Here is a 288,358-nt window from a genome sequence, read left to right as displayed (position 1 = left end):
AAGCTCCAATAAATGTCATGAAAAAGTCCAGCTGCTGTCCACCCACGTGAAAGTTTGTATTTAATGAAGAGATCAGTTTGGAAGGACACACAAGTTGTTTAACTCATACAACAGGTGTATGTAATGCTCAAGCATGGCTTGAATTCATCTGGCAAACGGAACATTTTCACTGCAGATTTTTGCTCGACATTCGAAACTTTTAAGAAAGCCAAGGTTGTGCTGTTGTTCAAATTTAAGGGTAGGTCACCTTTAGTCTAGGGTAGTTACTCTTCCAATTTGGGGGTTATAGTCCCTGGTGTTCACGTCACCATCGGGACCACGGTTGCCTTTACAACCCATAGCTCCTCAGCCTTTGGTATTTCTCCGGCTTCTTGTGTTCCTTGCCATATCCATCACAAATGCTCTCTTCTGCAAGCCACCAGTTTGCCCGTCCGTCTGGATTCGGAAGACCCATAGGATCTTCGTTCTGTCATCGTCAGCCCACTTTGTAATGCATCTCTTCATACTTTTAAGGATGCATCTGTCAGTATGTGGATACACATGGAGCTCCTGTGTGTCTAACATTGGCTGGAACATTTAAAAAAAAATAAAGAGTACTAAATCATGTGGAGAAAATGTGCATGAACACTGCAATTATTGCTCTCTGGTCTATTATTACTTTTTTGCCTCAGCTGATAATTGAATTTAATTATTCAGGCTCTGACTTTGTAATATGTTTTCCTCATTTCCTGGCAAATTGTCTTCTTTTAACATCCCTGTATCTTCTGAAGAGTTACAAATAAGATTTGATAAGATAAGATAAGATCATCCTATATTGGTCACATAATGGGGAATTAAACAGAACTTAAACTCTTTTTACACTTGCTGATATCTGATGTAATTTACAGTATGTGGGTTGTTTGAACACATTACAAGATTGTGCTTAATTTCATACTTTTTATTGCTACTTCATATAAATAATTCTGTATAATTGCTGTTATTGTACATACCAGGGAGGTGGAAATAAAATGAAAAACATTAGTTAATTGCACCGTATTCCCCTGTAGTCTTTATTTTAAGAGTTAGTGTTTGACCTCAATGTAGAGGACCTGGTGATATTGACCTAATTTTCTGTTTGTTTGGTCTAACCCTTTCAGCTGGCCTGGTCACAGATGACAAATGCATTATTAAATAGTAACTAAGCCAACTCAAACTTCACTTTCATAATGAAATGCAAACAGGGCGGGTTGGGGCGGGTTAGGCGAGGTTGCTTAACGGGACAGCAAAGACATGTAGGAGATTTTAACGGCTAAACAGCTCAAGGGTATTCTATATGAGGCGTCGTCCCCATGGGGGTTGCTCTTTTCTCAAGCCAGGCTGCTGTACAGATACCACAGGATACAGGTTTTAATGAGACTTATGAGACTTATGGTTGATTATACTTACCACAGTCAAAGAAACAATAAAAAAACAACAATGCTTAAATACGTAAAATCACAGCTGTCAACGAAAGGATATTTATGGTGCATTAAGACTGACATCTTAAAACATTTTGGTCTTGTAAAATGTGTTAATCATACAAGGCATACTTTTTTCCTTTTTTTCCAAGCAATGCTCGTATGTATTTTTTTTGAGCATCGCGGAACAGGGGTTCTCCTTTATGTCATCTTTTACCAGATCCTTACTAATTGTTTCTGTCTCCAAGGTAGCGTGGCTGCTCTTTGATGTTCAAACCCCTTCCTCCTCACAAAAGAGACTGACGGCAGGAGCAGAGAGAGAGGCAGATGGGCTGCGACAGGATGCTGTGAACCTGACGTCTCTCTCCCCCCTTTCAAGTGCTCTGGTTCAATCAGCGCTTGCCGCACAAGCTGTTGTGGAGCACCTTTGAAATCACAGTGTCTGCACAATAGTCTTGACTGTTAATGACTTCTTGTAAAGTTCCAAAGCGGGTCTGATTACACACCCTCATGCACATGTACTGGTGGGTGTAGACAGGAACAACCGTGTCGTGCATAAACAAGAGTGCGCTCACACATTCTTGGTCACATACACACTACTAAGTGGTATACGTGTGTGTGTGTGTGTGTGTGTCCTCAGAACCATACCTCATAAACAGACCTCATCTCTTAGGCAACACCCTGGAAACCACAGTGAGGACAAAAGTAAACAATAAATATGTTAATTAGGCTGATCAGTGAAGCTGGCATACGTAGATGGGCACATGAGAGATTGGGAAATAATCAACACTATGCCAACACTATGCCATCTGTGTTCGCTCATGCTTGATAAGCAGAGAACACTGTGTTTCTAAAAATGTGAAGTTTGGTATTGGACATTGAAACTAGGTTCTAGGTTCTTTCAAATGTTAAATGTGATTAAAAACTGCAAATTCAGAAGCATTCCGCCCTGGGCTCAGTTTGGTGCCGTGTCATATCCTGTTATAACCGGCTCGTTTTCTTCAGCCGTTGTGGAAAAGTGCTATCAAATAGTACAAGATGTCAAACATGCAGGTGTTCACCCCTGAAAATATGGCACCACAGCTAACACTGTGCCTTGGAAAATAAGACTAATGCACTAGAATGCCTTGGAGGAGATGGGGAATCCAGTTGTCTCTCGAGCTAAAACTGCTAGGACTGGCCTTAATTAGGTGGTAGGTATAGAGAAACTGGCATGTTGGGATAACTGTGTGTGTGTGTGTGAGTGTCTGTGAGAAGAAGACAGTAGAGTACAGCGCTATCCTGTGTCTTCACCGGTGAGGCTTATTACTCAAGTGTTACTCTCCTGTCAAAACCATCAGGAAAGTCTTCAACTTCCCTTACGACTGGCTGAGTGTGTGGTGTCTTGATGTATTGGGACAAAACTTTACACAAAGTAAAAAAATCATTAAATGTCATATATTCAGTCCACTGAGTCAAATGTCGAGTTTAAGCAGGTTAAGTTACGGTAAGATATAGTTATTTATTCCCAAAACAAATCAGCATTACTCGTGGGTATACAGTAATTCTGAATTACACAGGTTCATTGGTGATTAAACACTATAGTAACCCCACCGTTATTGCAGAATGATCATTTAAAATTAATATCGGTGTTATTAAAAAATGGTAGAAGGCCACTTACATTGATAACTGATGTCATCATGCAAATTTAGGTCCAGATTTCATATCCTCTACAAAATCATCAGGTTATTGTACCTATGACACGATATAATGAAATCCCATCGTGACTTTGTGCCGCCCATGCTGACAATATGCCTCCTGCATCTCGCTGCATCCTAAGGATTTTCACCTTTCCGCCCTCCATCTTGGCAGAAGAAGCATTATTCCCAGTAATAAACACGCACGATAAAATCCAGGTTTCATTGCATGCTGGCAGCATTTTACTTTTTTCCCCTTCGAAATTCAAATTGTGTTTGTTGTCAGTGGAAGGATTATATGAAGGGTGTTTTGAGGCCAGAATGATAATTAGTATCTGTCATTTAAAAAGCAGCTCAAGATGGTCTTGATTAAGCTGTGAGTTTGTAAGTCACACATTTTTATCACTATTTTTATACAGATTTTCATGAATTACAGTGTGTGCATGTTTGTGCTGCCTGGGTTTTCACTGTGACTGCACTGAAATGTCATTCCACTAAAATGTCAATTACCCCCTCCCCCCAAAAAACAAAAAAACTAAAACTTGTTTAGAACTTTAAATCTTGATTAAAAAAAAAAAAACATGCTTAAACTCTCGCTTTTAGCTTTATTCAATTCCAACACACACAATGGAAGCGTGTAGTTCAATATATCAATAACAATAACTGAAGTGTAGAAAACAAACGTGTTTATATGCCGCCTGGTACTGAATTCAGGATTAAAAACTCAAATGCAATTAAAGTCTTGTTAGGTTTTGGCAGACAATGGTTGATTAGTCTTGTGGCTCTGAGACAAATTTATGCACTCAGACTCGGTTGCTTTGTCATTTGGTCACAATAACATTGGTCGCCGCCGGGGTAATGGCTGTAGCTCATTTTCCCTTCAGCTTGTAATTTAGTCAAGATAAATGCAAACTTCTGTATTTGTCATACACCTGTGTAATGTAATTTTGTCATCAACCACTCCATCTTCATGCAAAATGCATCAGTAAAATAAACTTCTGTCTAGTCACTGATTAAACCATTTTACCAGACAGTTGTTAAGCGATTCCAGTGTACTGTGTTGGGGATCTTATGATCTAAAACAGTCAACATGGTTACTCCCCATCCATGAGGTAATTAGGCCCATGTTTGGTCAAACAAATCAGTTCAATGGGAAAATTCGATCCTTGATCAGTCTACCGTAACCAAATTAGTGTTGTAATTACCTGCAGGACACGTCTTCATTAATAATAGCTGCATCTGTTGTTGTAACAAATTATCAATGCGCTCCACACCCCTTAAGTGAATGGAAATCCAATGTGAGATAACGCTCACTGAATTGAGAGACGGCTTAAACATTTGAAACATCGCTGGGAAGGAAGTGCTTAAACACAGGATAAAACCAACCCGAGGGTGCACTTCTGTATTGCACACCATCAGAATCCTTGAATTAAAAAAAGCACAGAATATGTCTAGACTGTGACATTCATTTGGTGGGAAAATATCAGTGGTGGACAGACAAAGGATCGTGGACCTCTTGAAGTTCATGGCAACTGCACACATTGCTGGATCAAAACAGTAAAGGTTTCTATTGAATGTTTTATACTGGCAATATTTCCTTTTTTTCTTATTATATATATACCATTATTTATTTTTTTTACCTGCTACAAGCTATTACTTACTATACATAATCATTATCAATTCAGTGGAACACATCCCGGAAATATGAGCAGATGTATGGCATTTTAAAATATTACATTATATGCGCTCAAGTCATTCACATCATTCCAATCCAAATGCAAACGGTTACAGAATTTGACAGACATGAAAACAACAAAGCCGAGACATTTGCACAGTGCTGTATGACTAGTGTCAAAGCAAAGACAAGAAAGTATGTACACAGGCCTGTGTGGGTTGTGATTAGAATCTGATTGGACGTCTTTTAATTACTAAATCAACACTGATGTCTAGGTGCTAAAGGATTCCTAAATGCATGTAGACGTTCCATATTTGCACAGCCAGTCAATTAGAATTGGACAGGCCTCACTATCATTAAAACATTTTCCTCTTTGGAATTAATTCCTCATCTACCAGCGGATTCAATTAGTTTGATGTCACATGCACCATTGATGGGGCATTTGTCTTATTGACGACCGTCGTTTTTTTTTCACCACAGGGAATACATGAAATCATAATAAACGTGAAAAAAAAAATACACGCTGTATGTCAGTTTGTTGTTGTTAAGTTGTTAAGTACACACACACACAGAATGTGTTTTTCTTTTTTTTCAGTTGTTGACCAATGTAGGCTTACTGATAGGATTTTGTTTGGGTTGGGTCACAGGTTCAGCACCATTCGCTTACTTAGGTCTTTAAAGCCTGCCCCACTGGAATTGAAAGGGTTCGCCTTACTCTACTAAACATGTGCAACAGACCGTGCGCGTGTGCGTGTGTGTGTGTGTGTGTGTGTGTGTGTGTGTGTTTGGATTTCTCTTGATTATAGAGCTGCTTTTCTCCCTGTCTGATGTGCAGACAAAAGCATCTCAACACTAATGACAAAATGAGGTTAGCATTGAATCTCCGAGAGGATGCCTTGCTTCCCACCGGACATCCTCTAGCCCTTGTCTTATTTATTGTACCAGAGGAACAATGCAGACAAGCAGAAGTGATTGTGTTCTGTGTCGACATGATGCGACTGCAGCCCTGCCAATGTTTTGGAGCAATAGATGGACCACGCTGCCATGGGAAATCAATTCCATGGGTGTCAACACAGTCGACTGAGAGGCCCATTGTGAGGAGGGAGTGGACCGGGATTAAAACGTCTGTGTGCACACGTATGTACTGTTGGTACAGTCCTGTCTCCATCTTTATCGCGTGTCTCTGCATTTAGTGCGTTTCATACTTTGCTACAAATGGGCACGCGTGAAATAAATGGTACAAATGAGTCACATGAAAGATCGACGACACTGTGTTATGATGGCTCATGAGAGGCATTTAATCCATCTTTGAGGCAGTTCATCGTGGTTGACAGGTAGCAACGAGAGCTTAAGTGCATTTAAAAGTACAGTTTCTACAGTTCTACAAAGAAATGTCAGAATACTGTAAATGTATTGTGTAATTATCTACACATCTTCTCGGCTCTATTTAGTCATGCGCCAACGCTAGCCAATGTCCGCGGTGTTTCAGAGAGTTTATGTTAATGCTCATCTGATAAAAGTAAGTATTACTTAAGTTAGTATTTTAATATTATAATTACTTTTATTTAATTGAAAATATAAACGCACAAAACCGAGCCAAAGGGTAGTGTGTGAATGACTGTAAGCACCAAGTGTGTAATCAATAAGGGGTTTCAAAACATCAATACTTCTGAAATGTCGTCCGTACTTTGACATTAAAGCATGCCAGTGGACTTTAATCTTACTCTTTATTTTTAATGTGGGGACTTGTGTCCGTATTAGTATATAACGGAGTACTCATCCACACAACCTTTACTAGGACTCATATTTGACTCATGAATGGTGTCACATTCCCATTAATTATACATCACAACGAAAAGAACGACTCGTTGGCTTATCATTGTGATGATGGTGATAATTAAGCAGTCGTGAAAAGACTCGATCAACCTTTGTTCAGTGAATAAGACAAAACAAACTATGAAATTCAAATAAGACAAGGATGGCAGATGTTCGTACAACTGTAATCTTTTCCAGCAAGTGAAAATGTTCTTTTAGTTGAATGACTTGACTTTGGAATGGCTTGGCACTGAGTTCTTACTTAAGATAATCAGAGAAATCTGTAGTTTGATATGTCCAATGTGCACTGACATTTTTTGGGAAGAAAAGGAAATGCGACCATAAATGATGTAATAAAATCTTGAAAGCGAAATGTGACATAAATCTGTAATTATATATGCAATTATAGCTTGTTCTCAACAACTTCTTGATCCTAAAGCCCACAAAAACAACACATTGTGACACTGAGTGACGCTTGCAGGATATTTTGGAGTTAAAGTTTCACATTTTGAATTTCAATTTCACAATTCCAAAGCCCATGTCCCAGAGCTTTGAAATTGCAAGAGACAAATGAGATCACAATGACTTATGAAGTAGTGATTATGTATTGGTATCAAGGTTTCATTGGTTACAAAATATGTTTTTTTATTTCTTAAATTCAGTATTGTACAAATCCTCACAAGAAGAGTGAACACAAATGATTCTGGGGCCACAGACTGCAACCCTGGAAACTTCAGTTTCATAATGAACCGAAAACATGGTCACGCGTTACACTGCTTCGTGTTCATGGATTTATTTGCTCTGGCTTGCCACATTATCAACACTGACCGCCGCGTATTGATTTTCTATTTAATTTTCTATTTTATTGTACAGTTGTGCACAGTGCATCAATTCACAAAGCCCCGTCCTTGTACCGCACCGCCCCGACTACATTTGCGCAGCTATTCTTCTGAGGACACTGCATTGACTAAACAAATAAGTATTCCTAACCTTAGCTATAAGCAGTCAATGACTAACCCAAGGATAGCGTTGTTCCTGCAGCCATCAGAGTGATTAACAAAACCCAGCAATTGTCTATTTAAACTATTTTTTTGATCTTGCTTTGCGGACTTGGCGTTCTACACATCCACTTTAATGTCCGTGTAAACGTGTAAACAGCAGTTCTGTTGCTGGAAATCATACGTCGGTGGCAGACAGCACAGCAACCACAAGAGCCATGCTCAATCGAATTTGTATCACGATTCATCACAATCCATCTCACGGCTTGTTTTTCTGGGACGTAAAGGTCAACAGGAAACTGATTCAATCCTCACTAGCTTATAGAGAGATACAGCGCCACCTATGGAGGTGGAGTCATGGCATACGCGGCCAATAAATCCATTTGTCTCCTCCGCAAACTTGGGCTCAGCAAGTCGGCCTTAGCTCGATTAAATTGTGCATGTAAACTTACCAAATCTACCTTCTGGTATAGATTAAGTAAAGAACCCTTAACTTAACCTCACCACTATTCAGATCTAATTAGACGCTTAACCAGTTCTTCAGAAATGAGGTTCTGTCTCATTAGCACCAGGTTTTGGTCGCCACGAGGACTACTGGTCCTGACAAAGTCAGTGTTAATGCTCCGAAAAGATGTAACACATATGTGGGTGCATATATATATACACACACACACCTACACAAACAAATCACATAAGGTAAGAAGTACACATATAGAACGTACAAGCGAGATCCAATCATACTTGAGATGCATGCGGAAACGCACTCTAACGTAAAGTGTGAACTGACTGACTGAATACTGAAGCTGTTCACTTGTCACCGGAGGCCAAACCAATACTTACACCCCCCGCACCCCCCACACACCCCCTCTCTCTGCAGCCAACCTCAGGTTCTTCTTTTTCCACCCACTGCAGCGGCACAGTCTCCAACGTCGTGTTAGTGAACGCCCGACATACAGGAGCATTAGCATCACCAGACATGAGTTTGACCCAAATACTTAAAAGTATTTCATGACTCTATGAACAAATGTACCCACCCCCCTACTGGTGGTATCTGCCAGCAGTTATTTGGAGTAACCCCACAGGAAGAGCCATGTGTAGCTGATTTCAATTTCCACACACACAAGGGGACGTGTGCCTTAAAGTCTTTAATTGAGATGGATTGGGTCATCCAATTAACCTTAACACACTCAAGTGTCCTTTGTGCAGTTGAAGCCTTTGCTTTGGGGTATTGTCACAAATCTTTAAGTCACCACAGAACGACTACACCTGTCCTCGCCATCTTTATATAGCTTAATTGGATTGAGCTCTTCCTCAATTAAAAAGCTATTTTTTCCCCCCCGAAATTCTTTTATTCTACCCTTCAAACTGTGATGTTGTGAGAATGCATTTGTTAACACATAATGCGATGACAGCGTGTGTGTGTGTGTGTGTGTGAAATTCCAATCTGTCACAAGAAGTTTGCACTTTAATTCACCTCCTGAGTTCATGGCAACCAAGTGCTTTGCACATGCTTTGCAAGTGATATCAGTGGCATCAAATAAGATGATGCTCCGCTACTTTTGTCTCCCCCACACATATCATCGGGATGAGAAGTCATGTCGTACACGTCTACGATCTGCATCAAAATCTGTGCTTCCATTTCACAGTAACCCACTGGAACATGAATGCACGCAAGGGACTTTCACCCTGACCAAAACCTTTGCAACGATGCAACAGCAAGTGACACCTCCAGCAAATTCATTAGAAAGACTGTCAGAGATGAAACACATAACCAAACAAAAGTAAACAATTACCAAACAGGGATTCTCTCTCTCTCTCAATAAAACAAAAAAAAGGGTCTGTATTAACAATTTGAGCTATAACACCTCCCCCTTTTATTGAATTATTCATAATAAGACCTGCCATGTTTAATTGTTTGGGTGAAGGCAATTTAATTTGAAACACAGTTCTTCAAAGCAGGGATAGCAGCCAGAAGTCATGCAGAGAAAACAGTCTTAATTGTTTAATCCATATCAGTTATGCACCATATGGGAGAAATTACAGGTGCTGTGTGATGGGATAAAGACTACAAATGAAACGAATGTCTTTGGGGCAGTCTATACTTTGTGTGTCTTTTAAAAATCAATTTGTCTCACCCCCTCCTCATCCACCCCCAACCACCACTATCCCAGACCTGCCAATAACATGTGCATGAATTAAAGTAAAGCATTCCAGCTTTCAAGACCGTATGGAGCTCACAGTCTTCTTCTCAATACTCTGATAAAATAAAGTTCAAGTCCAAAGGATACATCCGATTGTGTCTACTGAGTAAAAGCATTAATTCTGCTCAACGTTAACCCAGTAAATTTGATGATATATGTGTTTGGATTGGAAAGAGTTATCGGAATTGTGTAAACATGCTTTATTTTATTTTTTTAAATCTTAAAGTAATTTTCTTCTGAGATTATGTTGTAGAAACACAGAAGTTCCTATAGAGGGCACTAAAGATACAGTAGAGCCTTATTCGCTAAAAGACGGATCACCAACTATCTTTGTCGAACGGCCAACAACACTTCCGGGGACGGACATTAAAATAAATAATGAAATAAAATGTACATTTTGTAGTGTATGTAGTAATTTATTTTTTATTTTATAAAATTGAAGGCATTTTAGTCTTTTAGTTTGAAGCTTGTTGTTGTTGTTGTGACTTTGAAATGAAAACAAATGTGGAAGCAAGGACAGTTGTGGAAATAACAACAGCATGTAAAACAATAAATGTTAAATGAGGGCGGCAAGTTTGTTTCTCATTGTTCTGAATCGACAGTGTTCGTTACTTGGTTATTACACTATCCGATGGCAGTGCTCATTATGTTAACATTTATTTGAAGGGTGTTTTCCATGAATGAATGAATGAATGAAGTCATCCTAGCCGTTGTTGTTAGTGTTTGTGTGTGTTCATGTGCGTTGCGTGCAGCCCTCATTGCTGCTGCTGCTTGTCCCTCTCTGGCTGTAAACGGTGCACTGAGAGAACATAATCAGCAGGGCTTGGATCTAATTCCTCCAACAAGCTGTAAATTCAGAAATTGGACTAACTGCACAATTTCTCTCTCTCTCGCTCTCTGTCTCTCTGTCTCTCTCTCTCTGCACACCCGTCAGGCTATGATATATTTATTTATCTGGGCCTTTAGTTTTGTTCGAAACCCCACAAATCTCAGATTCTAACTGAATCCCTAGGAAGCAGATAGATAAATTAGCAAGACAGAGTGATAAAGATCACCTCACCCCAAAATCAACAAACACAATACCCATTATATCCATTCAATCCCCTAACCCTTGACCAAAAACTGTTCTTTTTTTTTCTTTTTTGGAAGTTGTGGAGGCCTGATTAGGCCCACGGGCCCCTGATGATCCACGCTCTAAAAGGAAAAGCTTGGTAGACATTTAAAAGAGTCAAGCATGGGAAAGAAGCTAGCGACTGAAGTGTAATCCCAGATTTAGTCCCAGATTTTTAATCTCAGAATTCTGGCCCTAATACTTTTCTGTATAATTGTGCAGTGATGATGTCACTGGTAAATTTCAAAGGTATTGTTTTTGGTGCAGGTTCTTGGTGCAAGGGCAGCGTTGCATGACCAAGTTCGATAACAGGCTGGAATGAAGTGTACCACAGCAAATGTACTCACTGAAGTTCTTTTAGCCCTTTAAAATATAACATGACATGATTAAATGGATGTAAAATGTTGTTAAGATGAGGGCTGAAGGGGATGAAAGATCCACAAATAAGCCTCCGAGGGGGAGCCTTAAAAGTTCATCAAAAAAGGAGAATTTTAAAAGTCCAAACTAACGGGGGGATTGGATGATGCACCAGTCATCTTTCCTGGGTGGGCTGGTCGACGGCGCAGCCTCTACCCCTCTATCCCGCACTCAGGGGCCCGTCTGTGCAGCCACAGGGACGCCTGTACGCCAGCATTACTTCGCCACAGAAGCCTCGTCTCTTCCTAGCAGAGTGTTACTAAACCCCAAGGGTACTCGAGCAGCTGGGCAGAGCCCCTCACTCTGCCACTGTCTGTGTTCCATGTGGTAACACTCTGGCTTCTCCTCCGCTCTGCTGGCTGGTGTCTCGTCCGGGGTGCTTCTGTGGTGGCCCGGTCTCCAGCGTTAACCTGTGCGCCGTCATCTCTCCCTCCCCGTGTCCTCGGTCTCTGATCTCTCCTCCTGGTGCTGCCACGGAGCCGTCTGTGTATTTTTTTTTTTCTCCTTTCCGTTTGTATGCGGCGCTCGTGGTGGAGCTGCTTTTTCCAACTGGCTCTGGGGGGGGGTTTGTGTCCGTCACAGAGGGGCAGAGTTCAAGAGCTGTGGGTAATTTGTCAATAATAAAACGAGACTTTCTATTTCAAACTAAAGCCAAGCAGTAAAAAACTACACTACAAACTTTTAACGCAAATAAATCATACAGATAAAAATAAGAAAGCAAAAAAAATGTGGAGGAATAAAATCATGCAGCACACAAAAGGTAAAAACATCAATACTCCTGCCATGTGACATGATTGAGTAATGTGTGTACTTAGATTCTGAGATGTGAACTTATTCTTAGCAATAAGTTGATTTTTATTTCTGAGTGTGGGGCGGGTTGTCCCCACTCAGCAGCTAGAAGGAGCCACTTCTTCACTTTAAGTCCAGATACGATTTAATCAGCTCGAAACGTCATCTTACTGAATCTTACTCCTTCCTCCTTCTCTTACCCAGATATCAGAAATTGGTGTATTACTGTTTTTGTCGTGGTCATTATTATACAAAGACTGTTCCATCGTCATTTTTCATTTTTTTAAAACAACAAATATCACAGCAGTGCGATTGTGGTCCGTCCAATCGTATACTTACACTCCCTGAGTAAATGGATAACAGTCTTCAGTAAATATTTGTTTTATGAACCTACAAAATGATGTGTTCTCATCAAGTTAATGCGTTTCATAAAAGGGTCACAACGATCATACCAATCAATCATAATGTAATTAGTCAGTGGTTCGGTTTTGACGCAAAAACTCCATTTCCTAAGGGAATTAATAACAGCGCTGTCTTCTGACAGTTGTTAAAAATGCATGAATCTAGAGAGTTTCTAACCCCTAGACCTCTGTATGCACAGTTATTGTGGAGTTATTATGTAGTCTACCAAGTTTGGTGTGAAACTATGTGTTGCCTGGATACAGATTGTGGATACAGTTATTTAAGCATTCTCTTAGAAAGGTCTTTACAAGAAGAACAACAGAAGAAAGAAAACAGACATGAGGCATTTACAATTGCATACAATAAATCTTCTTTTTTTTATGTTCTATGATGCTGTTATTTGTTGGCTCACACTGTAAGAAGCAGCTGACGACACGGCCCAAGCTCTGGGCTGCGGAGAGAAATTCTATTTCACTCGTGTCATTCACTCCCTGTAAGAACAGCCAGATAAAAGTAATGAATTCAAGCACACTGTTGCATTCCCAGACAACACATCAGCAAGGAAGAATAGACAAGGGGACCTTTCGCTGTCGTCCTTTTGTCGCCTACTCCCCCCCCCCTCCCCCCCTTCCCTTTTTTGACCAAACCGAGTCATGCAGTCTGCTCTTCAAACTCCAGCTCTTTGGCTTCAAAAAACGGGTGCCGTTTGATAGCTGCAATCCTGGAAAGGTCACAGGCATCAAGAAAATAGACAGAACGAGCCGGGAGGATTTAAAGTTGTATTAATGAGGACCCCCTTGGCCAGCACCTGTCTTAGAGGTTAGGGCATCACCTAAAATGATAAAGATTTATCACGGGGAGGCAAAGGCTGGTCAAAGTGTTCTCTTATCTTCAGCTCTGGCTTTTACAGCAGCAACTACTGTCAAGAGTCTCACACGGATAAAAGGCTTGGCTACTCTCCACCACAGTTACCAACCTTCAGAAATATTCTGACGTTGATAAATAATTCATTCCCTATATTTTGTACTCTTTGAGAATTTTTGAGGAGGTGTGAGAACATTATGCCATGCTCCCTACTCAGGAAAGGTGGCACTTTTAGCCACAGCTTGAGATTAAATCAGGATCGCGTTGCAATATTTAGTGTTCTCATTCGCTCGAGCGTGCACGTGAAACATGCTTTATTTATGCCAGGTATACATGTTTAAAAGACAACTCTTTCAAAGAATACGGAGCCAATATTTTTTGATTGCATTCCACATTCTGAAAGCAGAACTATATTCAGACATGCGCTGCAGTCCAGAAATATTCCTGACATTGTTCAAAGGGGCTCCAAAAAGTGTTTTTTTTGAACATCTTCTGGAGTTTTTGTCTAAATAACTGCTATTGGGACATATTTAACAATGACACTGAAAAGCCCTTAATTTTGAAATAAATATTTTTGAAGTTTGCAGCATAAAATTGATATTTAGCAACATTTCAAATACTACAAAAATGATTATTATTAATGTCACCATAGCTTTATTTTTTATTATTATTATTACCTTTAGTATTGTAGCAGATTTTTTACAAAATGAGATATGTTGCAGTTACATAGTGGTGCTGTAAACCAACTTCAAATGTATACAGGTCATGTATATGTATTTGCCTCTACCCAAAGGATCCCTATGATGTTGAAACACCAGTGGCCCCTGAAGAGAAAAACATTGTTGATATGCCAGCCATGGATTTCTGTTTACAGTTTGAAGCCTTTTCATGGATAGTCCTGTGTACTGTGAAGGCTGCATCGGAGAGAGACGCTCACAGCAAAAAGCAGTTTTGCTATAATTCTATATACAGAGAAAATAAACCTGGCAACTATATCCAAGATGATTGGATGTAAAACTAATATACCAAGTGCAGTATGGCTCATAAATACACATTTAGTAAGAACCATTGTTTTTCTACAATTAGACATTCTCTTGAGTTTCTTCCAATAATTTGAGTTGTTTCCCCATGGATCTGGGTCCATCTTTCACTGCGGGATTATAAAGGAAACATTAACAAATCCTCGCCGTTTAAATTCAACAAATTAGTGGCAACAGTTAGATCGGCGTGTAGTATTGTTTTTACTGAAGTCAATGTTTGCTAAAATAAATTTCGTCACACATGGTTTGGGTTCGATGAGACGTCAGGACTACAAATGAGCAAACCAGGCACCATGACGAGTCATTTTAACCGCAGATTAAAAACACCAGCAGTGTAACTCAAAGACAACTGGTTTGGATTAAGATTGGCGATTTTAGAGCAACGGACATCCATGCGATCTCTTGCTCTTGCCAGGTAAAAATTTGATTCTCTACACCAGGCTTTATCTTTCCGTACAAATTAAAGAAAAGGGTACGTCCTTAAGGGATCGGCCAAATTCCTCTATTGACAACATTTCTTAATGATTAAATTATGTTTTCATGTGACACTGTCTGATGTCGACTTTCCCCGTGAGAACGTTTTCAATTAAGGTTAAGGATAATGAAACGTACATTCAAGTGAGGGTATTGGTTTTCAATATTTACAGTGCTTTTCACACAAGGCTGGTCCTTAAGAAAGGCTTTAACAAATAAACAAAACACTCAGTGGTTTAACACATTAGTGGGTTATCATCAATTACAGCAGAATAAAATCAGTTTTGTTTTTTTTAATTATAATTCTTTAACTGCTGTCATTAAAGACCGGGGTAGGTGACTTCCCTGTCCACTCTTTTTTCTTTTTTTTTTCTTCTTTCAGTTCAACAGCAATGAAGAGCCATTGCAGGCCAGTGCATTCGCTAAATGTTTAACTTTCCTGAAGGAGTCATTCAAAACAAGAACGGGAACTTGTCTTTTGGGAAATACTGCTGGATTAGGGGGGCTGAAAGATTGAAAAAGTAATTTGAAAAATAATGGGCTTTTTAATGACTAAACCTATGGGACACCCAGATGTGCTCTTTGTTAATTTTCACTAGTGTAATGTAAAATTCCAACTGCTTAATTACTCTAGGACACACAAAGCAACTGGTTTTTAACGAAGCAATTATGGGAAGAGCTTCTACTACATTGCACCACAGCTTGCGGCCCCCACTCAGTCCTTCCTTGAAGAACCACCACATTTTGGTAAGAACTTATTGCCCTTTTGATGTCTTAAGCAATGACAGAGAATCCAGAGTATTTTTTAATCAAAGGCCTGTTTTGGCTCCCGAGACTTGAAATCATTAGAACATGATCTTAAGCTCAATTCCTGACAGAATAAATAATTTAGTGATAAATGTTTCATAAATAATACCAACATTTACAAGTGATCTCAGCTTTCTGAAATTTCCTGCACTAAGTTGCAGATCAATTTTCCTGGAGTGTAATGACTTGAACCCTTTTTTACATTTAAAATAAATTAACACATTTTACTCTTAGGTGTTCCATTTTGCCTGAATCGCCTTCTTCAACAAATTTGAGCTTTTTGCCTGTGCAGAAATAATGTAAAGGGAAATAACTTATGGCATTTTGATTTCACCCAGCCTGTCTTCTTTTTCCCCCATTGATCAAAGAAAACTACAAGGCAGCGTTGAAAAACCCTCCTAAACCCCATGAGAGAACAGCTGTTGGTAAATATCATTACAATATTATATGCTTTATTGTAGCTTTAATGGTGAAATGCCACATGTCCCAGCTCAAAACACATTAACATTTAGAACAATCGATATAAGTTGGACATTGGATGAGACATTTTCCAGCTGAAATGAAAGATGTAAAGATCTTTATGATCTGTGGACCTTTGGCTGCAGATTTGTGCTGGTCACTTTTTGTTTTAATCAGACTTCCATTACCTGTATATACATACATATTACAGTAAAAGAAGGACACACATCATACAGAGTTGATGTTTGTGTTTGCTATAAAGTTATTCTAATGCAGTTATTAATTTGTCCCCAAAGAAAAGACAGTTGGATTATATTCAAATGGCAGCAACATCAATTAAATGGAAATGCATTACCATCCCTTTGTTTTACATCAATGGGAATGTCACTGTAACCTTTATAATATTATACCAAAAGGTGCAGCACTTTCAGTGATAGATCACAGAATTTTCTTTTGTGTATTTATTTATTTAATTTCCATTTGTAAAAAAAATTAAAATAATAATAATACATTGTGTTCTCTCACTCCCCTGAAAATAAAAGTAATATAATGCACAAAAGAGAAGGGGGAAAAAAAATTACATCAAACCGCTGCAGCTCCAGACTAATTTTAAGAATTAAAAAAAAAAAAGTGCCTTTGAGATGCAAATGCTCAAAAAGTATTCTTCATGTTGGATCTAAATTGCTAATGTACACAGTGTATAAGCAAAGTCTGTCCCTTTCAACTCTGGTTATCTTGGGAACATGAACCTGGTGGTCTTGGTCATTGCTCCTCTCTGATGCCGGATTTATACTGTATGTTCATCGCTTTCAGTAATTGTTGCAAAACTTTAAATAAATTGTCAACATTTAATTCATGCAGAGTGGATTATATCTCAGTTACCCTTTAAATAAGTAAATGAGATGCAGTGAAACATGCCAACATGTTTATGTTTTCCAATCTGTTGCCACATATTGATTATCAGTATGACTCTAAATCAGAAACAATAGCATTTCTGCAGTTTTTTCCCCTCCACGTCAAAAACAGGGCATGTGTTAATGCCCTAAAACAATCATTTTAAAGGGACCTTTTCTATGACAGGAGGCAACTACTTTTGATCCCACACAGAGTAACACCTCGATAGACCCAACTATATGGATTAATAGCACTAGTTACAACACAGCCTTAGGCCCCCTGTATCTACGTTAATAGAGCCTATCCATTCCTGTCAGCTACTGGGGAGTGATGGAATTGCAGGGCTGATGGTGTATCCACACAACAAATCATAAGCCCCTCAGATATCACCTGTGTTGAGACTACAAATTTCATTTAAATCCAAATATGTTACACCAAGATCTATCAAACATGCCAAGAAAATGTTTTCTCTTAAATGGGTCTCTTTCTCACTCCCTCTCTCGCTCTCTCTTTGTTACCTTAACTGGAGGAATAACTTCTCAGTGCAGGTTGCTTGTCTTCATTTCCAGCAAGGTGGCCAACACACACACACACACACACACACACACACACACACACACACACACTGGTTTCCATGACTTCAGAGGACATTGCATTGACTTACATTCATTTGCTGGAGACTTACTCTAACCGTAACCCTAATTACCTGAACCGTAACCCTAACCTTAACCTGAGCCTATCTTTAAAAAAATGTCCTTATGTTAAAATATAGTTATCCAAGTTATGAAGATTTGATTTTTGTCCCCATGCGGAAGACAAGTCCCCATAATGTGACTGTGCCTTTCGGTCCCCACAACAGAAGGAAAACCAGGTTACGCATGCACACACACACTTACACTGGTTTCCTTAACTTCAGAGGACATTGCATTGACTTACATTCATTTGCTGGAGACTTACTCTAACCTTAACCATAACTACTACTGACCTAACCCTAACCCTTACCTTATCCTTAACTCAGCCAAACTTTAAAACATGGCTTCACCTTAAAAAGTAGCCATTTACATTAGGGGGTCTTGTTTTTTTCCCCCATAATGTGATGAAAGTACACAGCTGGTACACTATCTGATGGGAAAACATATTTAATTATTAAGTGGTCTGCCTCTGCTGGTGTCCATTTCCTTTACAGATGAGAAGGCATTTTAGACGTATTTCCTCCTTGCAGATAGAATGAAATATCAAATGTTTTAACTTAGGTCCCCACAACATGAGGAATACCAGATATCTCTCACACACACAGAGAAAAAAGAAGCTGTGCTTCTACCATAATCTATCATGTCACAGCAGCTGATGTTTCAATCTAGACATTATGGAGCCACATGGAGGGACATTAACACTTGTACTAGCACTAGTGTAAGGGATTTTGCAAACAAAAAGATCTTTCGGATCTTTGTTTCTACAAAGACCTACATTATCATTATCTACATATGATAATGCCAGTTGTCATTGTGGTGAATTATTGTATGTGTGTATTGTATTTTAATTTGTAAAACAGTACATTTATAAAAATGTGATTATTCCTCACCGAAACATCGTCTTCAACTTAAACCGAAGTTGAACAAACTGGAAACAGCTTCACAGAGTCAAACTTTGCAAATATGCACACACACACACACACACACACACATATCATTATGCATCGTAAAGGTCAAACACCCTGGGGAAATAACAGAATAAGCAAAACACTTGTTTGAGTGGACAGGGACTTTAAAATGTTCATTCGTGTAAGTTTTTTCATGGGTTGGTAAGAAACAATTTGGCGAAGAAAAGTTGCGTTTACTCAATAGGAACGGGGGGTTGTCAGAGGTGTGGGTAAACATATTTACCTGTCCAACACCATGACCGCAGCCCTCGTTTTCCATTGCACAAGTGCTCTGTACATCAGGAACAGTCACATATTACCCTTGCATGCTCGGGGAATGTATTTCTTGCCCCCTGCATGTGTGCAGCAGTATTATGTCCAAGTGGCATTGTGTTCATTTTGCAATATTTTATGACAAAGGTCTCAAGTTAAAGCGTTTGACTCATGTTAGCGCACGATACACTGACTACAGTGATTATTAAATATAATTTAAGAGAAAAGGTTGCTGGCTCATGGACAGAACCTTGTTGAATTTGAAAGATCACGCTCTCCACTTTGATGTCTCCAACCTTCACGACAAGGTTTCCAACACTACCATTTAGGGACTAGACTCTCACGTAAAATGCCTCCCCCCGCAGTGCTAAAGTCATGCCTTGTCAACTTGTTAATATCACAACATTAATATGTTTTACATGTTGTCAAATGTAATCATCTTGACAGAAGACATTTTGAAAGGAGAGACAACATGAACTCATGTCAAGATGCATATTTCTCTTTCCACAGCTCATAATAATAATAATAGCAGCTCTTTGAAGCAGCTTCTCATTTTCAAGGGACTTCAAATTCCACGTATTTAATTCTTATAGGAAATGCCAAGCTTTAAAGGTGTTACCCCAACTGCGCTTCAGAGTTCAGTGCATTAAGAGGAGCAGAGGAAATAAGAAGAAAAAAGTAAGTGTTAGAAATGACTTCCTTGTTGTTATGGGTTCAGCTCTTGTTCTCTGAAAAGCTGGCAGCTGGGGGTTTATACTTACCTCTCAGTGTGAACGTGACTCAAAACGCACAGATGTGGTGTGAGGAGAATCCAAAACGAGCGGAATATTCACCCTCTTCTGTGATTAAGGAGGTGTGCAGTCTGAGAGAGCCATAATATCCGTGCACGTACATATCATACACAACCGTGTACGCGTGTGAAAAGAGTAGACGCGCGCTCGTCCACGCATACGCGTCTTTCTCAGAGTGTCATTCAAAACCTTTGCGAGTTAAAAAGGTTTTCTCATCCCGAAGGAACCGCAGACACAGCGCTGTCAAAGCAACGGTAGAAAAAAAAAAATACTTTACTGATACTTTCAAGGCCTTCAGTGAATCATACAACCAAGGATATAGATCATGATGACTGCCCAAATCCTTGCCTCATAGACAAATTCTGTCTATAATAATGATTTGGGGTTGGATCGGTCAACCCGATCTGCCCTAATGGGAGATGAGTCTTTGATTTAAGAACTGTAATTGGTTTCCAGTAGGGCACAGTGTCAGTTTTCTTTTGCCTAGTTGCCCACATGTACAGTTTCAGGACATGGGCACTTGTCACAAGTGCAGGCTTGACTGGACAGGGAAGAAGCTACCCACTGGAGACACCATGGCTCCTCTGGCACGGCTCTCTGTCCATAATGGGCTCCATTCACAGGCTCTTTATGAAAGGTTTTACATGAGAACTCCAAAGGCTAATTGGCCCTTGGAGATCACCCTTATTGTTAGTTCTGCATGGTTTCCAGCAGCCAGAGCTGCCATATGAGTGCCCAATCACCACAGGGCTCCACACCTGACTAAACAAAGACCACTGTTCTTAATTCATAAAAAAAAAAATCTCTATTACCTTTTATTGTTCCGTTTCTTGCTCTGCCTATACTCCTCTCTCCAATCTCTTGCAGTCATAAAAAGAGATCCAGAATTTCTGTATTAAAACCTATGGATTGTGTCTTTAACTATATGCTTGAATGCTTAAAGCCAATTGGTAATGACGTACTAAAAGCCCAAGAGGTCTGTGTTATTGCTTATGCACTTTGTTGTTATAGTGTAAACACACACGTGTATATTTGCTTACATTGTATTATTCCTCAGGAAATTGTGCTCCTAAAATTAGCAGACGCACACACAAGGTGTCATAATTAACATCAGACTCCACAGTTCCACTATTGCTAATAATTATGTAAATACAGACACCGCACTATAGACTAAATTAATACATTGTAAGCTGTATTTTTGCATTTCTGAAACGGCATTTAGCAAATACCTGTGACCTGTGATGACTCAGAAACAGCAAAACTCCCCCAAGGTTGGCTTTTTCCATCTGTGAATGCATAAAAGCACGTTGCAATATGGGGGATTCACCAAATGTCATTGAGCTTCAATATTCTTGTCTGTCATTCTGATTTTAATACACACCTGATTGCTCCGACCATAGAAAGAACTCTTCTGCCTGCATGAGCTCCTCTTATGAAGTGGGTAAAAGCCTGGTTTGTGTGCTGACATGTGTCCTCCGGAGGACCGACACACTTTTATTGGCTCTTGTTGTGATTGATTATATCATGAACTTTAAATTATAATGAACGATGACTCACTTGAAGCATGGGAAAGTAAGTCGTAAGAGAGGTTTTAGCGGGAAACGAGGTTGTTTCCACCGTCAGCGGGCTGAAAACATAAATGACAAGAATCCTACAGCGCCATAAAGACGTACGTGTGCACGACTGCATGTCAGCAGGTGAATTAGCCCCTTTACTAATTAATGAGAGATTTGCTGTTTTCATAATGCATGTTAGTGGATCATAAGACATGCAGGAGACGGGAGCTAGTCCTGAGCAGTTCAGTAGCTCATTATGTGGCGAGGATCCATTTAGAAGGATGCTGCTGGAAGAGGCATGTTCAGTCATTCTTTAACTATTGATGATTCACTCACTAACCCCTTTCATTGATCCATGTTTAATTTAATCAGCACTGCTCTCATATTTAATAATTAATATTTAATATAAATGTTCTTTAATATGGGATTCAAGTGAAGCCCTTAAAGGTGGCAAGTAAACAGTAAGTGGTAGGGCCTGACACACAATTTTACCCCACACTGATAAGGATAAAGAGCAGAAAGGGGATTTAAATTTCTATTTGGTGTTGCCTGTGCTAAGAATCTTAAATATCTGTTGAAATGGGGCAATTCTAGCATTTGTGCAAGATGTCGGACGATAACCTCAATTGCTGACAATGTGAAAACAAAAGCTCTCCCACTACAACGTACAACTCTGTTTGATCCTACACACGCGCAGATGGTGTCACAGTTTGAAGAAAGCCTGGAGGACACGTGGAGTGGAGACAGCGTGGTCAAAATGTCATAGTGTACGTGCTTGGATCGCATTCAATCAGCGGTGCACGTTCAAAAGTGAAGCGACGTGACATCGTAACCAGGTCTCACTGCTGTGAAAGCAATTATCACAGAGCTCATGGGATCACAAATAAATAACTTGGACATTCTACACAGTTCTATACATTCTAAGTGTCTCATGTGCAATTGGACACATTAAGTTCAGGGGAAAGGGGAGGGATGTGGAATCTAAATAAAGCAGGAAAAACACATGGCACATACTTTTTCTTTCTATGCAAAATAAGTGACAAGTGATGTATTACCTAGTTTGTACTTAGGCCCTTTTTTATTGGTTTTATTTCGCTTGGGTGATCACAAGTGTGTTAATGGCAAGCGGGCATCAGTGATCAGACCGATGTACATCATTAATGTCAGCAAAGACCATATATGGTGTTGCTTCCACCTGCTTGAATGTGACAGACATCACTTGAGTGGGGCCCGGGATGATTTGTATGAACACTGAGTAAGAGAAGGAAGCCACGTGGATTCCCCACATCCTTTGCACGTGAGGTGGGTGATTGCATCACCAATGTGTCAATCCATCACGGATTGGGTTTCCTGCTTCACTTAAAGCTGTCCACTTGTGATCCAATCACATGAGACGGTTGCTAATGACAGATCTGCACAGGGTTACAGTGCCAGGAAATGTCACATTGGATTGAACAGGGGCATTCGTTTAACACTTCAAAGTAACATAAGGGATTAGTTCAGTTCAACAACAATGTATTTAAAACTGTATTAAGAAGTGTTTTTTTTTTTTTTTTTAATCTTAATTGTGCAGTTATCTTATTAATGAGTGTGATGGATGACCTACATAGAGACCAGAAATTTGAGAGCACTTTCAGATAATGAGGATAGTCCTCTCAATAATTCATATTAATTATAGTAATATTGTATTAACCTCCACCCCCACCTAAAAAATACTTTTTTTTTTCTTTTTTTTTAAATGTCAAAACAACATTTAAGAAAAAAATCTCATTTATTATAAGATGGGAAAATTAAATTTACATAATCACATTTCACAACTAATATTGTTTCTCCGGTAAAAGACACAAAGAGCACATAATATATGGTCATCAGTTGACACAAGCAAACAGAATCATGTTTATTTTAAATATAACTTCAGTTCAGTACAAATTATCATTCATACACAATATCTGCAAAACAAGCCAGTGTGCTATTGATACATTCTCTTTATAGTTTGTTGGGAAATCACCATGGTGTATTATTATCACCACCTGTATTTGCCCAATGGTAAAGTACACAGCTGGTGCACTATCTGATGGGAACGCATATTTAATTATTAACCGATCTACCTCTGCTGGTGTCCATTTCCTTTACAGATGAAAAGGCCTTTTAGACTTATTTCCTCCTTGTAGATAGAATGAAATATCATATTATGCTTTAATGGATGGGCCTATCTTAATCTCCCACATTAAAATTTTAGTATGCAGGATATTATTGTTCTGTGGCAATGACTATAATTAGTTTTGTTTAATAATCTCTGTCAATCCCAAAAGTGCTCACTTCCGTGTCTACATCTTGCTCAGAGGTTCATTCATTTTAGCTCATTCATTGTCAGATAAAGACCAGCATTGACTTGATGAAATGATTGAATGTGAGTCAGGTTTTAGGAGACGAGTATAATAATAGTTACCTGCATAGGAGCGGTGTACACTCAATGTATTAAGGGAAAAGGAATATGGACCACTGGCAACCTGTCTAGGGTTGCTGGGATTGGCACCAGCGCCTCCTGCGACCCTCATAGGAGATACAGTTGTAGAAGATGGATGGATGGAAGGAATATGGAGCACACATGATTACCCTTAAAGAGAGAATTCAAGTGAAAACACTTAAGAGTTGGCATGGCCATTAAAGTACATACAAAAATAAAATATCTTTTTGATTTTCTTGGTTTTTCTTTGTAGGGGGGATAGGCAAAAAATAAACCACGTGCTGCAGTCTATTCGCTTAATCCAGTTGTTGTCAAAATTGTGTAAAATTATCTCAGTTTATGTTTACTTTTTGTGCAAATGGAACCAAAATAAAGATATTCATTCATTCAAAAAGAAAATATTGGCAAAGTGTTTAAAACAGCGCTTTTAAGCTTCCTTTACAGATTGTATTGTGTACTTAACGAAAATGGAAAGACACATGGACGATTACCTAAATGCAAAGAAAAACACTTATGTCTCTCAAGTTTCATTTTAAAAATGTGTAAAAATCTCTATCTTTATCTACTCTAGTCCACTCTAAAATGTGCAGTTTTATTTCATGCAACACTCAGCCACAGACGCCTCAAGTGTGTCGAGCAACTCTATAGAGCCATTGAGGAGGAGCAGACAGATATTCCACAGGCCACATCAATAACCTGATCAACTCTGTGTGAAGGAGGTGCCGCACTACGGGAGGAAAATGGTGGTCATACCAGATACAGTTGAGTGCCCAATAAATGTGTTTCTTTCAGAAAAAAAAATTCACATTTTACTGTGACCAGCAAAAAATAAACATGCTCATAAATCAGTATCTTGCTATGTCTCACTTGCTAGGTGGATATGTTATTGTTTTAAAGGTGCAGTGCTCACTAACACAGACTGATTTGTAACACATGTGTGAATTACATTTGAGAGAAATACGTGTTTTATTTGCATATATAGGACATCTCACACATTTTACTTTTACAATTCATGAAAAATGACGTGCATTTATAATTTTGGATATACTGTATGCAAAATTGATTAGCGTGGATGAGGCATGGGTTAAAATAGCAGCTCAAATATATAGTAAAGATTGAGATGTGTGACCTGTAACAAATGTGTAGAGAAGGTTAAGTTTGTATGATCAACTTTGCAGTTGTTGGTTGTTTCAACTTGGTACAAAGGATTGGATCTGGCCATCAGCTAAATAATATATGCATAGTGTAATAACTCACTTAATTTATCATCATTGATTACATCATGTCCCACAATTTTGTTCAGTTATTTTTCAGGTTGCAATTGGAGAGAAATAAGCTAATGCATTACCAGAGTGAATGGGACATTATTACAACAAGGCCTCTAAAGAAGGCAACAAAGGAAACAAAACAATATTCCTGTTTTTTTGTTTTTTTTTAAACTTTACTAACCTTTACCACATTCAGCATACAGAAGCAAGCAATCACAGGACATGACCTAAGTGCTTCCTCACAACCGCATCATCTGCCTTTCTCCCCCGTCTCTCTTACGCTCTCTCCTCAATGGCAAAGTCAAAATGGCAAAACCCTCCAATCACATTACTGTATACCGAGGAACATTTAAATGCTAATGTTATAAGCTCACATGCCTAATATGATAAGCTGACAAGCTTATTATAAGCTCTGAAGTTTTAAGAGTTTCTTCCATTAGTTATCATAGAAGGCATTAAATTGCATCACTGCACTGTGGCAGAAGGTATGGAGTTAAATTCTCTTGCAGAGGAGATTATTTTGGCTGGATTCTGACAGCACTGTACAGTGGCAGGATCGTACATGATGGTTTGTCAAGAGATGGGGGGGGGATGAGAGGGTTGGGAGCGATGCACGGGCGAATGGAGTGTGGTGTGTGCGCAAACATCTTATCTGGTTTGTTCACTACATGTGGATATATAGAAGATAGTTTATCGAATGGAGAGCCGAGGCACAATGGCATTCTCTGTCATCCTTCCACTGCCTCACTTCTGATAACCTATAAAGCGAGAGACAGCACTCTGCTCATCACAGCACAAAACACAAAAAACATGCACTGTACTCGGATGACACATATTTTTTCCTTACATGTTTTTGATCTGCATAATTGTACCACAAATGTTATGATGAGTATGCTTCTTATCTTCAGGTACTATTGTAACTTTGTAATGAATTTAATAATTTATTGTTTAATTAAATCACTATTTCTTATCTTATTAATTAGGGGTCGGCAAATCAGTTTGGCCAAAGGACAATTTTCTACAAAAAATATTAATTTTGTTAATGTATCATTTAAAAAGTTAAACTAAAATGTGCCACTGATTGTTGCCAGTGTCTTAAAATGTCATTGTGACATTGTGAGCTGGCTTAAGCCAACAATTTTACCTGGTAATAATGTGGGTGTTGTCTTTAATCACCAACTTGTTACAAAGATTATTTTACGACACAAATGTGTGTGCGAAGCAGAGAATACATTTTCAAAAAATGCTCTTAAACTATTTCCCCCTTTTGTATTGTTAATAATTATTGATGCTTCTTCTTTGAGCCTAACATAATATGCAAACATATGTCAGTCAATTGTCAATTCTAGCAACATAATCTCTTTGAATCAGTTCATTTGTTTCAGAAAATATAGGCTCTGCATTCTGGATGAAATTGTAGTTTTTATGAAGATAAGCAAATCAAATGCAAATGCTTGTGGGCTAATCTTTGTCCCATGGTCCATAATTTGTTATTAAGGTTGTGAGGGGACATTGGGTGAGAGGCAACTGACACCCTAGACAGGTCCATTGCAGAGCCAACATACATACTCACATTCACACTTGCATTAATTTAGTGTCTTCAATTAATCTAAGATGAATCTGCCTGTGATTGACCATTGATTGATCATCACATATCCTTGGTCAGATTTGAGGTAGGAACTGTCTTGTTGTGAGGCACCAGTTCTAACCACCACCACCAAGAACCTATAAGCATCATACAAAGAAGACAGCCCAGTGGTTAATGGAGAGGCAGGATGGAAGCTAGATCAACTAGGATGGATAACACAGAAAAGACTGGCGGGACAATGATCGATGACCCTAAGATCCTTAGGGAGTCCAGAGTGGCAACACAACAGGGCTTTGCGCATTCACCAAGGGAGGACAACAGCAGCTGGATAATCCAACTGCAAACTTGCTCTGCTCCTGCAGCTGAGATGAGGAGTCCTCAAAGCCTTCATGAAGTCTATAACCGCAAATGGTGAGAGCGAGGACCTGCAGCAGTCGCAGGAAGTGCAGCAACAACAAAACTTCATGGGTCATTCTGGGCCTGTTAGACAACCCATGTGAGAACCACCAAAAGAGAAGCCAGTCCACCAGGACTTTGAGAGGGAAAAGGAGAAGTACCGTGAGCTTGTTGCAGCATGTACAGAAGCAGGATGCGAGGCATACACCTGCCCTGTGTAAGTCAGATGCTGAGGTTTTGTTAGAAAAATCTGCCCAGCAGCTACTGAAATCCCTCAGAGTCAGCAGGTTCAAGCAGAGGACGGCACTCAGGCATCTGGTAGAGGAAGCGGAGAAAGGGAGATTCTGGCTGTGGCCCAAAAGAAGAGACCCCAATTGGGGGTCCCAAGGATTTAGGGCCCGCTGCAGGGAGAAGTAGGGAGATTCCGTACTACTAATAACAATCAAGAGATGTTCTATGAACAAAGGGTTGAAACATCTGTGAAGAGTGCCATCCATCTGATGACCCTGCCACTGGCACTATGGCACTGGCAGAGGTACAACAGGCAAAACACCTGTGCTTCAAACACTAATACTCACGTGTAAACCAATTCACAATTAGCAGATAGGAATCTCGCTCCAAGCCCAGTAGTCTCAACTGATAGTTGAGATGACTGGTTGCAAAAACTAAATATTTTAAAAATAACATGATTGACAAACAAAATGCTGAGCATGATTGTCATAAGAAAGTAAGGACCACATAACTCTCATTAAGCAAATGGAGACTGTCTCCCAATACATCTAATAAACATTGCAACTGGTGAATTACAATAACATAGATATTTACGAGGTGCGCTTACATTATACATGTCAGCAATAACACATCAGCCGAAAGATGACCAACCACACATTGGCATCCGTAAACAACATCTGTTTCAACTGTGGAGATGTATTCTGATTTTTCGCAAACGCTAAATCATTTACAGTCTCCTATAGAGATCTCAAGAGGAATACTAGTCATTTCCCATTACTCAATGGAGTAATTTACATTTGGGCATTTAGATTTTTAACCAGGTCCTTTGTTCCGCAGCAATCTCACTGATTACCCTTATCATCAGATGATATACTCAGGACACATTATAAATGGCAGGATGTGAACAACTGGCATGGGTTTGCTCCATGAACAGTCGCTGGTCTCAATTAGTCAATGATACTGCATCTGAGTAACAGCTGGCAGCTTCTGTCTGTCTAATCTCTCACTGCAGCTGTGCTAGAACAGGCAACATGCTAGCCTAATTAGCCATGTTGTCTCCATGGAAAAAATGAAGCCTTGGGGTCTTAGATCAATGTTGCCTTCTCCTATTTACTCTCCGCCCCTACCATGCATGCATATACAAAAATGCCCAGAGCTGCCCTCACTGGAAGATACAATAAAACACCGTTGTTGTCCCTGAGATGGTTTTATTACCTTCAGCGATGAAACTGTCATCATGTTGTCTCTCCATTTTTGCAAAATGATGTTGAGAAAATTCGTGCACTTGCCTCGACCTTCACTGTTGGTTGCACGTGTGGGACTTTTCTGCATTGCTGCAGATGTGATTATGAATTGATTGGACTGGATTATGTCTTTATCAACTGCTGCTGCTGATGATTTGTTTACCACGCGAACTACACCGAACTCAACGCAGACACACGAACACACGCCATGAGCATCTGAAGCATTGCGACGATTCCATGTTCATCAGCGATGATGAATTTCTTTCGCTGTCAGCTCTGGCAACCCTCGTTTGACGCATTAGAGAAGAAACTCATCAAGCTGCAGATTTAAACAGTGAGCTAATGTAGATATGCCTAGCAACTGCAGCCACAGTGTGCAGGGCCGATGATGAAATTTGAACGGAGGTGTCATGACACGGATTAGATTAAACGTAATCATCTGCATATGACACCTACATAGAAATGAAATGGATAACAAAGAGGGGGAGAGATGAATATATTTGCATTTTTTTTTTATTGGATATAAGGCATGATCAGTTTGATGCTTGAGGCTAAGCCTCTAGGGAATATCATACCTTTAGTCAGTGCTTAATTTGTGAACCAAAGGGTCCCAAAACACAAATAGGGGGATACTGTGGCAGTTGGACAACTTTTTTTTTTTTCATATTGACATGGAAGATGCAGGATCCACTTTAATAGGTTGCACTCGCATCAAGCATCATTAAAGGCTTCATTATCTGTTATGATGGAGAATCGGGTAACACACAATGTCTGAGGTTTATACTGGAAATGTATTCAGCAGTGAGGTGTGCATGGAAACATGCACATTATATAATTCTATACCTCCAGAGTAAATTCAATAGAGGAAGCCCAATTAGGCCGACAGTATATAACATAACTTTATAAGACATATTGTGAACATGTTGAAGTGTTTTAATCTAGTAATTCAAAACCGACCTGCAAACTTTGAAGCTCTTGCTTCAGGGAATTAAGGAAGTTTTCCTTTTTTTTTAACGGCCTTTGGGAGTGTTTCGTTTGAAGTGGAGACGTATACTGTCATTGCTGTGACCCCTGTTTGCTGTAATGGCACCACCCCTCCTCCACCTCTGCTCAAAGGGGCCCAGCATGAGTCACAAACCTGTAATAAACAGCAGGGGTTTGTAAATGCGATTTGGGAAAAATGGGCACTTTCCGCCGTATCAGAAAACGTCCACCGTAATGCACTAAATTATTGGGGTCAGTGACTCCTCCCGCTCTGCTGATTTGTCTGTTGACATAGAGGGTTTACACACTGAGGGACAGTTCTTTTTTCCCCAACAACAAGGACTGTAAATAAAAAGACATGCCTGCACTAGCACAGCATGTGAGAGGCAATACGATAGTGTTTGGACATTTTAGGATATAACTCAATATACAACTTAATGCAAAACACACAGCCACACAACCATGTCATGATGTTAAAGTGCATTGTTACTTAAAGATAAAAGACAACAGTATAATTACTGTGTTGTGTTCAGGTAGAAGAACTCAGAGTACTGTATGTATGTCATTTAACCCAAACACACACACACACACACACACACACACAAAACACCAGGAGTGTATTTTTAAACATTGGGCACCCTCAGAGTTGCTCAATTGCAGCTAATCAGCCTAATGAGCCGATGATTGCAGAAGTAATCAGGCGTCATTAGGTTTATGAGTATTTATTATCTGTGGCACGGAAATAATAAAGAAGAGCACCTCTTGTTGATGACACACAAAGGAGCGAAGACCGGCAATCTGTTTATTAATGGAGCTATGTCACCTGGCCATAACAGCTCAACAGGCCAGGTCATCCATCAATGCTGGGCCCTGACACGGGGAAGATGGATGCACCTTCCTGTTCTGACCTGAATGTTAGACATTTCAAATCTGGCACAAGGAGCCACATATTGTTCAGGGTATCATGTAGATGGCCTCAGGCAGCGCTGTCCCCCTTGTTTCTATCTGTGTGCACATGGGCGCCTCTATGTCTGTGGCAAAGAAACACAGCATATGCATGTGTGGCGAGTCGATTTGTTTGCCTTCAGTTCCAACCGTGCTTCATCTTTTTCCCTTTGCCTGTGAGCAATGTTTCACGCTAGTTCCAGCCAGTTTTGGGTGACTGGGGATGGAGCCTCCAGGTGGATCTCCTCCATGTTTTCTCCCTTTTATTTTAGTTGCAAGTGATGTCGTGCTTGTTAGGAATTGGATTACAGTGATACTCAAACAGGCACCCAGTGCATCTTGCTTACTCAATGCTGGAAATAAAAACATCTTATATTTTTTAAGGAAACATTGAATTTGCAGCTGTATTTTCCCCAAAATTCTTTCAATTCAGTGAGACTGAGAGGAGCATCTGTATACCAAGACACTACTCTCATTTGATTCCTCATGGAGCAGACATCCGCAGAGATTAGGAAGGATATTGTGAGAAAGGTGGTTTATGTAGTACTTAGTATCAAAATGGTATCAAAATGGTATGTAGTATCATTTGCAACCCAAACCCACAGAGAGTATGACGTGGTCAAACATGAACAAACATGATCATTCAACTTTATAGTGTTGTTGTTTCCCTGTTGCTTATATGCCTCTTGACTGAAGCACACTCCTGCCAGGGAGAAACTGTTTTAGAGAGGGTTTGTCATTTTATTACAGGAATAACACAAGTTGTATTTCGTAAGGTACCCTAGAAAACATTGAATACAAATCAACGTGTACGTCCCTTTTCCTCCTTGCCAAACCAATGTTTGGGGGCAAAGCAGTCCTGCTCCTGCAGCCACAGATCCAGCTCACTATATCTGCAAACAGGCTTACATTAGCCAGCAGCGATTTCATAGAGACAGCCAAGCAGAAAAATAATTCAAAGGTTTGCTTATCAAGAAAGCTGGTGTGAAAGTTCAACGAATTATTCAATTATTATTCCTCAGTAAATGTTCACATAACTGTCTGAAATGGGAAAGACTATCAGGCACAAAAGCTGATACGGTCAAATAAGCTGGGTTTCCATCATAGTATGGTTCGGTTTAGTCCAGTACGGTATGGTTTGGAATGGTAAAGCCCTGGGTCAGGCTTGTGTTTCGGTGTGACGACAACAAACAGAATAGACTGTGACCGTCAACTTTCATGTGATATTTACACCTGTTGCAAGGGAGTGACGTTTTTCTGTCACCGAATCATCTGACGTGGGCCAGTTGATCTCCATCCTCACCGTACCATGCCATTTTACCCTGGAACCACAAGGGAAGGGTGCCAAAAAACGGAATGGTTAGAGCTGGTACTATTTCTAATTGAAACGCCACTGGCAAACCACCAGTACGGCTCCTCCACATATAGTATACATCTGTATTTGGTCTAATTTGACCTTTCCTAACGTATAAACAGGAGCATGTGTTTCCCATTGTATATACTATATATACATTGTCCTATACAATACAATTGCTGATCCAAACTATGAGGGGCTCATTCAACCTAGTCAAACCCTTATTGGTTTAATGGGTAATATTTTATAATGTTCATCCAAGAGATGAACACATCCGTTCACCTTCACACTCACAACCCCCCACTCCCATACCTCCAACATATGTCTTTGCATATTCCACTAAGGCAATTGGATCTGACAGGGTGGGTGAGTGTGTATTCTAATTCCGGACATAGTGTATTTCCTGTGTTTGCCTGGTCTATTAAGGGGCTATGTCAAAGCAGGTTTTTCTCATTTCCTTTTCATTAATTTATTCATCTCAAAGATAAATGCACGCGCTCCTTCTTGATAAGTTGTTCTGCAAAATGGCTCAAATCTGCTGCGGAATTCAGTGACACACAGGAAATCCGTCGGATGAAGTCAGTTCTGTTTCAGGGATAAAAAGAAAAAGGAAGGAAAGTAAGAAAGAAAATCCACCCATGTAATATTGTAGGTGGAGTGGGAATTGATACTCCTGCGGAAGCCATTTGTATTTTCTTTGACGTGTTTTACTCACAATAGTCCTGATTCACTGTGTTTACCGTGTGCATTAATGTTCTTCCTCTCCACACAAAATCACTGCTGGATTCACGGAACAGGTGCACCAACCAGCCTTCTATCTTGCATAATGTCAATGAGAATTATTCTAAATTGTTATTCTATCTAAGGACAATAGTAATGTTTAATTCGGTGAATTGTGAAGTACGACGTACAACACTGTGTTATAACACTGCTCCTTTGCATGATCCTCCATATTAGGGGTCGCAGGGTTGCTGGTGCCGATTCCAGCTGACATAAGGCAGCTCGCCCGTTCATCACAGGGCCATTTTTAGAGTTTCTTACATACATTATATAAACTCCTGTTCCTATTTTGATAGTAAAGCTTATTCTATTTCTATTTAGCATTTGTGTTTTTGTACTTTATCCTATCCTATTATCCTTTTTTGTATTTGTCACTTGTCTACCTAAGACCCTGTGCTGCTGTAACAAGTAAATTTCCCCTGTGTGGGATCAATAAAGTCTAATCTAATCTAATCTAACCTAATCTAATCTAATCCAATCTAGCAGGGCAGTGTGCTGAGTAGAGAGTAGATGCTGTGAGATGTGCACAAAAGCGCATGAGGAAATAAAATTAAACATTTAATGTAATTCAAAGGACTGTGGCAGAGGAGGATTTTTTTTACAAACGGCACATTTCCATTCTCCAGAGTGACAATGTTTAAAGGAAGAAGAGGTGGGGAAATAGGTGGTTGTTCCAAGATGATGGTCACCAAGAACAATCACCCAGAGATCCTTTATTTCATAATTGTTGAGATGATATCTGCAAGTTTGTGTGTATGTTGTAATTAACAACTGCAATTCAATTAGAGAGGGAAACAAATGAAAATAGCAGCTGCATTTGCTGATTGCAAACATTAATCAATTTGGCTAAACAATATCATGTTGTGGGCCGGAACGATGCAGAAGCAACTTTCTCATAGTACTTTTTGTAAACTAAGTAAACTCAACATGGTATAGTTGAACATTTCATTGAATGACAGTAAATTATGACGGAGATGATGAGGATGAAAGCTCATTAATTGTATAGTTACTGTAAATGAAACATTTGGCAAATGCATTATGGAATGAAATTATTGTTGCCTGGAAATGTTTGCAACGACAATCAAAATCACATTTGGCAATGATCAATAGTTCATTTTCCACAGAGCAGCTACCCCTGTCTGATGCTATATACACGACACAAACTACAATATGTCTGAACACTATTAGCAACCAGATTAAATCCAAGAAGACGTGCACAACACTGCAAATGGTTAATGCGATGTATAGTTTCCTTGTGTTTTACAACTTGTTAATATTTATTTATTTATTTATTTATCCAAACCAAATGTGTTTATGGTGACAATGTCATCTTCTTGTCACAAAAGCAAAAGAAAACACACTAAAACACCTAAATGCAGGACTGATAGTGAAAGAATAAGAGTCTAAAGAGTATAAAAAAAATAACAAAAGAGGCAAAAGCAATGCAAAACAGCAGGAGAGGGTAACGTAAACCATGGAAACAGGCAGAATGAACTGTCCAAGACACATGAGGATCACAGACACGGAATACATGTCGGGTGGCAGGGGTAATTAAACACAGGTGCAACTCATAAGATACAGGTGAATCACACCAGGGCAGGGCAGACAACCACAGGGGAGGGAAAACGGGACTGGACACAGGAAATAAAACTAGACAGGGTACATGAAACGTGACTTTGAGCTGAACTCAACATGTTGTGTGTAAACAATATGAAACATTAAAACAGGAAACTAACAAGACACAAGGAAGAAAGAACTTCCAAATCAAAGTTTTATGAAAACTGAAAGAAAAACAAACACTTCAAGAAAAAGTCCAAACTAAATAAATATCCAACCAGAGAGGTTGCCAAGATCCAGGGTCATCACACATTTTGTTTTCCCTGGTTCCCGTTCACTACATAAGAGGTTACCAAAACCTCAAAGGAAAAATAGGAAATTCAAACCTTCTGGAACCTTAAGAAAGTCAGTGGACAGTCACCATTTCAATCAAAAGCAGGGTGACTCTATTGATAACAATACTGGTCAGTAAGGTCCAGATTGCATCATCTTTTTTTGTATAGACATTCATGGTGCATTGAAGATGAATCATAAATAGGTTTTTAATTACTTTAAAGTGCCGCCATCAGCAAAAGCAGATGTTTCACCAGTGTCTCAAAACAGCTGTTACTTTCCAGTTTCCGCGTCCATCCATCCATCCAATCCGTCCATCTCCTACCGCTTTATCCTCCACATGAGGGTCTCGGGGGGGAAGCTGTGCCAATCTCAGCTGACATAGGGCGATAGACGGTGTAGACCCTGGACAGATCACCAGTCCATCACAGGGCCACATATAGAGACAGACAACCATCCACTCTCACACCTACGGTCTATTTAGAGTGTCCTATTTACCTAACATTGCATGTGTCTGGACTGTGGGAGGAAGCCATGCACACAATGGGGAGGACATGCAAACGTCATGCAGAACGGCCTCCATTTATATTCAAAAGACAATTGTACAGCATAATATCAGCATTGTCACATCCTATAATGTCACTGACAGTGCAACTGCGCTTCAAATGTCACAATTGTTTTCTGAACCGATTCCACCGACAGCAAAGAAAAGAAGGGAGGGAGGGAGGGAGGGGGGTAAAGATAAAGGGCCCTGGGTCTGATGATGATAAATGTCACACTTCGAATCATATGTTTTTACTAAAATTATCTGACAGACCAAAGGAAGATTTATGAGTCTGTGAAATACCCGTATTTTTTTTTCGTCAGCTTCACCATGGATGTACCTTGGCAGAGTCAGCACCAATTCAAACACAGCTGGCCTGCTCAGGGAAATTCATCTACCTTCATTAGGAATGCCAAAGTGACTCTGAAGATGCAATTCATTAATCCTCAGCAGTGAACAGTGTTCTTCATATTGTTATGGAAAATCAATGTGATTGAGCTGGAGGGCTGCCAGCGTGGGCTTCTTCTGAGGAGCAGTGGAACACAGCCCTAATTTACACAGGTGGCATAACCAGATCAAGAGAAAAAAAAAAAAGAAATCCCAAAACATATCAGAGAGTGTTAGCCTTACTTAACGACGGGGTCAGCGTCACCGCGGAGCAACGGTGTGCTCACAGTGCAGGTGGGTATCTGACAAAGTGTGAATGAGGATGATAGATGATATTGCGGCACTTCATGCTGCAGCTTTGCGCTAACATGCGTCTACAGGTCCTCAGCTCTCGCAGAGCCAGAGATGCCAGTGAAATGACAAGGCTGTTAACTCACTGTTACCTTGCATTTGACACCTCGTGAACAATCACTTAAATATAAAATATAGCTTAAATTGACTGTTTTTTTTTTTTTTCTTTTTTTGATGTAAACTTGTAATTATGATGTTTGAGCAATCTTATGGTGATGGAAGAACATCGTCCATATTAATCAATCCATGCTTTACTCAAAACAAGTAAGTTATTATGACACAACACGGGAACCACTAAACTTTTCTTTGCCCTCTTATGGCCCTTTTCCACTATGGTCCTGTCTCACCTCGGCACAACACGGCACGGTTTAGGTTGCATCTCCACTACAAAAAAAGTACCTACTCAACGTGGGCGGAGTCATCGCTGCACGGCTGCATGAAACTGCGGTGACAAACGAGTGTAAATACACCAGACTCCTCGGTTAAATATTGAGATTTCAGACATTTCCCTGGTAATTGTTGGAGATTAACCCACATTTTTAGGATTGTTACGTAGTTTTAACTGATCTTAACTGATCTCGGCATGGTTAAGTATTATGCAACTTAACCATGCCGAGGCGAGGCGAGTAGAACCGGTGGAAACATATACAAAAGCATCATGATTCTGTCTGTTAGAAATATATTATTATCTAATCTGTGTTTAGAAAGTTGTCCTCAGCAGTGTTAACGCAGTACAAAACAGTACAAAAACTATTTAATATTGAATAAAACATAGAAAAAACACAAATTTCAAAATGTCAAGAGCTTAGAGAGCCCTTGGGTATTCTTAAGTCTTTGGTGTCTGGCAGACATCAATTTCAGATTCTGTGTGCTGTTCCAAGATTTTTTGTGAATTATCATTTGATGTTCTTCCAGTGCCTTGCTCACTCCTCTAGAATACATTATGTGCTAACTGATGCTGACTGTTTCATTTTACAATTCAAATTTTGACACTCAGAAACATATACAGCGGTATACAGTGAATGCAAAAGAAAAGTGTCTTTCACTCTCTCTTCAAAGGACGCGAGGCTGAAGAGAGTGTGTTCAAAGGGCTGATAATGACGCGTGCCTCATCTGTAAGATGCATGTGTGTTCTTGGCCGATGCCACACATCACGTTTTTAAAGGTTATGGGGGATTCTACAGGTTTTTCAAGACATACGAGTCGTACTGGAGACGTGAACTATAAACGATAGCAAATAATAATATAAGTACAAACGAGAAAAGGAGAGAAAAACCATAATCTTGTGTCACAATACAAGTGAACGTGATTAGAGCAGGTTGATGTCTTTGCATATAAACACCAGTGATTATAGATTATACCATTAGATATGTATAAATTGGTTTTCATAATCCTGTCATATCGCAAAATACAACCGCGTGTGCGTTGTTTTTCAGTGGTGAGTGGAGTTGGATATAACAACTGGCCAAGTTGCACGTCTGTCCTGCGAGATGATGCAAAATATAGTCTCCCATGCCAGAACCAGATTACTGGCAATCTCTAGTTTCACACTGTTTTTGTATTGTCACACATCAAAACCGTCGGCACGAGCACACTATTGTTGCGCCGCGGCGAATGTCAAGTATTTCACATTTTGTAATGTCTGATTAAAATGAAACAAAGGCTGCTTTGTTTAGCTGCAACTCCACGTTCAGTGTGTTCAACCTGTCAGCTTGAATAATGGCTTGCAGGGGCCGTCAAAGTAGTCCTGTAACATAGGGGAAAAAACCTAAGTGCTGTGTTTAATAGTCTCATGGGATCTGCCGTGAGTTGTAGTAAAAAAGAAAACATCATTGCAGAAGTTAACAAAACACTTGCTTTAATTGCTTTCTTTAAAACTACCAGAGACCAGAACTGCCACAGGGGATGAAAGGGAGTAGTTTTCTTATTATAACGGGATCTGTTTATCGTTATAATGTGTTTTTTTTTCTCTTTATAACACACACGCACATTGTTAGGGAGGTGAATACAGTGCTTGGATCCAAATGCATGAGACAGGAGGCTCGATGAAAGATTCAAGGGTTTTTATTATCCTCTTGGAAAGACAAACAAAATAAAAAAAATAAAAAAAACGCTTCTTTCTTTTAGCAGAATTAAGCAGAATTAACAAGACAAAACTTGACGCTAAAGTTAACTTAGCAAAAGGCGAAACAGACTTGGACTCTGACGTGTTCTCTGGAAGCATAAACGACACACTGGCACATGACATGAGAGACTGGGGACACTATATATGGAGAGGGAATCAAGGGCAGGTGCGAGTGATTACTTTAAGGATCACCAGGTGAAGTGCATGAGGGAATTAGGTCATATGTGTCAAGACTGATGAAAAAAAAAGAAAACGCGACAGGAAGACATGAACATTTACCAAAATAAAAGGGGAAGTGAAAATCAAACCCAACAACAAAAGTGACATGAACTTAACGTGACTTTAAACCTAAACTAACACAAGAACTGAACTAAGCAAGACAAAAACACTAACAGATCTGGCGCCTCGTGACACACACACATGGATATAGTGCATTACATATTTATTGTCATAAAAATGATGTTTTAAAAACAAAAAATATAAACACACTTAATTTACCTTTTTATACCCAAATTTGGCTCCCTGTGCTTCTCTGAGAAGTCAGAAATGAATCAAGCATAATATTCATAAAATAAGCATAAAATATCATTTTTAGTTAAAGAGCTTCTACGTACTGGTGTATTAACTATTAAAGAAACAGAAAATACACTGACCGTCTTTTTGGGATCCCTGTTCAAAATGAAATGCCCAAACTAAGTATATCTCTGCAATTACAAGCTCTATGTGAATTATCTTGGTCTCAAAATAAAGATAACACTTGTGAGATTCCACCAGAAGTGTAAGTTTCAATGTACATACCACTGTGCCAGAATAAATGCAGATGGGACACACAATAAATGAAGGATTTTTTCCTTCGCCCAAAGCAACATTGCATTTTAAAATAAATATCACCTTTAAAAATGTGCATAGGAAGCTTAAAAACTCATGGGAGTCATGTAACAACATGTGGACACGAGCTGTGCAAAGTCTGATGATGCTGAAGTGAAGCAGTTCAATTACAGAGGTTTTAGTGAAGACATTCCTAGGCAACTCTTAATTAACTTAATTTTACTTGCATGTCACTATTGGTCTAATAAAAACTTGTTTTGAATTCAAAAAATTAAATTTTTTTAAAAAAAATCTATATATTTGGGGCATTTTTCTCTGGAGCGTCAGAGACAACTCTGAGCCTCAGCCTGTTCAGAGCTATAGCTCCGGCTGTGATTGGCCAATCTAGGTGATTGACAGCTCGTTTTAATCATCACAGCCACATCACAGGATCGGCTGCGGTCTCCGAATGCACGTCAGAAGGACGCAAATGCGTATGACGTAGTTTGACGGACATTCGCCCTTCTCCAATCAAAACAAGCTAACGGCCGTCTGGAATGACCAATCAGACCAGGAAGAGGCCCCAAAGCATGCTGGGAAGTGTAGTTCTCTGTTAGAAGCGACTTTGTTCCGGTGAAAACAGCTTGTTTTGCTCAACAACAAAGGTAAGACAACATATCTGGTTGTATTTCTTGAAAGCGAGTTGTTGTTTTGCTCTTATTTTGCGACTGGATCCGTGAGTTTTGGTCGTAGAGTGATACATATGGTACCTTTTAGAATCTGTGGAGTCTCTACTGTGGAGAGACAGTAGAGACGCCATGTTTTTTTCAACATGGCGCTGATTCTCTGGTGCCTTGAATGTTTACACTGTTGTGGTGTTTTCGGCTGGTGTTGGTTAGATTACTTGGCGTTTAGTCTGTGTTTGGTGAACATAGGAATGGTTTTTATGAGCTTTTAGCCGAGTTTCTGAGCTTTCTGTAGGTATGCAGCATGTAAATATTGGTCAAAGGTAAATATGCCTTTTGATTAATGTGTTTTTTTAACCCCCGGTAACGGGTGTTACCTGGAAGAAGATAATTTAAGCCAAAAAAGTGATTAACACACAATTAGTGAGATCGTTAAAACAATGTCAACTTCACAGACATCCGTATGTGATGTAAACATCCCGCAATAAGTCAACAAATGTTAAAGTAAAAATTGAGCTTGTTATACAACCATAACAATGTACAGAAGAGTATTAGGGCCACATGTAAAAAAAAAAAAAAAAAACGAAGAATAACACAGCATTAATTCTGTGAAAAAAGTAAGAATTCTGAGATTAAAGTCAGATTTCCGAAATTAAAGTCTCTTCTGTAACAATTAGACACACATCATAATGAGAAAACTATCTTGCGATAACAAGAAACGGCTCTTTTTCATTTCACATCTGACCAATGAGTTGTCTTTGGAACACTTTGAACTTCAAGTCCTTTCAGCCTCCATCTGTGATACAATTTGTGTCAATGTAGAAACAAGCACAATTAACACATCCCAGCCAATCCCCCAACCTCCATCTTCATCATCTTACCTTGATGTTTAACTACTTATGATAAAATAATTTATTTGGCAATCGGGATTTTTAATTTATTAAGCACCATAGGACGTCAGCCTTTGCCCTGTTGGCGTCGTATCACTGCGCGACTTGTGTAAGTTTAATTAGTGTTGAAAACTGACAGGCCTGCTTACAAGTTCCTTGATGTTTGTTGGTTGCCTCTGGCACCACTGACCACATAATCATTGCTGGGCACATCAGGGACAGGGCTTGATTTTCAAAGCTTTTCGCTCCACTGATTCACTGTGCATCCATGAGATTGATCACAGTGGTTTATCTGTGGCAACATGTGCTTCATCCCTTCAGATTTGGGAGGTGGTTGCCTGAAGGGGTTGTGTCCTTGCTCAGGCTCTGGCTGAGGCACCGCATGAGCTGGGAGGGGGAGGGACACTATGACAGCAATATAGCCACGGCCCATCAGAAGTTGCCTGTGGCCCCCTTGTGATTAAAGCACTGAGAAGCAGAAAGCAGGATAGAAGCAGTGGGAGAATGAGAGAGAGAGTGGAATGAGAGAAAAAAAACAAAGATACTATCAACTGTTGCTTCAAAAAAGGACAGATAAGTTTGCCCCCAACATAGGTCTTCAACCCAATTAAATACAAATTATTTCTTATCACCCCCCCCTCGGTAAACTGTCACTCTGTCAAAAGATTGCAAGCTTGATGGCAGAATAATATTATTAAGTGAACAAAATAATAGGGGGAAGAAAACACCTCGGCGAACAATGCTTTGTTTGGGTGCATGAAGTTATAACATTTGTCTCATATTTAAGACACAAAACAGATGGGAGCATCTCCACGGTGATTACAAGGCAAGAGTGGAATTTAAATGGATGTGAATAAATGTAGTGGCACTAAATCAAAGCAGGAGGTAGACGCTACTGTTTTTGGTATTCAGAAGATGGTGCTATTTGTTTGAGTATGCATTGTATTCATGAATCTGTTTATTTGCTCCCTGTGGCTTTCGCAGCTGCCCTCTGCAGAAAGATTGTGTTTTTTTATCAACACTGCTTGATGCAGCCACGGGTCCATGTTACAAACATATGCGGATTATATATTAATTTCTTTCTATTCCCAGGAAAAAAAAAAAGAAAAAAAGAAGGAAATAGCTACGCACAATATGTTGATTTCAGCTCAAATTGAGGCACCTCTGCTCTGTCTGTGCAAAAGCCACATATATTGTCTAAGAAACAAATGTTGGTGCTTAATAACTCCATACAAAGGAGTTGTTTTAGTTTTTCTAACTTCGGTATAACCCATGACACATTCAAATCACACATCGTTAATACATTGCATGTTTTTTATGAGGCTTACAGGACAACACGCATATTCAAAACAAAACACCTGCAGCTGGGAGCAATTTGAAAGACGCGAGTAAAACCTTGAAGTCCGATACAAATAATCTTTTCAGTGTGTGGAAACCGAAATGTTGAAAGCGATTGACCGCGTGATCCTGTCTCATTCATCTGCCTCACAGCTACACTGTCAAGCAGTTACGGACAGGAGAAGGTATTTTTCTTTTGCTGAGGCAAGAGAGGGAAGAGTTCGGGTAATTTACAGTAATTTGAGTGAACTCACATCTCAGAGCCTATTCCACCGGAGACCTCGAGAATTTCAGATGGTCAAAAAATTGTGGCAGTGTAGCGAGAACAAGATCATTATTTCCACTGCACTTGCTGTATATAGTGTACGCCAGAGACAAACCTAGAGGGAGAGGAATTGGCATTGATTTTTCTTTAGAAATTGATTTTATTTTTTTCCTCCACTGACAGGAGAGTGAAGGTTTCAAAAATATATCAGCAGGACTGAATATGGACAGCAGTAGTTCATAAAGCACATACAATATTCAAACATCTGTTACTGCATCGGGCTCTGGAGGGCAAAAGAAGGTGATAAATGTCATCCTTTAAATAAAATGCTTTCATGAAACTTTGTTTTATGATGATGATTTCCGTGTTTTTGGAGGAAGCGTATTTTTTTGACAGGTTCTCCATTTATTTCTTAGTAATAAAAGTAATGTATTCTGTTTTTTTTACTCTGGATGTGAAGGAAGGAGGGAAGTGTTAAGTTTAAATGATCAGATTTGGAAAATCATGAATTTAAACATGTCTCCGAAGCACGTTCACTAGAACCTGCTTGTGTTTTCAGCAAAAGGTTACACAGGAAGCAGAATCTAGACTGTTATGGAAATGAATGGCCATGATACAGTACTTCATTGTTCTCTCCTCCATCTGTCTGTTTTTCTAAAAACACAATCAAGAATTAAAAGGCAATTTGAGGAACATTTCGCTGGAAAACAACAACAGTTTTGTCTGAAATGCAAAACGATCCAGGTGCACAGTTTTTGTTTTTACATACACGTCTTTCCCAAAATCCCAAGCTTTCTCAGTCGCCTCATCACACTCAGTCACTCCTTCTTAGTCCTCCTGCTTTGCTCCTGCATACATCCATCTTTTAAATGCATTTTTAATGCACGTGTGTCAATAATTGTTAGTATGGGCAACTGAGGGCAGCGGGCACGCAGGGTTCAAATCTCACACGTCCTTTCTTGGTGTATAGGTCGTCCGATTGTGTCTGACAGTGTTTAGTGAGGCCTTTCTCGTTGCTGTGGCAGGTCTGCTTCCTTTGTTAAAGGTCGTGTAAATATGCACCACATTAATGTAATTATGCAAAACCACTTGATGCAAAAGTTGTCCAGAACTGACATATCCCATTCAATTAGAGGACGCACTGATGTAACTGATGTACTTATGTCACAAGAAGTGACACCTTTTGCAACAGATTTCATAGCTGTGGGCCAAATTGATGCTTTTGCAGTTTTGTAGAGGAAGAGCGATCCTGTGTGGCTGTGAGAAAGCCTAGGATTAGTATTTTTTCTTCTTTCTCTGCCTCTGTTCTTAATATATCCATCAGTGTGCAGGGGACATAATTATTCCTGAAAGGTGGAACAAGGAAGTGGCTTTTTTTGCAGAAAGCACTCCTCAGAATGATGACTGAAGGAAGTGAGATCAGAAGCAATTAACTACAGAGGGAGAAGGAAAGTCACAGGGCTTTAAATCTTATTGTTTTGCAGCACTTAGGATTGTGATGTTGTTAATTACTGAAGTAGCTCACACAAGTGTAGGAAAAAAACAATTTTCTCATTGGCTGGTTTTTGCTTGTGCACTTTCCACGTGATGGGGTCGATGCAAGTTTCAAATCAGCGTTTTTTTGTTTCTGTTTTTGGTTTTACATATAGTTAAACTTAGACTGTAATATTTTGCCTGTTAAAACCCCCCCCAAAAAACCAACAAAAAAACGCCATTTAAAGCTGCGTGAAAGTTCATTATCCTGGTCTCCCACATAAAACATTTTCAGAAATGCTAGTGCAGCCCTGATACCCTCTGTGGTTTAGACTGACAAGCGTTAAATAGCTTGGCTGCAGCTCCTATATGCTCTATTATCACAAGAGGACATGTCGACTGTTCCTGTTTAATGCATCAAGACTCCTCCTGTAGCACCCTGTCTCTAGCCTTCATCTATGATTCATTTTTATTACCCATCATTCCTGGGACACAGGCCCCCTGAGGCTTCTACATGGCACGTGGGGTGGAGCGGAAGTTTGCTGACACCTAATCTTCACAATGATGGACCGCTGTTATTTATTGAATCTCTGGGTGAATCCCGATTCATTGGCGGATGGGGGGGGGGGGGGGGGGGGGGTTGGTGGGATCAAGCATTCAGTGTACATCGACAAAATGTATAATGCGGTGAAAGTGAGGTGAGGGGGCAAGCTCTGTTCAAATCGTATACAGGAAGAAAAAAATACACAATGGAATAAATATTCACAATATCCTCATCTGCCTCCCTGTGAATTTATAGACCAGATGCTTTTTTCTCAGATTACTTTACTTTGACCAATGTATACGGTGATTTTCTGAGTTGACAAAGCCACCCTGCAGATAATTTCCCTGTGTGACTCTGTGTACATATTCTTTTTCTTTGCCCGCCATCAAATTTAATCAGTCTCGGCTTCCCTCTCAAGCTGCAGCGGCGTGGCCAGTAAAAATGCAACATGATTGACACCAACAGAACTCTATTAATTCCTCAACCAGCCTGGCTGTTGGTCGTGTGTAATATTTGTCTTATAGCTCGGAGGGGAATGTGTATGGTGTATGTAAATTTGAGGAATACGTTGCAGATTATCAGCTGTTTTTCCACATCGCAGCAATTCTGCACATGTATGACTGTGCGTGTGTTGCTTCGCTCAGCATTTGATATGATTTTATTTAGTGGCATGTATAGGTCTATATTGGTCCACTTGTAAAAGGAAACATTAGACGGCAACATTGTCATTCTTATTGTTTTATAGACGCTGCACTGATTTAAGTTATTACACTGACACCGACACATTTTCACGCCCAGTTAATTGCAGCTTGACTACAGCATTTAAATGGACTGCTGTCCTTACAACATATTCTGGAATTCATTTACTGAATTAAGTGTGCCCAACTCTATGCTAGGTGGCGTTCAGGTTGTTACTATTACGTATTTTCTGGTCACAGACCAAAATAACTTTAGGTAGCGGTAGTCTACATCTATTAACATTGAAATCATTTTTTTTAAGCTGACAGAGTTTAAAATCTCCTCATCAGTCCAAAAATATTCTATTATTTCCAGGTTAAAGCACAAAGTTTGGGTCCAGCTGACGATTACATGCAATAGTTTTCGTACTCACAGCATCTGGGTGTGATGGTACTTTTAAATGTCAGATTTCAGTCCGTCAAAGACCATCAAATGTCACGTAAATCTACTGACTGATTTAAGCACTTACATTTTCTCACATATGCACATAATCTTGTTTTTCAGTAGATGTTGTCGTATAAAAATCTGACTGAAAGCCATCGGGCCATTGTTTCTCGACACAATGCATGTACAGTAAGTGCAGTATTTTCTGTAATGCAAGTACATTTTAGGCTTTGCTTTAATAAATGGATTGCAGAATCCTAAAATGTGCTCGGTGTCATGGAGCTATAGAGGAACAATGTGTCCCTCGGTGGAAATCTGGCTTTAGACTAAAAGCTGCATTTTAGATCACCAAACCTCACGCTAATGCCCCTGTTGACTCACTCACCGACAACACAAAGCCTCCTGGAGATTAAAAAAAAAACATGCTCAAAAGTAACTGAAATATGGAAGCGCCCCCTTCAAGTCACATATCAAGGACAAACAAGTTTATTTCACATCTCTAATAGTCCCTCCAAGCTCTCAACCAAAGAACAAAGAGGACACATATCTGGAGGATGCTGAGGGTTTCAAGCCTGTCAGCTTTTGACAGCAGCAACAATGAAAACCCAAATGGAATAGGTGGAGGGTGAAAAGCGTCTTTGCAGGTTCATACCTTGACTCTATCTTCTTCTGGAAGACAGACTGGAAGGATGGCGTCTCCTTCAAGGTGCTTCCCTGCACTTGTCATGGGGCGGATTAATAAATAATCCGTGAAAATGTAGTGTTATTGTAATGGCTTTTAGGCAGACTGGGGGTGATACTGCAGCTGCACTGGCAATCTATCTTCCTTTAAAAATGAATTGCAGGGCCTTCCATTAGCTTTACTTTGCATTTCTATTCCATCTTGTTCTCTAGCCTCTTGTACTCAAGTGTTGTGCGCACCTGAAAGTACTGGATGCAACACTCACAGGTAGACTATGCGGAGGAGTTCATGAGGATTTGACCTCCCAAGAATAGAAATTTAATCAGTAAATTGTTGTTGTTTTTTAAACTTTAACATGATGAATACATAGATACATATATGCCATTTTGTCTGCAGTTAAACACAGGGATTGTACGGCATCTCGTAGCTCTCAACGCTTTGCTTTGACACAGTGAAGTGACTGTTTTGACCGAGATAAAAATCAAGTTTAAGTTCTTTGATAGGAATGATGTGCGTTAACCAATGCAAGAGAAGTAAGTAACAATAGCTTTCTGTCAAACAAACAAGAACAGAAATGTCAGAAGTTCTTTCTCTGTCTCTCACAGGCTGGCCTTCATTGTCTCCCGCTTGACGGAAACTCACGTTGACAGTTTGAAAGGGAAACTCTGTTTCTTCCATTATTCAAATATTTTAGAGGTTGATATTAGTGTGATACCCAGACACCCCCTCTATGTCTGTGGTGGCTCTGCCTGCATGTGGAAAAACCATGTCCTCAGAAAGCACTGAAACATTTATGCAGGGTTCTTTCGACTTCAAGGAAATTTCCTTTTTATTAATACAGTATATTTCTGATGAAACACTCTGCAAATTCATCCGGCTAAATTATTCATTAATTGAAATATAGTCCATGAGCACGGATCAACATTAAACCAAACTAACATTTATGGCACAGCATCTTCTGCGTTGCATTGTATGTTTTCAGAAAATACCTATGCAGTATAGTAGAATCAACATTTTAGGAAAACAATTAGGGAAATGTGATTGTTATTATTTTAGTATGTTAAGTGGATGCATGCAGAGAAGGGCCATGGTGTATCACAACCTACATTATACCAGTGCTTCTTGGGGAGTATGACGAAAAATGATTAGTTCTGCCCCGGAGAGCTGACTTGGAGTTTTGCCTAATTCTACAGTATGCTTGTATTGCAGTTATCACCTTAAGAGTAATTAGAAATACTTCCCTTTTTTCTTTCAAAGCATCACAAATCACTTATGAAGTAAATTAATTGCACAGCAGCACGCGCCGCATTTAAAATGAATGTTCTGCTCACACTAAACATGCACATTTTCAAAGCTATTTCACTGTGGAGCGTGCAAACCCCCACACTTAAACTGGTTCGCAATTATCTCCACACCATCTGTGTTTATTCTTACAACAATGCATCAGGCGCATGGTATGCCCTTTGTTTGCTTACCCTGATAAATCTGCAAGTCAACGAAGTGCAGTATATAGTTGGCATGCACCTTACAGACCTTACAGGAGGTCTACAAGTAAAGTACAACCCTCGCTGAGAAGCTGAATGAACTAACACAAGTGTCAGCACCCCTGACATAAGCGATGCCTCACTCTGTGAAGTGCAACATCAAATTCCTGAAAGTGTGCATGCAGTGATTGAATGACTATTACTGTAATTTTGCACAGCAATTGTAGAATGTTTGTGTTTGTGCCGCGTAGGTTGGGACGTATACTTCACAGCCATTCGTGGTATTAGCTTTGCACATCTTTCACAGTTTTCATCATGCAAACACACACTCACAAAGACCATGCCTATGCTTTGAATGCTCCAGCAGGCATGGCTAAGCTATGGTTTCAGTCATACATATCACATGTTTGAGATGGAAACAGCAGCAAAGGATTGGAACATCCACCTTCTGATCTTTAAACAGGGATTTACAAGAACAATAAAACTGTAAAAAAAAAGGGATTGAAGGAAAGCAACACGAAGATGGAATGATCTTGAATGAGATTATGATATATGACACATACATGTAAGCATTTTAATTACACAATTTTGGATCTAAAGTGAAAAATCTTATAATTAATTTGTTCATAGATTGATTGAAGGATTAAGACCGTCAAAACACCATATTAGATTATTATAGCAGATTATTATAGCAGCTTTTATGAGCTTTGTACTCCAACGAGAGGAAGTAAATCTTGACCAACAATGTCCATAAAATCTCAAAATAACTCAACTCAAATATTGTTGATGCTGCATTTTTTTTTAAAATCCATTACTTAATAAAATCTCTATAAAGTAATAATTAAATGTGACGTGCTCTCAAATGTCACATTCCGATCATCAAAAGCTAAGTATACCAGGTGGAGAACTTTAAAAAGCGTCATCAAATGGGAACGCTGGGCTGTTGTAAAAGATTGTTATTAATGTCAGCAAATCTCTAATGACCCTGAGTGTTCTAGCAAAGAGCCTAATGGAGCAAAGTGCCAGTGCTTGATGACGATAATGATGATGATGATAACTTCAAAATCGGGCTAAAACTGGCATTAAAAATTAACTAAGTTACACATCTGTTACATTAGCGCCAGTCTCAGGACATTAGCATGGTGATTTAAAATGTGACGGCGGAGTGCAGCTTACAGTTCCCGACCTTTTGTACACCGGAGTGTCAAGCCAACAGCTCACGTCAGCCGGCCTGATCTCGGGTTCATTTAAAGGAAATTAGCAGCTGTTTTAATAAAGCTTGTTGCCCGTGAGGTCAGTTAACTGTTTGACCGTGCAGATGTGACACATTCGCCACCATCCCATTCATTCAAGTTTCAGCATAATGAGAAGGTGGAAACACTCGCTTCACTGGCTTATCCACGACGGTGACAAACATGCGTATGGCAACATTAAATGTCTCTCTTCTGCGCAAACAAACCAGAAATTGCTTACATATTAATTATGCAGACGTGCGGCCTTTTAAACCCCAACTGGGGTTGTGATTTTTTTGATCGTGTTGTGATGTTTTGGTACAAATAAGATCAACGTGGTACGGCTGCTCTCATTTTCAACACATTATTAAGGATGCGCACGATTGCAAACTTACAAAGTAAATAGCTCTATATATTAAGAGGCGACTCCCATTAAAAAGAAGCAGCAATTGCTTCTTAATGTTGGAAATCATACACTCAGGGGGGGCCAAGCTCATCTTTTTGCTCTACATGTTCTTCTGCTTTTTTTGAGATACAGCTGCAGACAGTTTTGTTTACTTTGATGACATATTCTGCTTCTTGCACCAGCTGCATAAGAGCATGCCCACAAAACGTTTGCATTTGCCCGAGACAGGATTCAGGGAAAATTGACTGCTTGTAATGGAGAGATGACAATTACAGCCAAAACAGCTGAGCCAAGGTCATCCCTATTTCCTTTCTGCGAAAAACAATATTCGTACTGCTGTCTGTTGCGTTGCAGACCAGCTCCCCTTTGCTCATGTAAGAGTGAGACAAAAATGTGTGCTTGCTTTCAGCCAAGTGTTTTGTTTTTCTGTGCAAACATCCTATGAAGTTTCATAACACTGGGACTTCCGGGACCAATTTGTTTTAATATAATAGACAGACCTATGTTGGTGTTAAGACAGCACCACGTGTGTGTGTTGCAGCAGCATCTCCTGAGTAGCTCTCTTTCACCAACTCTCACCCTGGTGTTTGTGTACGTGCTTTGAGACACTTTCAAATCTTCACTTCTTGCTCGTGATGGCTCTGTTTGGCTTCTTCGGTCTGAATGACTTTATCACAGTATAAATTTCCTCTGACGGAATGTGTCAGTGTTGCCATTTGTCAGTGTCGGGTTTATATTTTATGGAAAAGGCAAATGCCCGCGCCACCTGTCATCTGCCAGATGTAAAATGTGGAGAGGCTTCAGACTTTAGTTAGGTGTTAGATGAAGAGAGTCATTTTCATCTTCGGGAAATCAAAGAGCAAGTCTCCAAAACAAGCCCTTACCAAGATTTGATGAATAAATACATAAATAAAAATAATCAAGCTCCTTGTGTCCAAATGTTCCAGGAAAATCGCATGGGTTTGTATATGTCAGACAGGATGAGCAACACATATATGATCTTGTTCACAGAGAGCATCTGTCAAAACCATAACTCCACAGATAGGTGCTCACATTTTGAGAACACAGAAAAATCAAATATTTAGTGATGCTACACCGTTGCGTGGCATGCTCAGAAAACAAAAAGGCTCCTATGTTCCTACTGAACTGTGGACTTTGTCGTCAAGAAATTATATTTTTAATCATTTTTTTTTCACTTATTGGCTCATCATATACTTTGAGTTGAGGCCCTAATGCTACAGCTCGATGCTACAGAAACAAATGCGCCCAGATTGCATCCGCTTTTATCTTAACTCACGACGTCCTCACAGAGATAAAAAGTGAACTGCTGTTCAATACCCCAAGTCCTTAATGAGGCATCAAAACCCAATTTGTACAGTTTGTTTGTTGTAGTCGTCGTGCAGCAGCAGCAGCATCTGGGCATTTGTTCTTTAAGGTCCCATTTTAGCTCAGTGTGTCGTCAAATGTTCATCAATTCTAACTCAGAATGGAGGATCCAAGCTGTAGGTGGTGGGATTTACGGCCTCTCGTGTCCCCTCTGCAGCAACAGGTGAGGCCATCATGAAGGGAGTCCTGGTGGTGGTAACATCATCACGGGTAATTCCTACACCATATCCCTCCGTCTCACACTCATTATCTGAGTAAGAGGGTAGTTAGCCGTAGTCCTTGTCAGCTTGGCTGGTGTCTCTGCAGCTGTGGATCTTGCTGCAGGTCAACTATGCTAATGCTAGCCCTTGGCAGGCGTTCCCTCTGCAGTCTATCTGCATAATGTCAACTCGATGAAGATGATGAATTAAGATAATTTCTCTCGTAGATCTCGGTCATGCGGTTCTTTGTGCTCTGCTGTCATATTTCGACTCAGAATTTTTATTACTGTGACTTCTATTTCTTCTACTTCTATTGTGGCCTAATCTTGCACACCTGGGATCAGTTTGGGCCAACCTGTGTATTAATAGTATGCTTTGTTCCTTAAGTACAGACTCCATATGTGTGAATTGCCACCAGTGGGCAAATCTGCTGGTTGCAAAAAAAAAGGGAGCTTATTTCTCATTTGATTTATAACATCAGTAACCATTTTCCTGGGGCTTTAATCATCTAAATTGCTTGTTTTTTGATCTTCATCAAATCTTCCTCAACAACAAATGATGTCTGTTTTGTAAATAATGTTCCTGTTCAGAGGAAAATAGGCAATAAAGCACAACACATATGAGCAGACACCAGTGTAATTGACATTTGGGGCGTGTTTCCACTGAGTAGAAGGGTTCGGTATGGTACATATTTATTTTCAAGTTTAGAGTGAAAAATGGCAAAATCTGAATGTTGTTCTTAAAAGGGTATTTTTTTTTACTTTTCAGCGACGGACATGATAAACCTTTTCTTAAACATGGAGATAGAGAACAGGTCGTCTGAGAATTGATAATGCCTCTACGGTCAACAGGTTAACTGACTTAAACTAGATCTTTTTTGAAACTCTATGTTCTTCAGTGTGATGGTTGTTTTCCCATGTGTAGTGAAAAAAAGTGACAGCACTGTCACTTTTTTATATATCCTGTCAGCATGGCTTATTGTTTACAAGACATTGTGTCATTGCGGGGGCATCTGTGTGCCTGTCTCTGGGATTTGTGTGGGTATTTCCTTGTGAACAAAGCTCACTTTAAAGCAAGGATGATGATAGTTTCATACACATATCGCAGACAATCTTTGAGGTTCATGCATTTATTGACACGTGAAGAAAATGGAGGGGGGGGGAGAAAAAGAACATGTATAGGATTCATTCTGTCTATTGAAATCAAAGAGGGCGTGTGAGTATCTCATCATTTCACCTTTGGATCACAGTTATCAGAGATGTGATTAGATTTCAAGCATCCTACCAAATTGATTTGCATACTGATGAGAAATGGACATACATGCATAATGACTTTTTCTCAGCATGAGTTTGTAAATGTTTTCTATCGCTGGACATGTGGTAGATTAGCCTGATGGTCCGAGTGCCCTGTTGTCATTTGATTTTCCGAAGATATGCACAACTAAGTTATACAGTACAATATACAGCCATTTGGTGGTTGAGGCGCTGCAAGTACATTCAAAAATGTACTTACGTGTCTCTTTTGGAGGAAGACTATAAAGGTGCAAGACTGTTATTGCAGTCACTATGAGAGGCCCTGTAATGCACCTTCAATCTTTTTTTAATCTTTTAACATTTTTAGTGTATGTATGTGTACCTGCATTTTCCAGTTTTAGTATTTTTTTTCTCCATTTGATTGTGAAAAAATATGTTTAATTCCTTAAACCTCTTTGTGGGGTCCCTGCTAGAAAATGACATGCCCAAACTAAATAGAGTATATTTTAGAAGCAATTACAAGCACTATGTGGATTATCTACACATCCAAATATAGATAACACTTGTAAGATTCCACCAGATGTGCAAGTTTTACACTAGATGCCACTGTGTCAGAGTAAAACTCAAGGAAATCATGTAACAACATGTGGCCATTAGCTATGCAAAGTCTGATGATGCAGTAGAGCATCTGAAGTAGAGCAAAATTACAGAGGTTTTAGTAAAGAGATGCCTAGGAGTTCTCTAGTTTGGCACCATCTGTGCCATTTGCGATTTCTTAATTACCAAACCAAACCCATTTAATTTTACTATTACTATTATTATTGGTCTTAAAAAAACCTTGCTTTGAATTTTGACTTTTAACTGTGTTTGGTGATCATACAAATAGAGCTCAAACGATTAATCGATTATTAATCGATTACTAAATTAATCAACAACTATTTTGATAATCGATGAATCGGTTTGAAGCTTTTTTCATGATTAAAACAAGATTTTCAATTGTTTAAACTTCTTAGATATGAATATTTTCTTCATTTCTTTGCTCTGGATAACAAATAAATCATTAAAAGTCAATCATTTTGGTTTGTGGACAAAACAAGATATTTTACAAGATATTTTACGGACCAAACGATTAATCGAGAAAATAATCGGCAGATTAATCGATTATGAAAATAATCGTTAGCTGCAGCTCTACATACAAATGTTTTTTTTTTTCTTATAGCCAAGTTTCTGACCTTTCTGTGGGTATGCAGCATGTCTGTCTTTATACAGTTAAGACATGGCTTTATGACGTGTTTGTTGCTGCGTGCGACGAGGCCCCCTGTAACGGGGGCATCTGGGAAGTTGTGAGTTGGAACTGCCCATTAAAATAACATGTCTGCTACTGGGCTGACCCAATGTTGCTGCTCTGTAATTGTGCACTGTCTAATCAGATCATTGTGTAAGAAGATGGCGGTTGCGGATAAAGGACAAGGACATAGACAACAATGGTAGGAAGAGAATATGGTTCTGAAGAAAAGAAAACCATTTGCTAACGATGTCACAGTTCAATTTGCGAGATTTGTTGAATATTGCAATTTGAATCGTGTTTTTCTGTCTGCTAATAAATCTGTGCAAGAGTTTATTTATCTCCTCTACCATGGAGGTTATGTTTTCAGTTTATGTGATTGTGTGCTTATGAGGTGAGGCTGTCTGTTTTGTTTGTGAGCAGTTTGGATTTTGACTACATTTTCTGGGACTCAAAATGGCCATGGATCCAGATTTTAAGTAAAAAGAAAATGATTAACCTTGTAAGTTAGGGGGAGTGCATTGCCAAGTGTTCTTCACAGAGGTTTGCTTTCTTTGAGTGCTTTCTTTAGTTTCCTTATTATTCAAAATTGAAAGAAATGTGTCTTAGTTAAATTAGTACCCTGGTATAATTAATAAATGAGGCAAAAGGACATGCATGGCACACTGTGCTTTGTAAACACAATAATTGCATTGCCATGGCCATCGTCACCCCGGTGTTTATTTCGAACATGCTTTTTGAATTCACATTTAACAATAACGATCACTAATAATTTCTAACAAAAAAAAAGGAAAACATTTTGTTTTTATTTGCGTCTGTTAGAATATTTCATAGTGTGAACTTGAGCCTGTCTCTCATCCAAAATCCTGCAGCTCTATCACACCAGCAGACCATATTACTATCATCTGAATCATTAAGCCAAATTAATGGTGCATAATATTCAGTGAGCTCCTCAGTCCAAGGTTCTTTCTCATGGAGGTTAAAGTCCTCAGATGGTGTGTATTTGTGTGTGTGTGTGTGAGTGAGCGGAGAGTGAAAAATGTGATCAAACTAAAGATGGGGTTTATTAGTCATTAACCCTTGGAAAGGACTGATCTTAATTATAACTCTCAAAGCAGTTCAAATTATTTTTAGTTTTTATCGTTTTCTGCTTGCTGGCTTTGGGACTATATCCACTTGGCCACACAGTGAGGACATTTGTACAAGGCTATCCATTGATCCATGCATGTAATATGGTTTTACGTTGACACCTATGCTCAAGTGACCTCATTAGCAGTTCACTAGTTATCATAGTGAGTGTCTTGAGGAAGAAGGGTGGGACCACTCTGCCTTTGTATCGTCAGCACAACTTCGGGAAATGCCCCTCCGCGAGATCCAAGTCTCAGTTAACTTTACGAGTCAAGGTCATGTCAATGATGGATTAGAGTGTGTTTTTTTTCTGTCTGAATTTAACCTCCTTAAATTTAAATCATTACCTCAAGGCTCCAAATTGAGAAAACAGCCAGGGTCTCATCCCAAACCCATGTGAGCATAATAAGCATGAGCTGCCCAATGGCATTTACAGTGTGTGTTGATCTGCTGGAGAGCAGAGATAGTGCAGGCACCACTGAGGACCCATTATTTCAGACCCCCACAGTTCCGAGGAATTGCAGAGGTGCTTCCCTGCATACCTCAGCACATTTCCATTCGCTACATTATCATAAGATGTGTGTTTAACCTTTTTTTTCACTGAAATATTTTTCTCTTAAAATCCAGGTGGCCTATAAACATTCTCAGTCATGGATTAATTCAGTACAGTGTCCTTTCCCATGCGTTAACCTGTTTATCTTCTGTAGGGTTTACTTGAGGAATACTCGACTCTATGTTCTTCTAATTTCTCTGTGCACCTATTATCTTGGCTATGGAGTGGGTGACTAACAATGCAGCATGAAGGGAGGTTGATACGGTGGCCCCCAAAGTGCAAATCACCACCACAAATAGGAAAAACAAGAAGTCACAGCACAACACAAAAGCAAACTGAACTCAACGACAAAAACAGAAAACACAACGGTAAAAACACAACGACAAAGGAACGACACTTACGTTTAAACGAATCCTGCTTCATGTCACACTACTCTCACAGTGCTGTGTGAGTGAGAGGGGGAGTGGCTACAGTAGAGTGGCGAAAACCAATGTGTGCTTATTTTACCGATATATTTAACGATATCTTCAATCAATCAATCGGACAATCGGTTCGAGAGATATGCAGATAAAAGTCAGACACATACACAGAGAGACAGACATTCCTGCAATTGATAGATAGATGTGATTATGTGTTGTGCTTTTTGTGTGTGCGTTGTGCCTTCTGCTTTTGGATGTGTGTTTTGTTATTTATTGTTGTGTTTTCCCTATTTGTGGAGGTGATTTGCACTTCAATACATAATTCACAGTATATAATCATAAACAACAACATTTTGAACGACAACAGAAAATGTTAATGCAATATGCCTGCTTTGTCTGAATGATGCAAAATGCAAATTTAAGAACCAACACTTCAGACCAAAGGAAATGCAATTGTGATCACATGTCCTTGTGTCAGCCTCGCTGACGGGAAAAGCTGAAAAGATGTACAAAATATGTATCAAGCTTTAAATGAGTCCAGGAGCAAGGGGGCTTCCCTGGGAGTTAAAACCAGATTATAACACGAGTGGACATTTGAGCAAACTACTTCAGTGACTCATACTGTGTCTGTTGTTGGGTTAAAGTGGAGCTCTGATGGGGAATGTTCACATGTGCTTGTGTCATAAATACCGTAAACAACTGTCTTTAAATGCAGGATATATTGGTTTTCATAGGTAAAACGATGGGACTTGAATGCGCTCTACTCAAAAACTCAGTACTCTATAATGTCTGTTATATGTTTTCTTGTTATCTTTTATATGTTATCTTGCACGGCAAAACATTAGTGTGTTGAATATTCGGCAGATCCCCTCCCTTGGAATTCATTCAGAACACTGCAGTTGCATATTGAACCTTTACAGTCAAATTAAAGCCCTTTTGCCATTCTTCATATATTTTCGTGCAATGTCTTTCTCTTTTATCCAAGGATGTAATGTGGTGCGATAATAATCCTAACAACCCCAGATATAATCTTTTTTTTTTTTTTTTTTTCCTTGAACATCAATTCAGCTTTAGATTTTTTTCGTCTTTCATTATGAGACAAAGTGCTGTGTGGGTTACAAAGACACATTGTTACAACATTTTTCACATGTTGGGAAACGTTGGCTGTGTTAATGAGCACAATGCAGACTGCACAAAGGTTTTTTTTTTTCCTCTTGCCTTGCTTCAAAAACCTGTGACCCACTCTTTGTTTATCCCATTGCTGTACACTGTTCCCTCCTCGCCTTGTCTCACACCAGTGGGCTCTTCATGTTACGACTGACAGGCCTGGACGAAGAGAGGGTACTTAACCAACAACTGGCATTTGGCACTGTTTTATCATTAGACACGCATGTCTCTGAAATACAAGCTCCACTGAGCAGAATAATTATGCAAACCACTTCTTGCTGTTGTTAATTAGTTTGATCTAAGGTTGGGTTGAATTGTCACCACTGCAGGTTGGAAGATGCAACTTCCAAGTGCTTGGTGATGGAGAATCTCAGCATGCTACTGAATAGCTGGTAAGTGCTTGGAGTACAGAACATATGCTTCCTGTAACCATGTTTGACTCATCACTGTCAACATCGCTGTGCAGGTGCATGTTTTGTTTGAATTTATGGATGTTTTTGTGCTATAAATTTGCCGTCCAGATAGAGATGCCTGGCGTTGAACAGTAAACGACTTTTTTTGCACGTTCTTTCATTGCAATTGTATACAAAAGTAATTGACTTTATTTGTCAGATAAAGAAACGATAGCAAACAATACAGAACTCGATAAATGTGTTGTTTTTTTCAGTTTTGCTGTTTTTGTGTCACCTACTGTTGCTTTTTATATCTTTTTCATTACTAAGTATTTGCAACAGTTATGGTAGGTGTTATGTTGTTATATTCCAAACGCGATATTACAAGTCCACAAATTGATTTTCCTGTCGTGATCACAAAATAACTATTTTGGAGAACACTGCTAGTATCATAAAAAATAACTTTTTTTTTTTTTTATTTAGCGTTATTGGATAACAATATAATGCGACGACAGTCTTATGAAACTATACATTTGTACGTTAGCAAATTCCTTTCATGAAAAGCTTGAACATAAATAATAATAATAGTTAGTTGCAGGTAATTATTATTTAAATTCTAAAACCATGCCCACAGACGATGTCCTAATGACACCATTCAATTCCATTTTAATTCCATGCAAACTCTGGTATCATACAGACCTATTATCTGTCCAAAGTCAAGGACACAATAATGATATTTTTGTCATTGTTTTGTGTGAATTGTGACTTCCCCTGTCATTTTCAATTTGTTCACGTGAGACATCTGCATGTCAACCTTGTACCATTCTGTCCTGCTCACCTTTGTTTGATTGTGAATTCAAAGCTTCAGTTGCTGAGCTGGTGTTATGGTAATGCTTGGCACCCCTCTGTGATATATAAAATTGGTTTTGACAACAGGCTTTCTATTAGATTCAGATTGCCCCACGACCTGATATTTAACATCTAGCACAGGCTTTTCTCCCCAGCAAGAATGGAGGAGCACATGAAATGGGTGTGTGGTGAGGGGGGCTGTTGTGAGTGGCCAAGGAATGTATAAACACAGTTGTTTTCCTTTCCCTGACACATACTCTCCCTGTAGATCTCCCCATAGTTGAGGGAAATGTGCCCTTGACGGTCCGAACGTCAGCTGCAATTTTGTCAGTCAGTGGGCAAAAGGCATTGCAGTTCTCCGTAACTCTTAGAGGGCAGCTACCCTTTAACTTTTCTAGTTTAGAGAGAGTGAGCAGCTCTCTTAACTAATTCAACAAAGAAATGAGACATTTTAGGTGAAATCTGTATAGGGATTCTTCACTGGCATGGAATTATAATGTTGTATTTTGATTTTGTGTTTTCTTTTTATCGCCATACAGCTGCTCACTCTGTACAAGGGCAGCTCTCCAGTGCATGCACAAATGACATTTCTGACATTGAGTCTATTTCACCAGAGGTGAATCAACAGATTTGTTTTCTAAGCAAAGACTGTGGAAAAAAGAAGACATACAGACACTAACCTGTGAGAGGACAGCGGTAATGGGCTCACATTTTGCTAATCTTCTTTGATGGATTCAGGTCATGATTTTCATTTAGTCCAAAAGAGACCAAACTGTCAGCTATGCTGTTGCTTTGCTTTAATCTTCGCCTGCAGCCAATAATCAACCCGCAACCTTTTGTCAATTGTTAATCTTGTATTGAAGACATTAAGATGCCAGGGATGGTATCCCGCTTGCTATTATAATCCAAAAGGCTGCTGAGGACAAAATTGTATTTATTTTTTAAATTTAGCATTCTTTAAAAGACAAATGACAAAATAAATAAATAAATATAGAAATAAAAAATGATGACAAATGCATGCAGATGGATTCCACAGCTCATGCAGACTCACGGACAGATTTGAATTTGTGTTCATGCTAAGACAATTTTCTTCATTATTTAAAAACAACAACACATTTATCTTTGATTTTAAACATCAGTCTATAATGTGAAAGTTCATTATGTCTTCTGATTGAACTTAGTTTCTTTTGGTTCATTTCAGCTCTTGAGGAAGGCGGAAGATACACACCGCAACAGAGGTCAACAAAGGTAAAGGAAAACGTACTATTGTCGACAGAGAACTAAAAATAAATTGATTGGATTGACTATATTATCACAGGCATTCCCATTTAAAGAACAATCTCAAACAACTTCCCATTTGCTATTTGTCTTCACTGGGGAGCATACAACACAGACTATGCCAGGGCGTGCTTAAACAGGAGGGAAGCAAAGGAGCCTGATTAAAGTTTATCTTGTAGGGCAATAAGTCTACAGGCATTCATTATTGCTTGTCAGATTGTAAATGGTCTCCAGGAGGGATATTATGCAAGCTCACACACATATGTTAAAGCACATGATTTACTCGGGGCCGTCCAACCGGGCTCTAACCTGTTTGTCCGTGGCTATGTCGGTGATCCGTCCGACAGGAGACGACATCGTACAGGGCGAGAGCGGCGCGACATTATACACGGACGCCATCTGCAAGACACTGCAAACATTGCACTTTTGTTTTATTCATGAGAGGAAATTAAATAATCTGTCTGTAAATTGGGAAAGCTTCAAGGAATTAATACTCATCCCCAGTGACCCTAAAATCATTATTTGGAAGAAATGTATACCAAAAGACCGGTAGCTTTATTATGACAGGATTATCTTTGTTAGACTAATCTATTACAGAAGCGCTGAGGGAATTTTCCACAAGAATCCCCAGACAATGAGTGAAATTGGCGCATGCACGGAATAATGCTCGACATCAAATGTGGTGTGGGCGCGGCGGAGTCATACATTGCCAGGTTCCTTGTGCCCCGTGAACAGAGGAAGGTGTCCAAAACAAGGTCACGGTCAAGGTCATTTTATTAGGCAGGCCTAGTTCTTGCTGACGGAGAGAAACTGTTACTGACCAAAGATTCTACATCAGTGAGAGCTGTCGGGATGTAGAGCCACACTTTACACAAACAGTATAGTAACACATGCATTTCACTGACACTCACTTTCAATGTGAATTCACTTCAACAATGAATTGTATTTGTTTTTAAATAGTATTATTCTTCTGGGTTCTTTCTTTCATTTTTTTTTTTCAAAATGAGTTGCAAGCACCTCCACATGTGACTGGAGAATGTGATATTAATGCCATTAACACTCCATTCACACTGTAACTGTGCTCACACTGTACTCGGTGGCAGAACTGCAATCTCGTTATTTGTGGCACATGCACCGTGTGTCACTGTATCTGCGCCGATAGCAAACAACTAGTACGACTGAAAAAAATGGCACTTTTAAAACGTGTTGATAATCTGTGCGTGTACGTCATTGTTATAGCAACCACTGTACAGCAATTGCATCAAAGATCTACACAGTTGAAACGCGCAAATCCTACCTTGACCCTGGCAGTGTGCCTTTAGATTACAATTTGATGAATAAATAAATAAGTAAGTAAATAAATATATATCATGCAATAAAAACAAACCTGACCCAAACTTGCTGGTCCTTACGAGTGGTGTTATCCAAGAGCAGGGAGCCACACAGTATAGCTGCACAGTAAAATCTCATTGTCCAAAAAGATTGTAATCCTGACCAGTTCTTTACCAGCTCTCATGATCCCAGATAGACTCCTGTAATGCACTACTTGTGGCAGCACACTCGTCATATTTGTGCTCGGGGGAAGCGATTCAAGCATGTCTTTCGCCGAGAACAGCGCTTTGAACTTGTTTATTATTTTTCGCCTCGTGTGCTTCCACCTCTGATGCTCGGGACCAGCTGGAGTTTAGTTTCGCGGACACAGAACTGTTAGAGCCTGCTGAAGATTCTGGAGCAAGTCATGCAAACAACAGGTCTGCGCTCCTCTCGGCTTTAGGAGCACACGGTGGAAAACACTTCAACAAAGGTTTCGGCAAACATTTGCAGCAACAAAATGACACACCTGTGGGCACCAGATCCCATGGCAAGCTTTTTATTTTCTTCTTATCAGAAAAGGATTTAGTTATGCCACTAGATAGGGCTCAATATTGATGACGGCTACAGTTCAAGGCCACATGTACCTATGAGATAAGGTTCTGGGTATTTCTAGTGAATGTTTGGAGGCTTTATTTATCTCAACACAACACTAATTTTGAGGGAATATATTTTTCTAAACTGCCCAAACTATGAAAGGTAAAACCAGAATTGACAAAAAAATAAAATGTGTTTGAAAAGTTTCTTGATGTAACTATCGGATGGAATTATCTGATCAAAGGGCCTGTAAACAAGCCAACAATCTGACCAAGCATTAAATACCACCTTTGGATACTTAACTTTTATCAATACCTGGCACTGCAGATACAATTTGTTTGATCCTCTAAAGATTTGATGCTCAGTCCTGAATGTCACTACCACAATTTTCCTCCTTGCTGGCTGAAGGCCTTGAAAATAACATATAAAGCTTCATCACAACAAATTAACAGAAACCATTGTAAAAAAAAAAAAAAAAACAGCTGTTATTTTGCGCACAGAATGTCATTATTTTTAAGCGTCTAGGTGTATACATGATAAAAAAAAAAGGTTTAATAAGGTTGAATAAAATATTGTGTTTTTTTTTATTGAAGCACAATGTTGGAAATGTCTACCCAGCCACCTTCATGTGCAACACACATATTTGCCTCTAAACAATATCTGAACCCTATTTGCTATTGATGTAGAAATAACCTTTGAAACTTAAGCAAACTCACATCCCTGCTGCTCTGAGAACCTCACCCTTGCTTGCACAGCTTGCAGTGTTCCACAAAGGAAGGCGATATGAGATTTGAATCAGATACACCAACTCTCTTCCCCCGATATCTGTCGGAACCCATGTACAGAGTCAGAATTTAAATCAGTTCATGAATATGGAGCCGTCCAGCTGGAATATCCGTCCGGTAAAGCAGCTTGTCACTCAGAACGTCAGCATCAACTTTTGCCCTCACAAGCCTGAAATACAGAATTCACAGACTATGATAAATCTGGCAGGCCCGGCTCACTGACAGCTACTATGCAGGGCTCCAGAACAATGACCCGCTAACTGTGTGCTGCATGTATAGGGGGTTCTAATCCACTGCCCCTCAGACAGAAGACACAGACACACGCAGACAAGGGAATTGGGAGGGTCTACACGCGAATACAACAAACCAAGGATGCGTTCAACTGTATCCCTTGGGCTTGGAGGTTGTCAGTGCACTTGTTCTCCAGCCTTCAACACTGTAGTTTACCTTTTTAAGATTAGAGAGGAAAACAGGGATGCACACTGAAAAATAAAGTTGCATTTTTGAGTTGCGTTTCCATCAACGATTCAATGATTGATTTCCCCATTCCTCTTAAACTGACAATGCTCCGTTCAAGAGCGTCTTTGTTTTTGACTTTGAACTGTTTTAATAGCTAAAATCTAAACTCCGGCGTGTTGCCGCTTCACTGGGAACGTGAAGCGATAATCGCTGTCTCACATGGGAAAATACGGAGTGAAACCGCACTTCTTCCCTCTCTCTAATGCAGATCGTTGTATTTCTGGTTGAGGCTGTCATAGTGATTCCTCATGTCAATAAGATTACATTATGCGCTGATCCATGCTGATCCAGAAATCCTAATCCCAAAGACCACGAACGTGTCTAACACCCCCGATCTGCTTAACACTAGTCGAGCTTACATCTGGGGCTGTGACAGAGCTGAGGGTGCCTCGTGGAAGAGAGAGAGTGCTGAAACCTGTGCTGGATTTTGGGAATGGGGGGGTCAACGTCGGTTACTCTTTTTTATATTCTGAACCCATCTGCACCTTAATAATTAGACTCACTCCACACACTGCGAACTCACTTTGACCTGTTTTTGTGGAGGAGAGGAGGGCTGTAGGTTGTTCCGAGGATATACTCAAACCAACTGAGTGGACGAGAAGTGACAGAGGCATTAAAGCCCAGAGAACCATGCTGTAGACTCTGAACACATAATTAACCCTCTCCCAGGAGGATCTGGTTCCAGACCATACATTAGCAATGGAATCCTTTTTCCGAGACAGGACTAAAATGAGCATCCCTTTTCAGGGTGTGTAGGCATGTGTTTGTGTGTGTGTTCTTGTATTTGTTATCTCTTTAGGACATTTTCTAATGTCTAAAGAATTGAATTGTGGTTAGGTTAGGGCTTTGCATAACCGGTTAGTTTAGGGATAATGCTTTAGGTTGTCCAAATGAATGGAAGTCAATGCAGTGTAAAAATACCACACAATAGCAGGACATGACTTTTCAGAGTTATAACACTGAGCAATGTTGACATGAATAGGTTTGAATGGATTTTTTTGTTTCCTTTACGGTGTTCCTTCAAGATGGTGCCAGCACTTACAATAACAAAAAAAAAAATAGGCTGCACAACAGATTGAAATTAACAGAGTGAAATGAAATCATTGCCATGGGTTTGACGGCAAGCTTACCTCAGAGATATGGCTAATTGTAAGGGCAATCAAACGTTGATTGTTCCACTCCATGAACACCAAACAAAAAAAGAAATGCAGATGAACATGGCGGCAGTGATTGTGTGTTTCCTTTTTTTATTTATTAATTTTCTCTCCTAAAACTCTGCCTAATTAAATTGGATTCAATTAGCATTTTAATAAACACTATTTTGTGATTGCGTATTGTCATGTGTTTTCCCTAATGTGTGATTGTCTGTCCGTTCAGCTGTTTTTATAATGTGTTTAACCTGTTGTGCTGTGATCACAAGTTTTTTTTTCTTTTTTTCTTCCGGCTGAGGTTTTGGCCAAGCTGCAGAAGCATCTCTCAGTTTGAGATTATCCTTTACCCTTGAGTGGGATTCTTTTTTTTCCTGGTGGCACTCAAAGATGGGCCTTGAAGAACATAGATTTTCATCATGTTTTTCACTCTCCTCTGTCCTTTTCCGTCTCCTATTTTCTCCCAATTTGGTCGCACTCTTTTGAGCGTGAAACAGCCCACACTGTATGAGAACATGCTTTAAATTGTGCATCTTCAATAATGCACGTGAACTAGCACACATACAGGATCGCGCTGTGCATACTGTATGCATCTTAAATCACAGAGCGCTGACTGCATGAGCCGTTTCTCATTTACATACTCGTTTGGGTCAATGCCATTGAGAAATCCAGGCTTCTGGCCAGTTCACAGCAAGTAGAAATGCGTTGGTAAAGGTGCGAGTGAAAGGAGATATATCAATAGGAACAGCAAGATGTGCTGTAGCAACTGGAAATAAGCTCCCTCAAACACACGGTTAGTTCAACAGCACACCAGTCTTTCAGGAAAGTCACACTGTGCTACAAAGCATGCGTCTATTTTTCTTTTTTTTCCTTTTCAAATTAGTTCTTTTTTTGCGTGGTGGCAGTTGACAAGGTTGTCTCTTGTGTTGACACTAATGCTAATCCCGGATGTCAAGCGGATTCAACTTAATGTCCACTGCACAGAGGAAGAACTGAGAATATTATCTCTTGACAAAAACAGAGGTGCCACAGTGTTCTTCAGTGTGAGCCCTGCTTAAATATTCAGCTCCTTTCCTGCTCACAGGGAGGCTCCTTTGATGTCTTTTTTTTTTTTTTGGGAGAGATTTCATGTCACGAGTATCAGAGGAAACATTTTCTGTAGGTAAAGCCTGATAATAGACTACTTTCATTGTGAACATTGTGAAGGCATTTTTTTTTCCGTACAGACAGCGAAGGGGGGAAAAAAAAAAATCCAGAGTTTAAAAAGCAACAGTTTACATAGTTCTCACATAGTCTGAGCTTTACACAGCAGGGAGCTGGTGTTAAAGCAACGAGCTGCAGTAAGTCGTACAGGCGTGCGAAGAAAAACTGAAAAAATGCCACCGCCGTGCTTGCACACTCACGAGACACCAGCTTGCTTCTGACGCCATCTTTAATGTGCGTCAATCTGTGCAAACTCCACAAAGTCTATCTCACGAAGCAGAGGAGATGAATAAATGAGCGTGTTTGACTGAGAACTCATAGTCACGATCAAAGGAGAAGGAGATCATTAACAGCCGACTAATTGGTAACCACCCTGAGTTTTCATCGGATATGAGAAAGACTGTAGCTTTGCTGGATGTTAATTGGAGGAGAATGTGCATGAAATGTGGCGTTTGAGGCTTTTCTCACTCGTAGATTATTTGACACACGACAAAGTAATACAGTATTTATGAAACGGACAAAAAAGGTAATCTTTGACCAAATCCAGTAATTTACAAAACAAAATGTGAATGTGAGTTTGTGTGCTGTAGCCTTTGATATTGCACAAGATATACGCACGTTCACAGTGCCACTGTCTTAGTCCGTGGTGTCTAATCTCTTCAAAAACAATGGCTCGGAAATCAAGTGACACAGTGCCAGACCAAACATTGCCAATGTTCTGAATTGTGTCCAACTCTTCAGAACAGTAATGTCATGCATTACTAATGTACAATCAGAGATCTTGTGAAAAATATGAATATGCATATATATATATATATATATATATATATATATATATATATTTTTTTTTGTATGTAGGATGTCATTGTTAATTTAATGATAGGGACATTCCTCCACAAAATCCTCATGTGTGTATATGTATGACAAAGCCAGTGCCTGTTGGACACTTCCCATAGCAGAGAACCAGGGTTGTTAGCAGATTGGCAGGTAAATCAATAATGGACCTGGCTCACAAGGAATTTTGTTTGACACCACGGCGGCGCCGTGTATTCAGGAAGTTCTACCTTTCATTATCACATTTGAGGAAGTCACAGATGCACACGACGCGAACGAGCACATATACAGCATTAATGAGTCAACTCAGGCCTAATAAACACCGTGTATCAATTTATCACTTTATCCGGCAACATGTGTAGAAATGTAGCCCGAGGAAGTCAGAGCAGGAGTCTCGGGTGGGACATTAAAAGCAGTATTTATAAGGCTGAAAATGCCTCAGTCAGCCATGAGCTATGGCATTGTTAGAGGCTCAGAGCAGCAGCATGCCCTGTGGTACTGTTGTGAAGTCATTTTCCTGCGAATGAAAGGCTTACATGCTAACATCTTGTTTTAATCTATTATTACTTTGTAAGGGAAAAGTATAAAAAGGCATACAAGCTTCTTCTTCTTCTTGAATGCACCCCAGTACCTTAAAAACTACAGCACCACATTGCTACATGTCAAATTGTAGTCAGGCAAATATAGTGTTGATGTTAACAGACTCTATGGACTGGGATGTGTGAGGTAAAACAGCTCAAGAAGTGCTATCAGTGACAAAAGCACACAAACTCATCTGCACTCACAACAAAACAATATTTGATTAAACTCTGATTAAATAACACCGTGCCACATATTGTAATTCTGCACAACAGCGCATTATTTTGTGAGCTGATCCCACGTCGAGGCTAAAAACATTACCATGTAGAGTCTGCAATAATACGGATGCTTCTGTAATCACTGGTGGAAAAAGTAAGTTATTGAGAAATGAAGCAAAATAAATAAATGAAACGGTGTGTAAAACTGGCATCTTCCCAAACCTTTTGCCAAAAAGTGCTGACGCCTCTGTCGAACTTGCAGCATCATGTTTCCTCTGAAATGTATTTAGCTAAAAAATGACACTTCCCCGGTAATAAACACTTTTAAAAAAACGACGTATACATTTAGAGATTGTTGAAATTGCTTGCTACATCAGAGCGATTTCCTGGCTTGAGGTATGCGTGCACCTCGACTCTCCCATTTTGCTTGACTCGATTATGTTAATATTTACTCAGTATTTTTGGTAAGTCTGAGTCAGCGATGCTAAGTCAGCTAATGCTAATTGGCCCTAAAAGCTACAAATCCACTACAGTAGAGTGAAGTGTCTCAATTCCGTGCTCAATGTTGATAATATAGTTAAAGGTGACATCGAATGCTGGTATAGCACATATATGTTAGTTATGGAGGTCTACTTACATATATTAACTTGTTTTCATGGTTAAAAACCTCCCAGTCGCTGCAAACGAGCCGATCGAAATATCTCCTCACTGACACTCTCGTCAGCCACGCCGTTTCAGACCAAAATCACACCCCCAGAACGTGGACTGTGTTGTGATTGGCCAGCCAACGAGAGCTTTCCCACTGTCCTGTGATTGGCCAGGTACCTGGAAGTGACGTAATTGGTAGGCCAGCTCTCAGATACACAGCTCCCCCTCTGGCACGGTGGATGCTCTGCATCTCAGCAGCTACGACGAGAGTAGTTCTTCTTCTTCTGCGGTTGAATGTACGCAACCGGATGTGCCCGGACTGGTGCCGCACCAGGAGGCGCTACGGTGGTGAGAGGAGTGGTGAGGATTTCTGATGACATCATCAGCATAGGGAAGTGCCGATCCGCTTCGCAGAGCCCAGGAAAACAATACAACACTATTTTCTCAGCAGTGGCTGAACTGTTTGTTCTGAAGCTTTAGGGTTTCATAAACAAGGTAATTACGCAGATACACACACAAACGCAGAGTTAATTGGAGCTTCCGGTCCATGTCGCCTTTAACATATACATAGTAGTAGCAGTATGGTGGTGGTAATAACACAACTATTACATTACTGATAGAAACATATGTGGAAAATGGAGGTTATTTTGGAGGAGGGAGGCATAAGTGAATCATTCCATTTTTAATAGGTGTATTGTTGTTTTGCCCATTGTCTTACTGCATAAATACCAACAAGGGATTTCACTGGCATTGCCTCCTACTCCTCATTGCACCTGAAGACCCATCCAAAGGAATGTGTGTTTGTTTATGCAGCGCATGGAGGACAAATACGACGTGTAAACAAATAAAGGCTCCGTGTTCTTTGATATGCCTTCATTTTCCGAACAGTTGCTTACAAGCCAACAGTGTAATAAGTCCGCAGGGGACGCTCCTTTGCTCAATTGGAGTGGTAGAAATGTTTAAATAAAAAAAAAAGAAAGTAGAATTAGGTGTGTGGATTATTCAGGCAGAAGTGAAAGCCGGAGTGGTCGCACTTGACAGTGACTTATTTATTTGCAGGGACACACAAACACAGGATTACACAGTTACAACCCCCACTGGGAGCTATGGGTCTAAAAATAAAAGGACTAACAACACACATTTAAGTCTCAGAGGGACGCAGATGTCTCCAGTATTCTTTTTTGAACCTCACCAGGTCTTGTTACATCTTCCTCTGAAGATGTGTAAGTTGTTATTTTGTGCATTTATTTGGCGTGGCTTACAATATTAGGGTATGGTATGTCTGAGCTGTAATTCCTGACGTCCCTAAAACATGGTGGAGACGGGGCCTCTGGGACCTCGTGAACCAGCACAGAAACACTGGCTTGTTTGCACATGCGGTTCCATACAATCAGTGATACGATAGACCCGCTGAGATTGTCATAAATGTTCAAGAAAGCAGGCGAGGCGGAACATTCAGGTAGGTTCGATTGGAGGTTTCGATTGGAGGTTTCATACTTTGGAGCTCACTGGCTTGGTTTCTCATTACCAGCAATACCTTGTGTAACCTCTTACCCCTCTTAGAGTATATGCACCAATTGCTATGGCAGTGTGTGTGTGTGTTCCCCATGGCAAAATGGAAAACAAAAAAAAAATGTCCTGCTCTGCTGCTATCAGCACCTCGACTTAAACTTTTTTTTTTTTTCCACATGCAAAAACAACAATCTGCAATATGTTCATGCCGTGTTTATGGAAGTCAAGCTGACCACACACTAGCTCCTGTTGTGAGCTTAACACGGTCATGAGCTTGACATTGATCTCCTCATCTTTCCCTCCCCTTTTCAAGCAAATAATGTAGCGTGTGTAGTCACGGTCTGGGCGAATCTTTGAAAACCCCCAATTAATGTTTGTGTTTCAATATCACATACTAATGTGAGGGAGATACTGAACTACAATGAGTGCAACACAGCACAAGAACACCAACGTAGTATGGGCATGTGTCAGAAAGCAACAACTTTACTCCTCCTATTACAGCTGAAAATGAAGATTGCATTTGCAATGATAATAAAAGATAAAAAAATTCAAAAAATATAGATTTCTATCCATCTATCTATCTATCTATCTATCTATCTATCTATCTACAGTATTAGATTGAAGACAAACAGTCCACCACATCAACAAAAAAAGGGAGCAAAAGCTTCATCCTTTCAAATGCTGGTGCCACGGTGAGGACAGGGCAAAATATGGAATTATAGCACAATAATACAGATTGACTGGTAACAAGGTTAGACGCTGATAGGATTTGGGGAGAACCTTGTGCTGCATTTCTGTGCAAGGGTGACTGGAGTATCAAGCCCTGGTTAAGAATAATGGTTTCCCTTCAGGAGGATGTGAAATTGGATTGCTCATACAAAATGCTTGCTGGGGATAAACCTGTGTTATCCAATTATCCACCCAAACTACATTAAAAAAAGTGGAAGGTGTGGAGTGCTGGGAACACTGTTGCCCTCGAACGAAAATACACAGAGAATATATTTACAGATAGTGAAGGCTTGTGCTCGCATATCAAAGTCAAACATGTCATTAGATAGATGGTGGAGGGGAACAAAATAAAAAAAGAAAAGAAAATCACCCTGTGAAGATTGCACTTTTACTTATTTTCTCTAATTAAATAATGCAGTGGTGGAGAGGAGATGCTCCTCTCACAGCCTGTCTCCCCTGATAACCACTGCTCTGCATGCCAAGACCAATGCAGATCGTGCCATTGCCCAACAGAGGGCAATAGTTTATTGCATAATACATTTCACACCCTGCTACAGATTTGTAAATCTATATATCTTTTTCTTTAACTAAAACGTCTTTTTATACTGCAGCAGTGACATTTCTTTTTCTTCAGTCACTCTTGCACTTTTGTCAAACGATTGCAGCTACAGAAGAAAAACAAAACACAGCCTTGAAGAGTGTTCTGTTTTTTTTTTTTTTTACATATTGTGGCAAGAAACTTTTGTTAATACATGACATTAAATGTCCAACGCTTTCAACTTGGACATTGATGTGACATAACCAGAAGCGTTGATTCTGAGCCTACTTCTGACAGAGCCTTCAGTAAAAGCGGAGATGTTTGCGCAGTCTCGATCCCGCTGCTCCGATTTCTTCCACCCCGCCTTTGTTTTAATCCTTTGTGACTGTCACGGTATCAACTGGCAAAGCATCACACATCAAAGTGGCATCACCTGCCCAGATCGGCGCACGTCTACATCGGCGTACTCTGAAGCTGCGAACAGACGCTACCTGTTTGCACAGTTTGCAACATGATCGGATCGCGCCTCCTCTTTCATTGTGAAGCTTGACATTTGCAAATGCAACACAGTGGAAATAATCAGGACGAGGCAGTCGCCGTTTAAGTTCATCCTGCAGTTAATTTAAAGGAGGAATTTCCATTTCCTAATGAGAGTGATTCTCAACAGGAAATACAAAAGGGTTTTTACTTTTAAAAGAGTCAGTCAGCACACATTTGCATAAAAAAGCCTTTGATTATGATAGATACTGCCTACAGTCTCAAAAACACTGGCCTGGGGTGACTCTCCAATCAGTTAGCCTCCAGTCACGGCTAGTATTGTTCGCTGATATGAAAAATTATGCACCACTTTGCTCTTCTTAAAAACATAGCAGTGACTCGCCTTTCTTATGATAACATTGTTAAGGATTACTTACAAATGAGATACTAATGAACAACACAAATACACAGATGTGAAACTTTTTGAAGCATTCTGCCACTGGGGGGATGATAAGAGAAGAGATGCAATGAGTTCATAAGCTGGTTATATTGTAAGAAGAATTTATGAAAAAACATCCAGCATGGGACTGAGCACCCAGACAGACCAGCTAAGTAAAAGATTAAAAGTGAAACTCTGACCGTAAGAAATAAGATGAAAAACCACTGGCTTCTGAAAAGGAAAGAGGACCAATGAACTATTAATGACAAACCGAGCTGACTTCATGCCTCTTAAAAATGCAAATAATTGGAGAGTGGGAGGAGGCGGAGGGGTAGCGGGTCGGGGCTATATGAAAAAATAATATTCTGCATTTGCTGTCATACTGTTTGAAATATATATTGTCAGTGTAATGTACTCGGGGGAGATTTTTCAAGTTTCCATTAGGAATTGTACCAAAAAAACCCACTATTTGGCACCTTTCCTTTGGGGTACCAGAATAAAATAGTACAGTGTGGTCAGCAAAAATGTCACTCCCTTGCGATTGGTGTAAATATCTATGGAAACTGAGCAGGGAAAAACACAGCTGATTGATGTCCTCCATTGAAAATATGAACAAACATTTTGTTCCAAATCAGAAATCTGTGGGGAGATGAGTTATATTTGTAAAATCATATTCCAGGTTTAGTAGCATTTGCTTTTGGAATGAAGTGATTTAAGGGAAATCATTTTGACTCGGTCCATGGTTGTCTCTCAGCCTAGGATACATCACACGTCAGAGTCTGGGCTGATGCGTCCCCATTTCCCCCAGTATTACATCAAATATTCAAAACTGGAGGGTAAAAAAAGAACTGGTAAGACACGGAACTAGAAGTGACTGGAAAAAATCTAACATTTTAGATATATTTAAACATTTCTGATATAAAATAACTATATCAGATTTTCAAACTCGCAATTAGGCTTGCAGGTGTAAGAAGAACTGTGATTCAACACTTTGAACTATGGAGGCCGGTGTTTAACCTCTCAGTTTATAGCCCGCTGGATTTTATTAGAAGAAGAAGAAGAAGGTTAATTGCGAGTTGCGTGGGCTGGACCGTTTCATTTCTCACAGCGCCTGAATTCCGTCTCCTCCTGAAAACGCTGCCCGCACACTCGTGAGGATCCAGCCCCTGGATTGAGACACAGCTCCTCTCTCCCTCACTCATTCCCTGTCGTGGGTTTTAAGGAAGTGCAGCCACAGGTGTCGCTGCGGGTCAACGGGTTCAGGTGGACTTAGAATGGTTTCTCTCATGTTTATTAAGCTGAATATATTCCTGACATAATGGGACATTAAAACTTGTATTTATTCATTTTTGTATTGTTGGCTTGGTGCGGATTTCACTGCTTTTTCACACGTGATTTTGTGTTCGAACATGCAGGGCAGTGTTCCCTGAGGACCAGGGTTGGGAAACACTGTGTTAGAGTGGCCCTTTTTGTTTTTAAATGATTATTGCTGGATTAGCAATAGGCACAATAGTTAATAATAATATATTTTATTTATACAGCATTTTTCATGAACTCAAAGTCGCCTTAAAAGCACAAGAATGATATGTTTGTACAATTAGCGATTATTTGTGTTTTAGCAACTGCAACTAAGTCATTTTGCAAGCTGCACATTTTGAGCATGTACACCTGCACGGACCTTAACATCAAAACCTTAAAGTCAATTTATTATGATTACTTTTTCATGAGGAACACATTGGGATTATTGAGCAGTGCAAAAAAAAAAACTTTGTATGATGTTTATTTTTCCCATTCCCTCTAAATGACAGCACCGCACACCTCCCACTGTATAACGGATTGTTCTTAAATACAGTAATTAGTGTGTCTGTTGCTGCGAATTCACATTTCTTAGACGTGGGAGGGCTTGACTTCTGGGGAGCAGAAGTCTGGCCCTACCTAGACCTTTGGCCCCCCCGCAGGGGTGTAAAGTGTCAGTAAAGATGCTCAGCAGGCATGAGAAGCACCCTGTGCCAAGTGTGATCGAGTGGGGGAAGGCAGCAGCACTGCGAGAAACTCTCTTTGAAGGGCGCGGCAGTAATGACCTGATCTCACTGTGTGGCCTCCAGTGGCGCCGATCCCTGCCGCCGCGATGTTGCTTTCAGATTATGCCTGCGAGTGTCACCGATGCAAGTGGGGGGTGGGGAAGAATCACAAGCTCCGGGTCAGTCTTGTCACACTGGTGTACCAGCAGTGCACTGGGCCTCTGACAGGTTTGGCGGGGGGGGGGAGGACATATAGGGGAGTTCAATAGCCCATTGGTCCCCTGACACCCACCACAATGTCGGCCTGTGATTCCCCGCAGCAGAGGGATGATTATCTGCATGACAGAGTCTGGTGCATTTGCAGCCAGTGACTATGATAGTCCCTGGCAGCGAGCATTTTTTTAGTTCACTGTCTCGTGCTCCCGTTAATTTGACGACAAGGAGTTTGGCGAAGCTGCGGGAAAGGGTGTGCGGTTGTGTTTCATAAAGAATATCACTTAGTTAAACCTCCATGCAAGACAGATGTAAACGAGAAAAGATCCCGACAAAATCCCACCAGACCACGGAAAAGATTATACAGAATGAATGCATCTCTGTCTTGTTTTCATACTGTTACCCCGCGGAATGGAGCACATATAAATCTATGTGTGTGGATACTACCATAATATCATGTCCTGAAAACAAAACATGAGCTCTCCACGAGGGTGCACAGAATCTTAGCAGCATGAAATTACAATGTAATGACTCATTTTCTGCCAATGGCATTGTATAAGATAAGAAGAATATAGTGTTCGTACAGTGAGGATGCTGAATTCTCTTGTTTTTTTTTTTTTATAGACATCCAGCTCCTCTTTCATAAAGTACAGGAAAGAAGTGGAAATAGATAACATTTGGTTCTAGTTTACAATGGTCACATTCGTCTCATATTCTGCGATAAGAAAGAATTTGTAGTGGCGAGTCATCAAAAGTGGAGTGAGGAGGGGAAGATATTGCATTTTATTGCTTAGTTATTCTTTCAGAATAATTGATAGCAATTAAATAATAGATTGTTGAATTTGAAAGGACATGGGTCCATTCAGGGGAAGCTCCTCCGTGCAGCCATGTGACGAGAAGTGTTGTCACTTTGCCCGGGCTTGCGTATTGTAGACAGGTCTGGTATGAATTATGTCCCCGTGTCCCAATTAAAACATGGATGATTCCAAACCCTACTGTGGTGTGACACGGCTTCATATAAGCTCAGAGGCAAGGGCCCCGCAGTGCACAAAACTCCGGGTATGAACAAAGCATCAGCTTCTGATTATGCTTTCTGGTATTGCCCTGAGACAATGTGCTGTTCTTTTGAGGAGATTTCTGGCTATGCAGATGTTGCAGTCCCCATGAAGCCTGCAGTGATGGCATCTAAGAGGTATGGGCCGCCACCAGGGATGTTGCATGTTTTCTCAACTTTACTTTCTCAATCAGTGTGTTGCATTTTCACCACAGAGGGAAAGACGCCTGTTTTCAGGCGGCATGCACATTCAGATAAAAGACCCGGGAACTTAACTTGAACTTGGTGGAAAAACTATCATCAAATGGATGCGAAGGAGAACATAATAAATTATATTTATTGTTAAGCGTATACACTACCCGGAGGGGAATGACTGTTTGGCAGCTCCAATTTTCTTGACATTAATAATATTAGAACGTCTTTGTTTGCATTTCAGTGTCACATTTGTGTGTTTGAGTGTAATTTATCTCTACAACTGGACAATTTGTGCGCCAGAAACGAGTCAACTACTGATTCCACTGGAAATAAGTGTCTTTGAGTGTCGAGAAAAGCGCTATATAAATGTGATGTATTATTATTATTATTATTATTATTATTTAAATAATGATCACAATACTGCTATGAACTGTCTTCTCCTCAATCATTTAACCTCCTGTGAAACAAACTGTTTTATATATTGAACAACTGTGTGTGTTACTGGGATATTTTTGATAGTGTCTTCATAAAAAAAAATAATAACAAATGAACTTCGGAAAGATGTCGCATGCTGACAGCCATTATCAACAGTTAATTTTGTCATTTCTTTTTCATCAAATGCTGTTCAAAAATCTATTGTTCTCCATTCTCCAATAATAGTTTTTAATATGATATAATATATTATATATATCCTTGCTTAATATGCACGTAATTATCATTTAGTGGCTGTGGGAATGTCATCAGATACTGATGATCGGTGAATGAACGATGGCTGAACAGCTGCTTTCTCAGTAAAAAGTATTGTTATCAGTATTTGTTAGCGATTTGCTTGGTGCTTGATTGATCCTAATTGATTTGACTTGATTGATATTAAATTGACAATATCAGCAGCACAGAGTTTGGACTCGAGCTGCACTGTGCATTAGACAAGCACGCACAAGTGCATTAAGCATTGTCTAGACATCGAACATGATTCAATTTGCCGATCTTTTCTCTCTTAATGCTGCTCCCCTTAGCTATTTCCCCATTTTTTTTATTTTTTGCGTAAAAGGAGGCACAGTGCACGGACTTACACGGCGGAAACTAAATTCATATTCAAATATATTCCTGTGAATGTTCAGAAGTTAAATCATAAAAATATCATTAGACATTGCCCAAACGTGACAAGGCTCATAAATAAACAACCAATGCTCGAACAGAATTCAGCTGGCCGGGGGTAAAAAAGAGTTATTTGTGGCTGTCTGTGTGACAATAAGTCTCAGACATCATAAAGATGATTAATGTGGTAGACTAAAAGGAACACAGTGAAATGGCGTGCCAATAAAAGTTCAAAGCAATTCCGTCTGTGTTTTGTGTGAGATGCTTCTAAATACCAGGAAGAACAAAGTGCAGGTCATCTGTTTTTGTTCCGTGTGTTCCACAATTACCCCAGCAGTGATTAAACATAATGACGCTTTGCAGGACACACTGGGGTGACATTTTCAGCGATGCAAATGAACAAAGGGGTTCAATAAAGACCACTGTCATATACGTCTGTGTCAAGACTTGTTTAATTGTCAAGATCGTTTGCATTCTAATGAAGTTGGAGCCGGCGATTAGGTGTGCGTGAGATGTTTCGTTCTGCTCTGTTTGCGTTTGCCAACGTCATAATATTCAGCTAATTTCAATCGAGGCTGGGGGACTTTTCTGACGTAGCCGGATCTCAAAAGTACCCTCTTGGAAAGAGGTCAAAAAGAATTCAAACGGTGTGACCTCCATCAACCTATTTCACATTTCAGCCTAGCTTCAGTAATATGTTAAAAATAAAGATTCACTGGCTCACGGTGTTCCTCAAAACAAACCATGCTGATCAAATAAAAGTCTTGTAAATCTTTTGCCTTGATTTTCCCTGGAGGGAGGGAATGAAGGGATAGAAAGAGAAAGCAAGGCACCAATTGTAAATCTCGGACAGTTACTGCTCGATACCATCAGCAGGGGAAATGGAGGTATAAATGGTCCCAATAAAGGTTAAAGGTTTTTTACGGTTGAGTTTATGGCGACCAGTTGGTTTCAGAACAAAATGTCTCTCATCATTTATACTATACATAAACTAGATACAGTTTCTCCCAGTTTCTTTAAATTAATAGCATTTTTATATTGTGCTTTTTCTATATTTCACATCCCGACATGTCGGTACTCAAGTGAATTCGGTGAAATAATCCGATGCTCTTAGCTACCGATGTGCAGAATGAAGCACAACACTGAATATTTGCAGGGGTTTACGTGAGGTTTGGAGGTTTGGGGGCTTTGGCGAACACTAAGTGGTGGATGATGCAGTATGGAAATATCGGTCAAAATGGCTCTCTCAGTGAGAACCTGACAGTATTCTAACATATTATGCATATTGTGAAAGGTTTGATGTGTTGATCAAGTGGTTTCCAAACCTAGAGAACACAAGTGGAGGACTGTAGTTGACTGACAGTATCATCTCCCCTTGAATTTCCTGTTTACTGTGTCTGCTCCTTGGAGCCTTTCAGTCCAGTGTGTAGTAGTTTTTTTTTTTAACAATTAGGAAATCACTTCCACAGACACTCTGTACAGTACACTTATTTTTATTGTCAATGAGGAGTGTAACATGATTTAAAGCAAGAAGCCATCGAGACATTGATTGGATTCACTGAACACTTTTTTTTTTTACCACTTGAACCTTAAGTAATGTTGACAACCAATGACATCAAAACACATGTCATAGTGTAAAATACTATGATGTATAGGACACTTCACCTTACCATGAGTGTGTGATTTGGTCATAATCTCTCAGGTTGCCAATGGGTCAGCAAGCTTATTGTGTATATTGTATTACACTGTTTTTTTTTTGTAATGTTTGTTTATGTCAAATTAATTAATTAAATCTGGCATATTTACTGCAATTTATTCTTTCAAATAAACAATGAATAAATGAATGAATTAATATTACAAGTGCAACATTTTCTAGAAGTCAACTAAATATGATTTTATATGTATATATATGTATATGTATATGTATATGTATATATATACATATATATATATATATATATATATATATATATATATATATATATACAGAAAGTAAACCATCAAACATTGGGTTGTTAATAACTTGCACTCAATGACTTTGCAGGAGAGACATCAGTGTGCATTATATTTTCTGCTACATTTTACATATATTAATTAAAAATAGTCTTGGTACATCATGTGAAACACAGACTGTTGACCTGTCAAAGATAATTTGCCTGTAGTCTGCAGGTTTATTTGTAGCCCTCAATTGCCTCATTCAGATTGAATGCAGATTTTCTTTTCTTTTTTTTTTTTGTGAAGCTCTTCCTGCTCTACATCGGACTTCTTTATACAGTCTATTCGGATTGGTCTCTGCTATTGTGGCTGCTATTACTTTTCTGCAGTATCATCTTGATAGCCACAGCTCACTGCAGGCTGAGTCCCTATGACATACTCCCACAGCAAATGGCCCAAAACATGCACTATTAAAAAGCCAATTCAGGCAAATGCAGAAACTTCTGTCCACGTACAATATGGCTATCAGACACACAACGTGCTAAAATATGATAGTATCACTGCAACTTCTATCTACCTGACTCTTTGTGCAATTACAATGGCAGCTCAAAGCTCAACGCCTTAAGTGCCTGACGTGACAATTGAGTCACAATGGGGATCATTCATTATTCGTAACACCTGATCTGGTACTTTGGTGTTATGAGCTTTTGGCTGTTCAAATACCTTCGCAGAGATACTACCACACACACTGCGGCAGTGGATTTCATCAAAAGGGTCTGCTGTAAATCCTTGGCTCAGCAGAGGTTATAGTTTATCACAAGTGCAAATCTGCTCCCCTTTTCTTACTTGATCCATTCACTGATACACAAAGGAATTCAATCAGGCCAATCTTCCCGAACATAAAAAAGGATCGCGCATCGCAGTCGCTTGGCTATAGTGCTGAGCTGACTTCAGTAGCTCACCAAACCTTTGAGTACAGTCTTTTGTTGCACAACATTAAAGGTGACCCCCATGCTTTTATTCCTGTGATTGAGCAAGTGGTAATACTCATCATAGGTCTGAATTGAAAAGATGGCTTGGCAACGTCACGCCTCACTGGGAACAAAATGGAACAGTATCCTCTCATTTTCCTAGTTTCCCACAAAATGTCAAGATTACAATGCAGCCTCACTGATTAAAATCTGCTAAATTGCACTGCAGTTAAGTATTATCATTATTACTGGAAAAAAGTTTGTTTTTTAAATTCTGGAAATGTGGCACCAAGTTCTATATTTAGATTCAACCAAACCAAATACTAAATAACTCATATTTTCTCTTTATTAACGATGTTTGTGGTTAATTAATGTATATTCAACCAACAATGTAAGATTTCTCAATTGAAATCAAACCGGTTATTCTCACCATATAACTACATTGTTTGGAAATGAATGCATGTGATTATAGGACACATAATAAGCTAAACTTGTTAGGATATTGACTGGTATGTCTAAATAATAAATAAACCATGATTATGAGTTAGAGAGAAGGGCAAACGACATTTTTATGTATGACACTTCAACATGCAGCATTGCCCACGCATTAAAGCCACAGGTAGAACAATCTGTCTGACCAGCAGTAGGCATTTGTGTTTTAAAAGACATTTTGGGCTGGCAGTGATGCTTTCACGTTATTATATTAAAGCCATTTCCTGTCAAAGGAGTACAACTTCAGATCGAATCAGTGTTACAACAATGGAAAACATGCTTCCATAAATATTGATTCCTCTTTTGAGGAATTCTACAGATACAGTTTCTCAGAGACAAACATAGACTGAACACCAAACGCCAGTGGAACTCTATAATCTAACATGTATAACGTACGGGTTTGAAAGCTATACGGCAGATTCGGGATGATCTTGGAGGAGTCGACGGAAATATAATGCTTTTTATTGAATATTACAACATTTTTCATTCCAAAAAGAAAAGTCATGAATTAATCTTGGAATCCACTAGGGGAAGAAAGTATTATGCAGACTGAAATGATTGTTTATGTCGTTGTGCAGTATACAGAAAAGAAAACACTTCCAACATGTCTGATCACAGGGTAAAAGTTGCCTTCTCTATAACTGCAAAATGTGTTTTTTGTTTTGTTTCTTGCCTATACGGCTTATTATTTTGATTAAGCAGTTTGCGACACTACGTATAAATGCATATCTATTTCTAGCATGCCTCTTCTTGCGCTCAGCAGTTGTTGAAATGCTAGTTTTGCTCATCTACAATATCATTAGGATCTCACCAGAGCTACAATTGTCTGCACTCGCCGTTGATTAGACAGATTTCCCACAGATAAATTGGTTAAAAGGACAAAAAAGTTTTGCCTTTTTTTCAGCATAATTTCTGTGGGAATTGTGTTAACTCCTTTGAATGTATTTCTTTATTTTTTTTGTCACTATACTTGATCGGGAGGGAGGTCATTAAGAAATAGCAAGCAGTGCAGAGGCCACAATCTGAGTGCACATGCTGCAAAACAACAGCGATTCATGTTGATTGACATGTCGTATTACTCCTCCCAACTTTGTTCACTTTTAATAATGTAGGTTTGCATTTGAGCTTTAACTCGTCTTATTAAAAGGGGCGATGTGGACTTTAATTCCCATTCTGTCCAAGAACTTATGAGTGTTCTGTGCCTGCAGCGTGCCTCCTGTCTGTGGGATGACACAAATGTCAGCGCCTGCAAGGTGGACTTCTCTTTTGGCCAAAGGCTAAATTCCACATTAACAACCAGATTTATTCACAGCAATGAAAATATTTGACAACTGCAGTCGTGGTGTCACTATGGCTCGCGCTGCCATCACAGATCACACCATTTATTCAATGAAATGTTGCTGCTCGTCTCACATATAACGGGGACTTTATCTCAGAAACAGAGCCAAGTAGCAACATTTAATTGCATTAGTGCCTTGGCATTTCAAACTACTTTCTTGAAAGTTACTGCATGCTGTGTCTTGATTTGAAGAGAAGAAATATGGCATGACTTAACACAGCATTCTTGTTTTTCCCTTAATTTCTGCCTTTAATTCATTAACACACCGATTAGCCGAGTTGAGTGGGTCTCTGGGACAATGGCATGGATGGTGAAGAAACTGAGGATATTGGATGATGCAGCTGAGTTGATTGTCATTTTTATTTTATTTTATTTTATGATGAACTTTCTCAAAAGCCATTTATATTGTTTTGTATTAAGAACCCATCGTCCATGCATTGTTAGAAACATGTTCTAAGCACGTGAGGTCTACATTTGTGCTGGATGCAGAGAGACCTGCTGCAGTGTGTGTGTGTGTGTGTGTGTGTGTAAGACTGACAGAGTGCACCTAGATCCTGGTTCCTGAAGTGCCTAGTGTGTGTTCATTCGTAGAGCGACCATCTTAAAGCTGCTACACATGGGGCAAGCATGTGATATAATCCAGGCATGGAAGAAAAGCAAGTGTGGCTGGGGCTCCGGAGGCTACTAACAACAGTGCTGCAGCCCCTGCACTATAGCCACAACACTAACTTTATTAGTTTAGCGTTACAAGCTTCTCTCTCCATAGAGAGTGTGTCTGCTGCGGCATGGAGGGGCAGTAATGCTTTGTTTTCCTGTGCATGTGTGTGTGTGTGTGTGTCTGTCTGCACAAAATCATTTGTGCTTGCTGTACAACATAATGTGGTTCGATGTTGTTGTGTGGGCAGGAATTGTGCTTGTGTCGAGACCCGTGATGCTCCGTGGCCATTCTCTGATAGACATGGTATGATATTAATGTATATACGTATATAAATAAACCAATGGTGATGCAAAGCCCTCATAAAGCTTAATGCTCTAATGAAGAGAACGGAACTGTTGCATTTTAATTATTGCTGTTCGAATTTCCTGCAAAGCAGAGGTCGGGGACTTGCTGTGGCATTATTTCCAGATTCATACATCTTAGTGGCACAGAGACGAGTCACTAGCTGCACTTCTTCAGGCATGAACACCTAATAACAGGGGGAAAAGAAAAAGGTGGGGTAGGTGTTGCAAAATTGAACAGCTGCGATAGTAAATAAGGTTTATGTGGCAAGGGGAGAGCAGTCTCTCATCGGTCACCACAGTAACTGTGAATGTTGTTGATCCCTTGGGGAGGAAGAGGCGTCTCTTTCTTCACACCATCACACTCACCTCCACTGCTCGGTAGTAGCAGCATATTTGATTCTAATCTCAAGTGTTAAACAGAGATGTACACAATTAGATAATGTCTGCATGCATTTATGCATTCAAACCAGTGCTATTTGTGGAAAAAAAATAAATAAATAGCACTCAATGTAATGAGTTGTGCAGGATATAAGATTTGGTTGTCGACAAGGTGATAACAAAACGTGGAGACCTTGACTCAAATGTGTTTAAAGCAGTCAAGCTGATAGTTAAACACAACATTGCTGCCAGGAGAGGAGTAGAATGGGATCCAGCAAACTCTTCTCTTCAGCATGTTTGCCAAGGAACTGGCTTTGAACCAGAATCACATTCATGCTATGAATCTTTTTTTTTTAATTTGCAGCGTGTTCTGTGTATTTTCATTTTCACAACAAGAAAAAAAAATGGAAAAACACAGATGGTAATGTTGAACTGTTGATACTTAGACTGTTTGTTTCGGTGACACCTCCTTTGCTGTGAATTATCTCCTAATAATAAGTTATTGTTACGCAACAATCGTTGTGCTTGTGTGCCTCAGTGACACAAGGTTAATATTAAGCCTGGAACAAAAAAAAAGGTAGCGGGAGAGGGAAAACTAAGTCGTGGGAAAGTTTTACTCCTATAGAGGCATTTTTTGAGACACAAAACTATCTGAAGTAGCCTTTCATTCATTAAATGCAACAGTGTTTCGGGGGGGGATGAGCGCTGACTGTCAAATCAGTGCAGGGGAGAGAGGATACTGGCGAGTACAAGTCCCTGAGGCGGAAACGAACGCTCCTCTTGTTTCCCTGTTGATCTCTCCCTGGTTGACATGTCCTGTTTTTCCTCACCGACTCGTTTAAAGGCTAACAGGCTAATTTGAGCCATTTCTACAGGGAGACATGGATGTAGTCATTTGAATAGAGTTGCTTGGACCAGACCCATGGTGGCATGGCTTCCTGCGCATTCAGGCCAATTCGTGATTGCAGTGCAGGGAGCCATTGTCGATTTTTCCCACTATCCTTTTTCGTTTCAGGACAAATTGGCAATTCAGAGACTTGCATGCTTTTGAACTTCATTTACGCCTTGAAAAGAAAAAAGAAAAAAACAAAGAAAGATAGAGAAATGGCACAGTACAATGGGATCTGTGATGTAAATGAAGAGAGAGTACATTTAATATAGTATCACGTTCAAATGCTGCCTGTGCTTGTGGACTCTTCTTAAATGGTATGGAGTATATTTAAGAGACAAACATCTGGTTGGTGTTATCGCTGTCATTTGGACACGTGTCTATGTGATAAAAAAGCTGTTGGCCACATATCTCACTTTACACTATTATTTCAGGAGGCAATGCACCAGTTGATCTAACCGGGCCTTAACAGTCTCTGTGTTTTTCTACCCGTTTGCATTTATATTGAAAGCTATGAGCATGAACCGGCATCCTGCCATTCAAAATCCCATTTGATTTTCTTGAAATGTGCAACATAGACTTGTGTACGCTGCTTTACAAGACCCAAGGAGAATATTGTTGAATCCTAATTTTCACAGTTTGTTATTGCACTATTCATTTGCACACGCCTGAAAAAGACATTGTCGCTTTCCAGTGATTTTGCAGGTCTCCTCTGGCAGAGCTCAAGAAGGCAGTATTTGCCATTCTCCGGGCTAGGGGAGCAATGGTTTAAATAAACACAAGGGGTTTCTTTTCTTTGTTTCTAAAACGTCGGTGGTTTTATTCATTTGAAAATCCCTGCTTCATCAAATACCTCGAGATGTGAAGTGATTAGGATAAAGGAAGGTTCAGAAAGTCTATTCAAAGATGAATTATACTAACATGGCCATCTTTTAAAAAAATCTTTCTTTTTTTTCTTTAAATATCCTATTTTCTCAAATTGGGGGGGATATTCTCTGCATTTTTAGAATTCTTTCATAGCTTGTTACCATGCTCATCACATTCTGTAGTTAATACAATTCATAACAAAGCATTTTTTTGACCTGTAAAATGAGATGCTGCAGTGTGCAAGCATTACTCTGCAGACATACGTTCCAGAGCCTTGGAGATAGGAGTCTGATATCATTTGAGTAGGTGTTTTATGCACATGTCGGAAAACTATGCACCCTCAGAATTGCCAAGCATAACTTTTCTCATACACATCAAACAAACTAATTGGAGCCTATGACTATGCATTAATTGCGGGACTTAAACAGAATACTGGTGAAAAAACAAATTGTCTAAAATAAATTAAAATGTGAACTTTTATGTTTTTAAGTAAGATTTTACTCTCTACGTGAGGGTTGTTGGGACCTGGAGCCAACCCCCAGTTGACACAGGGTGAAAGATGTGGTACACCCCGAACAGATTGCCACAGCGCACAAGTGAGATTTACTGAAAGTATATTAGCATATCACAGCACTCTGAGCTCATCCCTTTGAGCCACTTGTGATACCTTTAAAATGCTTCATTCTGCAAGTCTGACTTCAGGGACATTAAAATAAAAATGAAAACAACAGAAAATAAAATAAAGCTTTTATTGCCATGGACTTGTGCTATCAGAGGTAAACGAGTGGTTGTCGACTCTTTAATAATCAGCCGATCAAGGATAAAGGATGAAGGGCAATGTACTCATAATTTGCCAACAATATAGCCCCTGTGTTGGTTGGTGCACGAATCCATACTGCAGCTTACGACAGCAAGTAAAATTAGTCTAGTTTGCCGCATAATTTGGTCGATTCCTGTTCAGCCCAAACTAAAAGAGTACATCAGTAATTGGTGGGCAACTCTTTTCATGAAAACAGTGGCTTTTCGTGTTCCGGTCTTCTGTACAGAAAAATTATAGCGAGCGATGTCAGTCTGATCTCGGTTCTTCCATCAACCTTCTCATTAAAAAGTCACAGTACAAAAAACAGCTTCCCAAAGTCAGACGTGAAACCCCGAAAACAAGCAGCCCAGAATGTTTTCAAATTGCATTCATCTAGTGCTGCACAAACGTATTACCTCCGCTGAGGGGGGTTATGTTTTTGAAGGTGTCTGTCAGCAGTATGACTCACCATTTAAACACTCATTTTAATCATATTTTCCGGTGTTGTCGGTTGTGGCCCAATGAAGAAATGATCATGGTGGTGAGTTGTGTGTTGACAATGTGGGAAACCGAGCGGCCTTGGTGGAGGTCTGTGCTCTCGGAATGCTTTGTCCGCTTTTGCAATGAAATAATATTTTTCAGTCCTTGTTTGGCTTGAGCTAAACACTTTTTTTCTGGCAGCAAAGCTACAGTGCAAATAATGGCATGTGGCTCGAGGAGGCCGACATGCAGGGTTCCACCTCAGAAAGCTCACTTTACTTGTGCCCTGAGGAAATATTTGTGTGGAACTTTGGTTTGACCTGATTTAAGTGTGAGGGAAACAAAAACAGTGCTTGCAGTCACTCTCGAATTCAACCAATCCCCCTTCTGCACGTTTTTTTTTTTTCAATGTTCCTCTCTTGTGAAATTTGTTCTGCCCTTTCCACAGGGAGGTCAAATGTTGAAGGGCAGGGTCAACCATGACGCCATGCCCATGCAGTTTGGGAGGAATTCAGTGTCTTGGTGGAGGTGCTGCGTTAGAGAGCGTTAACCTCATGTTGCTCCTGCCGGCAGCGCATGTCACTCGGAACTTGCTTTGATTAAAAGCATCTGCCAAATGTTAAAATGTAAAATGTAATGTTTTACTTGAGAAACACATGTGGGGCAGGTTATAGGGCTAATTATATGGCAAGTCCCTCAATACCCTACACTGATCATAAAGCTTTCACAGAACCCAGAACTAAATAAAACAATTCAAGCGTGCGCATTAACAACATCCCTGTAAACCTATGCTGAAAATTAATATTCCAAACACCTTGCAATGAACTGATCAATAGTCCATCCATCAGTCAATCTTAGGTTAAGAAGTCTGTCAATAAGCTGACACGGACAATGATCCAGACACCTGACCTTTCCCATGGCTTAAAACTTGGCATGGGGGCTTAAGAGGGTCTGACAGTGGAGTGCGTCATGGCACGGAGAAAGATGGGATGAATCACTATTTGGATTTTATTGGCAGGTCCAGAAATTAACCGGGGGGCTGTGTGGAAAAAATACCCTTGACAATTCAGAAAATGTCCATAAAATTAAAAATGAAGAGGAGGAACATGCCCCCCGGAGAGTTAAGGATACTCGCTTTTGAATTTCACCTTTTCATGAGCTGTCAAATATCCAATGTGCCAATTGCATCATGTGTGGTCTTTTGTAGCATCCTTCAACACGATGGTTCTCCCCCGTGCATCTTGAGTTTTTCGGTTTGTTTGTGAGCACACACAGAGCCTTCAGCAATCTTTGCTTTTGCACGTAATGTAATGGTATGTTGTGATCTGAGATATGGGAAATCAGTTTAATTACCAAAGTATAAATTAAGCTTTTCTGTTTTACAAACTCCACTGGTGAATTGAACCCAGGTAATAGCCCATTACTAATTTGGGAGAAAGTGGAAAATTAGAGAAGCAGACAGGATAGACTTGCAGCAAATGGCAGGTTATTGTGCAGGCGCGACAGCGTTATATCAAAACAGCTCCTCTGTCACAATAATACAGGCACTGTATCATTTTATAGTTCTTTTTAGTTGCCTCTGAACACGATCAGGATGCTGGGATCATAGTCTGATCATATACGCATGGGAGGGGGGGGACAATACCCACCCACCGCTACTAACTTGACGTGAAGCCTTAAAAGGACAAGATTTATTGGCAGTGGTCCGGCAGAGTGGGCCGTCATGGACATCACTTTTATTTTTTACCTACACACACAGTGTTTTTTTTTTTTTTTTTTCCACTGCAGTTAGATTTACACCGCTGTGTTTGATTGTACTAGATTTGATAGCTAATTCCATTGTTCAAAAGGCAGTCAGCCATGGCGCATATGGTTTATTTGGTGCATCCACTGACATATAAATTCTCAATGCACTTTAACAGCATCATGACGTTGCACTTGAATGCTAAACAAAATAGTGCACTGAAAGTGGAGGCAGATGAGCTCCTTGAAAGGACAAAAGGACAGAGGATGTATTAAAGAAAACAATGGAATGGGATATCGACAAGATTACAATATTCTTTCTTTCTTTCTTTCTTCTCTTCCTCAGTGTAATATAGCTTCAGAAACCTGTTAACAAATATCGCGATTTGCATGCACTTGCAAAATAGTTGTCCTTACATCATAACGACCAAGAAGATAATACGGGAGCACAAGATCAATTCAAATACACTGGTTTAGGCGAGGAATACACACACACACACACACACACACACACACACTGGAGAGTCATGAGATGAATGCAAGTAAATACCTGATATGACAGATCCAATCCTACTTGTGTAGCATAAACTGGGATAGATAGGTACAGGCCCAAACAAAGTATTAATAAAGAGTTGTGGTTCTGAGATGTGAGGAGAGCCCCAGCATTACACTCATTCATCTTCCACTTTGCTTTTCCTCCAAGCCATAATATTTCTCATCAATCAGCAAGTTAGGTGTCAAGTGAGAACAATTCAGCACAAAGTGAATGTCAAGCTCTCTTCACTGCCCATTTTCCAATCTGGCAAATGAATGGCTCTCTCGTGCTGATGAATATGTATTGAAAGAGTCAAGATGATATGCAACTGGGACCACCTGACATGCTAATGTGCAGAAGACATCTTTCTTCAGGAGGAACTAATGGTAACATTGTCCCCTGTAATGTACACACGGAACCCATTGACTTTTGTTATGTCTCATTTTCTTATTTTCACGTCGACAGTCGGAAATGATGTGCTTCCTCGCCACCTTGATTTAGCTCTTAATTGGTGCTCTGTCATACATCCATATATTGGTGTACAGCAACACAAGTGAAGTGTTGCTCTGCTCATTAAAAACTTTGCTGTACAACATCCACATGCACAAATGAAAACATCCGGGATTGCATTATTGTTTAAATGAGCAAAGCCATCCCTGCTTGATCGTCATTTTTTTTTTAATTATGTTTTTATGTCAACAATTAGTACTGAAGTGGAGTTAACGGCGCCTGATTGGAATTCACAAAACATGTATCTAACTATTTTAAGAATTATTTAAAAATATAAACAAATAAAACATGTTACTAATGAATGAGATGAATAGTGGATTTCAGCTTTAAATTCTTCATCCTTTTTTTAAGATTTCATTTGTTGTGTACAAATATGAGAAAGTCCAGAGTGATAAATTAAGCTCCTCTAAAGATGAAAAAATAATCGCAATAAGTAGGCTTTGAACTACAAGATTGGAACATGCAGTGTGAATGACACATAGCCATGACTTATGGACTACTGTCAGCACTTTGCAGAGCCTCAGAATTATTGCGCTGTTTACACATCAAGTCCTGACAAACATCAATACTTTATCACCTGGAAAATTATTCACAATCTATTTTTATGGCGCTTATGCTGTCTGATTAAGCTAAAAGCTGCTGTCAGTGGACAACAGCCATAACAGCGGGAGCTGAAGCCTCTCATCATATATCTTTGCACCGAGACCCCTAGCAACTCAACGCATGGCCCTGTGTCATATATTAAAAAAAAAAAAAGAACACAACCAATTCTATCCACTGCTGTTCCAGTGTTTATGTAGCAATCATCAATAGATAACCAGCGTATCTGTACCTTGCCTTGACCAGTCCATGCACATACACCCCACTGTATAAAGCCGCACTCTTAAAATCTATTTGAGGGATCATTTCTTAGCTGTCAGCAGCACTCCACTCTGGTTTCGCTCATCACTCCGAAACACATATATAGGAATAGGACGGATTGGTCATTTGATGCTGTCACTTTCTTTTCATACTCCCCGCTTATGTCTCCCCGCGTCACTCTGCGCGAATAGCAAACTGTCACCAGTGCAGTGTGTTCCCCCAAACCTAACTGCACACCCACCGGTCCGCCCGACCAATCCATCTCATCCACCCGTCCATTCAGCCATACAATATGTGTCATGTGTGAGAGAGAGAAGTGTCTGACAATAACATGTCCGCCATCTGTTACTCTGCCAAAATGGAAAATTTATAGTGTGGAACAACATTAGACAGGCAGGATATGTGCTCCTGCTTAATTTCACTACGTTTAAGACACAAGTCCTCAAACTAACCAACCAAACAAACAAACAAACAAACAAGGAGAGCATCTTGCTACGTCTGATTACCACTGAACAACTAATACTCCATATAAAATGAGATGCATATGCAATTCAAAACAAACAATTGTCAATACAATCAGCAGAAAATACTTGTCTTACACAGTGCACGTATATATATATATATATATATATATATATATATATATATATGAGGTCATTTCCTCGCATCTACTCATTCCATCCTTGTAACATAGTAGAGTGGTGTCTGACAAGAATTGTGGTTTAGGTGGCAGTTAAAGATTAAGTGCAATGATTCTAATTCCATCAGGAAATGCTTGCTCCTTTCTTTCGAACACAAGTGGTGCTTTTGATGGCCCATTTAATTTGTCACTGTTTCCCTGTGCTCAGCCAATTTTCATTAGGTTGAGGCAGTGTGGCCCTGATCGACATGCGTACTAACACCCGTTTCTTGTTGGCCGTCATGTCCAAAACATAAGCATCTAGTTTGTATTCTCCCCCTCGGTCTCAGTGTCTGCCTTGCTTGCTCACTCGCTCAACCGTGACAGACCAAATCCCTCGTTTTTGCTCATCTCCCCCACTTAACTTTAATAGTGTGAAATAGTAATTTGCATGTTTGAGATCAAGAGATAAAAGAAAAATAGCAAAAAAAAAAAAAACAAACTCCTGTCACCAAAGTAATTTACTTTCCTCACTCTTTCCTCCTCTACTGTCTGGCATCTCTTTAACTATGTGTTGTGTTCAACAATCAGACTATTCATTAAAATCACTGTATATTTGAGGTCATTTGGGAGCCTTTGAAGGAGAGCGGGTCAGTGTCTCTTATTTACTTACACTGTCATGGGAATAATTAATGACAGCTCAGATAAATTAGTGAGTTTTTTTCAGCTGTGTAAAAAAAAAAAGAAGTCCCCTGCACAATTGAGTGTCACCCTGATGTGTTTTACCAATGTTGCCAACCTTTTACTTTACGTAGCTCACCATAGAAACAGGCACTGCTCAAGTCATTATCATCCGAAATGGAAGCCCAGGTAATTATTTAGAAAAAGAATAACAACAAACAAACAGTGGAATAGTCAATAGTGGAGTTTTCTCACTGGGTTACAGGCTTATGAAAGTCACAGCTAATTGAATCGACAACAACGAGAACACGCATGATGATCTTCTCATTCTGGTCCAGGAATATCGTGTCAGTGTGGCATGAATCATTAGGGTACATTCCGCAACTATGTAAACAAATGTCCAACTTTTGATTCTCTTAAATAATCTCTTTCTACAAGCCCTAAAGCAAAACCACTCATAATCTAACAGCAATCCATTGTTGAAGTGAAGTATTGACTTAAACGCATAATATACAAGGTTATGGGGAGTAAATTGCCCTAAAACTCTGCTTACAAAATGGTAAGTTACTTGTTTCAGGCAAAGATGCATGCATATTGTTTTGGTTTGGGAGCTGTGCGCCATGGGCATGCTACTAGGCAAATAATCTTGGCTCCTGGCACATTCTCCATTGAGCTAAGAGTGTTGCAGCAGGCAAAGCCAGAGGGCAAGCAAATACTGTCCACCCATCTAACCTATTCACATGAATTATGGACTAAATTCTGTATGTCTGCTATATAAGTTTGGTGGTAGTTCTTCCATGTAGTTGTACAGTGTGCGGAGGGCATCATTCAAGACAAGTAATGGTCCAAGAATTTAAATAATTAACTTTGCCAGGAGCCCATGCTTCCTCGGGGGAGCAGTGGAGTTTCCTTTTGCCATGTGCACTTTGTTATTGAAAAAAATACCTCAGAAAATTTTTGTCACCGTAATACATTAGTGACATAAATACACAAAAGGCTTTTATTGGAGGAAATAAATCAGTCTTAGAGACCAATGCATGTAGAATAAAGCCAGATAGTTCATCATCAGCTTATTTCCATAGGGAACAAAAAGAAAAGCATAATTCTTTGGATTTCCATGCGAGAAATGATGAAACCTTTCTCTCCTTCGCTGGTTCAAGATAACCATTGTGAAGACTGGTGCTTTTGAAATCACCCTGGTGGCCCTGTAAGACTAACAGTGGGGAGTCTCTTGGAGTTGACACAGAATCACTATTGCCGCTTTTCCGATACCCAATTAGAGCACAGCTCAACTCGGCACGTTTTCTTTTGCTTTTCCAATAACGATAGTACCTGGTACTTTTTTTTTTATTACCTGCTCAGACGAGGTTCCAAGCGAGCTGAGCTGATACTTAAGTGTCTGACACAAGAATCAAACTGAACAATGTCGAACTGTAGTTTTATTAGAGGAGTCTGGTGTATGTAGTTTCAGCAACGCCAAAGGCCATGATCACGAGTGGCGAGCCGCATCACAACCCCTTCTGCCGGTTTTCAGTTCAGTGACTGTGGCAGACAGTCTGTGCTCCGGTCATGCAGGAAGTACTGAACTGATTCTGTGAACAAATCTTTTTTTTTTTTAATTAACTGAGTCTAATGATTCAGTTACACTGGAAACAACTGCTCTACAAGTCACTCGTCACTAGTTTGTGTGTGTCCCGTAGAAAGTGAAGTCACGGCAGTTTCATGCAGCCGTGCTATGATGACTCCGCCCACGTTGAGTTGGTACTATAGTAATGGAAAACCATACCAAACCGTGTACAGTCGAGCTGTGTAGTGGGAAAGCGCTGTCTCACCATTGGTTCTTTTTGATTTTGGCTCACTCACTCACTCACTCACTCACTCACTCACTCACTCACACAGGTTAGTTCTGAGGCCCACACTTAAACAAAAAATAAAATACGTCTGACAAAAGTTTGACATCCCCAAGAGCCCGTTTCACATTTCACCCTTCGGTAGTTTGCTGCACACTGAGGATTACTCCAGAGTGAAGCTTGGCCCCACAGATGCGGTGGTATGCAGTACTTTTATTCATTATTTTTTTATTTATTTTTCTGCAGCCATCAAACTGACTGAACGCAGTCGCTGGATTAAAACCACACGGTGCAAGTAGGTGTTAAAAAGGGCCTCATGTCTTAATAAATCATTTTATAACGTTTTGCAGCGTGCGCCATGCAGGTCAGCTGGGTAGATGTTTTCCTATCTATTGGTGGATATTTTTTTTTTTTCTCTTATCACACATTTCTAAAACCTTCAGTCCCTTAATACAAATGTACAGAGCATAACATTGTCCTTGGAGCTACAGATACAAAACATACCATAACCCTTTTTTTCCTCATTATTTCTCTGTTCCCTATGCAAATGCAAGGACACACATTCGTGTTTGGTTTGCCTCAGCAAAAAATGTGATTTATTAAACGTCAAAGCTTCTTCAGACACAAATAGCTTTGCTATGTTTATTGTCGATTAACATTGCAACATGAAGCTGGACATTTTTAAAAAAAGTCATCAATCTCATTTGGCTGAAGACATAAGATGATTCCTTTTGTTATAATTGTACCTGTTTGATCCGTCATTTATCACCGTGTGCGTTTGGTGGTTTTCTTGTTTTCGATGCGTTTGCTGAGAATGTGAGCACACTTGCAGCCCCGGTATTGTCAAATTGATGAAGTTATATTCTTAGTTTGCTTGTGTTAGTGAAATTGCAGTGCACTGCGCTCTCTGTGAATCATCAGGTGTGAATGCACCCATGGTGCACTGAGCTACAGGGTGTGCACAACAGTCACACAGTCAGAGTGTTGTTGATGACGTACAATCAAAACATTTAACACGGCGGTGGAGTGCTTGATTGTGTTTTTTTTTTTTTCATAAAACCCATTTTAATAAACAAGAGAAAACTATTAAATGATTACATACAAGACGTGTTGTGGAGGTGGGGGTTGTAATAGAGCATTAAAATAGTTTTTTTACCGACGTCTGTGTGCGTGTGACGTCTGCTCCGGTCGCAGACAGACCATGAAGCAATTTCCCCCCTCGTCCTCATAATGTATTCGGCTCTTCAGCGTCATGCTCGATGTGCATGGCAGGCTGCGTCATAATTTGCATCCGGATTATTTGCACTTTCCCACCATAAGTTGTGCAAAGACCTTTAGAACGATACTTTCTCTACTTTTTAAAAAAGAGTCCCTAAAAGCGTCTGAATACTACTGAAACAGCTGCAAACTGTGTTCAACCAACTGTGTTCTTTTGATACTTATCAGCATCAGATTGTTATTTTACGAATTTTACCGCTAAATCTTACAAATGAGCAAGCTGGGGAGTATATTTGCCATCCACGATTCAGGAAAATCTAGCAAGGGCAGGGTGTATTTTGGAAATCTACAACATTACCATTGCCCCACTCCCCTCTGTCCTCTCATGAAACCGACATCCCCACAAACACACATGCACCTGACCACATAGCTCCAAGCGAGGTGATAGACTGGAAAGATGGCTCCGTCACCTAAAGGGATTGAATATGTTCAGTTGTTTCAAGTCCCTTGCGCTTGGCACCATAGGTGAGAAGCATCACCGATGTTCACTCCTTTCAGTTGTCTTTTTCCTTGGTTAGTTAAGCACCAGGGGTCAAAGGGACTGTGCATCCTGGTGTCGATTCATTGCTTGTCCATGACCCGCATATATCTGGGGTAATGTCAAGGTTCTGTATCCTGAGGCGGGGGGTATCTGCACCGTGCACTGACAGGCAGATAGGCTTTTTTAAGATTGACAGGTATGCCAGCCAATCTGCGCTGCCAATTTGGCCAATCATTTTCTTCAGGCGGAATAAAGTGATTGGTTGGTTTGTTGCACCATTGCAAGAGCTACAGACAACCCAGTTTTGCTGTGGCTGTGAACAGGGTTTAAATGAATAAGGTACAAACTTAATTAAAAAAAACAATGATGGATTTTTAAAAGTGAAAAAAAATTAATTGCTCTAGTTGTATAACTTGTATATCTTGAAATGAGAAAAGTCATAAAACACTCCTTTGTACTTAAGTGTGAAAGGTTAACATGCAAAATGTTTGGAGCATTTTGAATGTATTAAACTGATATTTGATATTTGTTCAAATGACGCCCGCCTTCAATGTGCCTCAAGTCCCTTTTTAATGAAAAACTCTGACCTGAAAGCACATTGGGGTTTTGTAATGTGTGTCAATACTATGTGTGTATATTCATATTAAGACATTTTATATCATAATAATCACAGCAGACACTAGCTTTGACTGATAATCCTTGAATACATCTTTGTCTAGCTGAGGTATGTGGCTGTATCCTTTCCAATGGAAGTCTTTCATCACTTTAAATGGACTTTATTGTGCAATAACCTCAGCTAATCCCCGTTTTCATTGATTGTTTGCCATTTAGCAAAGACACACGACCTCCACGATCTTAAGATATGAACAGAGGCAGCACTAAAAGAGCCTCTGCACAGGAAAATCCACCTGCAAGAGGTTAATGACAAACTCCCAATATGTTGCTGCTCTAAAGCTTAAGGTGAGCATGAAAGTAAGGGTTGTGACAGCGAGACAAAGACAGACTGAGGGAATCTATCAGTCTCTTTAATGTGGTGGAATAAAGGTAGATTATAGTTATGCAAGGGTCAACCCTGTCTGTGTCATGTTGTGATAAAATGCAGTTCAAATGTAGTGCATTTTTTTATTCACACACGTACCGACTGGCAGAGTGTGAGTGCAATATTAAAGCTGCTAAAGTCTTTTATCTGGTTAAATATTAAAAAAAAAAAGTAACAAGCAAACATTGTACTCACCTACTAGACGGTAGGGTCATGATCTTCTCGCTCAGTCATCTCATTTCACCCCAGCTCACCAGCCCCTCCTTCTCATCACCTTCCAGCCACTCCCTCCTCATCAGCCACTCCCTCCTCATCAGCTCAACTCCACTCACCTGTTCACAGCAGCTGCACCTGATCACTAATCAGCCCACTATATATACTCCTCTTCACCATGCAGTCTCTGCCAGATTGTTCTATGTCGCCAGTATTAGTCTCTGCCACGTTTTCTTGGATTGATTCCCCGGTACCAACCCTGCCTGTCCCCGACCTGCCTGCGCCGTCTCTACCCCGGTGATCTACTCTGCCTTCCGCCCTCGACAACGGATTCTGCCTGCTCCCTGCCTGACTTCTGCCTGCTTGTTCCTGTGGCGGAACAGCTCTGCAGCAGACCTGTCATGTCCCTGGTGAAAGACTATCGCTCAACATTGGGTTAAATAAACGTCATTACCAACTGTCTGCCTGCCCCCGTGTACTGCAGTTGGGTCCTTCCCCGACTCATTACAGTACAATTTGGCCGTTGGACTGGGGGTGGTATCCCGAAGGACAGGCTGACGGTGGCCCCCCAGGAGCGAGCAGAACTCCTTCCAGAAGACCGAGGCGAACTGGGGACCCCGGTCAGAGACCACGTCAACCGGGATGCCGTGGTTTAACAGCAGCAGGGCAGTCTCTTTGGCTGATGGGAGCTTGGGTCATCACAGGTAGGCTAATTTATTTCTAAATTAACTATGTAGAAAAGCATGTCCATTGGGATGGGAAGGTATTTAATTTTAACCTTTTCTGCTAACACCCACTCAGCCTTCAAGCAAAATGTTTTACACCCTGTGATATTAAAGTTAAAACAAGAAAAATCACTTAGCAGATTGTTGTGGTAAAACCCAAACTCAGAGTTTCTGTGCTGCTCACATGGTTCAGAGAGACTGTACATGGCCAGGTACTTAATTAGCTGTAAGTTTGCTGCTGAAACTTGGTGTATCTCACTAACTCACCAGGATACCATTACAACTGTAAAAATGTATTAATTCATTCAACAAAACAGGTGAAAACATCACAAACATGGATGCTCCTAATTAGCCTTAGCCTAATTTCCACACTTAGCTTTTGTAAATTCAGTGAAGTGATGTAAAAAGCATGCTGATTAATTTTTGAAGTAAAGGTCATCTCATTAGCCTCAGCTAAAGAATAGACTTCATACCGAAAAGTTGACATCATTAAAAGTAAAATTAAAGGGATTTTTTTTAAGGTTTAATTGATTTTATCATCAAAAAATATAAGAAAATGATTTTTTCGATCATTATTACACCTCAATAATCATATAGTGCTTCAAAAGGTTCTCAATGGCACTTGAAAACAGTCAATAAAAATGTTTTATTATATTGTAAACGATAACAATAATGCAAGAACACTTTGTGGGTCAGTTTGAGATAAGCATGCGATGAATGGCCTGATGCTTTCACTTTGTTGCTCACACGGGATCCCACTGATCCCTCTTTACTGGAGGAGTTAAGCTTTGTCCATCGCCTCTGGATGTCTCATTGTTGCCAAAAGCCTGCTTTAGCTTAATGCCATGCCTTGACAGGAGACAAGTACCTACGATACTGTTTACTATGTGAGAAAGCCATGTATGTTCTGTTGTACTTTGCTTACACCTCTGCAAAAGGCAGTCTGTTGTGACCACCAATACATACCTTGCAATACCTCAACACAGAAAACGTTCTATTTGTTAGACCACTCTGTGTTAAAGTGGGAGATATGTAACGGCATGTTTCCACCGAGTAGAACAGTACGGTAATGTATTGATTTGTTTGCGTTTACATTAGGAATCGTAGCAAAATAACCGGCCTCGACCACCCCATACGGCACTCAACTCCACTATTGTTTGATTTCCGCCATTTTCACAGTGCAGGTCAATGACATGTGCGCTGCCAGTGCTGTTTAAAGACAACAACTCTCAGTGCAAATGTACAGCTCACTCATCTAACATGGCCATACTCAGTGTCTGATCTAGGACCTCATGCTGAAGCAAATCAAATCTAATATGAAATGTCCACACAGCCCTGAAAAAAATCTGATCTGAATCATATCAACTGAAAGAAAAAGAGAAACCAAATTGGACAAGAGTCACTTCAGCCTGGTAATCTGAACTGAGCCATAGTTTTGCACCCATTATCGGAACAGAAAGTGACATTTTCTACCAAGCTCTGTTACCCATCAGACATAGTGAGTGTGCACTCCCGAGAGAAAAGGGAGGCTATGCAGGAAAAGAAGTGAGGGCTCTTTAAATGTTGGGAGAGGACAATAGAGCAAGATTGGTTCCATGTCCACCCTTTTCCTTCATTTTTTTGATGTGATGTAGGCCACTCAGTGGTGCACATGGCTCGCACTGTTGCCTCACGGCGAAAAGGTTGCTGGGCCACGTCCTGATTTGAGCCTTTAACTCTCACATGTCCATAAACATGCAGAGGTTAATTGGACACTCTACATTGCCCGTAGGTGTGAGTGGATGGCTGTTTGTCTCTATATGTTGGCCCTGTGATAGACTGGTGACCTGTCCAGGGTGTACCCCGCCTTTCACCCTCAGTCATCAGCCCCACATGTGGAGGATAAAGTGGTAGATAATGTGATGTTGAAAATTCATCATGTTTAATTTGAGCAAATTACAGAGATTAACTTTGAATCCTTCAAACGAGCACCTTTTCTGATGAGCCACAGTGGTAATTTGTAATGGGAGAAGCCGGAATTGGAAGAAGAACCATTCTAATACTGAAATTATATTCACTGCTCCCTCAGACAATTAGTCAGTGTCACACAGCTTGGCCAGGCATGCGTACCCCACGAACATGCAACTTTTTTTTGTCATTCACTTCACTTACTTGACACAAATTGTCACAAATGATCCAGAAGCCACACTCTTGCAAATTCACTTTGTGTATATATAGTGTATTTATGTACTCCACCTAAACGGGGAAGTCACTTTCTTGTTGGACAAATTAGTGGTATTATATCAGAAGTGCTGTAACTATATTATACTTTAAACATTTAATGATGAGCTATGTAGTTAGAGATTGCCACTAAGTTGATTCATATGCCCCAGTAATACGGTATATCAGCTCTCTGACCTCTCTATTAGCAAAGCTTGGCAACTTGATTGATTTGATTTTTGTTCCCTAAATGTGTATCTGGTAAATGGTTGCACAAATCATTTCCCATATTTAAGAAACAGACACAGAGAGGACAACGGACACGCAAATCTTTACGTCCGGAAATTCAACTCGCTCAATGTATTTTTTTTCGAAACCGGCAAGAATATATTCTATTTGTGGTGATAACTGCATTTTGTTGGAGGGGTCCCTTTATCGAAAATTAATGACCACCCTTCAGCCAGTCAGAATAGCACATTCTTTCAAGCCATGTAAAATGTGTTCTACAATCTGTGCATATTCAAAACACAATAGCTGTAATGAAAATGAAGAAAATTGTTCACTTTGGAATGAAGATAGTCTTTAGATTGCTGCCTGACCAGAGCCTATCATCATTACAAAAACCTTTGAAAGTGATACTGAGGGAATGAAGGAGAAATGGATTCAGAAAACAGAGGAAGATGAGACTGTGTGCGTCTGTGAGTGTGTGTGTGTGTGTGTGTGTGTGTAAAGCATTGGCATTATTGTTAAATAGCCCACAATCACAGTCAGAAAAATGTCCGTGGAGCTGCTGGAGCAGGAGTACTTGACTCACCACTCGTATACCCCTCCATCCCTCCAGAATTCACTTTCATAGCGGGTGTACTAGTGCATAAAGTCTTCCATGGCTGAGACCTGACAGCCTCAGATGCCAAAAATCCATCTTCCAATGCAATTTAGCACAGAGGGAGCTAGGAAGATGGGGAAATTATACAGGACTCGAGTCAGAGTTTTAAGGTAGCAGTCGCGGCCCACAGACACATTTGAAATTATGACAGGTTGCAGGAATCTGACAAGTCAAAAGTTAGCGACTCCAAAAATAAAATTTCAGTCACATTTTTGAGACCCCTGTGACAAGGCAGAGTATTGATGTGCCGCTGTGCTTCTCCTCTTTGTTTCCATGAGCTCGAGATAACTAGCCTTCCAACCAATTTTCCTCTGAAGTCCTCTCATTTCTCACCTCAGCTGAGGAAAATGACAGACATGAAGTAATGCCAAATGCCAAAATCAACTCTGTAGAATCAAATCTTATTGTCAGAGCAGCATGAAAGAGGAACGGAAACTGCTTGAGGTGCGACAGTGCTTTCACAGCTTTGTGTTGCCAGAGGTTTTTATTTGGGCAAGCCTTCTTGTTTGAACAGAGTCAGTCAACGATTAAAAATCACAGATGGATGTACTATTCCACTGTACTTTAAACTGCTGAATAATTTGGAGGTTATTACACAAAACCATTGGTAAAATAGTTTTTAAAAGTTAGTTATTCTCAAGGTCAGTCCAGAAAATATTTGTGGAGAGACAAACCTTTGAATCTCTTAGATTTCTTACTCATAAAACTCTGAACATAAAGACCACGCTCATTTTCCCTAGCTGTATTACTTAAATCAGACTTAAACAACATACTTTACAGCCTTGTTTTTCATGCAGCTATTTAAAAAAATAAAATTGTGCACACTTTGGTGTTCTGTATGGTATCAACACAGAGTTGTTAAGTGAAACTTGCCAATTAATGTCGGATGTGTTATTAAAATACCTCTATATTATCTTTATTTAAGATGTGTTATTTCTCTTAGTTCATGTTTAATTGCATGTAATCATTTTTTGAATTTTCTTTTTATGTCATCTTGTGGCTTGTTCTACGCTTTGTCTCTCTTTAAATATCTATCGTTACATTTTACTCAGGGATACTTCTTTGTTTGATGTGAGATTGGAGTGATTTCTACATATTTATCCCATGTGAAAAGTTTACTGAGAGCTTTTTAATTTGAAGCCTTGATGCTAAATGCTACTCGTTAAATATATCATGCAAAGTAAATGCATCTTATTCCATCTCATGGGGCACCGAATAATTATGTAGACTGCAGACAACAGCTTAGTTGCTGTGGGTCAAGGCAATTACATTATCACAGAGTGGTGATAATGGTTGAACACAATTGGGCTGGCTGGAGTTATCAATGGTACAGCACGGTATTAAACAGATTACGCAAACCCACTAAAACCAAATTGATAACAATCAATGGAAATCAACGAGCATGCCAGTTTCAGTGGTTAACTGCAAACCCTTGTTCTGGGGCTCGACATAGCAATCAGTGCGCCAAGTGTGGGTAAACTGCTCATGTCCCTCAGAGGAACACATGACCCAACTGTCAAATGTCAAAAGCTTGATTGGCAGTCTTGTGTCAAACAGCATGTTTGAACTCATTAGCACATTAACACTTTACTACATGGAAGACCCCCCCCCCAGTCATTTTGTAATAATTGTGTGTTGTTGATTCTTCCAACACATCACTCATGACAGTGCCCTTATGGTAATAAAGAGCTTCTATGATAACACATTTTTAAAATGATGTTAACCTTTGATCATTCTAAAGCGAACAATATGGATTATAGTGTAGCTTTACAACACGTGTAAACACACAGACCTATATTTACGTACATGCATACATTGTGTGCCCTCGTAAACGTGTGCACTGATGCACGCACAGCATATGCACTCAAAACACATCAGTCAGAGGTCAGAACAGGCTCTTTCTTCACAACAGCTGTAATTCCAGCATCAAGAGCTCAACATGAGTCTTGTCTGCCCACTCCCATTTTCACATCTGTCACATCCAGCAATCGTGCTGAACTTTAGGGTTCAAAGACATCTTTCAAGCTGTGACACAAAAGAGGGACCGGACTGTAAGGGACATATAAACACATGTTTGTGCCAGGCCTGGATTCGGTGACAAATGCTAGCTCCGCGACAGAAGTACAAAAAAATGCCCTGACGCATTCTCACTTCAGTTTGGAGATGGTAATACCTTTATACAGCACAGGTTACAAAACGACTTTGCTTTTTAAAGATGAGTGCCTGCCTTTTCCTTTCTTGTGACTGTCACCCTAATTCTACTTTCATAAAAGTGATTGACATATGGTGTTATCATCCTCTGTGGCATTCTAAAGAGGGCTACTGGCAGCCTCGATGCACTCTTTATTTTTAACTAATAGGGACAGAAAATGGCTGGGAGCTGTCGACTTCTCGGTCCCCATTTGACACTAATGTAGTTCTATCCCCTTAGAATATGCTTGGTCAATAGCCAACCTTTGTGATTGCTGTATACTCTATCGTATGCACAGCATTATAACAGATATTCTGTAATCACACAAAAATGTCCTTGTATTTTTTTTAGCAAAATAAAATAGTGCCATTGTCAACCACAGTTTTAAAGAGGAGGCGCAGATGATTTAGTCCAGTGAGTGACAAGAAAGTGGCCTTTAGCATAATGAGACTTTGACAATTAAATTCCATGCTGACACACTTTTCCACACAGGTTATAAATAATTAATTGGAAGTAAGCAGTCAAGTGAATGTCAAGTCTCATTTGAATGTGCTAAGTGAAAATGATGAGCCTGAAACATTTGGCGCGCAGGATACATTCATAATGGTCTTCTCGCTATTCCGTTTTACTGTAACACAAAGGAGTTTCAGTCAATTTCACCTCAAGTAAAGCGCACTTGTCTTATGAGGCTTGATGACAGATACATGCTGACATGCAATTAAAAGCGACATGGATGCACACTCTTGTCTTTGACAGTGGATTTTCTCAGAACAATCCAAACACGCTCTCTTTTCTTAGTGGTTGTGTTGAACCTTAAATCTGTCTTTCCCCATATTCACAAGTATGATGCAAGTCCATGTAAGTCAATATTTTACAGGATTTTGCTGAAATTACCATGCATTTCTTACCGGTTCACCATAAAGATCCTGAGCTTCCTCCCTATATGTGAATGGTTGACGCTCCAACTCCTGCAATTTAGTAATGGAAATGTATTCCTTTTTCGGGCTGACTTGGCTCACGCAGGTCATATAAGTCTTTTGATCCAGCAGCCATTAATAATCATGGGGGGGGGGGGAATATAGACTTGCAATCCTATCAATAAATGATAGGTCTGATCCAATTAAAAAGCCTCGTAAAGGAAGGTTTCTCAGGGTGTCCTCACCGAACATTTTTGAAGGCACACAGGCCTGTAAATAATCAAGCCTGAGGCGGTCCCGCCCTCGGTACCCAGGAGATGCATGCTGTGTCAACAGCGTAGCACATGTGCTGTCACCACATATCACTCCTGAGCCTTCTCGCAGCCTTCAGCTGTAAGGCCACAGCCCTTATCTCCCCCTCCGTTTCCAAGCATACACATCAGAACCAAATATGGAGACTCCCACTTTCACAGATCCCCTTTCTTTCTTTCTTTTTTCCAAACACTGCGTTTGCCTGTTCCATGTGGCTTAACGGTGAGTGTTTGGAGTATTGCAAACACAAGAGTCCTAAATCAGTGTGCAGATCACTGAGTACAGGAGAGAGATATAGTTTAAAATGTATCCCTCTCTTTTCCCATTAATCCAGTGTAAATGTACATTAAAATCCGGTTTAATACTGTAATCATTGACTCATGAAGGAATATAATTTCTTTGACTGTGCCCAAGCCATTTTTTTTTTTCCCATTGGGAGCTTGAACTTGAAAATTAGACTAGCCATTTATCTTACATCATAAAATACTTATAGTAATAGAGTGGACCCATCTTGGTAAACAATGCCAATGTCTGAATCTACAGAGTTTTTCTGTGCGTTGCAGAGACCCCACAGTGTAAGTGAAAAAATGTATTAGACTTGCCATCATTAGTGGAACAGACACCCTAACCCAGGTTGGTGTTTGGCTTTGTGCCTGAGGCTTGATGATGCCCTAATATATGAGCCATAGTGTGTGGAGAACTTGCGTTGACCTTCTTATATAGAAGTGTTAATAACAATATGATATAAGATGGTGAAAAAAATGATTTTAATTAGAAAAGGAACTCATTCAGTCTGACACGAGCTGAGTCACCAGTCTACCAGCACGCTCTCCAGCATCTTATTATCATGTAATGACTTCTGCTGAATTAAACATGTCAGTTTAACTTTAAATACAGTGTGAGGGACAACTCTGTATATAATAGAGTGGTTGATACTGCATTCATGCTGAAAGTGGGAGAGAAAATTGTTAGTTATAAGCAGTTTTGTGTATAATTCAGTCACTTACAGAATGTTGAGCATACAATTGCATTTAATATTCCATCACCACATTATTAGCATCTCTCACTTACCAAAATGTGAAAATCTTTATTTTCAGCTAGAAGTGGCTGCCACACAAGTGTGGGCTGGACTTTGGAATGAATATGATTCAGTTCATTGATGTTTGACAAGCAAATAAATGCAAACCCCAAACTTATATTGTAGGTTTATGGCCACTAAACCTTAAAATTATACTGTTTTCAAGGTAAGATCACAAAGAGTCAATATGGAAATATTTCCAATGGCGTCCTTTTCACAATTATGCTTTTGATATATTTTAATTAGAGTTTTTGAATGAACAAATTCAAACCTGAACATAACAGCAACTTGGGTCAGAGTCAATTAAAGCTTTCACTTCACTTTTTTTGTAATTATAAAACCCTCAATGACACAAATTTCAGCACTAAAATGTGTGCTAATTTAGCTCAAGTGAGGTTCTAATTTGGTCCAGACAACATGTTGTTGATTATTGGGGAAATATACCTGAATGCAGATATACACTTTTGACTTAAAATGCCCATTTCCTATCATTTATTTGCCCAACACAATAATTGACATATGATACTCCTATATGCACAAGCTACATATTAACTCAGGGAGAGATATAATGCTAAATGTGATGTATTTATTGATACAATAATCATCAAGTTGCAGTTCATTAGACCCTGCTTTATGTTTCTCTTTTAATTATTGGCCATGGAAGATGTAACATGACGGGATCTTTAATCACCTGAGACAGATGCTTGCTTCCAAAGGACACCTTGCTGACATGCTGAGAGGGGAATGTGCCTGCAATGCAGATTCCCCCTGATCTTTATTAGTACATGTGGCACATCACCTTGATAATTAACAAAGGGATGTGTCAATTACCACTGGGCCATCGGGAAAGCGTGTGCCAGCAGGTTGTATTGTGAGGACGGCGATTTCAGCGCCAGTTCAGGAATCGCCGCTGCCAATCACAGGTGTGGGCTGGGAACACCAGCTTTCACACAGCAAACATATAAAGGGTAAATCTGACTCAGATCAGTGGAGCAAGGAGGACACAGTGAGAACCATTCTAGTGTCTTGTTGTGCACATGCTGCGTTCAGCAATGACTGGAGTTGTATGACAAGACATCTAATTGGTAGTTTTGAAATGCATAATTTAATGAAGATAGATAGATGGATAGAAACAATTGATGAAATAGACAATGAAGAAGGGAAGTTGGGCAATGCTTTGTCCAAATGAAACGCAAAATCTTTTTAGCAGTGAAAATGGTACTTAAATTGTCTTCGGGAGCGACTTTCCAAAATGTTCTTTGTTTTAACGTAACCAATGATCACAATCGTAACGTTTCTGGGTCACTTTATTGTAATTTGGACTCTCATTTGCTGTTGGCAACTCTCAGAGAAATAAATCTTTATTCTGGTACAATAAAAGCATGGCGCAGATGTTGGGAGGCAGTGCCTGTGCTCAAGGCTTTGACTGAACAGACGTATGCAGTAAATCAGATTAGTCATTTTATGTGTTTCATTCAGACGGTGCATTCTACAGGCCTATAGCCACTGCTGTACTTAATCAATTACGACCGGTCTTTTACTGAATAGCGCTACAACATTCACACATACCTCCAGCCAAGGATGACTTCATATCAGGTTCAAATAACGTGTATGATCCGTGCATGTTTGGTTACAACTAACTTTTCTTAATTTCCCGGAAAAGAGCTTTGGGTTACAGAGGGCAGCTATAAGGCATTATGTTTCTGTCTACAAGCCCACATGTATCACTATATGGCGCCAGTAGATTAGAGTGGTGGTGGTATGATGTCACGCTCCTCCAACTGAAGGTTGAACAGTTTAGAAACCTTTTGCGGCTTTCAATGTCTGTGCTCTAAAAAAAGGTCCGTTACAGCTGAAGTTGTGGTCTTGTTTTATGATGCACCGTGGTGGAGGTTGAGCCCGTGTAAAACTTGTTTCAATACAGTCATAATAATATCGTGGAGAAATAATGTGAAACCATGTGGCCTCTGTATGCACTAAAGTAAATCCTTGTGTCTGCGAAGTAGGCTGTCTGTTTGTTTGTCTGTCTGACTGTAAGCACCAGAAGGATTTAGATCAAATTTTCTGATGGATATAGGATATGGCCCAAGACAGAAATTATTAGATGACTCGCACACAGACACAATTCTGATATTTTCTTTTTAACCTTGTATAGCAGGGTGCATTGCCACTGTGGGGAACTGAGTGGCCTAACAGCATTTATTGATTAACACAAGTCCTAAGAAATCTGGTGCAGATCAATGGTTTTACAAAAACGTCTGCCCCTATGAGGCCACTTCATTATTAAGGTTTTGTAAAAATGACTCAGAAAGTTTGCCACATTCTCAGATTTGAGAATGTGATACAATTTGACAGTATTGCATAACATTTATCTTCGATTGGCCTTCAACCTACTAGCTATATCTGATCACCCCCTTGCCTTGTTAGTCAGCATCCTGGCCTTCTGTCTGTATTCAACCATTGGTCCTGGTCTGCCTCTAGAGAGCCCACCACAATGGCCTTGTCCTTGTTCCTGCCTTCTTCACCACCCAAGGGAGAGTTCCCGTCTTTGGCAAGACTGCACGCCAAAGTACTTATTACTTTGTCCTTGCTTTGGTCCGGATACACCTGCCATGTCTGTGTGCCTCACTCCCAAATCATTTCTCCTTCCATGCTGTGTTTCAAAAGAAATCCTGATCCGACACACCTGCGCATAATTACCCATCTGGCCCAGGAGTTCCTTGAAGTCACCCTCTATAGACTTCCCAGTTTTCCATACCTCCTTACCAGATTGCCTATGTTTCCTATTCTGTTCGATGCTACCCTTTTGTTGGCATAGTGTTTGCTCTTACCTGTATTTGCCTTGTTCACACTGGTTCTGTGACACCTTTCCACCTGTGATTAGAAAGTGTTTTCTGCAATCAGAAATAGCTCTTCACCACATGCATTTACACCTGGTATTAACACGCATCTCCAGTGTCCACATAGCCAACCACAGTCCCCCCCCCCCCTTGCATCACCTCCCCCCTTGCCTTTGACAAATCTTCTTTGACAAGGAGACAACCGACAAAAGCAGAGGAGCCTGTGAAGTTTTGTTGCCGCTGTCACGCTCGGAGCCTCCAAGTACCTCCGCTCGGCATCGCATTTACCCTTTCCGTTCAAGCTGGTCACATTGCGTCTCCGACCACCTCCTGAAGTGGTTTCGCTGATCAGATAACAATCTGTCCTCGGGTGTATTTACACCTGTACCTGCAAGTGGTCAGGCGCAATCCGATTGTAATCTGATCACAGAAAATGCATTATAATGCCAGGTGTAAAGCGGGCCAAAGTGGTCCAATTACGCCAATCACATTTAGACTATGGTATGATATAATGTTAGTGTTCTACGTGAGTTGTTCTTGAATGCAATGATCTGTTTTTGTTTTGTTTTAAATGGTGTCCACTCATTGCAAGTACTCATTCTTACTCTTTCAGTTGGTTTTCAAATTGGAAAAAGATTGCTTTGTTTATGACAGTGGGAAATTTATGTCAACATTTTGCTCAATTTGATTTGTCTGGAACACACCAAAGAATGGGAACAATCTGGTTTGTTGTGATTTTCTAGCAGACCAGCCTGGGGGATCTGCTGGTTGAAAACAACACTTTTGCTCTAATCAAATGGAAATGATCTACGTGTAAGAGTGCAGAGATGAGATACAATAGAGCCCACAGCAGGTATGATACATAGTAAGGAATTCCAGGTCTGATCCGATGTACTTACATTTGTTGATTTGTGGTCAGATCAGCCAACAGGACCTTACACATACCTTCTGAAATGCTGAAATTTCAGCTTGATATTTCAGTGTTCATATTCTGTTATACCCTGAGGTCTTTTACCACCAAAATGAGTTTTATAAATTATATTTCCCCCACATGGATTGTTAAAGTTTTATCTCTCTCTGCCTCTCCCCACATCCTTTCTCTTTCTTTCAAACTGCTTTCACTATTATTAGTTTACTACCATGGATTTTTATGTTGGTTCTAAAGACAAATCACTGACAGAGAGAGTATGTGTGAGAGAGAGGAGGAAGAAGAAGAAGAGATCAGAATTTAATGAATTCAAAACCCTTTCCAAATTGTGTTTTCCTTCCTGGAGTTGTCACCCTCTACCATTTCCAACCATTTTCAGGAAGGTGTTTATTTATTTATATATCTATTTTTCTTTCCAGATGCAACATACACTATGTTTAAATATTCAGTTTTGAAAGTGAGTACAGTTACAAAATCAGAGTGAATTGCAGACAATACTGTAAATATTGCATACGTTTTGATACCTTTCGGTTATTTTCAGCTGTATTGTATCATGTGTTGCCTGACGCCCGTCTGCACCTGTTGTGATGGTACATTTTTAACTGCCAAAACCTACATGTAATATTATCACAATCATTTGGTTAAAATAAATAAGGTTGACAGCCACAAAAGCAATTTAGATTTGAACTGAACATTTTCTGAACAGAAGTGGCAGTTGTGTGTGTGTGTGTGTGTGTGTGTGTGTGTAAAACATTATTATTATTATTATTATTATTATTATTATTATTATTACATATGTATATGTGTGTATATATATATATATATATATATATATATATATACTGTATATATAAAATTATGATAAGGTTAAATGTGTATATGTACAACCTTATAAATCCAATTTTGAGGAAATATGATGTCCATTTTTCTAAAGTGTTTAATTTCATTTGACTGCATTACTTCCGTGCATGCTGTCCTATAGTGGAAAAGCCATGATCTCATTCTAAACATTCATTGTTACCTCATAATTCTTTCACTTACACATAAGATCCATAAATCTTGAAATCCAGCTCTGAAACATTACCCAGACTCCCCAGCTCAAGGCCTGACTTTGAGAAGGGGAAAGCTGTATCTCTGAGGAGAACACAACCCCCATTCTGCTTCAGGCGACAACAGTGAACTGAAGTGACACTCCTGACAGAATAAAAGTAATGGCAGCTCTAAACAGTGGGCAATGGATCTGACAAACATTTAGATGCTATCTCCCAGTTACAGTGAATAACTGCGCTGCCACTCCTGTACTGCACCAGTGTAGCCACTGGCAACACTAGCCAGACGTGTGATCGCTTTGGACAAGCGACCACCTCGTCAAGATCAGGCCTAAATCTAAGTAATTGACAAAAGTGGGGGGGAGTAATGAATAGTCCATGTGCGGTTTGCCAAGCATTTTTTATCAGAATAAAGGCTGGTTGCGCGTCCCACTCTGTCCAACTCATCAATGAAGGTAGTGATTTGGGTGGTAACATTTGTTCATTCTCATTTGCCAGACTTAATGAATATGAACAGTCCTGTGTATTAACATAAAAACATGATATTTTCATCATAGTGGTAAAGTGGTTTTCAAGGCATTTCTCCTTTAGTCCTGTATTGTTTTTAAATGTAGTTTTGCTTGTTACACTTCCTGTACCGAGCAGTTATCCATTTTGGTCAGCAAAACAATATTGCCTCATCTTTTTCATGTACCCTCTGGGTCACACTCCGTATCTGAACAAGGACTTCACAGCCTATGTACAAATGTAATTTTGTCGCGGCTGCTGCAAAGACGAGTCTTTATTTGTTTTATCTTGCTTTCATATCCATTTCCATGAGTCATCCCCCCCCCCCCAGTGTTTCAGCAAGACTGAATCAACATTTTAACGAGGGCAACCAGAGCATGTCATCACCGAGACGTCTTTGGCAATTGACAAAACCTTTTACTTCACTACTTTCAATACATTTGCAGACTTCATGAACATGTCAACCTGGAAAAAACAACAACGTATTGTATCTTTTTCATTTTAGAAAGCATGTCTAAAAGTTGTGTATGACATGCAAAATAGGATGACACTCTGAAGGCTGCACCTGAGAGGAAAGGTGACAAAAAAATAAAGAAAGATATCAACAACTACAGAGCTCACAGTGGTGGAGGTGTCTCACTAGTTTCCCTGCCTTTAGTGTGCCTTCCATGCAATGTTTCACCTCATTACTGTAAATGTCCTCCTACAACTCTGGCAATCAGCTCATATCTTTTTCACTGCCTGCACCACTACAGTGATATATTTCACTCGCAATGGACTCGAGCAGCGCAGTAGCCTCAGTTTCAGGAGCTCCCATCATTTGATGGTCTAAAATCAATGAGAGAATGGAGAAGAATAAAAATAAACGAAGACACTTGAATCCAGCCCTTTTAAGCACTCATCAAGCGTAGCCTTCTTTTGATGTTTGACGAGTAAAATGACCCAGAGTTGTTCGCAGAAATCCTTATAACTGCTGTGATCTGGCCAGCGTATGCATTTCTTTGTATTTGACAATAACAATCCCTGCAGAAGCGTACAAATACATATTCTGATTATTTTTTTTATATAATCTGATCATTCAAATACTAAAAGTTAAATGGAGCACCACTCAACATGCTGGTGGAAATGCGGCACCTCATCAATATTGCGAAGTATAATTTTGTTCCCATATTAAGACATTAATTCCAAAGTGGACAGATGGCACCATTTGCATGTCTTCCACCACTCTTAGGGATCAACCAACAATTTTGCACATCACTGCAACTGTCTCTGAAGAAGGTCGTCCATTAAAGTCATGTCAGACTTTAAAAGCTTTTTCATGTATTATGAAATTAATTTTAAAAAAGGGGGTGGGGGATAGCACGAGGATCTTGTTATTCACTTGCACTGGTTTCAGCTGCATTAACAATTTTAGTGTATGATCTGAAATAAAAATCATGGCCATATTGTAAGTGTACTATACTATAATTACTCTGAATGCAAGTTTAGCTTTGTATGCTTGACACTCGGTGGGTGAGCTTAGGAAAAGGGAACACGGAGCTGACCTTGGCTTGTCCTCTCAGCTCTGCAAACAACTCTGCATCTCTTTGAGGGCAATGTTAAGGACTTTGGCTCATTGTCATTACAGAGGGGAAAATGTTTGGGGGACCCATCTACATCTCTGATTTAATGATGCATACTGAAATCTTATGAGAGTCACTTATGTCTCATAAAATCCCTGGACAAAGCTGTAAAATCAATGACCTGTTTTGTTACTTAATGAGTAGCTCAACTGTGAAAAAGGCTGGACCTCTAACGTTTCCATGCCCCACCCATTAAAGTATGAATTTGTTGAGTGGCATCAGAAATATAGATCAATTATTCGTATTGTTGTTGGTGATCTGTGTACTTGCCCTTGGTGTTTCACAACACATTATTATTGTAAGGTTATAGGTGATGCAGTTCTTTAGGTTCTTGTTTTATTTTTGGCCCAATAACAATCTGCTATATGCAAGTTTGGATACTTTGCTAGCCATTGTATTGCGGTCCTGTAGGTGTCTTCCATAATATTGTACTGGCTAATCTCAGTGGGGTATTAAAACTGGAATGATTGGTATGCAGCCTTAATGTGGGAGAGTTAAGAGTCGGGGTGAGAGAAAGGATATAAAACCAACCAGGGGAAAAATTAATATGAGGCAAGGTAGTGGAACTGATGCTGTTCTATAATGTGTTGGCACAGAGATGTGAGGAAAAAAAAGCCACCATATATAAAGCGATGAAAGTTTGTGGATTGTTTGGATTATTTTTTGAGGAACAACAGAGTATGCTATGACGGTAACTCTAAACATTTAAACTGTGCGATGACATTCGGTGTCTTTTCCCCCCCATCTGAAAATGAAACTGAATACATTTTTCACAAATTTTCTTTTTATCTGGTTTTTATTTTATTTTATTTTTTAGTTCAGGTACATAGTGAAGCTGTAGATCCAGGTGAGGAGTGATTATGCATTCAACCCCATCCTTGTAAATCCATAATCATTAACAGCTTCTCAAGCTTTCTTTATTGAACTATTTCACCCAGGTGTGGTCCACTTATCCTCGTTAACTCCACTTTAGCCAACTCAGCACACAGATCGAAGGATAGATAGAAAAAAGGTAGAGACTAACAGAAGAAGAAGAGAGAAAGAGAGAGATAAGGGCGCCTTTTGGAAGATAAAATAAATAACATTTGGGTTTAAAGCTCTAGTTTAAGCTTTTAGGTGCAGGCATTTCACTGTAGAAATGGGTTACTTGCCTTTATTTGTCCCTTAGCCTAAGTGTATTTTGATAACTTGACCCATGGATTTTCTGTCTGGTTGCAGGATGTCTTGAAATAATTTCTATAATTGCCTCCTTGCGATATTGATTCAGACAAGGATATAATGAGAGTGCAGCATGTACACTGGTAATTTGTTGACTGCTGAAATTAAAAGCTCATTAGAAATCCCATTGACCTTGTCACTATGATAACTTTACGGTGATGTCACCTTTCCAAAAGAAATATGCAACCGGATGTCCTCATCTATTAATATGATCATTGTAATTTTACTACTAGTACCACTATAGTGTATAGTACATTATGTCTCAGTTATACATTTGTATTTTGGGGGTTACTGCACAACCACAGTTGACTAATCACACCACAAATTACCCTGAATGACCTATTGATATCCAGAGACATGACATCAATATGTCCAGCCTCTGTCAATATTCACAACATCCTGTACGGGAGATGTTTTCTTGTCCTTGGCTGCAACATTATCTACTAATAATTAGCAGTAGATTGTGTTTGAATTTGTAAAAAAAGGGTATTTTAGTATTTGATGTGCAAGAAACAAGCTTTGAGGAAAATAAAAAAACATGAAAGTCCCCTTTACAGTGACTCACCCTCTCTCACTCTTTTCCTCACCCTTTCCAGCAGGTGATTAGGGCCATAACTAGAATATTATTTACTGGATTGGCAATGTTAAAGTTAATGTTGCAAAAATTCCCTTTCTGCAGTTGGATTCCGGCTCTAATGAGGCTTTACTGATACAGCGCTGATGGCTCTGCAGAGAAGACGGGTGCTTTGTGGAGCAATGTCAAACATCTACCTCCACATTCTTGTGTACCAACATGAGGGTCATTTAGCATTTCCAGTGAATCACAGCAGAAAACCAGAGAGAGCAAGGAGCAAAAGGGCCATGAAAAATCACCTTGCGCTTTGCATGCGTAAGGGACTAAAGTGTATTTGCATGTTTCAGAGGGAGAGTGCAGCCTGCATATCCCTTTTGAGGTCTAAGTGCACATGAAAGTATTGATTTTAAACTCATCTCAGAGATCACAGGCACTTCCAGAGTAGCATTACATACCGTGGAAAAACTAGCAGAGGAAGTGAAGAGAAAAAAATCCCACTGAAGTGATTATCATGAAACCGCTGGTTAGTGACTTTCATTGTGGATGTCATACCAGTTTCAGTGATTCACATGACTGAAAACACAGATGAAAACTCGTACGTGTACTTTCATTGGTCCACGTTCAGGCCGATTAATCACGTGATGGAATTTTAAGGACATTGTGGAAGGCAGTGCTTGACCATTCAGAGTGGCGGCCCCGCCGTGACATTTGCTGCTGACAAGTGTTAAATCTGTGAAGGGGGGGGGAATGGCGGGGCCACTGGCTATCACAAATGAATAGAGACACGTAGAAAACACCTCTTGATGAAAAAGTTAGGACGACCGTCAGGCAGTCCGCCAAAGAAGTAAAGTAATCTCCATCACATCTCACAGTTCTCTGATGGACTTTGAAATATTATTTTTCCATTGACTTGATTTCCATCAAATCCATTTCGATGAAACCAACGTCTCCTGTGGAACTTGTGCCTGCGTATGACTCAAGCTACGGGAGGCCTCAGTGCTTACTTTGCATTGTTTGACAGGTAATCTAAAGCGAAATGAAAGAACAAAAAAAAAAAAAGGATTTTTCAGTTATCTACAACTATACATTGTGTTGATAGACATGAAGGAGTCTCTTAGAAACAATGCATATTGTTACCAATACTCCCAAACTTCAACATCTTTAAACATTCAGATTCTGTTGTGTAAAATTACCATTCTAATGACACATTTCATTTGTATGTATTCCTAATCATGCAATCAGTGTTTTTTTGCTCACATTCATAACCAGAACTTGAACAAGCTGTCCCAATAATGAAGAGGGAGCGGTTCGCCATCGATTATGATCAGTCGATGATTTTATTACGGATCATTTCCAAATGTCAGAGGATGTGCTGGTTTTGTACGAGGAAGAGGTTTTTTATGGAGGTGGGAATATTTGCATTCCGGTTACGGTAAAGACAGGTGCCACCACCTTCAATAAAGCAGCTAAAATCCATACCTCAGAGCTCTCCAAACTTTTACTTGCGTCGGATCTGTCAGAAGCATTTAAGGGTTTTAGCTTTTGTAGATCACAGAGAATTATACATGGGGTTTTCAACAGTGCAGGCTCAACATCATACAGACCTAATACATCCTTGTTAAACTGCTGTCAAGATTAACACTGCGCAATATGTTTATATAGCCCGCTTTTGATGGAGGGAGGGAAGGAATATGAATACCTACGCTAAGGCCTCAGTGTGTGACTCTGTGATGTCTCTGTGATATTGCTCAGCATCATAGAAACTCCTTTGGAAAAAAATGCCAAATCTTACATTTTTCATTAGAAATTCATGTGTCAGAATTTCCCACTCGCTCTTTTCAAGTTATGTGAGGGGACTTGTGGTCAAAGTGAATGATACTGCCTTTAGGCAACATCTTACTTTTATGGAAGTTTCGAACCTTTCACTAGGTAATAATTATGTTTTGGACAGGTGCAAGTATACTCTTGTAATCATTAAATAAAAGCATTACTATCAGCAGGTTGTGTGTGCTGTTAGATGTATGCGTGGCCATGTATGTCCTACAATTCCCCTATGTTCGAAAACCATCATCAGACTGTGAGTGCACTGTATTTACTTGTGTCATTATATACATTTCTTTAAATATCTGCTAAATGCTTAATTTCTGACAAACAATAGAAATTACAATTTATATACTACTGAGCCAAATCTTTTGCATGCCTTAGCTTATAGAGTCAGTCATACTTTACATTCTAATGTTGTGTGCTGTGGATTGTGGATGTTGCTCTTGAAGTTTGAACGTTCTCATGTGCACTATAGGGGACGTTTGAATTACTGGGAGATGGGAAACAATACCAATATAATATTGAACTCACTTAAGAATACACATTAATTGGAAGGACAATGATACTTGATATATGAATGTCTTATTACATCACGTAAATTATACTACTATGTGAATATAAAACATTCAAGGAAATCTTACTATTTTCATGCATGGTTTCCCATTATTGCATTTTAGCAACGTGTAGGTCAAAACGTAGAAAGAAGCGAAAGGTTCACGAGTCATGAAGCATGACATATATATATTATTGTGGAAGATTAAATGACTGTCAAGCCGTTGAATATGTTCCACTCTTAGTTAGTTGTTACCTTTGTGCTCCATCATTAATGAACGACAAACGTCAGCCCATTGTTAAAATCTGATATTCGGCCTAGCAGGTCGTTACTCCCTGTCTGTGCCATTGTTCATATTCCAAAACCCATGTTCTTTTCATCATTCAGTCCATTTAAGCTCCATTTTCCTTAGTAATTTTTGGTGATGAATTGGTCCTCGCAGTGGCACTTCAATCAGGTCTAATCTTTTATAACGCAGTTGAAAATGAGAGAGAAAATGATATGGAAATAAATCACATTCTGCAACTTGATCAGAACCACAGTCTGAGTGCGAGCTGCTCTTTCTGCCTTGAGTCAATTACTCATTACACACAGCTATTGACCTTTCTTCCAACAGGAAGTTCAGTGAATATCTCTGCAAGGATTGTAATTGACAAAATGTCTCTTTTAATAGAAAAATGCCCACATTTCCTCACAAGTTAATTATAAATTCAATAGAGGACCCATTGGCCACAACCACTAAAAAAGGTTAGCATAGACATTTGTATCTGCCAGACCACCCGTACATGAACACATAAGTTATTCCTGACAGGGAACCCATTAAGACATCTACTCTTATCCCATTTAATGCTTGACAGTGTCAAAATTCGAAAATTCTCAACCATATGCAGAACATAATTCCCGCGGCGTATGACTTGAAAATAGACATGTTTAAGTAATTTGTGCAGCATGAAGTACCATATGCTGTGAACCCCGCTGAACAACTTAGAGGGCTTGTCAGCACCGTGTATACAATAGAGCTTAAATTGTCCATAGTGAAAGTGAGGTAATCTTTGAGTAATTTACTCCCACATTTATGGGGCTGTTCAAAATGGCAGAACATCCATCAACATCAGAAAAAAATGTGAAAACATATGGATCTGCCCTTCATTTGCCATGAAGTAGTACAACACAGAACATCGGTAAACGGTTCATTTGAATGCACGTTGGAGCCGTCTTATCCGTTGAAATTTTCTGATACTTCCTGACTTGTACAGACTCCAGGGGTTCCTAGAATCAGGCATCGCAACCTTCAGAATCCTTTCACTTGTTGGACTCGAAAGCTCATGGAACAAGAAGACGAAGATGACAGCCCGGCACGTATGCGTTAAACGGCAACAGCATTCAGAGATTCATAATTTAGCAATATTTACTGTCGATCAATCAAGAGGCTTCTCCCAGCTCCTTTAGTTCAGAAGTGAAGAAGCCTCATGGATGAGAGGTTCAGTGGACATTTAACATAATTCATGATCAAGTCTACAGTTAAGTGCGTTTTCCGATGATTGACGTGGTTCTTTTGCACTGACTTTGTCGCGCGCTCTGCTGCTGCTGCTGTTTTTATAGTCAAAACAAATACTGGCTTTTGAGAGCGTAAGGTTTTTGAAGGCTGCTGTAGTTTCTTCAAAGCACTTAAGGAGAACGCACGGTTGTACTTTCCCAGCTTGATGCTCAGTGCCACTAAATCCTACACGCTAAACCTTTCAAAGACAACACTGACCTTTTCTGCCAATCTTCATTAGTTGTATTGACTCACGTTCACGTTCACGTTTCGCAAATGCATCATGGGATGTTAGTCGGTTTTGGATTATTTTCAGCTCCATTTTTTTCTTTTCTTTTCGTATAATTTAATTTCGCTTTATCACCCACAGTTGATTGATAACCAAGTCCACCTCCCCCGATTAAAGTGTGAACAGCGCTTCATTTTTTTTTCCACCGCGAAAATGGCTCATCATTCAACCGATAGTTTCAATATCTGGCAGCACATGATTCAAACAGGATAAATGTGATTCATTTGGATTTCATTCATTAACATGGATTGACAGCTGTGCCTTGTCAAAGTAAATCTTACCTTGTTAATAATATCTTTATAAAATAATATATTACTATACTAATAGACAAAATCACATCACACAATGCACCCATTCACCTTACTCACCTTTTCTATTGAAAACCACTTTAGGAGAGGTTTGGGAACACAGTATACATTGAGTCCTGGTTCATGCTGTTCCATACAGATGAAAGGACTAGAGCACCCGCATCACTCATGCCACGCATCAGGCCGTGGCATGGGGGATACGTGGTCGTTTTTTGCTGTGCCACATGTTTGGACCCCTGATGAAAGAGAAGCGATGGTTCAATGCCACACGATAACAGCGTGCTGTTGTCAATCAGGTGCATCTCATACAGCATAAAAGCACTGCAGCGGAATAACACCTCACGAGGCATGAACAGAATGGACCAGGAAAAAACCTCCATGTTCACCAAAGTAAAGATTTCAATCCAGTGAAGCACCTGCGCGACGAGATTGAACATTTGTAACATAAATTCTGCTCTCGCTCGACATGATGCTACTGTGGGAAGCAATGAAGTCAACATTGGCCAGTGTCCTTACAAAGCCTGTGACATGATGTGAAGGTTATTACCTAATAAGCTGACACTGTGAAGGTGCACAAGAGGGGGTGCGAAGTGTTTGCACCATCAATTTTGTGTGTAAGTGAAAACAAACTATAAGTCCATTTTCTGAGGTTCAATTCAATTTAAACTACATATCAGGAAAAGTTGTTGTTTTTTTGCGCAAAGCATCAATTAATCATTTCCAGAGACAGTATACAATATACCAATATACAGTATATGTTGTATTTAGACAAGGCTTAAACCTGTCAAGCCGCTCTTTGGACAGTTATGCGATTAAGAGACAGACAGTGAGATGTCAACTGCATTTATAGAAATAACCTGCTTACATGGTACATGTCATGTATGCTTCACATACTAACAGTGTAATTATTAGTGAATAAACTACAGCATCCTTCTGTGTTATAGTTATGATGATGATATATAACATATAACATCCAATAAGAGACACTAGTCCACACTCGGAGTCATTTAAGCATGGAAAAGTGATGATGCATCAACATTCATCTGTCTTTTCAATCGCATACCCCACAAATGCATCTCTTGGGAAGTTTTGGGGAACCTCTTGACATACTGTTTCCTCTTCATTACCCAACCAGCTGTTGTTCCTAATGAGCCTAAAGGCAATTTCTCATTCTCCAACTTATAGCCATGTCACTTGTGCACATGTTGACACATAGTCTGTCCACACACTGAGAGCTATAGCCACCAACATTGGAAAAAAAAAAAGAAGAAGTTTGTTTTCACCACCAGTTAAAAACATGTTTTTGGTGAAGCACTGTTAAAGGTTGGGTGGAGCACACAAAACTAAGTTCAAGTTAAAAAAAAAAAAACAGCAGCAGATTAATTAAAATGTATTCCACTCAGCCATCTGGGGAGTTTTTAACATGGCTTTAAGCATTTGGAAAACAGTTATGTCGATTACTTTAAATTTGGCTTACATTTGTAGATGTAGTTTGGAAACACTTCTGCAGTCAAATATTGAATAAAAAAAAAAAAAGCGCTAAATTGTACAGAGAAAAGTAAATTATGTATTGATTGGTGTCGCAAATGTATGCGCTCAAACCCTTCGAGCCAATAACATTTTAAAGGTTTTATGCATAACTAAGAATCACTGAATAATTCCCAGCCCAACAATGAAATTCACCAATCAAATATCTTAATGGTGCATTGCTCTGCTGGTCATTGCTTTTGGTAAATGTGATAGTAAGTCATTCATGCTCACAAAAACAGGAACAATACACAGAGGGGACATTTCATCATCTGCACCACTCAGCTACGAAGTCTGTATTGGGAACATCACTACCTGAGCAATTTATCTCTACGGTGTCGCGCGAGTCTTTTTGAATAATCAACATCGGCTCCTGACAGGGTGCTGCAGGTGTAGATTAGCTCCCACTCAGATTACGGCCTCATGAATCCTCATAGATATAGTATGTACCCTGACGCCATCTAAGTGAAACTGCTTGTGGTGTGCCAGAGGAGAATTACTCCCCTGATGTATCACATTAATATGTGATAAACAACCTTGCATTGCCAGATTACAATAAATAATTCACTGCCCTTCAGAGGATGTGATGTGTGCCTGTGCAGATTATTTACAGCTTTGAAATTATTGTTTTAATCTCATACAGTGAGCCGCCAAGGTGAACCCGGAGTAAATAATGCATGGCAAAAGGTTTGTTCCTGCTATACATATATATGTATATTATTATTATTATTATTATTATTTATTTATTTTTTAATTTATTGATTGATTAATTCATTCATTTATTTATTTTAATTTGCTGATGACTTGAGATCTGTGGGAATATGTGGTCTGCGTTGTTATGTTTCTAATCGTTTTTCAGTGCAATTTGAGGGCTGTTTAACATTCTTGGGAGTTACTCTGCAAGGTTCATGCTTGGTCCACAGCTAACAGAAGGGTGCAAAGCTGAATACAGATGCTGTCCAAAGAATGTTTATTTATTTATTTATTTTGCTAAAAAGAGAGAAAGGAAAAAAAAAGCACTTCTTGGTCTTATTTAAGTTCAACCAAATGGTATGCTGCAAATGAAACTGCAGGAGTTCAAGAACATGAGGCTGTCACAAACTTGCTTGCTAATATGATTGATTATTTATTTATTTGTCCTATTTTGTACTTGTTTTCAGTATTCAAATGCCAGGGTACAGGGAACAAGTTAAATAAATAAATAAATACATAAATAAATGCAGATATGATCAGTTTCTGATCATAAAATAAAATGTTATCCCTTAATGGGGGAGCTACAGACATGCATCCACCTCAGGAACACCTATTGAAATAATTGGGGACACTCGTAGAATAATTTGTGAGAATAATCTGAGAAAAATGACCACAGAAAATTATGAGGAACTGATGACAGGATCACAGGGACTGAGCTGTACACTGTTTAAAAACATCAACATGACAGTTTCCCCTTCCCTCGCCAATTGAACTTGCAGACATTATACTCTATATTTACTGATTTCTTCTGTTTGGCTTGCACAAGACGGCACAGGGTGATGGGTGGATGAAATCGAGCCGCCGCGACCGTCACCTGCCCAATAAATGTGTAAAGCGAAGCAGCTTCACCGGTGCCTTGTTTTGTCCGCCTCAGTCGTGCGGTGCCTTAAGCTACCGTGATTCAACTTCAGGATACACTGCTGCCACCTATCAGATGGGAAGATTAGTGTGTTAAGAGAGGATTACAGTCAATGCTCCATCAGCAACTCTGTGTCTTTACCCCTATACCTGCATGCTACAACTGTTCCACATTAACCTGAACAAGAGATTTGCAAAGGGACAAGGAAGAGGTGCTATTACTTATTTATTTATATATATATATATATATATATATATATATATATATATATATATATATATATATATATATATATATTAAACGGTGTAAAATTGACCATTTTAACGTTGAACTTGTATGTTCCATTTTTTTATAATAAACATTTATAAGACATTTACCAATGTCATATCTTATAAAGAGTTATGTAAGATATTATGTTTCCACTGTATGTCAATATTATATATTTTCCTTACAAGGCCATTTATTTATATAATAATAACATAAATAGGTAGAACAAGTGATTTTGATTAGAAATGTATATAAAGCTTTGTGCATCTCATCTATGCTTTTGTCATGTTGTTTTTATTAACAACCCACTAGAGCTTAAAGGTTCACTTTACTGAATGGAATGGTTTGAAGGATAGGATATTGTGCTAATTAAATGATGTGTTCCTGTTAGACGGAACTCCAGTTTAAGAATTAAATTGAACTAAATATAAATGTGTTCAGTGTGTTCAATGTTGTGTCTTTTCCATGGTTCACTGAAATGTCACTGTGTGAGACAAACAATTCAAACGTGTGTCCCCTCCAGTTCAGGGTAGATATTTGTTTTTCCGTCACCACTGTAAACATCCATCCGTCCATCCGTCCATCATTGTGACCTCCTGATGCTGAGGACTCCGGGTCGGCGGCCCTGATCTTGCAAGGCTAGCTTTCTGCTAACAGATGGCATGTACAGTATATAGACAGTGTGTGATATGTATACACTCTGCAGATATGATCATCAACTGCATTTGTGTGAATAATGATTGCCCTTTCCCAGTTTCAAAGGTGGCATTAATGTGCTGTTGTCACACGAGGTGAAATCTATAAACGTCCAATGCAGGAGGTCAGTCTGTTTGGGCTTTTGCTGCATACAAACAATCACAAGTGATGCAGGGGAGATCCTTTCTTCTCGCCTCTTCATACTGTCTGATGCCCATATGTCACGAAACACGCAGTAAGTGCTCGTTTTAATTAGTCGTCTCTTTTAGTGTGAACCATGAAGCCATTACTGTATAGCTCTTTTATTAATTCGCATAGGTTCCTTTAATGTCAGCACATAAAATCTCGACAGGGAAGCCATGTCTCAGTTGGGAATGAATCAGACGGTTATTAAAAAGAAATCCTTCATACTGTCAAGTGGTAAGTAATGTTAATTCAGCATTGGGTGTGTACTAATTGAAGGCATCTATTTTTAATTCAACTTGCAGCTCTATAATTATGAGTTGACAAATGTACGGGAAATTAAATTTAAAAAAAAAAAGTATCCATGTACATAATATGGTGTCCGTGGTGCACTGGATTATCCCTGTGCTCAAAGATTACGGAAGTAATAATGTTCAACAGTTTGGGATTTTATTCACATTCACACAAGAAGGCCTTGCCAGACAATTTGCTCGCCTTAAAAAGAGTAGATTGTTCACATCTCCAAGGGCTTGACTTCTCACTGTAACCCCAAAAGTGATGACAGTGTAATCTATGGAAAAATCTCACACCTCAGCGTTATTCTCAGTGCAACTTGGATTTGATGATACCGTTTAAACTCTGACAATACAACTGGGAGAGATCCTTTAAGAAACTGAGAGACGGGAGAGGTGAATAGCATGTCCTCTAATTGTTTTGCAATGCGGATTATCAAAGAATATCATGTCCTTTTATCAGACCTTGGGACAGGTAAAAAAAAAAAAAAAAGCTTTTGATTCCCTGAGCTTTATCTCTCACAAATCTATGTCTTTCTGTTCAGGGTGAATTGAGCGTTGGGTGGCTTTAAAAAAAAAAAAAAAAAAGAGTCAATGTTCTTTCACAGTCATTAGCAGAATCTGCTCCGGTGAAAACATCTCTTCAAGAGAAACCATCGCCATGCAGTGTGTCTGCTACAAGATTATTTTTTGTCTTTGTGAATGTATTTTTGAGGTCATTCATCCACAAACATTTTCTTTTTTTTTTTCTTGTGCAAGTGATTTTAATCATTGGCTTTTACTGAGAGAAGACTCGCTCTGGAAATGGATCAATGTTTTGTGCATGCCAAAGTAAAAGTTTCTTCTCCCCTTCACAGTAACTGGCAGGACGAGACGCCTGATGGCAACAGCCGCACAATCTTCAAGTGCAAATACGGCTAAGCCTCTAAGCTGATGATTGGTGTGGGAACAGAGTATGTAAGCAAATGACTTTGAGGAGGAGGAGAGCACCCCCGCTGATTTCTCAATTATACTTCCTCCTCGGGCTTGGGAGAGACAAAAAAAAATAAAATAAATAAATTAACAGAACGGGCCAGACTGAACTCTTACCCTGAGGTATTGTGGTCTAACAAAAAAAGGGTAATCGAGCTTGTTCCATGTAAGAGAGGCTCATGCTGCTGCTGTGGGACCACAGGGACCAAGGTTACACGTCCGAACAATGCAACATCTGCACACGCCGTCATCAGGGAATGATGTGCAGATCTGATGCTGTTTATTTGTGGATTAGACATGTGATAGTGCTGCACATGGTAAATACTTAAAGGCCCCAGATATATCATACACAACCAATTGTTGCGGAATATTCTGTTCTCCTTTTATTATGGCCTTTTTTCTTCTTCTTTTTTTTTAATCAGACTGCTCCCTAAGAGAGACATGTGTGCTGAGAGCAGACAGTGTGAAATGTGACTGTTTTCAGTGCGTGAGCACATTGTACTAAACATCAGCATTTGCATTCAGACTGTGGTGATAAGTGGGTTACCCTGGAATAAGAATACAGTACATCCTCCGCGGTACGCCATTGTTGTTAAATACTTAATGATGCTGCCAGTATCTTCAAGGAGCACCTGTCCCGTTGTTTTGTTAGTGTGATTAGAGTGTGAAAGAGCTGTAGGGAAAAATAATCAATGGGGAGCTCCATGTTAAGTCAACTCTGCGTGAACATACTTCTGAAATGGAATTATTTGTTTCTGCAAAAAAAAATAAAAAATTGGTCCCACTAGTGTTTTCTAGCCATTATCTCACCAGGTACTTAACCACCCTGGCATTGTAAGTAGGAAAATGGTATCTGCCGCAGAAATCATTGATCCAAAGCAATAACATCATCGTGGAGCCTCATCTGCATGAAGATAAACATGTCAGTTTGATGTCCGTCGGTGCAATGTAAGAATATTGTTGTTGTGGAGAACTGAATGATAATTGTCTTCAAAAACAATATTATGCATATACTATCTCAGCAGCTTAGTTCATTTGAGAGTTTGGAAGTTTTTTTGTTTGCTGAAATTGTCATTTTGTAATCCATCTACTAATGAATTTGAAAAAAAACAAACACATCCAGTGTCTGCAGGCTTCACGATACTGAAAACACAACTCATCATTTAATTCGACCAATGACTTGTTATAGTATCTGTGTCTTCTGAGATGTTTTTTTGTTGACATGAAACTTTAAATTAAACATTAAAACTTCATTAAACTTCATGAACATGATTATCACATGTGTAATTATGTCTCATGAGCTAAATAAGTGTATCATAACATCTGTGTACTGTGTATGCATGTGTAACAGCAGGAGCGACAACCAGCTCATATTTGGGATGTCAGCCATGGTCGAAATTGGTCAGTACACACTGCCGCAGATTACTCAGACGAGGCTTTGCTTCAGCTCGTCTCATTTGTGTTTGTAAATCGCCAAAATATCCTTCAAGGGCACGTAGACGCAGAGCAGAGAACCGCACCGTGCCAACACGGAAAGGTACCTGTCATTCTTGTCGCGCGTGGGAGTTTTCTCCCTCCCTACCGAGCTCTTGTCTATTTCCAGTGATATGGTTTCCAAGCCAGCAATCATATAATTAAGACCCTTCATCATCTTTATTCATCCTCAAAGGTTTCTGACAACCTACAACTGTTTTCCCACCCCCGCTGCTAAACCTTGTGCAAACATGAATATCGAGATCATTTGCCGCATTTTGTCTTCGGCTCGATCCATCTTCATGAGCGTGAAAACACACTCTGTTCTAATAAATAGACGAATCAAGGTTTTCTTTTCTTTTTCTTCTTTCTCTTGTCTGTGGTGATGAATAATGTGAGTGTAGAGCTCTGGTCGCTGACGTCACACGACCTAGGTAAAGCCCTCCGGCTGGAAACAACTCTTTTCCCCCCCACACACGTCGGGGCAATCTGTCAGACAACTCATCTCGTAGCTGACAATTGAAGAAGGTGGATGGCTGTCGTGCCCCGGGTTGCCAAAACAGTCAGAGACAAGCCAACGGGGAAAACATTTGACCAGATCCCTGCAAATCCAGAGAGACGGTGGAGAACTGCTGCTGTGAAACATGCTCACAGTGACCAGAAAGGAAACGGAGCAATGGGGCTCCCATTGCTCCGTTTCCTTTCTGGTCACTGTGAGCATGTTTCATGGCAGCAGTGGTCAAATATTGGACGTAGATGTCTGCACAACCACGTGAACACGGCAATCATCTACATTAGTGCCTGTTGCTACCCTTCCTGTGACAACAACGCTGAACGTTTGTCCCAAAACCAGATTAAGTCCATATTTGTTTCTCTCCCAGACGATTGTAAACTTTAAGTGACTCTCTGGAGAACGATGAATGGAAAAGCTGATCAGGAAGTTGAAGACGTCAGGACGCTGCAGATATGGACTCATGTCCTCCAAACGAATAAAAAGCACACCGCGGGCATTATATAAGAAACAGATATATTAGGCCTGTCAAGTTTTTACAATATATCGGTGGATCTCTGTGTGTGTGTTAAAGTGCACGGCCAACTCAAGCGAACAAGTTGAATCCAGTACTGGTCCCATTCATTTTTATGCCTATGTGTGTCATGAAAAGGGCTCACTTTTGTTGTGTACTCTATACTATACTCTATAATAAAAGTAACTTGTTACCAGGGAAAGTAAGTATTTGCGTTACTGTTAAAAAAAAAAAGTTGCTATATGTCAAAGAATTTGGATTTTTTTGTGTAGTTTTCACAAGTCAGTTGAAATGAGTAGAACCGACAGGTGTTTGTACATAACTTTCTATATTTATTGCACGTCGACAGACTGCAAGATGTTTGTCCTGCACTTCAAGGATTAACTTTGTAAGAAAAGTAAACAGTTACGCCATATAAAGTGCATTTAACTCTAGCAAATTAAATCAAACTCTCTCAAAGTAAACTTTTAAACAACAAAAAAGTGTGGTTTGTAGCTCTGTAGTCTTATTCTTAATTAAATAAATCAAACTCTCAATAATCGGTGTTTTTGGCAACTAACTTTGTAGATGCGTGTGCCGTTGTGAGACGCTTCAATAAATTAGAATTGCTTACAACGGATGTCGACAAAGTTTTTGCTCCGGGACATAATGTACACATTAACATGTACGTTCTTGCCTTTGATCACAATGAACTTGAAGAAGTGATTTTATCGCCACAAACAATGAAAATGCCAACTTTACATCGGAGTCCTGACTCGCCATCTCTGCTGCTTCATCGATTCTCTGTTTAGCCGTTGTGTGTGTGTGTGTGTGTCTGCGGCGCGTATGCTGGAATCGCTTACCTCGTTATTAACCCGCCTCCTCACTAGCTGTGAGCCAGGGGTGCGTTGGGGTTACACAGTTTATTCAATCAATGCATAGTAACGCATCGCATTTTACGTTCAGTGACGTTAACGGCGTTGTAACGACGGGAAAAGTAATTAGTTGGATTACCCCGTTACTGAAAAAATAACGCCGTTACCTAACGCTGTTCTTTTAAACGGCGTTATTCCAAACACTGCTCATAGGTGTTGCCGATGAGAGAGATCGACATTTTCAATATTTCCGTATGTCAGCCAGGAGTTTTGACCATAGCCCCTCTAATGAAACCACGGCGCGGCAGTGAGTGAAGCCAAGCGCCAGGCGGTCACTCTGTGTTTTCTGGCTGTAGGGGACAAAACTATAGCAGCGAGTTCTGGTTCCTGACTGATTGGACTATTTACTCTTTACTGCCGCCACGATTTCCAGCGGTACTGCTCTGTTTCGTCCTTCATCGTCAGCTCCCCCTGCACGGCGAACAATGACGGACGGAAAGAACGCAAGGTACGGGCGATAAGGCTCCACCTGTCTTCCGTCTAAATGGGCCTCAAGGCTGCCGTGATGGGAGTCCTACAGAATATGCATGACAAGACCCATTCTCAGCTTGGATGTTCTGTAGGCACACAGTGTTTCTGTGAAAGCCTCGCACTCAGCTAGCTGGAAGTGGCTGCAAAACAAGGCCTAATTATTAATGTATATTTCCATCTTTCCATCAGAGTAATACACTATCATTGCGCTTGTTATTAAAACTTTATAAGTCTGCTAGAGTTATCTATGGCCACCTTAAGAGCTTCCATGGATTATTTAAGCAGTGTCAGGGACCAATATAAAGCCGGTTTTATCACTTCACTGCTGTGTGGTGTCCATATGATGCCCTTAGCATGTGAAGTTTATAATAGACATATATATATACGCTGAAATATGTGCGTGTTTTATATCCAAGCGCTGCGAAAAAACCGAGAAAAAGACTGCATATTGATTTTTTTCCAAGTAGAAATAAATTAATAAGCCAAAGTAAAATCTTTGAGGGAATGGATTTCAAAAATGCTCTTCAAAATGCTCTAATTTTCTCATTTAAGAATAAAAGGTGTCTGCTTTCATTATCAGTTTTCCATATTTGTTTCCCAGTAGCTGCAGCAAAATGAAAGGACAATAAGGCTTCTTCATTGTTTAAATGTAACAACACACATGCATGTTTTTTCGCTTGCATCTCCGACAAAAATAGAAAACGTCTAATCTAAACAGCTCATTTGTGCTTATTAACAAATAAAAAAAACACATGGGTTCTGATATGACTGGTCTCGCTCATGTCACATGGTCACATATCAGATGTACATCTGATCTCCGACCACATCGGGTGCAACGTGCACTGGTTTACGTCATAAACCCACAGCAGCTGAATCCCAATTCAGCACTTCTGTGTAAACCAGGGGTGTCAAACTCATTTTTGTTCAGGGGCCACATACAGCACAATTTGATCTCAAGTGGGCCGGACCAGTAAAAATAGTAAAATAATAGCATAATAACCTATGAACAACAAGAACTCCTTGCTTTTTTTCTCCTTTGTTTTACATTTAATGAAGGATATTTTTTACAAAACATGACATTTCTTGAGAAATTTAAGTGGAATTTCAACAATATCGTGCCTAAATTTACTATTTACACATTACACCGGATCTAAAAAGGCACAGACATTTAGTCACAGGTATCTGGAAGAGAAAAATATGGTATTTGACATTACGTTTAGATTGTAATCGTTGTGTGAAATTTTAACAAATTCATCCTGTGGGCCGGATTGGACCCTCTGGCGGGCCGGTTCTGGCCCCCGGGCCGTATGTTTGACACCCCTGGTGTAAACAAATCTAAACAAAAAAAGAGCAAGTTTGATATCATTGTGTAGATCACAGGAAAACAAGCTGAATACATAGCCCTAATGACTGCTGGGTAAATGACTAAATAAATGCATGTTTAAAAATGAGAATGGGTTGACTTCCAGTTTTCTAGGTGGCATGCTGCCAACACAAACCCATGAGGGTGTTGTGCCGTGAACAAACAAGCCCCACACAGATTTTTCTTTCTTTCTTTCATTCTTTTTTTCTTTCTTTCTTTTTGCATCCTACAGTTTAAAATACAAGATGGGAAAGTGGAGAAGTGTGCCAATGACAGAGCAAGGAGTGATGCCAGAAACTGGACCAAGTGATAATAATAAGACTACTGCTAAAACACTGCACAGCTGAAGCAGGAAAAGATGAGGGAACTGTAAATTCAAGACTTGTCAAGATCTATCTATATGTCTGTCTGTCTATCTGTCTATCTATCTATCTGTCTGTCTGTCTGTCTGTCTGTGCATCTGGAGCAACCTGCCATTTGAAGTATTTTAAGATAAGTGAATTGGTGTCGTTACGATCAGGGTGCAATTTTCCCAAACATTTGACGCATAAAAGTCTGGGTCTGGTCTTCCTGTCACTGGATTATTCATCGAAAGTGGGATGTGCGAATAGCTGGGGCAGGAAAATATGACGGAACGGATTTGTTCAAATCTATGACATTAAAACACGGTTAAAACAACAGCAATACAGAAACAAAGTAGACTGGCCTAGTTATGATCAGGCCACAATTTCCCAAAAAACATTTACTGCACAAACACATAGCCCATGTGTGGTTCACTGACTATCCGTACATACTTTGTTTAATTACTTTAAACATGTCGGAGCTAAACACCGTAAAAGAATGCTCACTGCACAATGAAATGTGAGGAAATAACAACTGTGCATTGAAGGAATTCACTTAGACAGAATTAATCTGTAAGGAATTCCCCTGGACAACCTTCAGAGGTTTAACGTTTAACAGAGATATTTGGAACATAACATTTTCAGAATTCTCAGCTTTATACAACAACAACAACAACAACAAAGTGGTGAATCCATTACCTTGTTTGATTTCTTGAGTTATAACATTATTCGTAAAGATCCATAAGGCTAATCACTAAATCAAGTTTACGTAAGTAACTGCCACTGTGCGTGCTACTTATTGCAATTTAATAATCACTTACACAACCAAGGAAGAAAAGAAGGGAAGAAGAAGAAGAAGAAGAAGAACAACCAGGGAAAACAAAACCCCAAGTCAAACAAACTTGGATTTCTGCACTTTGTATGGCAGCTTGACATTGGCCATGGCTGTCACTAAAGTTCACATTACTGCTGAAGTCAGGCCTTTTACCAGAGCATCACGTTTAATTAGTTGGACGGACGAACTTGTGTTTAAGAATAAGAGTGTTGCAGTGACACTCTCCTTGATCCCTTGGCCCCGGTCATCACCTGCGGGAGTCTCTCTGTGAGACGCAGGAGGCGAGAGAGTCCACTGATTGCCCTCGGGAGGATCATAGAGGCCTGCCTTGCAGTACTGGACATCTTGTTAAGGCTCAGTGGCTCACAGTTAAAATGAATGGCCCCCCCACACTTGAGTGGGAATTTCAGGATAGGACCCCCTGGTTATCTAACAAGCCAATCACAAAAGCCAATTAGGACCAAGGCATTGCTTAAGGGATACAGAGATTCCAGGGCTTGGGGAAGTGATTCTAGCCTTGGCCTCAGTCTGTAAGCTGAAGGAGAATTTTGGTGTTCTGCTAGAGAGCAAACTCAGGCTCTGGATCAATCTCACCAGTGGACCAAATCAGATTTCCCTTGGTCCAGTGTGCATGGGCTGAATGCAACATTACTTAATTTAGTGTTTTGACAACTTTCCAAGGGTTGCCAGTGAGATTTGCTCCGTTCTTATTTTAGTTCTTTTAAAGCGCTCCTCATGAGTGCTGCTGGAAAACGTACCTCGTTTGATCTCACAGCAAGGGAGTTTAGGAGGACCATCAACATACATTATTTGTAGGGCTCTCAGTATTAATGCTTTAATTGTGAGTAATCTCGGTTAATTATGGACCAACCTTAATGTTTTTCTGTGTGTGTGTGTGTGGCCTATAATTAACATTTGTGAAGAAGACACTGTGTTCCGTCAGGCGTATTACACTTCCTTACTATTTAAAATAATCATTTGATTATACATCGAGATACACTCATACAAGTTTACATATAGAAAAACAGCCCTAATTATTTGTTTTGACACTTTGTCCTAACTCTTGTGTAAAAGCTAGACTTGGATAACTTAGAGTTCCCTTTACATTGCTTGTCTCTCCAAAAAAAATGAAGAAAAAAATTAATGGATATAGAACACTCTGCAATGATACTATATTCCATTAAAGATAATTTGTGTTGTAATTTTCTACCCACATTTGGGTCGCCCTGACCAAACCAAGCGGTCATATTAACCGTTTTTTGGCATAAAACATAACACAGCATGCTGCGTCACAGCCATGAATCAACATTGCTGGTTTATAAAAGCCTATGCGTGGGACAGTCCATTTCTGACCCAGTACAGATGTACGTACAACATCCAAAAGATGTTGTACGTTTGTTGTAATTTGTTATTTGTTTATGTGCGATATGCACAGCTAGTTGTAAGAGTCATCAATTGCTGCTCAATGTGTGTAATGGCAACAATTTGAATTGTCAGCTGAGAGATATTCCTGAACACATGACTCAGATAATTGTGGACAGGAAAAGGGTAAATGGTCCTCAAATTTAAATAAAAACCAAATTACACGTACCTTTCTATTAAAAATAAATGTCCTCTGCAACTCAGTCTGCGGATAGAGTGTGGAGTATTTCATGAATGCCATGGCAGTAATGTGAGGCTGATGCAGATGCAGAGGTCAGTGAAGTTGCATCCGTTACATAAAATATGCAAATAGAGTAAAAAAAATGGCAAATTTGACTCCTATGTTTGATCTGTTATAAAACTCCACAGATCCATCTCAGTACTATTTTTAAGATCCCACACCATTGCTGGTCTGAAATCTCAAAAAAGACGTGTGGCTATACACTTGAAAAGAGACAATGTGACTTTCCAGTGTAATACATAAGTCATATTGTAACGGGGGGACTATTTTATATCACACCTTAAAGCTATAGCCCTGTCCTTACTCCTCTATTTGATGTCCTTCGTTCTGCTGAGTGTTTTTACGACTGTGCATTTCTCACCTGTCTACCAGGCACCCTTTGTGTTTTTCCTCTTTCCCTCGCACCTGTTGTCGCTCGTTCTCATCAGCGGCTGATCTGTGCCTGTCTCCTTAGTGGCTCCTAATCGCTTCTAAACGTCCCGGTGTATATGAAGCGGCAGCTTTTGGGTCCTTTGCCAGATTGCTTGTCAGCATGCCGCTTCAGTGTTCAAGCTATTCTTAAATTTCCTGTTCCTTACCACTTACCTGAACACACACTGCCCCATATCTCCCTGCTAATGTTCTGATTTGACTCCTGCCTGTGAACATGGGACTGCAGTGTGTGCGTGCGTGCGTGTGTGCACTCGCGTCCACTCTGCTGTTGTTTGCTTATTTAATGTCACAAGGACAACAAACAAAGACCACAGCGAGGTGACACAAAAAGCAGCAGTGGTCAAAAGCACTAAATCACCACACCGTGGCTGAATGTACTGCAGACAAGACAAAGCCGGAGCCACAGCATTTATTTTCAAATGATAGACGCTGGTTTTTACCATCAGATTCCTCTGAGCCTGCTGTGGCTTTTCGTACAGACACGCATCGCCGCTGCTATGGTGATGAACGACATCTGTTCGCTGAGATGAGAGGGGCTGGAAGTAACAATGGTGGTTCTGTTGCCTGAAGTCACACGGTTGCATAATGTAGTGGTAAGTAAAGATTTGCATTAAGACATGCCAATGATGGACCTATCTCTATTATCTGCTCGTAGTTGCTTTATTTTACGGGCTGGATCCAATTATCACGTTGTCAGTGTTTTGTCCAAAATACTGTGTGTGGATTCCTGAGTCCCTATGTTACATATGCCCACATTTATCTATTTATTTTTGTACAAGTACGCTGCCTTGGATGCTCGGTGCTGAAGATAGAATGCACCGTGGGTCATCTGGGAGAAGGGGCTGCATGAAGTGAATCTCTGCTGTCGCTGTCAGAGAAATGTGACAGCACCACACACTGAGAGTAAACACGGCCAAATGGAAATATTAAACGCACCGAAAGAAGCGGGCATTATTATTTTCTATCTGTATACGAGCACAATTTGTAACATAACATCAATCTGCCTTAATTGGCTGTTTGAATAGCATGCTTCCATGTGCATCCGGTCAGCTCAGAGTGAACCCCTTTTCTGGGCGCCAGTATTTGTCTAGAATTCTTGAAAAATAAATAGCACTTTTATGAGGAGATTAGATGTCATTTGCGTCATGTGTGCCTGCCTCTATTTAATTCTCTCCAGTTAAGTTTGGATTGGGGTAAGATTTTCATTTAAAAAATCAGCTGAACCAACCGGTTAAAGCAGCCTGCGGCCACAGCGTCGGTGCCACACCACGTTACGCCTACTTCATCAGTGGATTACCCAAAACTTTGTTGTCAAACATGAAAGCAACTCAATCTTGTTATCACTTATGCACCAACATCGATTCAACAAAAGAAATTCCCCAAAGCTCTTACCATGGTTCAATTCTAATAGTCTTAGCAGACTTAGATGTGCAACAAAAGGGAGATCATTCCTCCCCACCCCCACAATTAAAAAAAGATTAAGGGCATGCCACAAATCCACTGCATGCACAGCAGGTGAGGCATGCTGAGTGTGTCTGCGTTAAAGTTAATATTGAATTCCTCTGAAATTAAAATATGTTTCATGTTCTATAGAATCTGCAAGGCATGACACTTTTGTCAGCGTGTATAGGTCAAAGGGTCTTTTTTTATATATATATAATATATTATTTATATAGTCTGCACATTACCCAGAATTAGAGTTGAGTGAGCAGTTCTGTGTATTATCATCTGTGTGCAGTGGAAATGGACACTGAGGACCACAGTGAGTCTACAGTGCAGTCACATATTGAAACTTTTGATAAGGAGTGCCTTAAAAATACAGTTGAACAACCTGGAATCAGAAGAGACTAGGACTGTTTTTGTTGTCCAAGCAAAATTAAGACGATAAGTGAGATTGAAATATTGAGCATGTAAATGAATGTGAGCTTGAAGGATTCATGTGGATGTCGAGGCAGGGTGTTGGTGAATAATGCTCTCATTTGCTAATTATTTAATCGGATATCTTTCCTCAAAAGGTGCTTATGCACATTGTTTTATCAAACACAGAATCAGCAAGGGGCAGCATCAATCATGTTCCTGCTCTATACAGCACGAGACCTTTCAGTGAACCAAACCTGTGCAGCCTGCAAACATTTCATGTTTTCTTTTTCAGCTTTTAATGGGCTGCTGCCGCCTCCTCTGACTCACCATTTGATCAATACAAATGTGCAGGTGCTGAATAATATAAGCCAGCAGCACAACAAAAGAAAATATTAAGAGGTGAGAACTGTTCACATTTAATTTAATTACATTTTTTTTTTTTTTTACAGTATAGTCTATATTGAACAAAACACTATGTGTTATGGCATCAGCTCCAGAGTAAAATCTGTGTTTTGTGGGCGAAAAAAAATGAATTTCTTTCAAATCAATGTATTTATTGACTGTTTAACTGAATAATTATTATTATTATTTCAGTTTTAAAGCAATCATGCACATTCTGCTCCGACACATTGTACTTGGAAGATGAGCAATCCCTTTTGGAGCTCATCAGGTTACATATTGTGAATTACGCAGCACATTGGGAGATTATGCCGCACATAGTAATAAAACATAAAGGATAAAGGACTTGGAACGGTGAGTGTTTGCACAAGCTGCACGAAAACAAAATAGAATATATTGAAATTGCCTTGTACGCTTGACACTTCGGTTGCAGGTTACGTGTTGATTAAATGTGGCGAGGGTTAGGCATGCGCGTGCAGGCCTGTGTGTGTGTGTGTGTGTGTGTGTGCACGTGCGGACAGTGTACTCTCCTAAAGTAGCCTGAGTAGAGATGAATTGACACATTAGTGCCAGGCCTCTTTAACGATTTGTCAAAGGAAATTAGAGCCACTGCTCTTTATGATAGCGCTGCATAGAAAAGTAACTGGGGGAGAATAATTTGGTCTCAATTCATTCCGTGCTGAAGGCAGGTCAGGGTTGAATTGCACCATTTGGCTTTCGAAACTAATGTCCATGCGGATACTGATTGCCTGAACAAAAGCGCAGGGTGGCCTTTATGGGTCCTGGAGGAGGGGTGTGGGGAGGGCTCTGCCTGTAATGCTCATTGCTGGAGATGATCACTGACAGCCATAACCTTAAGGCACTATTACCACCAGCAGCAACCGTCATTTGGTTATTACATTCAATACAGTCTAATGGCTTTGCCGTTGTCGCTGTACTACAGCATGTTGCGTTACTGTGGCATGCAACTTTGTTCCTCTGCATTGAGCACTAAGTGACTTAATAACATCAAAGACGCTAAAATAAAAAAAAAACTTAATCATACATTAAAGATCCCATTATGAAAATGGCATAAATACTAATGTAGCCTAATGTAAACACCTGGTTGAATGGTAGTGTGGTGAAACCGTGTGTTACCATAAATTACACCAGCCAACAGGCGATACTGTGATACTGTAATCTAAAAAAAAACGATATCATGGGTCTCTGTTAACATTGTTGCAGGATGTTTGATGAAAACATTATTTGCCAAAATCACAAATAAAACTGAAATCACAAGCAATTGGCTCATGCCTTAGAGCATGAACATGGAGATAGAAGAGCTCCCCAATTGTTTTAAAGCAATCAGGGCTCCGGTTCTTTCTGCTTCAACACATTGTGCTTGGAAAATGAGCTTTCCCTTGGAGGACCGATGCACCCAGTATTGTCTACAATTAAAGTTCACCCTTCATGTGGCACAGAGCGGGGTGATATCGACTACTTCCACTTCAATGGAGTTAGCTCAGATTGACAGATAATGAAAGCACAGCAGGGGAGAGAAAACAAGCTGAAACATATACATGCTTTTTGTGGGTCTCTCAAACATCAGATATGCTCACTGTGAACTGCCGTTTGAATAAATGAGACTTCAGGATTGTGAAGTTTGCTACGCTATAGCAAAGTCAAAGCCCTCGAGCAAGATCACCTTGTGACTCCTGTGGACCAAATCCCTTCCTTTCCTTCCATGCACATAATGTGTCTGGTTAGTCAGCGTGGGTTTTAAATGCCCATGTGAGATAAAGATAACACATCCACAGGTGCCGTTCTCTGTTTGACATGCAGGGACAACAATGTCAATTGAATAAGACTTCCAAAATGGGATAAGAGTCAGTTGGGACTAAAAGAAAGAAATGGAACCTTGGAATTCTGCAGCAAACTCCCTGCTATAGCCTGGCTTGACAAAATTCCAAATGTTGCCCATGAAAAAGCATGAAACACCATTGAATGTCGACTGCCTCTGTGAACACGTTTCCAGGTGTATTTTGGCTGACGGAGATGTAGTGAACTGGAAGTCCTCATCTTTGTGCCACAGAAGATAGCCGTGAACTTGCAACAACACCCTGCAGTCTAGACACAAGCTTTACAGACAAACCTGTCGGAGTGTGAAGCCTCTGTGAAGTAGAGCTGCAATCGCATCGTTGGGATTGACACTAACAATTCACCCTCACAATCAAGACGGTCTATTTATATTGGAAGGTATAACATAACTGTTTTAAATACCCAAATTGCTAAACCATATTTAATAAGAATGTGACCTTGTCCTCGGATGGATGAATGTTAATTAAGCATGTAAGGTATTACTTTTAGACAATATCCAATATCCAACGCAGGAGATCTTTAATTCAGTGCTAAAATGTGGAAAATTCAGTTATCAACACAGTCTGACAAAATATAAGTTAAAGTAAGGAGATCATTTTCTGGAGCATTTCTTAATGTCAGTCAGGTCATGACAGGCCTGTAAGAAACACCATCCAATAATGTTGAACGGCCCAAATGAATTAATTGGATCGTGATGCATCAATCAAAGTGCCAACCTACTTTTAAGCATAAAAATAAGCTCAATTATTTTAAATCTCAGCCCACAGCTATCCACATATGAGATTTGGGTTTTCCATCCGTTTGTTGTTTGCACACCTCAAGTGAATCCAAGAAGACTGAGAGACGACACTATATCTTCCAATGCAAACATTTGATTCTTAAACACATGTTTTTGGAAGATATTTATGACATTTTGTCACAGTTAAATCCAAAATAGTTTTCCATTCTACCACCATATTAACCAAATGAGCACGTGATAAGAAGACAGCAATATAAAATAACATTCATACAGTCAGTATCATGCATTGCTTGGAGAAATTAAAATAAAAACACTTTGTGTTGGAACCATTTTCCTTATTGCCTTCCCTGAGTTATTTTCTCAATGCAAAGAGGTGACATTTCTTTTTTTTTTTTTATTATTCATCTTTAATCTGTTCTATTTTGTTGCTGTCTTCATACCCTCCAGCTCCGGCAAGGTCCATAATTTCAATTGTGTCTAACACAGCCTTCTATGTTTACTGGCAGTTATTTTAAATTAAAAGTTACAATCCTGCTATTAAGCAATTGTTTCTGCCTCGTGGCCATAAAGACCTGAACTATTTTAAGTGAAGACGCACGCTCTTTCCCGTTGGCACTTTATGCATTTAAATGGCAATTGCCTGCCAATATCACTTTGCATTAGTTAGACAATTTGGTGAATTGAAACATAGATAAATCCTCGGACATTCCCGGAGTTGAGACATTCCTATAGTCAATATAGTTCCTGCAGTTTTCAAGTGTCACTACTGCACTGTCTAACACAAGCTTGTTTGACTGCAAGTAGGGTTACAGATCACAGGCTTGGTCCGTGAGCTATCTGTGCCCTTTAAGCCTTTATTTATCCACACATGGCTGGTGTCTTGCAGCAGGAAAACAGGTCCACAGAGGAGACCGAGCATCACTGTGTTTTAATAGAAACACATACTGTGCCTGGGCTCGATGGCGGTAAAGTGGCTAGCATTGTTGCCTCACAGCAAGATGGTCACTGGTTTAAATCCTGGTTCGATTAGTGTGGAGTTTGCATGTTCTCCCCATGGGAATATAGGTTCTCTCCAGGTTCTCCGGGTTCTCTGGTTTCCGCCCCCCGGTCCAAAAAAAATGCAATTTTCACTTGTGCTTGTTTGCTAAAAATACAACGAGACACGAGACAGTTGCAGCAAAACAAAAGACACTTTTTGGGGAAGTTACTGCGAGGAAAAACGCTGATGCAAAGCGATCAAGACCAGAGTGTGCTGTGTTTGAATGGTGGTGACAACTGAACGCCTACAAAGGGCTGCAAAGTGATGCCGCGGCGCTGTTTCTTCTTGACAGGTAGGTTAACTTTATTTCTTCGTGAGTAACTTAATGATTAGGTTAGTTGAACTCTCTAAAACTGACCAAAGGTGTGAGTGTGAGTGAATGGTTGTTCCTCTCTGAATTTAGAAAGCGAGAACTTAAATGATGATACCGATAACAAATGCACACACTTTTTTCTGTGTGTGTGTTCGTTTGAAAACTAGGCAATTGTCTAGGGCTCTGAGTTGGAATTAAAATGAAATAAAATGCAATAAAAACATGTTTTTAGTAACCTAAAAGGTCACTCGGCCAAGAAACCCAACCACATTCTTGTATGAAGTAACCTTTAGAACATTTCCAGCTGTTTAAAATATGCAACACTTTATTTTGGCACCATATTCTCACAACATATTCCTCACTCACATAAGCCCAACAGCACCAATGCAATGTTGCAGCATGGGTCATTACATTAGAATTATCAGATAAATTCTCAGATAAAGTAGTCCCATCAGTAGTTTCCATCAGTTCAGGCAGCGGAGTCAGGGTGGGAACTCGTTGCTGTCGAAACCACACAAATAGAGCGGCACAGAGGATGTGCCAGGAAAGAAAAGTCTTTCATTTCATTTCAATTCAATTTATGGCAATGTAAAAGGATGTGCATATTCAATACAGCATCAGCTGCTTCTCGAGGTTACAGGGCATTTGTCAGAGGCTAAACCGTATGTGGATGAGCCATGTCCAGTGCACTCTATACGAGATCTATGCTTAAAAGAACACATAGGTGCGCCCGTCATGTTCTGCAGCCCATTATATCCTATGCTATGTCAATAGTCAGTTTCCTGTAGGGAACGCGTAGTTTCATTAGCAAACAAAGAGATTACAATACATACATACAAATGAGTACGTTGGCATCAGAGGCAATATTTTGCTGTGTGTGCTTTTAATTCCTTCAAGATGTACTGTAGCCTTACCACATTAATGTACAAATTGGGTTATCCTTCTTTCAAGGTCCCCAGCCTAAAATTAATATGACATCTTTGGCAAGGAAACCAGAATGGCTTTTAAAAGAATTTAATAAAATCACTGATGAAATTAGCTAATGCCCACTGACATTTTATCCTGAGCATTATAAGAATAACTAAATCGAGGGATCATATTTCTTGTGGCCCCTGATGCTACCGTCTGATAGATTTCAATTCAATTTGAGAAGTGAAAAGTTAGTCTTAAGGTCAGGTGTGGCACCAATGTTTATTCCGAGGCAATGGATGGATAGTGCATGTGAAAGGAAAAGGGAATTTAATCATTTGTGACAATATTCTTTCACTCGTCGTGTCATAATATTTTTCCTACCGACTTACTGGGGTGATTGTCCGGGTTAGATTTACGATCTGAATACAACTTTTTGAAATGTGTTGTTTTTATTATGTATTCTCTGTGCACCTGATAACCACACATGCATATTGACACACACACACACACACACACACACACACACACACACACGCATATACATCACCTGTAAGCTCTAATTATGGAAGCCCACATAGAGTGTTCCAACAGACAGAAAAACAGAGACTGTATGTCTCAGACAAACCACAAAAGCAAGTCTTTACTTTTATGTCCTTTTTGAAATCTTTCAAACTGGTTGTTGGTAACGTTGAAAGTAAAATTGCCATTAAAATGGCATGAACTGAAGTTGTTTAGTCTCTGAATCCTTCTGAAGAAATCCCGTTAGTGTCTAATGGTCGGAATTGTAGCCCCCTTTTTAAGTGCAGTTCTGTCTCTAATAGATACATGATGCAGGATTTTTAGAATGTGGTTTATTCATACATTTAAAAGTCTCCTCCTGATTTTATTATCCAACCATTTTTACACAATTTAATCATTCAAAGGCACTATTTGTGGCGATCGGACTACATAATGTCAATATAAGGATCTCTTGGTATGTGACGTATTGTACCATGGCCTGTAAAAATGTGTCTTGGTGTGTTGTTTCCATGCCGTTTTGAGGCACGTCCAAACTAAACTGAAAGCCTCACCCTCTAATGACACACTGTGCTCTGTTTGGCATCTGGTGCAAAGCAGCACCAAGCACCTTTGCTACTTCCAGACAGATGCTATTGTCATTTTCCTGAGTTGCACCCACAATGTTGTAAATAGCAAATGCACTTTGGTCCAGCTGAGTGCCCTTGGGTTTTAAAACGAGTTGAAGCACAATGCTATCTCGAGACACTGGAAATCAATTGTGATTTTGATTAAAGAAATCTTTGTTGAATATCAGTGGCACAATATTCGACTGTTATTTTCAGGGAATAATATTATCAATAAAAAAGTAATATTCTGCACTCTATACAACACTTTACACAAATGCAAATGCATTTTCTTCACGGAAAATACTTTTGTAGAACCAGTGGGTAAATACACTCTTATTATACCAATTTACCAACAGCCCCTGGCTTTTAAAGGGAATGGGAGATGGGGAACTGATGTTTAGTTTAATGCACGTTACTCCCAACACACAGAATTCTTGAAAAGACATCTCTTTTGAATGTTGCATATAGTATTAACTCGTTGATATTGACATCCCTGCAAATTGCCTCTGCTATATATTTTAACAAAGAATGACGCGAATACTTTTTCCTCATATAATAGCCTGACTAAAATTGTGGTTAACTCTTCACCCGAGTAACACTTATTTCTTTAGCGTCTAAGTAAAGTATTGAAAGAAAAATAATGTCTCAGTGCCGTCATAAAAGTAGCACCATGAAATATTGACCAATAAGAGCAAATAGCAGCGCTTTGTTTTTTTATTTTTCATTTTCCAAACCAAAAAAAGGATTATAAATTGTTATCTATGCAGCAAACCCGGCCACCTGTGGCTTTTAAACAGCAGTTATGCCGTGCAGTGACATTCACGAGAACCAGGAGTGGCAATTCCTTTGAAACACATATTGTAATATAAATGAAAATAAATGAATGAATGAATGAGAGTCAGCAGCCACTCTGACTTTTAACTAACCATCTTAGTTTTTAGTGTGTGATCCAGGTGTTATTTCCTGAGAAACTGACTGGTAAAGGAATTGAATAAAAGATTCCTGGTTCTGCTGATGCCACATCCCTCCACCAGCTTTGCTGTGTATCAGTGTGTCACTGCTTTGTCAGAAGAAACATATACTGTAACAACATAATCTCCTTGGCAAAGGTGATTCACACAGAATCTGCAGTACTCCTTGTATCACTGTTAGTTGAGCAGACCTTAGCAGGTGAGCCAAAAGTCAGTTGTTTATTTAATGCCGTTTTCATTGGCATCGGTGTTCTATAATGGCTACACCTACACAGTGCTAGATTGAAATCAATTGTTTGGTATTTTGGTTGCTTCAATAAATAAAATTTATAATCTGTTTTTCCAAAAATGTGGGATATACTGTATATGTAATATTTAGCTTTACATCTACTGTATATGGAAAGCACAATCATTCAGGAGCTTATTGTAACAACACTCTGGAACATGAAAACATCTTATTATTATTATTATGATTATTATTATTTATTATTATTATTATTTATAATAATAATAATCATCATCATCTTTTATGCATTTCCTCTTTTTTTATCACTTTGCATACAAATTAGGGTATTTATGACTATATTAAATGAAAGAACATTTATGCAATAAAGAAAAAGAAAGAAACTTCAAAAGACAGTAAAAAAAAAAATACTGTAAATCAATCAATTGTAAGAATCGCATTTCCTCTTTTTTAACTTCTTTATTCTCAGTCTGTATCAGTCATCGGTCATCATTTCAAGACAATAGGAACAGGACTGAGATACAATTCTTAGGTTGTTATTTGAGTTTCTCCATATGCGGCTCAGATTCACTCCTAATTGCCCATCCGCCTGTTCATATTATTAGATGTATGTGCCCAGTACATGCTTCTTCACCCCTCCACCAGCCAGACCCTGAATTAGAATGAATGTGTTAGGACATATGGGACATGATGGTGTCTATTAGTGCTTGAATTAAGAACTGCATAAAGGAGTGTTTGGGCTCTTTGAGCAGTGGACACAGCAGTTTCTCACACCATCTCCATTATTATTCCGCATTATTCATATATAACTATTTTCCTTTTCCCAGTCCCAATTAATACCACATGTTTCTCGTTTATATACGCGACATACAGTTCTCAAACGTCTTACAATTCTAAAAAAAAGAACAACACACTGAATGTAATGATGTGCAGTGGCTGTAGCAGTGAAACCGTTGCAGAACATTGTACATGTCACAAATATTGTACCCATATGCATCATAGAGCTTGAGGTCATCCTTCATTTAACTCATCTTGGCCTGGTTCCTACTAAAAGAGAGAAGAAAAAAAACGACTTTCGAATCTGCAGAAAGATAGCAGGTGTGGAGGCCGTGGTAGATTGTGGTAGAGCATCAAATACAAAAAGAAAAATGTCACAAAAAAAGAAAGAAAAAAAGGAAAAAAGAAAGAAAAAAGCCTCTGGGCAAATGTGTGTTTTACACAGACTGAGCCTCTGAGTCGCTGCTGGCAAGATTCTCGATAAATGACAGTACTTGGTTGGTTGTTTTAAGACTTTGAGGCAGTTTGCCTTCATCTGACAGGCGCGTATCCCTCTACATGTTCTCAAGAATAGTTTAACTATAAAATCCATTTGCTTCATATTCCGTTTAAGTTTGCCGAGAGATTTTCAATGTTTTAACACCACAGGTAATACTCAATACATTCACTTACAAGGATCAAATTGCTGTGCTAATAAAGAGACCCGACACTCAACCTCCCCATCTGGTAAAGGTTTGTAACTGAAAAATGCTGAATTATAAATCTAACACTCCAAACGGGAACAATTCATTTGCTTTTGACAAATGCCCCCCTGAGGCATTATTTTCATCACCAACTGAGGAACAGATGCCCATGCAAGGCCATCACCATCATGTTTTAGTTGCTTTCCTTAACACCACAAAATCCTGCATAAAAAGACAACACATATGGTGTCATGAAGAATCGCAAATGATGCATCGGACGGCGTGCACAAAACCGAGCCAAATGCAAAAAATAAAAATAAAAAAAACAGAAGCTCTTATATGGAATGTGGAGGCAGCAACAGTGACTCTCCGCCACAAAAAAAAAAATGGAATCAGTGAGGTATTTTTCCTCAGAGACACTCTCTCTCTGTGCTTCTCTGCTCCTCTGCTTCTGTGTTTCTGTGGACAAACACTAGATTTTATGACCTGGCAAGGGTTCTGCAAATACCCGCTCTCTAGTGACTTACTTAGACCCATGCTGTCTGCAATAAACGCGATAAACAACATCTTGTAGCATGGTAGTATTTGCAACGGCATAGTAGTGTATATGATTTGTACTAATTGGCTGTAATCATAAAAAAAAATGTGCAATGATTAAGGGCTCTGGCATATTCACGAGCGTGTGTCTTGCGAAAACAAACAAAATGTGAGGTATTGTATTGATTTTTATTTTAATTCGACATTTAACAGCATCCTGAGTTAAAAATAAGGTATCATTTTAAAAGCAGCCTCATCACTATAGCAACATATTGGTCGGTGAGTCACAGACGGGAGTGATTAGTGAGATTAGTGCATGCATTCATTTCTACACTGTCATAGCTGTAGAACTCGCTGACGCCAAATTGAGAATCCATCCGGTTCACAGTGTCTCTCACACTCCAGTCTTGCCGTGCGGATGATGTGCCCTCTCTATCTGCTGTGCTCCTCGGATTTCTATCCTCCTACATGCATATTATGTCCATAAAGCTGACGCACACGCATGAGCGCTCCGGGCTGCCTTTCGCACATCTGTATGCAAATCAGCAGGGAAGGGCTTGGATGTGTATATCGGGCAGACGCACTGTAGTCACTGTCACAGCTGCAGGCGGAGTCCCTAAGGGACTGCTCCACTAGCCACCCTGTAGAAAAGTGCCAGAACACATCTGGATCCCAGCAGGTGCTCTGCAGTCCCATGATAGATGATTGTTTGCTTCTAAGCCTTTGGACTGGTGTTCTGTGAATCTTTGCATTCAGTTTTAGAATACACCTCATGTATCGGTATAGGGGGGGAGAACGTATAAAGGGAGGAAAATATTTTGGCAATGATAATGTGAATGGGACTGTGATGTCAGCGACAACTACACGGTGTCTTTTTCTCCTTTTTTTCCCCCTCACGATTAAATAATCAAATGTGGCGTGCTGTCGCCTACCATCCATCTACGCACATTACGGTACTGTCGTGTCATGAGTTTTGCACCTTTAAGGACAAACTGTAAACTTTGTTTACATTTTTATTGAACGGGGGGGAAAGGACAAAACAAGGATAGCTAAAAGTCATCTGGTCTCATCATTATTCAGTGCTACCGTGTGCCAATATCTTCAGAGATAAGCGAGGTGCAGAGTGATTGCAAAGCTAACTTTTCATTTAGGGAAGCTCCAGTGCTGTAGTGCTTAATTGTGGATGTTCTCCGCAGGATGCCGTGACCTTCGTGTTCCATATGTTGTATCAGCAAAACCATCGAAACGATGTTTGATAATATTATCTGCAAGACACAGTGACAAATGATTGACTCCGGTGTCACACACACTAATTACTTTCTGCGAGAGGAAACACATACCTCACTGCTGCCGTGAACAATCCACCTTTTCTCCAACTGTGTTAATAAGCTCGATGACTGATTATTCTTAGAATTTTAAGGTTATTAGATATTTCATCAGTGTGGTTCACTACAGTAACTGTTTGTGTTTGATTTTTTCAAAACAGTATCTATCTATCTATCTATCTATCTATCTATCTATCTATCACAACTACTCTGCAGACCTCCTGTTTTATACCGATGCCAGAGACACTGCACCGTAAAGACCTTAGCAGCTACAGGACTACAAGACCCTGGAGCAGCTGGTTTTGGTTCATCTTCACCTCTTGGTGACACCAGCAATGGACCCGCTGCTGTTCACCTACGAGCCTGGCAATGGGATGGATGATGCTGTCATCTAACTGCAGCAAAGAACTCTTTCTCCTGCAGAAGCCTGGGAGCACAATGAGGATATTTTTATTTTTTTTTGTGATTTATCCAAGTGTTTCACCATCATACAGCCGGCAATGCTGAAGGACAAACTGAAGTATGTTCAGAGTGGATCTTCACCTCACATCCTGGATTGGGGATTATCTGACCATGGCTGTCTGCAGGTTAGAGGCCCCACACGGAACAGTCCTGGCTCCGTTCGTCTTCACCCTGTACACTGCAGACTTCTCTCTCAGCTCCCCCTCCTGCCACCAGCACAAGTTCCCTGACAACTCCGCAATTGTTGGACTCATCACAGGTGAAGAGGACAGGGAGTACAGATTACTAATCCAGGACTCTGTGGACAGGTGTTGCCTCCACAGAAAACTAAGGAACTCTTAGTGGATGTGCAGGCGCAGACACTCCCCCCAAATCAGTGACAGTGACATTGTGACATCTTATAAGCACGTAGATGTTCACCTGAACAATAAATTGGACTGGGCTGACCATGCCGATGCCCTCTACAGGAAGGGTCAGAGCAGACTCTCTCTGTTAAGAAGACTGAGGTCTGTTGGAGTGCAAAGGGCACTCCTCAAGTCTTTCTATGACTCTTTGGTGGTAACAGCCATCTTTTTTTTTGGAGTGGTTTTACTGAGGCAGTGGCATCTTGACAGCAGACGGAAAGAGGCTGCTGTCGTTCCTCCCTGCTGCAGTTAGACTGTACAATGAGCACTGCTCTCTATAGATCACATGAAACTCATCCGATATTACAATGTTGTACAATTCCACTACTGTTATTCATATAACTGCAATAGCGCATTATGTGCAACACTAAATATTAAGCTCAAGCTGTACATATATTCTGGTTTCGCACTGTCTATGCTTAATATAATAAGTGATTTTTTTATATTTAGCAGTATATATATATACATATATATTAAAAAAATCTATGTTTAATTCATTTAATGTCATTTAATTTAATACAATATGGTTAATAAATCTTCTCTCATCTATGTTCTAAAGTTAAGTTTACTGTCAAGTTCCCATCAGCAATGAAAGGGTTACTGTCCTGAAACATGTTATCCAATCAGAATCGACTTCTCGAATCCCGGAAAAAGCCAAGCTCTGTGTTTTGGTTTGGAGAGTGATGGGCAAACTGACCAATCACGGTTTGATTTTAAGTGGGCGGGCCAAAAACAAAAGATCGTAGGCCTTCGTGAAGTCCGAATAGCGCAGGTCTAACTGCAGACCACGCCCCCCCAGGGTGCTGAGAGAGGTTGAGAGAGCGGTGTTGTGGCTAGCTTGATTTTCACAGAAAAACTTCAAGTAATAAAAAATGGAAGTCCAACTCCAGAACTGGAGCGTACCGGAAGCTGCATTTTGACTTCCCCAGGCTCAAGATTGAACTGACAGTCATGTACAAACTTTGGCAAACTTTGAGGCAAGGAGCCCATCAGACCTGCGGCACTTTCTGACACTTAACGAAACAGTACTGGACAGGATCGCGTGGGAGCTTTGGTACTGAAGTCCACAGAGAAAGGACTTCTTTTGGAGCTCAAGTCAAAGGACAAACTTTACTACGCTGCCATCGCCCACTTCACAAGGAAAGACCGACGAATAGATTTCGTTTTCATGTAAGGTAGGCCTATGTCACTCTGTTTATAAAAGTGCTGGGGACAATAACCATAGCTGAAGTGTGGTTTGAAAAGTGCTGGGTACTTCATCCGTTTGACGTTTCATTACAATATGCACTGTATTACACTCAATACACTGTAATATACATATATATAGTAATAGGGAAAAGGAAAAAAAAACAATACATACACATACAACACACTGAGAATTTGTGGAAGGATCCCCTCGCGGGTCCTCTCCCCGGCCGCCGGTGGACTGCGCCGCTCGGCGAAAGTGAGGGCCGACACACGCACCGCACTTCATAGTCTTTGTATTACCAGCTTGTGCATTTGAAACTTTATTGTAGTTTGAGGATGCATGTGTGTATGGTTTGTTGTGCGCCGTGAGTTCATGGCGCTGTCCATGGTGATGAAATGAGCCTCTGCGTCGGTGTCAGCAGCGTCACGGTGTGACCTCATTTTATATTTCCAGATTTTGGCTATGTTTGTGTGTTTATTTAATTTCACCTACGTAGACATAATGGTCTCAATTATTATGAAGTTAATGTTGAGAATGTATCTTGTTATTGATGTTATGGTCTATTTGTTTACATCTTTGTCATCGTTGTTTAACGCTTTCAATTCATCGTACTCGTTACTGTTTATTTCCTCGGCTGAGGTGAAGGCCCAACTGTAGTGTAAAATAGTGCATAGTGTAAAAGTACATGTTTATCATTTATTACCTTTGCTGTCTTTATTGCTGTAATGCTCTACATTTCTCCACTGTGGGACTTTTTTATATTATTATAAAATATATTATTATTATTTAATATTATCTTATTTTATCTCATCTTATCATATCTTATAATAAAATAACAAAAAAAAATGGATGTCTTTCAAATTCCCTTGATGAAAACTTTCCTTTCATTCAGACTGTCACACTTTTTGGTTTTTAAATCACATCTACTGTATATCTAAGGACCACCAAACAGATAACTTGGGTCTAAACTTGGTGAGGGTCTGTTCTCTGTGTCTGAGTTATAAAGAAAAAAAGAAAAGAGACAGTACAAAAACTGAGAACATACCCAAGTTTGAAAATAGCTAAGTGGATTTTGATTTGAGCTGCACTCTTCCACCTCTTTGTCTGAGAAAAACAGTGTTTGTGCATCTGAATCCTCTCCCCTTCAACTTGTCTGGGCTTTGATTTCTTGACATATTCCCTTGTTGCGTTTTTGCTTCAATGCGCTATGCACTGTGTTGTCTCCCATCTTCTTGTATCCATCTCCTATCTCATACCACATGTGCTTTCAGGCACCACAAAGGCTCACATCCTACTTTCCATAAAGATAACACTGTGAGTTAAACAGATGAAGAATAAATGTTCTCTCGGTGGTACGTATTTACCCAGATACACTAAAAGATTGGAAATATTAGCCGCGTAATATTAAATTCTCAAACGAAACACACAATCTTCAGTACTGGTATTTGTACTGGTATAGAACTATATTTGGTATTTTGAAAATAATTGTTGATAATGTAAATAGATACATTTAATTTCAGTCCTTTTATTGATTAGAGTAAGTCGATGCAAAAATGTATTTTTCTCATATGTGTACATAACATTTTTATAGTGGTTCTCTGTGATTTTTCTATCATAAGAAGTTTTGTTTTGCATTTCAATATCCACAAAACTTCCTTATTCCTGCACTGTAATCCACGGCTTTAGAAACCTAATCTCTGCTGCAACACACAGATAAAAACAGGCTGTGCTCAGACAGTTTGTATACACTGGGCAAAGGCCACAAGATCCACCTGTCCTTTACCTAAATCTCTGCTGTGGTGGCATTTTTATTCCACTCTGGTAGCTGCAACTTAATTCTAAGTGTTACTGAACTCCTTGTCAGACATTGTGTGTTGATAAATCTCCCAGTTATGCTTAAATCAATACAAGGGGCAAGATGGTGGGTGAAAAAACCTTTATAATCCTTGCCCTCAGCAATTCTTCGCACGCAGGCCAATTTCAGTCTGGTTTTATCATTTGAACCTGACACTTTGTGGTATCTTGGTTGGACCCGATCCATACTGTTTGATACCACACTTGGCCCACACCCATAAAGTATTCCGATCAAAATTGCTGGAATGTGATTATAATGTCACAGGAAACCATCGTTTGTTTATGCGCTTGTAAGACTTCTACATAAAATATCAATGTGGGATGCAATTGACCAAGTACTAATCAATTTCTACCCGCATAAAAAAAAATGTTACGGCCCTCAAAATAATGACAGGAAATATGATTACATTCTTAATGTTTATTATTTAATTAAACGGAGACGGATCGTTGCGAAGAAGACGTGAGCATGAAAAATGAGCGTGATTTATTGTTTTTATCGTCACTGCATTCATGCTGGAGCTTTCTTGAGCATCTAGTATGTTTGATTTTACTTTTCACGCGTGGATGTAGCACTTCTCTAATTCACTTTTGTGCTTTTCTTAGTTGCCTCATTATTAAGCATCACTTTTGTCACAATAACTAGTGTGGACGAAAATTACACAGACTATAAATACTCTGGTGAATCATTTCATTTGAGCAGGTAAGATTAATGTTTGTACTAGATTATGTAAAGTCCCGTGATCATAGTTCCTTTCTGTGCATCCATTATTCTAAATTGGTAAAGGTTTGCAGAGCATCCAGCCACCACATAACCAGATTCTTCACAGTTTTGTTGTCAAAGAACTGAAAATGTCTCCACAGCAAACACGTTTACTGTAAAAAAACATGGTTGGGTAAGTTTAAGAATAAAAAGAATCCCAGTTTCATATTGCCTATGCTCAAATGGGCCTTTGAATTATTTTTGAGGGACGTTATAAGAAGATCAGCAGCAAACAAAAGCAGCGGTGGTTGGGCATAAACAATGTTGTTTTACATAAAACAAACTTTTTTCTTTTCCTCAACCTGGGTTCTGTGCTTATGAATGGGATGGTGTAAATGAATGGTCATCACAAATGTGTTTGGAACTTGTGGCTGGAGGGGCAACAGTCACAGCCCACAAAGCATCTATTAAACCCGCTACTGTAATTTATTTTTTTTCTTTAGCAATAAAAGCCTCATAATGATACAAATGCAAGTGCCTTGTTAAACAAGAAGTCAAAAAAGAGCTCATATAAACGTGAAGAGCAAAGGAACACAGCGGAAATCAGAGGAAGGAGAAGTGATGCATGGTTGTTGTGGAGCCCTAGAAACCAGTGGTGTCCCAGTAGGTGTTCTGGCTCTATATATGGCCACAGAGGAATTTGAGCCTTTTTATAGTTGCACAGTTGCCCATTAAGATTACATTTGAGCCACTGCTGCCCACATTAACATATGCGCCAGGTTGAAAAATACAGGAATTCCCCTTAAAATGTAATACGGTCAGTGAGTCAGGTATGTCACGGGGTTATAAGCCATTCAAATGAACTGTATATAACATGACAGCACTCTTCCATTCAGGGCAGTTGTTATCATGAGCATGCAAACAGAATGTTACTGTTTGTGGGTTCTGTGGGGATTCACATGTGCTTGTATTGTGCTCCTCTTCTAGCACACAACACATCCAGTGACAAACAAGGCAACACTTTAAGGTGTCAGCTTAAGATGAAACTCCGTCTCTGTTGCTCTGTTCTCATGCAGATTGTTTACCATTTGGCAGGCAGGTTTGCGCGTCTTCAAGATGCGATATTGAACATCATCGGGGCATCTTGTTAGGATTTGTCCAATTGAGGCCCACCTCACTGGCTGCGGGAGACAGAAACAATCTTGAAAAGCTCCTCTTAGGCTGCATGAAGCAGCATCAAATGAGTGAAGGGTCAGCACACCGCCAGTTTGAGGGAAGCCTCAGGGACATGTATAAAATTGGATCTGCCATTTTCTGAAAAATGTGCTGTTGATTTGATACTTTGCGGGTCCAGGTTTTGTTCCTGAGGACGTCTATAATAGTTGATGAAGACAAATTACAGATGCTTCCCTCTAAAGGAAAAAGAAAGGAAGCGAACACAGTTCTCAGGAGAGGTCTCTCTCGTCGTCATGCATTCACAGAAGACTCTCCACGTTGCCCACAGAGAATTAGTGCATTAACACTGAATAGTGTAAAAAAAAAAGAAAAGGTTGTTAAAAGGTAATACCAGATATTTTAAGTATTCATAGATTATTTCATGGTCCCGAGACAGTCCGGGCAATGTCTGAACTTGCATCAGTCTTTCCTAAAGCTAGACATCAGAGGCAGAAACCTTGAATTTGTGATGTCACTGGCATGCAAAAGCAAGGGCTGCTGATTTGCGAGTACATCCAGATGCAGCCCTAAAGGGCAAACGTAAGTTGAGGCAATTTAGGACCAGAGGTTGATGTAGGCATGGTTTGGACTATCTAATAAATGACTGCTGCAAATGATAATGGGCATATTTAGGAGAGGTTTTTCTGGTCTGCAAGGCTGTAGATTAAAATTCTTACACTGCGGAGAAGAATGGAACCCTCATATGGGTGCAAAATCGCATGTACAAAGTCAGCATCGCATTCAAAAGAAGACTTCTAACTTTACTGTCCAAGGGCAACATAATAACACAGTTTGTGGAATTCCACTTTGAAAATCAGAAGCATAAAATTAGTTTGTTAACTGTTGTGCACAGTTGAGAAGATTTTTTTTTTTTTTTTTTTTAAATCCTTTAAACCGACCCATTCCAGGTCGATAAGTGTTAGACTGCAGATAGGTGATACTCAAATGATACTACAAGCTCAGAGTGAGTTCTCCTTTAATAAGGGATCCATGTGGACCGAGAGATCGGAAAGAAATGCACACGTCTCTGCTTGTGCGTGACTGTATGTTGTGTCATTTCCAACAATGGTATGTTGTGAGTGGGATTCTGTATTGGAACATAGTGGTGGCTGACAGCCTCGTTGGCATTTTCTATGGTGATTTCCAAGAGCTTACTCTATTAGAATCACAGAGGGTTTCCATCTAGTCCACAGCAGCCTGCATGCAAAAGAAGTGTCCCTGGAGCCTCTGTTTACTAAGCAAGTCGGATTTGCTGCACTCAAACGCAGCCAGGGTGAAGCTGAGCTACCCAGCAGCCCCCTCTCCCCCCTCTCCCCCCCCTGCCCTTGACACAAACTACCCCATATACCGCACAATACACCCCATGCTTATATCCCCAACCCACCAGTCCTTGAGGCTTTCATTTTGTCCCTCATCCTCAGTCTACTTTTTTACCAGAATGTGTTTGAAACTTTCCAGACTGCAGGCTTTTTATGTAAATCTCGTGGCACATAAACGTGAAGTCATGGTTGCAAGTCAAATCCACATCTTAAAAAAAAAAAAAAAACAGAAAAAGAGGGAGAGAGAGAGAGACACTTCAAACAAAATTGTTTAAGTCTCTCAACGACGAAATTGAAGGGGGGGTGTGTGTTGTTGCTTTGACAAAATGAACGAGGGACCTCAAGAGCTTGTTAATAAACATTGAACAGAACCCTTTACTGCCTGAGTACAAATATATTTTCCATCTGCTTAAATCAAATATGTTTAAGTTATTTCTCCATGTTTGAAGAGCCTGAGCATTTTTTTTTCCATGTGCTCTTATAGCGTTCTTTACTTTTGTTTTAGAGACACTTTGATATCGCCAAAACAAAATCTCTCACAGTGGGTGAGTGAGGAATTGATAGTTGTCGAGAAACTGCTTCACGATGATAAAGGAAACAAGCCAGCAACAGAGAAATGTGTTTATCTCGTCCATAAACAGCAGCTCTTCAGGGAAACTGATGAACTTAGTCAACAATGCAGCACTTCTGCCGATGTTTAAAAAAAGTAATGTGGCAACATTTTGTTTTACACACACATTATTTTTATTTTTATTTTTTTAAATAGAAGCTGTTTTATGTGTGTGACGATGTGAATTCTTCATGCAACAGAGACAAATCCCAGCATACTGGCTCAAATGAATTCAACATATCACAATAAACTTCATTCATCAGTTCTTCTTGGCAGCCTTGATATTTAGCCTATAAGGCTGAGACACAAATTTGGCTGTGTGTTCTTTTTTAAGTGTTCAGGCTTCTCTGTTTGCCTCTGAAGGTCTGACCTCCCAACACATACAACATATAAACAGTAAACATTATTGCGCAACAGGGAAGGCAGCATGCCAGACATGATCGGTGACTTAAGTGATAGTTTTTGTATTATTCTTAGTCTTTTCTTTTTTTTCCCTGTTTCTCTTGGTGAGAAAGTAGATGTGAATTTACACAGAGCTGTTCTTTTGGGGTCCACAGTTGGCAGACTGCCACAAACCTGGCATAAAATTCTCATTTTTTTTAACCAAAAAGTAAGTAAGCGCCAAGATAGTCATGAGTTAAGCTGTAGTTGGCACTCACTGTTTGCATGACACTGTCAACAAGGAAACGATCTTCCCGTCTTTACGATAACCATCTGCTTGATCATTTCTCACCGCACGTACGAGGCTGTTTCTCTTTCTGCTTTTGTCCGTCACCAGAACACAGCTGACTCACTGACTGTCACTTCCAACTGCAGGCTCTCCAGACATGAAATCAATACTCGCCATTTTCCTCCTGATGGACACATACTGGGGACAGACAGATTCCCCTTTACCAAGACTGCACTTGATTGAGGCCCACTTAGATTGCTAATGTGACTGATGGACTGACACAGACAGGAAGTTAGTGTGTGATGTCTGTGACAATCTTTTTCCTGACAGCAAGGCGGTGTTTTTGTACAAAATTGTGCTGTTGTCTTTGACTGTTAAGCGCCCTTTGCTTTTCTTTTGAGATCCACATCATTGTAATATTGTACCTTTGGTAACGTGAGTTCAACAATGAATAAGTGGACACAACAGCTTGTAAACAGCACCGGTATTCATTAAAAACAATAACAAAGTTTCTATTCACTAAAAAATGAGTATGCGATATTTACCAAAGCATCTGGCAGTGTGGGACGAGGGCCACGATTACGATTAAGCACGTCTTAAAGTTGTTTGTGCACCACTTTCAAATGTTTTTGAAAAGAGCAGTGTGAGGGCTTTGTGAGTATTTGGTTGTGAAAAAAATACAATATTGTGGGGCGCTAATTTTTTCATCTTTGCACACTTTGTACAGTTTTCATGGGTAGAAAAAAATATTAAAACCACTTGTTTCAGACTTCAGGGGAAAAAAACCACAATCCATTTGCTAACTTTTATGAGACAATTTTATGTTTTGCCCTTGAATTTTTGCCATGTTTGTCTTTCACACTTTAATTTAGCTGCTGTAAAACACACGGAAAAGATTTAATTAAGTGGAGATTAACACAGCAAGGATACTATGAGAATCAAGCCATGTTTACTTTATCATCTACTAGTCTCTCTGTGTATGGCAATGTGCACACTCAAACTTTCAGAACTTACTTCGGGTCAAGGATAACCTTGTCTCACCCTTATGCTGTTTGAAGCTGCCCCTCTCGTCCTGGTACGATATTGACAGGTAATTTTCGGCTTATCTCTAACATCTGCCTCAGCTGCTGCTGCTGCTCTAAAAGTGCACACCAAAGGTGTGTAATCTGCCATTTTTAGATGGAGCTCTCATCACACAGACTAAATACATTTGTGTGCACAAATGTATTTAATAATGCGATCTTACGCTGTAATAAGTGAGTGAGTTGTGATTGTGGAGTGAAGCTGCAGTGTTAAGGTCCTGTTAGTTTCAGCTGTCAGTGACCTCAAAAACTAATCTAAACACAAGGTTACTGGAAAATTTAAATCTGAGAAAAGATCATTGAAAAATACATAAACTATGAATGGGGAAGAAAAAAATGTTTTACTTGGCCCATGTACCAGAAAAGGAGAAGGCAAAGTTTATGACCTATACAGCAGCCTGCCACAAGGGGGCTGACCATCTGGCTTCACTTTTGGGAAGCTGTCATGTCATCCATCTTTATATATGGTTCACAGAAGGTACTGAGAATCTTGGGAGATCTAAAACTCCAACCTCAGGCAGTAGAAACAGCCGAAACTCAGACGCATGGACAGCAAACAACAGGGGGCAGAGCAGGAACAAAACAGATGAGCAGACACAGAGTGAGGAGCACAGACGACTTGTACAAAGGGAGGCAGAGATGTTGGGCACAGGTGAAACACATTAGAGCAGGGAAAACAGTAATATAATTGTTTTTTTTATTTGTACTTTAATCTCATTTTTGCAGTCATGTCACTTTTGTCTCCACTCTGTGATATTGTCAGTCAGAGCAGGAGAATGTACCTACCAGGGGAATCTCAGAGTGACACCCTACGGGCTGTCCCTCATTGGTAGTCTACTGGGTTTCAGTGATCGTTTGAAGCAAATACATCCAAACTCATCAGTGATAAGAAGAAGTGCATGCCAACGCATGTGACCCCCCCATCTTTAATAGGCTTCAACTTTGTTTGACTGCTTTTTCTGGTTTTGTCACTCTCATCCGTGGGAAGTTGGAGTCGGAGTAATGGTGGCGAGTACCTTCATTTCCCTGCAGTAAATACTGGGCTGTCTGTTCAGCAACCCTCTCTTGTACATCCTTAGCTAGACTGCGTGTCAGCCAAGTTCCTCAGTTGTGTCTTTAATAAATTTGATTTTGCCAATAAACCTGTGTCTTGCACACTCTGTAGAATTGTAACATTGTGTAGAGCCCCTTGCTCCCTGTCCATTCTCAAAATGTAATGTAATGTAATGACATGTCATGAAATAGCGATGGAGACCGATCCTTATTGTTGTTGAGGAGATGAACATCATTCGGACTACTTGTGCTGTGTATTTTCTTTATTTTCTTATGCAGAGTTAAGAGGTAATCTACACCGGATGTATAAATTAAAATCTTGTGAGGTGAAAGAGATGCATCTGCTACAGCAAACAGGTGCTTTTTTAACAGTGTTTCTCATGGGAACTGTGCATGAACATTAACAAAACGATTGTCAGTGCTTTACACAAGAAAAGGGCGCGCTCAGGTTGATAAAATATGGGCAATACCAAGGTTGGAGTTGCAGAATTGTGTTTTCTTCTGTTTGCGGCGCTGAGACCAAGTGGTTTCTACACCCACATGTCAGACAAGCTATTATCCAACTTGTATGTCTTGTTATATCACGGCTCAAAGTGCCAAGTGTCAATCTTACCCATTGGATTTTACTGTAAGCAAAACCAAGAGAAATACAGGACTGAGCGCACACACCATGTACAGTGTAGAACTGGGGTCATTAGAGAATAATGGGCACATGATTTAACCTGTACTGGTTCAGCTGTTCAATTTGAATCCCTTCAATGCATTTCATGCCAGAATTTCTATAGTCAAATGTTGAAAAGGGTACTGACATAACTCATTCATACTGTCCCAGTTTTTGGCACCCTTGGGTTACCAAGCACAGTGGCTCTGTTCCTAAAGGGTGGATTACAATACACTACAGTTCATTGACTGGTCGACAGATAGTCATTATTTACGTGTGATGGTAGAGAAAAATGGCAATGTTTTTTCCGTGCAGCTTACAGCCTTCTCTCAAACAAAGCTTCACTTCTTCTTATGAAAACACATGCCAAGAAAAAAAAATGCTGTATGTCCTCCATTATTGCCCTTCGTGTAGTTTTTTTTTGTCTTTGTGGAATTTATTGGTGAGCTACACTGTGCCGTGCTGGCATGATAGGCTATAGTTACATGGCTGTGCAGCTGCATAAATAGGTTACGCCATTTACAAATACAGCCCTCACACCCCGCGGTAGAAACGCTAGCCAGATCAGGGTGTACCGTTCCAAACTGCACCATGGCAAGTTGAACTGCACTGTATCAGTTGGTGGTAAACAAGGCTTGCGGTATGGTTTAAATGCGGCATCTGCACTCCTAGAACACTGTGTAACTGTGTGCAGTTGCAGGAGGAAACGTTTTTATTTACTAAGGCAAGTGTCTATGACTTTCATAAACATGGGGGTAAATAAATGCACTCCTTGCCTAATGGATGCCTAAGTAAATTTAATGATGCCTATTAAAAGGTTTTTTTCTTGAAAATGTTATGCACAGTTTGAATCATTTAACAATCTCCATTCCCGCAAAACACAGATTACTCATGTATTACATCAAAATGCAAGCACTAAGGTTATATTTCCCCCCACCTCAAATTTAACATTAATCATGGATCATCATTCTGCTCATTTCAGCTTTTCTTCTTCCTTGCGCGAGTGATTTTGTTTGCGTTGAGTAATACAATGTTAAAGTGTTATAATAAAGGTAAAATGAGTCCTCTCTTTTATACTCCACCCAAACAAACATTGTAAAATGGCTTAGACTGATGATTAATCATGGTGATTTTCTCTTAACCACTTTGACCGGCAGACGAGCCTTCCTCAGCAGCGCTTTGCTGTTACTTTGGATTTCTGCTCCACCAGTGCCTGTGTGATGTATGAAGTATATGCAAACTGTTAAAATTCTCAATAGGAGAGGGATTGTTATGGCCTAAGTTACAGCTGTGGTATCACTATCATGATTGGACCAGGTAAACTGGACTACAGCTTGTAACAGAACCCTCGCTTTTCACATTAACGTGAACCATTTGACAGATTTAGGCCGTTCTCCAGAGAAAGAGCTAGAATAACGGGTTGCTACAGGTAGAGGCTTCAAAATGGCTATTACAGGCAAATGTTAGTATTTAGGCTGACTTTCCTTGGTACATACTGAACTAATTTCAGGAGACTGTCTTGATGTTTTCTTGAGTAATCATTTGATATATTATACATGACTTACCTTGGCAGGTCCCAGAGTTCCTCTTCAGTTTTAGGCTGTCTTATATTTTTTTCCTCAGTCCAAGTGATCCCATACACCCTGAATAATATTCAAGATTTGGTCTCTGTGGAGGCCACTGTCAGTTTTTTAAGCAGTTTTTTTTTTTTTCCTTCTCCAAACCTGCATGAGCAGGGTGCTTGGGAATGTTGATATGCTGAAAAGTAAAACCATTCCCAATACGATGCTTTCCAGACGGAATGGCAGAAAACTATGTAAAACTGTTTGAATACCACATCTTGATGATCAAGTTTGCGGATTTTCCTTTTGTGGGTGACCTTGCTGATGCTGAATTGTGACTTTATGCCTCTGCAATGTCTGTGATCTTTGGAATTTTAATGGAATACTGTGGCGTTAAATACAAGTAAGCTTCTAATGAGTTAAACGTGTACAACATGTGTAGGTAAGAGTAATAGATCTGTTTTTTTTTTTACATGAAAACATTACCAATGACATAAGGCTCCCATTCCATTTCCTTTTTTTTGAGGCTGCTATTGTGCAAATATAAAGGGAGGTCACAATAAATAGTTTAATTACTGCAATGCATATTAGCTGTATTTTTGAGGTATTGTAATAAGGCGTTGAGAAATAATAGGATTATATATGGACTTTATAGCATTGCTAGAATTACAAATCTCATGGTGGCCCGTGAGTTATGCAAAGAACGACACACGTGTGCCTGTGTTTTTTTATTTCTATGATTTAAAGTACTTTATTTAAAATTAGCCTAGTTTTACAGATTCTCTCCTGGAGCAAAAGACAATTAAAAGAGGGATTTGTTTGTGGAGAGAGCTCAAAATTCAGCGTCTTTGTAATAGCAAGGTCAATATGTCTGTTTTTATGCAAGTTTTCACTTGCATAAAATTTTTACTCCAACGTATTATGATTGAATGAATTCAAAAACAACCACAAAATAGTGGAAGTGGTCTGTCCTTACACCAAGTACTTGCAGATACAAAGACAAAATAGACAAAAAAATAACGATTACCTTACCTTACCTTTACTGTTCACTGTCAATTCAAATTTATGGATTAACTAAAATGGCAACTAATCCATTACTTATTACAGTAGTTGAATATAAATCATTTATTTATTTGTTTGGTTTGTTTTTCAAAAGAAAAGCATATCATGGTGAAGGTGTAATGTCCTTTTTAATGACATTTCACAAGTCATACACAGTTTAATCTCTCATGTGATTTTACAAAAATATGGGTTAGGGTAAAATTAAGAAAATGACATGGCATAAAATAAGATAGTTTATAGCGAAGGCACGTGGAATTACTTACAATTCTGTTATTAATAGGCCATTTGATCATACCAGGCTGTCCTTTCTCAAAGCTCAAGGTAGGAGCATGAAGAATCTCAAGAGTGTAAAAGAGATGCCTGCACGCTGCCTTTGCTATGCCATGTCTTTGACAAGGGGCATCCATAGTTTACAAGCCTTGCCTTCAATTTTACTCATCAAACAATGGTTGTGTGCACAGCCCATTCAAGGCAGGAAAAATACAACACAACGTGACAAGAACATCAAGCATTCGGCCATCTGGGAAGGAGGAGTGCCAAATAACGACTCCTCAGTGATTATGGAAGCACAATTCTTTTTCTCTCCTGTCACACCACCAAAAATAGTGGATGTTGAAGAAATAGGTGGGAGCGTTGATCTTACCATGTGCTGCTGCAACTTTGGTCAGCGAAAGAGAAACGGTGACATACAAATTGTGACCTTTACGGGGGGAAAAAATCTGCCAGTCCAAAGATGTTGATTGATTTAAAAATGCTCCTCCCACTCTTAACTCACTTCGATGCAATTTATTTTCCCCTTGCTTTTGTTGCCACCAGGGCCGGTCTAGTTCTTGACCTCACAAAGGGTCGTCATTAAGATTGAAATCTTCACCACATAAATTTTTATTTGAAATCAATTCAGTGACCTTCACTGTGTAAAGGCAAACACATTTTCAAGCCCCTTGCAATTCGAGGCACTGTGTTAAACAAGTGTTGCATATCTTTATTCATCAGGCCTCTACGAGTCAAATTAAAGAGGTTAAAACTTCATCATGTTATTTTATTTCACTTTTAAAGACACATACTAACCTATGCAAGGGGGGGATTCTGATTAAAGGGTTTTTAATATTGTGAGAATGGATGAATGCACAACTGCCCAAGAATGCAGGGTAGGACTTTATTCAACAGAATGTGCAGTGTAACAGCCAGGCACACTGTTCTTGTCTCATAGAGTTGCCCCAGGCTCCATTTCACAGTAGACAGATGGAGGGAAACGTCACCACAGTGTGTACAATTGCATTCATCAAACAACACACAAAGGAGTTATTAAACAGTTGCTTCTTGAGAAAGAGAGAGCCATCTAAGGAAGGAGAATTGAAATGACTCAAATATACATCTTGAAGAGTGAAAAACTGTCATATTGATATCTGGTGATGTTTCTGCTTGTGTTGTGCGCATTTGTATTATTTGGGTTTATTTTGAGCAAAAAAGTGACAGATAAAAGTGAGTAAGTGACACGTCTTTTCTTCTTCTGCACTACAAATCCATCTCCCCACTGTGTTACAGAAAGCAGGTGTGTGATGTGCATGATGCAGAGCAAAACTGCAACATACGCCTGCTGTTTTACAATATTCACCAATTTTTTTTAACATAGTTTATAACAAAACCACAAACAAGTCAGCAAGTACAACAGATTATTTCAGTTCTGTAAATGGGTCAGGCTATCTCTCTCTATCTCTCTCTATATATATATATATCTCTATCTCTCTATCTATCTATCTATCTATCTATCTATCTTTCTATCTATCTATCTCTTTATGGCGGAAGCCTATCAATAAGAACTGCAGTTTACTGCAAAATTGTTATTTTAAAGAACATTATTTCATATATAATACAACTACACTTTAGAAAACTGGTCAAAAAGAACACAGACATTCAAAGAGAAGTAGTCAAATCATTAGTTTACTAAACTGCATCCAACCTTAACCATCACAAATAAATGCCTAACCTGAACCTTATTTCAACCCCAACCCTAAAAACCAAGTCTTAAGCCTCAAAAAGGGGTTGAGAGGTGACAGAACGCCAAAATGTCCTCACTCCCAATTGATAAGTTGTCGGTCCTCACAAAGACACCCATACAAGAACACACACACACATTTCCCATGGAACATTTGATGGGAACATGTCAACTTACAAAAACAAGGCTGTATTGGCTGTAGTCTAATTGTGTGTCGCAGATGCATGTCACTCAATGTTAGAACATTCATTAGTCTCAAGAGCTCTGTGTTTTGTGATGAATTGTGTCTCATCCTGCTAAAGCCATATACTTCAACTTGGCAGAATATTATTGGCATGTCGTTTTCTCAACAAATGATTTAAAAAAAAATCACCTTTTTTTTAAAAATATATTTTAGAAAGGCAACTGCTGACTGACACTATGAGTTCTTGTAGGTCTTAAAAAACAAAAAACCTCCAATGCTTTCCCCTTTAGTGTCAGTTCAAATAACCCTTTTTTGCTTTTTGAAAAACCCAAAGTATGCATGAATACAAAGCAGAACGATAAAGTATTTTTTTAGGGTGAAGCTAAAATACTGTTTGTTCTTCTAAGCAAAGAAAAAAAAATATTGCTCATAAGTGACACTATTCAAAGCAATAGTTTGATACCAATGACCCTCTGGTGCCTTTATTTTGCGCCACACATGACAGACTGTAATTAGATTACGCAAAGGCTTTTTCTTCTTACTACCCATTGTGCTCCAAGAAATTGTAGCCATGCATGCTGAATATTCATACTGTGCGAAAAAAAAATCAAATATTTTTCCACTGAGGGTGTACTTTTCTTTCTCTTGGGTCTCTACACCCTTTCTGTGAAATTCTACCTCTGTTGCCAATAAGGTAAAGGCAAATATTGAATTGTCTTCGCTCTGTCCACACCATCTTTCTCAAGTTTTTTTTTCTTTCTTTCTCCAGAGATCCTTGACAAAGTGTGAGAGTGTGAAAGAGAAGATGGAGGCAATACAGATTTCAACTCACTGTGGTAAATCTCAGTGGTTTTTGAAAGTTTCCATGGATACAAGCCCAACCTGTATAAATGGATGGAAAAGAAAGAACATTTTTTTTTTTTTTACGACAATTCAGCCTCAATGCTTAATACAGGTGTACACATACGATGGGACAGCAGCTACTCCGTGGTCTCTTTGGACAAGTTATGCTGTTTAAGCTGAAAACATCATACAGACACCATTGAAACTAATGTGATCTATAAGTCTGAATGTTAATGCAAAGTGACCTTGGAGGAGTTTAGCTCTGCATCCACTTCCCTTCCATGCACTTGCAGGGCTGTCCCTGGCTGATAAGGTATATCATGTGAATATCCTCTTGCTACCAATTATTTCTCTTTCTTATGTGATTCAGGTTAGCATAGTTAGCTTGTAATGTTAATGTTACATATTCTAAACAATGTTTCAGGCCATAAGGGATGTATGCTATGTTTTCATGTGACTCATGCAAGCAATGTGACACAGACACAACCAGCGACTCCTTCGCTACGTGTGCAGAGCTGGATCAAGGCATACGCCAACTAGGGGGCCCCATGACCACTAAGGGATCTTTTTCTTTGTCTTAATTCAAGACTAAAGTCATGTCATTGTCATGGTTACAATAAATGTGTTGTCTATTTTTATTGACACCATATTCACCTCTTAGTACTGAGCCATTATGAATACTAAGTGAAGACCATTATTCTGAGATTGCTACGATTAAAGCCAATTTAAGGGTAGGAACATGTCAGGCTGACATTGGGAATGATGCAAGCAACACAGCTGCAAATGTGCAGAATTTCCCCAGAAGTATTATGTAATTAAATTCTTTATTATTGGTGTGGATAAAGGGTCCCAAAATCAGATGTTACTTCGGGCCCCATGAAGGCTTGGGCCGGCCCTGAAAGTGTGACCAACAGCTAGAATGAAGTAACAGACACATTTTAGAAGTAAGCAGTGAAACCTCCTTGCCCAGCTTAAGCCAATCCTTCCTCCTCTTTGTCTGCACTTCAACACTCTCTCACTCTCTCACTCTGGTTGCACACATACAGCAGTTTTGCTCCTCTTTATGATATAACTTCGGGATGTTGGAAGATTGTCACCGCTGACTCGCTTTCATGTTCACGCAAATGGTCCCGCTCAAACTCAAATATTTCGACGAGAAGGAATGAAACGGAAAATTCACGATTCTTTGCATTGATATCGTATGCAATCTCATCGCACGAGCACCATATTCAATTTTTTATAACATCCTGCGGGGGCCGTATTAAATTACTGAACACATGTCACACAAACCTCTTTAATGCAATGACTGCAGCTGCTGCTCTCTGGCAAGGGGTTTGATGTCAGATGAAGGTGATAATGACAAAAATTAGAAATTCCATGGGGTGTCCTGTGGTGTTATATTTCCTTTATCTCTTACAATATTAATCTGTTCCGCAAAATTTGTTTGAGATAAATTGACACTTTAACCTGTTTTGGTTCAGCTGGCTTTGCAGCAGCAACAGCTCCATCTGAACAAAGATGCAGATTCTTACCGACTCACTGCAACACATGCCTGCTTAGTATTGTCTCTGTACATTTTAGTCTTCTGTAAGCAGCTTGTTTGACACCCTCACTCTGTGGAAGGAATTTCACTTAATTTTCCATTGTATTGTATCCAGTTGTGCTGCATGTTTTCAGCTGTACAGACACTTGACATTGGCCCCCCTTTTCATCAGTCTAAATGCAACCGAAGCACGCGCTCTTTTAAAAGTGTAGCTTTTACTTTTCTTTTCCTGACAGTCGTCAGACGATACTTGACAGTGCTGACGAGTAACCTGCTACATGACTGTGACCTGACACAAACACCCAGAGGAGACCACCCCAGAGAACATGTAAGTATTCTGTTTTATGTTATATTCTTTTTTTTTTATAAGAAACACAATCTGTCATCAGTCTTTTTTTTTTTTTGTATTTCTTTCTGAGTTTCCTCTTTGTATTTATGAATTGTCCCTTGGGCTGCATATGGCTTGAAGGCTAGAGGTTCTCACCCCTGCTACTTTCCCCTTCTTCGGGGATGAGCAGTGTGACATGAAATAATGTGGAGGGACATGGTGAACAGGTGAAGAATGTTGTTTATGAAACCTTGCCAGAGGCTAAGCTTGTTAAAATGCAAAGTTGCAGCTATTTGTTGTATGAGGTGGTGGCAAGTGGATAGGGGTAATTAACTGTAACATGATCGAGTTGATGGTTTGACCTTTGCGTGTGACCATAACCCTTTATGACCCCAATAAAAGAACCTGTTAGAATCTACTTTATGGCATTTGGAGCGAGACGCTGTAGCAGGAAAGTGACAACTTGGTGATTTGCGATCGGGAAAATCAATATGTCACACTGATGCTGGATTACTGAATATCTTATTCATATATCATATATGATTTCAGGAGCAATTTAACTTGTTTAATATAATTTCCCCAAATTTCCTAGGAATCGCTTGCTACCGTTTTTGTCAAAGTCTTCACAATAATACGCTGAACGACGCTTTGCTCGTACACCACAAGAAATATTAAACACCATTTTATACATGGGTGCTATGGAAACTGTGAACAAACCCATTATCGGGTTAATTTATTTTATCACGCCTGAGATTAGCTTTGCCCTGGCCTATTGACACTCTCTGGAATGTCTGGGGGGGGGGATTTGAGCCTCATCATCATTTTTAAGAGTTACTGCTGATGCAGTAAACCTCAACACAGAAACAAGGCTCGGCATTAAAAGTGAACACTGCCCCCCTGTTGTTTTCAGGCGGATTTCTGGAGCTGTCTGGCTAATGTAAACAGCAGTGGTCCACACATACCCAGCCATTCACCAACGTCTCAGAGAAAGCATCTCTTCAACGCAGTGCGGCTTTAAGAGGACCGGGGCTCTTAAATCTGTGCTTTGGCTCCTCCTTCCGCCATGATGTCAGTCGGAGGAAGAGCGAGAGGGAGAGAGGTGGGCAGTATTCAGCAACGGAGTTCATACAATACTACTGAGACATCTACAGCTTAGCAGACAGATACGGTGATCCGCCTTTCCCGGCTCCTGTAAGTGATGCTGCACTGAGGCACACTTTGATCTAACTCCACTGAGGGGGGCCGATGCGCTCTGCATCCCTCCATTAGTTTTTTTGGGGAGCGTGCACCACCTCGAATCACACTAAACAAGTTATTTGAAAATGATGTAGGTTTAAGCTTTCGTTTTCACAATTTCTTGCGTTCTTGGATGGAAGTTTTACGCACGGGTCAAGGCGCGTTAGAAAAACCACATGTGTCGCGTGGGTGCCGGCGATTTTTTGTTTCCTCTCCTGGCAAAATAAAGTAGCACATTTGAGGTAGACTGAAAGGTAGGGAGACAAAGTTTATCAAAAAAAACAAGCTTGGATCAATGCGTTTCTTGCCCCGTGGGATTGCGAGCCCAAGACATCCGAGGAGGAATTACAGCGTCTCCCTTTCAAAGTTGATCGCTGTACATGATTTTTTCTTCTTCTTCTTTTTTTTTGCTCACGAGGATGCCGATTTTTTAGCGCATGGATAAGTTTTTATAGTGGATACCATTTTGCTGCTTCTCACGAGGATCGTCTCCCGTTTCTTTCCTCCACTTCAGCGTAATTCATGGCACTTCTTTTTTGAAAATCAGTGATGTTTCGACGCGGCGGTACATGCGGCTGATTTGTCCTCCTGTTCGAGCGGAAAAGGTAAGCTTTGGTCTTCTCCATCACTTCACTGTTCCATCAAAATGGTTGTTTACTTTCGAGGTCTCGGAGCGTGTGTGCACCTGACTTGTCTGTTCTCCCGAGTGCACACGGCGACACCGCCGAGCGCCCAACAATCTTATTTATGTGTGTCGTGTAAAAACCAAACTGATTTCCCAGCACCGGCATAGACCCGAGCTATGTTTCCATCACTGAGGGGTGAGGACAACGCAAGCCGGGCGAAAATGTAGAGATGGCCTACGTGGTACTTGTCTTAATGTGTGCGTTTCGACCATGGATTATATTGGTGTTCCGTGCGTTCCCCAAAGCGGTTCCAAAGATGTAAGTGGCGGCGCCGCGAACCTGATATAAATACAAATTATCCGTGGACACGGCGCGTCGTGGAGAAGCCGCGTTGTCGCATTATGAATTGACTATGCACCGCGCGGTTGGTCGCGACTTCGGGCATTAATCACTCACAACTAAACACTGATCTCGAGATGGATGGGGGCCCCTTTCAAAGACAATCCACCCGCGGGGACTTTAAAGCGCATGTTATTCAGCAGCCTGGTCGCTGAGCTCGGTGCCAGTGTGCGCGGCAACAGTGCGCTCCTGGCTCTAAGGGTCTGCTGATCCGGACCGTGTAACCTCAGGGGCCATCAGCATGATCACGCTTATCAAAAAAATGGATTTGTTTGCTATTGAAAAAAAAACGCTTCAAAAAGTCACGATTCAAAGACGTAGTTGATCAGAGCATCCGTCGCTTTGCCTCCTGTACAATTGAGTACTTGCTCAATATGCAATAACTATTGGACCCATGTTTTTTTAAGGACTCCCTCAAGGCCAAGCTAATCATCTCAATATTTGATCGAGAATTCAATCAAATGGTAACGTGAGCCTTCCCAAGGCGAGCTGTATTTTGGCTGAGGACTGAGACACACGATGAAGCAGTGATTAAAAAGGTGCAGCCTGAGTATTTGTTTAATTTGACAACAGCAATCAAATCATCTCATCACACACATTCTGAACTCACCAGTATACTTACTGAACAATGTTGCTGCACCAATAACCTCAAATGTCCCCATGTCTCTCTGTAGATTTCAGAATATTATTTGAGTGGTGTGTTTCAGAGTCATAACTTGGAATTTTACAGCACTGTGCAAAAGTCCTGTCTGTCAAATGCTGTGATCATTGCCATTTAGATGATATGATGTGACTCAAAGTTGGTGTTATATATTAACAAGTTGTCAATGAGTTAAACTCATACAACATGTGTGTGTGTGTGTGTGTGTGTGATGGTCAAGCATCACCTGCCGTGAGAGACCTTTTTTTTACACAGCCGATATTTCTCGACATGAATAGGTTTTACCATTAATAAGTGAGTCGATTCATTAATTAGGGTTGTGCTATTGTTCAGTGTAAGGGTAGGTCACATCAACATGTAGACGCACCCCCCCCCCCCCAAAAAAAAAAAACCTGGTATTTTAAAAGTGCATGCCATTTTAAAATACTTTTTTTTTTTTCACGTATTTTCTGGACATGTGTGGACAAATGTGTACAGCATTGTTAAAACAACAAATCTGACGGTGGCCTCAGACTTTTTCACAGTTTTGTTCGTCTGTGAAATAGTTAGAGGTGTAACCTGTAGCCCAGGTGTCAGCAGCGTTGTCTCTTTGCTTTGCTTATTATCTTAAGGTGACATAAACATCTGCCTCTGTAGCATAAACATCTGCTACTCTAGCATGTGCTGTAGTTTTAGAGAATATATGACAAACCACAGTGAAATTTCTCCATTTCAAAATACACAATATTTTCCTGCAGCACAATTTTCACTTGAACCGTGGCTACTTTAGTATATATATACATATACATATACAATTATTTTCCCCTGTATTATTCAAAGACAAATATCCAACTTAAGTTATTGTTCTTAATATGTATACATTCAGGCTACAGTTCATTGTTATTCATTATTTATTTTTTATTACTATTAGTTTAGATTAATTGCAGTTTCTCTGAAAATATAGTCACCTGTATGAATCATGTTGCTAAATTCAGAATTGTAATTCAACATGGCATAAGGCACGGCAATTATAATAACTCTATTTAATAGTAGGATTGCATTTTTATATATGGACTGCCCTCTTGAGGTCGATGGTTACAACATTGTACTTACATTTCTTTATACAGGGAGTGACACTTTTTCCACTTTCCCACTCAAAAGAATCAGTCATTATTCCAAGTCTGTCAAATAATTTTAGAAAATTATAGTAATGGAAATATGTGCTGAATTATTAAAACCAAAGACCAAAGAGAAAAGTGTGGTGTTCAAGTCCCTGCAGTATTTGATCTTGAATATACATCTCTAATGAAACTATTATTAACATTGCCATTGCAGACATTCATGTCAAGCATCATTCTTTCACACTTTCTCATTTTCCAGCATGAGGTTGTGTAGTTGTTGTTCAAGATTCCCTTGAGAAAACAAGTTTTATTTTTTTCCACTGTGTGAGGAAAATTGTTCTGGCTGTGTTGACTGAAAAGGAACTGATTGATCTTGACAGAATCCTGGTCTGTCAGGCTGTCAGTGATCCTTAAAGCTGTTAAAAGAGAGAAAGCCCAAGACAATCAACTGTATTAAATCCGATGATGCCCTCTTTGAAAAAAAAAAGAAAAAAATCTCTTTGGATGCGAGCTAGCTAGCTAGATAGATAGATAGATAGATATATAGATAGATAGATAAATAAATAGATAGATAGATAGATAGATAGATATAATTTTGAACTCTTAATATCTAAAAAGGTCTCCTAATATCTTGGGTCGGAGCTTGAGTCCAAAGTTTCTCTGGGGATCTCTGGAGTAAGGTTTAGTGGTGACGAATGGTGTATGACTCTCCTCTCACGACTCCCCTTCAGCAGATGCAAGGAAAGCATGTCCATCACATTGTCGTGTAAAGTGATCCAGGGCCGCTGCTGCTCCTCTTCACTCTATGTCTCTCAAGAGGGAGGCTTGAGTTTGCCTACTGGATTCAACCTGCTGTCTGGGGCTCAAAATAGCATTTCAGGAGACTAGTGAAATGTAAGCAAAGGAGACACTCTGACTGACACCTTGGATTTCTCTCGCCCTCCCTCTTACTATTTCCCCCCTCCCCCCTCGCCAGCATAACTCCTTCTATCACCTTGTCTGTCTCTCATAGACAGGTTTATGAAGAGATTCGACTTGATCAAATATATGACAAATAACAGAAATTCATCATCAAAAAGAGATGACCCACACTAAAAAAACATAACGTAGAAAGATTTAAAAAAAAAAAAGGTCTTAATATCTATTTACTATACATACACACAATTGTGCCTCCTATTACCACAGCAGTGTTGACAAAGTTCCCATTCGGTTACACTTGTAGCTCACTCCTGGATGTGCTTACAGTCAAAAACCATGCTATACCCCCTTGATCCGGTGTAGCATTATTGTCACTTACAAGGGAAAGGAAAATCGAGAATATGCTTTTTATTTATTTATTTTTTTCACTGCGGCGAATCACATCCCATTTAAGGATGTAATTTAAACTTCATTATGCGTTGTGTGAGCTCAGCTGTGGAGTGCCCGGCAATCATCACAGTAAGGCAGTTGCTGCTCACTCTCTACCCTCAGAAAGATGCACACTTCAAAGTAAAGTGTGTCACCGTCACCAATAGGATACCGCGCATCATTATTTTGACATGACGGGACCATGCTGCCTGTGCTATGTACAGATTTAATAACCTGCAAAATGATCAATGTCAGCTATATTTTTCCCTCTGCCCAGCTGTCTTTAATGAGTCTCAGGTGACTACTTTAGGACATGTGTGAAATGTAATCTTTCTTTATATGCTGCATGAATGCCTTGCAATTGTTGCTTATTCAAAACTGGCCTAATTAAATTCTTATTTTTAATCAATTCCCCTTTGTCAGGAGGCCCAGAAGCTCCAGTGGCTATGAATGGGGTTGCCTTGCCAATTTAGAAGTCCCCTGTAGTGCTGTTTAGGTTGACACATACCTTTTCTACTGGAAATGATGGAAAGTCATATAAATGGATGGACATACTGTGTCATAAAGTAGGAAATACCATCATTCCCAAGGAGATATTCATGGTCCCTTGTGACTGCAGGTATGGATGAATTTCCAGCACCAGCTTGTATGATCACTGTCGCACAGTTTTGTCATACTTGAAAGGAAATGGACGTTTGATATCAAGGCAGCTGCCTTATGAATACGAACCAATATCTCGAGGAAAATCATATGAGGTTAATAAACACTCGTGGGGCTGGTAGACCTAAACACACAGTGGGGTATGAGCTATGAAATTATATTAGTTGTTAAATATATTGCTCGAGAATACACTTTGGGAGCCAGTAATATTATGAGAAGCAAGCATAGCTGTGCATTGGTAGTTTCGTCCAGATATGCCATTGCACACTCAAATAAATGTGAAGAGCGGCAATGTTTTACAGCAAACGTCTGCCCAACAAATATATACTTTTCTAATTACACTGCTTTAGCACTGTAATGTAAAGGGAACAAAAAGTCAATTCAAACCAGTGCGGTCTGGCCTTGATAGAGAGCAGCGTGATTGTACTTGAAATAATGGAAATCCATTTATTAAAGATTTCCACAAATGGATTAAATAACCAAATAAGTCAACATTAGAGCTAACAAACCCCAGCAAGTAACTCATGTAATAAATTAGCAAGTAGCCTACCGATCAATTAGTGGAAGTCAGTCGATATTTCACGACAACATAGAACTCTCTCGTTGTCTTTCAATGACCTACTCGGGTTTTGGCAGTTGGCGTTCTTACCCTTTAGCAAAGTGAGCGATTTTGCGGAAAACAGCGACGTTTAATAAACTGACAGTTAACACAAGAAAACTTAGTTATGTCCAGTGATGGCTCATTCATCTTTACTGATTTGTTTTAGTGTGTGTTTATCATGGGCATCATTCAGTATGAACTAAGGTGGATGCTGTTCAAATTTGTTGTGGGAGAAAGCACATTAATCAGGATGTAATGAAGTTATGATTCAATTTCACTAATTTGATTGATGGCAGCTCTCATGATAAATAATCGTGGTATTGTTCTGCACTTCCGCCACGGCTACATACATACAACAGTGCCCTTATCATTCTGTGTATGTTTGTACACACGGGCGTTCATAAAATGTTTGCAATCTCGATTGTTTACATCCAGAGCAAATGAGGCTCCCCATTAACGGTTGCCGTCAAGCGTTCCAACTGCATGTGTGCGTTCGCGCGTGAAGGCGCTGGTGCTCAGGGCTCCGTTATGCTGCTTCCAAGTCAGCTGAAGTCTGGATGTGAGGTGCAGACACCGCCCCATCCACAGTGGTGTTTGAACAAGCTTGCATAGCCAACTATTATATATCGCTATTATTAACAGTGGAATCAACTGCTTTCATATTTCTCAATAAAAGTATGAAACGGTTCATTACTGCCATGAAATGGATTGATGGAATACGTTAACCACTAACCTTTATGTGTCTGCTTGTTCAGTGGATGTCGTACAAGGTTAATTGTGTAAACCCAATGTTAATTTGCTCTCGAAGACATTGGGGGAATCTGGGCTCATCACTAGTTAGGATGAATAGGTCAAGTTGAAAACTCTCCATGAGGAAAGGTAGTACTAATTACAGAAGACCTGGAATGCCATGTAATTTTGTGCACTGACACTGTGTGTTCTCGTTTTCTCTCTTTTTTTCTGCCTTGCATCTCCCTTGTGACAGAATTGCTGCAGTAAACGTGAAGCTCCCGTCCACTCTTGAGTATGGATTTAGCAAGTCAGGCTCATGCGCTGGTGGTCTTACTCACCTGTGTGGTCTTGCTATGCCGGGCCCAGGAGAGGGACTACACAGTTAAGGAGGAGCAGCCAGAGAACGTCCGCATCGGCAACCTGCGGAAGGACCTGGACCTCAATCTAGACCCCACCGTTAGGCTGTCCTCACCACTGCAGTTCAAGCCTGTGTACAAGACCGGCGATGTGCCTTTGGTGAGAGTAGAGGCCAACACAGGCGAGATCTTTACCACCAATCACAGAATCGACCGGGAGAAGCTGTGCTCCGGGGTCTTTGCCGAGAAACGCTGCTATTATGAAATCGAGGTGGCCGTGCTGCCTGACGAGATATTCCGACTGGTCAAGATCCGCTTCCTGATTGAGGATGTGAATGACAATGCACCCCTTTTCCAGTCCACTGTAATAAACATCTCGATTCCGGAGAACACGGCAATCAACACTCGATACCCGGTGCCCTCGGCGTTTGACCCTGACGTGGGGATCAATGGGATTCAACATTATGAACTGGTGAAGGTGAGACATCGCTTGCATCTACTTCATGTATGACAATCACATGTGAATGTACTTTTGTTCTTTTTTTCAACAGATTTAGAACATTTACTATCACTGTTGTGAGGGGATCTGGTCTGGGAGTCAGTGATCAGTTTAATGATTATTCAAGTGGAGCTTTATTTATTTATTTGTTAATCTGTTTATTAAGGGGTTTAGAAAAAAAAAAACACGCAACACAAACATAACCCAAATACAGTAACTGCAGTTTAAATATAATATACATAAACTACAATGTCATCTTCTTTAATAACAGTATGACAGAGGCTTGTATATAAACTTTCTTTCTCTCAGGAGCAAAATTCAGTCACCGTTTTAAAACTCCCGTACGTCCCAATTTTTTTATGTGATCTGCTAAAGTGGTAGCTGTCACTGTATAATAAAGAGTTAAAAGCACCCATGTATCCAAAGCTGAGTTTCCATGCAACGCCTCTTAAACACTCACTCCACTAAAACTGAAGTTAATAAGAGGCTATTACTGTATGTCTACAATATCACATCTAAATAAAAACCCATCTTGAGCAAATTAATTTAGCCCAATGGTGAGTGAGTGAGTGAGTAAGTAGAAGATATTGATTTAAAAGCTATGGACCTGAAGTCTTGTAATAATGGAACAAGCCTCATATTGGTAGCATCAACATCTACATGCATATATTAAATTAAATCAGCATATTTGTTATTCAAGCACATTGCTGTGGGTTCAGCATGTCACCTCTACATCAGGTCTGAATAGTCATTTTTAATACCTTCATGGTTTTTAGGTGACGTGATCCAGTTTTCTGGATAATAACTTCATGCTGTCTTGGTATGGTGCTGCTAATTTTGAGTGCATTGAAAATATGGCCTACTTTTTTTGTTAAAGTGGAATATGACGTACAGGTACATTGTTATGTGCCAGCTATTAATATTTTCACATCTTCCATTTTATTACAAAAAAAAAGAAAGGGTGTGAAAAGGGAGGTTTTCACACTACTTACAGTAAAAACCATTGGAAAGTGCAGACACAGCATCGTCTTGAATGTCCATTTGCAGCAACAGGTTATATGTTCCGAACACAGTAATGGGAATGAATATGCTTCTCCATTTTACGCTAATAGTAGAAACTAGGGCTGATGCACTATTAAACTGTGCAATATATTGTGATGCCTAATGCATTTGTCCATAAACTCGGAAATGTAGGATAATGTCACTCATTGGTCATTAATAGTCTAGACAAAACCCCAAGCTTTGTGGACGGATTAATATTTGAGGTGACAACATGAGCCCTTTCAAATGAAGTGTAATTAAAGTGAGAAATGCAAAAAGTAAACATGTAAAGAGAAGATATGGGATTTGAAAGTGTGGTGCAAGACGAGTCTACCGTGGTGTTGTAGACAAAGCAAAATCACACTGTAAAAAAAAATACAATTGTGGAATAAGACCGTGACCAAAATGGTAAACATTTTGCTTCTCCACATGTTAGTTAAACACGTGGTTAGATACCAAAGCGTTTACTTTTATATTCCGCGCAACTACTGGCAAACAGTGACATTCAGCTGCTTTGGTCCCCACTACAGTGTGTGTGTGGCACAGCTCCTCCAGGGGATACACACACACACTTATATGATTTAGTAGAGCTCAAAGCAGGTGAACGTCGCCTCTCTACATGCCAGAGATCTTCACAATTTTCTTCGTCATTTTTTGCAATTCCAACTCAAGTCTCAAGTCTCTGGTTGAAATGAGCATTCTCCCATTCCATCTGGTCTGTCGGTAACACTGCATCAATAATTCTTGTGAATTCCAAACATGCACTGTACTATCACTCATATAGTACAGTATTAAGATTCATCACTTGTAGGTCCACTTGAAAAAAAGACTACTGCTATGCAACGCGAGAAACACACAACATTTTTTTTGTATATTTTGCAACATTTTGGTTTTAGTGGTCTTCACCACAGTTTGTCTCTGTTACTAACTGGCTGTAAAGCCCAGTGTTAAAAGTTTGAGAAAAACATCTGTACTAAGTAAACACACCATGACCTGACCTTTCTTATTGTTATTGAACAATAATAAGGAATGGAAAAAAATAAAAAAAAATAAAAAACCTACAGGAAGGCTACACAGCTATTATATACCTATATAAACACATTATGTTTGGTTCATACTCTGCACAAACACTGACGAACAGCAAGTGTTCAGCTGCTTTGGTTCCCACTAAAGCGTATGCGTGTATGTGTTCGACTCCCCCAGTGGATACACCCCCAGCTCTCCGAGCAGGGAAGGTTGCTGAATTTTACATGATTTGAAAAACACATTTTTAAACAGTTAATCATTCAAATTTGGCAAGGTGGTTAGCAATGCATTTTCCTGTGGGGTGACAAAGTCAGAAGAGATATTTACACGCACTTTAACATGGGCTCGTAATGAACAGAATCACTGCTGTCTGTGTCTGCTTTGAATAATGATTTGCATTTTTAAAGAGTCCCCCCGTCAAGGCCTCACCAGCGCAATGTTGTGAATTGTTCATGCCTGGAAAATCACCAACCAAATGTTCTGCTCATTATGATGATCATCTGCAATCATTTTTCTTGCCCTTTTCACAATATGCAGCTCCCTAAAATGCTTGCTTAGGCCGTGCTTGCATTATCCTTTTGTAGGAAATTTCTTTTTAGGCCATCCTTGGCACAGTGTCTCTGACTCACTTTTCCGCATTATATTCTCATTGTGCCCAAGATTAATTTTCCTTGTGTTCCAGGTTACAACATGAGCAAAGCACAAGGAGAGGCGTTAAAGGAACTAGTCAAATTTTCACCCTGGTATATTTTTTATTTCAGAAGTGCAGGAGAAATTAAGCCAAGGGTTTAGTGGGGAGGGAATTTGCAAGCATTTCCTGGAATAACTTTTGGCTGTTAAGCCACCTTTAGACTTTGTACTCTCCTGAGAGATTTCTCGCAGCTCTCTGATAATGTTAGTTTGCCCAGTTGTCTTCTGTTGTGCAGAGAACATAGTGCTGAAATTGCTACCAGTGTAGCATGGTGAACCACATTCAATGGGTCTTAAACATACAGAACAGAAAACTGGTGGCCTACCTCTGGACATTTCTGTCCCTTTTCTGACACTTAGAGACGAGAACAGGTAATTTCCCACAGTTTCACACAGTGCTCCACCGCCACATGTAATGGTTGGTAATTACACTTTGAGAGAAACTCTGCCATCAACGCTGTGCAGCGATGTGTTACGTCATCTGAACTGCAGAGAAGCAGTCAAAGAAATGGCCAAGGTCAGAGAAAGCAATCACATGCATGGATGGAGGAGGATCTCCCATGAAAGCAGATCTGATCACTTTACATATTCACAGGATATCTCAAAGTCCAACACGGAAACAGGACTGGAAGAGTGAGGAGAGTGTGTGGCTGGTTCTTGCTTCAGAGCGTGTCTGTGCACAAGTTACATGTTACAATGATCCAAATTAAGTCAACAACTCCTGATACATCTTGTTCATCATGTGTGCAGAATAGTGTGGGTTTCTGTATTTTGAACTGACAATTTAGTCACCAATTTAGTCCAATATTTAGCAATCAATTGTCGTCCAGTTTATGATTGGATGGGGTGTTCTGTCAGAACTCAAAGTCTGAGCTAGAATCATTTTATTTTTAATCTGGCTCTAACCTTTTTTTTTATCTACTGTATTTATGCCAAATGTATTCAAGTGCTTTTCTCAAGTAGCTAGGAAAATATGATTAATGCATTGCTTACTGCCTATAGGCAGAGAATAGGATTTTTGGGCAGAGAGCTCACTGTCAAGCATTTCCAGCTCTCATTAGCATTCTACTTTGACATATTATCCACTTCTAGGTGTGACAAAAAACACAAACAATTCCCAGCTTCTTTTGTCTTAATTATATGCATGAGATCATGGCCAGGGGCAAACGTGTGAATGAGAGAGATGGAGGGGGGAAAAAGTACCAAGAGAAAAAAAAAGAATATAGAGAGAGAGAGAGAGAGAGAGTTTTTCTATCAGCATTATAAAGAGCTGCTATAGCTTGTGATGAATAGCTGTCCCCGGTTAGCCTCTTCTATGGGCATCGCCGTGACTGCTCTCTTCCCGATATATTCACAGCCCAATCTCAGTCTCCTCTGAGTTTTAATAAGGTCATCAACTTGACTGAAAGATGCATCCACTGATAATCTGAGGCAGTGTCTTCAAAATGGGGTTCAGAGTCATCTTTCTGTCATCAACAGCCACCCCTGCTTCTGACAGTGTCCCTCAGTCATTTCTTTTTCAATTATCCGACTTTGATTAGATCATATACCACACACATCCCACGCACAGTGCCATAATAAACACCGAGGAAACCTTTTGACTATGTAATGTGAAGTGAATGGCGAGTCGTCAAAGTTCATAAAGACACGTACCTGTACTATATTTGTGGTTGAAGAGTGCACACGCTGTTTCGAGATCTTAGTCATCCTCTCTCAGCCCTAGGGTCTCCAGTGAGTGATTCATGCTAGTAGTTGGCCTTTTCTTAGCCTGTCCTAGATTTGATCACAATCCACTAATTCTGTATTCAGGAGGATGCACGGCCTGAGAGATAGCGCTCTTAAACTTATTGAAATGCACTGAGCACTGTCTTGTCAGTTGTAAAATTGTGTGAAACCTAGAAAAAAAGGCGTATAGAAAAGGCTGGCTCATAAATCACCGTGCGGCATTCTCTTTGACACATCCTAACTCCACATCCCACCATTAACATCACGCTTTGCCAAATATGACTGTGCATATGCTCAGCAACTGTGCGGAATCTGCAAACAACTGAGGATTGAAGAGCTCTGTGCTGACGGAGTAGTGCTTAATAGAAGGGCCCCCCCCTCCCGAATGTTGTATTGGACAGGACACTGTCAAAGTTTGTGCACAGAGATTCTGCACAGTGCATCAAAAAAGGCATTTTCTCCACATGTCCTTACACAGTTTTAAATGACATGTCTTTTTATCCCTATATGGGTTTTGCTTGCCACAGGGATCACAAACTAAGGTCTGAGGCATCACTGCTGGTGTTGGCTGTTTTAAGTAGTTCTGTCAATCACTGACATGTTGACAACGTTCCCTCTGCAAGCAATTTTTCAGAGTACACAATAATTTACATGCTGCAGTTGCACGTTTCCTTCTGTCGTTTACAACACCATGTTGGCACGAGGAGAGTTCTAGATTTTGAAGCCCATTGAAGACTCTTCCTGCATGTTTTTGTTAAAATGTTCCTCGCTTGAACGAGGTAAACGTATATATCTTAATCTCATTTGATAGCTGTGCCTAGACAGAGTAATCTTTTTCAACATCATGTGCAGCATGAAGCTTATCGCCTTAAATAGGATGCTTTTTCTTGTTTTACCATGAAACTGCTTCTGACTGAAAGAGCTTCAAAGGGTGTCTTTGTTTCATAATGTGCATGCAGCTCATTCATGGGCTTGATCTTCTTATTTCCTCCCCCTACTCTCTCTCTTTCTCTCCGTTTGTGCCGCGTGTCTCCCTTTCTCTTCCTTCATTTACTTCCCTTCTCTTCTGATCTGAAAACGTGTACACATCCATGCCATATTCTTTCTGAAATTGTAAATATTAGTGCTAGTTTCTCTTGCACGGAAGGCAATTGTTCACAACAGCCACTGCCAGTTCCTCTAGTTTCTATTGAGGATTACTTAAGCATTTGTTTTCATTTTCCCTCAGCTTTACTTTTGGCTAGATTTAGCCTGTTTTGAGGAAAAAAGCTGTTTAATAGGCAGGATTTTTCACTCTCCTCTTAATCTATGGTTATCTGGTCTTCCAGTGTATATAAATGGGAGCATTTTGGGATGTCTCTGCCTATAACTGTCTCTTTCCCGGATAATGAAGTTGAATTGTTGCAATGTCGCCTGCCTTGTTTGGATATCAAGCATTAAAAGAGAGTGCTGTTTTGTGTTTTTTAGGGAAATCTGAAGAGAAAACTTGAAGCAAATGAATCCTAATTCCAGTATTCATGCAGTATACAGAATATTTGCACGTTTTAAAATTGCATTTTTTTCCGGCTATGTAGAGCTATTGTGCATTACATCTAGGAAATTAAACCTCTGTAATAAGGTGTTGTTCAGCATTTTTGAAAATGCTTTTGATTTATGACCAAGCTGAGATGAGCAGAGCATAGCCAAAAACCACCTGCCCCGTTTAAGAATGTCCTGAGCTGTTTAATTTGCTCTTGACATTCATCACTGACTAAAGGCCTGGTCCAAAGAAGGACTGCAAATGAACCTGGGTACCCTTAGGGAAAATCTAGACACACAGTTTTGCTCTCTAAAACTACTAAAAGGCTACAGCCAAGAACAAAATATAAAGGACATCATTTATTGAGATAGCTTTTGTTGTTGTTACCTTTTGTCACTTTACATATTCAACTGATTTAGATTGTGGTTATATTGAGATTGGCTTAATGTTTGTTCTTTAGAGTGAAAAAAAAAAACAGGTTACTGGGAAAGGAAAAAGAAATGTGTAACATGGTGTTTATATGAGTGTCTTAAATATATTGCATGATGTGTTCAAAACAGATCCAGGCTAAACAAACCTGTGTTTTGTCTTTGCAGAGTGTCAGTGAGTTTGGCTTAGACATCATTGAGACTCCTGAAGGAGACAAGTGGCCACAGCTTATTGTTCAGCAGAACCTGGATCGTGAGCAGAAGGACACTTTTGTGATGAAGATAAAGGTGGAAGATGGCGGCAACCCTCCCAAGTCCAGCACTGCCATTCTCCAAGTCACCATTTCTGATGTCAACGACAATCGCCCCATCTTTAAGGACAGCGAGCTGGAGGTTACAGTACCAGAGAATGCACCCACGGGGACATCGGTTGCTCAGCTTCATGCCACCGATGCAGACCTGGGCTCCAATGCACAGATTCACTTCGCTTTCAGCAACCAGATCTCTGCTGCCATCAAGCGCCACTTTGCCATTGACAGTTCCACAGGACTGATAACTGTGAAGCAGCCACTGGACAGGGAGGTGACTCCTGTTCATAAACTCATCGTCCTGGCCAGCGATGGCAGCTCCACCCCTTCCAGAGCCACAGTGACTGTTAATGTAACAGATGTTAATGACAATGTTCCCTCTATTGACACTCGCTACATTATCAACCTGGTTAATGGGACTGTTCTGCTGTCTGAGAATGCACCTCTTAACACCAAAATAGCCCTAATTACTGTTACTGACAAGGATGCAGATCTCTATGGCAAAGTAGCTTGCTACACCGACCACGATGTTCCATTTCGGTTGAAGCCTGTCTTTAATGATCAGTTCTTATTAGAGACAGCTGCCCCACTAGATTATGAGACGACTCGAGAATATGCAATTAAGATAGTGGCCTCGGATAGGGGGACGCCTCCTTTGAACACTTCAGCTATGGTTTTAATTAAAATCAAGGATGAGAATGACAATGCACCCATTTTCCCCCAGCCAGAAATCCAACTTTCCATACCGGAGAACAATGACCCTTCTACACAGTTAATAAAAATAAGTGCCACAGATGCAGACAGTGGACATAATGCCGATCTTATTTATAGTCTCGGCCCTGACGCACCTGATGGGTTTAACATAGACAGACGGTCAGGAATACTGTCTGTTGGCAAGCGACTGGACAGAGAGAAGCAGGAGAGGTACTCATTCACTGTCATAGCTAGGGACAACGGCTCCACGTCCCTACAGAGCAATGTCACAGTCAGGCTAATCGTCCAGGACCTTAATGACAACAGCCCAGCTTTCACACACCCCGAGTACAACTTCTATGTGCCTGAGAACCTGCCTCTCTATGGAACTGTGGGCTTAATCACAGTTACGGATGCAGATGCGGGAGATAATGCTGTTATAACCTTGTCCATTTTGAACGGGAAAGATAATTTCATCATTGACCCTCAAACTGGTGTGATCAAACCCAATATTACCTTCGATAGGGAGCAGCAAAGCTCCTACACATTTATGGTCAAGGCAATTGACGGAGGACATCCTCCAAGCTCCTCGTATGCCAAGGTCACGATCAACGTGGTCGACGTAAATGACAATCGTCCTGTGTTTGTCATCCCGTCCTCCAATTACTCATATGACCTAGTGCGGACCCCCACTGTCCCTGGTGCTGTGGTCACCAGAGTGTTTGCCATTGACAATGACACTGGTATGAATGCTGAGCTGCAGTACAGTATTATTAGCAGCATCATCATCACATCTAGGGTCTCCCCTCGAGGTCTCTTTGCCATCGACAAATCAACCGGTAACATAACACTGCAGGAGAAAATAGTAGCAGCTGATCACGGGCTTCATAGGCTTGTAGTCAAGGTGAAGGATCTAGGCCAGCCTGAGTCATTACAGGCAATAGCACTTATTCACTTGTTTGTCAATGACACTGTGTCAAATGCTACCTTTATTCAAGAGCAGCTGCGAAAAAGTATGGAGACACCCTTGGACCGTAACATAGGGGACAGCGAGGTAACGCCTCAAGCCAATGGATATGTGATTGTTGTCATAGCTATCATAGCAGGGACCATGACTGTCATCTTAGTGGTATTTGTGACTGCCTTGGTGCGCTGCCGGCAGACACCCAGACACAAGGTGGTGCAGAAGGGCAAGCAGAGTGGTGAGTGGGTGTCACCCAACCAAGAGAACCGTCAGATCAAGAAGAAGAAGAGGAGAAAGAAGCGATCCCCCAAGAACCTCCTCCTGAACTTTGTGACCATTGATGAATCCAAGCCTGATAACCCTACCCACGACCATGTTAACGGTACACTGGATCTCCCCGTGGAACTTGAGGAGCAAACCATGGGGAAGTACAACTGGGCCACCACGCCCACCACCTTCAAACCTGACAGCCCAGACTTAGCCAAGCATTACAAGTCAGCGTCCCCTCAACCCACATTTCAAATCAAACCGGAGACGCCAGTGGCCCCAAAGAAACACCACGTGATCCAGGAGCTCCCCTTGGACAACACATTTGTGGTGGGGTGTGACTCACTCTCCAAGTGCTCATCGACTAGCTCCGACCCATACAGTGTCTCAGAGTGCAGCTGTCAGGGGGGATTCAAGACTGCGGGGCAAATCACCACCCGACAGGTAATTCATGACTTCCTTTTTAAACCCACCCACACTAGTCCCCACTCACACTTCCCTTGCTGTCCCATAGTATATGATGTGAAGGGGGAGGGTGGCAGCCTCAAGCCCAGGGGATTTTCCCTCACTGACCACAACCATGTCTACATGAATGCCATTTGTAATTGACAGTGTACTGAAGACTAGCAACACATGCACAGTGAACGAATGAGATTAATCATTTCTCACAATTAGTAAAGGCAAACCACTCTACTGTTATTAATAGTCATACATTCATTTTTACAAGCAACCTTGATCGAAGCATAATTTCCAAATTTGTTTCATATTCAAATACTTGGTAAAGCTATCAGTGGAATTTTGATGGCTAGATATTTTAACCTTCAGTACGAGTGGTTGGTGACCTAAAAGCCTGGGGTAGGCGGCAATGTTTGAACTCCATACTGATGTATTTGAGGTCAAAGGTGAATCACACCGTGTGCTAATATATTTCACTCACACATTTAAAACTAGCCTTGCAAAAAACATAAAATAAATATGACAGCCAGGGTGACAAGGGCTACTCAACTTATCAGGTATATATTTCGGCAGTAAAGGTGTTCAGGGAAAAAAAACAACCAAACAACAAAACATAAGTGTTAAAACATGTTAATAAACCATCTCAAGTTCTGTTGCTTCTGTCCTCACAATATTAACTGGCTGCCATGTGCCAGTGAGGCTTTGTGGGAGAGAAGCTTGTGTGAATGCCAAGGTACAGCAAAGGGCTCATGATTCCCTACGAGATATGTGCCAAATGCGAAGTGCCCCAATAAATAAAAGCTGGTGAGGGAAATAAATGTAAATCAGAGGTAAGGAGAGGTGGCCTTGCTCATTGCTGACAGCTAGAGCAGAGCGCTATGGGGAAGACAGAGTACTGCTTTGGGCGGGGGGGGGGGGCGGGGGGTCACGGGGATCAAGGTGATGCAAAGCCTTGAGACCAATATACTTAAACACCAAGGGAGCAGCAGTCCATAAAAAAAAGCTGGCTAGGGCGACGTTGCATTTAGCCCATAAACGCTCCACTTTAATGACCCCAATTATTTTTATAAACGACGTACACAGACACACATTCTTTACATTCGTTGAATTAGCTCACACAAGGGGACACAGTGACATCACGACAAAGGTCTGCGTCCGTTATGTGTTGTAGTTTGTATTAGAGGGGAGGACATAGCATTAGTGTAATCATTGCGTCCTAAAGTGCATGACAGAGTGCATACATGTTGACGTCTGATCTGCTATCACCAGCACAACTGATTAAATCATGGCTGACTAGTCAGCGCACACAATACTAATGTATTTACACAGACATTTGTTCCTTTCACTCAGTGTCAAACATCCAGTTGATTTTGCTGGCTTTTGCAACAACTTCTTTTACTTTGTCATGTCACTGTTTGTGGGGCTTGGTGGCAGTGGCTTTCATTTGTGTTACTCTTTTTGATCATACTTATCACGACTGTCATTCATCCGGTTCTGGGTCAATTTCATGATATTGCATCAATAATTGATTTTGTTTGACGAGGTACTTACTTTTGTTTGCGTCTGTAGCCTCATGTTGCGCACAGTCTTCAGATCTTCGCTTCATTTCTGCCTCCTTGCTTCAGCACCTGTCTGCGTGACATCTAGCAAATGTCCAATTTCCTCAGAGCCTTTTGGTAAATGACTCTTGATCTAAAGAATTGTGCTTGTGGATAATTTATGAAGACACCCACACAGAGATGCCATTCATTCCCTTAATCCACCTTTTATTTAAAACCCCTGGTTTAAAGCTGTGCTCCGCCATGGTATGTTATGCATAAGCCTAGTAGATGTCTTTGCTACAGAAGATTTAATTCATAATGTGTTTGTACGACACACTGACGAGTTGTCACAATGATTTCCCCCCTCTCACTGCTAGTAATTACCCAAGAATGTGCAGAAACACAAAGTCTGCTCAGTCTGGGAGCTACAATTCTGAAATAATATCCGTCATATATTTTATGCATTGAGTATTTGAATTGATTTTCACTTATATTGCTAATTAGAGTGGGGTGTTTTTGAATGAGGAATTCAAAATCAATGAATATAGATTAGTAAACATAATTTCCACGAGTAAGTTTTGCAATATCAGGCAATGTCTGTATCTGACGGTTCTGCGCTGTATATTTATCCGTCGCTATTAAAGGGGTTAGGGGTTGTATTTTCATATTTTAGTGTATCTATAATTAATAATTGGATCTACTCATCCACCATCTCGTCACTGATGTGAAGCTGATAGTACATCAAAAAAAATGATTTCCCCTTGAGCAACTGACAAGCGATGCCTCCCACTTTAGACATTAGATTTCCCTCTAGTTTTATGTGTGCTTATTTAAAGCATGTGTCTTTGAAAAAAAATGGCATGAAGCTTTGCCTGATGAGAGTTGGTGGCTGCAAAGGTTAATTAAATGCACTAAAGGGTTAATCACTCATAATACCGTATGAGTAAAATCACTGTAATTAGGTTTCGAATGAGGGCAATAAGAGAGAAGAAAAAAGGCAGCCGTCCTTTAAGATGATCACTGATGTCAGGTACAATCGCTGGGCGAATCACATTCTCAGGATCGGGGTGATGTGACAATAGTTTTCCAGCCATCCAGTTTTTGAGGCCCATTTATAATCTCGAATGCTTGATTCATCTTTACGTCTCTTTAAAGAAAACATCATTTCAACGTCAAAAGAAGAGCACTTTGTAGTTGCTTTCTTTCCCGAGGACGTAGAGAGAGAAGAGAACTCTTGAATTTGTGCGGATCATTTCAAGTGTGGCTGTTAAAATAAAAGCTGCATTTAGCCTGTCAATCCCAGCTGTTTGAGTCTCTCTTTCTTGGGCCTAACCTAATACAGGAAGTCCAAAAAGCAAAGATCATAGGCAGGTTACTGTGTTTTTCTTTTTTTGTTCTTCACAGTGACAGCCACGGTGAATTCTCATTCCCCCACATGCATAAAGTAATGGAAACAAAAATGATAAACAAACAAAAAGCCCGCCCATGGATTATTAATGGGGAGGGTGCACAAGAGGAGGTGATCCTGGCTGAAGGTCACAGGGAATGTTCTCAGGGACCTTACAGATGTAGCTGTTAAAGAGTAAAGCGTGTAAAAAAAATCCTTCAGAGACTATTGGTGTGTGCCACCATATGGCTTCATTATACAACAAGAGCCATGTTTGCAAATGAAAACCTCCTCCCGTCCCTCCCCTCTCTTCTCGGTGTGTACGCATCACATCATTTTCTTTAAACCCACACCCCGTGACATTAGAGGTCAGTCCGTCTCCAGTGATGAGGCACTCTTGTGAGAGAATGTGTTTTGGCTGAGGAAGATCAAACGAGTCTCCACCTGCCTGACTGATCGCAGACATCTCTATGAATATGCAGGGATTAAAAGGGGTAGTACGTTCTCTTGTGTCGCACCACACACACACAAACAGTCATATTTGATTAAATACCGGTGTTTCTTTTCCTGATTTATGAAGCATTTATGGCGCTGTCATTTTTAGAAACAAAAAAATATAATATAATATAAAAGCACTGGATGGGTGATGGCATGGGGCTTGTTTACTAGCCACCCATGGTGTGATGACAAATCGTTTGTGCTGACTCATAATGGGTGCACAGACATGGGGTAAAAAGCCATGATTTCAGAAGGCTACCCGAGATTTGTTAATCAAATAAAATGGCGGAATGAAATCCTAGCAACTTAAATATCATTGTTTCATGTTTTTCTTTTCTTTTGTTTTTTTTTCCTCGTTCTATGCTTTTTGAATCATTGCATCTGTACTCATCATGTGCCTTGCTAATGTGAGCTCTGTATGGTCAGATCCTTGATTCCAATGCTGGCAGACCCTGATAAACCTTCCAAAAACGTGATATTCTGTACATATCAGAGGACCCCACTGGCAAGGGTCCGAAATAAAGAGTGGGCCTAAATTGAACAAAATGCCTTTTTGAGAGGAAACCAAAGAGTGCTGCACTAGTGTGGTGGGAGACACGGGAAAAAAAAAACAAAAAAAAAAAAACACAAATTTGAAATCACAATTGGGTAAGATTGCATGCTCTGATAAGTACAGGAAAAAAATGCACAAACTTGTGACACCTGTAGCATTCTTCAAGGAAACCTGACAAGATAATGACTTGATTGCCAGCCGTGCCTTGAAGAATGCTTTTGTAATCTTCTACATTCTCTTTAGATACATCTTTTTTTTTTTTTATTTAGTGTTCCAGGTAGCCTTCCCAAGGATAAGGCTACAGCTTAGACTGCTCAGGGCTCAATGATATTGTAACGACAATCTCCCTATATCTGTCTGTCTCTCTATATTTCAGGAGATGGCACTGAAAACACCACACTATGGCACACTCTGTGGCACAGGTACAACTCGCTCCCACAGGATTAAAATCAATCTCTAGCTCCCACTACCTTAAGAGAGAAAAAGAGAGAAAGGGGAGAGAAAAGGGCAGAGGGAGGAAAGGAGAAAGGCGATAACTGAAGAGGTGAAACAAGTACTTTACTGTCTCTACAGCCTCAAACCCAACCTCTTCATACAATCCAGAGAAAAGATGAACTTGTGTGGGGGGATGGGGATCTCAGAAAAAGACAGACACTTCATGTTGCCTGCGTGAAATTTGACAAAGTTCCTCCTGTGAGTCTTTTTTGGAAGTTTGAAATCCTTTTGAGTCTTATGCTACTTACCTGTGTTGGTGAGGAGGATGCTGTACGCCCTGAACACTCCAGCACCCTCTCTGTAAAATAGGTGTCAAATACAGTCCGTAGATCTGTAAAGTATGTTTATATGTATGTATGTATATCTATCACAGAGTTGATGGTGTTTATATTTATTGATTCTCTTTCTTTGCCTTGTTTTCAAAACTGCCCCGTGGCCATTTTATTTTCTTAGTTTGACTTTTGTATCCTTCGACGTTGCTCCTTCTCGACTTGCTCGCGGAACTCATGACTTCTGATGTGTTTACGCTGCAAGGTCTACGACGTGTGGGCTTCACATTAGTGCGGTGTATCTTTTTATGTCAACGTTCACCTCTCTTTCTGTCACACTTTTGAAGCCACTTATAGCATTGTTAGTGACGAGTGTGGCTTCTGTAAAGAAACATGCATGGCCCCACAATGTGACCACATTTGTAGTGCTACTGATTGCCATGCCGTTCTCACTGGGAGGAACGATAGGACAAGTTTAATACTTTGAGCTTAGCCACAATCACAAGGGACTAACTCCTGGGTTTATAATCAAAAGCTGATTATGTAGGGCAGATTTTCGGAGCACTAAGCCTAACCTTTTGTGCATCGCCTTCAATTCCTAAGTCGGAAGTGATTTAACCTCTAAGATCCATATTAAAATGACTCCAGATGGTAAAAAAAAAGAGCACCAATAATCCTCAGGCAGTCTTTAATATGGGCTGGTTGGCTAAAGAAAAAAAAATGGCTTGATTTTGTGCTTATTTATGCTATTTTTTTTTTTTTTTTGAACGCCAAAATGAAAAGGTAATCCAGGCTCCAGTTTAAAAACAGCAATAAGTTTGACAGAAATGACTGCTTCTTATTTCTTTTGTTCAGAGCATCATTTTTCTTCTCCTTTTTCTTTTCTTCTATAATGATAGAATCATCATGGTTTTCAGTATCAATAGAGTCATTTCTACAGTATACACCAGTAATTGGCTTGATGGGTTAGCAGCGTCGTTGTCCGATTGTACTGTTAATTGGTGAGCTAAAGACTGCTTTGATAGGTGAAGCATAAAAGGCATCCGCAGTACATATAACATGGAATTAGAGTCGTTAAAATGGACATACCCTGTGTTGTCAATTTGAAATGTCCAGATGGACTGGACTAAGACTGTTTCCCGTCTTGTGAGAGACTGTATTTAATCAAATTTTCTGCCCGGACCAGGAAACAGACAACATTTTAGATTTCCATGGTCACAGATCAACAGGCTATGTCTAATTTAAAGCTTGTAATTCCATGTGTGTTGCCTCCTTGTGAGACAGGTTGTGATTATTAAAGGAGGTATATCAATGTAATTATGGTATCAAATGTATTCAATACTGAGTAGGAGCCACAGTATTAAATATACATAGCATCCTAGCACTGTGTAATGATTAGATTTGCCTGATCTTTGGGAAAAGGAAAAAAAAAAAATACTTATACATGGGGAGGGCTTTTTGTCCTTTGTACAAGATACAAACAACCTCACTTTTATTAAATGTGAATTACAATATGCACCTTACATGATCTTTGTAATTGACTTTGATTTGCCAGTGTGGAGAAAACTGTAAATGTTTTGTTTATGTATGTGTGCGCTTCTGAAATTTATTAAAGTCTTTTGCATTGTATTGAATATCTTGACGACTCTTATTCATTATTTAAAGCCAAGTTAGTCCGCAACACTGGGGCCACCTCTGTTTTCTGCACAATATTTAGTGCAGTAATACAGCATATATATATATATATATATATATATATATATATATATATATACTGTATGTGCTGTGAGACTGAAGTGAAGCAAAACACGTTTTTGACACATGTTACAGAATAATCCTCTGCTTTTCTTAGATACATATAACTAGCAGCATATACAATAGGTCAAACAAGCTGTGGCCCACAAGCACATGTGCCTATGTAGGGTTGGACACCATTAATTGGATCATTTCAGCCACACAAATCATCTCATTCATTTGACAACGCATGCAACACATGAATAGGAGAAAGAATTGAGATAATGGTTTATATATACATTGCTCATTAGGAACAGATTACCGATAAAAAGTTATGGAAATTTGGTGGGAGCACATCCTTTGAAGTGTGCAGACATAAAGCAGCAGGGCGGAAGCTTTTTCTTTTTCTTTTTTTTTTGGAGCAACACAATTTTCTTCTTTTTTTGTACTCTGCGAGAGCTGATAATGATCATTTGATAACAATAACCCCGCTATTATGATGTACAGTAGTGCAAAAACACAGGTTTTTTTTTTACACATCTGAGAGGAAGATTGATCTAGAAGGCGCAATAACTGCCGCTCTAACATGTTTCTTCCGTGTTTATGTGGATTTGATCCAAAAATATGAACTTGTAAGCAATCAAACAAAGCCAAATGAGCGAAAACAGGAAATGTTTAATTGCTCTTCAAAGTTACTTTAGCTTGTTTTTAAAACTGAGAGAGAACTAATCCGTTCCCTGGGGGAAAGTGTCCTTGGTGATTTGAGGAAAATGGTGCACAGTCAAGGAGAGCATTCATATACAGTGAGTGCACAAATGTCAGTTTTCTATTAATAGATAAATGTAAACCAGCTAAATGCCTCCTTCCTACTTGAAAACAGAGCTCGGGGTAGATCATAAGGCTCTTGTATCTCTTTGAGCTAGATACATTATGGTTACATTTTTCATGTTCTGCATAATTAGGATATTGAACGGTTTTAAATGAGCCATATATAAATAAAAAAACATACCTTTAATGAGTCCTAACATCTGCACATGAAGATAGAGTAGGCAATAAATTGATATATATATATATATATATTTATTTTTTTTATTTCCCAGCTTTGCGTTGCAAGGATAAAAATGTGAAAAAAAGGAGGAAAGGATGTAGGGGAATCAGGAGTTCCTGGTCTGGTATTTTTATTTATTTTTTTTTTCCTCATAGAATTGTGCAGTTGTTATTGGTGATTTAGGTCAGCACACATGGAATGCCTTCCCTCAGACTTTTTTGTATCATTCATAAAATGACATTTAAATGTTGTATTACAGTATGTCACCAAGGACAACACACTTCATTTGCCAACATATCGATTCATGATTTATGAGGATGCAGCATCAGTTTAATAGAACAGGCCAGAGAGCTAGTAACAGGAAGTGAGTTTGGTCATGCAATGATGTGTCTGCAGACCCCCCCCACACACAACAGCTTATTTACTGTACGCACACAGCAATTCATTTTTGCGTGAGGCTATCCATATGGCATTCATTAATTATATTTTTTCTTCTTTTTCCTATTTTTTTCATCCTATCTTTCTTGGTTTGCCTCAGGCTTTTTTTTTTATTATTATTATTATTTTTGTTTTTTTTTCAGAAGCGCTTGCAGTTTCCTGTAACATGAAACCTCTGGATGCACTGCAATTATGGAGTACACTTGGTTATCAGTTTCAAAACCACCGAGATCAATTAGAAACCACATATAAAGTTTTCCAGTCTGAAATTAAAAAGTGGGCATGGCTGGTCCAGTGATTTTCCATAACCTTGAGAAAGCAATCAGCACCGCCTCTCCCATGTCATCAGTTTGTTCCCTCTGATATGTGTAACATGAGACCGGAGTATCTTCTTTATTTATCAGAATGGCATTGCAAAGGCTCATGTGAGATAGAAATAGCCTTTTATTTTGATTGACATGATTTTAGAAGTCTCTGCTGAGATCGTACATGGAGAGAGATCGTTTGTACTAAACAATTGCTGCAGTTGCTTTCTATGCACCTTTAAACATGCATTAAGTAATCAGAGCCTTATTTAATTTATATAACGTCACTTGAACATCCATTTGGATTTGTTTCTCCCTGGTTTTATGAGTTGCAAATTTGTGAAGGATTATGTTGGCAGCAGCTCATGCCTTCATACATTTCGTTTTTCACCATATCTGTGATATTTTAGTGGTGATATTACAACTATAAAGGTGTCATGAACATGGTGCCTATTGGATGTATCTCTATTTTTAATCATTAGTATTACAAATGCATGCATTTTCGACAATTAATATTAAGTGAGTCCATGGGGGGGCTGTGAGGTGTAGGTCAATTAGCCAACCTCTAGGCATGTTCACAGTATGACGTGAAGTCGTCCCGAAGCAGCACTCGCCGTTTTTGCAGGGGCTATTTAAGCTTGTGCTGTGCAGTGGTGCAGGAAACAAGAAGATGCTGTCTTTCTGTTGCACTCCACTCAAGGCAACACTCCACACAATTGCTGCCAAATCTCTGCCAAACTGAATAATTCAATCATCCCCCCCATAGCTGCGGTGGTCTAGCTACCTTTGTGTGTGCAACAATCAAATCAGTGTGCAAGCCTGCCGAGTGGTTCTTTCTGAGACACTGAGTAGCTCTACAGCCCGGAGATTGTTTTCATTGAAAACAATTCTGTTGATTAAACGAGGTGTGACTGTGGAGCGGGGATCTGAGGAACATCGATTGCTTGTACAATTGTTTGTTCCTTGTTAAAAGTGTGATCTAAAGCAGTGTGCGAGGCGCATATGGTTTGCCGGTGTGCACGCAAGGCAGTTACTGTTCCTCTGTCTTCCTTAAAATAGCTCAGGTAGAGAAATTCACAGTGATCTTCCATGCTGGATTAATAATACCCTCAGTCACACAAAAGCTTTTTGATATGAAGTTGCTAATACTTTGGCACGGTTTTGTGAGTGCATGATTGTTCTGCTCAGTGTTACAAGAGGATAAATCAGCTTTACAAGCATTCTTTGGGAAACACTGATTGTGATTTAAATAATCACATGGTTGTGACCTTAGTTTTGCCCATGTAGATTTATCACTAATCCATCAGCTGGCAAATACAATGAAGGCAAACTAGAATTTTATAGAAAGTTGTGTTTTTGTGTGTGTATGTGTGTGTTTGAGAGAGAGAGAGAGAGACCTAGTAGGTCATTGGTTGTGTCAGAGGTGCAGCGATGTAGCAGTTGTTTGCATTTAAATGTGTCTCTTATTTTACCCTCCTTCAAGCATACAGTGGGAAACCTAACCAGCTATCCATCTATCACGCTGCTCTGGCTAATAAATGCTGTTTTCCGACCTAGCTCTGTCCCACTGTGGGTCAGTGTTCAACACTATGGGATGTTGTCCATTTTGTGTAAAGCCGATGTTGTTTTTTTCTTGAGGTCTAACACAGTTTAGTTTCCAATGGGCATGATTGAATGTATTTGAACACTATTGTGCTTTGTTAAATGTTCTGTTTGGGGAGCATGATAATAATTTCCTAGACTTTGTCACGAGAACAACTGTTTCTGGATGTGATAATGACATGTCTCATTAAAGGGCACAGTTGTCGCATGTTGGCAAGCAGAAGGTGGCCAGACTAAAAGGCGACAATTTAAGACATTGTCCAAGGACAGCCATGTCTGTGTCCCCCTTAATCCCGGTAATCCTCGTGCAGAATTCTTGATTTGCTTTTGTAAAAGAGATTGGGAGCTGATAAGATACATGCTCGCCTCCTTAGAATAGCTGATAATCTGGTTTGAACAGAGGACTCAGGCGGTATTTAGCCAGCCTTAACATTTGCCTAAGCAGATGGCTACATGGCACACACCCCCCCCCTCCCTCACTGCAGGGTCCAAAAAAGAACACTGGGATGATAATCAATGTTGTATATTTTGCTGCTCGACCCTTTAAGTACTTTCAGCCAGATTACAGTCTTTTGCAGCGGGTAATCGGGAGAGCGCAGACAATTGCCTTTTTTTCCACCCTGACAGTATTCCCTTACCAATGTGTAAAGAAAGCAATTTAAAGTAGATGCCGACTCTTAATTCCCGATTAGTCCCATTGAATATCCTGTTAAAATGAACTGGACACTGCACTAATCACTGCATTTCAAACACCCCGTGTTCTGGCACAGTGGACAAACCACATCCAGCTCTGAGAGGACGTCCCATGAGTGATAACTCCATGCTTGTAAGTACTTGTGTTTGAAGCTCCCTGTTACTTAATGTGATGATACACACACACACACACACACTCTTTGAACCCAGAAATCTACTCCAGGGTAACTGCAACACTTCAGTTTCAGTTAGCTAACCTCTTCTGACTGTGCAGATAGAGGCGAGCCCCGCCTCCTCATGTGAAGTGAGAAAACTAAAAATATGTTGATTTAAGAACGTAGAAGAGAATTCAAATCTCATAATTTCAATGTTGTATTCTGTCTTTTTACCGACCATAGCGATGCAATACCACTGTGTATGTGCAAGGTGTAAGCGTGACCGCTTATAAGCCATTAAGTCGTTTATATTCGTTACCTAAGCTCACCCTTCTAACATTATAGGCCTCTGGCAATCTTCTCAGCTCAGACCGGACACCTGCAACCAAAGCAGTTTAATAATGAGATTAGACCATTGGCTAAATACAGTTTTGCGTGGCCTAAGTGGGATTACTGTGTAAAGTGTAGCATGTACAGGGAGCACCGTTAAACCAACGTGTGTGGTGCTTCTTCATCTTTCCCTGTGCAGCGTTGTGTTCTGTAACAAGATATCGTGCGTAGCTGTCAGGCTCAATCTGGGGCAGAAACACAAAAGACAAGCAGAGGCCCCAAATGCATCTCGCTCAAACGTGCACACACGGAAAAGTTAATCCACACATACACAATAACATATTGATTTCCTTTGCGCGATCTCACTCTATCCAGTGACGAGAAAAGAAAAGGGAGATGAAAGTGAATGTTTGGGAAGCAAAACTTTTGAGACAGACGTTTGAGGAGAAAAATGCAAATATCTGATTACAGTCAACGCAGACACCATACACAGTACCCTCAAACTTCCACTGCATTAGCAGCTTGATATATCCGTGTCATTAACGCAGTATTTACAGTACATTGCTTGGCATTTGTGCTGAGCTTTTCAAGTGCTCCTATTTAGTATTAAGGCACAGCACAATGTGCTCGCAATGTGCATCAAATCGGGACGCACATCAGCGAGAGGTATGCATCAAGCCATTAGCAGGGAATAACAAATGGCCAACCACAAAAAGCTGATGCTCGAGAGTGGCTCAGATCTGAACCCGGATCAGGGTTCCGTTATCTCTTTGAGGTCGAAACCACACTAACTTGCACGATAACAAACCTCTAAGGTTTGGACCTAATCAACCTCTTCTTCATCAGACGCGGCTGTGCTTTATGAAATAGTTTTAGGGCGAATAACGTGAAATATTTAAATATGCAGCAGGTATTGATGTGAAATAGGCTTTTGTTGTGTTAAGTTGAGCTTGAAACATGGAAGTATAATGGCATGAGGGGTAATGTGGAGGAGTCTTTTTAAATAATGTGTGATATTTGCTGATGGCCATTAAGAGTTTATATGCTTGCGGTCTTCAAGAAGAACAGCAGCTCCTCCTTCGATCAGTCGAGCAGATTGTTATATGTCATTTTGGCGTTTTTTCTTTGTGACAGAGGTCTGTGTTGCTTGACTGCTCAGACTGTCATTATGAAGAGATACAGCTTCATGCCACGAATTTTGTGAAAAATGTGTGCTTGTCATACCCCTGATGCCTCTTTTATAACCTTTTGCGGTTATGACTTGGTTATATTAGTGACTTAAAAAAATGTACCGTCTTCATTTGCAATTTCCCCTGAAGAATATTACTTTCTCTAGCATTTTTCAAATAAAATCACCAAGACAAGTATTGAACTGCTTTCACAATGACTTTTTCATCCGACCGATGAGAGACCATGTAAACAGACCATACGATGAAATTTCCACAATTTTCTCTCCAAATCAGTTTTTCCTCTGCCTCTGGTTTGCGATGATTGGGGTCTCTTGCTTACAGCAAAAGAGAAATGGCCAAGCAAGTAGGTGAATTGTTCACGTATTACAAAGAGTTTGCTCTACATTTGAACCTGGGCGCCACACGTATACTGTTTGTGATGGAGCGCACGTGTTCAAGCCCAGAGGTAATGGACAATACTTCAGTGAATTGTGCCGACCTTATGGTATTGTGTGGATGATTGTGTTACGCTCCCCTAGATAATGACTGTGCCCTACTTTGACTTTGAGGCAGTGACCTGAAATAAGGCACACGAGCCCGGATGAACCTGGAAGTGATTAAGGTCACCACCCCTTCCCCCCCCCCTCACAGTGCCTCACATCGAATATGTCCAAATCCTTTGGGAGTCTTTTGTGGGGTTCCTCCTCAGTGCAAACATTAGCCATTGATAACTGTTTGAGAAGAGTGTCGGGATGATTAAATGCACCTACGTGAACAGGCGGTGATTTCGTTGGTACCCTATTGTCCCGGGAGGTGCAAGAACACATGTTCCCTTCTTTATCGGACATGCGTTCTTTCTGTTTTGACCAATAAAAGTTCCACTCTCTAACCAATTACTGGTTGCAACCAGTGTTGACTAATACATGCTCCAAGATGTATTTTTACACTTCGCTCACTTTTCTCTTCCTTATTATAATGGACAAGTATGCAAGACAATCAATAAATGGTGTACTTGCAATGCACGCGGTCTATATTGCCGTGCACGTGCCACTGATGCTGAAAGGGAGAGTCTCTGTGGTCACAGTTCAGTTCAACAACTATCACTGCAAAGGCAGTAGCTCAGTGCAATAAGATGAATGAAGAATTATGCATACACTGGTTCTTTGGGAATATGCAAATGCGTTGCTTAAGTATGCATCACATATAAAGAAAATAAAGGATCAAGTGAGTGCATCAAGATAGATGACGTAACAGTGAATACTGGATTTGTCTCAGATTAGACTCCGCTCGGGTCCTGGCTTGATACATTATTTAACACTGTGACTGAGTTGGCTGTTTCCTAGTACAGGTTTCACTGACATGAGGCGTACTCCACATGCCTTAATGCTTGAAGGAAAACAAGGATTACATGAGATCATGTCTGCCTCTTGAGGGTGGGATGCAATGAGTGGATATCTGGCTTGTTTTTTGTCTTGGTACTCTGCTGGGGATCAGTACACGTCTCCCTGCCACAGCCATGATGCTCAGATAAAAATGACTCTTCCTCTGGTGTGCATGTAAATCAGAGTGAAGGGATATATAATGAAATAATGAGGCGTGCCTCTGCTTTTTTTTCCCCCTTTTCCGAGAGAGGCCGTTGGGACCCACTATTTTTAGACACAACAAAGAGAGTGCCAGGGGTGTCCAGTCTCCCCGGTTAAGTTGTGGAGTTGTATCCACTTGTCAACGTACAAGTGTTTGTCTCGTGGTTTGGACACACGCTGGGATGAAATGGAGGGCAGGGTTTTTTTTTGTTTTGTTTTTCCCTCAAGACAATGTCACTTAAGCCTCTGTGGGATGCCGTGGAAGGATGTGTTCATGGATGTTCATGATAGATGAGGGATATCACCAATAGGAGCAAGAGAGATGATTTAGAATTATGTACAGCGCATTATTACCTGATGACCACATGCATGGTCACCCTGTAAAATGACCCCTGCTGCCAGCAGGAGATGCGTTGTCACTCACACCAAAGTGGCAGATGAATACTCAGCATGATCCTGGGGTATTGGTCATCTGGTGTTCTCTTACTAATAGGTTTACTGCTGATTAACCAGGTCAGAGAAGGACACCGTGCTCCACACCAGAAGTTAAGAACAGATTTCTTTAAAGGGATCACACGGCAAATCTATACCTCTTAACATAATCCACGAGTCTTAATGTAAATATTATTATCACTGCACCTTTGACGTTAACTCATAGTAAATCTTATTCCTTTTCTTCATGAGGCACTTTTTTTTAAATCATGTCTGTACCACAGCACACGAGGCTCTGTTGTTCCCATAATTTATTGTAAAAACATTATCTCCCACATATTTGATACGTCATTTGACCTTGAACATGTTCATTTGCAGATACAGGGAGACTGGATCTTAGCAAGGTCAAATTATCTGGCATCCTCACAGATGAAGTGATTTACCTGTGCTGGGGCAACTAGAGTTAAAAAAACTGGTTTCTGTCTAGAGGCAATCTGAAGAAGAAAATAAGGCTGTTGAGAGATGGCTAAATGAAACAAGTAGAGCAAAATGAAATTCAAGAGAAAAAGCAGGGAGATGGGGAAGGTGAAGTGAAATTGGTATGTTTGAGGGTGAAACCAGTGAAACACAGAGAATATAATTCAATTAGACTAACTTCTGCCGCCTTATACAACTGGAGGATTGGCCTCGCCACTGAAATACATTCAAATTAATGATAAATTGAGGAGTGAGCGGAAAGTGGAAAGTTCGATACATTTTTAAAGCATGATATATACAAATTGTAAACACAAATGACAAAGAAATTACAAGATGTTAGTTTACCTTAAATTGAAAACTAATTTAATCATGTTACCTATTGAGCAACTAAACTTCTTCAGCTTGGAAACACAGCCGAGGTTTCTGTACGTGAAAAACCATTTCCACAATTAGGAAAATACAAGGGCTTTACTCCTTTGGCAGGCTGCAAAATTCTTAACTTGAATTTGTAATCCTGTACAGATTCACGAAGGCTTTTGCGGTGGAATATCGTCTCACGAAGAACACACACAGCCAATTGTTTGTAATGCTCCTCGCACCAGATGAATCACAAGCAAATCCTGTGACTGACTTATATCCATTCACAATAAAAAGAAGTAATTTATCAATTGTGCTAAACGAGATGTACAATAGGCAGAACAGAGAGCATTGTGTGTAGCTGGGATAATCCCTTAGAAGATTTATCCTGACGTTGCCTTGAGGGGAATAGTGGGAGCAAGACGCTGATCTCATTCCCTCCCGCTCTGTCTCTCTATCTTTTTCGGGGACATAGTGACTATCACAGATCCCGATCAGTGCTGTTTGGATGTATTCTTTTGTGTACTTGTGAAATTCCTGTTAATCCGTCAATTGAAGCGATTTAGCTCAAGATTAATGTGATTCAGTGAACAATTTTTATGATACACTAAACATGTCGGTAGCCCGGAGGCGTTTTTCTCGACGCACTTTACAGTATCCACATTTGTACTGTACGTGTGTGTTTGTGTGTTGAGAAAAGTTGGTTGTCTTCATCGTATGTGTGGGCGACTTTGACTGTTACAACACAGTGAACACCGCCACCGATGGTCTGACAGCCCCACAGCTTCCCTCAAGCGATGCTCAGGAGTGACTGAAGGCGGTTTGTATTCTAAGTATGAATGGCAGCGTCTCAAAGAGCCCTAATTTTTTTTTTTTTTTAATGCTGTTTCAAACTACAAAACACACCATGTGCAGACTCAGCAGTGGGAGACAGTGAATGCCAACAGAGTTAGATGATTGGCACTAATTGCAGATTCAGGCCAAATAACATCCAGCAAACTGTGAGTGGATTTATTTTACTGTGGTTTGGGTCATGAACCTGGCGACTTCATGTTTAGGCAGAGCTCAACAAAAAAAAAACACAGAAGCCCTTCTTACAATTTTACAATGCATAATTTCAACTCAAGGTGAGGCGTGTTGCCTGGCAACAAAGCAAACACTCCAGCCTACTTGGACAACATCATGGTTTTTTGTTTTCTGGGAGCGTTCTGTGCGCGCAATTACTCGAACCAATCGCATGCAAATGCTCGTGTGTCTCCTTGAGTGCTGTCACTAGTTATTACAGTGCGTGCTATTTAGCAAAAGTGGATTTGCAGTTTGAAAAGCATCCCGAGATATTAGTGGCATCTAATTGCATTACCTGGAGGAGACTGATGGCGCCAGTTAAAATGGCTGGCCCCGGTTCCGACTGTGTTGAAGGCAAGTGCTTCTTTACAGGTCATACGTCATGTTTCTGACTGGAATCTTTTGTCGACTAAGTGATTTTCTGACAGCTTTAAGCTTCCCCCCCGCCTCAACAAATACCCCTATTCCCCAAGCCGTCGTACGTCTTTTCATTAATCCACTTTCATCCATATGAAACTAAAACAATGACAGGATGATAGTGGCAGCTAATGCGGCACATTTTGATTGCAGAGGTCAAATTCGATCCCATTTACCTCTGAATTGATTCATGCAGTCGTGCTTGTTTATAGTGTAAAATGTCGTGAAACCAGTCCAGCCAGCACTTAAGCCCTGTCTTTTCATCTTAACATATCCAAATATCATAGGTCGGTTTTTCATGGTCTTTCACCAGTCCAATACAAAGATGTTCTTCATGCTCAGGGTTACAAAAAAAAATTACATTTTAAAATTTACAGAGTCCATAAAAATTAAACCTCATGGGCAGTTCAACGTCATTTTCCTAAAGCCACGGGCAAATCTCCGCGACTGAGAAGACAATAAGGTGAAAACTACCTTACAGGATATGTGTCTATGATTTCCTGTCTCCCACTTCTTGATTTAGTAGACACTGGAGGGATTTTCACCTCACAGTCCCCACATACTCAAGTGAGACTCCCATCTTGGGAATTGCCAGTTTTATTGAGCAAGAAGTGGCCGGGCTCCTCGAAAGACACCTCAGTGTTTTCCATAGAACACTGCAGAGAGAAAGAGGCTAGATATTCTCTTTTTTTAATATTAGTAAGGTACAGAATAATCATGGAAAATAGACATGTATCCCTGATGTTTTATTCTTTACTTTTTTATATCTTGTCCATCCCCTCTTCTTCTTTGCACCGCTGCCCCGCCCACACATCCCTCGTTTCCCTTCACCCCTCCCTTGTACCAATATCCTTCTTACTAATTCCCCAACCTCTAACTCCTTTTTTTTTCTGCCTCACTTCCTGTGGCGAGTGAAAGTGAGTGTCTATGGGCATTTATAGTCACATTAATATGAGCAAAGGATGTGAGGTAATAAATCGCTTTCTTTCTCCCAATGAGCCATAAGAAGCGGTGATAAAAACAACTTTTTCCGTTGTTGTGCACTTTTGTCTTGTGAAGTGAAAAAGAAAAAGAAAGAAGAAAAAAAACTGTGTGTTTGATGTTCACATTAGTCTTCAGGGAGTCCCACCTATTGGGACTGTTAACCTTTAGCCATTCAGCTATAAAGCGAGTGAGTTCCATTAAAATACATAATGCATGAAGTGCCGAGATTGCATGTCATTGATCAGCACTTGAATAAATTGGGTTGAAATCCTATTAACATAACCAGTTACACATAAAGTGAGATGAATAAGTGCAGTATAACACCTGCAAACATTAGCCACCATCAGCCGCCGTTTTGTGATGGTTGAAGTGGTCAGGCTAACTGAAGGTAATTTAAAAATAAATGCTAATGAACTCTAATTCCAGCTATTTGTTCAATTAAAACATGCCCTGCCTTTTGTTGTATTTCTACAGGCACTTTTTTTAGATCTTACCACAATACACATTTGTGATTTCTTTTATATATGCTACACCCTCAAGCCATTAAATACACATCTTATGATGTCTTCAATTTAATAAAAGGAAACAAAATTACATGTTAGGACACGGCATAACAGTGAATATTCACTCCCATAGTTTTTAGTTTGCTCCGTATCAGTAGAAATCTTTGTTTAACCATAAGAAAATTGATATGCGAGGCACATTAGTGTTTTGCACAGTGCAGTGTGGACTACAAGGCAGCTCCTCGATTCATAGCGCCGCTCTGCTTCAAGTGCGCGTGTGTGTGGGTCGGAGTGGGGGTGGGTGCCTGTCTGTGTTAACAAAGATGACCCCGCTGCCCCCAACAACCACACTCCACACTTCAGCATAAAGCACGTCCATGTACCCGCCTTTTCAAGCAATGAACGGCCGCCCAGTCATCCTGACAGGTAGCTTTCTTCTCCCCAAATGTGCTTGTGTCACTACAAGACGTATTTCGTATTATTACTAAAAATGCCATAATTATTCATGTATGTGTTTTTTTTTTTTCTTTCTCCGCCTCCCCCTCCTTTCTGTATGAGGAATAATTAGGGCAATTAGTTCAGGTGGGTGCCCAGTACAATGTATGTGTTTTTAGATCACATGCAGAGGAGGCGCTGTCAGCCAACCCCGGGCAGACTGGGTGATGACTCAAATGAAAGCATGTTTCCTCGCCACCCACCCACCCCGCACCACTTTATTCTCCTGACGTACCCTTACCCCCCCACACACACACACACACCTCTACTGTCGTGTCAGCCTCCACACAAGAATATCAGAGAATGCCTGCCAATGGCTGCCGCTCCTTAATGAAACAGTATTGTGATTGTGACTTGCATCTATCACTTTCATCGCACCATTCAGAGATGATGAGTCCACAGTATTTCAGCACTATTTTTTATTGATTCTCAGTGTCACTGCTTTACATTATCCACGATTGCTTTAGCAAGTCCACTGCCCCGATTGTTTAATATCCTCGGAAGTGTGTGTAATGTTAAGTAAATGTCGTGCACAAGCAGAATTCCACTTGCTATATGAGATGCATGCAGTGTAGAATATTCCCAGAAGAAGGCGCGCGACGCTGGTTTCTGTGTGTATCATTTATTTCACTGCCGTCTATGGCCTTGCAATGTATGCTCCATTACGGGACGCAGGGGCCTAGACTGCTGACCAATCCCATCTAATGAAAACAAATGCACTGACAGGCTGAAGAAAAGAAATAACACTACACTGCAGTTCACGCGCCCATGTCATTTGGTATGATTGTGAGTGTGGCTGGTTTATGCAGAGAGGCAGGCTTAACAGTTTAAGTGTGTCATTATGTACTGGCAGGGGAAAGGGAAAGCCAAAATGTCCAGTAGTGACTCCATAGTCCCATACAGTAGAGAATAAAGAGAATCTACTGTATCTATTTATCTCTGTCAGTTTGTCCGTTGGTCTGAGAAAGCATTACCGTTTCTCAAACTCTTCTTTAGGTGTTCAGTAGTAGCATCTTTTATACCTTTTTCATCAGCACTCAAATGAGATCAGGACAATTATTTCCAAAGTGCTCATGCTGATCCAACACCACTTTCAGCTTTAGATTATGCCAAAAATTGAAGACAAACAAGGACATATTTAGTGATCCCAAATCAGCACACCTCCTCCGAGAGGAGTTTGATGAACACAGCTCCAGATTAGATTAGAGGCCTCATGCTGATGAACGTAATCCATCATCGTGTAAGCAGTGGAAATTTATGACAATTTAGATTCAGCGACTGTCATAAGCCTTTAGCTTTTAGTTTTCAGAGTTCCATAACAACAAAGGGAATAAAGAAATAGGGATGAAGGCTCGTGGGGGTAACATGCCTCATGAAACTTGGGGGATTTGGAATTGTGACCATGACAGATGTTGAAAAAAACATGGTCCCTCTATGCTGAAAGTGCCTATTTCTTTCCTATTCCCCGTTTTTTTTTTTTTCTTTGTTTCACCTTTTGCCTTTCCACTTCAGGCAAAACAAAATGTGTGGTGGTTCCATTTCATCGACTAAGCCCAGAGATGAAACACACATAAAACCACTTTATTCCAGTTTGTGAGACGACTTCTTTGAACTTGAGCCTCCCCGCCACCACGCCTAACCCCCCATGGTGTAGCAACCGTGTTGCCCAAGAAACAAGTTTGCTTACAGGGCACCGAGGGAATGAGCTGATCAGCTTTTCAACAGAAATCCTTTTTTTGTTGTTGTTGTTTTTCTTCTGCATGCCATACATGTTGTCAGGTGTGGCAGCTCGTCAACAATGAAATGAGGCCATGTTCCGTGATTAGTGACACAACGCTTGTGATGATAATTGTTAATTATGTCAAAAAAAAAACCCAGACGTGTTATGTTACTATTTCACCGGGGAACCTTTCACCAAAACAACAACAAACCAAATGCAGTCACAGAAATGGTTTTTGCATGCCGCGCAGGTTGGAACCATGAATTTTAGAAAACCAGTTTATAAGTGGGCGTGTGAATTTAATTGGGGCTGAATCTGCAGGCTTACATGACAGAGGGATGTGGGCAGGGAGGTTTAGCTGCTAATGATGTTTAAGCTTTTTTTTGGGCTGTAGAATCCCTAATTCCCATTAAGTGACATGAAATGTAATTTGACAGAAGAATAACAATTTAAGTATATTGAATACCCTGTTTTCCCCCTGCAGTGTACTTATGCTGGATATTCATCACAATACCACAATCATTGTGGGAAAGGTTAAGAAACATTTAGTATGGAGCCTGTGGCAGCTCATCTATAAGTGCCCCTAATGCCCCTTTAGTTTCATGTTGTACAGATAAGTTTGACTTTGATGTCTCATTTAGTTACCCAGTCTGTTAGAAGATGTATTTATTCCTTTCGGGTGTCCAGTTTCAAGTGTGAGTGTATCACGAGAAAGTAAGTGTGCACTCTTGTTCTGACATATGCTTTAATTGGTGCTTGTTGTCTATGTTGTGTCTGTTTGGACCGTGAAATCACAAGTATTGTGTGTTTCACATTGGGCATCATTTTTAAATGCGTATGTGTGACACCGCCATGGCAACGCCATTGCATTGCCTAATGATTCGACATATTACATTTCTTATGCTCAGCGGGGTCACACAGTGGCTTAGTGGTTAGCACTGTTGCTCTGCAGCAAAAATACTGGTCTAAACAAGGGCCTCTCTGCGTCAAGCTCGCATGTTCTCCCCGTGTGTGCACAGGTTTCTTGCCAGACACTCCAGTTTTCTCCCACGATTAATAAGAAACTGTCAATTTATCGTAGGTGTGAGAGTGGGAATGAATGGATATTTTGCATACTGTGCCCTGCAATAGATTGATAGCCTGTCCAGGGTGCATGTCAATAGGGATTGGCACCAGCAGCCCCTGTGACCCTGAAACGGAGGATAAAGTGGAATGACGCTCTAAATCACTGATGCTGAGGTTCAAACTATTTGCTGTATCTGTTGATATGTGAGGGTATTGATGTCTAAGAGGGGATATTTTATGTTTATGTTGGGTTTTTCTCTTCTTTCCTGGGAAAAAAAACAAACGTTTGTGTTGTTAGACTGCTGTCACTCCTGAGCAGAGAATAATTACGCTGGACGACCAGCTACAGAAGACATACTCCACCTCCTTAATTGCTGCATTCTGACAGATGTGCTGACCTTTTTAGTGGAAAAAAACAAACAAACTTAAAAGAGCCTCCTAATTCACAACCTAAACAACAATCACGTATCATATCGGGATAAGTAGTCTGGATACGATGTTAATAAGTGTCATCTCAAGCATGTCACATACAGTGTCATTTAAAAATAAACCGAGCCACATAGCCATTCAAGCACTTCAAAACATGGAGTGCCGATTTTGGATGAACTCTTTGTATGCTGACTGCACAGGCAACAGCTTGACAGTCGGTTTCAAAGAACATCTCAGCACCTGAAGGGAGGTGTGCAAGGAAGGAGAGAATCACAAAAGTGGTTCAGTCATGCACATCACATTTGTTCCTGTATTTATTAATCCCTACTGTACATCTCTGCAACACAATCAAAAACAGACTCCGACGAGCACCCTTTAATTCGCATCAAAGTCCTCACTTGACTGTTTCGGCAAAATAAGAAATAGACAACTGTCTATATAAATAAATACACTTCTTATTATGCAAAACCAGAAAACATTAGTTTGCATTCTTCCCAGCAATGGGTGTTGCTGGTTTCCCATCGGGTTAAGTGATGGAGAGTGTGAAGGCAACCTTACACTGAAATAATGTTATTTAATCTACATGTTTGCATTACCTCCATCGATAATGACGTGAAGGGACCTGTCTGAGACTATTATATTTTTATTTTACTAGATATTGTGCGGGGGAGTTTGTACGTCATATTTATCATGTTATTGTGTGTCACATTAAAACTTAATTAACGCTCCATCCACCGCGATGAGAGGTGTGACATGCGTCGAATCCGCGCCGCAGGTAGAGCTCCGCGGAGCACAACATGCTAAAATCACCCTAATTTAAAAAATTGACATGATACGTGCCGCGTTGAATACATAATTAAATAAATAAATAGCTAACTAAATAAATAAATAGCTCCCCTGGATCATGGCTCGAGCTCCTCATTAAAATGCAAGCCGGGGAACTGTGCGCGTCAGAAACGGGAGTCAAGTGAAGCAATTGCAATTATTTCAGCGGCAAGAAAGACTGTCGGAAGGGTTGGGGGGCTTAACAGAAGGAAACGAGGAAGGAGGTGCTGACTATCTACAGGTGCCTCTGATTAAGGGTAATCTGAGCAGTCCTCCCCTTTATTTTCTCTCCAACGAGTCCCGCTGCCCCTGGGTGCCTTGAGCTCCTCGGCTGCCTGGCGTAATGAGCTCCACAGCCATATAGGGAATGCCCTGCAGGACAGTCCCTACAGAGATATAATGAGCATTCCAGTGTACCAACTCATGCTCCACACCAAGTGGTCCCACAAGTCTGCCTCTCCGCAGACATGGGTGGGCACAACTTATTGGCCAGTCCCTCCACAGCCACCCGCCACTTGAACTCCCCTTTTGAGGAAATATCATCCGCTTTGGGCTCACCGTGAAGTCCCGCCGCATGCGCGCGTGGTGGGAGGGGCGGCCCACAGCACACAGCTTGGCATCAATCACTTTGCATTGGAAGTAAGGCCAGAGGCAGGGGTGGCAATAGGGGATGGAGTCGCGGCAAAGATGGAGGAGAGGACAACAGGATGGTGTGTGCTAGGTGAAGAGTGAGGGCAGATGAAGGAGATGGAGGTAGAAGTGGAAAAAAAAAGAAAAAAAAAAGGTAAATGATGGTTGAAGGATGGAGAGAGGGTGAGGTAACTGACAGACAGAGTCAGTGTGGGAGAAGGAGTAAAAGATAAATGAGAGCGCTGCAGAGTTTGGGGGTTGGTGAAAGAGAGAGAGGGAGAGAGAGAGAGGTTGAGAGCAATAGATAGAGAGTAGAGAGAGGGGGTATAACAAGGTCTGTGCAGGAAGGTGGGTAATGAGGGGAGGGTCCAAGAGACCATGAGTGCAAGGTGGAGAGAGAGGGGGAGAGAGTGAGGGAGAGGCTCTTTTGCCAAACAGCGATCTCTCCTTTGGTGCTGGTGTGGCTCTGTGTGTTTAAGAAACTGCACTGCTGTGCTTTTGCTCTCTTAAACAACCAGGAGGTGGGTGAGAGGATCGACAGGCCTGACCACAGAGCAGGGCTTTGAAGCTGCCTCATGCTGCGAGAAACTGTATTGGATTTAGAAAGACTGCCTTTCAAAAAAGAAAAAAGGGTCGGCGAAAGCAATAGAATGAAAGACAAAAAAGAAAAAGACAAAAAAATGCAGAACAAAAATGAAGAAAGAAAAGCATCCATACTGTAAGCTGGAAATGTCTCATGCATTCATACATGATCGTTTCCTCATTTACATTTTTCACCCTTTAAAAGATTAGCATAACAATTAATATGTTCCATGAGCTCTTCTACAGATAGAAAGATAGAGATCAGAAGCATGGTGTAGCATTCATTAGGATTATTCACCATCATTAACTGAACAAATGCCATGGTTAGGGATGAGTCCATCTGTTTCTCTTTTGCATTGGAAAGGGAAAACATGAAGGAACATGCCTGTTTTTACGGATTTTACATTTCTGCTTTTTTTTTTATGCACATGTCGATGTTGCTTAATTATTGTGTAAAAAACAGTTGATTCTGTGCTGCTTTATTCTATCGCAGCACTGCAGCAGCTGTTGCAGTCATATTCCTTTTTGTCCTTTTTTTCTCTCTCTCTCTCTCTCTCTTGAATCTTGTAAACTTAAATGTTTAGCTGCTTGGATCAGCAGTTGCACCTATAGACAGAAAATAATACATTTTTCATTCTATGAAGAAATACATGAGGGATACAGTACGGTGTGGTGTGCAGCATTACACATTGATACTCAATAGATACACATACAGTACATGGGGAAGTGTTTTGCACTGCAATAGCAGAAAGGATTAGTGTGGTGGTTATTGAGCAGCATGTGTCTTATTTTAATCGTTGTTTAATTCAAATAACTTCCCGTTGCTCTTCTTCAATAGATCCTTCATGGGGCCAAAAACCTGGATTATGGATTATCAAACGAGGGAAAAAAAGATACGTTGTAGCACGACTACACATTCCGTGGGTTAGGGTTAACAGAGACAACTCTTCCATCTTCATTTAGAGCGAAACTTCCTCAAAATTCAAGTTGTGCTAAAGCGATAACTAGCACTATAGCATCAGATATGCGACCTTTAGACCTTTAGATTTAAGCATTTACTGTTACATTCATAGTGTTAATAAATTATTTGAATTTCACGATATGACCTTAGTGTGGTACATTGCAAACGGATGATGGACATTATGTCAGCCATGACACCATGTAGACAATCGAAATAGGATTTAAAACAATTAAATGAGTTATCATGACATAAAAAACAATGATCCTGGACTAAACTAGACCAAGTCTAAAAAAGGCAGACCCATCTGCAGTGCAAGAGAGAGAGAAAAAAAGATTGAAAATCGAATTGTGACCTTACAATCGAAAATCAAATCAAGGATTTGGAGAATCGGGACACCCCTAATAAAAATATATATATATATATATACGTTATCCCATGTCCTATTTCAATGTCAAAGGGATATACTATATTAAAACCCTGTAGACTGAGAATGAAATCCAGTGGCATCATTACTTGTTTTCACATGTGCCACTTGGCTTCAGTGCAGCACAAACAGAGAGGACACCAACAAAGCGCTGCCCACAGCCACAGTTGACCTTCGGCGTTCTGATCTCTTAATGTGTTTCCCTGTGTTGGTGCTGATAAAACCTTTTTCTTGCCGCCGTCCAAATCTATAAAGCTTTTCCAAAGATGCGGGTAATGTGGAGTGTGGGACACAAATATCCTCCATCCATTCACTGGTCATAACTTCTGCCTCTGCTCTCATTAGCTCTAATAGGTGTCTAGAAGATCCTCTTTGTCCTCTCTCGGTTTAGGGAATATAGGGTTAAAGCTAGTTAAACCATTTAACACTATATTTTCATAATTCTAAAATGTAAAAAGTTAAGTTCCGTTTAAAAACTGTAGCATATATGGTGGCTTACTTAATTATTTTTGCACTGCATCGCGGCGTATGTGTGATTTTCTTCTTGAAAACAGCTATATATATGCATATTTTTTGCAGTTGCCGTAAGAGTTGTTTACTTATCAATCCAGCACAAACGCTGCAAGTTCAGCATCAAACCCCATTCCTTTTCTTGCCAAGAGCCGACTCCAGCAGTGAAAAGCAACAGCAAAGTTAAGTAGCACTGCTCAGAGGGTGTATTATAACCTCTCGAGTTGTAAACACAACGATGACTGAAGCTCTTGGCAAGCGACCATCTCCACCACCCGCTCTCAGCGAGGAACCATGTTCAATGGATGAGAGAACGGACATATAGCATCGTTATGAGATCCTTGCCATGAATTATGAATTCATATATAATGGGTGTTCTGTGTGCTGAAAGCTGTATTCATGTGAATGACAGTTACAGAATGTAAGATGCAAGTTTAAATTTCATGCATATGAATATCATTGCGTAACTGGATTGGACTGAATTGAATTTATATATATATATATTTTTGGAGGACGACAAAAGTGTGAGACTTATCATTTCAAGGGAAAAAAAAAACATCATCAGCATCGCCAACCAATGAATCCACAAAGCACTATGAATGGTATAATGTCATTTCCAAGTTTATGGTGTTCATCTTTTATTAATTCTACATTTGGCTCATTTCCTGTGTTTATCATATTTCATGTAAGTTTCATTTCCTGTGACACTGATTATGTTTAATTGAATACCTGTATAGCTAATGATGTTATTCCATAATCAAACAAGTATCGTGATGTTCCTTACCTCCTGCCTTGCTCCTGCATTTCACACTGGGCTTCGGCAGCCAACACTGCTTGGCCAGAATCACTCTCCACTGAGGTTTAACGCAACCAATGCGATTAATTCTGCTTGCATAGCATAGCAGTCTTTGAAAACAATTTGTATTGCTAAAACCCCAACCTGCCGACACATCCTAGCTCATGTGTGGCCATAAGTCCCCAGACTGGGGATCTGGTTGAGGCCTCTATGCCTGCTAGTAGTTTGGAACACATGCCTGGCACCACCAATACCGTGGGGAGAATGGCACACAGCTGGTTTGATTGGGCTCTGGCTTTAATCGCCCGTGTCGCTGCCATCAGCGCTCAAGGAGCAGTCACACACATGTTGACTGCGCTCATACAAGGGAAACTGATTGGAGCCTTCCATATTCATTCCCAATCAAACGCTGAACCTCGCTCAGACAGATGAAAGGCTGGTGTTGTTTTGTGAGATTGTTATCAACATCTGACAAGAAGACTCAAGCTAGACATCCAGCAAGCTACGACGACTGTCCATCCAAAGACAAATGAACGGTTATTTTCATACCGCGTGGCCGACGACGGTCCATGCATTAAACATATGTACATCTTGTCCTGTGATAACGCACTAGCCATACCTTGATCTTAAACAAAAGACTGAAACATAAACACGGAGGTGTCTGATGTTGAGCACCATTGAGATTAGACCGCTAATCAAAGCAGAGCAGCTGTAATTTGACAACCAGAACTTGATTACTCATTGACCAGATTACGTTACCCTCTTTTTTTTCCTCTAATGCCATAGAAGCAACAAAATCAAAGCTACCCTAATGTCAGTCATTATAAATGTGCCAAAAACCAAGTAAAATGACCATGGAGATGGTATCTATTTGATTTGATCAAAAATAGAAAAAAAATTATCACATATTCAGTATATTGAAGCCTTTGCTCACTAAATGCATTTGTAAATTAGTTTCTGATGAGGGGCCACACGATGGGTGTAGTGGTTAACACTCTTGCCTTTGCAGTAAGAAGGTCGCGACCCAGTCAGAACAAGGTCCTTTCTGCATGGAGTTTGCATGTTTTCCCCGTGTGTGTGGGTTTTCTCTTGGTTATCCGGTTTCCTCCCACAGTCCAAAAACATTAGGCAAATTGGACACTCTAAATGTGTGAATGGTTGGTTGTCTCCATGTGGCCCTGTGATGGACTGGCAACCTGTCCGGGGTGTACCCCGCCTTTCGCCTTATGTCAGTTGGGATTGGCACCAGCGCCCCCCTGTGACCCTCATGTAGAAGATGGGCGAGTGGGTGTTTCTCATGAACTTGCCTGCTAAATGGCATCCACTCATTGAAATGGGCGCATTAATGGTGGCTGAACTGACTTTTAAAGGATATCAACAGAGAACAAGTTCTGTGGATTTAAAAAATGAAAAAGAAAAATGCTTAGCCTCATTTCAGTCTAATTGTGTCTTTGTATAAAAAGCAGCTTTGCACACTCTCTCATTCATGCACAAACACTCATGTGAATACACACAGACAGAGAGACCGCTCTGAAATCTTTCTAACACACACATGGGCATGCTCATGCATGATAAGTTTACACACAAAATACACAAACGGGCACAAACGCAATGCACAAACACAAAAACAAAATATCCCTACAAAGTAGATGAGCTCCATTCTGTGTCGAATTGAAAGCATCTGCAAAGCCAGTTCCTCTCAGCCGTGGAGGCGTGCATCAGCCGGCAGAAGCCCGTGTTTGGTGTCCCAGGGAGGCTCGCGTAACACTTGGCCTGCTCCCTTGCCACTGCCTGGATCAGAGAGGCCCTCTGCTATCATCACGGCGCTGGCAGCGGCACAGCGAGGCTTAGAATGACAAATTGGTTAGAGGGAGTGAGTGATGAGAGCAGGCCAAGAAATATCATTTGAAGAAAGAAATGTTTTCCGGGGTTGTGACAAGCATGCCACATTATATGGTCAAGTGTACAAGTCTGACTCCCGCCATGCAGATTGATCCAGGTCCCAAAGACACTTAAACAAAGTAAGGCGCTCTCAACGAGACAATGCCAAAGTATTAATCTTATAAAGGCACCCAAACTATTACTGGATGAAAGAGATTTTCAGCACACACTGTCTCATCTCAAGACCTCCTCTCCTGACTATGTCAGCATCAATGATTTTGCTTTGGAGCGCATGTTTTAGAAACACCCATGCACCATGTATATCAAACTTACTCCAAAGAGGCTTATCTCAGGTACATTTATTACATTTCGTGCATTTTCGGATCTCGACATGTCGTGTTTCTCAGAGGCCGCATGTGAAAAGAAAAAAAAAGAAAAAATAACAACAACAATAACACATCAAGTCCAGGAGGTCATGGGTTGTTCTGTGTGCGACTTGTGTTGTTTGAAGACACGATGAGCATCCCTGATGCAACGGCGTTTGGTGAACCGCTAAATATGCAACGCATGAACTGTGATACACAGCAGCTCTCAATTTGAAATAGCATCAGTCTGTGAAATGTTCTTGTCTCCCCTCTCTGTAGGTATCGGTTTCCTGAAAACATAAGCTTTGAATGCAAATTCATTGCAGTTGCCGGCAATAAAAAAAAAAAAAAAAAAACAATATAAAGCTTCCTTGATAAATTTCAGATTACCATAAGCCTGTGTGTGCGAGTAAACTCTTCTAGTAAATCAACAGTGATATTGCACTTGTTAAAACAATCTGTATCATCGGTACAGTTGAACATTAAAGCACATAAAATGAAAACAACAACACCATACTGTCTGAAATAGTCAGCCAGAGCAAGAAATGCAGTATTGAACCACCTATAGATTTTGTGCCCCCCACTGGCCCTGTGACATTTAGCAGAAAGCATACAGCTTTAAAATAATCAATATTATCAATCCAAAAAAAACCCCCAGACATTTATATTTGGATTCAAGTAAAGAGGGAGTATTAAAAGACAAAATCTAAATTCTTTTATTTTTTTGTTTCTTTGCCATTCTCATTAGGAAGTAGACCTATGCGGCCCTGCTGCATTAAGACTGAGTTTGTTCTGAACACAACAGCTTTGTAAGTTGTAATTACAATGTTTTTTCTGCAGGCATGTTGGCACCTTGGTCAAAGGCAAGCTCCTGTGTGCCTCCAGCACTCCCTCTCATGTAAATTAGGCCCCCTTCCCTTGCCAAAGCAATCATGACATTGCACTGGTTCAATGCTAGGTCTGCAAATAAGCCATGTCAGAACCACACACAAAAAGACACCGGATGTAACCTCTGTTGCATTCCCTCCCTCGGCACACGGCGGAGCAGCACCACTTGGCATCTCTAGGATTTGTTTTTGAAGTAGTTGAGTATTTTACTTTTGTTGTCAAATTGCTTTGCAAATGAGGCCTATCCTGGCACTATTTCAAAGAGCCTGTGCTATATGTGCAGCTTCCTCCAGGCATTAGTTTCTGAACCTTCATCACTCTGTATGCATATGCACAGTCGTGCACCGAGCTCACATGGAAGACGAGATAAACATACCAAACAGGGCAAAGGACGGGAGGCAGCGTGCTTATGTTTTGTCTGCCTCACTACGTTGTTGCTGCGGTCGTCAGCTTGACTGACGCGCTCGATCAAACAACATGACAGGTAGACAGTCGGAACGCCTTGTAGGTTTTCATCTATTAGAATGATATTCAATCATTTCTTGATGGGCTTTCTTTGCCCGAAACCACGCCTTTTATGATGCAAGGTTTGAGTGTCATTCACACTGAAATGTTTTGTTTGGTTGAAGTCGCATCACAATAATTGTCTTGATTTGCCTGGATTTCGTCTTTGCAGTGACATTAATAGGGGGTGATGGCACAATGAGGATGACAATTTCTTCTTTTTTTCCAGCCACAGATATCCTGGCACAAACTGACGCAATTCTTGGTCTGGACATTATTAAAAATGCACAGCTTTGTGATTCAAGTGAGGCACGTAGTGTGTGTCCCTTTGATTGCATGTCCAAGTCAGCCACTAAACGGCAATTATGCAGTGATTGAAAAAATAGCCCCAGGCTCAAAATATGATAATGAACAGCAGCAGAGAGCACATATAGCCATGTCTTCATTGTTGTTATATACTCAAAACATTTGCATGAGTTCGAAACTGCTTTTGCGTCATTTGCGCATCTGATAAATACTCGTACTATTCATGTCATTAAACGTGTTGATTGGCAGCACTTATGTATGTCACCTCTGAAAAGCGCCACGATCATGATCTCCGTCATCACCGCATTACAAATATATGTGTTTTATGCTCGTTACGTTCTCCTTTTTCATTCCCTGTCAAGAGAGCTTCTCGCACTGCAGAGAACCATCAAGCACGGGGGAAATCCATGGAGAGGGATGGAGACAGAAGGAAGTAAAAAGAGAATATATTCGGTGCTATGTGCTGCAGATCAAAAACATGGCAGTCACATGATCAAAGGCATTTGATAATCCTTGAACTACATTTCTCTTTTAATCCTCTAGTGAGAGAAATATATTTTATTGGGCGCACCAATGTCAGAGTGGCAAACAGGGCCAGAAAAGCAGTATCTGGCGGCATGAAATGCAGTTTACTTAGAGTATAGCGGGGCACTTTTGAGGGATCCTAAAAAGACGACAGCATAAAGCCTCCTTATGTGTGTGGAGAATGGAGGCTGAGCTGATGGGGGCTAGAATGTGCCACAAGTCCCTGTCCACTCAGCACTGAATCGCTCTCTTGTTCTCTTCATGGCGCTTGTTGGGGAAGTTGGCTTGTTGAATGTGACCAGACTGCTATATAGTACCTCCATGGGGTTTCTGTCCTATCATTATTAAAGAGCATTGCCTTTCACTTTGAGATTATTTCTTCATTTCCCGCTCAGATTTTGCAATGCCTCCCCTGTGCTCGCTCTCAAATAGTCCCCGTGTAAGCACAAATATGTTCCCCCAGGTATGAAATTGACCAATGAAATCCCTGCCTCATGAGTCCGTTTACTTTAACATCTTTTAAGTTGCTACTGTTTAACTTGATTCATCCTCTCCAGGGCCTCATTATATGTATTTTACTTGTTTTCTTCTAGAACGTTTGGAGTTAATACACCCAATGCCCAGTTTTTGTTATGCTCTAATCACTACATAGGGGTACAACTGTAGCCCTTCATAGACTTGTGTCTGACTGTGTCTTTATTGAGCCTCAAAGGGGAACATCCGTATCATTTATTGACATATAATATGATGTTAATCGTAAAATTAACACCAGTGTAAAAATGCCTTTATACGATTGATGCACGAAACAGACTCCAATATTTCTTACCTCAATATTAATTACACCTTCAATCATATCAATTTCTGGGTAAAGGCAAGACTTGGACTGAAGGGGTAAAACCACAGCAGACATAATTGTTGCCAAATCAGTATGTCTCCAACAAATCAGACAAAGAAACATCATGTTTCACTTATCAGAAAATACATTTGGTTACATAGCATACCGCAGTCTTTTCTGGGCCTCGTCAAGTTTCAGTAACCTCCCCAAAAGACAAAAACGTCAATATGTGGTGTAATCCAAGGACCTCTGTCACAAGCCTTGTCAATACTGTTTCCCTATCAGATGTAAAATGTCCCAGACCAAAGGTGAGTTGAAAAATGACAGGCTCTTTTTTTCCCCACCCACTTTTTTATGTTTTGCTATCCATCATTTCTTTCCTATCATCATCATCATCATCATCATCACATTTGTGTTCCGTTAAATCACAAATATGAGTTATTGCTCACGTTGTTTCTGCGCTCATTAAACTTTAATGATCGGCATTACCGTTTGCATTCGTGAATTACGCTGTGTCGTGTGACAAAGGGACACAACATGCATGCACAATGAAGTCAGTGATTTGTTCTACTCACAGACTTCAACAAAACAGCAGCAAAAAATAAAATAAAACAACATTAATTATAGCCGGGGGAGCTCTTGTATTGTGTTTGTGTGTCCCAGAGAGGGAGCAGGGTTTAGATTATCTATGGTGGGTATCAAGCTTGAACATTATACATTATTATGCATGTAAATATTTATTTCTTTATTATCATAAGAAAAACATCACATTTTCTTGGTAAATCTGTTGATACAGTCGGTATTATATATTTGTTTTCACCTCACTAAATGTTTTGATTTGAGGTTTTTAATCTTTCCACTTTCATGTGTCTCACTTCTTGCATCTTCATAGCATAGCTCATGTTATAATTAGCCAGACCAAGAGTTGTTCTTTGTTGTGCTTTATAAACAGCGGAAATAAAGTAAATATTATGACTGTAATTACATCATAAATCACGAGTCATAAGTTGTGACAGCGCCATCGAGAACCGTGGCCGTGTTGTTCTCCCCTATGGAAACGATGCCATCAACATAAACGCCCATTTTGCGTGCTCACACACAGAACACACATGACAGCAGATGATATCCCTGTCCCCAATGAAAGTAGTTCATAGATATTGGTCACATCAATTAAGACATGATGATTATATACTCGATCTGTAGGGAAAATTGTATCTACGAATCCCAGCGTCTCATCAAGACCCATTTATGCATCAATATTTCATGTCGTAGCGTTTATGCTGCAGTGAATGCTGGGCCTCTTTTCTTTTTTTTTTTTGGCGAGGTGTTCTCCTTCTGCCATGAAATATAGATGTTAAAAGTCTGGAGAGTTCAGTGTCTCATCTGTCCCGGTGATAGCATAAGGCAGCCATTAATTGTGTCAGGGAGCATCAGACTTACCACCGGCACATAATTGGATGTGAGGACATAACTGAAGGCACCTGCTTGGAAATGAACACGGCCTTCCCAGGAGGGAGTAACCATCATAGTTTTCCAAGAAGTTTTCTACCTTCCCTGCTGTGTTTGCCTCACCCATGGCTGTTTTGATTTGTCACTAAGGTCAACTCAAGATGGTGTCTTGATTCCTTTTTTTTTTTTTTTTTTTTAATGGAAGAATTGTGAGTATGCAAATGCTTTGGATCTTTGCATAATCACAAGCAGTGCGACCATCTGTTGTTGGCTTGTTGACATACCTTGTGTGTCCTTTTTAATGGTGTTTTCTTGTTTCTGAGTGATGTATTGGTGCATTAACAACAAGATAATCATTTAACTACAAAACAAAACAAAAACACCCCCCCACACACACACACACACAATCAGACATGTACACAAAAGTCCCAACATATGGTCAGTGAAATCTTCTGACAGGGAGGGATTTATAATCTTTGCAGATGCAGACATGGAGGGGAGAAACTGGAGACCAAAACAAAACACATCACGGCGTACCCTCCCATGTTGTTAGATATTGTCACAGGGAAGATTTAAAATATGACTAAACACTGGAGCTGTGGTTTTTGGATTAGTGGTCAGCAAAGATGGTGGTGGTTGAGTGCGGCACTTAACTCCCTTATTACAAAAGTGCTAATGGCACAGACCAGGAAATAAGCTGCAACTTCTGTCGCAGAACATTTGCTGGAAGACTTTCCTTTCCTGAAAACCTGATCCTGATAATGTGTTTTTGTTTGCAGAATCTGAGCCAGACGCTGGAGACGTCATTTAACCCAGCGCCCCCCATGTGTCCTCATAAGGTAAGCTCATAAACTCATATTTTCATCATGTGGACAAACAACATTATGTGAAATAATTGCAGATCATTTAAGCTTTTCATGGTGTTCTTAAGGTTGTTTTTGTTTTGCTTAGAAAAATGCATATTCGTAAATTAGCGCTGTTAATGTCAAGCCCTGCCTCATTTCACTTTTCAATTCACCATATGTTTTTTTTCAGAGAATATGCAAATCAATGCATCAATGAATCCAAAATGGAAATATTTAAATCTCTGAAAGAAGTTTCTTTTCATTGTTTTCTTTGTGTCCCTGCACTCTGTGTCTCACTCAGTTCTGCTATGATTCAATATTCATTTGACATGAGGTGAGAAGGGCAGATTTATTCAATGCTAATTAGCCCTGTACATGCACAGTAAAAGACATCGTTTTCTCTGATGCTCTCAAGTCATCTCCATATTCTGAAGTAACTCTCCCCTCTAACCCCTGCATGCCTTTTGCGGAATGTGATAATGTGCTGGGGAGTGAAATTCACACAATTTCAGTTCACTTAGCACCAAACGTGTCAAAAATGCCTGTGTCCTCTTCTGGATGAATGGCTGGTGTGATGGAGAGTGCCTTATTGCAAAAGTGAACCTTAGTGAAAGGAGTGCAGTGGAAGGAAGCTGTCAGACAGCCTGTCATAAACTGTTCCGAGCCCAACACCACTCTACATTTCTAATGCACCACAAGTTATCCACAATGACTTTGGTGACACTGAAAGGTGTAGACGGTAGTTGGGACAGTAATTAATAATAAAATATAACACTCCGCCCCCAACTCTCGTGTCAAAGCCAATCAGCCTGTGTTCGTTGGACTGTCAATGCAAAAGTGCACTGCGTGACTTTGACCCCTACCCTTAGATACCCTTAATCACAGCTTAGTTCACAATAGGATGTTGCAGATGTTTGTATTCAGAGTATTTGCACTGCGTGTCTCTTTAAATCTTGTAATTTATGGCTGCCACATTTCCGTCTTGTTCTCTGACTCTCTGATTCACTCCACTTCCACACAGCTGATCAGTGCTGATGTAATGGGGAACACCATGGGTTTGCAGATCATGTTATTCACGTTTTAGCTGTTAGCAGCGGAACATAATCTCCCTCTAGTCAGCTCACATTAGTTTTCATGATCCGCACCACCCCAATATGTGCAGCGAATGCATTGGGCCAGCTGGGGTAATTTAGTATGTCAGTCAGCTCAGGAGGCTGGTAAAATGAGTAAATGGCTGAATGTGATTTATATGAAAAGAATATTCTGATTATAATGGCTCTTAGAATAGAATATCCTCTGTCTTTTTACACTTCTCTTCATCTGCATTGTGCACATCCCCCAGACAGATAGTGCAATGAACAGAGGGCTTTTAAACTGACTGCTCTGTGATTATATTAAGAGTGTGAGAGCGAGGAAAGAGAGGGGAGGGAGGAGATTGGGTGCCCAGGCACTAAGTATATATAATTGCTTCTTGACACATTGGCCAAATTCTGCAGTGCCAGGATCTGAGCGAAGATGATTAACGGCTGTCCGAGTGGGTGGGCACTGCAGGTTGTTTAGGGCCTTTGGTTTCCATAGTAATCCTACTCTTAAGGCCATATATTGCATACTGGAAATCCCAAAGGTCCACACATTGTTAAACCACAATTATTACTCATATGGTGAAAGCATTGTCTGTCCAACACAAACTCTCTTATTTACCCACCAAGCAGCTTTTTCTCTCTTTTTTTTCTCTTTATTTTTCCTCTATTTTTTCTTTAATTGTCCCCTTTTGCTGGCAAGGAGACAAAGGGTGAAAATCTTGTATTCTGTGAATAATTGATGAGTGGGCTCACCTCAGAGCGTGATTACAGTACAGCAGTCAGGGAAAGAGGTGAGGGCAGGATCACATTTCTGACACTTAGCTTTAGGTGGTAGAACATTTGTGTGTTTTTTTTTCGTCAGAATGTACCTCATGAATAAGAGCAGTTCATTATTGCACTACAAGACAGGAATTAATGTGAACAAAAATGTGAGTAGTGTGTACACATGCATATTTATGTTCGGAACATTGTGTAGAAATGTGTACCGCAGGTGGCAAATAACAACTTTTAATATATTTTGGTAAAGCACATTTATTCAATATTATTAATATATATATATTTGGTCGTGGGCTCTTTAATATTGTGTTAAGTGGATGTTGTTCTGCATGTGTACATGTGCATGCATGCCTTAGTACATGTATGTCATGAACAATGCAACCTAGTGAGGTGACAGATGGAGAGGGCAATGGGTGGGGGTGGGGATCGAGGACCTCTGATCGTATGAGGCCTGCACTTTATGTTTTTTTTCTCCCAGCTCTGAAATTGCTAAGATAAACCTCAACTATTCAACTCCAGGTTGCCATTTCACAGCCTTATATTCCATGTCAAATGCTTATTTAAAGATTGAACGACACCATGCCTCTTGTAGCACATTTTACCTTCTGAAGTTCAACAATTGCAAACACATTGCCACAGGTAAAATCCCAAAGAGATCAAGCAGATTTATTTATTTGATTCATTTAATAAACTAAGGAATGCTACGGAATAAGTAAATCTTAATGATGTATAACAAAAAGAAAACCCCTCCGGCATCCAAACAAGAGGCTGGTCATGCAGCAATTAAGTGTAGTTAAAGGCATCGAGCAGAGTGTGGGTGTTCAGCGAGGCATCTTTCCTGGAAATGTGCTTTCACATGCAACACGGTTGCATATGCAAGAGCACAGACACACACACATTCACTCTCTCTGCCCTTCTCACATACACATACACACACGTTGTGTTTGAGGTAAATGTGATCAAAGAAGACAAGCAGCGACAACCGACGGCTCCATCAGGTTGCCCCGGGTTGCAATGATGGCCATCATCAAACAAGTAATCCTTTGTGACTGAAAAAAAAAGACAACCCAAAAGGTCATTTGTGACCTCTGGGACCAGTAGTGTGCAGCATCTGTCACTACCAAACACCACATGTCTGTGTCAAATGGCAAAAGGTATATGCAGCGTAGCCAGCCTGCCGCGCTGTAAAGGCGAGGGGCTTACGTCCACGTAGGTAGCATCACTGTCACATTTGCACAAACAGGGCTCCACAGTTTCCTGGTTTATTTACAGAATAACCCACATGCCATGTTGTATACGAGGTTTATATATGGTTTAATAACTTCAAGGACTGGTCACGGTATGGCTTATATTTTTGAATACAATTCCAGTACTTTTAAAGGCCACATGTGGATGTCGTTTGTCAGGGAAATGCAATCTTTATCCAATGCAAATAGTAGAGTATGTTCTATCCTTTCAGATAAAATACAATCAATCAGATTTATCAAAAAATAATTTCACTGTGCAACGCTCCTCCTATAACGTTTTACGGTTATGAAATAATCCTCACAGGAACCTCTACGACAAATGGCCCCAATATTTGATATAAGACAAACCCCTTGTCACACAACTCCCACAACAAGGGTTAATGGCCTGAGAAATTCAGGGAAAATTGATGAAGGAATATCGGCGCTCCCTCTCAGTCAGCTCCCCGTGCTCATATGTCTGCATGAGAGCACACCTCCACGTGGAACAAATCAATAATATTCCATTTCTAACCGACTTCTCCTTTTCTGAATGGTGAAATCTAATCTTCATGGACACCCTAACAAATTGGATATCCTGACAGCTGCATTAGCAAAGCAAAACACAAACGTGTTATGATGAGATATGACATGGGGTGTTCCGTAAAAAGAAAAAAAAAAAATAGATATTTATACATACCCTGACTGTTGTATGTAGAAATTGCACAACTGAATAAACTTTCATTCAGAATTCTCTCAAAGTGGAAATGAGGCAGATATGCGTAGTATTTCCCACGTCTCCTGCACGGCTTTCTCTCCCTCCCTCCCTCTCTCTCTTTCACACTTGCTGTCCTTTCCTCTCACTTGCCACAGCCTATCATTCCACTACACCCAGCTAAACCAATCAGGGATTTGAGGGCCTCACTTTCAATCAATTACCACCCAAATCAGAGCAGAGGCCTTTGATATAGAATCATTTGTCAAATCAGTGCAGATGGCTGGGGGCAGGTACCCCTGTGCCATGGGCCACATCCACATGGAAATCTCTGCTTGAGGTGGGCTCCCCGCATGTTCCCCAACCTATTAATGGAAAGTCATTGTGTGCACCAGGACTGCAGTCCAGCTGCCTGGGCCCCTACATCGCTGATGTATAAGCATCTTAACCTGACCAGTGAATATTATCAGGTAACAATCAAAACTTTTTTTTTTTTTTTTTTTTTTACAGACTTTAGTTGCTCTTACTTGAGCTGTTTGCACAAAATGTGCACTTTCAAAATGCAATATAGTGAATTACCTGCTGCAACAGTGACAAAAACGCACACTGTCGTTAATCCTCTGAAGCACAAAACCCAGCCGTACCCATTAGGAATTCTGCCATCAAAAACACACTCATGTAAAAAAAAAAAATAGTATGAACATAGTAGGAACAATATAAGGAGTGGATATCACAGTGGCATGTGTGATAATAGGTGCACGCGTGGGTGCTAACTGCGTGTGAATTCCATTTTTTTCACATTATAATTAATGAAATGCTACTGCAGATCAACATCAAGCAAGTGCAAGTGCAAGTGCAAATAAAGATAGCAGAGAGACAGATATAATATAAATGATGCTGTCAACAACTAAGTACCGTGTAAAGAAAAGTATTCTGAGATTTTAAAAAAAAGCAAGAAACAACGCAAAAGTAATTATTATTGCACATGAATGTATTTGTAAAATGTTAATATTGGCGCCGTTAAGTGTAAATGAACTGCACACAATGGTTAAATGTTGCAGCTAAATTTGGAGCAGTATATATATTCTACATGTTGACATCTACTGTGTCACAATGTACAGTGTGTTGTACTGCTTTCGAAATGTCACCCATAACAATTCTTCCCTGCCTCTATGTTCTAGTGCATGATAACGCTGTGAATAGTGACAATGTTTGTCTTAAATTCATTTTATAGGCTTAGGAGAAAAAACGGTTTCCTGCTGCTGAGTTAGTGTTGGAGATGTTATACCTTAAGTCTGGCAAACACTGAACTATTTGATCCAAATTAAAGAGAGAAAAGTGAATTGCTTGCATGTCAGTTCTGTGAATGCATGAAATATAGTCCTTGCACTGCAATTCATTAGGGTTTCTCGTGTGGATTTGTATTTATTTCTTTTTTTTTTTTGATGCATCCAATATACTGTGGAGTCGGTTCCATTTCACAGCAATTACCGAACCCAACCTTACGTTTTAGGTCAAGGTCTGTTATATTTATATTATTTCTATATTTTTTATTTATTGAATTCATTTATTTATTTAATTTGCTCGGGCTCTGCTGCTCTGGCTAAACTGTGCACAATAGCAGTGTGGGATTCGTTTACTGATCATTATTGATTTGCTGACATTACAAAGAGTACTTATAGTGCTTATTTTTTTTTTTTTTTTTAGTTTTGTCTGAATGAAGGGCAGTCAGGAGTAAAGCTTTTAGACTTAGCTTTTCACATACAGTACGTACTCAAGTGCATTCAATACAGCAGGTAACCAGCAGTATGTGTGTGTTATCTTAATTTGAAAGTCGTGTGCATTATCTTAGCGTTAAAAAGGGAATGAGAATGAGGTTTAAAAACTTTGAACCACACAGTTTCCAGGACATGGGATCAATGCTAAGGATAAACTTTTGTGTTCCACATTTTTATACATATGACCCCATAGGGTCATAACACAATGTTAATGTTGCTAATTCTAATGCAGAATGAGACACACCGGTATAACATCTTTCAGCAAAGGTGGCAAAAACTAATTGATACAGTCTTCAGGTATTTAAAGGTGCAGGGACTGGTGTCATCTGTGCATATATTGGCAAATCAGCATGTTTTAACTGGCTCCATTTAACAGTGTTACAGAGTATTTTTCTTTTCTTTTCCCGCCCGTAATTTGGCAAATTACCAGTCAAGCATTTCTAACACTTGGACAATAAGTACATTATTTTCACTGCCATTGATTTTCCTGGCCATGCTGTTGACATGTAATTGTTTGCCATTAGAAGAAAATTGTGCCGTTAGATTTCCATGTTTAATGACTTAAACAAAGCCTTTGAGGCATCATTAGTCTGCACAATGATGCAGCCCGAAAGAGATTGTCTTTCTAAAAGATCTTCAAAGTTAAGGCAAACAGAACTTGTGTCCTCAGGTGATCTGGCCTGTCAAAACCAGAATACAATCACAAATAAGTTGGGTCTATATATATATATATATATACACATATATTTATATATATAGGTATATATATATATGTATATGTATATATATATATATATATATATGTTTATATATGTATGTATATATATATATATATATATATATATATATATATATATATATATATATATATATATATATGTGTACATGTATACACATATAAATGTTCCAAAACCCAAAAGCTTCAATTTATAGAGCATTAATCATAAAATGTGTGGGATCCATGGTTACGCCTTAGTTGTGGAAGAGCTTCTTTTAATGATTTTATTCATGAGTAAAATATTATTCAGTGCCTTCATATTTCAATGATGCGTCCTGGGCTCTTATTTTTTCTTTTTCCTGCAAACTATTATAAATCAATGCCGTGCTGTGGGACGACATGAATACCAGCCCTCAGTTCTCTGCATAAGTTGTCCGTGGCGTTTGATACACATTATTTTAGAACCTGTTTTCAGATCAGTGTGGCAAAACTCTGTCAGAATATAAAGGTGCCCAAATTAGAAATGAACAAAAAAAAAAAAAATCTCCCAAACCTCCCAAGGAATCAGTGACTGCAAGCACACTAACTCAAACAACCTGAGGGGACAGTTGATATCTGCAAACACACCTAAAGCCCCATTTTGGAGCAATCAACATATTCTTCAGCAAGCTGCACTCATCTGTTCTCTGCACTCTGTTTTCTCCACATTTATAGACATCATATAAGCTGAATGCTGCTCAAACTGCATTTTTTTAATTCGGGATACATAGGGGTTATTTTAACCCCACACGTGCACACATTGGTTGTATTCACCGCAAATGTGTCTTGTCGAGAATACACTGTGATTTTAGAGCTGCTTTCAACTCTAAAAAAGAGAGAACATGGTGAAGAATAAAAGGTCAAAAGAACAGTGGTGCTGCCACCCACATCTTCCTGTGCAATTACTGAGGCACAAAGACTGTTTAATTAATGTGCAAAGTCTCCGTAACTAACGTGCACTATTTTGTTCTCACTGCATGTGCAATATTTATTTTTATTTTTTTTATGATACCTTTACACAATTTCAGTCTTTTATAATTGTGTTGCCGCTCGGTTAATACGCTGCGAAAGGTGAGCTCTAATTCAGACATTTGCGCCTTGGTTCTTTTTCAGAGTCCATTTTAAGATTTTACTTTTTGATTTTAAAGCCATTAACGCAGAGGTTTTTTTTTTAAACGATAATGTGATAATGAGTTTTCGTCAGCGGCTACTGTCTGGCCCCGAGGTCAAGAAACAAACGTTGGGGTGACTGTTCCTTTGGAACAGGATTTGTGTTCCATCACTGACCAGGGAGTTTTTAAAAGTAAACTCAAATCAAAACATATTTATTTACAATGACTTTTAAAATCAGGGTGACACTTTCCCTCTGTTCTTAATTGTACATTTTCTAATTGTATTCATTTGTATTTTGGTTTCCTCACTGTTTAATTGAGTACTCCTGATAATTTGTTGAGTGTTTTTTTTAATTATTCCTTCTTTGTATTTGAAGCCCCTTGCAGATATTGTAAAGTGCTTCATAAATTAACAACGATTGATTGAGTAAACAATGACAATAAATATCTACTAGTACATGCACCAACGGCTGGACGTTGTGCTGGAGTTGTGCAGAGGTGCTGTATGTCCTGTGATAATTCATTGCAACAGAGTGAGCATGTCAATTATGTTTCTAATGTGATGGATGCAGAACTTGGAAAATCCAAGCGTTTAAAAAAAGCCAGTAACGAGGAAGGAAACTTTAGGATAAATATTAACATTGTAGATCAGGCGGTAGCTTCTTCTTCCCACCATATTTAATGTGCAGCAAACACAAACACAGTGCTTCGCTGCAGCAGAATGTATACATCGTGTCTTGCCTCCTGCATACTGCAGCTCGGGCACCACCCCTCACCTGGATGTTTCAAACAAACTCCCACTGCATGTGTCGCATGCAAGGTAAACTCTGGAACGAGTATGTCTTGTCTCAATGCACGCCGTTGTCGGTTGGCTTTATAAACTACACTGTATTTTGACACAAATTTAAAATAATAATAAGAAAAATGCAGTTTAGAAGTGATTGCGAGCATATAAACTCTTCAGGCAAGAGCATGCTGCATTACTCAGGATGTGTTTTCTTTCTCACCCTCTTCCTTTGCATATTTCACACCCGTGTAGTCTTTGGAGACGTAAGTCATACTGAGAGAATTTGACTCTTGGTAATAAAAAAAAAAAAGAAGAAAAAACATAAACACCAGATGACCTTATTATGCTCATCCAGTAGCAATATTGCCTTTATTTGTCATTATTACCACCCGCCATCACTGTGAGAGGGGGAGGAATATCAATTCCATAAGGAGAACCTCTGACAAAATGTCATGTGAGAAACATCCCTGCCCCTCTGAGTGGGTGGATATGTCTGTATTTGACTGCTTATGGATATTCAGTGGAAGAGTACTGAGCAGGTCTTGTTGTAATAAGGCATTTACCAATGCAGAGTAGCACTATGCGTATAGTGAGAACATATGTTATTGCTCTTGACTGTGGCCAGCGAAACAGCAAGAGGTTTGGGGAAAAGCAAATGGGGCTGGCCTCCCGCAGCACATATTTGTCGTCTACAAAGATATTATTATGACTGCTGCTCAGTGGTGGAAGAGGAGGAAAAATTACCCTGGCAGTGAGGAGAAGGTTGGTTTTGGTGCTGGTGATGGACCCCAGTTGGTTGAGGCAGACTGTGAAAGAGAGACAGCTCTGTGCTCAGTGGCATTTGAATCACATCAATGACACACTTTTAACAGACTGTGCTGCCAGAAAAACTGACATCAACATATTTGAGGAGGACATGCACGAAGTAAATGGGGATGTGATTGTGAGCCTTGTCTCTGCACTTCATCAATGTTTTACCGAGACTTTTTCTTTGACTGGCTTTGCAAGAAAGATTGCCTTGAGCTGGCAGCAAGAGAAACAGGTCCTCAATAGTACAATATTTGTAATAACCCGGGCTGTATGTTATACATAGCATTTAAAATTGTTCATAAATAGTAAAGATTGTTAAGGTCGAACCTGCAGTTTATTTTTTTTATCTATTTTTTTAGTAGGTATATATATATATATATATATATATATATATATATATATATATATATATATATATATACCATTTTTATATAATTTCCTGCAAACCAAGAGGGTGAATAACCATCTTGCCCAGCTCTCACATCCATATGTATTACCTGAGAAAAGAGAAAATATTCATGGCGTTGACATTGGTCTCACTGGAGAAAGTGGTAAAAGTAATGTCTCTTCCTGAATATTGACTGTGTTTACTGTTAATATTTCATTGGTCCCAGCAGTGTTCAAAGTACTTATTTTGCCCTCTGTGCATTGGATGTTACTGGCATTAACCATCCCTGTCTCTGCATACGCAGTGACCAATATGTGTGTATATATGTATACTGTATACATATATATGTATATATATATACATATATATGTATATATATATATATAAAAATAGAACCATAACCCTACGCACTACAGCTTTAAACTAGACTCTTTAAGGAAAATCATTGCAAAATCAATGCAAATCAATGCAAAATATACTGTATTTTGATTTGAAACGGAGGAAGTTTTTTATTTTTTTTATTCTGCGATACACTCGTATTTGTGAGACAGTCAGAGGCGATGACACAACTGTTTGATTTACAACCAGCAGTAAATGCTGTCCACACATTCCAGTTATCCCTCATAAATTTGATCTCTAAATGTATACATTGATTTATGCATTGCGATCGGATTACATAAAGCCTACACATGCAGTCTTATTGAAGTGTTAGAGCTATCAACACTGCAGTATAATGTTTTAATACTGAAATATTAATATCGCGTATACAATGTAAATATCACGGCACGGCACAGTTTTTTTATTTGTTTGTTTTTTTTTCAATAAAGTTTCACAATCTTCTTTGAGAAATCCACATGGTTGTGAATGCACTTTAAGACTGAGGTGAAATATACACATAGACATAACAGAGAACCTCTTGGCTCTCAGCTGCATGTTTAAATTCAAGTCAGAAGCCGTTCGTTTCCAGGCGCTCATTTCCATGAATGATCTGAGAATCATTAATCTGCATCATCATAGTGCTTCTGTGTTTGTCAGTGAATGACAATGATCCGGGCTGTTCGCTTCAAACACGAGCCTGTGGTACAGTATGTCATTGCACATCACAATCTTTGGACAATGCCTCTGCCAGTCTCAATGAAAGAACTGTCAGGCTTTTCAGTGGGAGAAGATCCATGCACACTATTAGGAAATCGTGATAAATTGAAGTTTTGACACATCAAGGGGCTGCCCATTCTTTTTTTCCAGCATGTTCTCTCTTTGACAGTACACTTAATGGTCACTTCATTATTCGCACCTTCTCGGTAATGCAGCAGCGGCTGCCTTCAAGACAATGACTAAATCCATTGTGAGTCTTTTCGCAAGCGGAGAAGACAACCAACGAGCTGTCCAGTTAAACCTGGCAGCTTCTGGCATCTGTCGACATCCTATCAAACACTTCCCCCCCGTTTTAACTTGACTGATTTTGATCCAAGGTGTCCTAATCAGTAAAACCAGCATACTTTGACAGCTGGAGGGTGCCCACTGGACAAAATATTGATTTAAAATATTGCAGAAGCTTCGGTAGAGATTCAATCCACCATTAAAACTAGAACTCTGAGAAACAACGGCATATCAACTCTCATAAATGATGCAGATGATCACAATTTTATGTGAACATCAGCAGCAAAGGGCCTTGTATTCTAAAAGCCACTCCAGTGCTTTTTTCAACCCTGGTTGAAATGATCAATACATAGATGTAAACCAAGTTTAATCATATACAAAGTGGCATTGAAACTACGTAATTGCACCCTTTTTCCCCCGGATGGGTAAAGCCAAGGTTTTTTGTCTTTTATAACTATGACAGTACACATTAGACAAATCCAAATGCTTTTTTTAACGTTGTGAGGCAAACATACTGTTTCTGAATCACATGCTCTCTTCCTGTATCCTTGAGGTTTACCCTTGAGCAAGCAGCAACATCTAATCAGTGCAGCCAATCTCCATTGCTTGTAGCTGCACTTTAACACAACCAAATCGCACCAAAAACATATGGACTATAACATAGTATATAAAGGCTGATAATGAGTGCTGCAGCTGGGACTTTGCTGTGTCCCGTCAAAGAATATATCTGTTTTGTCTAGCTGGGGCCAAACAGGACAACGCATTTTGTGTTTATAGTGTGTTCACTTTATAGGTCTGGATATTGTTATGCATTTATAATGTTATCATCATCACGTGTGACAGCTGCACCTGATGTTCTTTTACCCAACAAGAATTTCTCTCATGATGACTCATGTTTTATTATCGGTCGACCGCTAGGGGTCATAGTCATGGGAAAGAGGAGGAAGTCAAGAGATTTATTATAAAGAGCAACAAGGTCTTTAGTTCGTTTGGCAAGATTGGTCGACAAAATACAGGGGGTCGACACAGGATACTTTGTTTTCCCCCATTTGAAACCAATTGTCATATAGTTCTTGTGCTTATGACCGCTTTGCACATTTGTCATTGTAACCATGAAACAGAAAGTCCTCTAACCTTTAGATAATTAACCCAGTATGAACCTTTCCAAGAAGTTAACCGTGATTTAAAGTTGGCCAAGCCATGTCTGTTCATTAAGTTTGCCCTTGTGTTTGTGACAGTGACAACACAGGTTTAAGGCTGACGCCGTCACATAAGAGTGGAAAGGGGAAAATCACTTGAAGTCATTTAGATTGGAGTGGCACAAACAAGTAGCAGTGTGGCTGTATGTTGTCACAGTTTAGACAAACCCAAAGCAAAAAAAAGAAAAGAAAAGAAAAACAATTGCGTGCCAAAGCCTGGCTACACGGTGGCGTAGTGGCTAGCCCTATATCCTCCCAGCAATTTCTGTATGGAGTTTGGATTCTTCCCTGGTACGCATGGTTTTTTTTTCTTCTTTCTGGGTACTCTTGTGTACCCTGCCTTTTCGCTCTTTGTCAGTTGGGATTGGCTCCAGCTCCCCTGTGACCCTCATGATGACAGAGATTGTTTTGCAGGAAATAACCCAATGACTGCCAGACCTTTGAGTCTTCATGGTTTTTTTGCCTCTAAAAAATGAAAACCAGTATTGTTGCTGACCACTGGCGCCCTTTATTTTTAAAGAGTACTGATTTTCAACTATGTTGCCCTTTTATTTTTAGCACAATAATGTATCATTACCTCAAGATAGTTCCTGGAAATTACACCAATGATCTGCACACTCTCCAGACCACAGCCGTATAAAACACAATGAGGGACATTGGGGACAGTGGGATGTTCACAGCATTCGCACCACTGCGAAACTGCAAAAACTACACTGTCAAGTGAGTGTAGATCAAAACGTAATGTAATATTTCTGCCACCTTGTTGAATCGATGCTTCACACAAAGGTTGTTTCTGAGGGTCGAATATGGCCCGCACAGTATAACCAAGGCGTGCTCCATAATACATTGTCAACGAGTATATTTACAGCACGGCTAAAGAACTGCACTTTAGTCTGATACCTCCGGTTCAAATATCCTTCCTGGCGTCTTAGTATAGATACCGTGACATCCTGATTTTGCATAGCAGTAAAGATTAATGTAGCTCTTAGAGGCTGGTGTGACACTTTCAAAACAGCTTCCCTTTTTCCCTTGGTGCAGTCTGGCGCAAAAGGGGGTGAGCAGGCAATGAGTGATGTGGGTAAAGGAAGCCACACTCTTCCTGAGCTGTAATATTTGGTCATGTATCTTCACTTAGAACAGTGTATGCAACCTTCTTAACATCACTTCTGAATCAAGATCGGTTTCAAAGTGTTTGATGCTGTTTGATGTCACCATGTCTTGTCTTAAAATGGCATTTTTTGTTCCCCCCCTTTTTTCTGTCGTCATCTTTTAGCGTATGAATGATCAGTTGTAAGTGATAATTATTGAGTTATATGTCACAGCATTGTGAAGGATGTCCTTCAAACCGCGTCTGCTTCCAGGGGACAGCTTGACAAAACTCACTTTGAATTTGGTTGAAAGCACGTCTAATTGAATTTTGATACGTAATTAAATCAAGCAATAAATCAGCCCAGATCCCACTGCAACTGACAATTCAACACTCCTGAGCACCACGAGCTAATTATGATGAAGTTATTATCCCAGCCAAAGGGAGTAGCACTATGAAGCTCCTTCTGCATCGTCTAGAATGTGTTCAACGAGAATCTGCTCAACCTTGAGGAAAGGACATCTCTCATATTAAGGATCCACAAGATCCGATAAATGTCACTTGCTCAGTTGGTAACGTAGCCATGTTGAAACATTGTCCCACTTTAACTGAGGTGATTACGCGGAGCGTTCATAGCAGTGACTCTCTTGTATGCCTAAGCACACCAAGCCAGAAATTGTCTGCTCTGATATAAGTCACCAATTACAGATGCTAGTCATTTCTGTCAATAATCCCTCGATGTGTAGGAAGTGGCTATATTGATTTAACATGGATTCAGAGCACCATCCTCATCATGTGGTTCCAAGTCTCATACGCTTAATCAATTACACCCCTGAGATTTAAGTATGCTTTAGATGGCACTGTGCATGTAATCTCAAGAAATAAGGTGTTAAATTAAGTCTAATTATAACTTTGCAGCTATGTGTCATATCGTACTCATTTAATACCTTAGTACTAAGAATACAAATTGGTGTGTCAGTCAAGACGGGCACTGGGCTTTAATTCCAAGTTGTACAAAATTCAGAAGGTAGTTATGACTGCCACATGATCCTTGTGAACAGATATGTAGAAACTAATTCAACTGCTTTTAATCATCAGACTGCATGGAAATGGGAAACATTTGATAAACGCATAAGTAAATGAGAAATGGCAAATTTCTCCCCAACTTCCCAGATGATATGAGATCTACTGTATGGTTTTCATAAGTCAATTTTCTGTTACAATTACTGGAGTGGCCTCCTACTGTATAATTTGATGAGCAAAGAGAACAGTGGTGAAGTTTTTTAATTATTGTGCCACTTGGGGATTCTGTCGAATTGACACAGAGAGGGAGGGGGGTCCACACGACAGCTGCCTTCCCCCTTTCTATTTTTTTTTTTCCTCTTTCCCCCCAATCCACCTAATTTATCAGGCCAAATGAAACAGCAAAAGGTTATAGTGTGGAGTAATTAACAGCAGCTAGCCTAATGAAATCAGGAGGGGCTACTACACTGGGATAATCAATACCTCACTAAGAGTGAAGCAAGGTGTGGAGGGGGGGGTTGTCGAGGGAGAACACATAGATACGGACCACTTAATAATAATAAGCTGATGAAAAGGCAACATGTCCGCTTGTAAATCAAACTCGCTTCGAACACATGGTGACATTATTGCTGTCGAGTAATTGTGTTAGTGGAAAGTTGCTCCTTGTGCACACTCGAGAAGTGTGCAGGATTTACACCAATGTGTGGTTTGCAAAGAGGGCTTCCCTTTATTGAATGTCAATAAATCCATCAATACACTTTGGACAACTGAACACCGGCGCAGAGGGAAATGGGAATTCTATTTATCTATAGCTTCACTTAAGTATATTGAAGACTTTATTAGCCCCTTTTGATGAGGTGGTGTTTTGTTTTGCAACAGTTTCATCACACTGTCTATCAGAAATATAAGGGATGTATACTATACACATATGATGTGAACTCTGCCCACTGACTCTGGGTTGAGATGCTTGCGTCTCTTGCGCCTGCACACATGAGCATATGGTATTCACTTCCAAGTTTTCTACTGTGGATGTTTTTCACTACACATGCATAAGCCCGCATGTGTGCAATTGTGACACGACCTCCTGACAAAGCATTCATTGCTTTACTGTTGATGGATGAGGGCACATTTATCTCATGTGGATGGCCACTTGGTAACAGGCCACATGCTCCTCATACTTTCCTACCCTCTCCAAACAAGTTAATCCATAGACCGCGATGCTATGCTGACATTTATGGAATACAGAGCAACACCGACAAGTCCATCTTGACCATTATTTTCACCAACTTCTTCCACAGAGACTAGTTAAATTGAAACGGAGCACTTTGGTGAGCCTCACCAATGAACCCTGTGTCAGAGTCATAACAAATGTGAAATACGCAAGGGTGAGCTTTGGCAGCTCGAGAGACTGTGGCTATGGCTGGCATGCTTCCTGTATCTTTGCCCCACCGGCTGTCCCTCGCCACATTCAAAAGGTATTTACATTACACAATACATTACTATATCGGAGGCTGCAGAGACAGGAGCAGCATATCTTATCAGAGTTAAACTATTAGGAACACAAGGGCCCAGGAGATGGAGAGTTTAACTTTCAGAGTTCAGATATATACTAAATACAGTATAACTAGTGGAATATTGTAGCTTTAAGTACAATTGAATGTCTATTCTGTTTCTTGCAAGCTGACTTCAGCGTCGTCAAGTTCACGGGAAAATGTCTCATCAAATAAACATACAAAACATAATATTTTATTGGCAATGTATTTTTCGTGCTCTTAGTTATTATTACACATAGGGTTGTCCAGATACAATGGTAGTACCTTGTGTCCTTTGTGTTTTCATTTATTCAGAGGTTGTATCTTGGTTGTGAATAATCAATAACCAGTAATAATACATTTGCTATGACACATACTTCTGAACATAAGTTTTTGCTTGTTCCAGAAAAAAAAAGATAGCAAGGGAACTTTGTTATAGATGCAAGGTTAATAATCCCCTAAGAGCAAGGCCGTTACAGTAATGATTAAATATCTAGTTCTCTAGTAGATGCAACTGGAATAGTAGTTAAGATTTAACCTTATACTCTAAATGTAAATGTATATGGACAGAGGGAGGTAGATTAACTAGCCTTGTGTACAAAAGATGATGGAAAACTAGCCTATTAATATCCATGATATGTCCACAGTGAGATTTCTTTCTTCCTTCCTCCTGCACACTACAGGCTTCGTTTTAACTGGGAATGTAATTTTAGCTACCCTCCAGTCACCTACGCACAGCGAGAAAGAACTCTTACCCTCTGAATATGCCTTTGGATTACAACCCTACCCTTCTATCTCTGTGCCAACCTGCCACGACACTGCTTGGAGAGAAAAGGTTACTGCAGCACTTCAACCTGCCTCCAGTTCAAAAAGGAGCTCTCAGCCCTACGTGAAACCAAAATATTGTTCTGTAGTTTACGCGTTACGAGAGCATCGCGTGTAAGAATTTGCACGCGTTGCTTCAATATGTAATACACTGTGTCTTCCCTTTACTACATTTACGGTTTATTGCAGCCACCATGTCTAATCATCGGGATACATTTGGATACAGAAACAGAGCATAATAATGGCTGGCATTTTTAATCAATTATTTATCCAATATTTTAATGATTAGAGTGCCTGGGGTGATCAAAGGCTTGGTTCGAGCTCTGCTGCCTTTGCTCGCTAAGACATCCTTCTGTACTTTGATGTGGTTCACCAACAAATGCACTTATCTTAAGCATAACTCTCTCCTGTGCTTGAATGTGGGTGCTTTGAAAACAGCTAGTTTGAGAGGCATACGCGCAGAAAGAAGGTCACTGACCGATCCATACCGAGCACAAAAAAAAAAAAAAAAAGGACACAACCCACTCGTTTGTGGTCTACTACAATCAAACGTACAACTGCGATGTCGGATATCATCTGCGTGTGCGACAACATAGGTCACCTTGCTCACATCCCTCATGTACATTATCATATATTTAATTGGCTGTCAAGGTATCTAATTTGAGGTTTGTGTCACAAGATGTTGAATAAAACATTACGTGGAGAAGAAACAACTGCCTTATGGCAGCCACAAGTTAAATCCTGCTTTAAATGACCAGTCAGTGGATGCAAATGAGTTGCCGCTCAAACACGCCTGCCTTTGGTCGGTGTGCTCAAAAATGCAAAAGGGGAGAGAAAAAATAGGTTAGCGCTACGGCAGCAGTATCAGTCTGACAGTGACAGGTGAAGTATACAGTTGCGGAACAGTATAAATTAACTTATACATAATATAATATTATCTATCTTACCGACTTGCTTATATTTCAAGGAAATTAGATAAAACAGCGGTTCTCTACATGAATGAAGACATCACTTAACAAAAAACACAACACATGTTAGATAATTGTGTACAGATGTTTTTCATATTTTTTTTTTTTTTTTTTTTGATTCAGGTACTTGTCCACCATAAAGACTTCTTCTGTTGTAGATGAATACTTTGCTCTTGCTAAATCAGTGTCCCTGGGTGAGCAATTAGGGCGGGATAATCTGTTGACTTGAACTTGTTTCCCGTTCATTGTTTTACTGTTCCACCCTGGTAGTCCTCTCTGCTGCTCCTCTAAGTGGCTCCTCACTGCCAGAATTCTTCCCATTTTCTTTGCAAATCAAGTCATGTACTAAGATTATTATACACAGAACAAAGAAAACAAAATCGGTGATTAAAAATTAAATACTCTTATCTCTCTGAGAGTTATCTCAGTCCCCAGAGAGAGGATGCTGTTTTGCAGGCTTACGGGTGTCTTTTGTTCCCAATTTAGAAGCTTGTCACTGTTTATTGTTAATTTTTGATGCATCATTTGATATTCTGTTCGGTTTCTTCTCTGACATGCAGAGAAAACCTCTTTATCAAAGTGTCAGTTGTATGGCTTGCGTTGTCAGGGTGTCAAGTTTGCCCTATTATTTACATTTCTGTGGAGAGGGTGTGTACTCTGCAGCCTGGTTTTGATGGTGTGCCAGCTGAGCTCGGAAATGTGCTGTACAAACTGTGTCTGAGTAAAAAAAGAAAAAAAGAAAAATCTATATGTTCTTCAATCTTAAATGCAACTTAATCGAAAAGACATTTAAACTCCAAAATCCACAATTTGTCAATTTGTCAGTTGTCAATGGTGAACTCTGACTGACTTTAAAAAGTTATTCTGACGTGCGGATGTGAAATGACTGTTGTTCTCTCCTTGCAGGAGGCCTGTCAACTTGGCAAGATAACATCTGTGAGTGTAAGTCTTATTCAGTTCTTTGCTTGCTCTTGCATGCACATGAACATCATACATTGCAGGTGCCACCTCATGTCACTTTCACATGTTTGATTCTGTGGAACAAATTTGTGTTTAAGATGTTGGAAATCATGCAACCATAAGGATTATGAAAACCTTGCAAGATCCAACCAGAGTGAGGCAAATCCTTTAGCCATCCTTACCATTCACATTTCTGTAAGATGCGATGAGATTGAGTGCATGAAGTATAAGGGCTCGTTGTGTGTCATAAAAAAAGAAAAAGAACAGAAAACCTTGCTTTATTTAGGAGCTTAATTAAACTCTGTTGAACAGCTTCAGAGTGTAGCTACTATAGCGCTGCTGTTGGAAGTTTCCCTTCATTCACAGTTTTACTCTGTTGGATATGATATTTTATGCCATGTCATCAATGGCACACATGCACTTTGAAAAAAAAGAACATTAAAGTGAAAATTAAATGAAATAAGAGCCCCACGTCCAGCGTGGCTCAGCAAAACTCCTGATAAAATTTGCTGTGTTCTATTCAATATACAGAACTTATCCTGTCAGGCTATTGCTCACACTTAAAGGGCTATACTCATAGAATCTGAACATTCTTTACCATGCACGCTCACTCCAAAAACAATAGGGTTATGCCTATAGCCTACTGGCAGAATGTGGATCTACAATACATAAATAATGTAACACTTTTAGAATATCACTGACAAATTGTGAGAGTGGTTTTAAGGTGCTTGAGGTGTGTTTGTTCACATTGTATCTTCACTCAAATGTCAAATAATGCATCTGCTATGAAATCCAGGAAATCAGTTGTTGGTTTTGTCCTAATTGTACATTTCCCAAAACGGTTTTAATTTTTTTTTAATGTAGATGTGCAGTTTAGCACTAATATTGTATGTATGTTACTTACAGTATTTGCGTATTTAAGCTATTGTACTAGTTGCATTTACTGTACGTAGGTTTATCATAGCTGGTGTTGCAGCGAGTCATCTAATGACTCAATAACATATGAATGTGATAAAGATTCATTAGATCACCCACTAATCTCTCAACCCACTTGCTATTATCACCTCCCTCTAGCATGTTCCTGCTAACTCTCCATCTCACACACAGTGGCATATTCACCTCACACATAAAAGGCTGCTCTAGAACAGAATGTCCACAAAGACACAATGTAACAATGTGACTGTTGCACAACGTCTCTCATAGCTTTTTTTGGGGGTTTTTTTTGTTCATTTTCTCTCAATTTTCTTTCTTGCAACTTGACAAATCAGCATCTCCTCTGAACAGATTCGTGCAGGTCTAGATTTGCTCACGGGTTCATCCGAAATGGCACACCCGATCTCCCCTGATTCACTCCTAAGTGGTTCCCGTTTATAACTCAGTCCTTCTCACTTGGCCTTACTTTATTTTTTAGCTATTCCTCGAGAGCGGTTGTTGAAGAAAAAAACGTATACAATTATAAAATAGACATTTGCCAATGGTATTCCAAAGGACAAGGAGGAAGCTACTTAGCCTCCCCTCATCTCAGCCTGTTATCATTCCAAGAGTGTCACATACTGCGGCTCTGTCACGTCCCTCGGCATCGCCTTACAGGCGCACAGGGTATCCTTCCGCGTCTGAATGAGAAGCACTGGGCCGCACATTTAGATGCTCAGAGCAGCTGCCGTAAGAGTCCATCCACACTTGTGAGCATCAAGCCGGTATACTAAGCAGTGACTGGCAAGGAAAACATATACTGTTATTTATAATGATGTATGATTTATTTTTGGTCATGGAAATGTAAAAGTAAAAGTACGTTTGAGTGTGAGGTAACAGTAAATATCCACTAAGCCTAACCTGGATATTTATCCTAATTTATCCAGTCCTTTTCGTGGCCCTAACTTTACCCTCAGTCCTATCCTGGTCCCTAACCCAAACCACATACTCTTACTTTTATTTACTGTTGCTCTGCTCTGAGCATCTAAATGTGGCACCAGTGAGTTTGCAGTGGACTCAATTGAAAGCCTGGTGCATCTCATTCAGACACGGAAGGGTACCTTTCGCCGACGCCGAAGGGATGTGACAGAGCGGCGGTATGAGTCGGCATGAGGATGGGTTGCTCGTCTCCCCTTATATTTTCTAAATATAAGGGGACCTCTAATCTGGTAACTGCTGAATCCAACCCCATCTGCCTATTTTCTGGGTGGTTACCAAACTGGGTTGGGGGGGTTGGATTGGTTGGCCTGTTTGTATGGTAGAACTTGGCATGCATCTCTCCTGCTCATTTTATCTCTGTGTAAATACTTCTCAAGGCAGTGTTTTATCTGGCTGAACGGGCTTTGTTTGGTCTTGATATCTCTTACTGCAGCTTGTCTTTGCTTTATGGATTTCTGGCAGCTTCTTTAAATATGTGATAAAGCTTAGCAAAGCACTCACCTTGACTCCTCTGTGCATGTTTGTTTTTGTTTGTCACGTTTGTTTTCCCAGCGTTAATGTTTTATTCACATGTCATTTCCACCTTTTATTTATTTATTTATTTATTTAATGCACATTATTGGCATTTAATAGTAATTAGTGTTGTAGCTAAACAACTTAGTGTTGAGTGTATCGTGAAATCAAATTACGGCTTTCTTAACATCTGGCACCAACTTGAATGGGCTTGAATAAACGGAAGCCTAAAAAGAAGACACTCCCTTATGCAAAATGATTATGTTCTAATTGTCACGGACAGCTGTTTGTTCTAATAGATTCTGGATGCCATTGTTGGAGCAAGTTTCCAATAATTAGAATCATGTGGAGAGGAAGCATGCTTTGTTGTAGCGCTGCCAACCCTCTGTAAGTGGGCTTTCTCTTTTGCTGGAACCTGGACCTTGCTTTTGCGTGCATCCTGCTGTAATTTAAGAAACAGCTGCCAACGCTGTTTGAGAACAAGTAGATATTTACACTATACAAGCGTGGGCAAAAGTGGCACATAGAACAATATGCTTTTGCCAATGAGGTTCCGTCTCTCCGTTGGCTTAGCAGATGAATAAAATCATGCGATAAGTGGGAAAATAGAAATGTTCACAGAACTTTAAAAACACACCTCATTGTTTGGGAGCAGAGCAGCACGCAGTAAAGGCCAAATTAATTTTAATCTGCCGTATTTATGTATGTGGTTCAGCGTGTGAACATGCACCGCACTATTTGCTTTTGCTAATAGCAACAAGGGCAAAGAAAAGCTTCCGTCTCTGAGTTATTTTTCTCGGCAGCTGAAGGTTTCTTTGGCTCCTTGCCTCATTTCATCTGTCTTTTTCTTACTACTTTGTCTTTTTTTTTTCTTCTTCTTCTCTGACTAGTGTGCGTGTGTGTGTGTGCATACACACAAACAGAGTGATTTGTGCCCCCAGGATCTTGATGAATCAAGTAAATAGAATATGTAACTAGCTTATTTCACAATCACTGCATTGAAAAGCACTCAGTTGTGCTTTTGGGGTGCTAATTGTGTGGATTTAGGTTAGTCTGCCCTCTCTGATAGTTTTTAAATGAAGCTTTTGTGCACTCGGTTTTTGGCAGTTTCTCCTTCATTAGTGCCAGACTTTATTTCACTCCCTCTCTCCCTGCTCTATTTTCCTACCCTTATCTAATCTTATCAAGCAACAATAAGTCCTTTATCTATGCAATATAGTGGATAAAGAAAAATATGTTTGCAGATACACATTACCTCCTCCTGAGCTTGAAGAGCATGTGTTAATGATGTTTTTAATTCAGGACCTGCATATTGGTTTTGTTGCTGCGAAGAGCAAAATCAAGATAGTAATTTTGGCACCAGTTGCTCTTGGAGAAAAAAAAGAAAAGAAAATCTTATCAATTTGAATAATGAGGGGAATAAAATTCCCTGCAATAACCAAAGATGAGGGCGTAATTATTGTTGTGTCTTTTACACTCCTATACAGTATGGTGCAGTGTGATGTTACAAAAAGAATCATAAAGACATAAATCCAAGCCACCGCGTATATTTCAGAGCTGTTTTACCATTTTCACCTCAACATCAGATCATCCGATTTTTCTTTTTCCCTTTTTGTTGAACTCGCTGGAATAGATATAAAGAGCAAAAGAATAAAAAAAAAATAAAGATTGAAATCAGCAGTGTCTACAAAATACCCACTGTCCATCACAGTATGAATGACTGCAACGGTGAGCTTTATTGAGAGGAATCGCTACCATGTTGGCTGACATCAACGTATACAAAACAGAAAGGTCACAACATGAACTTCCATGAGCCTCGGGAGAAATCAAAGAGACTTGAACCTTTTAGAAAGAGAGGCACACACGCCTGCGATCCCTTGGACTTAAGAAATCAAAGTGTCCACATACATGTCTACTTCTTGTGTGTCTAAAATGGGTGAGAAGGAAAACTAGGACATAACCTGCTAATACACGCTCCATCTATTATCGAGTTGAGAAGTCTCAGCTGTAAATCTCACCGTCGGTTTAATATCTAGAGAAGTAATCCACTAGACTCGGGTTATGAGGTCACTATTTCAATTAGTCTCAGTGGTGACAGGATTCACTGATGGCATATTTTCCAAATAAAATCAGGTAAAGATGATTGATGCAGTACTGAACAGGTAATAACAACACTTGATATGATTAGGCAAGGATTTCCCTCATAAATGCTTCCTCACAGTACTCACTCACCCACGAACAAGCACCGCTGTCACCACTCACTGATGACATTATTAATCTTTGTTTGTGAGTGGTGGAGCAAGAAAAAAAAGGATACATTATTTTCTTTAATACCAAACTGCATGCATGCTTGGAATGATAGTGAGTTAAAAAACATTTCTCCCTGGGTTACATAAAAGCATGCAATATTTATTATTTTACTGACTAAACTTTCACGCAAATAATGACGATATAACAAAAACATTCTATTTAGTGCCTGCTGCTGCAAGGCATTCTAGTGAGAACCCAGAGTTCTCACTTGAATGCATTGCAGCGCAAGCATCTATTGTAATCGTACGGCGCATATTCTGCTTGATATTATTCCTCTTCCTCACGTTTTTCGCCGCGGACGACATACCTAAACTATGACATTTTTGTTTAAATTTTGGATGACATACCTAAACTATGACATTTTTCTAAAATTTGGACAACATACCAAACAATGACATTTTTGTGAGTTTTTGGACGACAAACTAAACGATGACATTTTTAAAAAATTGGACAACATACTAAACTATAACTTTTTTGTCAAATTTTGGACGACATACTAAACTATGACATTTTTGTCAAATTTTGGACAACATATTAAACTATGACTTTTTTGTCAAGATTTTGGACGACATACTATACTATGACTTTTTTGAACGATTTTGGACAACATACTATACTATGACATTTTTGTCAGATTTTGGACGCCATACTATACTATGACATTTTTGTCACATTTTGGACGACATACTATACTATGACTTTTTTTGGTCATTTTGGAAGACATACTATACTATGACTTTTTTGACCGATTTTTGACGACATACTATACTATGACTTTTTTGAGCGATTTTGGACGACATACTATACTATGACTTTTTTGAGTGATTTTGGACGACATACTATACTATGACTTTTTTGAACGATTTTGGACGACATACTATACTATGACTTTTTTTAGTTATTTTGGACGACATACTATACTATGACTTTTATCGGTGATCTTGGACGACATACTTTACGATGACTTTTTTTGGTGATTTTGGACGACATACTATACTATGACTTTTTTGAGTGATTTTTGACAACGTACTATACTATGACTTTTTTGACCGATTTTGGACGACATACTATACTATGACATTTTACTCTAAACCTGACCGGCATGGTGGTGTAGCGGTTAGTAGGTCTGATCTGTGTTCCTGTTACAGGAATGTGGTGGGTTCAATCCCAGGTTTAGGATGTTTGTAACTTTGGACGACATACTATACTATGAATTTTTTTGGTGATTTTGGACGACATAGTGAACTATGACATTTTACTCTAAACCTGAGTGGCATGGTGGTGTAGTGGTTTGTAGGTCTGATCTGTGTTCCTGTTACAGGAATGTGGTGGGTTCAATCCCAGGTTTAGGATGTTTGTAACTTTGGACAACATACTATACTATGACTTTTTTTTGGTGATTTTGGACGACATACTGTACTATGACTTTTTTTTATAGTATAGTATGTCGCCCAAATTCAGTCAGAAAAATCATAGTAAAGTATGTCGTCCAAAATCTGACAAAAATGTCATAGTATAGTATGTCGTCCAAAATCGTTCAAAAAAGTCATAGTATAGTATGTCGTTCAAAATCACTCAAAAAAGTCATTGTATAGTATGTCGTCCAAAATGACCAAAAAAAGTCATAGTATAGTATGTCGTCCAAAATCTGACAAAAATGTCATAGTATAGTATGTCGTCCAAAATGACCAAAAAAAGTCATAGTATAGTATGTCAGCCAAAATCTGAGAAAAATGTCATAGTATAGTATGTCGTCCAAAATCGGTCAAAAAAGTCATAGTATAGTATGTCGTCCAAAATCACTCAAAAAAGTCATAGTATAGTATGTCGTCCAAAATCGGTCAAAAAAGTCATAGTATAGTATGTCGTCCAAAATGACCAGAAAAAGTATGTTGTGCAAAGTTACTCTAAAGAGTCATAGTATAGCATGTCCTCCACAGTTACAAACATCCTAAGCCTGGGATTGATCCCACCACGTTTCTGTAACAGGAACACAGATCAGACCTACTAACCGCTACGCCACCATGCCACTCAGGTTTACAGTAAAATGTCATAGTTAACTGTCGTCCAAAATCTGACAAAAATGTCATAGTATAGTATGTCGTCCAAAATCACCAAAAAAAGTCATCGTAAAGTATGTCGTCCAAAATCACCAAAAAAAGTCATAGTATAGTATGTCGTCCAAAATCGCTCAAAAAAGTCATAGTATAGTATGTCGTCCAAAATCGCTCAAAAAAGTCATAGTATAGTATGTCGTCCAAAATTACCAAAAAAAGTCATAGTATAGTATGTCGTCCAAAATCGGTCAAAAAGTCATAGTATAGTATGTCGTCCAAAATCGCTCAAAAAAGTCATAGTATAGTATGTCGTCCAAAATCGCTCAAAAAAGTCATAGTATAGTATGTCGTCCAAAATTACCAAAAAAAGTCATAGTATAGTATGTCGTCCAAAATCGGTCAAAAAGTCATAGTATAGTATGTCGTCCAAAATCACCAAAAAAAGTCATAGTATAGTATGTCGTCCAAAATGACCAAAAAAAGTCATAGTATAGTATGTCGTCCAAAATCACCAAATAAAGTCATAGTATAGTATGTCGTCCAAAATGACCAAAAAAAGTCATAGTATAGTATGTCGTCCAAAATCTGACAAAAATGTCATAGTATAGAATGTCGTCCAAAATCTGACAAAAATGTCATAGTATAGTATGTCGTCCAAAATCGTTCAAAAAAGTCATAGTATAGTATGTCGTCAAAAATCGGTCAAAAATGTCATGGTATAGTATGTCGTCCAAAATAACTAAAAAAAGTCATAGTATAGTATGTCGTCCAAAATCTGACAAAAATGTCATAGTATAGTATGTCGTCCAAAATCGTTCAAAAAAGTCATAGTATAGTATGTCGTCCAAAATCACTCAAAAAAGTCATAGTATAGTATGTCGTCGAAAATGACCAAAAAGTCATAGTATAGTATGTCGTCCAAAATCTGCCAAAAATGTCATAGTATAGTATGTCGTCCAAAATCTGACAAAAATGTCATAGTATAGTATGTCGTCCAAAATCTGACAAAAATATCATAGTATAGTATGTCGTCCAAAATCTGACAAAAAAGTCATAGTATAGTATGTCGTCCAAAATCGCTCAAAAAAGTCATAGTATAGTATGTCGTCCAAAATCGCTCAAAAAAGTCATAGTATAGTATGTCGTCCAAAATTACCAAAAAAAGTCATAGTATAGTATGTCGTCCAAAATCGGTCAAAAAGTCATAGTATAGTATGTCGTCCAAAATCACCAAAAAAAGTCATAGTATAGTATGTCGTCCAAAATCACCAAAAAAAATCATAGTATAGTCTGTCGTCCAAAATGACCAAAAAAAGTCATAGTATAGTATGTCGTCCAAAATCTGACAAAAATGTCATAGTATAGTATGTCGTCCAAAATCTGACAAAAAAGTCATAGTATAGTATGTCGTCAAAATTGGTCAAAAATGTCATGGTATAGTATGTCGTCCAAAATAACTAAAAAAAGTCATAGTATAGTATGTCGTCCAAAATCGTTCAAAAAAGTCATAGTATAGTATGTCGTCAAAAATCGGTCAAAAAAGTCATAGTATAGTATGTTGTTAAAAATCGGTCAAAAAAGTCATAGTATAGTATGTCGTCCAAAATCACGCAAAAAAGTCATAGTATACTATGTCGTCCAAAATCGGTCAAAAATGTCATAGTATATAATGTGGTCCAAAATTTAACAAAAAAGTCATAGTACCGTATGTCGTCCAAAATCAGTCAAAAAAGTCACAGTATAGTATGTCGTCCAAAATAACTAAAAAAAGTCATAGTATAGTATGTCGTCCAAAATCTGACAAAAATGTCATAGTATAGTATGTCGTCCAAAATCGTTCAAAAAAGTCATAGTATAGTATGTCAGCCAAAATCACTCAAAAAAGTCATAGTATAGTATGTCGTCCAAAATGACCAAAAAAAGTCACAGTATATTATGTCGTCCAAAATCTGACAAAAATGTCATAGTATAGTATGTCAGCCAAAATCTGAGAAAAATGTCATAGTAGAGTATGTTGTCCAAAATCGGTCAAAAAAGTCATAGTATAGTATGTCGTCCAAAATCACTCAAAAAAGTCATAGTATAGTATGTCGTCCAAAATCACCAAAAAAAGTCATCGTAAAGTATGTCGTCCAAAATCTCCAATAAAAGTCATAGTATAGTATGTCGTCCAAAATAACTAAAAAAAGTCATAGTATAGTATGTCGTCCAAAATCACCAAAAAAAGTCATAGTATAGTATGTCGTCCAAAATCTGACAAAAAAGTCATAGTATAGTATGTCGTCCAAAATCGCTCAAAAAAGTCATAGTATAGTATGTCGTCCAAAATCGCTCAAAAAAGTCATAGTATAGTATGTCGTCCAAAATTACCAAAAAAAGTCATAGTATAGTATATCGTCCAAAATCACCAAAAAAAATCATAGTATAGTATGTCGTCCAAAATCTGACAAAAATGTCATAGTATAGTATGTCATCCAAAATCGTTCAAAAAAGTCATAGTATAGTATGTCGTCCAAAATCACTCAAAAAAGTCATAGTATAGTATGTCGTCCAAAATGACCAAAAAAAGTCACAGTATATTATGTCGTCCAAAATCTGACAAAATTGTCATAGTATAGTATGTCAGCCAAAATCTGAGAAAAATGTCATAGTAGAGTATGTTGTCCAAAATCGGTCAAAAAAGTCATAGTATAGTATGTCGTCCAAAATCACTCAAAAAAGTCATAGTATAGTATGTCGTCCAAAATCTGACAAAAAAGTCATAGTATAGTATGTCGTCCAAAATCGCTCAAAAAAGTCATAGTATAGTATATCGTCCAAAATCACCAAAAAAAATCATAGTATAGTCTGTCGTCCAAAATGACCAAAAAAAGTCATAGTATAGTATGTCGTCCAAAATCTGACAAAAATGTCATAGTATAGTATGTCGTCCAAAATCTGACAAAAATGTCATAGTATAGTATGTCGTCCAAAATCATTCAAAAAAGTCATAGTATAGTATGTCGTCCAAAATCACTCAAAAAAGTCATAGTATAGTATGTCGTCCAAAATCGGTCAAAAAAGTCATAGTATAGTATGTCGTCCAAAATCGCTCAAAAAAGTCATAGTATAGTATGTCGTCCAAAATCACCAAAAAAAGTCATAGTATAGTATGTCGTCCAAAATCACGCAAAAAAGTCATAGTATAGTATGTCTTCCAAAATCTGACAAAAATGTCATAGTATAGTATGTCGTCCAAAATCGCTCCAAAAAGTCCTAGTATAGTATGTCGTCCAAAATCACTCAAAAAAGTCATACTATAGTATGTTGTCCAAAATCACTCAAAAAAATCATAGTATAGTATGTCGTCCAAAATCCCTCAAAAAAGTCATAGTATAGTATGTCGTCCAAAATCACCAAAAAAAGTCATAGTATAGTATGTTGTCCAAAATCACCAAACAAATCATAGTATAGTATGTTGTCCAAAATAGTTCAAAAAAGTCATAGTATAGTATGTCGTCCAAAATTACCAAAAAAAGTCATAGTATAGTATGTCGTCCAAAATCGGTCAAAAAGTCATAGTATAGTATGTCGTCCAAAATCACCAAAAAATCACTCAAAATCACCAAAATCACTCAAAAAAGTCATACTATAGTATGTTGTCCAAAATCACTCAAAAAAATCATAGTATAGTATGTCGTCCAAAATCACTCAAAAAAGTCATAGTATAGTATGTCGTCCAAAATCACCAAAAAAAGTCATAGTATAGTATGTCGTCCAAAATCTGACAAAAAAGTCATAGTATAGTATGTCGTCCAAAATCTCTCAATAAAGTCATAGTATAGTATGTCGTCCAAAATCGCTCAAAAAAGTCATAGTATAGTATGTCGTCCAAAATTACCAAAAAAAGTCATAGTATAGTATGTCGTCCAAAATCGGTCAAAAAGTCATAGTATAGTATGTCGTCCAAAATCACCAAAAAAAGTCATAGTATAGTATATCGTCCAAAATCACCAAAAAAAATCATAGTATAGTCTTTCGTCCAAAATGACCAAAAAAAGTCACAGTATAGTATGTCGTCCAAAATCTGACAAAAATGTCATAGTATAGTATGTCGTCCAAAATCTGACAAAAATGTCATAGTATAGTATGTCGTCCAAAATCATTCAAAAAAGTCATAGTATAGTATGTCGTCCAAAATCGCTCAAAAAAGTCATAGTATAGTATGTCGTCCAAAATCGCTCAAAAAAGGCATAGTATAGTATGTCGTCCAAAATTACCAAAAAAAGTCATAGTATAGTATGTCGTCCAAAATCGGTCAAAAAGTCATAGTATAGTATGTCGTCCAAAATCACCAAAAAAAGTCATAGTATAGTTTGTCGTCCAAAATCACCAAAAAAAATCATAGTATAGTCTGTCGTCCAAAATGACCAAAAAAAGTCATAGAATAGTATGTCGTCCAAAATCGGACAAAAATGTCAGAGTATAGTATGTCGTCCAAAATCTGACAAAAATGTCATAGTATAGTATGTCGTCCAAAATCTGACAAAAATATCATAGTATAGTATGTCGTCCAAAATCGTTCAAAAAAGTCATAGTATAGTATGTCGTCAAAAATCGGTCAAAAAAGTCATAGTATAGTATGTCGTTAAAAATCGGTCAAAAAAGTCATAGTATAGTATGTGGTCCAAAATCACGCAAAAAAGTCATAGTATACTATGTCGTCCAAAATCGGTCAAAAAAGTCATAGTATAGTATGTCGTCCAAAATGACCAAAAAAAGTATGTTGTGCAAAGTTACTCTAAAGAGTCATAGTATAGCATGTCGTCCACAGTTACAAACATCCTAAACCTGGGATTGATCCCACCACATTTCTGTAACAGGAACACAGATCAGACCTACTAACCACTACCCCACCATGCCACGCAGGTTCACAGTAAAATGTCATAGTTCACTGTCGTCCAAAATCTGACAAAAATGTCATAGTATATAATGTGGTCCAAAATTTAACAAAAAAGTCATAGTACCGTATGTCGTCCAAAATCAGTCAAAAAAGTCATAGTATAGTATGTCGTCCAAAATAACTAAAAAAAGTCATAGTATAGTATGTCGTCCAAAATCTGACAAAAATGTCATAGTATAGTATGTCGTCCAAAATAGTTCAAAAAAGTCATAGTATAGTATGTCGTCCAAAATCACTCAAAAAAGTCATAGTATAGTATGTCGTCCAAAATGACCAAAAAAAGTCATAGTATAGTATGTCGTCCAAAATCTGACAAAAATGTCATAGTATAGTATGTCGTCCAAAATCTGACAAAAATGTCATAGTATAGTATGTCGTCCAAAATCTGACAAAAATATCATAGTATAGTATGTCGTCCAAAATCTGACAAAAAAGTCATAGTATAGTATGTCGTCCAAAATCGCTCAAAAAAGTCATAGTATAGTATGTCGTCCAAAATTACCAAAAAAAGTCATAGATAGTATGTCGTCCAAAATCGGTCAAAAAGTCATAGTATAGTATGTTGTCCAAAATCACTCAAAAAAGTCATAGTATAGTATGTCGTCCAAAATCACCAAAAAAAATCATAGTATAGTATGTCGTCCAAAATCGTTCAAAAAAGTCATAGTATAGTATGTCGTCAAAAATCGGTCAAAAATGTCATGGTATAGTATGTCGTCCAAAATCGTTCAAAAAAGTCATAGTATAGTATGTCGTCAAAAATCGGTCAAAAAAGTCATAGTATACTATGTCGTCCAAAATCGGTCAAAAAAGTCATAGTATAGTATGTCGTCCAAAATCACGCAAAAAAGTCATAGTATAGTATGTCGTCCAAAATCTGACAAAAATGTCATAGGATAGTATGTCGTCCAAAATCGCTCCAAAAAGTCCTAGTATAGTATGTCGTCCAAAATCACTCAAAAAAGTCCTAGTATAGTATGTCGTCCAAAATCACTCAAAAAAGTCATACTATAGTATGTTGTCCAAAATCACTCAAAAAAGTCATAGTATAGTATGTCGTCCAAAATCACCACAAAAAGTCATAGTATAGTATGTTGTCCAAAATCACCAAACAAATCATAGTATAGTATGTTGTCCAAAATAGTTCAAAAAAGTCATAGTATAGTATGTCGTCCAAAATTGCCAAAAAAAGTCATAGTATAGTATGTCGTCCAAAATCGGTCAAAAAGTCATAGTATAGTATGTTGTCCAAAATCACCAAAAAATCACTCAAAATCACCAAAATCACTCAAAAAAGTCATACTATAGTATGTTGTCCAAAATCACTCAAAAAAGTCATAGTATAGTATGTGGTCCAAAATCACGCAAAAAAGTCATAGTATACTATGTCGTCCAAAATCGGTCAAAAAAGTCATAGTATAGTATGTCGTCCAAAATGACCAAAAAAAGTATGTTGTGCAAAGTTACTCTGAAGAGTCATAGTATAGCATGTCGTCCACAGTTACAAACATCCTAAACCTGGGATTGATCCCACCACATTTCTGTAACAGGAACACAGATCAGACCTACTAACCACTACCCCACCATGCCACGCAGGTTCACAGTAAAATGTCATAGTTCACTGTCGTCCAAAATCTGACAAAAATGTCATAGTATATAATGTGGTCCAAAATTTAACAAAAAAGTCATAGTACCGTATGTCGTCCAAAATCAGTCAAAAAAGTCATAGTATAGTATGTCGTCCAAAATAACTAAAAAAAGTCATAGTATAGTATGTCGTCCAAAATCTGACAAAAATGTCATAGTAACGTATGTCGTCCAAAATCGTTCAAAAAAGTCATAGTATAGTATGTCGTCCAAAATCACTCAAAAAAGTCATAGTATAGTATGTCGTCCAAAATGACCAAAAAAAGTCATAGTATAGTATGTCGTCCAAAATCTGACAAAAATGTCATAGTATAGTATGTCGTCCAAAATCTGACAAAAATGTCATAGTATAGTATGTCGTCCAAAATCTGACAAAAATATCATAGTATAGTATGTCGTCCAAAATTACCAAAAAAAGTCATAGTATAGTATGTCGTCCAAAATCGGTCAAAAAGTCATAGTATAGTATGTCGTCCAAAATCACCGAAAAAAGTCATTGTATAGTATATCGTCCAAAATCACCAAAAAAATCATAGTATAGTCTGTCGTCCAAAATGACCAAAAAAAGTCATAGTATAGTATGTCGTCCAAAATCTGACAAAAATGTCATAGTATATAGTATGTCGTCCAAAATCTGACAAAAATGTCATAGTATAGTATGTCGTCCAAAATCATTCAAAAAAGTCATAGTATAGTATGTCGTCCAAAATCGCTCAAAAAAGTCATAGTATAGTATGTCGTCCAAAATCGCTCAAAAAAGTCATAGTATAGTATATCGTCCAAAATTACCAAAAAAAGTCATAGTATAGTACGTCGTCCAAAATCGGTCAAAAAGTCATAGTATAGTATGTCGTCCAAAATCACCAAAAAAAGTCATAGTATAGTATGTCGTCCAAAATCACCAAAAAAAATCATAGTATAGTCTGTCGTCCAAAATGACCAAAAAAAGTCATAGAATAGTATGTCGTCCAAAATCTGACAAAAATGTCATAGTATAGTATGTCGTCCAAAATCTGACAAAAATGTCATAGTATAGTATGTCGTCCAAAATCTGACAAAAATATCATAGTATAGTATGTCGTCCAAAATCGTTCAAAAAAGTCATAGTATAGTATGTCCTCAAAAATCGGTCAAAAATGTCATGGTATAGTATGTCGTCCAAAATAACTAAAAAAAGTCATAGTATAGTATGTCGTCCAAAATCTGACAAAAATGTCATAGTATAGTATGTCGTCTAAAATCGTTCAAAAAAGTCATAGTAAAGTATGTCGTCAAAAATCGGTCAAAAAAGTCATAGTATAGTGTCGTTAAAAATCGGTCAAAAAAGTCATAGTATAGTATGTGGTCCAAAATCACGCAAAAAAGTCATAGTATACTATGTCGTCCAAAATCGGTCAAAAAAGTCATAGTATAGTATGTCGTCCAAAATGACCAAAAAAAGTATGTTGTGCAAAGTTACTCTAAAGAGTCATAGTATAGCATGTCGTCCACAGTTACAAACATCCTAAACCTGGGATTGATCCCACCACATTTCTGTAACAGGAACACAGATCAGACCTACTAACCACTACCCCACCATGCCACGCAGGTTCACAGTAAAATGTCATAGTTCACTGTCGTCCAAAATCTGACAAAAATGTCATAGTATATAATGTGGTCCAAAATTTAACAAAAAAGTCATAGTATAGTATGTCGTCCAAAATCACTCAAAAAAGTCATAGTATAGTATGTCGTCCAAAATGACCAAAAAAAGTCATAGTATAGTATGTCGTCCAAAATCTGAGAAAAATGTCATAGTATAGTATGTCAGCCAAAATCTGAGAAAAATGTCATAGTATAGTATGTCGTCCAAAATCGGTCAAAAAAGTCATAGTATAGTATGTCGTCCAAAATCACTCAAAAAAGTCATAGTATAGTATGTCGTCCAAAATCACCAAAAAAAGACATCGTAAAGTATGTCGTCCAAAATCACCAATAAAAGTCATAGTATAGTATGTCGTCCAAAATAACTAAAAAAAGTCATAGTATAGTATGTCGTCCAAAATCACCAAAAAAAGTCATAGTATAGTATGTCGTCCAAAATCTGACAAAAAAGTCATAGTATAGTATGTCGTCCAAAATCGCTCAAAAAAGTCATAGTATGGTATGTCGTCCAAAATCGCTCAAAAAAGTCATAGTATAGTATGTCGTCCAAAATTACCAAAAAAAGTCATAGTATAGTATGTCGTCCAAAATCGGTCAAAAAGTCATAGTATAGTATGTCGTCCAAAATCACCAAAAAAAGTCATAGTATAGTATATCGTCCAAAATCACCAAAAAAAATCATAGTATAGTCTGTCGTCCAAAATGACCAAAAAAAGTCATAGTATAGTATGTCGTCCAAAATCTGACAAAAATGTCATAGTATAGTATGTCGTCCAAAATCTGACAAAAATGTCATAGTATAGTATGTCGTCCAAAATCATTCAAAAAAATCATAGTATAGTATGTCGTCCAAAATCACTCAAAAAAGTCATAGTATAGTATGTCGTCCAAAATCGGTCAAAAAAGTCATAGTATAGTATGTCGTCCAAAATCGCTCAAAAAAGTCATAGTATAGTATGTCGTCCAAAATCACCAAAAAAAGTCATAGTATAGTATGTCGTCCAAAATCACGCAAAAAAGTCATAGTATAGTATGTCGTCCAAAATCTGACAAAAATGTCATAGTATAGTATGTCGTCCAAAATCGCTCCAAAAAGTCCTAGTATAGTATGTCGTCCAAAATCACTCAAAAAAGTCATACTATAGTATGTTGTCCAAAATCACTCAAAAAAATCATAGTATAGTATGTCGTCCAAAATCACTCAAAAAAGTCATAGTATAGTATGTCGTCCAAAATCACCAAAAAAAGTCATAGTATAGTATGTTGTCCAAAATCACCAAACAAATCATAGTATAGTATGTTGTCCAAAATAGTTCAAAAAAGTCATGTCCTTGTCTGGAGGAACAAGAACGAATGTCCTTATGAAAACTGCATTTTTCAATGCCGAGAGGCCAAAAAAAAAAATTTTCATCATTCAAATTCATCAGTTTTTGTGATCTTTTTGTATTTAAAAGATTCAAGGCATTTCATTCCGACATATTTTTCCGCTGGAATTTCTAACAGAAGATTTATTATTTGTTGTTGTGCTCCAGACCCAGCGTCGTGTGACGTTCCATCTTCCGGATGGTTCCCAGGAGAGTTGCAGTGACAGCGGGCTGGGAGATCCAGAGCCTAGCAGCACGGCCAGCACCACCCAGCCTCTCCCCCTCAGCTTCCCCCAGGAGGAATACTATGAGCAAACATCACCTAACAGCCGCACTGAGGGAGATGGAAACTCAGACCCTGAATCCAGTAAGTACTCTTTTGCAATGTTCTGAGATGCCATGCATGTTTATTATTTTTAGATATTTATTTTGTATTTTTCCAAATGATGATATAATTATTATATTGATATTGATATTATATTGTTATTGATATAATATCAATAACATTATCAACCAGTGGCCATCTGTCTCACCTGTGTTTTTCATGGTTAAAGGACAGCCATTTATTCACTTAAAAAAGTAACCACTTTCTCATTTAACTAGTGAAAAGCTGGTTACATATTGAGGGGTTTTGTGAGGTAATTCTTTAGATAAGTGGAGAGTTGTGCAATGCAGTGAAGGTTGCATTGCTCAGAATGAAAATAAAGAGCCGTTTTGATGAAAGCAGAAACCGTTTGAGTCACATTACACATGCAAATAAATTGGTTTTAAAATGAAACAGAAGCACATTAAGGGTATAACTTGCACATTGGCGCATTCATTATTGACAATTAATTTTGTCAGCATGAATTTTGTAAATGTGGTCCAGTGCTAAGCTGTGCAGTATAAGAGGAATTATACATCTGAAGTTGAAACTGTGTTGGGGAATTTATTCAAATGATTCACAAGACAGCTGTCACGGCATGGCTTACTGCCCAATGACGCTAGCCATAAAAGCCCATTAAATGCAAGTGAGCACAATTCCTTCCCAAAATATATACAACAGATTTTTTTTTATTTAAAAAGTAATTGCCCAAATTTCTGGCTGAGGGCTGAGAGGAAATAGGCGAGTGCTTAAGACAAACAACTCCAAAGCCATCATGTAGATGATGTAGTGAAAATTATTTTTGCTCCACCTTTCATGAACAAGGCTATTTTGAAACCACCATCTTGGGTTAACCTGTATCATATTTATATTACACACTGAATGAAGGCTCATATCGGAGCAGACCCTCACTGCCCCTGTAGCCTCTGTGTATAATTGCCAGTAATGCTTTAGGCACTTTATAGAGCTGTGGTACATGTTGACTTTTACAGATATTTAAGTGCAGTCAGAGAACCAGCCCCTGGCCAAAGACATATGAGGATGATCACTTTGAACTCAAAATGTCCAGTGTGCAGTAAAGAGGGGAAAAAAGAACACAACACTCTACATCAGTCATTGTATTTACCATTGTAACCATTGATTTACAGTGACAGGAGGAGTGTATTTGTATTTTCCCCGAACACATTATAGATCTTTCACACAAAAAACAGCCGTGCTACTTAATAATTCTTTGAAGGAGAAGGGGAAGAAAAAAATAATCCTTCAACTATTTTACCATTTTAATTAATGTAGCTTTCAAACACTGCTTTCACCTATTATCCATCCAGCCACTGTGTCATACTTGTAAGTGAGACACCATGCAGCCCTTGATGCATTTGCCTCCCCAGCAGCTGCGGTGACAGGTCCGGGGCTGGGGTGTCAGTGTGAGTGTGATTATGAATACATTTGTTAGACTGGAGACAAGATAGCTGACATGCAGGCAACGGTGTCCTGTTCATTTACATGCAAAAGTCCATGCAATTTGTGATTTTTTTTTCTATTTTTGACTAGAGGATATGCTGCTGTTGCAAGCCACCATAACATTTTTTTATTTTTTTTTTCACAACCAACTGACCTTCCTTTTCCTTCACAGATGCACACCTGTATACACACAGACACTTGTATAACACAGTCACAAACACATACATCTAATGATCAAGCCTCACCATTCCCAGCTGTTCTCTTTAATGTTTTCACTTGAGTGAAATGCGATTCAAACGGAATTCACGTGTAGGGAGGCGATATCTCACCATCTCATTAATAGCCAGTGACATACGCATCTCATACTTAATAAATAAAGGGCCGTCTTATATGTAGCAAGTGGGCTGCATGCATGCTTTTATAAATTGAATTAAAATATAATATTGGAGTCATGAGATGTCCTGATATAAATGGGATTATGAAATGTTGTGTACATTTCCATGAAGGAAAATGCAGCAAAATAAAATTTTTAATTGTTATCATTTTAATGAATACACAGACAGATTAGCAGGTTTTAGATGTGAACCCCTGTGTAAAAATGACCTACCCTCTTCCATCCTTTTGGTTTTTTTTGTTCTGTAAAGTGGCAAAATTGTCTGCCCTGTGGTGAACTGCACAATCTCAGGACCTCATCCTTATCCGAACATTCTCACCTACGTCACACAAAGACAACATTCCCCAAAACAACATTCTCACCTAAGTCACAAAGACAAACATGTGCTGCTGATTGCACACACACACACACACACACACACTGCATAAACAAAGTGTTATCCCTAACCCTAACCCACAACCAGTTCAGTGGCGACTTCTCTAAGACAGCAAGGGAATCTCACGACAGTGGATGTGGGGTTGGGGCGGGTTTGGACGCTGGGCTAGCATTGCATAAACATACACAACAGCGGAGCCTTTTCTGCCTCAGTCCTGTGTGGATTTTGCGACGGAAGTCATAGACATTGTAAATAAAACACTATTATAGCATTTCAGTTTCACATAATTATCGCGTTTTTTCTTAGTTCTAGTTGTTTGTATGCAGAATTTATGTAAGAATAACAGTTAATGTCTAACCTGAACCTTAATCCAACCAAAATTCAAATCATATCCCTGAACTTAACCAATGTATCTGACATGGGGTTCTGCCTCATGAGGACCAGCTTTTGGTCTCCATGAGTCCTCACAAGGTCAGTGTTTATGCCAGGAAAGGTCCCAAAGAGGCAACAGATACACACACTCTCACACACACACACGCACGCATCAAAGAAAGAAAAAACTGACTCCATTTCCTCCATCTAGAAGTTACGTCAGATAAACCTAGACTCTGCAGTACTCTGTTCAGCAAGAGAGATGGATCCTGTATGTCGACTGTCTCAGAGATTAGTGTGTTGGTAGCAGATGGGGGCTAAAGATGAATTCAATATGATTTTATCATTGAGCACCAGGCTGGCACAGCTGTGGTAATCTCTTATTGTGCTGTCTCGATATGTAAAGCAAAAAAAAAAAAGAACAAGAAAAAGTGGAAAAGAGGGAGAAGTGATGGCACAGCTCCACGAAGAAGGGAGAAATAGAGCTGACAGAGTGAAAGTCTCAAACAATGGTTAAAAGAAATACATCATTTCAGGAAGTCAAAAGCAGTATTGTTTTGTAAAGGTGTCGTCGCTTGGACCTGAATGTCAACGCTCATCTGAAAAGATGGTCTGTGCCAAAGGCAAGCCATGTGGCCTTCTTATGACACTGACTTTCTCAACTCCTCTAACTCCTCTTTAAACCTGCATCTTTATTAGACGACCCACTCTTGAAATAAAGTTCATATGACATTTTATGTTTCTATTATTTATGAGTTAGGTGGCTGTTCATTTTATGGGCTCTTGCCTCCCCCTCCAGGCTTATTTCACCGCTCCGCCATCAGTCTTATTCTGTCACCTCTTTTGTCGCACATCGTTGCAAAGGTTTTGATATTTCCTTCTCAGTCTCAACAAATAGATAAAGGCTGCAAATTAACATCATCAGCCTGTGTAATTTTAGGTCCGGCCCCCATGCGTCCGACTGCGGGCTTTTACACAACTATACATCCAGAGCAATTAGGCATGATGAATTTTACCTGTCCCCTTTGGACAAATTACAACACTTCATCAAAACATCAGAAGCAGAAAAGCATAATGATATGCCATGCATCTCTTTCCTTAAATAAGTAGGGTATTCAGTGCTATTTCAAGTGACAGTCTTCCCCTATTGTGACACTGCACTGTGTCATCTGCAGTTTTCAGGTATGAAAATGAAATCATTGTGTTATCTCAGGTTGTCTTTGATGTTTGTTGTTGCCTATTCCATTATATATATATTTATATTTATAGATATAGATATAGATTAATAGATAAATAAATAAACTTATATAATACTAGATAATAAAGAAACGTTGTGTGTTACACAGAGGACTAAAAGCATCCACTGCAATGGTTAGCCTTGGCCCATCCATTTTGATAGATTTTTATTATAATTATTATTTTTTTGGGATCATGACAAAAGTCCTTGTTCTGAGTGAGGTGCTTGTGGACCTCTGATCAATTCAGGTTTGTTGATATCAAAAGTGTTTTTGAATGCATTCATTAAGACTATACCATGATGTTGACCTAATGATGACCTAAAAGGTTTCTGCTGAATGACGGGAGACATCATGTCACAAATAGCAAACAGCAATAAGCCCTCAGACAAAGAGCACCAAAGTAAGGGCAAATCTCTGTGAATAAATCCTTCAAATTTGTTTTTCCAACAATACACATTTTTTTCCCCTGGAAAATATACTTGCTTCTTTGTCCTGTTGTCAGAGTTTGGGAATTTAAGAGCTTGTGCTTTTGCCCACTCTCCAGCAGCTCACTAAAGGCGCTTTAAAGTAGTACGTCGATCTGGGAACATGAAAACTGTCACATTATGGTGCCGTATCTTAATCTGTGGCAAATGGCTCTCAAATGACCAGCTTACACCTTATCTAACATCTAAATTGCTCTTAAAATCACCCAATCATTTTTAACTACTCTTTTTTTTTTTTTTTTACCAAAGGGGGTTCATCAAATAACAGAATTTTATTAATTATTTTGTTAGATTTTCTTTGTTCAGTTGTGTAATCCTGATCCCAGGAGACAAATAATCTGATTAAAGGCTTGGTGTGTCCTTTTTTGTGGGGGGTTACATTCTCAAACCTTTGATTTCTGTCACCAAATTTTTTTTTTATAATAGCTCTCAGACATAAGACAGAACTTTCCAGCTGAATGATTAACAACTGTCCTCTTTTCCTGACTTTAAAAGAGGCCTCTTGACTTGATCTAGTGCGTCAAACACATTGGTATCAGTTCAATTTCTCAGTCGTCAAACTCCATACGTCTGGCTGCCAATGGCAAGCTTGCACTACAATAGGAATTCAACTGTCGATACACAATGATTGAGACAACTAGTACAACTACTACATTTTGTCTGAGTTTGACACATTCTTTTGTGATGATGCCAAAGTCTTCAGTACAGTTTGCCACATTCATTATTCATATGAGTCCAATCTCGGTTTCATTTTAAGCATTCTCATATGCAATTAGAAGTAATGAATGTGCTTCTTAATTACATTAATTTGTGCAAATGTCCATTCCCCGTCGAAATTTTCTGTGGAAACATTGTGACACTGACCAATGGCATATCATTTGCAATGTGACTAAATCCATTCAGCATAGGACAATTAGCTGTAATTAGTGTTACAGTGTCATCAGCGACCGGGAGGAAAGACAAAGCTGACATGCCACAAAGAAAAAGACACTTGTTCGGAGTGTTAAAAGTCCAGCATAGTAGCAGGATCCAGATAATTGGCTGACCACAGGTTAGAAAGATGAAGGACCGCTGGAAGACATGTTGCGTTTTATTTCTTTTTTTACCCCCCAAATTTTATTCGTGTTAAGTTGGCTGAGCAGGCTCTTTGATAGCGGATGGCCTCCTCCACATTTACATACTTAAGAGCTGCCAGTGCAACCTTTTACTTCTGCCAGCATGTTCTGCCACTGACTGCTGACAAATGAGCAGGTTCATCGAGGTAATTAAGAATGAAATGCCTTGCTTAAGGGTATATCTCTGGTAGCTATTGAAAGACACGAAGGAGCTTGTCTCATTCATCTCACAACATGAGCTTACTGCCATGTAATGTGAGATGTTCTGGCTATGGAGTGTGTCTTCAGTTCCTTCTCTGCATAAAATTGTAATGTAGTGTATTCCTCTTTTGCATTTATCTCACAATCTGCAAGATAACTTCTTCAGACTCCTTATTTCACATCATCTGCACTAGTTTGCTTCCTGCTCTATATTCCCCATCATATAAATAAATAAAAGGCTTTGTGCCTTCTGGGTCCCGCAACTTTTTACAGCTGTCCCAGTGGGCCTGTGAGAGAGCTAAACGAAGCAACAGTGAGTATTAACCTACATAGATTGGTCCTTTCCTTTTAAGATGATTTAAGATTTTTTTTCTTGACCGCCAGAGTCTACAGCTGAGTCAGACGGGGGGTTTAGATGGACTCATCTGTATCCTTTTCAAGCAATTGGGATTTGGTGGTACCGCTCAGCACTCAGAGGTGTGGTGGAGAAAAACCCCTGTTTTATCTAGTTCAAATGCCACACCAGTTGTCTCAGAGAGCAAGATGAGCTATTGATCTGAAGGAGCCAACTCAACTTGCAGAAATCTCTCTCCACACTCCTTCAAACAAGTGAACGGTGTCATCTTAGAAACCAGAGCATACGGCCCCACACCTTTCTCTGTATTTCAAGGGATTTGATGATATTTTGCACCAAAACTACAGTTGGTAAATGGTATTGTTTGTGACACCTGTTGTAAGATATATGTTGAAGAAACGTGAATACTGGCAAACTCTGAAGCAGGGCTTGTAATGTGTGAACAACCATGTATTCAGACCAGGTACAGTGGCCTATGTTATAGCATTTTATACAAATACAATTACAATATTTTATTCTTCAAGAAACAAAAAACTAACCCCTTTAGTTTGCATAGCTTACATTGTTTAAATCACTTGATTGACGAGATGACTGTCAGTGTGGACTGTGACGTGTGCCATAAGGTTGAATGTTGCAGTTCTGTTTGTGGCATCAACCCAAAATCAGACGAATCAGGCGATGCAGTCCTTCACAAAGGTGCCATTCACCTTGTTGTACCATCAAAATAATCTTGATGAGACGGTATTTAAAGGTTTCGACAGTATGTCACTTGAAATGCCTTTATTTCTTGAAGCTAACATATGCCCCAAGAGATGTGATGTGAATGCTCAGAGCTAGAAAAACAGGACTGCTGGCTGAAGACACCATGTTTGGTTGCTTAAAAGATGCTACTTCAAATTCACTTAGCAGCAGTGAGCGGAGTTTTCAAAGACAGCACAATTAAAATACTCATTCTGCATCTGCTCACATGTTCACTAAGTTTTGTGCCTTGTATGGGAAGGGATCAATAGCTGCCACATTTGATTATGTCTCTAGACTATGTATTCTGAACTGGGTGGGGGTTGAGAGACTTCAAACATGGATGCTCAAAGGCCCAAGCCAGCAATTCACTTTGTTTCTAGACACTGACTGTAATTTATAAACAGGACTATGTTTTGGACTGTGTATTAAACCTGTGAAATATTGGGATTATCATTGTATTATTTGACTTGTAAAACTCTCCAATATGGAAATGCTAGACCAGTATTGACCCTAGTCTTATTTTAATCTCTGTCCTAGCCATTTTCAGCTCAGTAAATCCAGATAATCCACATAGCGACATGGTAGCCTCAGATTTTTAGTTCTAAATTCCATGTAGCCTCCAAGGGCTGTCGCCTGTTCCAAAAATCAAGTTTCGAACAAACATTACGTGGCAAGCTTATTCCCCACTCGCCCACACAAACATGAGGAGACTTTATTATTTTAGTTATTAGTCACACAAGGTTGTTTTGCTACCTTTGACTGTGATGCGTCTTCAGCTGCTTGCTAGTGGCTACTGGGTCAGCACATTTGTTCATTGCTTCCTGATCTACTGTGTTGGATCAGAAATGCTTCCACGCACTGTTGTTGGATGCTTTGGTGTTGTTCACTCTTAAGGACAATTTAGTTTGATTGATAATCCTGGTTCTGAGACCAACATATCATCACTGTCTTATTTCCCGTATGGATTCAAAGTGGATTTAAGGCCAAGTTTCTCTCACTGTGCCCTCTGCTGGGCCATTTGATGATTTCTTCAGGTGGTCTGATGGACTTCTGAGCTGTATTATTTAAACTAAATTTTCTTTCTTTTTTTTTTTTTAAGGTTTGAGTTTTAGGTTACAATAAATAACTAAATAAATAAATAAAAACAGCAGCCTTTAAACTTTGAAGATATCCCTCCACAGGGAATATGGCAAGGGCACCGCACACCTCCCCAACATTTCTCAAGAACCACGCTGCCCTTGCAGTGTGATGAGCTGAGGTTACACCTGCCTGAAAGAGCGGAGACTTTCCCTCCAGAAGCAGGACGAAAACCTGGGAAGCTATCAAATATAGATGGGCTGATGTTTTATTCAAAGCCATTTGTTATAGATAGTTTTTTACAAAAATCCCACTCTTTTTTTTTCATTTTTTCAGTGTGAGAGCTTATTTTAGGCATTAACATTTTCCCCGGGAATTTATTTGCCCCTGGTCGCACCCACCCACCCACTCACCCCACCACACTCACACAAACTGCTGCAGTTCAATCCGGAACCCAAGGCATTTATAGATTATTTTGTATCTCATTTCCGCTGTCTATGGCAACAAACATGACACTGACAATCTTTATCTTTTAAAAAGTGGAAAATTGTGACATCCCTACATCTATAATATAATATAATATAATATAATATAATATAATATAATATAATATAATATAATATAATATAATATAATATAATTCTCATTTGGATTGTTGTGTTTCTTTGTTTACAGTCTCTTTGTGTACTCTGTCATGAGGTCAGAGGTAGGTCTGCTTCACATTTCCATAAAGCCATTATGCTCAAGCTCGGAGGTGTTGTATTTCAGCATAACCAATGGCATAGTTTATTGTGAACAACTGCATTAGTGAGGCTGAGACGTGGTTGGAGGAAGTGCCTTTTTTCTCTCTCTCCACCCCACCGGCCCCCTTGTCCCCCTTTCCCCCTGTTAACATATAGCACCCTAGACAGATTAAAATGCATGCTCTCATCCCTTTCTCATTTTTCACATGAAGTCGGTCTCAAGGATAAGGATGGCCTCTGCTCAGAAGGACTTATTGACCAAAATAACTGTGCATCAATATGTCTCCTGAAGGCTGTGCAGGCCGCTGTTCCACAGGGGTTGTATTTTCACCAACTCTCTCAGTCTTTAATGTTATTGACCTGGCTTGTCCTGATATGCTGCAGAATGGCGTAGCAGGCTGAAAACATAAACCAATCAGCTATAACACTGAAACAGGTTACTGGTTTTACTGTTATGTTGGCCTGTCTTGAAATAGTTTACTTTGAAGCGTCGGCTGATTCTGATTTAAAATCTGTGTTACTTCAAGTCCTAAGTCAAACAAATACACAGTGCTGTGGCCTTATGATGTAGTATGGCATTTTAAAGCTTCATTTTCGGACGGAGAGCACAGTTATTGATGTATCAGTAGAATTAATGCAGTAAAATGTGCTGACAGGCACGAAAGGAACAAAGACAAGACACAATCTGCTTGGAGAACAACACGCTGTGACCAATGCAAAAATGATTTTGCTACTTTTGTCTGGCTTATGTTTCTGTAAGAAATCACTGTTGGGTAAACTGCAGTTTTGATGAGATTCAATTTACAGTGATAGCTGCAGTATTGCAGCAGTGAAATCTATAATGACAGAGAGCTATGACTACAGTATGATGCCATCTGTCTATGTTTCAAGTATTAGCACATTGCAGCTAAAATCTGTCATTCACAAGGAATGCAATATTTTCCGAAGAACTCATTAATTTCTCAAGCATGGGCATAAAATTGCAATAAATCTCATGCATAACAGTTCATACACACCCACATCCAAATACACACACTCTTGAATGTTGATGAAGTTACAGGCCATCGATTCAATTGGGTTCAATTTAATACAGCATGCAGTTTACAGTATGCTTTTAATCTGCATTTGGAATCACTGTTGCAATCTAATCCTGGTGTTGAATGCATACACATGGACAGGATTACTCCCCACTGCATTGAATGGGACCCTATCCCCACCACGATCAATGTATGCACTGGTTGATAAATTGGTATTTGCGGATAAATGGATCACTTCAGAAGCCACTCACGGGCTAGAAAGGCTGATAAATGGAGTGGAAGTGTGGCGAGGAAAGCAGGACACAATTGTGCTGAATGAGCGCAGAACAAAAAAGGGAATAAACAGGATGAGGTTTTGGATGGGACATGCTGAGGAAGTAGATATTCAGAGAGACCCTACAGGACATGTTTGGCCAAACTGAAAATGACAGGGGGCTTTTGAGGGGCGGCTTGAAACTAAACACATAAACATGGTTGCTGTGTACCACCTCAGCAAGTGAGCTGAGGCATTCATCATATTCACCACGGTAAAGTTGGTAAGGCACTGTCGTCTGGGCTCTTTGAGACGCCTGTGTTGGGACCTCAAGGAGATGGAGCACTCGTGAGGTCAGTCAGCTGTCTGCTATTCCATGCATGCAGAAGCAGACCTGGAGCTCAAGCATTGCCAGAAGCTCTGCCAAGCAGGCAGGCAGACTGTGTTCCTTTGTCCCCATTTCCCCCAGACACCTGCATGATTGCATTGATTTGTCCTGTTTCCATTCAACCAAGGGTCCCGGTGGATTTCACATGTCAAACATCTGTCACACAGAGGCTCCTTCATGCTGACTAATTCAGCACACTTATAAGAGCCAAATCTTTGACGAGGCATTGGATGAGCAAAATAGAAAAGTATATTTCCCAAATTAATCTTTGGTTAAATAATGGAATTATATTACATGTTAACATAACATGCGAAACAACATTGTGCGTAGGTGGTACCTCAGAATATTTACTAAAGATGTAGATACGTCGAGTATCCCTGGGTGTTCATCCACAGAGTGGAATTGTGAAGGAAGGAAGGAAGGAAAACAGAATGCATAATACAGAGTTATACATAGTGCAGAAAATAGACTGGAATGTCTCCTGAAGCCAGTTACAGGCAGCAGCGGCAGCAAAGTCTTTGTGAAGATAAAATCCGGGACCTCTGTGAGCATGCCCTTGATCCTGCAGTTGGCTTAACTCGGCAGGTCACCGAGGGCAGTCAGATGTTGTCTCGAGGCATGTCCCACTGCCTCCACAAGGGCTCCGGCTGGTGTCACTGAGCTTACCGGTGCAGAGGGCATGGTGGATGGAAAGGAGGGTGTATTTGAGGTGCACAAAGCCATCACTCTGCTGCCACAGGCCAGCACTGGGAATGGTGGAATGAGCAGATATGCTCATTTTGATCCACTGAGGTATAATAATTGATGATCAGCCCTGCTGTCACATCTGGGAACCACTGGCCTGTGCCATAATACACCCTTAATGCATCACATGGTGGTGAGGACTGAGGTGCCACAGGGGCCTTACTTTGGTTTCCATTTCATATGGCTGATTGGGAGAGTAGAGGTGCATACTGTATAACACACCAAAGAAAACCACCTCTCACATCTGAACTTCACATGTTGAATGTGTGGTGAAACCAGCCCCGAAGAAACTCAGTACATTTGTTCTTCTTGAGCAAATAGTTCTTGCTTGACATTTCCTCGAAGTTGTGTGGTGCGTGATTAAAAATGGAAAAGGAAATGCAAAAATATTGCCCATTTTAATTAATCTGGTGAGGTTCATAAAAGGGGGATGTCGCACAGTTGAGCTTGGAGAAGCATTTTCTCTTGTTCAAAAAAAGAGAAAATTAATCCCATTTGCTGTTTGGTTAATGCATTATTTGATAAAGAGAAAAAGAAACTTCACACACCAGGTGCAAATGTGTATAAATGCCTTGATCTGCTCCAAGCTCGACATAAACCTCCAATGTTGAATGTTAAGCCACAGTTAACAGATCTGAAAGCCTTCACGAGTGTGGTTCTCCAGCTGCAAGAAAACATGAATAACACTACCAAACTGTGGAAAAGTCCAAATCAAAAGTCTCCCACAGGTCATGCATAGTGTCACTGGCTCTTTTCAAAATTAAAGTGGAAAAAAAAAAAACTTTTCAGAATAATTTCCATAAAGGATCAATAGGCTTCCATTGTGCTGGCCTCACTGAAAAACATTTAAACCACTGAGCAGCTTTGTCTGCTCAAAAAGGGGACTATGTTCCACGTTTGTTGTCATTGTTGGTCGTCAGTGATCCGATCAAATTTTAATCACACTATTCAGCCTCATTGATTTCAGTTTATCACGGATTGTGTTGAATGGAACATTGTTCTTTTTCCCTCCATCAGTGGCAATTACCAACAAAGAGAGCTCAATATCACAGCGCACTAGAAGCCATGTTTGTGAAATACTGGATTTGGACTTCTTGTCTGCCGCTGCCGGTATTTGAATACAACAGGAAATTAACAGACATGTGTCACACAGCAGTGTACTGCACTTGCACATAAATGTCTTGCCACTGTTAAAGGGCAGCTGCCAACTACCAATTAATCAACTATGTAATATGACCAATAAAATCTTTATAGTGTAAAATGTCAAGTTCCAGTAGCCTTGAAAAACTTCAAAACAAAAAAAGATTAAATTGTTCTCAAAAAAAAAAAAAAAAAAGGTGAGTAGCCATGCAGTTTTAAAGCCTTCAGTAGTTTAGTTCAAGAAGAGACACGCAGCGGTTGCAATGATGAAATTGTCCGTGAATCATTTCTCCCAGGTCTGCTTCGGTGCCTCGTCCTGCATCGTCTTCCTCGTGGCACACTCTCCGATACACCTGTCTCACCACTGTAAATACTGCCAGTTTGCCGGATCTGCAGCTGTGGGGATAATTAGCAGAGTTTCCACTGTTCCTTAGTCAAATCATGCATTAGTAAAACGGATTTTATGTAAAACGGATCCTGCAATGTGACGTCAAGAAATATTTGCACACCAACTAAAACAATAGGAAAAAAAAAAAAGGACTAAAAACTCGGCATAATAATTTACCACTCTGACAAATGCATTCCACATGCCTGCGTGTTCTCAAGCTGGCTCTTGTTTGTTTCAATATACGAGTATGTTTAAGAACACTATCAATTACACTGCAGACGAACACAACAGAAGATGTGAAAGAATGATTATTTGTAGGTCATATCACTTGATTCAATAACCACACGGAGCAAAGTCTTCTATTTGTGAAGTGTGCCTTTGTTTTGCACAAGTAAATGAACTGTAGACTCGTACTTATAAAGTTACACTCAATATGCTTGCGTGGTTTTTGGAGAACAGCAGATTTCACATAGCTGTTTGTGAGAAATAGATCTTAACATAATGATGGTGACACACCAAAAGGCTCTTTGACAGTAGCCAATATAAAGCGAGCGAGAAGACATTTCTTCCAGTAAAGTGATTGTACTGAAGCAGCCTGTGATCTCATTTGTCTCTTTAACTGCTGCATCATTTGGTTCATGAAGGCTAACTAAATAAAATTCACATTGCATATACCTTTACTGCACCTTGTCTGCAAAATTACATTTGGAAACAAATCTCTTTCTGCTTTATGGCACGTTGTTCAGTAAAGTCAAATGAACAAGATTAAATCACAATTTCCACTGTGTTTCTTCATGAATAAGCATAAACTACTTTGTTTTTAGTGTTTTGCAACTACTGTAACCTTAACTGTAAGCTAGCCTACGTCATTTAATTTATTTTTTATTAGTAATACTTTGTAATACTATTAGTACTACTTTTCTACTAGCATTGCATTATTGTTATTATTATTATTATTACATAAAATGATTAATATTCATTTTCCCAAAGTGAAAAATGTGCACGCTTTCACAGAGCCCAAAATCCATCTGTCTTACCTTTGTACCATCTGCCATCGCTTACAGGGCCGTCCACCTCACGAGTCACAGGGACTTGGGGACATCTGTCCCAGCAGATAGAAAATCAGGGTAGGGCCATCCATTCTGTTAACGCTCCGCTGAACTCTATGTTATGTTCACCATAATTTGCTTTTGGTTGCCGCAGCATCCCGGAATATTGCTTTGCAGCAGCTCAGACAAAGTCGGCTGGTTGTAATGTGTCCCTTTTCGGCCATTCTGCAAGCAGATAATTTGATAAACCCCCAGACGTAATGGCTATGCTGCATCCTGATAAATGTGGGTAATATGACAGGGGACAGAGGATTTCCCTAACAATTTCTGAAGAGAAGCTTGGCTATTAGGATGATTTGATATTTTCCGGGTAGAGCACATTTAATTGGAAGGCAATGCATTTGTTGGCATTCACTGTAACTGTGTGTGACTTTGTAGTTACAGGAACATACATTGTCTGTTTTGTCTTTTCGCCTGTGTGTGAATGTGGATGTTGCATCCAGATTTGACCCAACCATATTTCCTTTCAAATTGCACTTGCAGTTTTATTTATAAAGCCCACCGTCCGTGGGGAAAAAAACAAAATAAGGCTACAAATCTTCTCTTCGAGCACCATATGGTCTTTCAGTTGTTCAGAAGCCTTTCCACGACACACATTGCATTCATAATACCATATTTATTCTTGAAAACACAAATCAGAATAAAGTTAGTGAAACTGACCATGCAGTGACCCAAAAGCTCACTCAGCCATTCGCCCTCTCATCTTGTTTTCTCTCAATCTCCTGAAGGTAAACGCGTCAGCTATTCCTCTTATGGTAAAATATGCAATCTGTGCCTGCCAGTCTTTGAGTGACTTTTGGGTTAATCCTCATGAATACGTGACTTTGTCTGCATGAATATATAAAACCTGCTCATTGGGTAATTGAGGTGCCATGCCACTAACAAACGAGGACACAATTTGTATTTGAGATGTTTTTTTCTCCACAGTTTGGACCCAGTGGTGGTTTTATAAAATGATGATGATGTAAGAAAATATATGTTACACAGTTGTATCGTTTAATCATCAGAAGTATTGATGCCTAGATTTTGTACCTCGTGGTAGAGAATTTTGATTTGATTAAGATTTTTTGAACGTGGTTCACATTGATGAAAGTCACAGTCTGATTCAACACATGCCTCCTTTTCGTATAACACAAACTGAATATTTGATTTTTATTAACTATAACATTGCATTGTTAATAGCTGTTTAACGAAAGTAATGATAGATGCTAGACAAAGAGCTGTGGAGACAGAGTCCGGGGTCAACTGTGATTCCATCACGGTTGATTGCCATTCAGACAGAGCTCCATTTTCTATTTAAAGTGGTACAATTATGGTCAGTGTTGTGACTGTAAGAGATTCCATAAAAACAAGTGCTTTAGATAGAGCACTTGCAGCTATTTTTTTTATTTATTTTTTTTTTGTGACAAGAGCATTTTGCAATTTCCCACAGCAGCACCCCTGGTAATTGAAGAGAAATGCTTAAAAGGTTTCAACATGTCACAAGGAATCTCAGCGGTGTGTTCGCTAAACATTTAGATGAGTGTAGTTTTAAACCTTTACTGTAATTGTGGATAATAAAGATGACGATGAAGAATCCTGCACTAGATGGCAAACAGTTATTGATCTAACTTTGCATTGATTTAATTTTAAAACAATCAGGTTTAATTCAGCTGCAATGGGTTCAATTTTAACATTAGACATATACACTTTGAACTCTGAGTCATGTATAATTCATTCATGTCCATTGATTGATTCATTTATTTAGTCAATTTGGTGAATGTTTGGGGGGCATTTTTTCCTTAATTTGCCCACTGATGATGGTAAGTAACGATAGTTTTTGAGTCAGAGATGTGTAAATTGAAAGATGGTCGTCCTCTCTGACATAAATTGTCGAACAGTGCAGTTTCCTCTCCCCTGAAATTGAGCTTTTTATTGTATCTGCGTATCTGCATTTTCTTCCACACAGAAACAGTGTTTGACAGAAATAGTCACACTGAATGACAGAGAGATGTGGAGCTTATAGGCTCAATCAGCATTGTATGAACTCATTTGGTAATGGTTTTAATGTTTTGAGCATTTGTTTGAAAAGTTACAAGGACTACAGATTTAAAGCTTTGTTGGCAAGCTTGTTATTTTCATGTCCACTTTAAGAGGGGATATGGGGTAGTAGGAATTATATCAGATAAAAGTATTATGTATTTGTCAGATAAAACAGCACGTAGGTTAAAAAGGTCCTTCCATATGCCCGATAAGTAAATTTATGTGTTATTTTAAGATACTTTATCCAATTCATTTGATGTTAACAGATGGGTGGTTTCATTTCCTGAACTGGCAGCATTTTGATTGATTGAATTTGGCAATGATGTTGATAAAAAAATGATTATTTGGACTTGGTGCTACCTTTTACTGGTTGGGTGGTTTGCAATGGGCAGAGCACAAGAAATGTAATTCCAAACTCATCCAGTTATAACCAATAAAGACCTGGCCTTCTCTGCCAAACTGTTTTCACTTTTCCAAATCAGAATGATCATTATCGGCGACCAGTTTATTTATTATGTTAAAATGAAATTCCTTTTTGTAAAGCATTGTTACTTCACCATTCATTGTCTTTGTTAATTGCTGTGAAGGCCGTGCAGGTTGGATTTGGTCGGGGACTGACGGAACAGTTAGCTCCGCCAGTGATGTATCATTGCCTCAGTCTTTGGGGACAAGTATTATAATGGCCTTACAGTTCTGGTAACATTTACTGTACAAGCAAAAATAAACATCTATGATGATACTTATCCCAGAAGATCTGATGACAGAGAATGTCCAGAGAAAGATATAATCAAACCCAAGGCACCAGCAGCTTTTAGCCTGTCTTACACCACACTGCACTTCTCTGGTGTTCAATATCAAACCAAAGCAAGCCTGGAAGAAGCACATTGATTTCAGTGGCGTCCTCTTCGCCAGTCCGGCCCCTCATGCCTAGTGCTTGACCCACTTATTTTCTCATCTTTCCCTGTTTTCTCACGAGAGTTATGCCTGCACACTGCTTTTCCCATTACAGTGTGAATGGATGCAGGCCAAGTATGATTGCATCGCAGAGTCCGCCTCTCTTACTCTGCCCCTCTGCAACTCACCTCACTGTATACACTCTGTCTACATGAGCGAGTTAGGTGATACCAGCTCAGTTAGCCATCAAATAAATCACCAGACAAATTGACATGTGCACCACAAGAGAGAGACCATCTTTAAAGGAGTCATTGAGCACCACATGCACTGTAAGGATTTCGCCCGTGATGGATATTGACAAAGCACTGATTTTAAAAAGCAAGAGCCCACGCTGATCCAGAGATTCCACAAAATATCACAGACCATATGGATCCAGATGGTGCTTTAACCTTTCTTACTGTTTGGGGAGTTCTCAGAAGAAATCAGTTATTAATCCATTAAACTTCTCATGCATTAATTCCCATTTTAGAGTCTCCATAACGAGTCCTCATTTTGCAGAGACGCTTGTGGTTTTAATTCTTATGGTCTCCCTGCCGCCATTTACCCTATCAGTGAGATGCATGCCAAGAAAACACGGCCACTGTATGTGTATATATATATCATAATATCTATTAATCGCTGACTGAACTCTACATGAACATTAGGTGCTACACCAAAGCAGTAAACACACTCAGTTAGAGCCTTAATAGTGGATGCCCTATGTTTCCGTTAAACGAGGAAATCTGATTTAGCTTTCATCATTCTTGTTGATAAGAGTGTGGATAACTTACTTAAGGGAACAGCTGCATGTGTGTTTGTTTTTAAAAAACAAAAACAACTCATACACACCAAATGGAAGCCCAGATCTGCAGTCCACTCTCACTCTGTATGACGTGTTCGCTGTATGTAATAAAGGGTCCAAAGATTGCCTCAGGCAGCCTTAGTTATATAGCTTGCAGACAAGCAGAGCGCTCTGCTCTGTGGCACTCTTTAGGGATTCAGACTAGTAGTGGAATATTTGGATGTTTTACTGTATGGTGAAAAATCACAGAAAAAAAACAAGATTGAAGTCCCAGATATGTTCACAAAACAACTGAAAATAGTAATGTTAGTGTTCTTAGTTGGAGGATTTTAAAAATAAATAAATACCAATAATCAATTTTCATTTGATACTTGCTCATTTAAACAGGATCAGGCCAGGATGCAGATAGAGGAATTTGAGGCTGGAGTCAGGTTTCTTTGGACCACTGCATAATATTTCTTAATAGGGTTGAAAGCAAGCTTGAGGCAGGTCTGTGGAGATTCTCCCCTCCTCTCCCGGATTATCATTTTTAAGCAGCTACCTTGGGAGCCTATACAACGAGCACTGTAAAAGCTAGTGTGGAAGAAAATAGACTTTTACCAATTTAGTTATTTCACCAATTTACTTCCTTTCATATGATTTGCAAAAATGTACTGCTCACCCTCATCCGAGTACAGTTCTGCTTAATTCGTCCCCAAAGCACGATGAGCTTTGCCCCTTTGTTCCCTGTACAAGTTGTAGGTTGAAATGAGTTCAGTTCAGTTTTTCTTGCATTCAGCCTGGGAATTTCGCTGTTTTAAATCTGTTTCATGAGGGTAGATGAAGAGGTGTCGTCGGAAAAATGGCAAGGGATTTTTCTATTATTATAATAATAATAATTATTATTATTATTATTGTTGTTTTTAATGATGAGTACTATTGTAAAGGAATTAGTTAAGGACTCAATAACTCCTACTTCGGAAGTGAGTTTTGTGTTGTGTATTTTTCTAGAAAGTAAACAATACTTGGACTATATAGCAAATTACACAAAGGAAACCTGTTTTAACTTTTATATGGAGTTGGCAGCTGTTAATAAATCTTTGAGTGCAAGTTGTAGTTTACATCGAAACAGATGGTGAAATTATAATTCAGTATCACTATTGATCCTTTGTGAAAGCTTAACTACAAAGGATCCGTCATGCACAGTGTTTGCAGTCTTTCGTATGGAGGTCAGGGCTTTTATGGCAAGCCTGCTGCTCTTAGCTTGGAAACCTGGACTTCGTCATGTAGGCCGCCTTCTCCAGATTTTCCTTTCACAGTATTTGCATATTTCAGCAGAGGCAGGGTTTTAGCAAAGAGCGTGATTGCTCTCTAGTTAAATGTTTAAAGATGACATGCAATTTGAATTGCCTCAGAACTCATCAATATGAATTTGGACTAGTAGAGGGCAATGGAATTAAAGGAGGCAGCCCAGCACTCTGTATGCCCAAAATTCAATGTTCTATTTTGCACGATAGAATCACAGGGGAAGAAAAAAGCAATCATCGGACTTCTCTACCTTCTGAGGACTTTCCTTAATATCAACAGCGTAAATACTTGCAATATATAGCAGAGCATCTGCAGGGAAACCAAAACAGAATGTCTTTTACGAGACATAATCATACATAATGAAATAATGTACACAACGCTCAGGCACAGATTGACCGAAACCAGTGACTGAGTCTGTTTCATCAATCCAGTTCAGTCATCAGTTGTATTTCCAAATGTACAATGGGGAGTTGTTTTATGATGACAAGAGTAAACAGATCTGTAAAGTAGCATACAAATTTAATATCTGTCTGGGGAAAACTCCATTGGGCTTCTGAGCTTGTTATCTGTCACTCAGAAAATGATCCAATAGCATTCAAAATGTTGCAAAAGCCCACCCGTGGTTCCCTGCCCCAAAATCATGCTGTTCTTGAAGATGTGACTGCAGCAGCAAAAATTATTAAATTGTATTTTTTTTTTATTCTCAGTGGCTGACTACAGCCTTGCAACAAATAGGATCTGCACAATGCGATTCTGATTACGAAAAGGAAGGTTGGAAGATGAGGTGTCATGCAACAAACATCGGGGCTGATCCTTGAGAAGTATCATCTCCCGAGTTGTGCTCTTAATGTCAAACCAGAGCAAATTTTGACTTACAATTGTCCTGACACAACAGGAACGTTGCTCAATGAAATGAAATCATTTGTATGGAGAGACAGTCAGAGTTCAATAGACTTTCTGTCATCAACTCCTTCAGTTGATAAAACGCACAAGGCAACAGGGCGAAAGGGAGCCATTTGCAGAGTTGACAGATTCCATCACGGATGACTTTAGCATACCTGAGTGCTGCTCTTTCCCTGCCTTCTGTGTGCCCTCTGCTAGTGAAAGGGGTGATGAATCAGGCTTTATGGGCCTTTAGACTGCTGAAGAGGCCAATCTGTGTGAATGGCTGTTAAAATCTGACATAACTTGACCAGGCCCTTTTAACAAGCTCAAACACACACTACACCAACAACCCAGGCTGCATATTTTGTATTATTCTTAATATGCATTGCTCTGCTAAGCTGGTTGCTGAATTCTTGGGTAACAAACATGGCTGGAGAAAACAAATGCTTCTCCCTGCAATTGAGTTCATGATCTGCCTTGACTTGCTCACCGATTCTCAGTGCAAGATGTGATGGAAAGAGCAATGGCCTCTGCTCTCAGGCTCAGTTAGTGTGGGGTTTGCCTGTTACTTTTTTAATGAAAAAGAAAGAAAAAAAAAGAATAAATAAGACAGAGAAATAGAGCAAAAATATGAACAAAGTACTAAACATATTCATTCCTGATTTCTGGTACAGTGGCTGAGGCAGGAAGACACGCTATCTCATTGTTTCCTTATCCATAGCTGGTGATTTAATCTCTTTGAAGTTGTTTCCTTTTTCATTACCAAAGCTTTCAAGGCACTGGAGACAATCAGAATACAGTATACACACACACATATCACAAAGCTGGGAAAATTCAAAAAATAAGAAAAATGATAACTTAATGAAAGGCATTCATCTGATGAGCACAATGGAGAGTAATGTGTGAGTCAGTTGAAAAGACGACACAAATGGAAAAAATGGCAAATTGTGGATATTTGTCAACAGCGTTCCTACTATTAATCATGTCATTATGAATAAAAAGCCAATCTATAACCCAGCATTCATACTCACTGTATGCCATAGTTTAAATAAGAATTGTATACCTTAAATAGAGCAGCTGCATCAAAGTTGTTTTGAAATTGCACAGTTTTAGCTTTTATAGGACTTTGTTTTGCCACCACATCATATTTAGAGATTCTTACGCCTGTGAAAGCTTTTTAAATGTTTTATTTTAAGTATGTCCATCATGTTGCCTGGACATGAGGATACTTTCCGCGGTTACCCTCTGAATATTTTGTTGACGCCGTGAAGTCACATTTCCATGCAGTGTGTGTGTGTGTGTGTGGGCACATCTATGCACTTTGACATAGTTCTGGCAATTATAGAAAATAACACAGTTCCACGATTGCCAACTGCCCTTGGAAAAAAAAAAAAAAATTTTCCCAGGTGATCTAAAAACAGCCTTTCAAACTCAATATCATCTTCTATACATTCTGCTGTAGGTGGACATCAAACATGAACGGAAAGACAAAGTATAACAGTGTTCTACATATTATGTAGAACACCTATAGTATTCTCATGCCACCTACACACAAAGAAAATAGTGTTGTTCATAAAATAAATCATGCAATGAGGTGATCTCTCTTTTCCTGGAGGTAATTATAAGATTAAAGTACCACAGAAATAAAAATATACATGAGATCGCAAGACATAATTAAATGTAAATGTGTGTGTTCTGAACAGAACTGCTTTGGTGTTTCCTAGGTTAAGCACTATTTTCATCCACATGTCAGCCAGTTCTTCTTTGTCTTTTTTTTTATTTTTATTTTTTTTTTGTTTCTGGGTGCATTTTAGATCTGACATGCTCTTTCTTCTTGTTAAATGTCACTGACAGATTTTGACATGAAAAACTTAAGTTTCGCTGTATCCTACCTGTCATACAGTATTTGTAAACAGCTTATGTTTCGCTCGCCGAGCTTAGGGGAAAGCAGGTGAAGCCTGACAGCAGACAAGGGTTCTTAACAAACAACCCCACATGCATACATAATGCTTCATTTCAAAAAAGAGACGGTTTGCCGCTCCATTTAATATGTAACATTTCCCTGAGCACCCAGAGGATACCTGCTGTCCACAGCTTTTATTGCCTACATGCACTATACTTAGCAGCCCTGAATCTTGCTGTGTGGCAACACGGCGCACCACTGTCTCTATCTATGCCTAAATGTACTAAGTGGTTTAATGTAATGAGAATATGCCTCCTAAGGAATCCATGTGTCCAAGCAAAGGTTCGAGGAATAATCCATCCCATGATTAATTACCTCGAGCTTTGCTAAGATGAACTTTGGTTTGTTAGACAAACTTTGGACGTCACACAGAGGCTACATCGCCTCCTCCATGCTGTGTCCACGTGGCGCAGGTATTGATTGATGTAGCTTAGCACAGTAGCAGACAAGGCCAAGCAGGTTTAACTCATCAGCAGGATAGGAATCATTTGTGTCCACAGAGACTTGGCCTGGGGATACATCAAGGGCAGGTGTGAGGAGACAGGTGACCCATGATCTTTGCCTCCTACGACCTGACCTTGGAGCAAGATTTCTGTCTCCAAGCTTAGGCTTAAATCTCCCTCACTAGATCAATTTGATGATGTATAGAGGGTTAGACTGGAGGCCTGGGATAAGAGCTCAATATTTAAGTGTAAAGAGACACATGGGACACAGTCCATTTGTTAAGTCAACCCTCTATTTTGTACACACTTTAAATCTGCTTAATCCGGCAAAAACAAACGTGTAATTTGACTGGGAAACGGCCCAACTCTGCTGTAAATTCACAGTAGTTATAATCAGTGCATCCTCATATATCATTTCCTTTCGAGAAGCATAAAAAAGAATTAGCTGCTCGAATCAGAGGCCTCGCTTCAAAACCTAACTCAAAGGAGATGCTCGCACGTGCTCTAAAATATTGGTTAACTTAAAAATTCTGGGCAGCAAATGCGGGGAATATCTGCATCCAGCTCATTCTGCTGAGACTGCAGCAATATCCCTGTGGTATTACAGCAATGCTCCTTCTGTTTGGTTTTTTTTATGTGGTCATTTAGTCCACCAGCTGAATACATGACGGTGATGTGCGTGTAACTCTAAGGCCTTTAAATGTTGTTTGTCTGTGGCAACATGGCACAATAAAGTTTCCAGCTGCTTAATTTTGAAAATCTATTGGGGTAATAATCTTCTCTAAATTGACTACACTATAACATTTTAATAATTCAGAAACTTGAATTGGCCTGGAAATGACTCCCCCCCCCTCCCCCCTCTGTGAGCAAGTCTACAACCATGTGAATGACTGGACACATTATGAATGAGCAGACAATATGGAGTAAGCAACATTTATTGCTGAGATTTGGGCAGCCCGTGGCCAAGTGGAAAGGTAACTTGGCTTGTAACCGGAGGTTTGTCATGTCGCTCGATTGCTGCTCAATTACAAGAGACACTCTGCACATACAGCTGTTGAATCAGTGTCGAAAACATTATTTAACTTAATGTTGGCAATTTATTAAATCTTAGCAGGACAATACTTTTCTGCAAATATGTCATTTCATTCCACACTCAGCATCTTAAATGTTACCCTGTTGCTTCTGAGGCCCAATGTAAACGTGTTTAAATCAAATAGCTGATTAAATTGCGTTGGCTGTGTTGGTACCTTCATGCTACATGACCAATCCGGTTTTGCACAATATGTAGAACTGAAGTTGTTCGGTGGCACACATGGCTAAACATCGAGCAGGTGGTCAAAAATGTCTCACCTTTGGAAGGGCCCATGCTAAGCAGATGGTAGACCTTTAGGGTCCAAAGCACATTGTCGACAATGAATTACGGTCCACGGGGAAATGGGATGGCTGATAACTGCCATCCCATAGTTCCATCTGCTGAATCCTAAACAAGGACAGTACATGCAAACATGCAAACCCAGACTTGAACATAATGGAAGCCAAATCAAGATTTATACAAAGAAATGTGAGTTGTTTGTAGGATTCACTATGAATCGCATGCAATTTTACCATCGGAATTAAACAAATTAGACGGCCGTCGCTTGTCATTCTTTTGTCATGAGTAAATACGTGTTAAGCTCTAAATTAATTTGTTGCCAAATGAAAAAAAAAAAGAAAATAAGTATTTCATTTTTCTAAAACAATAACTGAATAAAGGTAGCTGTGATGATGTTAAAAAAGCAAAACCATAAAAGACGGTGATTCAAAACCATTCAGACATTTGTGCCTTCAATACAATCTCTGCTGTTTTTTTCTTTTCTTTTCTTTTCTTTTCAGGACATCTATTCAGCGGTCTGTATGGGTCTTTGGTGTGATCTAGAGAGAAAAGACCTAGAAATAGCAAGCCAAGGCAATTGTCAGAAAACACATGCCAGCCCTGTCTTTTGTCTTGTTAAAACAAAGTGGTTTGTCATATTCTCTATATCCCCCAGTTTTCAAAATAGGCAATGGGGCTATCTAAATCCTATTGTGGTGGAACAGGGCAACGTTCTCAGAATCAAACAGACAGGGAATAATGTTGGATCTAATTGCGGTTCCTTCACTGTATTTTGCTGCCGGGTTTAATCTAGATCCATTCATGCCCATGGTAATGACAAACGTGTTTGCAGAACAATAAGCACCAAACACAACTCACACTATGAAACATAATTACACAATAGGCTTGATAGAAGCCTCCAAAATCATCATCTACATGTAGATAGGGGTTTGTTGTTTCCACTGATGTCAGTGAAATTGCAACCAGTGCTGTAGCCACCCGCTCACTCTCTGCAAAACCTGATGCCTCCACAGTATTCCTCATCTAATGTGACGGGAGGTCCTATCTCCTGCCACATTTCTGTGAGGAGAGGGTACAATAAGAAACGGAAGCCTGCGCCGAAACAACAGCTGTTTCTACTTATGTAATGGCCGCAGGATGACTGTTCACATCCTGGCTCGTTGAAGCTGTCACAAATCATTAATCTCTGGCCTGTCTGTGGGGCCATGCTGTCAAGTTGTTTTTGGACATCTGTGGCGAGACAGAACTTTTAGTTCTTGCACTGGGGAATGTTCACTGAGTGTCTATCCTATACTACACACTATGTGTGACCAATGTAAAAAAAAACAACTTAATATGTACCAGAATATGTTAAGCCTATTTCCCTCCCTTTGGAGGGGGGGGGCACTAGACTGCTCAAAAAAGTCAAATAAATAAAGGCGTCTTCATTGTGTTACTCCACCAAATGTGACTGTTGTCAGTCCAGGACCCCGTTATCTGTCAGACCCTCATCTGGGGAACCGTTGTCAAGTGACTTACGATATGATACGCTAAATGACTTATGATAAAACAAGACTAATGGAGCATCTGCGTCTGGTGTTGAGACTTTAAGGGGCATCGCTGCAGCATTACTGAGGTTTGATTATTTTTCAAAACAGACAGTGGTGTTGAAAAATAAAAACAAGATAAAAAAGACTGGTCCACTGCTGGATAAAACATATCAAGGTTGTTTTTCCTTGACATAATGTGCTTTAATATTACTGTCTTGTGAGCATATGCCATCCAGTTGATTCATTCTATAACATTATTCAAATCATATGCACAAGGGAAATTGCAACGTGACAAATAATAGCTGTTTATGATAGAGAATATACAGATTTGGAGGCATATTGTTCATTGAACAGTTTGACAGTTAAACTTCTGTATTTATTTATTTCCTACTCATTGCTGATATTTTGCAAATTAGACCAAGTGCATTATAAAAGCGCTGAACCATTCAAGTGAGAGATGTACAGTTTGGCCCCATCATAATTGCTTTTTCAAAGACTAGCCTTGGAAGTAATTAGTGGTTGGAGTAAAAACACTAACCAGTCAGATAATCAGCTTGCCATTAACACCTTTGGGGCTATATTCCGTTATCAGCTTGACCCTACTTGGAAGGCAGACCTTATTTGGATACTTAACTCTTTAGAAGCAACGTCATGATGAATTCATTAGTGCAAAAGTCATCATGTTATACTCATGGTGTAGCTGTGGTCCAAGAACTTTGACTAATGGATGGCATTTTTATTCCAGCAATTCATAACACACTGGGTTTTGAATTGCTGGAATCAAAATCACCTTTTCATACTTTTATTTGGACCACTGTCGAACTTGTCATTATGTGTGAATTTCATCATGTAGATAATAAGAATGGTAAAGAATGGACGTTTTTCTCGTCTTGATGACGTGTTTCTCAATCCTGGTCCTGGGGATCCTCTGTCCTGCATGTTTTAGACTTTTCCCTGCTCCAACACCAGAATTCAAATGTTCAGCTTGTCATCAAGTTCTGCACAAACTCAACAATGACCCATGGACTCAGCGTGTGCTTGAGCAGGGAAACAGGGAAACATGCAGCTCCAGGATTGAGAAACATTGCTTTACACTACATTTTTTGCCATTCACCTATTCATACAGTGCATCTATGCAGCATATTTGTAATATAAGTGTCTTGCTCAAGGACACATTGGCATGTGGACTAACTAAGCCTGAACCTGCAACCTTTAGCTACAGTCACAGATTGAATGATGAGAAAAGGCTCAAAGATGCCTGCTGCTAACTATAATTACTAGAGTGACCTCTCTGTAAGTAAACAAAGAAAGTGCCTTGGATGAGATGCACGTATTAGAAATATTGTTAAAATGTTACCGTCCTTGTTCACTTGCTTTAAGATTTTTACAAAAAAACAAATTCATTCATGCACACATTTCTTGTGTGACCATATGATCCAAGATGATTCGGCAATTTCTCTGAATACCAGATGTTGTCTTTCAATTTGCACATGCCAGTAGTTTTGGTAGTTCAGAAGAAATTATTTACTTTACTTGGGTAGGAAATCATGTGGTTTTATTTAGGCTTAATTGATTGTATTTGCAGTTTTTCCGCTCGCTTTAATTGATGCACCATCCGTGGATCAGTCTTTCCACAACAATGGGAGACAGCATCCTATTTAATTTTGTTATTTTCCCATTAAAACCTGAGAAAACATCAAAGGCAGCATGATTTAATTAACAATGTGGAGAGTCTGTGTACAGCCGTCTGCATTTTCCAAATTATTCTTTGCTGAGAATAAGAGACTTATCAGGTCCATACAGACATTGCAGCGCACCTCAAAAAAAAGTTGTGTTGACACAAGGAAGGGGAAAATACATGTCTCCCACAGACGGAATTATCCACTTCACAGGTATTTTCGGTTTACTGTTTCCTGGTTGAAAAATTAATATCCTTTCTTCTTCTGCCAGTAGAGTTTTCAAGTCTTTGTTGTGACATCCAATAAAATTTTATTTGGACTGTTTATACTGCTGCACACATGCGAGTGTGCTCAGTTTCACAGTGTCAATACATGTCCCTATGTTGCAAGGTAGAAGCCTGTTTTCATAAAAATCCTGAATCCTGAGCTATATGTGGATCAACACCAAAATCTTATAATTTCTTTCTTGGGCCATAATCTACATCCCCAGAAAGTTTCATTCAAATTGATCCCTTATTGTTTGAATTATGCTGCTCAAAAACAAAGACAAAGATGTGGCCAAAAACATTATCTCCTTGGCGGAGGTAACAATTAAGATGAGTAATATTTTCCCCAGGAGGTGACAATAAAATCTAGAAAAATTAACAGATAAACAACAGCACAAGTAAGAGAGCAAGCAGCAACAGGAGAGAGCTCAGGTAAAGACAGGAGGGAAAGAAAATATTTTTACTTTATTTCCAGCAGTGACACTTCTAGGCAGTTCGGTATCATATGTTTTGTTGAAGTGTTCCCCCTCGTGCTTGACATTTCTGGGTTAGACATTTCTGGGTTAGACGGTTGCCATGTTTCAAATAAATTCACATTTAGATGTTTCTGCAGAAATTATCCTTCTTACTCTCGATGAACAATCTCATCTGTTTTTTGTTGTTGTTTTTTTTTGACTGGTCCCGAGCAAGCCACTGCAGGTAAAGTGGAGGAGGAGCACAGCACTGAATTGGGGTGGAAGAAATGTCACATTTGATTGAATCCGTTTAATTATCAGCATGTATTAAAATTGTTCTTCAACAAGAGCACAATGGAGAGAGAGAGAACATCTGGTGCCTTATTATTTATTTTACTAATCATTTTAATTATGGCTGGAATCAATCATGAATGACCTTTAGCAACGTTCGAAAAAACAGTTTTGTCTAAAGGAAAAAAAAAACCCCAAAGCTTTAAATCTAGTCAAGATATTTAATATTTAGTACTTCTACTAGTACAACGACAGTGATAGTAATGTAGAATACTAAAATACCTTTACTGATTGTTGCAGATGATGTGTATTTTTTTTTGGAGGGCGGGGGGGGCGGCAGGTTGAATGTCATCAATCAGCATTAACCATCAGCTCTGAGCTATTGACTGAAGATTCACCACGGCAGAATCTCCTCTGACTCTAAAATGAAAGGCAGCAGAGGCTGCGGAGGCAGCAACATGAGGCAGAGACACTCAGTTGATTGGCACCTCATTGAGTCTGGCAGGGGAGCCTTTGATTACGCTGGCTGTCAATATCACATAATTGTTTTTTTCTTACATACATGGTGAACTCTGTTGTGTTGCAGCAGGATCTACCATTTAATTTGCCTGTGTGACATTTTACACTATTTTTTTAGCTATTTTGTGGGAGATGATTGTATCTCTCTTTAGCAAAACCTATTATCGCAATCAACTCGTTCTTATTTCGAGCTACTATTGTGAAGACCGGGCCGTTTTTGTACCCACTGAACCCAGTGACATTAACCCTCTCTGTGACACTGTGACCAAAGTCACTGGTCAGACTACAAAATGGCGCCCCCTGCCATCTCCTGTGTCCACTGTCACCCAACATACACACACACACACAAACACAGTGGTTTCCACAAACACATGTTAAAGTAACTCCTCAGACAAACAAATGCTAGTTTTTGATGAAAAAGTGAAACATAAATAAAATGTCAGACAGTCCTGCTGACGCCAAGGAGACTTACTCATTAATAAATGAGTAATAAATCATCATATAGCGCAGGATTTAACAGTGAAATTTAGAATAGAAGTATAGACACTGCAAGCAAAATTTGTAAAAAAAAAAAAATATATATATAAGAAAATAGTACAATAAACAAAATACTGTTACATTACATATTATTTCACTCTCTCTTTTTCTTTAACTATTATTATAGTATTATTAGGTATGTTCATTTGTCCAGTGAAGTAAGGCACCCATGTGTGGATCTTTTATTTTTCATTAATATATATTTGTTTTCTTTAGGTCATAGGCATATCGTAAACAAATAATTGTGTCCAAAGCATGTGCATGTGATATGTTGGGTTGCAGGATGAGGACAGTTTGGATTGTCAATCGCTCAAAGAGAACTCGAGCTAACTCATTTGCTTCACCAGAAATGCCAGACTTTCTTTCGGGAGATCTGGAGGGATCCCAGATCCATCCTTGATGTTATCCGTTACGACACACTGAACAATATAAAATGATCAATTCTCCGGCCAACGGGTGCCAGCACCTGTTGGATTGGGCTATAACCATGCTTAAAACATGCATTCTGGCCTCGACATAACTGTATAAATTACTATCCCTAGTATGTCTTCATAAAATCGGGGGTATTAAGATTCACAATCCATAGTAGACAAGCTAGATTAGCTGCAACGGCTGTAAATCTGTCCTCAACAGCTACCAGAGAAGCCATTGTGTCTTGACTGGGCTGTTTTCAATCATCACAGTAAGTGTTTTACTGGAACATATGCCTAGAGTGTATATATACATATATATATATACATATATATATATATATATATATATATATATATATATATATATATATATATATAAAGGCCACTTTTGTTTCAACAAGAGTGAACTCAGCATGTATTCGCTGATATCAGGCTAAAATTTTGTTTAAATTTCTTCTTAAATGGCACCTGTAAGTGTCAAAGAAACTCTTTAGGGCTGATGGCCCAACCCTGTGTTCTAGCCAAAGGTCACTGCCGAAGACAAGATTGAATTGAAATTTAAACTGTCGTCCTGATAGTTTGAAATAATTAGCAATATGTCACATTGGAGAGAGAGAGAGAGGAAGAGTCAGGGGACAGAAAAATGAAAAATGGACATCATGCTGAGATAAAAATGGCAGACGGATGACAAGTCGCCTTTTACTTGTGAATTCAACGTCAGTGTGACTGACTGGACAAGACTGGATGTTACACATGAAACTCAAACAAGGAATGCGTTTTGTGTTACCTTTTAAGTGAAACGACGTGATCGAGGGCAAAATAAGACTCTCATAAGGCCAGTGAATGTTGGAAGCTGGCAGATGAACTATTATGAATGCATGACTTCCAAAACCATCTACTCTGCCGCATTGTCCTCCCACCCATAAAACAAACTGCCATTAATCAGCTCTGAAAAGCCATAAGAAGTCACTTCTGCCAAGCTCAACATATCTCCACCAGTGAATAAAGGAGTGTTGCTGTCTTTACTCGTGGTCATGCATGGGCACATATACACCAAAATGTATTTTAAAGTAAAGAACCAAACACCCAACTAATAAATGTATAAAAAAAAAAAAAACAGCAGTCACACCATGTATCAAAATAAAGTACTGTATTTGTGTTTATTCATATATGCAGTATGCACATAGTCTACTGTAAGTATTGTGTCATTTCAGTCTGTACAACCTTATTTGGGGCCATGACAAACAAAAAAGTAGCTTAAATAGCCCATAATATGAGCCAGAACTGCTGTGAGTGGTGGAGTATGGGGTTGTCAATCTGCCACGTTAGTGCTCCAGCGCAGCAGTGAATGACATCGAGGTACAAAACTGCTGTGCGTGGAACAAAGTGACACCATGTAGTGTCATAGTGATCACAACTTTGAAAGCCCGATGAAAATCAAACAGAGAAGTGAAGTTAACAGCGAGTCTACGTCTACAAAGAACCTGTCAAGAACGAAAGCGATATAAATGCATTATAAAAATAAATCAGCGACATTAAGTTATTCACCTCACGTTGAATTAACACCCTGTCTGATCTCAACACATCCAGGCAAATTGAAGTGAGCACCATGCAGTGTAATATATTTTACAGTATTTACAAAATACAGGACATTGAAGAAAAAAAAAAGAAGCCAGGTATTTTCATCATCTCAATATAATATACATAAAAAAAAAAAACAATATTCTATATTCTATTCATGGTAAATAGGACATTATCATAGCAGAGCAGAGCAGGTCTGTTTCTCTCACGCTGTGTGTGCATGTGCACATGGACATCACGGACAAACTGCTGCAATTCAATTGCAACAGTGATGTCATCACAGCAGCGGTGGTGGGCATGATGAGCCTCCCACAATTCTACCAACGCCCAAGTATGTTAGCGACGTTCAGTGCACGTCCTGACTCACCACGCCGTCCTGAGGCTCTACTGAGACATGTCAACTTTAGAGCTAATACTACATGCCAGGACATACTGACATACCCTTGCCTCTTTGAGGGTGTTGGTCATGTTAGAGGAGAACAAAACATCTGACACTAAGAGGATGGCACCTCGGGACAAAGAATATATACAAGTGTCCGCGGGGCCCAACAGGCACAGCAAAATCAAAGACACGGGGTGTTAATATCTGATAGTTAGTGCTCTTGGCTAAACAGTATAAAAGACATTGAGGTCAATGGGTTGCCAGCAGTCTCTGGAGCAAAAAAAAAAAGTTGCATGGCTATTTTCACTGCCTCGTCCTCTGTGGACTGTTGGAGCCACTGGAGCGTTCGCTTCATCATCACAGGCAGAACACAATCAGTGAACCTACTTTTTGTTTTCACCCTTTTTATTTTATTATAATAATAAAAAAAAATAAAAAAAAATCCCCCCATTGAGACTGTTTGGCAGCCAAAGAGGAGCTGTTAGACTTGACATCCAAGAAATAAAAGCGGTGGTCCAGACACTGAAACAGATCTCAGCTAAAAAACAGTTCCATCATGGAGTGATTTGTGCATGTGGATGAAATCTAAAACTAAACACGTATGCGATTCACAGCATGAGATAATCTTAGAGATAATGAAATATGGTAATTACATTAAGGTATGAGTTTAAAGTTTCATACATTTAACACTATATATCATCAATCAACAGCCTTATAGATATTTTGTTTGATAGTGAACCTGTAATGACTGATTTCATTCAGTGGGAGTGCTGATAAAAAATAAAAATTAATAAAAAACCTGTATACAAATGAGGCCTAAACTGAAATCAATACAGCTTCACATTAAACCATGAGTTGGGAATATTACACAATGTTTTTCTTTACCGATTTTTACACAGTTTTATTTTATGTTATTCTATGTCTCCCTCCCTGTGTGCCGCTATCTGTCGCTCTCTCTCTGGCAAATGTTAGCTGACAATGCTGGCACTCAACATACACCCCAAATAAAGTGCATTGTGACAGAAACATGAACACAAACCACTGAGTACCATGGTGATTTTAGTGAGAACATATCTGTCAACCAGGGGCCTGGAGGAGTAAAAGGGATACGTCTGAACTCTCAGTGATACAGGTGTTTGCGTGGAGGAGTGTGACAGTCATCGAATAGCAAAAGTAAAACTATGATTTATTGAATGTGCCATTTGTGTCTGCCTTTATTTCGGCCATTATTCCTTTGCTTTAAAGAACATGGTGACGCGAGTGAATTAAATGTGTTAAGCAGGAACAGGTCTTTCTCTGAAAGCCTTACCCTTTTCATCATAACCCCTTTTTAGACATTCAGTCGACTTATCACGGCATATAAATAGGACAGAATTCATTATTCAGGGGAGGTTTCAGGAAAAAAATTAATAGTTGTCCCTGGAGGAGTGTCTGTGTTGCTTCGGAAAAGGAAAACCTTTAAAGTGCACATGCACAGGGGGATCAGGGGGAGGCTGTCCCTCATATTAAACGCCTCACCCTGCTATTCTACACACTGCTATTTCAATTATATATGAAAATATTTCCTTGCAATTATGACTGTATAATATCTGTTCATGTCCTCAAAATCTTGGAAAGTGAAGAAGGAAAAGGAAAGAGGACAAGTCATAAAACACTTTTTATTTTTTTGAGGACTATCAAGTGGGACTTAACGCCAGGACTTGAGCTGTACATATGTCAAAAGTGAGTTCTCGCTGCACAGTAAACATTTAGAGAGGTAACAAAAAGTGTACGAGCATGTCCTCTTCTCAGCTCATTCACATTAGATCGTTCAATTTCCACCATGCCCAGGTCACTCATACTCTAAAAACTACGCTGCTGCTGCTGGTGCTGAGTGGTTTTCAGCCTGCCAGTTATCTAAAAGATGGGCTTCGTGACGCTTTTGTATCCACTTCCTATCTACCGGTCCGTGGAGGCAATAACCATAATGTATGGCTAAGGGAAAACAGAGCTAATCATCAATGCCTGCAAGATATATAGCATATGCAGTGGCACCTTGTTTATTACCCCCTCCTCTCCTCCTGCTCAATCCATCGGCGGTACAGACAGGCTGCCAGATCTGAGATCTTCTTCAATGTTAATGCAATTCATCCTTGTTTTCCATTATAACTGGGGTGCAATGGGTCAATGTGATGAATTTGCTTGTTACACGACACATGATGCAACAACACGGTGCCTGGTGTACAGTTCGCCTCCGTGTTTTGTTTTTTTTCTCCATCATGTGGCCTCGTTTCTTATTAGCTATTTTCTCAAACCGCTCCAGACAGGAACATTTTTGAAACAGTTGATGACTTCCTCGTGCTTCGCACGGGCGTTTAAAGTCACTGTAAAAGCAACTTTGTGAGTGTTAGGAGTGTCATTAGCATTGCTAAATCAAAGTCCCTTCCCCAAATGTTCAAATGGTATTGCTGGAACGTGTCTGTGTAGATTCTCATTAATCCAGGGCATCGTTAGTTCACACTGAAGAAGCCTCTTGGATGAGACATGAAATGTCTTCTGGAACAAACCTTGTCTTCTCCACTGTTTAAACCCACTTTGACTTCATTCCACATGCTGTATGTTGCTTTCCAAAGACCTTACACTACACACAAATGGAAATTGTAATTTGTCCACGTGCAAAGACTTTTGAAAGTAATGTTATAATTATGCATTCATGTGTGCTTCATTGTCAGTCACAGCACACACCTACAGCACTTCTATCGTATCATGCGGCGCAAGCACAGACTCACGGGGCAGGGAGTGCGTAGTTGTTGTGTGTGTGTGTGTGTGTGTGTGTGTGTGTGTGTGTGTTGTGATTGCACATCTACTGTACGTGCCTTGTGTTTCTACCCCCCGTAGAAACCCTGTGCCTCCCCCTCTGTATGTCATCATGGTGATGAGCACTGATTGCAGATTGTTATGTGTTTTCACCACTCGTCTCTGTGGCCCATGCTGGGTATTTGGCCAGGCCTGATTGTGTTGATGGTGACACCCGCAACTTGTCCTCGGGTAGGGAGGCTCAATAGTAGTCCAGATATAATGAAGGAGATGTAATCAACCAATGTCACACACGAGAAAAAAAAGTCGAGAAGAAAGCTGTGTTTCTGTGTTCTGCCATCCCACCTGCCTTCTGTGTATAGAAAAATCCCATATTTGTGGTTGTTGATGTTGTGGCTATAGAACATTTTATGCAGAGGATAACATTTGAGGCACTTTCCTTTCCAGGGAGGAAGAGTTAGTTGGAAATAAAGGAATTTACATCAAATTAACTTGGTACATTATGTTGCTGTTGTACATTCTCTGTGGAGAAATTGGTACTTCAAACTACAACATACTTTTAATCAATGGCAACAAAAAGACAGAGGCCAGCGCTTGGCATCGGGCTGTTCAAGAGACCCTTTCTCTCTTTGTACACTTTGTCCTCTCTCTGTGCTTTGTTATTTGTTTTGGTGTTCTAATCTCAGCCAAGTCAATAATATTCTTTGTTGTCTGAAATTGTGTGTTGAGAACAAAAAGGTCTTCTCCTTTTGTTGAAAGTACCTGTCTGTGACTTTTCACTCGCTCTCAGACTCCCAGATAAAGTAATCATTAGATGTTGTTTTCTGCCTGCAATTACTTTCAGTTACAATGGGTCAAACAGTAGGAAAGCAGAAGGGGGGCAAGAGCAGTCAAGGCTAGATGGATTACAGGCGATGAACTGTATAGGTCCCACAAGTGCTGATAAATACGTATGTGGCTCAGAGACTCACAGTTGTCAGCAGTGTCTCAGTAAATGCATCAAAAGTAATTAGTCTAGAGTATATATGGACAACCTCACTCCCCTCTTATCTGCATCACATTGTCTCTTTTAAAGAAGGGCCATTTATTACATCTGGCACTGTTTGCTTTAAAAAAAGGAAGACAGAGGAGAAAGGGGCGCTGCCATTTCTTACATCTCACTTTTTATTGCTGCTTTGGAATTTATGTTTGGTGACCCAATCAAACAATGATCATTAGTGTAATTAATTACCACTCACCGACTGTTCTCAGACGAGGCTCACACGATCAACACAAGCTGCGTAGATATAGCGCTAAAGGTACGATCAAATCCTTTTTTTAATAAATTCTGCAACAGGTGTTGACAGACCGTCAACCATGGAAGAACTCCTTGTAGGTTTTAATGCACGTCAACCTCCTTCATGGCACAGCTGACCTCTATGGCATAGCTGATCTCCTATACCTCTGAAAGGCACGCTGAGGTTTTTATTGCTAAAATGGAACATTTACTTCATCCTCCGCACCCTTGTCAGCAGTGACAGTGACAGCTCTTATTGCGTTCACGGAGGATTATAGTAGAGTATATCTGCCTCTCATAAAAGTAAAGAAAACCAAACAGCGTTTGAGTGTGATGGGCAGAGAAAAGTTGGTTTTCAGAGCGAGGTCATTGATGTTATTCTGCTCCGAGCCATCAGTTACTCGTTGACTTGTCCAGTGAATGTATATGCAGGACTTATTATGGTGGCGTCTAATATTCATCTCCTCGGCCTCTCTTTCTTTACCGTTGCAATATCTCAAACAGAACATGAAACCGTCCAAGTGCACGTCACATGAATGTGATAGAAGAACGGTGAAATGCATCATGGATGAGAGCAACAGCATTTCTCCTTCCAGTGCAACAACCAAGGAGTTGACAGTTATAGCTATAACAGCTATAATAGTGCTATTATTATTAATGGCCATCGTTTTGCTTACTCAGATTGTACACATGGTGCACGTAAAGTCTGAGTGAAGTCGTAAAATCTTGGTAATTATCAACCCATTTATTTCAAATGAGATTTGATTGGTTTAAAATATTTTTTACAATGTGTTTTATATATATATATACAGACCCAGAGACCCAGACCCAGAGGCACATGTTAATGCATGACTTTTTGTATCCCTCTCTCAGTGTTCTTATCTACTATCACACAAAAACATGTAAATTATTATTATAATAACAATAATAACACGTCTGAACGCATCATAGATGTAGTTATTTTTACTAACTTGTTTTTATCAACTCTTGATGAAAGGCGAAGTCATTATTTTAAGCTTCTCAAACATGTGAATGTTTTTCTTGGCAACATGAGTGATGTGTGACTTACGGGGAAACAAAGTGTTGCAGGGTGACAGACAGACCTCAGAGATTAAAGCGACAACAACAAAAAAGAGAGTATAAATATATATAGTCTATAGGATCACAATGTCAAAGTAAATGTTTAACAACTGATTTCAACAGTGGTAACCAGGCTGCTGTCGTATAGGCTTCAGCTGGAAATTGCAAATACCAGGTTTCTGGCTCAAAAAAATTAAAAGATGGTAAATATTGTCGTGATTAACACTGTATAATGAGTCCGGAGCCTAGTCCACCTTCCTGGTGGCTGTTTGAGGAATTTATTGTCCTGGATGCATGCAATTATCCTTTTAATTGGCAATAATGAGTTGTGCATGCTGAAATAATGAGCTGAATCGTGATATGTGTGCTGAAATTAATGTGAGGCTCATCAAGATGAAACTAGCTCTGTCAGTAAATATCATCCACTGTCATGTTAAATATCTCACGATCGCACCGAAACCCCCACCGCCACCCCACCCCCAATCAGCCATCTAACGTGGGTCATAGCTGTGTGTGTGTGTGTCAGACACACTGATTTCGTGCCCATCAGAAAAAGAAAATAATAAAGATTGCAAGCGGAGCAGTATAATAAGAAGCAAAATAATAATAACCGCATATACACTAAAGCGATATTCACCTCTGGAAATGCAGGTGCATTGCACACGGGGGTGATTGTTTTAAAATAGAACATGAATTAGTTTTCTCTGTTGGCACTGAAAAGGACATCATTATTGATGAACTGCTGCAACCCTTCCTTATTGGAATATTTTAAAAGGAGTTTCAAAATGAGTTGGGCAACTATACACAACTCACATTGTACGCTCTTGCTTGCAGCAACAAAAAGTGAAACTAATACTCTTCGACGTCTAAACTCGCCAGGGTTATTGAATTGAATTGGAAAAATATCACACGCATTGAAGTTCTGTTTGACCCACTCCTTTTTTATCTAAATGGAAAATTGGTTAGGATTGCAGATGCATATTCAGGTGTTCAGTGTATATGCAAGCTGTAATGTTTGACTGCATAAATGGAAGGTCAGCTGTAGGTGGATGCTGTGGCGTTCGATCAGTGGCTGGCCAAAGGATGTGTTGATGTTGCAGAACTGGACCGCTGTAGGCTACCACTGTTACTGACCTTGTGTTTGACCATGGGTTCGACTGGAATTTTTCGAAATGGAACACAAGCAGGCTGTCTCGAAACACACAACAAGACCACGGATAATACGACAGATCAGTCCAATATTTGGAGACGACATGAGTCCGTCGTTTGGGATGACTCCAGCTGATCTTGTCGTAGATTGTCAGACATTTACACGGAGTCACTAAACAGGCATCACGGGTTCCATGCGAAAGGCAATCGTCACTGCTCAATGGAGATGAATCGTTTCAAAACGACGCCCGATTGTTTGCCATTATCCCCTCATGTCATGTCAAGAAGCGAATGTAGAAAAGAATGTTTGGAGATCTGTGGCATCAGTTATATGCAATTCCTCCCAAAAGCTCTGCAGGATACTATTATTTCCCCTGAAAACAAAAGAAAAGTGGCATCACAAGCAGGCTGCAGCATATCTCCAGCTGACGAAAGCAGCCGGAGCTGTCTGCGACATCACTCACGCTGTGCATCCACCCTGCTAAACCTGACACCACCTTCGCAAACTACCCCACTGGAATATCATTTTTTTGGGATGTGAAATATTGCATGCAAAATTGAGAGGAACGGAGGGTTGTTGACACAGAGAGCTGCTGTTACTTCAAGTTGTGTACAGAGCCATGGGCGTTCCATTTGTAAGATGTATGATGTGTAAAGTTGAGGAGACGATAAGGAGTGTGTGTGTGCGTCTGTTTGCGTTGGTTTGTGCGTGCTTGGTGAACAAAATCTTTACGTTAATAGCATCATTGCGTCAATGTCAATAGTCTGAAAAGCACCACCAACAGCAGAAAACACTCACAGAGAGATTGAGTCAGGGAGCAGCTGAGACTAGGTTCGGCCCTATTGTGCTAGCTCAGAGGAGAGCGTAGCATCAATTTTTTCCCATAATGAAGTTAGTGACCCTCTGAAAGGTGACACATTTACCACCCAGGGGATTTATACACTCCTGCACCAAGGCTCCAGTTCAATATGGAGAGCACAGATTTGACTCAAGGTGGGCACTCCAAATATATCCTTACAATTTATACCAGGCAATGGCTTTACAGACACTGCTCTCCTAATTTAAGTTGATGTTGTTGTATTCAATCTGCACAGAAATACAAACATAAATGAGCGCTTTGGGCCGTTACACGACAATCTGGGGAAAGTTTGGAGAGGCTTCACTGGTACATGGAGTAAAAAAAGGGTATCCATTTTCATTTTTCAGAACGCCATAGAACAATTAACACGACGGCAAGAAGATGCGATGTCTGTGGAATAGAAATAAATGTGTTAAGGAAAGTCATCGCAGGGTACTGCGTCTATGGCGGCTTAATTATTGATAGCATTCTTACTTATGCAAATATACTAAATAATTTCTACATGACAGCTCGGAGCTGAGGCCTAGAGGAGTGATGTTTGAGTCAGGCGCCCCTCTTTTCTTTGCATGACCAAGGAAACATAACACCGCAGGCTCCTGGTTGCCTTGGTGCATACCGTTTTACATTCTAATTATCTGGCTTGACAAGCATATTGCTGAAACTCAATGCGGAGGCCTCAACCCAGAGTCATTCCACATGTGATGTCAGTGCCTTGATAATGAGATAAGATAGTTGGAGTGTTTAGCCTTGCACAGTCGCTTCTTCGTTCAGTTCTCAGCATTTCCATCTGCTCCATGCATGCCGTTTCAATGCTGGCACAATTAATTATGCATATTCATTATTTCTAAATATGCTAAAGATGCTCACAGGATCCTGTGATGTTTTTTTTTTGCACTGTTCCCAGTATTCAAGTTTTCTTGTACTGGATTGCAGACGATCAAAGGGATTTAAGGTGTGCCACACTGACCGTGATTAAAATAAACAATGCTTTCTTAAGATGTTCATTAAATATTTAATGCACTTAAGTCAATCCGAGACACAAACAGCGAGACATTTTTTTTTTCTTCCTCTAATTAAGCTACGGGGAGTTCATCACATATTGTAGGTAAACAGACAGAGTCACGGGAATACCAATGGAAATTAAATGCTCTGCTGGTGTTTTTCTCATTACAAGATGAAATGAAACATTTATCACTGACTTTCATTTCTCTAAAAGCCTGACATTTTGTGGGTCAAAAACTAATAAGACGACAACTATCCCCTGTCTAAATAATGATTCATGAGTTAATTTGGTGCATTCACAACACGCCAGTAAAATCATTTCAGCTGCGATCTATATGTTCTGACCTGCTAGATTGACTATGTTGTTTTCTTCTTTTTCTACTTTTTATTTATAGCCATTGAGGTGAACCTGCAGAAAGCCTTGGCTGAGGCCTCTGAGACCTGCACCCAGGAGTGTCTGATACTGGGCCACTCAGACAGCTGCTGGATGCCTCCAGCTTTGGCCCAGTTCCAGGGTCCTGGCAGTAACAACCCCACCTCTATCCCTACTGCCACCTCCATCACAGGCACCCACCCCTCTTTTGGCTTCCACCAGAGTTGTGACCAGGGAGCCAAAGCTTACATGGGCAGCATGGGGGTCATGGATGGCCGCCATACCCTGGGCAGGTCAGTGCCTAGAAAAGATGAAATGGACAAAGGGATCAGCCGACCACAGTTCTACAACACCCTGGACAGACACAGTAAGAAGGAAGATCCTGTCAAGGTCATCCCCCTTGCGAGCTTTTCCTGCCCCGGTCAGCAGACGACCACTGGGGGCAGCAGCTCTTTCTTACATGAGCACCAGTTGTAAGCATCAGCTCTTCACGGGTATGTCTTACGCGACTCCACCCTCCTGGAGGCAGTTTTTTTTGTCAGTGACTTATGATCAGTCTGTACAGTACCGGCTCAGTTTCACTAATGAAGGCATCTGAGAATGGCTCTGATCACGATGTCATACTGTATGGGATCAGTCTGAAAGCTTTAGCACTTGACAGGAAATGTAAGTCTTAGCTGACCTATGTAACATAGATAAAAAGGTAGTTCTATACCAAAGTAGTTCTGTGGCGGAAAATAAAAGATCCTCGTTGCTTTCAGTTTGCCTATGTTTGCTTAGTGACAAAGAAAGAAAGATGTATGCTTTAAATTCCTTGGGCCGAGCTTAGTGGAAATGTGCCCTAAAAACTATTTTCTCGCAGAAACAAATAAAAAGTACTTTATGATGAGTGTGCTAAACTGAGCTAAATGTTAATTATGAGCTATGGATGGTGCTTCTGTTCAAGTTCTAGTGAAGTATTGCTCTGTAAAAGACACAGCAAAACCTCCTTTGGTGGTAAGAGATGTTTCTTTTTTCTCCGCTCAACATGTTTCAGAAGTCTATTTTGGTCAGGGGACTGCAGAAGGATAAAAAAAAAAAAAATAAAAAAAAAAGTCTATAAAGCATAACTAGGCCAACGTTAAACAGCACCGGTAGACTTTTGTATTCTACATTTTCACCGCGGACAAGTACACACAATATAGCAGTAAATAAAACACAGATCCCAGAACATACTCACACACATACATGGCAGAATGTTTTCCATATGGTGGTTGCTTCATCTCTGCTGTTTTTTTGTAAAAGAAAATCTTCACTCCTAGTGTTATCCCAGTAGCTTAGCCTTAAGCACAGACAGATGTGCTTTGGAAATGTATC

General features: G+C 39.7%; 1 protein-coding gene across 3 annotated transcripts; it reads left to right on the top strand.

The window, feature by feature from the left end:
* The first annotated feature begins 161,954 nt into the window (after nt 1-161,954).
* On the top strand, nt 161,955-288,041 carry pcdh11 (protocadherin 11). Of its 3 annotated transcripts, none has more exons than XM_058649472.1 (7): nt 161,955-162,772; nt 168,547-169,127; nt 175,746-178,253; nt 212,270-212,329; nt 230,685-230,714; nt 247,295-247,493; nt 287,025-288,041. In XM_058649472.1, exons 2-7 carry the CDS (start codon nt 168,588-168,590, stop codon nt 287,477-287,479), a joined length of 3,792 nt encoding a protein of 1,263 aa, XP_058505455.1. In that variant the 5' UTR covers nt 161,955-162,772; nt 168,547-168,587; the 3' UTR covers nt 287,480-288,041. The 3 variants fall into 3 exon arrangements, with proteins under 3 accessions (XP_058505455.1, XP_058505454.1, XP_058505456.1); XM_058649471.1 differs by having other exon boundaries at nt 230,685-230,720; XM_058649473.1 differs by lacking the exons at nt 212,270-212,329; nt 230,685-230,714; nt 247,295-247,493; nt 287,025-288,041 and adding an exon at nt 182,621-184,637 and having other exon boundaries at nt 161,957-162,772.
* The last annotated feature ends 317 nt before the right edge of the window (nt 288,042-288,358 follow it).

This window comes from Solea solea, chromosome 14 (genome assembly GCF_958295425.1).
Source record: "Solea solea chromosome 14, fSolSol10.1, whole genome shotgun sequence".
NCBI lineage: Eukaryota > Metazoa > Chordata > Actinopteri > Pleuronectiformes > Soleidae > Solea > Solea solea.
The sequence above is the reverse complement of the archived record's forward strand: the minus strand, read 5'-3'. Positions and strand labels throughout refer to the sequence as shown.

Coding starts and splice junctions, on each gene's coding strand:
- pcdh11 (XM_058649471.1), top strand. CDS start 168,588: ATGGATTTAGCAAGTCAGGCTCATGCGCTGGTGGTCTTACTCACCTGT. Junction 178,254..212,269: donor GGCAAATCACCACCCGACAG/GTAATTCATGAC, acceptor TTTTGTTTGCAG/AATCTGAGCCAGACGCTGGA. Junction 212,330..230,684: donor CCCCCATGTGTCCTCATAAG/GTAAGCTCATAA, acceptor CTCTCCTTGCAG/GAGGCCTGTCAACTTGGCAA.